At 39.9% G+C, this 288,358-nt stretch overlaps 2 protein-coding genes and 1 non-coding gene across 8 annotated transcripts; 1 reads left to right on the top strand and 2 right to left on the bottom strand.

Annotated features, from left to right (window-relative positions):
- Window positions 1–54,933: 54,933 nt before the first annotated feature.
- On the top strand, window positions 54,934–207,857 carry LOC124612323 (catenin alpha). Of its 2 annotated transcripts, XM_047140456.1 has the most exons (18): window positions 54,934–55,326; window positions 72,663–72,852; window positions 78,020–78,186; window positions 91,029–91,238; window positions 100,736–100,912; window positions 116,188–116,391; window positions 128,370–128,399; window positions 141,910–142,025; window positions 153,069–153,186; window positions 154,909–155,158; window positions 157,912–158,112; window positions 160,497–160,648; window positions 168,916–168,985; window positions 169,110–169,177; window positions 177,377–177,558; window positions 184,935–185,175; window positions 187,410–187,526; window positions 206,086–207,857. In XM_047140456.1, the coding sequence occupies exons 1-18, from the start codon at window positions 55,228–55,230 to the stop codon at window positions 206,248–206,250; spliced, it is 2,757 nt and encodes a 918-aa protein (XP_046996412.1). In that variant the 5' UTR covers window positions 54,934–55,227; the 3' UTR covers window positions 206,251–207,857. The 2 variants fall into 2 exon arrangements, with proteins under 2 accessions (XP_046996412.1, XP_046996413.1); XM_047140457.1 differs by lacking the exon at window positions 128,370–128,399.
- Trnat-ugu lies at window positions 57,701–57,774 on the bottom strand. The gene has a single exon. It is a non-coding gene; the product is annotated as a tRNA-Thr (tRNA).
- Window positions 205,762–275,491, bottom strand: LOC124612325 (biogenesis of lysosome-related organelles complex 1 subunit 4). Of its 5 annotated transcripts, none has more exons than XM_047140461.1 (5): window positions 275,348–275,491; window positions 265,485–265,556; window positions 249,098–249,316; window positions 247,320–247,321; window positions 222,516–222,993 (listed from the first exon to the last, which is right to left on the bottom strand). In XM_047140461.1, exons 1-5 carry the CDS (start codon window positions 275,405–275,407, stop codon window positions 222,894–222,896), a joined length of 453 nt encoding a protein of 150 aa, XP_046996417.1. In that variant the 5' UTR covers window positions 275,408–275,491; the 3' UTR covers window positions 222,516–222,893. The 5 variants fall into 5 exon arrangements, 4 of the variants coding, with proteins under 4 accessions (XP_046996418.1, XP_046996417.1, XP_046996414.1 ...); XM_047140458.1 differs by lacking the exon at window positions 247,320–247,321 and adding an exon at window positions 232,052–232,054; XR_006979528.1 differs by lacking the exon at window positions 247,320–247,321 and adding an exon at window positions 237,705–238,095 and having other exon boundaries at window positions 222,857–222,993.
- Window positions 275,492–288,358: the final 12,867 nt, after the last annotated feature.

The raw sequence follows: 288,358 nt of genomic DNA, 5'->3' as shown, positions 1-288,358 counted from the left end.
TATCAAGCAGCTCCCTGTCATAGGCACTACAGTGAAGCTCTGTTGGTGTGACACTCTTTGAAAATGAGGCCAGCAGTTGTCAGGAACCACTGAAATGTTGTTGCAAAGCTGCACCTAAGGCATGCTGGCTGGCGTCAACCACCAGTGCCAGCTGGGCGTCATGTGCTGGATGATGCAGATGTGCAGCATCAGCAAGGTTGTTCCTGGCAGTGGAGAAGGTGGCATTTAATCGGTCCAGCCAGGGAATGGTGTTTTAGCCCTTAGTAGGACCAGCAAGAACACCAGCAGCTCAAAAGTGGATGCTGTGTTGGAAAGATGACAGCAGCCTGAGGAACCTGCAGAGATCTCAAGAAGTCCACACTCTAAACAGATTGAACTTTTCCTGCGAGAGGAGTAATACCATCTGCACAGATCTGATAGCCCAGTAATGTCACCTGGGAGGCACCAAAGACGCATTTGGACAGATTAATAACTCAGAAATCGTTGAAGAAGAAAACACCCATATGTCGTCAAGAGAGGCGAAACAAGTGGGTAGGTCACATAGCACACTGTCAATGAATTGCTGCCATGTCTGTGCAGCGTATCTGAGACCAAATGTCATATAAAGTGATTCAAAGAGGCCAAGATGTTTAGTGATAACTGTCTTCAGAATGTCTACTGTGGCGACTGGTTTCTGCGTGAATGCCTTCATGCAGTCAAGGACACCGAACACTGAAGCGCCTCTGACGCCATTATTGAAGTCGTGAAGGTTCGGGAGTGAATATCTATCCAGGATGGTACATTTATTAAGATCACAATAGTCATCTCAGGGTCGCCAGGCTGCATCTTTCTTTGGTATGAGGTAGAAAGGAGAGGACCAGGGGCTGTCCAAACGGCGAATGATGCCATTCCAAAGCATAACCTCGAATTAGACTTTAGCAGCAGCAAGTCGCTCTGGTGTGAGGCCTCATGATCTGCTGTAAACTGTGCTGTACCTCTTGTAGTGCTCCAGGCGGGCATGTGATGGCGGGGAAACTGTCAAGAAGGTCCTGGTACTGCCCTGCATCAACAACATGGATGAGCTTCATACCACTGCAGTATCTGACAACTGAGCAACGGGACTCTTTGGCGATGAGACAAGAGCTGGCAATGTCAGAGAAGATGTGCTGTGAAATCAGCACCAATGATTGGCTCTGTGATGGTGAACTGCCAGCTGAAAGTGCAGTGCTGTCTTAGGTCCAGTTGTATTGGGTAGACACCATACGTGCCGAAGGACGAGTTGTTGCCAGCTGACAGCCAAAATGGTGTTGTCGGTCAGCTCCCAGGGAGCAGCATGCTTGAACAGACACCCAGGTCGAAACCAATGTCTATAAGGAAAAGCTGCTCAGAACTTTTGCCTGAGATGAGCAACCCCTTTGAGGCAGCATGGTATCCACGAGGATTCACCCATGGATGCTGCTGGTGTGTGGGTGATTGCTGGGTGTGTAGCACTGGGAACGTAGCATGCCAAATGTATGATGGTACCAATAAATAGTTGGTTGGTCTCTAGCACGTCAGTAGTCCTGGATGTGCTGGCAAAGGCATGGTGGCGAGCAAACAACAGCTGGCCAAGCACAAAGTGCGGATATTTGCGCCATGAAGACTTTGATCTGGACTGATACGAGCTGGCATTCCGGGCTGGCTGTGGTAGGTGGCGAAACATTGTGGTCCACTGTACTGGCTGGCAGTATAGTTGTCTGGTAACAGCAAGATGAGCTGGGCCAGAACACAGGTTTACAGTGAGAGCATCGACTACAGTGTCAGCAAGGGCTGCTAGGTGTTACTGTAAAAGAGGCTGTTTAGTTGCGAACATGGTACATGCCTGGCTAATCAGCGGTTCGTCCAAAGCACACAGAGCAGCTGATCTGGAACTATGCTGATATTAACCATGCTGTGGAGGTGGGGCAATATCTGTGACAGTGTTCTGTCGCCAATATCATGACCAGACATCAGCCAACATGTGCACTCACCTGGGAAGGCGGCAAATGAGCTCTCTTTTGAGGTACTAGTATGGCTCAGTGGTTGGTGGCACAGTGATGATGTTGGCAACCTTAGCGGTGTAGCAGTGATCGAGCTGGCTGAGAATATAAGCATACTTCATATGTTCTGTCGAGTGCAGTAGCACCCAGTAGGGTGAGTGGTGGTGTTGACAGGCTGGAAGCCAAGTGGATGCAATGCTGACCGAAAGAAATACTGAACGATGGCCAGTGGCCCGCTAGTAGGCTGTCGCCCTCTGACATCAGCAGCACATTCCTTTGCTGCGACAGTGGCTCCTAGTGATTCAGTCCCACACACATTCGCCGTGGCGACATACAGACACTGCTGTGTGCAGCATATGATCCGCTGCCTTCTGGCAGGAATTGGACGGCGGTAGGTGGGAATGGCAGATCAGCTGCGTTGCGGCCCCAAGTCACGCAAGGAGCTCAGTGCTGGAGGTGGTTAGTCCAACCTGGTCTTGAACATATGGCTGCAGCTGGCGCTTCCCAGTCATCATGTCGTCCGGCGTCGTGATGGCTGCTGGACTGCAATGAATCTGCCTCAAAATCCGCTACTATTTATATGCCTGTGATGCTCACAAAACACTAAAACCTTGCAGCCAGTCACTTAGCTAACAAGAGTATTGCCCACTCTGGCTATTACCACACTGTGGTGCGGTTTTCTGTGAGCGTGGCTAGCCTAAAACGCAATCCTTTTGCATATGTGTAATTGTAGCCCACATGTCCTCATGTTGCACGTACTAGCCTGTGGTTGCTGCTACAATACTTTGCACAGCTTTCTTATCACTTCATACTCACCAAAACTGGGAAGCGACACTACATTACTCCCTCAGGTCTTGCTTAGGCCGGTTCACCACTGTGACCACTTACTCCACTGATTTATAAAATAATTATATGCTAATAGACTGGCAATTCTCAAACGCTGTACACTTCCTGCATTACACTTTGTGCCTATTTCCCACCTTCCTTAAGTTCTACAAATTCATTTTTCTCTCATATACTACAATATGACTCATACACTTACTCTGGTTATTGTCATCTTGGACTCTCCTTATATTACATGATCTTTACAACATCTGCCCTTGTCATTATACTATGGAACATATTTCACTACTAGGCCTCTAGCTATCCTTATGCGCACCCAACTTTTAACTCTTCCTTCCACAATTACAAACTAAAAATAACAGTCTTTCTTTCTTAATAAATCATTCTTAACATATAATCTTTAACAAATCATGGTACTGACTCCGTTAAACTCTTACATTTGGCTTTCCGACTGTCCATCCAATGCCTTTTTTACCTGTTGTTTTGAAGCAACTTTCGTAACTTTGTCCCTACAGCAGCAGTTCTCCTTATGTTTCGCAAGACAACCTACTCCAAAGACTATCCTCACTAGAAAACCACATATGGCACTACCATTCGCAACACTTCAACAGGTAGTCCCACTTATCCCACTGTAGCTCCCGGTGCAGACTGAATTCTCCCGCAAGTGCTCGCTTGTTCTGATACTCCTGTTCGCCCAAAAAACTTCCTGGTGTCTGGTAGCGCTGTTCCATTCCAATTACTCCTTAATGTAGTTGGACATGGTTTAACTGGTTTGCCTAGTACAACAGACTTACCTTTAATAGTTTCCCCCTTCAAGCTAGACAAGTTTCGTTCTTTGTAGTTTTTTCGTTTGACGCTTATTTCGTGAGATATTTGGCCCGGTCACGATCAGTGGACCACCCTCTGTAAGTTTTAAAAGAATGGAAGTGTAAAAATCGCAAGAAATTGGACCTGAAAATAAACAAATTTACTAACACTTTTTTATTTGCTGATGACCACGTTCTCAGAGCAGACCATGAAAGTGCCTTACAAGAAAATTTGTTAAATATGTAGATTTTACTCCAAAAAAAGGATAAAATCAATGACTAATAATGGCTCAGTTGCAGATGAAATGCAGTTTATTATGTACTTTAGCGTAACCTGATATGAATCCAGAAGATGTAAAGCTCAGACACACTGTCCTTCTTACCAGATCTACCACTCACAGCTGCTGCTGCACAGGCCGGAGAGTCTTTATCTCCTCGAGTGCCAATATTACTAATGAAGTCCCAAAAGACCTCTTCCTGCGCCCCCCCATCCCCTCCTCCCACCACCACCACCAGGAGCACAGAGAACGGAGCATTGGGGAAGGAAGTAGTCAAGAGCCATGTGTGTTGTTAACCTCTTTGCACCTGTGTGTGCGAGCAACTGCATTGTGGCTGACTGCAATGCAGGGCACAGCTGGGCCATTTATGGTGAGCAAGAAGACAGAGCTTCATTGAATGTAGTTGGTATTGGCTAAGGTGAGGCAGAGGTCAGTGAGGGGTCGGCTGTAGCGGAAATGAAGTGCAACAGTTGGTGCCACTGGTTGTGAATCTGTTTTGTGTGTGCAGCAAGGCCAGGGAAGTGCCGATGTCAGCATCTATAGGAATGATAGAGGACCATCGTGGTGTTGTGGCGGCCGAAATGATGAGGAAACCCTCAGTCGAAAAACTGGATGTAATCTCAAGTGAATCTTCATCAACTGGGAATTTGTAGCTGTGAGTGAAATCTCTGGTGATATATCCGTTGTTGACCTCGCATTCTTCATGCTTCCCTTCAACCTAGAGGAAGTAATCTATGAGCTTGGCCTAGATATCATACAGCATGGATTGCTGTACATCGATTTTTATGGCAAATGTGTTGTCAGTATCAGAGTGGGCGATTCTCCATCAGATTCTGAAATGGCGTGCATGGTCGCATTGGTCAAGTTTGATGCAGGTTCAAGGTAGTTATGAGCCACAGTTGTGTGCTTTTCGTGTAGAAATATATCGAAAGCACTGGTACCCCCTTTGATGACTTTGTTTGGGCCAGACTACGGTGGTTGCAGTGTGGGTCAGACGGTGTTATCCCATAACATGATGTAGTCACAGCTGCCAGTGCTTTAGGAAAAAAAAAAACACTTTCAGTGGTTCAAAAATGGTTCAAATGGCTCTGAGCACTATGTGACTTAACTTCTGAGTTCATCAGTCGCCTAGAACTTAGAACTAATTAAACCTAACTAACCTAAGGACATCACACACATCCATGCCCGAGGTAGGATTTGAACCTGCGACAGTAGCGGTCACTCGGCTCCAGACTGTAGTGCCTAGAACCGCATGGCCACTCCGGCTGGCACTTTCAGTGGGATGTGCATCTGTGGTGGTGGTATTCTAAGCCATACAATGTGTTGTTTGTCTCGTTTCACGAGAGTGGAGATCTCTGTGGTCTCTTGTGGTTGTACAGGAATCAGAAAGTCTGTGGGCAGAGTGAGTGGATCACAGTATAGAACCACTGCCAGGGAGGTTCAAATGGCTCTGAGCACTATGGGACTCAACATCTGAGGTCATCAGTCCCCTAGAACTTGGAACTACTTAAAGCTAACTAACCTAAGGACAACACACACATCCATGCCCGAGGGAGGATTCGAACCTGCGACCATAGCAGCAGCGCAGTTCCAGACGGATGCGCCTAGAACCACTCCGCCAAATCGGCGGACCACTTCCAGGGAGGTGCGGAGATCTTCTTTGTAAGTGGAGCATACACGTAGCAGCACATAAGGTAATGGCTCAGTCGAGTAGCCACCGTGGCACATGAGAACAGCCTTAAGACCATGGTGCCAACACTCCACTAATCCGTTGCTTTGTGGGTGAGAAGCCATTGAACAAAAACGCCATACATCACGCTGGTTACTCAGTTCATTAAATAGTGCCAATTCGAACTGACATTCTTTGTCAGTGGTGACAGAGATCGGCCAGTCGAAGCGTGATATCCACATATCAACAAACTGTCTTGCGGTTGTTTCCGCCGCATTGTAGTTCAAGGGCGCTATCATTGAATGACAGCATGTGCAACAAGCCCTCAGAGAGGGGCACCACCCCATCGAGATGAATGTGCAGAAATTGATCTTTCAGAATCTCGTAGCAACCGAGTGGTGGCTGTGCATGTTGATTAACTTTGCGGCGCTGAAGAGGTGCACACATTTGTGTTCACACTGGACAGTCTGTTTTGATATTAGGCCGTACTAACTGGTCTGTCACAAGCTGCATCAGTGGGCACATCCACGGATGAGATGGATTCTGTAATTGGTATAACATGGTCTTTCTCATAGATGTAGGCACAAGAGGTTGGATCCAGTTTTGCGAAACATAGCGCAATACTTACATAGTAGTTCCAGGGATTGAATATTGTTCTGTACATAAGAAAGTAGTAGCATCGTGGAGGAGGTCCATAATTTGCTTATCGTCCAGTTAGGCATCAGCTAATTTGCCATAGTCGATATGCATGCATAGGTCATTTATTCTCAACTTATGGTATGTTGCGACATTGTACACTCCATGGAGGTGTCGGACAACCACTGTGAATTGTGCTATATAGATCAGATGACAGAATTGTCTGCCAAAGGCCATTGGTCTGTGTAAGTGATGTGAGGTCTGGCCACACAGTCATCTTTAAACTGAAAGTCTGCTTTACATACCGCCAACAGTACTCTATCATAGGATGACCCCTCCGTTGACATGTAACCTCCCCCTCACTTATCGACCTTAATGACAGTGAAAAATTAAACCGTGTGCACCTAATGGAAATTTGGGAAAAGCAATTGTCACCGAAGTTAATTTGTCGGTAAAGAGGGAGCAAAGGATTACATCTAAATGAAAGGAAAAATGCCAATGAAACTGGTGGAAATTAATTTTGAGAAAAAGGTAAAATTAATAAAGAAAGTAAATGTGCGGTCGTTACGTTAACAATTAATTGGTGTTAAGTAGGTATTTGAGATTTGGGGAAAATTACGGCCGCCAGTCCTATGGACAACTACAATAATAACTGAAAATGAAAGATTAATGCACATATAATTAGCACTAAAAGCGTGGCAACTGAAGGTTGACACGTGTTGTGTGAAAACTGAATGTTTGTCAGAAGTAATAAATTTCGCTACACTCTGACTTAATTTAGCAAAAGAATTAATAAAACCGGAAAATTGAAAGTTAATTTAGTGACTGAAATTAATAGTGAACTTCGTTTCTGAAGCACTATGAAATTCAATAAAATAAGGTTAGTCTTTGGCTACCTCAACAATCATTTCAATAGCTACTTGAATCTACGCAATTTAGAAATAAGAGATTTAACTTTGAACTTGAATTAAATGATTCTGAACAATTAACAATAGTCAAATTTAGTATGTACCAAGCTGAGCTGCAGTCACAGGTAAGCTAAAATATGGTAACAAAACTCGCACTCTTTAATATCTGCTTGTGTAATCTAAATATTGTAGCCAGCTATGAATACTTTAACTGAACTTTGAAATTAAAGCAGTGAAATGGAATGATATTACTTTAATGCTGGCGTATGAATTTCAATGACACTCGGGTTCATTCCAGAAAAGGAAGGGACCCTGTTTGGTGACGCACTTGGGACAATGAGCAACAAAGGTTCATGCTAAGTTGCTGTATTTTTGTGATGCAAAAGTTTGAAAAGCTGAGGTCTGCCATACAGTTCTAAAACTTTACGTGCTTACAGCCTTCCTTGTTGGTTGATTGAAGGTTTGAAGCCATCGATCGAGGAGGTGGCAACAGTCACTCATTGTCAGCCGTCGCTGTTGCAGAAGCTGGATGTTGGCGCGCCTTCTTCTTGACACGGTCACCAGGCGAAACGGGCTCTTGATGTGCGCCAGCTGATGCTGATGCTTCCCGTCCGCAACACCGTGTCAGAAACTATCATAGCAAGTTGAGCGCAATTACATGCTTCCAAACCCCGAAAGCGCGGCAACTCGTGGGAGCGTCACACAACACACCTGCTCCACCGCCCTACTCCAGCCCGACTCCCTCTGCCTGCACTCCATGCCGCAGAGTTAACACTACAAAAGATCCTAAACACTTTGGTTCTCTACATGACCTATCGATGTAATCGTTCGATGGCATAGTTTTCCCTAGGCCAGACCCAGGGTAAAAATACAAATAATATTTACAAAACAAACAAATTATACATCGACATAAATGCATATATATATATATATATATATATACACACACACACACACACACACACACATATATATATATATATATATATATAGTAAAACAATTACAATATATAAAGACACAGAAATGTCATATCTTCAGGTAACAAAACAAGGAGAAAATTTATAGTATAATAGATGGAAATAGGAGGATATGCATTTCCCACGTTATAGACAGTCTATCAGTTTGTGAGAAAAGAAACATAGTAATTGTTGTATGCTGGCCACTTCCTGCTGCAGCACCACTCCCATAGCATAGCTGCTGACGACTGATGTGACTGACTGTTGTGCATTGGGCTGTGGGTGTGTGTCCTGATGCCACAGCATGTGCAGTTTAGTCCTCGATTTTGTTGAAAGCGTGTTGCATTCGTGAAGTCCACTCGATGTAGCGTTTTCCAGTTGCGTTCATCCCTGCTAGTACTTCAGTCAGTGGTGGCAGAATTACAGCTGCATTAGGGAGACGTCAACAGTAGAAATTAATCGTACCGAGAAAAATGGACGACCTCAGGCTGAGGTAGTTGTATAAGGAATTTGGTTCGTTGGGCCATAGATGTAATGCTGGCAGTATTAACTAATAGCCGAGGGAGACTACTTCAGATTGGAACAGCTGGCACTTATCATCACTGATGAAGACAGTATTGGTGGTAAGTTACTATGGGACCAAACTGCTGGGGTCATCGGTCCCTAGGCTTACACACTACTTTATCTAACTTAAACTAATATACGCTAAGGACAGCACACACAGCCATGCCCGAGGGAGGAGTCGAACCCCCGACAGATGAAGACTGTGGAGTCCTTAAGAGTGTCAAGAACTCGTTTTAGGTATACTTTGTGCTCTTCCCGTGGAACAGAGTAAAATAGAATGCCATCTAAATATGCATACTAGAGGAGAAATTTGAACAGAATGTGGTCCATGAAACGTTGCCATGTCTGGGCCAAATTATGAGACTGAAAGCATGTACAGTAATTCATGTAGTCCAAGGGTGTGATAATGGCTGTCTTTTGAATGTTCTCCTTACTCATTGGGATCTACAGATATGTCTTTTTGCAATCTAAGATGCTGCAGCACTGAGTTGCTTGCTAAACCTTCTGTGTTTGAAGTCAAATAACTATCCAGGATTGTATGGGAGTTCAAAGCCGTACACACTTGGATGCACACTCTGCAGTATTTTTTGGCATAGGCCATACAAACTGGTCTGTTACAAATCGTGACACAGGCATATTCTGGGAAGACACAGATTATGTAATTGGTCTCTGCCTAGTCTCACCATACCGTCTTTCTTGGGCACGAGTTTGGTAGGTGAAGCACATGGGCTCTTGGAAAGTCTCGTAATTGCAGTTTGAAATAGTTTATCAACGGTTGCTTCAGCAATGCATTGTTTTTTCTGGTGCTAGTCTTTGCACCTTGTGTTAAACTGGAGGGGCTGGGATGCTAGTAGTTTTGTGGACAGTACCATTTCATGTAGTAGTCTGAGTAAATTGCATTCGGAGATGCACGATCAGATGACCAACACACTCCATCAGTCTCGAAGGAACATGAACAGCATGCAACATATTAACCTGGGTTGCACATGTTGTGGGTGTCCACATGTGTACTGCCATCACAGGTATCTTTGGATGAAGCTCTGCATGAATTACCTCGTTGAAGTAGGCCGAGTCAGAAAGCTGAGGTTATTCTGTCGTAATATTATCCAATTGGATGTGTGTAAACCGAGTTTGTCCACATTTATCGTATGATATTGTTTCCATTGCATAGGCATAACTGTTTTCATTGCATAGGCATGACATCTCTAATCTCACGTTGAGGTAACGTTGATTGAGCTGTTGTAGTTCTGATAATAAATTTATGCAATTCTTTCAGACATCACTGATGTTGCTAACATGCCGATTTTTTAGAAGAGGAACTTTAAAGGAACCAGTACTTAAGTACTCCGTACAATGAAAGAACAGTTGTAATGTGGATGGTGCAAAGATTACAGAGAAATGCCCACAGCCACTTACTAGGAACCATCATTGAGTCCTTCGATCAAGCAAAGACGATATTTGCCAAATTGAAGAGCGAAGAAAGACAAGGGGAAGCGTTTAGAGAAAATTTCGACAACATCGCGCGACAGCCAGAAGGATGGCGCGAAACGGAACAGAAAAATGGAGTTTGCACACTGCGCAGCAGAGGACGAGGTGACTATGAATACAGGGGCGTGGGGAGCAGAGGTACCGCAGACAGGAGGATGATGGGCGTAACCACGGCCGCCTGTATAAGAGGCCGGAGTCGTCAAGCTGACAACGACGTAGCCTGTGACGTCAGTAGGCCGGCTAGCGTGACCAGCTGGGCCGAGACTAAAGCTTGGATTTCGTCGAATGGAGAAGACGTGTCAGATATAAATACGCAATCACTTTTTTTTTGTAGATTTGGTCCCTATAAATAAGACAGTAACCTAGAAAAGCTAATTTCTCGCAGTATTACGCCGACTTTATGTCGGAATTACGCATTTTATTCTCGTTTCCTTGTAACGATGAACTTTTCAATAACTCACATGTTCTTCATATTATAACGTTTCTTACCCGGGATTTGGATATACAAGTTCAGCAAACAATTTTGTGAGTTGCCTACTAACATTATTTGCAGACTTGCAATTATTTCAGTCTGTTATTTGGAATGTACACTCCTGGAAATGGAAAAAAGAACACATTGACACCGGTGTGTCAGACCCACCATACTTGCTCTGGACACTGCGAGAGGGCTGTACAAGCAATGATCACACGCACGGCACAGCGGACACACCAGGAACCGCGGTGTTGGCCGTCGAATGGCGCTAGCTGCGCAGCATTTGTGCACCGCCGCCGTCAGTGTCAGCCAGTTTGCCGTGGCATACGGAGCTCCATCGCAGTCTTTAACACTGGTAGCATGCCGCGACAGCGTGGACGTGAACCGTATGTGCAGTTGACGGACTTTGAGCGAGGGCGTATAGTGGGCATGCGGGAGGCCGGGTGGACGTACCGCCGAATTGCTCAACACGTGGGGCGTGAGGTCTCCACAGTACATCGATGTTGTCGCCAGTGGTCGGCGGAAGGTGCACGTGCCCGTCGACCTGGGACCGGACCACAGCGGCGCACAGATGCACGCCAAGACCGTAGGATCCTACGCAGTGCCGTAGGGGACCGCACCGCCACTTCCCAGCAAATTAGGGACACTGTTGCTCCTGGGGTATCGGCGAGGACCATTCGCAACCGTCTCCATGAAGCTGGGCTACGGTCCCGCACACCGTTAGGCCGTCTTCCGCTCACGCGCCAACATCATGCAGCCCGCCTCCAGTGGTGTCGCGACAGGCGTGAATGGAGGGACGAATGGAGACGTGTCGTCTTCAGCGATGAGAGTCGCTTCTGCCTTGGTGCCAATGATGGTCGTATGCGTGTTTGGCGCTGTGCTGGTGAGCGCCACAATCAGGACTGCATACGACCGAGGCACACAGGGCCAACACCCGGCATCATGGTGTGGGGAGCGATCTCCTACACTGGCCGTACACCACTGGTGATCGTCGAGGGGACACTGAATAGTGCACGGTACATCCAAACCGTCATCTAACCCATCGTTCTACCATTCCTAGACCGGCAAGGGAACGTGCTGTTCCAACAGGACAATGCACGTCCGCATGTATACCGTGCCACCCAACGTGCTCTAGAAGGTGTAAGTCAACTACCCTGGCCAGCAAGATCTCCGGATCTGTCCCCCATTGAGCATGTTTGGGACTGGATGAAGCGTCGTCTCACGCGGTCTGCACGTCCAGCACGAACGCTGGTCCAACTGAGGCGCCAGGTGGAAATGGCATGGCAAGCCATTCCACAGGACTACATCCAGCATCTCTACGATCGTCTCCATGGGAGAATAGCAGCCTGCATTGCTGCGAAAGGTGGATATACACTGTACTAGTGCCGACATTGTGCATGCTCTGTTGCCTGTGTCTATGTGCCTGTGGTTCTGTCAGTGTGATCATGTGATGTATCTGACCCCAGGAATGTGTCAATAAAGTTTCCCCTTCCTGGGACAATGAATTCACGGTGTTCTTATTTCAATTTCCAGGAGTGTATTATCATATTCCTTCCTATATAAATGACAAACATGACAAACACCTTCTTGGAGGCTGCACCTTACTTAAATACGATGGTAACCCAGGGAATATTTTTGGCACAGCTTCTGGTAAAAGCTGGTCTTTGACGAGGAAACTCGTGACAGTTCCCATCAGAATCCTTGTAAATCTCCACTCTTGATACGTCACTCTCTTCAAAATGTTTAATGCAAACAACACTTATATTTGATGGAGTCGAGTCCTTTCTGGGGATATTTCTTGTCCATCGTTTTCTGTTTTCCTCTTCAGTAGGGAATCTGAACACTGAGATGTAAGTAACCCTCTTCATTGCTGGATTTGTAGTTGCTGTTGCAACCAGGAACACAACATTTTTCTGGCATCTGCAAATAGAATGATGCATTAATTGCTAACATCTTAAATCAAAATACTATTATGTAAAAATAGCAAATGAGAATTTAAGTGGACTGGTTTTTTCTACTGCTTGGACATCACGAGACACAAGTATACAATAGCATCAAATGTGTAGAAATATTCATAATATTAACACAAATCACTTAGGAGAAGATTCTGATACTAACCTTATGAATTCAAAACTTTATTTTCGAATTGTATCTAGAATATAGCAGAACTTTTGTTGCAATTGTGTAGACGAAAGTCGTTCACGTAGCACACTTGCACATATACATGTAAAAACATTACAAACTTCACAGAATTGTATACTTACATTGTGTTATATCTTCTACTGTAGTCACGACTACCTGCTATAATTTTTGCAGAGTCCTGTATAGCATAATTACACTGTAATGTCGGATAAAACAGACACCGCGAAAGTACGTAAACAACTGCTTCCGTTCGCTGCCTGATAGACACAGCCATGCGGTAGGCCTTAACGTAACGTTGCCACATTTCAGTCCTCCGGCCTCTAATACAGGCGGCCGTGGCGTAACGCACGTAGGTACTAATGTGATACTTGGGATAGAGCGTGCGGAGTAGAACATTTTGCAGGTAATCAGGCTATGTCTTCAGTTATTAGTTTTGTCAGTAAAATTTTACTTTACGTTAAGTGAGTGAAGTTAATACTCAAAATTGAAAATTAGTTAAGCGTCTGTTATACAAGAATGAACAGTTACTGAGGCAGCAAAATTTAGACTGAAGCTGGTCATTAGCAAACAAACAAAACTGACAGTAAATAGTTAATCAATTTTCATATTTTTACGACACTCAGTGACTGTATGGAAAGGAAACGGACCCTGCATGGTAATAATAATCTGAGGACAATGACAACACAGGTGCCATACAAGTTTTAACTATTGCATGTTATTATTCAAGAAAATTATTACAGTTTCTGTATGAAATGCCAATGGGTAACGCCTGTACAATATTAGTCATACTTTGTTGGTTAACGGTCTTATAATGTTGTAGCTGTGCGGACAATGATGAATGCAGCCGATGACAATGCTGAGCTGCTGCTGCTGGTTGAGAACCACGAGCCATCTCCAGAGCCATGGATAATTATGGGACAGGCAACAGTGACAATTACAGCTTCCTCCACCTGTCCACTCCACCTGTGCTCTTAATACTCATGGATTAATAATGTAGGTGCACTTACACTGGCATGATCATAGCTGCACACTGCATCTGCGGGAAACTGCAACAAGAACTTCTGCACTCTTTCAAGATTCAAGCTGCTGTGTCCCCTCTCTGCTCACATCACGACAGAGACTCTCCATATGTAAAGATAAACAATGGCACAGCTACTGCCATTTCACCATTGCTATCGATATATTTGAAAACAGTTCCCTTGGCGATTACCCAGCAATTTACAATATTTACATTATAATTACAATCAATTATTTGCATTCATAAATAAACACACAATTACATCCATTACATATGAAGTATAGTTTCTGTAATAAATCATATAGATTCAGAATTAGCGGTATATTACAATTTGTCACCAGGTATTAAACGACGAAAAATTATAAATGGTGCAGAAGATATTTTATGTACATTTAAGTTTAAGAAACGAATGGCAGGCGATAGGAAATTTTCGTGAATCTACCAAATAGTTGAAATTGAAGGATGTGAAAATACTGCTTCGGAGACTTATGAGCCCAAAACAACAAAAAATTTAGAGGAATCAGAAGAACAAGATAAACTTAATTGAGATTAAATGTGTTCGAAAATTAGTGGCAATTCGACATTGATACCCAGAGAAGTAGACGAACTGTTCATGTTGACTGGAAAATATAAAGAGGTATTCAGTCAAAAACCAAGGGCCATGAAAGGGTCACCTTATCGGATCAAAATAAAACCGCACAAACCATATTTTGTGCCTACATATAAAATACCTCAAGCAAGGAAGGAGGCTGTCGATAAGGAGCTCGAAAGGATGTTGTCATCTGGAGTAATCAAACGAACCAGGAGTCAGTTTAACGGCCCTTTGATGGTTTTAGATGTGATACAAGCGAATAACGTGTTTAACCCTGAAAGAGACCTACCCGAAAATATCGTAGAGATACTTGAAAGATTTAAAGGGAGAAGAATTATTACAAGTCTAGATTTGGCGTCAGGCTATCATCAACTATTGCTGCATCCTGAATCAAGCCTGTTCACAGACTTTTATACGAAGGCGGTTCTTACCAGTACTGAGTGCTATCTTTCAGGTTGAATATATCTGATTTGGCACTTATACAGACGCTGGACGCAGTATTGGTTGAACTATTAATTGATGAAGTAACTGTGTATGTTGAAGTTTTGCTAATAGCCAGCACTAGAAGAGACATTTAGAAATGTTAAGGGAAGTAGTTGAGAGGTGTGCATCAGCAGGAGCTCGATTAAATTTTCAGAAATCAGGTTCAGAAGACAAGAAATGCAATTTTTAGGACATGTTATTGAACCTAATGAGATCAAGCCTAATCCGGACAAAATAAAAGCAATTAAGGAATTTCCATTACCAAGGAACAGAAAACAAGAGAAGAGTTTCCTTGGACTATGTTGATATTGTAGAAGGTTTCTAGGTAACCAAATACTGAACAGTGCAGTACTGCATGAGCTGCTGAGGAAGAGTAATGCCTGGTCATGGTCTGATGTGTGTACCGAAGAATTCCAGAATATCAAACAGTGGCTATCCAGTGCTCTGATATTGGCTCATCCAGACCTTGGCAAAATGTTCTACTTATCATGTGAAACTATGTGTCACAACAAAAGATGCGGGATGGTATTAAAAAAACTGTGATACTGTGAGGAATGATGTAATTTGTACATTTGTTCGAAATTCTTGGTACACTCCACGAAGAACTATTGACCACATAAAATTTTAATAGTTTACGTTGGACGTCCATAGCCAGCGCAATTAGGAAAATTAAATGTGTGTAATAGCACTGTGATAGATTAGTTAAAGTTGTGGCCTAGTGTTTTGTGGACACGTATTATGGTGTGTCACTCCATTTAACTTCTAACAGCTTAGAAACAAGTGAATGTTGAGGTGGCGCATAGGACTTGCTCATTTCTTCACGATAAAGGATGACAGCCAAAACAGTTGCAGGATAAAAATTTATTAAAATTCTTGACCGAGGTTTCGGTATATACAGGGTGTTACAAAAAGGTACGGCCAAACTTTCAGGAAACATTCCTCGCACACAAAGAAAGAAAATATGTTATGTGGACATGTGTCCGGAAACGCTTACTTTCCATGTTAGAGCTCATTTTATTACTTCTCTTCAAATCACATTAATCATGGAATGGAAACACACAGCAACAGAACGTACCAGCGTGACTTCAAACACTTTGTTACAGGAAATGTTCAAAATGTCCTCCGTTAGCGAGGACACATGCATCCACCCTCCGTTGCATGGAATCCCTGATGCGCTAATGCAGCTCTGGAAAATGGCGTATTGTATCACAGCCGTCCACAATACGAGCACGGAGAGTCTCTACATTTGGTACCAGAGTTGCGTAGACAAGAGCTTTCAAATGCCCCCATAAATGAAAGTCAAGAGGGTTGAGGTCAGGAGAGCGTGGAGGCCATGGAATTGGTCCGCCTCTACCAATCCATCGGTCACCGAATCTGTTGTTGAGAAGCGTACGAACACTTCAACTGAGATGTGCAGGAGCTCCATCGTGCATGAACCACATGTTGTGTCGTACTTGTAAAGGCGCATGTTCTAGCAGCACAGGTAGAGTATCCCGTATGAAATCATGATAACGTGCTCCATTGAGCTTAGGTGGAAGAACATACTGACGAAACTAAAATGAGCTCTAACATGGAAATTAAGCGTTTCCGGACACATGTCCACATAACATCTTTTCTTTATTTGTGTGTGAGGAATGTTTCCTGAAAGTTTGGCCGTACCTTTTTGTAACACCCTGTATAAATATATCTTCATCAGAAGTAAAAAAATCCTGAACAGGAAGACACTTTCATTAGCAAAACCTTAGCATCGGAAATGAGAAGCACTAGAGCTAAAGTAACAGTGAAATTACCAAAGTAATACAGGCACGAAATCTTTTAGTTACTTACTAAAATTACATCATGCAATGGAGATTAATAAAACAATTGTGCCAAAGGGGTCGTCAATAATTAAGACATCATCTCCATTTGTACAACATGACTACGGGCACAGGGTCAAAGCGAACAGTTTAGCACCATTACTTCGCCTATGAACTATCAAGACAAGAGTGTGAAAGCACTAGGCCAGATGGTTTCGCCGAGAGAGGGCACTTATGGTATGTGCCAGACACTCGTGCACATTAAAATCCGTGCATACATACATAAGCACATCAAAATTATTAAAATTATAAAAACCTCGGTCAAGAATTTTAATAAATTTTTATCCTGCAACTGTTTTGGCTGTCATCCTTTATCGTGAAGAATTTCAACAGTTGCTGTTCCAGCCATGTTTAAAATCTTGACTTGCTCACTTGTGACTAGACACTCGCCGCCAGTGACAGCCAGCAGTCCACCTAGTCGCCACAGGTGGCAGCACCTCACAAAAACTCTGATGGCGGCGATGCATTACAACCAATTATGAGAGGCAGCGAAGCAAGCGATGCAGCATGACTCAGAGGTGTTCGGAGAGGTCCAAGGCTGTAGTACCACGAGTTGCCACTAGGGAGACCCACAGTCACAAACAGCAAGATGGCGTCAGCTCAGCAGCGGCGAACTCAGAACTCTTCGGCAGTGCTCGGAAGGGCTCAAGAGCAGCTAGATGCAGAGTCGTTGCCAGGGCAAACGGCATGCAACAAACTTAATGGTAGTGGGCGGAACTGGCCCCCGACTACCCAGCAGCCATTGTTTGATGGGCTTTGGTAGAGATCAGGGTCGAGGTTCGTTGGAGACTGGAGGGGAGACTATGGCCAGCGCCCAAAACCACTGAGTGGAGTGCAGATGTTAACTGCCCAGCCACTACCATTAAACATGTGCGTGAGCATGATGTCAGATCAGGTGATACCGTGTTATGCAGCTTGTGTGGGAGCCATGAGTTAATTAAACCCTAGTGCATGGTAACAGAGGAAAAATATATGGTAATGTGGGAAGCAACAAATAAATGTACACAGTTATTAGCTTGATTGTTTAATGCAATTGTCTACAGTAAAAAGTAATAATCTTCAATTTATTGAAAATAAATAAATAAAATAAGATAAAAGGTACCTGCCATACTAAATTAAATAAAATTTTCGAAAAATTTAAATTCTAGAGACATAAACTCTTTCTAATTTCTATGAATAATCTGTTTCTGGTTTTTATTGATGTATGGTTTGAAAGTCTAGTTAACTTTCAAATAATTAGCAGCAATGACAATAAAGTAAGGCAATTATTTTAAAATTCTGAAAGAAAAAAAAATATTTTGATGCATATAATTCTAACATTCCTTTCACTTGAATTTATAAATAATATTTATATACTTGAATAATTTTACCTTATTTGCTATTTTAATTACCACATATATTGTTTGGGTATTTCAGAATGTACACACATCAAAAAAAAGTTTTGCATCACCCTGGCTCTCAGAACTCCTGAAGATAGACGTTGACTGTAGATATTGTATCACAGACACAGTCCCTTTGACTGTTCAGAGTTGTCACTAAACCCGTCCAAAGATGCAAACAACGATGCATGAGTAGCGCCTAGTGGACGGAGGGGGTCCGACAGCCGATCAGTTCCAGTCATCCCACCAGAAAGGAGGTACACGGCTCGTGTTGTCTGTAGTTCAAATATGCCTAGACTGTCAATACCGCGGTTTGAGCGCGTCCACATTGTTACTTTGTGCCAGGAACGGCTCTCAGCAAGGGAAGTGTCCAGGTGTCTAGGAGTGAACCAAAGTGGTGCTTTTCGGACATGGAGAAGATACAGAGAGACAGGAACTGTCGATGACATGACTCGCTCAGACTGCCCAAGGGCTAATGCTGCAGTGGATGACTCTATCTACGGATTATGGCTCGGAGGAACCCTGACAGCAACGCCACCATGTTGAATAATGCTTTTCGTGTAGCCACAGGACATCGTGGTACAACTCAAACTATGCGCAATAGCTGCATGATGTGCAACTTCACTCCCAACGTCCATGGCGAGGTCCATCTTTGCAACCACGACACCATGCAGCGCGGTACAGATGGGCCCAACAGCGTGCTGAATGGGCCACTCAGGATTGGCATCACGTTCTCTTCACTGATGAGTGTCGCGTATGCCTTCAACCAGACACTCGTTGTGTTTGGAGGCAACCCGGTCAGGCTGCACGCCTTAGACACACTGTCCAGCGAGTGCAGCAAGGTGTAGGTTCCCTGCTGTTTTGGGGTGGCATTATGTGGAGCCGACATACGCCGCTGGTGGTCACAGAAGGCGCCATAATGGCTGTACAATACGTGAATTCCATCTTCCGATCCATAGTGCAACCATATCAGCAGCATATTGGCGAGGCATTCGTCTTAATGAACGACAATTTGCGCCCCCATCGTGCACACCTTGTGAATGACTACGTTCAGGATAACGACATCGTTCGACTAGAGTGGCCAGAATGTTCTTCAGATATGAACCCTATCGAACATGCCTGGGATAGATTGAAAAGGGCTGTTTATGGATGATGTGACCCACTGACCACTCTGAGGGATCTACGCCAAATCATCGTTGAGGATGGGGGACAATCTGGACCAACAGTGCCTTTATGAACTTGTGGATATGCCATAACGAATATAGGCATGCATCAATGCAAGAGCATGTGCTACTGGGTGTTAGAGGTAATGGTATGTACAGCAATCTCGACCACCACCTCTGGAGATGTCGCTGTATGGTGTTACAACATGCAATGTGTGGTATCTGAAGTTTTCCCGGCGTATTTCCAATTTGGACGGTTCTCGGGTATCAGACCGGGTAGCGTCGTAATTTCTCCACAATATTTCGGCAGACGTACACGCTGCCATCTTCAGGTGGTTCCTGACGAATGCTATGCTGTTCCTCTCGGCGCCCTATATATACTAGCCGTTACCCCCTCCACCGTTCCTCTCCTGGTGTCTTTGGTGCGGCACCGAGAGGAACAGCACAGCATTCATGAGGAACCACCTGAAGATGGCGGCGTTACGTCTGATACCCGAGAACTGTTCAAATGCAATGTGTGGATTTCATGAGCAATAAAAAGGGCGGCAATGATTTTTATGTTGATCTCTATTCCCATTTTCTGTACAAGTTCCGGAACTCTCGGAACCGAGGTGATGCAAGCTTTTTTTGATGTGTGTATTTTACAGTGTGTTCTTTTGGTTGATTGTGATGTGTCTTTTTTCAGGTTTTGATTTATGTGGAAGGGCTATATTTTCAAATTTCTTGGAATTGACAATCAAATATTTTTGTGTTTTCCTTCAGATATGTATCATGTATAACTGTAAAACCTTTGTCAAAAGTTACAAGATATGAGTAATGATGTTTTCTTGTTAATGTTTTAAAGGCTATTCATCCTGAGGATACCATTGCAATAAATTCTTATAATTTGGGGAGGAGGGCTTTCTTCCATTTCGCCCCCCCCCCCCCCCCCTCTCTCAGGGAGATTGTTTCTCTTTTTTTTTTTTCAAAATAAATTACGAAAAGATTTATACTGAGGGATGCAAGGTTACAGATGGAGTTACTTCTTGAGTATCGAATTGATATCTGTACTTTACTCGTAGCAGCCTAGCACAGCAGCACTGCCGCCAGGGGAATCCACAGAGATTGAGAAGCTCGGTTTGGCGCCAACTGTTATGGCTATCGTGGAAGGCAATCAGTAGTTAGGAGCTGTGGCTGAATTTCGGAAAGGGTTGGACGATACATGACTGCATGCCATGAGAAGTACTAAAAATCCATTAATTGTTGCAGTGTTCGTGGACAAGATTGAGAACTCTTCAATATTAGGGGCGAGTCGTTAGCAAAGACCGGTAGAAGCAATGTTTATCTCAGAAAACTAATAATTACCCAAAAGAAGAGTGAACGTCAGTACGTGTGCACAGAAACGTTAGGAACATGTACAGTGGCTTGTACCAGAGACAATAAACCGATCAGTTCTATGAAGTCCGTGTCTCCTTTCGAATACTTTTCATATCGGTTAGAACTGAGGGTGAAGATTTAAATGTCAAGTGTAATGATTTTGATAGGGCATGTTTCGGTAGTCGCACGGTCCCATTTTTAGGCTACAGGCACATGTTTCTTGAAATAAGATGCCAACACTACACTGTGCAGCATAAACATTAGTCCGATCGTCGCATTTATATCAACACAGCTTGTTTTAAAAAGAAACTTGGCCATGATAGATGCAAATAACGAAGTAGGTATCTTACAAGCTGGGCAGTTTCGCTGAATCACCAACTGAATATGCTATTGTAGGATCTGTTCTTAAAATGAATAGCCATAAGGTTGTTTTTAAGTTCAAAAGTGGAAGTTCACTAATCTTTAACTACATCCTTCAGATCCTACTGCTGATGACCAGGTCTCTTTCAGTCTCTAGTAATATTTACAATCAGGTATTTATTACAGGCATATTGTTGTTGTTGCGGTCTTCAGTCCTGAGACTGGTTTGATGCAGCTCTCCATGCTACTCTATCCTGTGCAAGCTTCTTCATCTCCCAGTACCTACTGCAACCTACATCCTTCTGAATCTGCTTAGTGTATTCATCTCTTGGTCTCCCTCTACGATTTTTACCCTCCACACTGCCCTCCAGTACTAAATTGGTGATCCCTTGATGCCTCAGAACATGTCCTACCAACCGATCCCTTCTACAGGCATATGTGGATCTCAATAGTTCTTATCTCTTCAGAAAGTAAAAGTACACACACTACAGATGTACTTGCGTGCTTCACATGCAATTACTAAAAAAAAGTCACACAACTGTTACTATAGTCGCAAATATTACTCAACTGAACCGGAACACACACATTTTGATGTCTACTGCTCATAACTATAAAATATGGTCTCTCAGCCTGGATGAACGGAGATGCAACGCAAACAGTTCCCAACGTAACTGACTGGCGAAGATGAAGGCGGAACTAAACGAATACTGAGCGCAGACTGAAGCGAGACAGAGAGCAAAATGCACTACGACTAAGAGCCGACAAAGTATAGAGTGACTGAAATGGATGGCAGTGTTGGCCTCATAGAAATCTACTCCATGATATTGATGAAATTTTTAAATTTTTAGTAGTTTATAAATTCCACAGATTAAGAAGTTAATTTTTTATTGGCTATTAAGTGTGTCGTTATATTTTATTTGTATGTTATTTGGTACAAGTAACTGCTCTTGAATTATGCAGCAGTGATTTATGTTTATGCATTGGGAATTCTGGGATTATGACCATGGGAGTGACTTTTGCTCGTTAACATGGGTGTCAATGAATTCAGAAAAATCAGGTCATCAAAAGTATGTCAACAGATCCCACAAATTTACAATGATTTGGTTGTAACTGGCGCTGGAAGTTTGAACCACGTGAAATATTTAACTACCAATGTCTTTTGAAAGTTTGGGCTATTGTAAATATGTTACTGCAAAGCAGAGAAATAGCTCTTTAAATAGAAAGTGTTCTTTCCTTCTAAATTTACCTATTAGCGTGTAAGATTTTGCCTAGGGCTCGATGTATAAAATTTTGTAATTGCATTAACTTTTGATTGCCATCATTCCTGGCAAAATTAATTAGCTCATTACAACCAGAACAACAAACTGAATTGTCTGAATAATGAAATTTTGTGGGGGGGGGGGGGACTTTGTTCCTACAATTTAAATACTTTGCATAATGTGTGCTTCATGCAGGAACTTTAACATCAGCCTTTTGAAAAGAATCTTGGCGAAAGTTTTATATGGACATTAATATTTGACACAGTAGTGTGTCATGGTGGTAGGGTGTTTGCAGCCAGTCAGTTTTGTCTCAGATGTATGAAATAGTGCCAGTGCCAGTGCAAACCGACGACCTGGTCAGTGGCGATAGAGATCGGGCAGCCGAGGTGTGGTATCCATATATCAACAAATGCTCCTTTGGGATGTTTTGGAACGTCGACTTCGTGCCAGGCCTCACCGACTGACATCCATACCTCTCCTCATTGCAGCACTGCATGAAGTATGGGCTGCCATTTCTCAAGAAACCTTCCAGCACCTGGCTGAATGTATGCCTGCGAGAGTGGAAGCTGTCATCAAGGCTAAGGGCGGACCAACACCATACTGAATTCCAGCATTACCGATGTAGGGCGCCACGAACTTGTAAGTCATTTGCAGCCAGGCATCCGGATACTTTTGATCACATAGTGTAGCAGCTTTATTCATCCATAGATCTCTTTTTACGAGGATATAGGACATGTCAAAGTATTTACAAGTTTAGACCAATTTAAAATAAGCTAATTCGTAAACACATACATTTACAGGCTTCCAGTTAGAGACAATCGTTAGATTTACGCCTGGTGTACAATACTTCTTTTGCAAATAACTTATTAAATAATGTAATACCACACTGTTCACTCATATCTCACTGTCTGTCACTGCATAAACTACACACACAAACACACACACACTGGTGATTTGCCGGCCGCGGTGGCCGTGCGGTTCTAGGCGCTCCAGTCCGGAGCCGCACTGCTGCTACGGTCGCAGGTTCGAATCCTGCCTCGGGCATGGGTGTGTGTGATGTCCTTAGGTTAGTTAGGTTTAAGTAGTTCTAAGTTCTAGGGGACTGATGACCACAGCAGTTGAGTCCCATAGTGCTCAGAGCCGTTTGAATCATTTGAACTGGTGATTTCTGGGCCATTTTCTGTATCGCAACATCCCATTTGCTATTCTGAAAAACTGAGTCAGCATCCCTCTATAATGAGTGAGATGTTGAGCTCAGAAAGAGGAAGAGGTGTTAGTATTGCGCTATGCATAGCTAGGGAGTAAGTTTTCTACAAAAGGAATGTTGGACGTTTTGTTATCATTTTTATTATTTATTTGTACAACGTTTTTTTTTTTACCAAACTCCAACTCTGTTTTATCTAAGTAATCCTTCAATGTATAAAATGTGTTGCATAACAGGTACTATTTAGCTGCCTTTTTAAATAAGTGTATTTTTGCAATTTCTTTAATCTCTTTTGGTAATTTGTTGTACAATTTTATTCCTTGGTAGAAAATGCTGTTTTGAGTTTTCTTGGTAAATGTAAGTTGAGTCTAGCTCCTTGTTCCATGGTCATGGATAAATCTGTGGAGTAATTACCAATGTTATTTTTGATGTGTACAAGTGACTGGTAAATGTATTCACACAGAGCAGTTAAAATCCCCAGTGTCTTGAGCAAAGGTCAGCTACTGTTTTTGACTATTATTCTTGTGTCTCTTTTCTGGAGTTTGAAAATTGTGTTCATATTTTGTGCATTTGTTCCCCAAAAAGGAATGCCATAGCTAAGAATTGAGTGTGCGTATGAATAGTATGTAACTAAAAGACACTGCATGTTACACACTGATGATACAATTCTAAGGGCAGAACATGCTGATGACATTCTGTTTGCAAGTATCTTGGTGTGTGTTCTTACCACTTCAACTGAGAATCATTATTCATTCCTAGAAATTTTGCATTTGTTGCAGTCTATAGAGGTTCCATCCACATTTAATTTAACGTTGTAATTTTCCCTCTTCAAACTGAAATTCATGGCATTAGTTTGCTTTCTCTGCAAGGAGTTCTCTTGTTTTCTCAGTGACTATAATATTGCTGTCATTAGCAAAGAGAATTTTTTCACCATGAGTAGCACTACTGCGAAAGTCTTTGATGTATATCAGGAATAGTATTGGTTCTAATATGCTGCCTTGCAGAATCCCTATGATAATGTAGTTTTGTTCTGATAAGTGTTTTTCTAAATGTTTAGATCTATTTGAAGTATGTGTTACCTCTACTCTTTGTACCCTATCTGCTAGATGTGATTGAAACCAGTCATTAGTTACCCCTCTTATTCCTAATGCTTCTAATTTATTTAATAGAATATTGTGTTCGACTGTATCAAAGGCCTTAGAAAGATCCAAAAATATGCCTGTGACACTGATCTTTGTCAACAGCATCAAGTACAACTTTTGTGAATTCTTCTATCGCTGGCTCCGTATTTTTGCCACTTCGGAAACCAATCTGTGATACGCTTAAAAGATAGTATTTATTCAGGTAATTCATTACTCTGTCTTTCATAATTGCTTCTATTATTTTTGAGACTCGTGACAGCAGGGAAATGGGCCGGTAATTTTCTATGTCTTCTGCATTACCTTTCTTAAGCAAAGGTACAAATCTTGCCTGTTTTAACTGCTCTGGAAATGTCCCTGGTGTGAGGGATTCATTTATTATATTTGTTAAGATTGTCTGTCACGGGCAGGTACTCTATACGTTTACATGACGTAAACTTGGCAATTTTGCGACTTTCTATTCTATAGGATTTCTTGAACCGGTGTATCTAGGTCAACGAAGCCTGGAAATTAGCAATGTTCATGTCAGATGCAATTCGGAGGGTCCAGTCTGGTAGATCTCCATCAGGAACGGTGCATAGCCTCTCAAGAGCAGTTCTAAATCTTTCGAACAGTATTTCATTCACATGGTTTCGGGTTTCCGTTTGACGCATATTTCTTACTTCATGAAAGCGTTGTCCAAACCACAGTTAATGTAATCGTCACAGTTATTTCCTATTTCTTCTAATCTAGCCACAATTTCAAACGAAATGTCATCATTCAAATTATTGTCAAGAAAATCAACTAACAAATGTCATATATGTACGTCCTCAGGAGAATGAAAATGGAAGGAAAAAAAGTTACTATTAGCAGGCATGCCTTACAAAAGCACAACAAATATAATTCAGCAATACTGGAAAGCCAGCCGGGGTGGCCGAGCGGTTCTAGGCGCTACAGTCTGGAACCGCGCGACCACTACGGTCGTGCGGTTCGAATCCTGCCTCGGACATGGATGTGTGTGATGTCCTTAGGTTAGTTGGGCTTAAGATGTTCTAAGTTCTAGGGGACTGATGACCTCAGAAGTTAAGTCCCATAGTGCTCAGAGCCATTTCAACCATTTTCAATACTGGAAAAAGCAACTGATAATTTGTAATAGATGTCACCCAAGTGGCTAAGAGAGAATAGTAACTGTGCAGTGTAGTGTCAGAGAAACTGTCAACGAAAGGTGACCTAAAACGTCTTTCAAAAATTACGATCGGGTTTTGTCGTGTTTACTGTGTACGGATGTATCGGTGACCACGGCTGTGCGTGTGTGTGTGTGTGTGTGTGTGTGTGTGTGTGTGTGTGTCTAGTTGCGGATGCGCAGTTTCTACAACGCCAGTAGGGGTATACATTTCTACCACTGCCTGGCGCGCTACGTATTTGGCATTTTCAGCTCTTGTTTTTCTTTTTTTCCCCTCTTAGCAGCTAAAATTTTGTCAGTGCATTTCTTTCGTTGTCTTCTTCCTGTATATAAAAATTTCAGGGTAGGTTTCGACATGTATTATTGGACCATTCCTCTGTTAGTGCTTGCAAACCACATCACTGTTTGGTCTGGATGGAATGGAGATAACTTAAAGTGTGAACTAAAGTGTATAGATATGCACTGATGTATGACGAGCTCTCACTTTCCAGATGTTGTCAGTTGTAGTTCCAATGGGAATGTCTAAGATTGTCCAACCAGGTGGACCACTTGACGCAGTAAGAATCTACATCTACGTCTACGTACATGCCCCGCAAGCTACCGTACGGTGCATGGCAGAGGGTATCCTCAACCACTACCAGTCGTATCCTTTCCTGCTCCACTCGCAAACAGGGCGAGTGAAAAACCACTGTGTATATGCCTCCGTATGAGCCTAATTTCTTGTATCTAATCTTCGTGGTCTTTACACAAAATGTATGTTGGCAGCAGTGGGATCGTTCTGCAGTTAGCTTCAAACGGCGATTCTCTAACATTTCTCAGTAGTGTTCCTCGAAAAGAACATTGCCTCCCTTCCAGGATTTCCCATTTGAGTTCCTGAAGCATCTCTGTAACACCTGTTGTTCGAACCTACCGATAACAAATTGAGCAGCCTGCCTCCTAATTCTTTAATGTCTTTCTTTAATTCAACCTATTGCGGATCTCAATCAGCCGAGCAGTACTCAAGAACAGATCACACTAGCGTCCTACATGCAGTCTCCTTTGCAGATGAACCACACTTTCCTAAAATTCTGCCAATAAACTGAAATCGACCATTCGCCTTCCCCACCACAAGCCTCATACGCTCGTTTCATTTCATATCGTTCTTACAGGTTACGCCCAGGTGTTTAAACTACGTTACTGTGTCAAACAGAACAGGACACTACTAATGATGTATCCGAACATTATCGATTTTTTTTTCCCCTACTCATCTGCGTCAAGTTACATTTTTCTGCACTTAGACCTAGCTGCCACTCATAACACCAAATAGGAATTTTGTCTAAGATGTCTTGTATCCTCCTACAGTCACTCAACTTCGAATCCTCGCCATACACCACAGTGTGACGGCACCACCGTTTAGGATAGGGAAAGTTAGTTTTGTGCAATATTCTGAGCACAAATTACAGCCAAGTGCAGGCCAGATTGCAGTGAGTTACACATATCAACAGCTGCGAAGTAGACTAGAGACCACAAGGCCATCAGATTGTTGAAAGAGTATACATAGCAGTTTTGCATGTCGCAAATCACAGGCAGAAGGGGCCCACTGGCCAACCTAGCGTGTTATGAGTAAGTGACACAAAGCGGCGTGTATGGGAAAACAGAGGCGCAAAGCCAGGTGTAAATAGGTGCGGGTTTCTAATGAGATTCATTCAAGTGTGGCAGCTCTCCTGGATGGCGGGGTGTGACACACCACCAGCTACACGCAGCAGCAGATGGGGCGCCAGCGTTCCAGTCCACGGTGGGTCACTGGTTCGATCCTCCGAGACCGACATGGGGTCCGTAACCAGCCGGTGGTGGGCCACTCCACGGCTCACGACCGTGGGCAATCGTCTTGGCTTCCAACACACGCTGAAGGCATCCCGAGGTGCGGGGCCACAGATTTGGACTCCAGATTCCAGGCGCATGTTGTCACCGCGATCTTAGCCACACCGGCGAGAAGCATACAGCTGGCCACCTGTGGCTCACATCGAGCGGTGCTGAGTTGGCAGGGACACAGACCGCAGAGTGAACTGCTGGCATCCTGATGACGCCACAACTCCACTACCGTACAAGGCCAACTCACAGCAGTACGTGCACAGGTCACTGAGGCAGCCATTCTGTGCCAAAGCCGTTTCGGCAGACAGCAAAGTGGTGTCCTCAGCATTGTGGGACCCAGTGACACAGATCGAGAGGAATGGGGCCACTATAGTTGGAAACAATAAATCACTTGGAAAGCTCGGGTGAGTCTAAATACAGTGCCTTCTACCTCGTCCCGCTATATTTGATGTTGTTGTTACATTCGGGGATAGAAGTTGCCACTACATTTGGTGTTAGAATAGCGGACGTTGTCTGTGCAGTATGAAGTTCGAGCCCGCCACCCGCATTACATTCACAAGATGTGGTGAGTTTTGACCAGTTTTCTTTTGTGTATTGGACGTTTTCTTGCCTTTTTGCATTTTTGAGTATGGTTCATGGCAGCCATTGTAGACGTTTTGCGTGGACATAGCATTTTTTTGTTCAGAATAAGTATTAGTGTATTTGGGGCAGTAAGATTTATTATTTTTTTTCGTGGCATTTAATTACTTTTGTATTGGTTTGAGTATGATGTTACTGAGTATGAAGATACTGAGGTGCAGGAAGTCGGGTTATTCTCGTACTTAAATGTTTTGTTTCGGGACTAACTGGGAACGAAAGCAACACAATGGCAGAGTCAGGGACGTGAGGTGTGTCGGAACCAGAAGCGGTATGGATTTTGTTGGAAAAAGCAGCACAATTAACAGCAGACAATACACAGATGAGAAATGAATTAACATCTAGAAGTGAGTGGGAAACCACATCTGATCACTCATTGTTGACTAGGGTGCAGGAGATTGATCCAGCTGCCTTGAGTTTGATTATTACGTTTTCTGGCAAGGGATCTGAGGATGTGCGTTCGTTTGTGGAGGACTTGGAGACTTCAGCGGTGATGAATGGTTGGTCTGATGAACAGTTGTTACGTATAGTCAAGATTAGATTAACAGGTAAAACGAAAATATGTGTAAGGTGTTCTGAGGCCTTAAGGAAGGCAGGACTGTTTAAGCAGTTAAAGAAAGGGCTTTTACAAAGATACAAAAAACAGAATAGCGCTTGGTACTTTAGAGAGAGTATAAGTACATTGTCAAATAGACAGGGGAAGATGGAGAAATTTGCGGATAGGATAAGGGAAATTAATGAGTGTAATTACGAGTTGGGTCAGAGTGATGAAGTGAATAGTGTTCTGTTGCAGGAGGCCGAGCAAAGGGCACTTGATGTATTTTTGAGAGTTACCGGCGCATATGTCATGGAAAGTGCATGAAGGGACTCCGAAAGATTTGTATTCATCCATTCAGCTGGCAATTCAGTGTGAAGAAACAGATGTGGCAACAGGGGTATGCGAGAGGCAAATAGTGTTTGCAGCAGGTGTGAAATGTTTTAAGTGTGGTCATATGGGACATGTGCTGAGGCACTGTACCCAGTCACCAAGGAATAAAGGGAGGGGTGGAAATCGGCCTCGGGGAGGATGGAGAAGTGGAGATAGGAGAGGTGGACAAGCGTTACATGGCAGAGGGGGCCCAAGACCCACCTAAGGGAGCTCCCGTTTAATTTCAGTGCTACGAATACACATGCAGAGGTGGAATGTTCAGTGGTAGAATCCATAGGAACTAAAAAGATTAAGATTTTGTTAGACACGGGCACAAGTATCAGTGGCTACTAAGAATATAATGGGACGAAGGAAGCTAGATCCACCACGTTATAGGTTGCGTGGAGTGGAGGATAAAGAGGTCACACCTTTGGGGTCGGTGACAGTTGACTTTCGAATAGAGAAATTTCGATTTAATGGATGCATGGAGGTAGTACCATGGGTAAGCGAGGGCTATGACATGATCCTAGGAGTAGATTTCTTGCATCAACATCATGCCAAAATTGACCTTGGACAACGAACTGTAGAACTTAGTGGAATGTTATTTCAGCTAGGGGAAACTGTTGTCAATGCACAGCTGTTCTGAGGGGTGTTCAACATAATGAACAAACCAATTGAACTGCGTACATTAGCATTAAGGCTTAATTCGCATGAGTGTGTGTCTAGTGGCACCGGGAAGTCACTCTGGGTAAGTGTGGAGTCAAATCTACCTGTGGGTACAGTATATGTGTTATTGAACCATTGGAGGATAACAAAGTTTTGAGTCCATTGGGTTGTTTTGTGAAATGTAGTGTTGTACGCGTACAGGAGGGGAACGACGGGCGAGTAGTCCCCGTGAACTTGGATAATTACAGACCTGTAGACGCGAATTTGAGGAAAGGAGTTTCAGGAGCAAATTTGGATGTGCCAGATGACGAAGACTGGTGTTCAAGAGGTAGACGGAGCGATCAACCACTAACTGCCGACAGAACTGCATTGCGTGACAAAATTAAGCATTTGAAAGGAGGAGAAAGAGAGCATATGGAAGAATTATTGTGGGAATTTAAGGATTTGTGTTTTCCACAAGGGTTGTTACCAGCAACTCCATTAGTTCAACATAGAATACCAACAGGGAATGAAGCACCTGTTTACCATAAACCATACAGAATACCGAGGTATTTGCAGCCGATTGTGGAGGATTTCATTGATCAGCAGCTCGCGGACGGTACTATAGAGCATAGTAATAGTTGCTGGGGAGCGGGCATTGTCGTTGTGCTTAAAAAATCTATGGATAGTACTAAGAAATACAGGTTGTGTTATAATAAGACAATAACGGACGCATACCCCATTCGAAACATATCAGAGACTTTGGATCACTTAGGACAGTGACAGTACTTTTCTACGGTGGATTTGACAAGTGGTTATCATCAGTTAGAGGTGGCTCCAGAGGATAGTCCAAAAACTGCTTTCTCTACACCTGGAGGCCATTACCAGTACATTAGAATGCCATTCGGTTTGAAAAACGCTCTGGCAACGTTTCAGATGTTGCTAGACAGTGTCTTGAGGGATTTAAAACCACAGTAGTGTCTTGTCTATTTGGATGACATTATAGTGTTTGCAGGTGATATGGAGCAACATAGACAGCAGTTAAGGGAAGTCTTTATGAGGTTAAGAGCAGTTCGTTTGACGTTGAGCCTGGAGAAGTGTCTTTTTGCATTAGAAGAAGTAAAATATTTGGGTCATATTATCAGTAAGCCCGGAATGCGAACAGATCCGAGGTTGGTACAGGCTGTAAGGGATTTTCGGGAACCGAAAACAGTTAAGGAAGTGCAGTTAATTTCTATCGAAAGTTCTTGAAGGATTTTGCAGTTTTAGCACTGCCATTGACACGATTGTTATGGAAAGGTGTGAAATTTGAGTGGACAGAAGAGTGTCAGAAAGTGTTTGACAAACTGAAAGAAGTGTTAACATCAAGTCTGGTTCTTGTGTTTCCAGATTTTGAAAAGGAATTTATACTAGTATGCGATGCATCGAATCAAGCATTAGGGTGTGTTCCTAGTCAGGAAACTGATGGGTAAGGACATCCTGTCGTTTATGCGTCAAAACCGTTGAATGCAGCAGAGAGGAATCACTCAACAACAGAGAGCGAGAAGCTTAGTGCAATCTATGGAATCACATGTTTTAAATGTTATTTATGTGGGAGAAGATTTTGAGTAGTAACAGATCATGCTGCGTTCAAGTGGTTGTTGGGGTTGAAGGATCCGTCCACTAGACTCGCTAAGTGGGCTGTGAGGCTCTGTCAATACGACTACGAGGTGGTGCACAAGCCTGGGAAAAAGCACGGTAATGCGGATGCACTAAGTAGGAAGGTGGCAAAAGTAGAAGTAATAGGTTATGGCATAGCAGTATGGCAAGAATTACAGGACGCGGACAATGATTGTAAATTGTATCAGACACGGCCACAATTTAATATGTACGGCGGTCTTCTGTGCAGGAAAATGAAGTTAGGGCCAAGGGTAGTAGTGCCAGCGAAGATGAGGGATGAGGTTTTAAAGGAAGCACATGATCACGTGTTATCTGGTCATGGATGGTGTAGAGCGAGGAATAGGAGAGTGGCGGAGAGGTAGGAAAGTAAATGTGGATCAGTATGTCAAGAATTGTATACTATGTGCACAGAGAGCAGATTTGAGCTGGAAACAGATACAACTACAAAGATTGCCGGAAGCGGCATGTCCATTCTCTATGCTGGGGATCGATGTCTTAGTACCTTTCAGGCGAACACCATCAGGGAACAGATTTGTTCTGACAATAATAGACCGTTTTTCGACGTATGTGGAGATGGTGGCTATGCCAAATCAACAGGCAGCAATGGTCACGCAAACGTTAGTAAACAACTGGATTTTGGAGTTTGGTCTACCAGAAACAATAATTACTGACCAAGGGACCAACTTCATGTCAGATTTAATGAAGGAACTGTGTAAATTGTTGAACGTAAAGAAGTTGAGGACGAGTGTGTTGCATCCACACGCCAACGGAAGGACAGAACGGGTACACAGAACAATCGGGACGATGCTGAGTTTTTATGTGGATTCGCATCACCATTAATGGAACGAGTATTTGAAGCATATTGTACGTGCATACAATGCGGAAGTCCATACAAATACCGGTTTGTCTCCATATGAGGTAGTGTACGGGCAAAAAATGCCGTCACCCTTTGATTTAGTGAAGCTACAGAAAGGAAGACCGGTGAATCTGTACGTCAGTTCGCAAGTGCAATTCTGGATGTTTGGAAACGGGTAAAAAAGACGAATACAAAGGCTTTGGAAAGGCAGGAAGACGCAGTAAAGTGGAAAGGAAGTTTACCGCAGTATAGAGTGGAGCAATGGGTAATGCTGTCCAGCCCCTATACGCAAAAAGGGAAAACGAAGAAGTTCCTCACGCGGTGTCAAGGGCCATACCAAGTTGTTCAAACCACGTCCTCCATTAATGTTAAGCTTCAACTGCCAACTAGAACAACGACAGTACACATTGGGCGGTTACGGCCATTTAAGGGTTGCCAGGATGTGATTCCAGGCGTGTCACAGGAAAGGAAGAGGAAGAAAGAGAGAGTGAGGACAGGGGCTAAGCATAGAGAAAACTAGGAAGATAGAGTACAGCATGAAGTACCGTATGCTTTGCGATCCAGAAAGTAGTAGAGCATTTGTAGTTTTTTTTGTTTTCGTGTCATGTATCATTGGGTTTGCGTGAGTAATTAGACACTGTATTTTCATATGGTTTTATGTATTTTCGAATATAACCTGCTGTGGACAGCAGTCTTTTTGAAGAGGGGGAAGGGTGGTGGTGATCCCTGTCCTGTCTCCAGGTCCCTGAAAGGGGGAGTGTTGGCAGTGATTCACCTCTTCATCATCGGAGTGGACGCCTTATGGGTGCAGCACCTGGAGGGGGGGGTGCTGTACTCAAGGCAGGAAGATGTGGGGGGGGGGGGGGGTGCTGTACTCAAGGCAGGAAGATGTGGCAGTGTTGAATCACCAGCGGGCATTAAGGTTGGTATGGAATGTATGGGAAATGCGGATTGAAGTAAGAAGGCTTCAGGAAGTATTCGAAGAGCTTAGGCAATGTGCAGAGGGCAAGGGAATGCTGAAGGAGGTTGCAGGGGAGTATAAGAAAATGGATGAGGCTTATAAGACGCTACAGAAGCAGGTAGGATGGAGGGAGGAAACGGTTCTATGGGTAAGATGGAAACAAGGATGGCTGAACGCAGGGGGGAAAATTTTAAAGGCAGTTCTTGGAAACGCAGACGAAAGCGATATAATAGAACTGAACAACACGGTGGAAGCGGTGAGGCAACTCGCAGAGGAGAGTAGGGCAACGGAAGCTTGACGTACAATTTTGATAGGGACATTGGAAGGGGAAGTCCTGAATAACACACGGTTGCTCCGCGCATTAGCAAGGCAGGTAGTGGAACACGCTAAGGCCTCGGAAGATGTAATAAATCGTAACCTTGGAACCCTACAGGAACATCTAGAAGTACTAGATAGCAGGGTGGTGTTAACCAGACTTTTGCAAGGAGTAGCTGACAGTGTGTGGGATGTGCAGGGAGTAGTAACGAATCTGCAAGAAGCGCTGCATCACATACTGCAAGGCCAGAGAAGTACCGATTTGTTACAGCCGGACCAATATTTTCGCGGGTTGCGCAAGGCGCAGAAGGAACTACCGTCAGGGTTATATTTAATAATGGAGCACAGCGAGCAAAATTTGCCGTTTTTCTACCATGTTGCAACAGTAAGGGTAACAACCGACCATGCACGAGTGTATACACTCCTGGAAATGGAAAAAAGAACACATTGACACCGGTGTGTCAGACCCACCATACTTGCTCCGGACACTGCGAGAGGGCTGTACAAGCAATGATCACACGCACGGCACAGCGGACACACCAGGAACCACGGTGTTGGCCGTCGAATGGCGCTAGCTGCGCAGCATTTGTGCACCGCCGCCGTCAGTGTCAGCCAGTTTGCCGTGGCATACGGAGCTCCATCGCAGTCTTTAACACTGGTAGCATGCCGCGACAGCGTGGACGTGAACCGTATGTGCAGTTGACGGACTTTGAGCGAGGGCGTATAGTGGGCATGCGGGAGGCCGGGTGGACGTACCGCCGAATTGCTCAACACGTGGGGCGTGAGGTCTCCACAGTACATCGATGTTGTCGCCAGTGGTCGGCGGAAGGTGCACGTGCCCGTCGACCTGGGACCGGACCGCAGCGACGCACGGATGCACGCCAAGACCGTAGGATCCTACGCAGTGCCGTAGGGGACCGCACCGCCACTTCCCAGCAAATTAGGGACACTGTTGCTCCTGGGGTATCGGCGAGGACCATTCGCAACCGTCTCCATGAGGCTGGGCTACGGTCCCGCACACCGTTAGGCCGTCTTCCGCTCACGCCCCAACATCGTGCAGCCCGCCTCCAGTGGTGTCGCGACAGGCGTGAATTGGGGGACGAATGGAGACGTGTCGTCTTCAGCGATGAGAGTCGCTTCTGCCTTGGTGCCAATGATGGTCGTAAGCGTGTTTGGCGCCGTGCAGGTGAGCGCCACAATCAGGACTGCATACGACCGAGGCACACAGGGCCAACACCCGGCATCATGGTGTGGGGAGCGATCTCCTACACTGGCCGTACACCACTGGTGATCGTCGAGGGGACACTGAATAGTGCACGGTACATCCAAACCGTCATCGAACCCATCGTTCTACCATTCCTAGACCGGCAAGGGAACTTGCTGTTCCAACAGGACAATGCACTTCCGCATGTATCCCGTGCCACCCAACGTGCTCTAGAAGGTGTAAGTCAACTACCCTGGCCAGCAAGATCTCCGGATCTGTCCCCCATTGAGCATGTTTGGGACTGGATGAAGCGTCGTCTCACGCGGTCTGCACGTCCAGCACGAACGCTGGTCCAGCTGAGGCGCCAGGTGGAAATGGCATGGCAAGCCGTTCCACAGGACTACATCCAGCATCTCTACGATCTTCTCCATGGGAGAATAGCAGCCTGCATTGCTGCGAAAGGTGGATATACACTGTACTAGTGCCGACACTGTGCATGCTCTGTTGCCTGTGTCTATGTACCTGTGGTTCTGTCAGTGTGATCATGTGATGTATCTGACCCCAGGAATGTGTGAATAAAGTTTTCCCTTCCTGGGACAATGAATTCACGGTGTTCTTATTTCAATTTCCAGGAGTGTATTTTGGTCCAATTCCCAGTTATGCGGAATAACGCGAGGTTTCAGTGTTACACAGTCCACCCATATCCAGTGAAGTGGGGAGCGCTGAGCAAGTTTGTGGAGGAGAAAACTAAAGAGATATTGCTGATCTCGGCAACTAGAAACCGGTACGCCGAGATGGCAAGGGAGGAATTACGAAGCTCCCATAGAGGGAAGGTAACGGTATGTCCAGCCAGGGTGGTAAGTACTAATCTGGACACATGCACGGTGCAGTTATTTTTAACCAGGAGGAAGGGACTAGACTGTCCAAGGGACATAGTGGAACCAAAATTGAGCTTGCAATTGGTCGGGATGCACTGGATCTTCTCCACCTACGAGAATTTGGCAGTAGTAGCAAGTTGTTTTGAGCGGGGAGTATTTGCAGAAGCGAAACGTATAGAGCTCGAGGGGAGCGGAATTTTAATCAATGGAACCAAGTGTAACATAATAGGGCCAACCTTCCACCTGCCAGGGTCAATTTCAGGAGTCACGCAATTGAATGTTACGCAGCCACATCTGTACTGGCCAGATGTCACTTTAGAGTTTTTGCCGAGGAAGAATCTGACCTTGTTCAATCAAACTCTGGAGCCAGGTCTGTTGAGATCCATAAACCAGTTCATTTTAGAGCAAAAGGGGCGCATATCAGCCAAACAGCTTATGCAACATATCAGTCAGGATAGGGAAAGGCAACGGCAAATAACAATCATTTTGAGCACCTCTGTGCCAAGTGTCATTCACAGCCTTAACTTTGTTATGCGTTGTTTTCTTTCTGATCAGGCGAAGAGCTAATTCCAAGAGGGAACCAAGGGTAGTCAAAGTCCCAGTGGATTGGATACTGAGGGTGTGAGATCGAGCAGTGGTCGTTCAGTAAGGAATTTTTACATTTTGTTTCATGTCATGATTTTCAGGGGCACTAGACCACATTTACGTTTCCTAATAGTAAGGAAATATGCCATACGTGCCGATCCAAGCAAGTTAAGAGCTAGTTAAGGGTCGACCCGGGGACTGGGTCTTTCCGAAGAGGGGAATAATGCAGCAGCACCACTGTTTAGGATAGGGAAAGTTAGTTTTGTGCAATATTCTGAATACAAGTTACAGCCAGGTGCAGGCCAGATTGCAGTGAGTTATACATATCAACAGCTGCGAAGTAGACTAGAGGCCACAGGGCCGTCAAATTGCTGAAAGAGTATACATAGCGGTTTTGCATGTCACAAATCACAGGCAGAAGGGGCCCACTGGCCAACCTAGCATGTTATGAGTACGTAACACGAAGTGGCACGTTTCGCAAAACAGAGGTACACAACCACATATAAATAGGTGCAGGTTTCTAATGGGATTCATTCAACTGCGGCAGCTCTCCTGGATGGTGGGGCATGTCACACCACCAGCTACACACAGCAGCAGATGGGGCATCAGCATTCCAGACCACAGCGGGTCGCTGGTTCGAACCTCTGAGGCCGACGTGGGGTCCGTAGCCAGCCAGCTCAGCGGGCCACTCCATGGCTCGCTACTGCAGGCAGTCGTCTTGGCTTCCAACACGCGCTGGAGGCATCTCGAGGCGAGGACCGCAGATTCGACTCCGGGTCACGGGCGCATGTTGTCACCACGATCATAGCCACATCAGTGAGAAGCACGCAGCTGGCCACCTGCGGCTCACACTGAGCGGGGTGCAGTTGACCGACACACAGCAGTGCCTGCACGGGTCGCTGAGGCAGCCATTCTGTGGCAAGCCATTTCGCAGACAGCAAAGTGGTGTCCTCAGCATTGCGGGACCCAGTGACGCAGATCGAGAGGAATGGGGTTCACTGTAGTTGGAAACAATAAATCACTTGGAAAGCTCGGACGAGTCTCAATACGGTGCCTTCTACCTCTTCCTACTACATTTGGTGTTGCTGTTACATTCGGTGGTAGAAGTTGCCACTCCAACAGTATCATCAGCAAACAACCAAAGACTGGTGCCAACCATGTTGGCCAGATCATTTATGTATATGGAAAATAACAGCGGTCCTGTCACACTTCCCTGGGGCACTCCTGATGGTACTCTTGTCTCTGATGAACACTCGTCGTCGAGGACAACATACTGCGTTCTATTATTTAAGAAGCCCTCGAGCCACTCACATGTCTGTGATGCTATTCTGTATACTCGTACCCTTATTAACAGTCTGCGGTGGAGTACTGTGTCAAATGTTTTTCGGAAATCTAGAAGTATGGAACCTGACTGTTGCGCTTTATGTATAGTTCACAGTATATCATGTGATAAAAGGACAAGCAGAGTTGCACATAAGAGGTGCTTCCTAAAACATATTAAAAAACTAGAAACCCGCTTCGATTGCGAAAAAAAGCACCTACTGTTAACTTAGGTTTCGGCGTAGATAACTACACCTTCTTCAGAACAATAAAACCCACAAGTGCCTAAGAAGACCTTTGTCAATGATTAAAAGAACACCATAGCTACACTTTTATAAACGAAAAAAAGGAAAACACAAACAGTACATATGTACAAAGTCAAAACCACTACTTAACTTAATGGTGTACGCTCCACCTCACATCGGCCTATGTTCGATGGGCCATGACCCGCCATAACCATTAGTTAACCATTAAGTTAAGTAGTGGTTTTGACTTTGTACATATGTACTGTTTGTGTTTTCCTTTTTTTCGTTTATAAAAGTATAGCTATGGTGTTCTTTCAATCATTGACAAAGGTCTTGTTAGGCACTTGTGGGTTTTATTGTTGTGAAGGAGGTGTAGTTATCTACGCCGAAACCTAGGTTAACACTGGATGCTTTTTTCGCAATCGAGGCGGGTTTCTAGTTTTTTAATATATTAACCAACGATTGCTGACGCGCTGCGATGTTGAAGGTTCTTAGCTTCCTAAAACCGCACTAATTCGTGGACGTGAGCTTTTCGGTCTTTAGAAAATTTATTCTATTCGAACTGCGATTATGTTCAAGAATTCTGCAGCAAACCGATGTTAAGAATATTGGTCTATAATTTTGCTTGTCCTTTCTTTTATCCATCTTATATTCAGGAATCACCTGTGCTTTTTTCCAGTCCCTTGGGACTTTGTGCTGGGCGAGAGATTCGTGATAAATGCGAGCTAGGTAAGGGGCCATTGCCATAGAGTACTCATTGTAAAACAGAATTGAGATTCCAGCCGGACTTGACGATTTATTTGTTTTCAACTCTTTCAGTACTTACTCTGTGGCATGGCTGCTTATTACTACGTTTTACATATGAGTCTGTGGACGATGGTCAAGCGACGGTACCTTTGTACGTTTCCCCTGCATGAATGATTTCTTAAATGCGGAATTTAAACTTCGGCTTTCGGTTTACTATCGTCAATTGCCACACGAGATTATTCAACGAGTGACTATATGTAAGCCTCAGACCTGCTTATCGATTTTAAATAGGACCAGAATTTTCTCGGGTTCTCAGCTAGATCTTTTGCTATGATGTGACAGTGGCAGTCCCTGTATGCTCCGCGCATGAAGCTTTCCACAGACACACAAATTTCTACTAACCTTTGATTGTCGTCATTTGCGCGTTCTCCTTTGAACCGACAGTGCAACAGCTTTGCTTCCCCTGCATTTTCCAAATTTCATTGCTAAACCACAGCGGGTTTTTTTTATTGCTAAATCAATTTGTTGGGGTCTTACTTTTCCACAGCACGATTAACAGTCTTTTTAAATGAACACACCGCCATTTGACTGTATTGTTGTTTATTTAATTACGACCTAGATTTCGGCCTTTTATGCCATTTTCAAGTGAATGAGTTTATGAAAATAGCATAAAAGGCGGAAACCTAGGTCGTAATTAAATAAACAACACTACAGTCAAATGGCGGTGTGTTCATTTAATAATTATCGTATGACTGTTGCTCAGCAACATCAAAAGCTGTTTAACAATTTGTTTAAACTTTGCCCTTAATTCCTCTATGCCCATCATACTTGAACTCGATGGTTGCACTTCTTTGTCTAAGTGAGATCCTAACAACTGCTCATCTGCTCTTTCTAGCAGAAACACTCTCCTAGCTTTCTTGACTGATATATTCACTTATATAACCATAGTCGTTGTGATGACATCATGAGCAGTAATTCCTGCCTCTATACTGGCGTCATCGATTATATCTGGCCTGTTTGTCTATTATACTGCCACTAGTAGTAACTGACCTTGTACCTAGCATATTTGTGGAATTTATCACTATCTTATATATACACCAAAAATATCTGTTTCCACATACACCGGACAGGAAAAATTAGACTTAAAACTGTACAAAACGAGACTCAGTTACTTCTTTTGACTGATCATCACCCAGAGACACCATGTACGCTCCTCTGCTACACGACCATAACGTCTACAATCAGAACAAGTTACCGGTACAAACTTAGTGGATGGTCCACTATGACCGATTAAATTACAAATAGCACATCTCACTGGTACCAGATACCTGTCAGTACAATTCTCTCTGAAGACTGATAACCAAGAGGATCCCTTGGTTTTACAAAAGGTACTTTTGACGTAGCACACCCATCAGCAGGCCTAAATTCTGCCATATCACAAAGAAATAAAAAAGTCTTTTGTGCTCACTGCACTGCGGTTACTGCTGCGAAGTATGGACGCTGGAGAGACAAACCTCTGCGTCCGAATTCTAGGCACTAGAGTCGAACGCCTCCGATGTCAGATCCTCTGATGACAGCATCAGAGTTCACACTTCTGAGATCAATTTACCTCTGCAAGGAGCCAGGTAGCGTCTCTGAAGCTACTAAAACATTGTCAAAGTTCAACAATTTGTTAATCATGTTTACAGTCGTCTTGTTCCACTCTGACGCTACTAAAACATTGTTAAAGTTCAATTATTTGTTAACCATGTTTACAGTCGTCTTGCTCCAGTCTGGCCTTGTAGCCGATGCCTCATTCAGCTATGTGTTTGTTTCCCGCTAACGGCTTCCAGGTCAGCTGCTCGTCTGCAGGCCCAGGTACGGTCCAGCAAGAAAGCTCTTGCACTAGCTGGCAGAGTGTGCCCAATCCCACTCTGAATTCTACGTTGATCCTCGATGACCCATCTGCGATGTGGAGTTGCCAGAAGCTGTGTGGTCGGTGACTCTTCTTCCTACTGGCCAGCTAGGTTTCAGCACCTGGAGACGAGGCCCTGCTGCTGGTTTCTGTGCTCAAGTTTGCTGCTGTCAGCACTCTGCAGTGTGGTGTTGTCAGAAGACAGTCAGCTTCTCCATCAGCAACAGTAGATGGTGAACTGTATGAAGTTCATTAGCCGAAGACCGTCATCTCAGGTACATCTTTGGCTGGTTCGTAGATTGTTCTCGAGTATCTACGAAATAAAATAATCATGGAATCGTCCACACGCAACGATCTGTCTGCGCAAATGTCTGCGCACATCACATCTGCGCAGACAGATCGTTGCGTGTGGACAGAAGATTTGCACCAACCTCGTGTGGACAGTAGATCGTCGCAAATCTGGCGCGAAACAGCTGTTTGCTCAGTCTAGTGTTTGTATTTGTGTGCACAGGGCATTAAAATGGCTGATACTCGTCAGTGTTCTCAAGAGTTTGTAAGTGAATTCATTGAAATATACAGAAACCACCCATGTTTGTGGAAGATTAAAAGTAAAGAATATAGTGACCAAGACAAAATGACTGCAGCATACAATGCTCTAATTGAAAAATTGCGGGCAGTTGGCGCCTCGGCAAACAGAGAAACGGTAATAAAACAATAATTTCGTTGCGAACTGGCGAAATTATTTGCGGATGGATGTCGAAACTTATAATTATCTCTTAAAGCATGTAACCCCTCATATTATGAGAAAAAATACTTGTATGAGAAGGGCAATTTCTCCTCATGAACGCCTGGCAGTAACATTAAGATTCCTAGCAACAGGAAGGAGCTACAATGATTTGGAATTTTCATCTGCAATATCGAAACAAGCATTGAGTGAAATAATACCCAACACATGTGAAGCTATTTACGCTTTCCTGAAGGATGAGTTCATGAAGGCAAGTCAAATAAATTAGTCTGTCAGCGAACTGTTTACCGGAAAGAGTTATCCAAAGTTCAGAAGTCTAGAAGATCTGGTGTAGGAGTAGATCAAGTATACCAGCCAACGTTGTGGTATTTCGATCTACTTGGCTTTCTTAGTGATCAAGAAACGCCAAGACCAAGCAGGAGTACAATTGAAGATGAAATTGGAGTGCCAATGTGCGAGGAAATGGAACACGAGGTTATGTAAAACAAAACAGGTTCGCCCTGCAACTCTCGCAGTAAATTTACGTGACAAAACTGCTTTCGCTTTAGCAGCCACTGTCTGCACCATTTTGACCGCTTTCTCTGTTTCCTGCGGTTGGTTTGAATGTTTTTTGCAACACAAGTTGCGAACACAGACCACAACAGAACTTCCTCCATTTCTATTTTTCAAAATAACTGAATTAAATTTTGATGTTTTCGGGGAGCGTAGTCGCTTGCCACTGATATTTCTTTTCTACACCGACAGATGGCGGGCGAGTAGTAGAGTGGGGTTTGTGTCGTGTGAACACACCACATTTGCAGCGATCTTTTGCATGTACAGACATCTGCGCCGATGTCTGCGCAGACAGATCGTTGCGTGTGGACCGGGCTTAAGAGTGCCATTGATCCGAATGATCAACTCCTTGAGAGTTGGAGTGCTCGGACATATAAAGGAAGCTAGCGTGCCTTCTTATTCTACTATATTCGCTTAATAGGTACTTAACTGCTGTGTACGTCATCTGACACTGGTTCTTGCGAAATAGGTACAGTTTCTTTCCTCATCTCTTATGAGCTAACGAATATGCATGTCACATTTCCGTTGTTTTTCTGTCCCATGCTATTTTCTACTGAACTCGTAATCTCTCTTTCTCTCTCTCTCTCGACGGCTCATTGTTGTAACGTGCTGAGGCCTGACTCACTTGTGATGTACTGCTTATTTCTGGGTTCTGTCTCTGCCTCTGCCATCACTGTACTTTGCTTGTAGCAAGGTGAATGAGTTTTGATGAAATTTTCTAATTTTCAACCGCTTAATATTCTGTACGACAACACATCGAAAGCCTGACCACTTTTCTCCAGTGATCTGCACTATGGATTGTGGAGGTGGTGGCTAAGAGGAGGTTGTGGATTGCTCAGTGGGGACACTAATACCCGCAACCTCACTGACTGTCGATCCGGTGAGACAACAGAGTGTATCTAGTGTTGACTGTTAAGTTATAGTGCATTCTATGTTTTCATGTAGATCGGAAGCGCATGTTTCATCATGTACTGGTGTATGTAAATAAAGTGTATTCCTGTATCATATCACGTCATATACCTATTATACCATACCTATAACTTGTGGCTCTAGACAAAGAATACTTTATGTGAATAAAGAGCTAGTTGTGTTTCACAAGGACAATATTACCTAAATCCATGCTGATTATTTGTCAATAAACTATTTCCTTAAAGGTAAGTCACAATGTTTAAACACGGTATATGTTCCAAAATCCTAATGCAAATCTATGCCACTGATACGCTTCTGTAATTCATCAGATTACTCCTACTTTCTTTCTTGATTATTGGTGTGACATGGCAACTTTCCAGTCTTTAGATGTGGATCTTTTGTCAAGTGAGTGGTTGTATACGATTGCTTGGAGCTTTTGTATCAGAATAGTCTGAAAGGAACTTAATTAGTATTTAGTCTTGACCAGGGTACTTATCTTTATCAAGCTATGTAAGCTGCCTCGCTACACTGAGGCCATCTACTTCTAATTTACGCATGTTGGTAGCTGTCCTTGACTCGAATTCTGGAAGTATTACTTCGTATTCTCTGGCGAAGGAATTTCGCAAAACCGTACTTAGTTGCTCTGTTTTAATGGCACTTTCATCAGTAACATTACCATTGCTATCAAGCAGCATTGGCATTGATTGTGTCTTGCCGCTTGTGTGTTAATATACAGTCAGAACCTCTTTGGATTTTCTACCACATTTCGAGATAGGGTTTCCTTGTGGAAACTATTAAAAGTGTTTCACACTGAAGTCGATGCTACATTTGAAGCTGCAATAAAACAGAGCTAATCTTGGAGATCTTTGGTTTTTTAAAATTTGGCATGCCTTTTTTCGTTGCTGGAACATCAGTGTTCTGACCTGTTTTGAGTACTATATGGGATCAGTACAATCTCTTATTAATTTATTTGGTATATATCTTTCAATCTGCAAACAGTCTAAAATCTCTCCCCATATTGTCTTTAACTCATTTATATCGATTATAAACACCAGAGGACCTATAACACTTCCTTGAGAAACGCCAGATATCACTTATGTTTTACTTGATAACTTTCCAACAATTGCTATGATGTGTTACCTTTCAGATAGAAAATCATGAATGTAGTCGCACAAGTGAGATGATACTCCACATGTATGCAATTTGACTAGGAACCACTTGTGAGAAATAGTATCAATAGCCTTTTAGAAATCTAGAAATGTGGAATCAATTTGAGATCCCTTATTGATAGCATGCATTACTTCATGAGAATAAAGAGCTAGTTGTATTTCACAAGAACAACTTTTTCTGAATCCATGTTGAGTGTGTGTCTAAAGATCGTTTTTCTCCAGGCAATTCATAATGTTTGAACACAATATATGTTCCAACAACATGATACAAATCGATGTCAGTGATATGTCCCTGTAATCGTACACCTTACTCATACTTGCTTTCTTGAGTATTGGTGTGACTTGTGCAACTTTCCAGTCTTTACATATGGTGGTAATGACCGTTAAGTATGCAGGTATTATATCAGCATACTCTGAAAGAAATCTAGTTGGTATGCATTAGGGACTGGAGGACTTGCCTTTATTAAGTGATTTAAGCTGCCTTGATACACAGAGGACATTTACTTCTAAGTTACTCATGTTGCTATTGCAGGTATTACATAAGCATACTCTGAAAGAAATCTAATTGGTTTACAATATGGGCCAGAGGACCTGTCTTTATTAAACGATTTAAGCCGCTTTGCTACACTGAGGATATTTACTTCTAAGTTACTCATCTTGGCTTGAAATGTTGATTCGAATTCTGAAATATTTTCTTTTTCTTCTTTGCTGAAGGAATTTCGGAAAACTGCATTTAGTAACTCCACTTTAATGGCTGTGTAGTCGATAACATTACCATTTCTGTCGTTAACTGCATTTAGTAACTCCACTTTAATGGCTGTGTAGTCGATAACATTACCATTTCTGTTGTTACCCGAAAGTATTGATTGCGTATTTCGTATACAATGAGAATCTCTTTAGATTTTCTGCCAGATTTCTAGACGGAGTTTTACTGTGGAAACAAATAAAACCAAGGAAGACATCAAGCAAATTTTTATCTGCTTTTTTAAATAGACATATTTTGCATTTATTTTAGGTATTTGGATATTACAGACTCCAATTTTACTACAGCGATCTTGTGGTCACTAATCTCTAAACCTGCCATGATTCTCCCCATTTTCTGGTGATTATTTTTTGCTAAGAGCTCACGTTTTAACAACCGTTTACACTCCAAGTGAGATCCTGAACGAATCACTCAAAATAATTTTTGAAGAAAGGATTCAGTTTATGTCTACCACTGGCTCTGAACATGTTGTTCGAACTTATACACAAGAGAAGGTAACTGAGAGATTGCCAAATGTGGTGATGGTAGGAGAAAGTCGGTGGGAAGGTTTAAGCATTCGCCATACCGTATTTTAGTTAAAGATGATTTCAGATCTTCGTTGTATGCAGTGCAGTCTCCATGCAATATCCACAGCATTGCTTCAGTCCACAGTGAATCATGACACATCAGCACAACTTTGAGAGCCTTCTGCACCAATGTGTATTAAAGAGCAACATAATCGAGTGTCATGTGATCATGGTTAAAGCTTAATCATGATGAAGTTGTCTCTGTGCTGTATCACCATTAAACACCGGTTATCACAATGCGTTCAGCTAACTGGAAATTTAACTTATGTGTTACCAAGGAAAGTACCCATTATACATGCAAAGATAATGTGGATCGTTGTCTGTGGTACTTAGGTGCGCTTTTATGTTTGTTCTCATAGTGTAGGTATTGTCACTGTGCTATGGGCGTAAGAAAAGGAGCCAAATTACTTAAAATTCCGGTATTCTGTAAGATCTGGTTGACTGTAATGTAAAAATTTTAGAAAAAAAATGGACTGGTGTACTGTTAGAGAGAAACTGGAAGCATGATCAAATACAGCAACATAGTCTAATTCCCCTCCAGGTAAGATTAAATTTTATTTAATTCATAAATTAATAAATTTCTGTTGTTGACATATACAAAAACACTAATTTTAATTGTACTTAGATTTATATTGCAATAATAGATCAAGATACATGGATTTGAATGTAGGTGTGATTGAAGGGTCAGCAGTTGGCGATGACAACAGTACTCCCAATCCAGGTGCAGCAATTAATTCAGAAGCATATACCCCTAATGTCATTAGAAAACTGTTCGTGGGCGAGACAGAGTTATTTCGGTAAGTAAGAAATTCCAATCTTTCGTTGATTTTACTCAGTGACCACTACACTCTTTCGTTTGAAAGACAAATCTTCTCTTCAAATTTCCCATGGTTGTAATCTTCTAAAGGATTTCCCCTTTCCTTTCCACAAGTACATCAGTTCAGTTATGGTGACGATTTATGTAGTCAAATTGAAACATTTGTTCATCTTCTATGCCATCTAAAACACAAACGTGTCACCATCTTAATACAACACATATTGTCCGAGTCACAGTTTGGATTTCTTAAGGGTTCTGATATAGAGAAAGCTATTTACAGTTACAGTGAGAATGTACTTAATTCATTAGATAATAAATTAGAGGCTACTGGCATTTTCTGTGACCTGTCAAAAGCCTTTGACTGTGTGAACCGCAGCATTCTCTTAAGTAAATTAGAATACGAAGGTAGTTCAATAAGTAATGCAACATTCTTTTTCTCGGCCAATTTTGGTTGAAAAAACCGGAAATTTCTTGTGGAATATTTTCAAACATTCCCGCTTCGTCTCGTATAGTTTCATTGACTTCCGACAGGTGGCAGCGCTGTACGGAGCTGTTAAAATGGCGTCTGTAACGGATGTGCGTAGCAAACAACGGGCAGTGATCGAGTTTCTTTTGACGGAAAACCAGGGCATCTCAGATATTCATAGGCGCTTGCAGAATGTCTACGGTGATCTGGCAGTGGACAAAAGCACGGTGAGTCGTTGGGCAAAGCGTGTGTCATCGCTGCAAGGTGAAGCAAGACTGTCTGATCTCCCGCGTGCGGGCCGGCCGTGCACAGCTGTGACTCCTGCAATGGCGGAGCGTGCGAACACACTCGTTCGAGATGATCGACGGATCACCATCAAACAACTCAGTGCTCAACTTGACATCTCTGTTGGTAGTGCTGTCACAATTGTTCACCAGTTGGGATATTCAAAGGTTTGTTCCCGCTGGGTCCCTCGTTGTCTAACCGAATACCATAAAGAGCAAAGGAGAACCATCTGTGCGGAATTGCTTGCTCGTCATGTGGCTGAGGGTGACAATTTCTTGTCAAAGATTGTTACAGGTGATGAAGCATGGGTTCATCACTTCGAACCTGAAACAAAACGGCAATCAATGGAGTGGAGCCACACCCACTCCCCTACCAAAAAAAAGTTTAAAGCCATACCCTCAGCCGGTAAAGTCATGGGTACAGTCTTCTGGGACGCTGAAGGGGTTATTCTGTTTGATGTCCTTCCCCATGGTCAAACGATCAACTCTGAAGTGTATTGTGCTACTCTTCAGAAGTTGAAGAAACGACTTCAGCGTGTTCGTAGGCACAAAAATCTGAACGAACTTCTCCTTCTTCATGACAACGCAAGACCTCACACAAGTCTTCGCACCCGAGAGGAGCTCACAAAACTTCAGTGGACTGTTCTTCCTCATGCATCCTACAGCCCCGATCTCGCACCGTCGGATTTCCATATGTTTGGCCCAATGAAGGACGCAATCCGTGGGAGGCACTACGCAGATGATGAAGAAGTTATTGATGCAGTACGACGTTGGCTCCGACATCGACCAGTGGAATGGTACCGTGCAGGCATACAGGCCCTCATTTCAAGGTGGCGTAAGGTCGTAGCATTGAATGGAGATTACGTTGAAAAATAGTGTTGTGTAGCTAAAAGATTGGCGAATAACCTGGTGTATTTCAATGCTGAATAAAACAACCCCTGTTTCAGAAAAAAAATGTGTTGCATTACTTACTGAACTGCCCTCGTATTATGGTGTCACCAGCAATACTGCAAAATGGTTTGAGTCTTGTCTATCCAACAGAAAACAAAGGGTGTCATTGCAAATTACCTGTGCAGTAAGCAGTCAGTCTTTATCTGACTGGGAATTAATTACATGTAGTATTCCTCAAGGTTCTATCTTGGGTCCATTACTTTTTCTTGTGTACATTAATGACCTCTTGTCTGTTACATTGCCAGATGCTAAGTTTGTTTTATTTACAGATGATACAAACGTTAAAATAAGTAGCAAGTCGAGTACTGATTTAGAAATAGCTGCTAATCAAATTTTCACTTACATTATTAAATGGTTTAAAGCTAATTCACTGTCATTAAACTCTGAGAAGACCCACTATGTGCAGTTTAGAACCTGTAAGAGAGCTCCTTCCAGCATATGTATAACATATGAAGACATGCAGATCGAAGAGGTCGACAGTGTTAAATTTCTCGGATTAAAACTTGATAATAAATTCAGTTGGGAAGGTCATACCACAGAATTACTTAAGCATCTTAACAAGTTTGTATTTGCAGTGAGAATGATGTCAGATGTAGGAGATATAAATGTAAAAAAACTTGCATACTTTGCTTATTTTCATTCTATTATGTCATACGGGATCATATTCTGGGGTAGCTAATCAAACTGAGCAAAAGTTTTTAGGATGCAAAAGTGTGTGATTAGAATCGTTAGTGGTGTACATACAAGAACATCATGTACTGTAGAAACCTGTTCAAGGAACTTTGTATTCTTACCACTGCTTCTCAGTATATTTATTCCTTAATGAAATTTGTTGCAAGTAATATATCTCTATTTCCAACCAATAGCTCAACACATAGTATCAATACTAGGATTAAGAACAATCTACATAAAGACTTAAAATCACTTACCTTGGTCCAAAAAGGGGTCCAATATTCAGGAACACACATTTTTAATAAATTGCCAGCAACCATTAAATATTGGGTTCAGATAAAGCACAGTTTAAACTGAGTTTGAAAACTTTTTGACAGGCAACTCCTTCCACTCTATAGATGAATATCTTAACAGAGATTGTTAAGCCAGCTTAAGTAAAAATGTCTGTTAGATTTCAGTTTTGACAGCACTTGGTCACAACATCAAGACTAGATATTTTAAATGGTAAATTTATTAATAGCTTATAACAATGTTTCATTCTGATAGTGTGTTAATTCTGTAAATATTAGCTGTTCCAGTTTACCACATTGTATTCACGTATTTCGACAATCTCCTGACAAACTATGATGGTAGTAAGTATTATATTCAATTGTTTTAGGTTTTTATGTTATACTTTCTGACATGTTCCACACCCACGAGAATCATCTCATTTTTGGGTCTATGAAATGAAAACTGAGTCTAATCTAATCTATTTACTTTATTGTAATTGCGATCTATTCAAGATGAACAAGTCTCCAATCATGGTCAACTTCAACTGCAATCATCTCCATTCTTTAACTCTAACTGAGGTTGGTGCAGTCAAACTTTATGTTGACCAGGGTTAAATCCTCTCTTAACCACAATTAGCTTTTAATTGATGTTGATGCATTCAGCCCTAAGTGTATGATGTCAGCGTTCAGCTGTGCCATTACTTTCTGGGGTGTATGCAGTAGTGTGGGAAGATTGAATATTACACTTATTACACAATGAATACTGCACATTTTACACAATTCTTCGAAAAGATGCGACTCAGATGTATGCCCCTGGTCAGCACTAATTGATGATGGGTAACCAAAGTGAGCAAAAAATGTGTCAATGAAGGCCAAAATAGTAGACCCGGCTGTCATTCTTTTAAAGTTGCAGCTTCCACCCATTGTGTTATCCTGTAAATTAAGGATAAAATATATGTAAACCCATTCAACTGAGGTAGTGGATCAGCCATGTCCAAATGAACATGTTGTAGTCTACCTTCACATATATCAAATTTTCCCTATTGCAGAAATGCATGGCAAACAAAACAGGCTCATGTCCATTGTCCGCTGTCAGCTTTAATACTTGACCACAGAAAGCACTCACTTAATAATGTTGTGGGGACCTGAGGACATAACCTGTCCTGGCAAGGTATCGCATCACAGGGGTAAGTTATTGTTGGGGATCTGTCCAGTGCAGTGCAAGTGTTGGGAACGATGGAGTACAGTGTTCCTAATTGGATTATGCATTGTGTGAACCAAAGGACGATGGTCGGTAAAAATTGTGAGATAAAATCCCTCCATATATCTCTGAAGTACTTCACTGCTTCATATAGTGCCAAAAGATTGTGGTCGTAGGCTGACCGTAGTAGCCTCAGTCAACTTATGCAAAAAGAAATCAGGACATGCTGATGTCCCTTAACAGTCTGTTGCCAAACTGCACCATTAGCTGATTCACTTGCATTTGCTCTAATGGATAAATGCGCCAATGGCAAAGGGTGAGCCACGATGATGGATTTAGTAAGCACTCTTTGATAGGCTAGAATGCATGTGGAGTACCTGTTGGCCATTGCAGAGGCTGTTTTCCCTTTGCCTGCCAAAGCGTTGGTTCAGGATGTCTGGATCCTTGCAGCTTGCAAGGTACGTTGCCTGTAAAAATTTATCATCTACAGAAAGCTTCTGAGTTCTCGGAACACAGCATCTGTTTAATAAGTTCAGCTCTCTCTACTTTAGGTCTGATCTCAGCCTGCTGTCACCGAATGCCCCAAGAATGTCACTGAACTGTGGCATAACTACCATTTGCCTTTGTTCACAACAATAACTAACTTGTGATTCTTCAGCTTCTCCCAGTGTACTTCGTGTTGAAATAGTTCATGGGTGAGCTGTTGGATGTCAGTGTCCAATGGGCACAATATTTGGGCAAACAACAATGTTGCCATCATCAGGAGTGCGCATGAACTGACTGATGGGGTAGCTGACACCGAGCTTTTGTCTCCCCCCCCTTCCCCCTCTGATTGTCTACTTCATCAGCCACCTGCATCCAGCATCCCTACCCCCGACTCCTCCCATTGACACAGTGTCCTGTCGTAGGTTTGCAATCTGGTAAGCATGATAGTGGCACCTCTGCTGCTCCTTCACCTGGCCCTGAAGTCATTTCTGTGTCTGGCAGCTCTTTTCTCTTTTTGACCATTCGTGGCGGGCCACATCAAACCAGTCAGTAGACTGATGACTAAAAAAAAAAAAAAAGACCATTCTAATAGTGGAATCCCATGCCTTACTAAGGATGCACCCGCTAACACGATTTATCAGTACTTCCCTTACTCGAATCTCAATAGGTTCCTTAGTGACACAGTCTGAGAAGCTGGACGTCTGTGTCAGAACCTTGGTGTGGTCATAATCCATGCCATGTAAATCCGTCAGGCACAGTTCTGCGGATGCCGACTTCTTAGGCTGTTGCAGTCTGGTGTGCTGTTGGTGTTCTCAGCAATGATCTTCAACACCAGACACTGTCTGACCTATGTATGTCTTCACAACATTGACAGGGCATCTGACAGACCCCAGATTTCCGAAGTCCAAGGTCGTCTTTCACACTACCAAGCAGTGCCTGTGTTTTGGCTGGTGGGCAGAAGACCGTCTTCACTTGGTGTTTCTGGAGAATTCGTCCTATCTTCCAGGATAATGCGCCACAAAAAGCTATATCCTTCTGGGACTCTCTTCTGGTTGTACAGAGGGTATAGGATGTAGGGCTCACTTAATTTGCCACTCCCTGCAGCGATTCTTCTGGAAAACCACTCTCATATGTTCACTCATATGTTCAAGTTCTTGATTGATACTTTCGTTGTCAGGAAGGGAGTGAGCCCTCTATGCCAAAGTTTTGAACACATCATTCCTATGAGACGGGAGGCGGCAGCTGTCGCTATATAAGTACAGGTCAGTGAGCATCTTCTTCTGGTACATACAGTGGTCCAAAGTGCTGACCACTCTTCTTTTAACCAGAACATCAAGAAAGGGGAGCACTCAATTCCCCTTCGACTTCCTGGTAAAATTGATATTCTGGTGTTTGGAGCTGAGTCTTGTAAGGAAGTCATTCAGCTTGGCTTTCCCATGCGGCCTTCTATGAAGGTGTGGTTTACATACCAGAAGGAAGAGGTAGGTTTTCATTGGGGTGATTCCAGAGCTTCCTCCTCGAAATACTCCATATGCACATTGGCGACAACTGGTGAAAGGGGGCTCCTGATGGCTATTCCTTCCGTCTGCTTGTAGTAGCCACTGTCGAAAAGAAAGTATGTGCCAAAAAGGTTGATCATAGTTTCATCAAATTTCTAGCCAACAAATTCTAAGGATTCTTGTAAAGGCACTCTGGTCAAAAGAGACAACGTCGAAACTCACAAGGATGTCAGTATCTTTAAGCTTAAAGTTGTTAAGGCTTCCCATGTAATTTACAGAGTTGCTCATATGATGTGAGCATTTCCCAACTGCCTGAGCATATCTTTTAGGCACTCAGTGAGTGAGAATGTCAGAGCACCAATGTTGCTGATAATGGGGCGTAATCCTTGTGAACCTTCGGCAGTCCATGAAGTCTTGGTGGAACTGATGCTGTCTGTCTTAGCTTCTTAACAATCTTGTCTGGCAAGCTGGATTATTTGAGAAGCGCTGTTGTCTTTCTCTCCACCCTCTTCGTAGGATCAGTGTCGATCTTGTGGTATGCACTGTCTTCTAGCAGATCTCACATTTTTAAAGTGTCATCCTCATGAGAGTGGACCTCAGTTGCTTTGTCCATGTCGTCTGGTAAGGCCACAATATCAGAATCCTCTCTTAGTTTCCTTATGGCTGACCTCTCCCTACAAGAGATGTTCGGTTTCATAGGTTTTATTTATGTGACAGTGCCACAAGTTTCACAACATACTTCTTCAACTTCAGCAACCTGTCCCATTGAGCTGATAAAGTCTGTGATAGATGCAGATTTAGGAGTGGGCTGCAAAATGGAGTCCTTTCTTAAGAACTGACACTGCATCCTCATCCAGTTCCTTGACCATGAGATTGATGATAGTCTTGCAAGAAGCATCATAAGGTTTCCTATGACATATGCTCGAATTTTGACGAGACATCAAACATCAAAACGAGCGATCAGACGCAGAGGGGAGGAGATAAAAGTGTGTCTCTGCCCTCCCCCCCCCCCCCCCCATAGTGGGAACATAGTCATTTGCCAAAATATTGTGCCTGTTAGACACTGCCATGTGGCAGTTCACCCCTGAACTATTTCGACAGTATCTAATTTGTCCACCGTTCTAAAGATCTGATGACGATGCCCCTCAAGCTGCTGAAGAAAATCATTACATCATCCAGATAAGGGAAACAAAAAAGAAGTTTGCCAAGAACTCAACCAATAAAGCGCTGCCAGGTCTGGCAGCATTTTTTAAATCGAAAAGCATGTACAAGACCCCAAACAAACCAAAAGGTGCAATTAGGGGTTCTTTGAAATCTCCTCCATGGCCATAGGTAACTGTAAATAAAATTTCTCGTAATCTATCAGACTAAAGAATGGAGCACCAGTCAATGAATGAGCAAAGTCTTGGATATTCCGAATGGCATATCTGTCTGATATGCTTTGTGTGTTCAATGCTGTGTAGTTCTTACACTTCCTATATGTATCATATTTTTTGAAACTAAGTTGATTGGGGAAGCCCATGCAGTATCTGAAGGATATACTATGCCCTTCTTTAATAATTCATTTACAGGTGTTTCTGCAACATGTAACCAGGGGGTAGTCACTACACTTTACAGAAGACAGTTGGACCCTCAATAGTAAGTATCCTGTAGACTGTATTTCCATCAACGCCATGATTGGTATGGGTTGGAGAAGCATTAATCACATTTGAGTCACGGTGGTCATCACTCAGTGCATTGTGTCTCACTTGTAAGTGTTTCTTCAGTCCCGACTGAATGTCATTGTAAGGACATGGTTGCATGGTTGCATGTCCTTATTACGTCTCCAAGTTCTTAGAGTTCAGGTGGGCATCTCGTTCGTGTATTTCAGGTCCTTATCATCCCTGAAACTGTCTTTGAAATTGTTTATCGTTCTCTATAAGCTCTCCACAGTTTGCAATATTCAACCGAGATTGGCATTAAGGACTCTGTCTGCAGTGGAGAAACAGAAACTGGAGATCTACTAACAATACCTAGGATTTCTTTAAAGTAATATTTACTCTTAATTTTACTTTATTTTCAACATGATTATATTAAAGCATTTTGTGATACTTAAAATTAAAAAAACAGCTGTAAATTATTCGGTATACTTAGACTTAGAAGGTAGCTTTAAACTGACAAGTCACCTATGTGCCAAACATTTGATTTTATATGACATGTTATGCGACAATAAATCTTCTATTCTATTCTGTTCACATATATGACAGGAACAGCAAGTGTTCCATCACACTTCCTTTGGGTACACCTAAAGTTACTTTTACAAATGCCAGTGACTCTCCTCTCCAGCAAAGACAGCATACTTCACCTTTCGTGCCATGAATTCCTCAATTCAATCACAAATTTCGTTCGATAATCCAGATGATAGTATTTTTGTGAAAGGTGTTTCAATAACATTCTTCTTCAGTACTCATTGATGGTTTCACACATTCCTCTTTGCTCTACCAAACATGTTCTTTATCTGCTTTACTTCGTAATCATTGTTGCAACAACTAACTGATGTTCACTGATCCCAGTTTCAATGTGGTCATTCTCGGCGATGTCAGTGCCATTAGTTGCTACTAGACCTAATGTATTTCCTTCAAGCGTGGTCTTCCCAGGTAATATTCGTAATAGGCATTTAATCTTGTTGCTCCCACCAGTTATATAATAGTATCGATTCTTGGTTGACTGCAGACTCTTCCGGTGATGTCAGTGTGATTGACGGTTATGTGCGCTGAAGAGAGTTTTCTCTGGATTTTTTCGTTTACTCGTATGGCTGAGTCTAGTGATCGATAGAAAGATCCATTAAATCGTTAACGCCTACCCTGGATACTGATACTTGCTGGAACGGTCTCGGATGCTACTTAGATCTTGGTGAATTTGAGAAACATACAACAAGTCACTGATGATATGAAAATTGCAGTGAAACGCATTTGAATAAATATGAATACATAATTGTGTTTTGATAGAGCGCGGACCGTGTTAACATAAGTATTAGTAATTCATTCGCTCTAGGATCATGTTACAATGATTATTGTGTATGGATTGACTGTTCAGAGCTTAAAAATATTGGAATACTTGCTATCGAAGCTCAATCGATACTTCTGTGTTATCTTTGGGTGAGTCACAGAGAGGCGTGTGTCATCGGATTCAAAGAGTTTGACAATAGTGTATATGAGACCCACCCAAAGCGATTTGTGATAAAAGCACTTCACCAAACAATCTTGTTTGAACTGTTATTTTGTGTTTTGCACGTTCCTGTTTATTGTTTGTCGATAGTGGCTTCGTTTCTTATCGTGTGACTGAAAGATTTGTGTGCATTCATACAGAAAAAGTGAATTTAAATTTTGTGGACTGATTTTCCGTAAGTTCATAGTTTCATCTATTTGGAACAGTTCTACGTGAAGTCCAGTCAACCCATCAAGAATGGCGGAACACTTTGGTGCTACACTCAAATGGGATCCGAAAAACCTAGAGATCCGTACTATGTCTGTCGAGAAAACTCTGGAACCATTGGTGCTTCAGGTAATTATGAACTACCGAACCAAAGGTTATCATCATTTTATGTCCAGATAGGCACTGTAGGATGAAAGAGCGTATTTGGAATACTTTTTCATGAATTTTTCTTTGACGGGTACCAGTATCTGGTAATAGGCATAGCCTGTTTAGTGTTTTACCACAAATTTAAGTGCATTTGGTAATAGGTGACTTACATATTAGTTTCCAAAACATATTTAGTGTCCTTTTGCATCTGTATTTAATATATTATCGTTATCACTTAGTAAATCTCTTTAACTAATTTCCAAACTACCATGGATACTAATTGTGTGAGCTGCAGTAGGAAAGTTAGTTCAGGGGTTTTGTGCAGCTGTTGTGACAGGTTGTTTCATTGGGGAAATTGTAGCGGCGTGGGAATTGGGGAAGCAAACGAGACTCTTCCATTCTCCTGCAGGGTTTGCTCAAGAGATAGGATTATAGCTGAACAGGAGGAAAAAATTAGAGCCCTTCAGGCTGATTTGGACAGAACGGGGGAGGAACTGAAGAGGAGGACGGCAAACAGCAGTGGGAAGTGGTAGCTGGGAACAGGGGCCACAAAAGAGGACAGTGTCTGACAGTTTCCCAATTGGCACAACCAATAGATTTGCCTTGCTACCACAGTTAAGTAAGGAAGAGGCTCCAGTAGAAGTAGATGCAGTTAAGATGCAACAGAATTTCACTAGAAAACCAACTGTTTCAAAGAAAGTAGAAAGTAAGAGGAACATGGAAGAGGTGTGGGCCAGATTTTGCAGGAAAAATTAGGTGACAGGTACCAGGTCACAAACTTTTTCAAGCCAAGTGCAAGTCTTAGCCAGGTGGTAGAGGATATAGGTTCCTTGTACAAGGGATTCACAAAGCAGGATCATGTGATGGTAGTGGGTGGAGTGGGAAACAATATTGATAGGGATCAGGGCTACAGCATTGAGTGTGACCTGGTGAAAATAGCCTCGGCAACGACCCATACCAATGTTGGGCTGGTGCCTGCTTTCGTGCGACATGATCAGCCCCAGTTGAACCGCTCTGTCAGGAGGGTAAATATGGAGTTGGATCGGTTGCGCAGGGCGGCCACTCTGTCAGACATTGGATTGGTTCCTGTCAAGACTATTGATAGAGGGGGATTTCACAAGGCATGGCCTACATCTCAATAGGAAAGGGAAAGGTAAACTGGCAGGGTTGTTAGCGAAATCCATAAAGGGGGGGACACTAGTACTCATGGATGTACCTCGTTTTTAAGCTAATATCAGTGTCCAATGAGAAGTTCAGACAGGCAGGTGCTAAAGAGGTCCAAAATTCTCACAACAGGAAAGTAAATAATATTGTTACCGTATTTAACCAAAATATTGGTGGATTAAAGAAAAAGGTAGATTCTCAGAAAAGTAAAGTAAAAAATAATGTTACCATTTTTCACCAAAATATTCTGGGATTGAAGAATAAAGAAGATGAGCTCCTGGTTTGTTTAGATGACATTGAATCTATTAATGTAATAGATATAGCCTACTATGCCTGTCTGAGCATCACATTGTGTCTGATATGGAAAAGGTAAATATCAGTGGTTATAAGCTAGCTGCACATATGAGTAGAGAGAATAAGGTGGGAGGAGGAGTTGCCATATAGGCTATATCAAAAGCTATCACTGTGTAGAAAGCTTAGATACAAAAAAGTTTTGTCTAGAGCAACATATAGAAGCATGTGCCTGTCAACTTAAACTGAAGGAGGGCTCTTTTATAATTGTAGCAGTATATAGGTCCCCTTCAGGAAACTTTCATTTATTCCTGGAAAACTTGGATGCCTTGTTGTGCTACCTGTCACATAGGGGAAAGCAAATTATTATTTGTGGGGACTTATATGTTGATTCATTGGAAGAGTGTAATAGGGAGAATGACCTGGAAGTCTTGCTCAGTTCTTTTAATTTGACATCTGTCATTAATTTTCCTACTCGGGTAGTAAAGGACAGCAGCGCATTGATAGATAACATTTTTATAGACCAAGATAGGTTTAAAAACATAAATTCTTGTCCCGTTGAGAATGGTCTTTCTGATCATGATGCTCAGCTAGTTACAGTATATGACATAGCTCCATTCAATAATTCAAACCTACCCTCCAAAGTTGTGCGTTCAATTAATGACTAACCATTAGAAATTTCAGAGAAAATCTTCAGCAGTTATACTAGGATGAGGTGTACAAGGAACCCGATGCTAATTTAAAATATAACTATATATATGAAGACAGTAACTGTTCTCGAAAGAACAGATTACTGTTGTTGACCGTGCAGCTTTTCCCTGGAATACATGATGACTAACTGAAACCCTCAGCTGCCGACAGGTGTTGTTGATACACCACGATGTGGACAGCTGAAAATGTGTGCCCCGACCGGGACTCGAACCCGGGACCTCCTGCTTACATGGCAGACGCTCTATCCATCTGAGCCACCGAGGACACAGATGAATAGCGTGACTGCAGGGACTTATCTCTTGCACGCTTCCCGTGAGTCTCACATTCCCAACTGTCCACAATTCTACATATGTGATGTACCTTATAGACATTTGCCCATTCAAGTCCCGGTCAGGGCACACATTTTCAGCTGTCCACATCGAGGTATATCAGCAACACCTGTCGGCAGCTGAGGGTTTCAGTTAGTCATCGTGTATTCCAGGGAATAGCTGCACAGTCAACAACAGTAATCTGTTCTTTCGAGAACAGTTACTGACTTCATATATATAGTTAAAAGGCTACCCAGCCATTGACATTCATCTGTGTGAATGCGCACAGGTTGCCCAAACTCTTACGGGAATCGCCAAAGCGTGCGCGAGTAATGAGTGAATGGGCAAATAAATGTCTATAAGGTACATTACATATGTAGAATTGTGGACAGTTGGGAATGTGAGTCCCACGGGAAGCGTGCAAGGGATAAGTCCCTGCAGTCACGCTATTCATCTGTGTCCTCGGTGGCTCAGATGGATAGAGCATCTGCCATGTAAGCAGGCGATCACGGGTTCAAGTCCCGGTCGGGGCACACATTTTCAGCTGTCCACATTGAGGTATATCAACACCACCTGTCGGCAGCTGAGGGTTTCAGTTAGTCATCATATAAAATATAACTTATTTCATGATACACTTGTAAGAGAATTTGAAAATTGTTTCCCCAAGAAAGTAGTTAAATCTAATTATAAGAAACTATGCAAAAAACCTTGGCTTACTAAAGGAATAAAAATATCTTGTAACCACAAAAGGGAACTGTATCTAACAACAAGAAAGAGTAATGACCCAGAAACAGCCAAATATTATAAAAACTACTGTGCTACGTTAAGAAAGGTTATTAAAAAGTCCAGAAGAATGTGCATCATGTCTGAGATTAGTACCTCTGATAACAAAATCAAAACAATTTGGAATATTATTACAAGGGAGACAGGACAACAAAGAGTGCAGGATGACGGCATCACCATCAAAGCGAATGGAAACTTGATAAACAACAAGCCGGAAGTCGAAAACATTTTGAATAATCATTTTTTAAATGTTGTAGAGAAAATAGGATCTAAATGTTCATTAGAAGAAGCAAGGCAGTTAATGGAAGAGACCTTACCCACACCATTTGATACAATTGAAATTCCACCCACCTCTCCATCTGAAATTAGGAAGATATTAAACTCTCTCAAGAATAAATGCTCACATGGGTTTGATGGCATTTCCAGCAGGGTAATAAAAGCTTGTTCCCAAGAAATAAGTGGGATTCTTAACCATGTATATAATAGCTCTCTGAAGCAGGGTATTTTCCCAGATAGACTGAAGTATGCCATTGTTATACCACTGCATTAAAAAGGGGATACGTCTGATGTCATCAACTACCGCCCAATCTCTCTTCTGACTGCCTTATCCAAAATTCTTGAAAAAGTAATGTATTGTAGAGTAGCTTCACACCTTTGTAAAAATAAAGTTTTAACAAAATGTCAGTTTGGTTTCCAGAAGGGTTTTTCAACGGAAAATGCTATATATACTTTCACTAATGAAATATTAAATGCTCTGAGTAACCAGAAGTCACCCGTTGGGATTTTTTGTGATCTATCAAAGGCTTTTGATTGTGTAAATCATGGAATACTTCTAGATAAGCTCAAGTACTGTGGTATGAATGTGACAGAGCTCCAATGATTTAAATCATACCTAACTGGAAGAGTGCAGAAAGTTGAAACAAACAGTTCACATAATATGCAAAAAACTGGTGATTTCTCAAACTGGGGAACAATCAAGAATGGGATGCCGCAAGGTTCGGTCTTGGGTCCTCTGCTGTTCTTAATATACATTAATGACTTGCCATTCTATATTCACGAAGGTGCAAAGCTGGTACTTTTTGCCCATGATACAAGTATAGCTATCACACCCGACAGACAAGAATTAACTGGTGAAATTGTAAATGATGTTTTTCAGAAATCATTAAATGGATCTCTGCAAATGGGCTCTCATTAAACTTTGACAAAACATAGAATATACAGTTCCACACAGTAAATGGAATGACCCCATTAATAAATATAGACTTCGATCAGAAATTGGTAGCTAAGGTAGAATATTCAAAATTTCTAGGTGTATGCATTGATGAGGGGTTGAACTGGAAAAAACACTGAACATCTGTTGAAACATTTGAGTTCAGCTACTTGTGCTGTTAGGGTCATTGCAAATTTTGGCGATTTACATCTCAGCTTGCCATGCCTATTTTCATTCTCTGCTTTCGTATGGAATCATATCCTGGGGTAACTCATCATTGAGTAAGGGAGTGTTCATTGCACAAAAGCATGTCATCAGAATAATAGCTGGAGCTCATCCAAGATCATCCTGCAGACATTTATTTAAAGAGCTAAAAATCTTCACAGTAGCCTCACAATATATATATTCACTTATGAAATTTGTTATTAACAATCCGAAGGAATTCAAAAGTAATAGCAGCGTACATGGCTACAACACTAGGAGAAAGGATGATCTTCACTGCTCAAGGTTAAATCTAACTTTGGCTCAGAAGGGGGTAAATTATGCTGCCACAAAAGTTTTTGGTCACTTACCTAATAGCATCAAAAGTCTGACAGATAGCCATATAGCATTTAAAAGGAAATTAAAAGAATTTCTTAATGGCAACACCTACTCATTAGATGAATTTTGGATATAGTAAGTGGGTAATTTCCCAACCTCCACAAAAAAAAGAAAAAAAAATTATTGAGTGTCACGTAATATTTTGTCTAATGTAATATCTTGTATGGACACCTTTTATTAACCTGACATGTTCCGCATCATTACGAAGTATCGTATTCATGATCTATGGAACAAGTACTAATCTAATCTAGACTGGTAGAGATAAGATGGACTGTGGCTCTGTTTCGCTCTAGCCGATAATTCCACAACCTCAGTCTTTCATTGGTGTTCATATTGATTACTTTTGCAAACTTACAGGCAAACTGTCATTTTCTAACTCACTGTAGACATCGGACTATGCTATTAATCATGCATCTGTGTCCAAGAAGCTCTTTATTGTGCCATAGAGTCTTGAAAACATTTCCTTTGTTAATATGAACTGCAGTATTTATTGTTGTAAGAAGGTAATAGGGTGTAGTTTTGAATAAACCTCAAAATGTTGCAGTTCATGATTGTCAAGCAGCAATTGCTGCAAGCAAAGAGAGAGCACTTCAGAACACGCTTTAGCATTACACTTTCAGTACTAGATTCTTTGAAGTGTAACACAGGTTCTTCTGCTTTTTCAGAAGGTTGATTAGAAAGTTTTGTAGTGAAAACCTGCCTCATATGTTACTCAGATTAATGCTGAAGAATGAGATAAAATATAAGCTCTGAGGTGAATGAGGGAGAATGTGGAATTGTTCTTATCAGGCACAGTCAGGGACCAAATGAAACTAAGATTGAAACTGACTCAAGTAGTATAGACTCTATATGGGATATGATAGTCTTAAACTACTTTAGAATTTAAAGTGATCATAGAACCATGAGATGAGATGTTCAGTAAAAATAGATATGGCCAATGTAGAGAGAAACAGATTTAACAGGAATGAAGTTATGAGATTTTTGTGTATGTGTACAGAGACATACCAAATTAAATTAAGAGAAGTTCTGTGTCATGAATATCAGATTAAACTAAGCAGGAAATTTTATACCATGAATGTGATAAATTGGGCACTAAATAAAAAAATATGGGAATGTGAATGTCATACACACATCAGTGAAAGACACAAATGTGAGGCTAACATCCAAAACTATATAAACCTTGAGACCAGAAGACTATTTTGATGAGTAATTGTGTTTGGAGCACAGCTCAGTGCGATTGTGAAACAAGGACTGTGAGGAAGTCAGGAAAAGAGATCATTAGAAACTTTTCAGAGTGGTGTTACGGTAGAATGTTGAACTCAAATGGAGTGATTAAGAAATGAAGAAGTAGTGAGAGTCAGCAAGAGAAAAAAAATCTCTTAAACATAATGAATCAAATTGACATGAAGGCAAGTCTTAATATGAGGTGGATCATTATGTGATATTCAGTAGTTGTGCTGGAATGAAGACGGTGGCCAGGAAGTGACAACCTGAGAGGAGAAATGCATTGTACCAAGATCAGGGTTGATTGAAAAACATGCACGCCAGTGCCAAAAATTATATGTCCATTAAAACACCTTTGAAATTTTGGTTGTGGTGACATAGGTCTATGTTAAGTTGAAAGGTAATAATTTGGTTGTCAATTCATGAAGCCAACTTATACGAGTATCAAATAAAGGTCATGGTAACAGATTGTCCTGTAGCCTACTGTAATGCTATATTTGAACATACTTTTCTACATTTAACCAACAAGGTAAATTAAGAAAATGTTAGATAATAACAAAGTCTCCGATGAGTATTTTGATGCATATTGTGCATGTATGTCATACATTAATTACAAAGAATGTTAGAAGTGTCTTCTAAGTAACTTTTAGTAATACCTTTTGTCAGAGAGACTGGTCTTGTTACATGAAATTTCTGGGCCATACACTTGGATATAAAAAAATTAATTTCCTGTCACTAAGTACTAAACAAATTACACTCCCATTGTTATACCCAGCAGAATTGATTTGTTAATCACATAGTAATAATAAATAAATAATAATAATAATACTAAGTTAATACTTTTGTTTCAGTATCAAATGATTCACTGCGTGTGTACAAACAGCAAACATTACAATTCTTATTACACAACATGGGCCTACATCATTGATTATCTTTTGATAAGGTTTAAAAAATTGCCAGTAACCATTAAAAACTCGGTTTCAGATAAAGCACAGTTTAAACGGAGTTTGAAAGACTTTTTGATAGGCAACTCCTCCTACTCCATAGATGAATATCTTAACTGAGACTGTTAAGTCAGTTTAAGTAAGGATACCTGTTAGATTTCAGTTTTGACAACACTTCATCACAAGAGTCAAAATTAGGTATTTTGCGTATGATAAATTTATTAATAGTGGATAACAGTGTTTCATTCTGAGATTGTGTTAATTCTGTAAGTATTAGCTGTCCCAGTTTACTGCATTGTATTAGCTTATTTTCGACTATCTCCTGACAAATGATCAAGGTAGTAAATATTATATTCTAATGTTTTATGTCATAGTTTCTGACATGTTCCACACCCATGAGAATCATCTCATTTTTTGGGTCTATGGAACGAAAACTGATTCTAATCTAATCTATTAACAAATAGCTTGCTGCTGTTTATATTTTTTTCAAAACACTACATCTTTCGCATGTAACTGTCTGTAGAAAGAGCATTGTAAAAGGAATTTCTTAAGGTGAAACTCAACTCCACTATGAGAAGAGTCGTAACTATACTATGCACTGTACGGGCAAATTTTAATCCTGCACATTGTGGACCATTTTTGTAGACTGCTATTCTGTGGCTGTTGGTGTAAATTTTTTCTTTCTTTCTTCTTTCTTTCAAGTATTGTACTGATGCAAATCAGAATGTATCTTGGGGCCGGGATGGAGGTGCAGTATTTTAACAAGTAAACAAGTGACATAGCTTTTAGAATATAAAACAATGTGGAAAGGATAGATTACTACTCATCACATAGAGGAGATGTTGAGACAGGCATAATAAAAATATTAATTTTCTGGCAGTAAATACCAAACAATTGTGCCTATCTGTGACTTACCGCCTCATCTATGTGGTGAGTAGCAATCTATCCTTTGCATAGTGTTGTTAGTCCGTCGTGGACTTCCTATTGTTTGCTTTAGAATATTACATGTTTATTATGGTCAGCACACCAGCTGTTGGAAATAGGCCATTGCATGAGTCCTTATATGTAGATCTGCATATGATTCTTTTAGCGGGTTTTTGGAGAATGAGTAGCTTAATTAAGATTTACTTTGGGTGTTGCTTCCCAAGTTTTTATTCCGTAGTTCAGGTGTGGAAAATAAAGCATGCTCTGCAGTATTTAAGACAACAATATCTTTGGCAAACTTGCTAATGATAATGACCCAAAAGTCCATTAACATTTAAGAATTCAATACGTTGTGGAATAATGTAGTTAGGGAGGCAAAAATAGTCACACATTCTTGAAATGACATAGGATTTTATTGAAACCAAAAAAGTGTACAAAATAACCATCAGATGACACCTAAAATGATACAAAAACAATAATTATTATAACTAATGATTTTTACCAAAGGTAATGTTCTTTATAACAAATGGTTAACATGTTGGCTATCATTCATAAAAAATACCTGTAGTCAAGGGTGAATTTGTGAAGAGCAAATCAGTAGGCGCGGAGAGAAATTTCTGTCAATTAGCATACCTAATGAGGTAGATTTGCGACTTCAGGTAACCCCACAACCAATAATTGCACAAATTAATGTCTGGGGATCTGGGAGGCCAAGTTTGGTGGAAACGGTGGCTCAGCATGTGATTCTCACCAAACAATGTGCGCTAGAGATTTTTCACATGTGTAGCAATATCGGGTGACACAGGTCCGGCATAAAAGCAGGTGTTTATCAGTCAGGCTAGGGATGCTGCGATTCTCAAATGTATTGCCAAACATTGCACCAACCACACTGACGGTTTGAAAAGAAGCACCCTGTGTTTCCTCAAAGAAAAAGGGTCTGATCGCAAGTGGTGTGTCATATCTACACCTGTGGTTTCTTGTCATGCAATGGGTTGTTCATTGGCAGATGTAGAATTTGTGATAGCCCAAATGCCGCAGTTGTGGGTGCTGACAGTCACTTGGAGTGTGAAATAGGCTTCGTTGACCTATGACACTTTAGGCAACCAGTTGTCATCTTCCCCCAGTTTTTGAAGTGCCCAGTTCATGACTGTGCTGGATTTTGAGCTAATAGCATTGGAGAGTAGACTTTAGTGCTCTCGAAACAGTAGTGCATGGAATGCTGGTGTGACATGTGATTTCACAAGCACTGATACACCATGTAGATAGGAACCTAGTAATGTCTCCATTTCTTCCTGAACTGTCCAAGCAGCAATTGCATTTGTATCTAGTTGCCCACTATGGAGCTCTGAAATTCGTGAAAATTTTCTTCACAGCGACACTTGTCACAAGATCTTTACGCATACGAATATCCTTCTTATGGTGATAGGATCACAAAGCTCCAGTAGCGGATTCCCCATTCTCATAGTAAAGCCTTACTAACAGTGTGTTTTATTTTTTTTTTTTTTTTGGCAAAGTCAGCATGCCACAGTTGCTGGTGCATCTTACTCCCTCTCTCACTACAGTTCATTTTATACATGAATACCTGATGTCACTGATATTTTGGTGTCAGTGCCATCTGTTGGCTGCTTTTAGCACTGGTTTTGCTACAAATCACACTTATACACACTCGCTGGTGGAACTGACAGGTGTATGTCATACTTGACGGCTTGCCTTACCAAAGTAAAGTATTCATTGAATATGTTTGGATCTTCAAGTTGATCTTTTATGTACTTATCATTGTGTTAATAATAAATTCCATATAGGATTTGTCTGTGCATGTTCTAAAACTTCTGTACCTGCTATACTGGTTTCTATAATGTTTATTTTTTTGTTTTCTTCCATTATGTGGGGAAGAATGTTATAGGACAAAATGCCATTAATGTCTGAAAGAGAGTGCAATGACGCTGTTAACTTAACAAGTTAGAATAATGAAACAATGGGAACTCCAGGCAGGAATGTCAACAATGTAGGAAAAGACAGATCTCTACTTACTGTAAAGAAGACACATTAAGTTGCAGAAAGGCATGATTAAAAGACTCTTACATATAGCTTTTGGCCACAGCCTTCATCAGTGAAAAAGAGACAAACACCATTGTACACACAAGCAAGCACACCTCATGCACATGACTGGCAACACCAGTCACCTCGGCCTGAGATGCTGGAGTTGTTGGTCATGAGCCCAAGCATACGCATGCAAACAGAAGAAAAGGTAAACAATGTTCTGAGAAGTATCATTGACTGGTTACGTGAGAGTGGTCTCTCCCTCAATTTTAAAAAGACACAACATATTCGATTCTGCACATCTAAGGGTATTATGCCAGTGATAAGTGTAACAAATGGTGAGAAAGTAATAAATAGGTTGGAAATCAGGGTGTATACGACCTGGGAGATCCAGGAAAAACGCGGGGATTTTTTAATCCGGGAAAAACCCGGGAATTTTTTAGAATTCCGGGAATTTTTCATTGTTTTAGTTTTCTCTTAAATTTTTGTAATTTTGACTGGTAAGAACCGCTACGCTAACAAAGGGTACTAGTCCCTACTGTATCCTGCTACTGCAGAATAATACTTTAACAATAAAACATAAATGAGAGAAAAAAACGAAAATAACTTAAATTACAAAGGAAATGTGCCATATACAACAATGACACACAGTGCTCATGCAAGCATCCGCCAATAGCAAAATGTGTCAAAGACTTTAGGAAGACTGTGCAATGCTTCATAACAACAATTTGCCTCTGATGAGCGTGAAGTCACAGCTGTTTACATTAGATTCATTTTAGCAGTTACGAGCCGGCGCATGCGGAGTTGTGTCGCTTTTGAGTAGTAGATTCTCCCGCTTCTGGCTACAGGAATGTGGCTGTTGGCTGTGCAAGCAGTCACAGCAAGCAGCTAGATGCTACCGGGAAAAGGGGACGCCAAATTCATATCCTTAAGGGAAAAAAACCTGTTTCACGAAGCGCCTATCATCCAGTGCACGTTGGTCTATTGATTGCTCATATGATTTTGAAACGCATCCCTCTTGGTTTTGAACATTTTTGAACACATTTTAAGTTGATTTCTGAATGAATCATAAGTTGATTTTTGAATGCGTGCATAGTGTACATGATGTCTCTGTCAAGATAATCCTCATTGAATCTGTAGATAAACTTTCCGCAGACAAATGGGACAAGGCTATATGAGCTGAGCAGAGTAAAGCAGAACGGATGAATGCCAATCACTGTCTTGATTATTTGGTTGATGGGGTTTGCGAATGATCAACGTTGTTATAATTACTAGTGAAATCCATAGATTCAGACTGCCAGAATGGAAATAAACGACTGACAGGAATAATAGGTGAGAAAGATTATGTATTATCTTCTCGGTGTATCAAAGAAAATTAAATTTTAGGCCAGATCGCTACACTAATAAGGATCATGTGTGCAGTCCCCAGCTAGCAGCCGCTTAAGTTCTATTGTGGAAGTAATGCGGAAAACGTGGAAGGAGTGGTGGCAGCCAGAGATGGGTAATTTGATGGTAAGGCCATTAGATGGGATTCTGTGAGCCATGTCCCCTCCTAACCTCCCTCACGTCCGCTCATAGCTGACAAACCCTGTCTTGCAAACCTACTACACTTACCCTACGCTCCAGAACTTCCTCCCACCACCACATAGAATCCACAACCTAAACAGACCCAGAACACAGTCCTGAACCATTCCTCCAGATGCCTTGGCCCCACAGAAATATCAGTCCTTTCCAGAGGTCTCACCTTTTGCCCCACTCCAAAATTCAGTCATGCAGTACTTGTTAAAGACTTTCTCTCCTTCTACCAGTCCCTACGGTGGAAAAACTTTTTCACAACCAACCCTAACAATCCGACTCAACCAAAGACCAATATTGAACCTTGCCTAATTCAGTTCCACCCTCCATCCAACCATGATCCACTCCCACTGCCCCCAGACCACCCCCTGTTAACTTTCCAGAATTTCTTAAACTCGAACCTTGCCTCACCATCATTCCCCAAATCCCTCAACATAAATCTAACCTTACATCCACAGAAAGAATAACAGTCCACCATCTAAAAACTGATCCCAACCTTGTAATCCAACAAGCGTACAGAGGCTCCACCACTGTTGTTTTAAACCACAAGAATTACCTGGCGGAAGGACTCCACCAGCTGTCAGATACTTCCACCTACAAACCATTCCAGTACTCCAGCAGGATCTCCAGTCGCTACTCAAAATATTGGGCCCATTCCAGAACCTCTCCCCGTAGTCCATTTCTTTACTGACCCCTGCCACTCCTCGCACTCCTACCTTCTATGTGATTCCTGAAGTCCATAAACGTAACTACCCAGGATGCCCCATTGTGGCCAGTTACTGTGCCCTCACTGAGAGAATCTCTGCTCTCGTATACCAACACCTTCAACCTATATAAACCGTATATAAAAGATACCCACCATTTCCTCCACCAACTCTCCACAATTCCTGTCCCTTTACCACACTGTGCCGTGCTCATCACTATTAATTCTACCTCCTTCTACACTCACATTCCTAATGTCCATGGCATTACCGCTATTGAAACTACCTTTCCCAACGCCCGACGTATTCCAAACCAACAATCTCCTTCCTAGTCGCCATGACCAACTATATCCTCACTCACAATTACTTATTCTTTGAAAGCATTACCTACAAACAAATCCAGGGTACAGCTATGGGCACCCACGTGGCACCATCCTATGCCAACCTATTCATGGGCAATCTAGAGGAATCCTTCGTAAAAATCCAGAATTCTAAAGCCCTCACCTGGTTGATGACATCTTTGCTATCTGGATCAAAGGTGTGGACACCCTATCCACGTTCCTCCGAAACCTCAACAACTTCTACCCCATTTGCTTCACATGGTCCTACTCAACCCAACAAGCCACCTTCCTAGATGTTGACCTCCACCTCAAAGATATCTACATCAGTACCTCAGTCCATATCAAACCTACTAACCACCAGCAATACCTCCACTTCAACAGCTGCCACCTGTTCCATCCCAAGAAGTCCCTTCCGTACAGCCTAGCCACCCATGGTTGTCACATCTTCAGTGACGAGCAGTCCCTCTCGAAATATGCCGAGGGCTGTGCCGTATCTTTTCAGTCTCCCACCACCTCCTAAAGTCCCACCGTCTGGTCATAGAGGAACATTTCCCTCGTAACTCAGTACCACCCAGGACTGGAGCAACTGAATTACATTCTCAGCCAGGGTTTCGATTTCCTCTCGTTGTGCCCTGAAATGAGAAATGTCCTGCTCACTATTCTTCGCACTCCTCCCACCGTGGTATTCCATCGTCCACTGAACCTTCACATTGCACTTGTCCATCCTTACACAACCCCTGCTCCCAATCCCTTACCACATGGCTCGTACCCCTTTAATAGACATAGGTGCGAGACCTGTCCCGTACATCCTCCCACCACCACCTACTCCTGTCTGGTCACTAACATCACGTTGCCATACATGATATCCTTCATTTCAGTGATGGCTTCACAGCCTGTGCCATATGGATCATTCCCACCAACACCATCTTTTCTGAATTGCGCAGGTGGAAACTTTCCCTGCAACACATCCTACATTCCCATAACCCTACCAGCCACAACCTTCGTTAATCACTGTCCTCACCCATCCAGCCCCTTCCCTGTTGCCATTCCAGCACTGCACAGCTGTCATTCCACCACCACACCCAGTCTTTTTATTTCTCTCCTTTTCCACTACTTCCCCCCCCCCCCCCCCCCCCCCCCCTACCCATCCCCCTCATTCCCACCTTTCCCCTGCCCCCCCCTCTAACCAGCAGCACTTCACTATACTATCCCTCCCCTCCCCAGCCTCCTCCTTACTCCCCCCCCCCCCCCATTGCCACTCCCATCATGCACTGTTGCTGCTGCTCACAGTGGGGTTTCACTTGCCTGAGACTCCAGTCGTGTGTGTGAGTTGCGTGAATGTATCTTCTGTATCATGATCAGATCACAAGGACAATCAAAACTGCCAAAATGTCTGACACTGTGAGTGTGTCCCTAGACAACGCCAAGATGGCAGACATTGTCATTTTACCCTTATACAGTATGGTGGCCATGACATCATGCACTAAAGATGATCAGACAAAAAATATACAAAGTATGTTTAGCTGGAAAAAGAAGTTAAAACTAATGGGACAAACTCAGGAATTAAAGATTTCAGCGGGAATCAAAAAAATATTACATTCCTAATATTAAAGACATACTGAAAGAAAAACTAATGCAAAAATCTAGCAAGCAAAAATCCTCAAAAATCCACTTAATGTCTATAAATGCAAAGATAAAAAGTTAACTCTGTGTTATGAACACAAAAATAAATCTGCAAAAATACTGAGATCAAAAATTTTGCTTGACGTATATAACACAAACGATGTCCAGGATACCACAGAACCATACATTGCTCCAAAAGCCGGTCATAAACATTTTACTTGGCTGATGTGGTTCAAACAAAGACTGCAATGCCACAAAAACACAATTTGCATAATAAATTGGTATGGGAAATTTCACGTGACCTATGTAGTTCAAAGGAAGAGTGCAATACCAAGAAGCAAAAACCCACTTTTGTAACTATTATTGGAAACCTAACCTGACTGACATAGTTAGAACAAACTCCATGATAGGCCTGCCTACCAGTTGCAGTCAGTCATTGTTACCTTTGACTAACAACACAGTAATTACTATAAATACAGTAACACCAATTTTTATGTACAAATAACACACAGATATGCACATAAACACACCTGTCACATACTGTGATAAAAAACAAATAAAAACGTACACTGAGGTGACAGAAGTCATGCGATTTTGATATATACATATACTAATGGCAGTCGTTTCATATACATAAGGTATAAAAGGACAGTGCATTAGCGGCGTTGTCATTTGTACTCAGGTGATTCATGTGAAAAGGTTTCTGATGTGGTTATGGCCACAAGATGGGAATTAATGGACCTTGAATGTGGAATGGCAGTTGAAGCTAGGTGCATGGGACATTCCAGTTTGGAAATCATTAGGGAATTAAACATTCTGAGATCCACAGTGTCGAGAGTGCCGAGAATACCAAATTTCAAGCATTACCTCTCACCATGGACAATGCAGTGGCGGATGGCCTTCACTTATCAACCAAGAGCATTGACGTTTGCATGGTGTTGTCAGTGCTAACAGACAAGCAACACATTGTGAAATAACCATAGAAATCTATGTGGGATATGCTATAAACATATCTGTTAGGATCAAAGTGGCGAAATTTACCATTAATCCGCTATGACAGCAGACAACTGATGCGGATGCCTTCACTAACAGCTTGACAGCGTCTGCAGTTCCTTTCCGGGGCTCGGCTGGGCACTAGAAGACTGGAAAACTGTGACCTCGTCAAGTGAGTCCTGATTTCAGTTTTTAAGATCTGATAGTAGGTATTGAGTGTGGCGCAGACCCTACAAAGCCATGGACCGAAGTTGTCAACAAGGCATTGTGTAAGCTGGTGGTGCTTCATAATGGTGTGGGATGTGTTTACATGGAATGCACTGGGTCCTGTGGTCCAACTGAACTGGTCATTGACTGCATATGTTATGTTTGGCTACTTGGAGACCATTTTCAGCCATTGTGAATGTTATGTTCGCAAACAACAATGGAATTTTTATGGATGACAGTGTGCCATGTCACCAGGCCGTAGTTGTTTGCGATTGGTTTGAAGAACGTACTGGACAGTTGAAGTGAATGACTTGGCCACGTATGTAGCCTGACATCAGTCCCGTCATGTATTTATGGGACATAATTGAGAGGTCAGTTTGTGCACGAACTCCTGCACCAGCAACACTTTTGCAATTGTGGACAGCTAAGGAGGCTGTATGGCTCAATATTTCTCCAGAAGACTTTCAACTCATTGTTGAGTCCATGCCCTGTTGAGTTGCTGCACTATATGTTGGACAAAAGAAGGTCCGACATGATGATAGGAGGTATTACACACACACACACACACACACACACACACACACACACACACACACACAAACAAAAAACAAAACCATTAATGCCAAACCAGGAACCACCATGAATGGATCTCCAAATATTGTCATTCCGACAGTGACAGATATACTTGATCTTTGTCTGAGGTGCAGCAAATTTGGTTGATTTTGTAGCTTTGCCCTAAAATTGGTACCTCACATATCAGCCATTAACCCATGCTACTATGAATATGTAATAATTGTTGACTTGCCATTGCGGCATGTGGTGATCTGCAGCTAAATGTCACAGTCATACCCTTGAGGAAAAAAAAGAGCAATTAATTTTTCAGCTGTGGACATCTCATCAAACTAATAAGTTTAAAGCGATAACAAATCTGTTGCCAATAACTGCTTAAAAAAACACTCTAAAAATCACCAAGTACAACAATTCCAACACAAATCCTAGCAAACAGCATTTCGTAAGCCCAATGACTCACTAACATCATTCAAAAATAATTTTGAAACATCAGTATTCAACACTAGAGAGCGTCACCAAAAACTCCAAAACACCTTCTCTTCAAACATTATACATTTCAGATAGACCGCACGACCTTTACATCACATAACAGAACTAAGTTACTTCACAGACTCTCAAAACCGACGACCAGTACCACATGTTTTAGTTGATGTGGACAAACTGTCCAGTACTGAGGAATAAATTTGAGATTTTTGTGTTTCTTCCATGGGCAACTTTATATTGCTTGCTCAAGAATTGGTTTACCAAGAATTATTTGCTTTTGCCCCTGAAGGTGAAGAGGGAAATTAAAAATGTTGTGTATGATCAGTTTTGTCTTAAGTTAATATTACAGTGAATTTATAAAACATTTTACTGTATAATTAATAACGTATCATTAAATTTACTTTGGTTTTACTCATTTTACTAAGGTTTGAAGCTCGAAGCTCCTCTTTTTGGTCTTCTGTGTTTTTGATTTAAAAACTGGGTTCCAAAACAACCTAGTTTTTACTTTGGTTTTGTTGTATATGTAGATTTGATTTATTACCATGTCTAATAGAATGAGGAGGGGGGGGGGGCATAAATAATTATCAATGTTTGCTGTGTAATCAGCTAGTTTTAAATATTTTTAGGTCACAACATTGGTCAATACCAAAGGCCCTTCAAAAAAGAAGAAAGGTAGATCGAAACGAGCCCACGTACTTGTTGCAGCAGTTGAAAAAGCCACAGAAAACTTTATTGAAAAAGGAGAAATGATAGCATATGAGAATCCAGATATAAAGCAAGAGATGCTTGCTGCTGTAGAAGAGGTTCGAAAAACAGGTATGTTTCAAGGAACACTGCAGTTCTAAAATAGTTTGTTATGGGATATATGTTCCATTTTTTCCTTCCTCAAAACACTGTTTTTTCTTGTTACCTAAACATGTTTCAGCACCTGTGTGTTGTGTGGTTTTTGGTCATTGTTTGTGAAACAACTTGTGAATGTTGTTTTAGTGTTTTAAACAGTAATACACACTTTTGCAACACAAATCAGAATCATCTCATTAAATTTTGTTCTGTCAGTGCTTGACTGGGTGGAAAGCTTTCTCCCATTCTTGGTAGAAATGACTGAACAGTATTTAAAAAAAAATTAGGCATAAAAGTAACAACTCACTAATTACCTAAGGTACTGAGTCACTGAAAGACACAAAAACAACAGAGAACTTTACCTACATGCAGAGGAATCCTGTTTTGAGTTAGAGTACCCCCCTCTCCCCCTCCCCCCTCCCCCTCAACCCTCCCCCCCTCCCCCCTCCCCCCCCCCCTCTCTCTCTCTCTCTCTCTCTCTCTCTCTCTCTCTCTCTCTCTCTCTGTACAGGCACATATGAGTGTGTGTGTGTGTGTGTGTATCCTTTTGAAGGTTTTATCTTTTTATCTTCTTTCTGTCACCTCCTCGTTGTTTTCATTTCTGACTTTCTAATTTAGACGATTGTAACCTCCATTGTAACTGTAACACTTGTCCTTAAGTGTAACTTCCATGTGTTCACTTACAGTCTCTATAATCTTCATTTCTTGAAAAATAGCTTTGAAGATAGATATCAGTGTATTGAGTTTCAGTTTGGCTTTTACTGTTCTTTCAAAGAATTCTCAACAGCAAAGCTATTGCTTTCCAACTAGATGTTCCCTGTGGTGTCTATGGCAAGATATCAGTATTGTGTCTCAGGCATGACCATGACTTATTTCTAGCCTGTAACACACACTTTGTTAGTTTGAAAACTAATACTTTTGCATTCAGTTATGGAGTGTCAATTTATGATGTAACTTTTTACAGTGGCGAACTTGTAATAATGGAATTACAGTTTATAGGTGAAAGGTTTGGGGCAGTTAAGCTCAAGGGGGAGCTCTATATCTGCCCTTACCTTTTCATTTATATGTGGGGTGGGGAAGTTCTGGGGATATTGTTTTGTTCCATCTGTAGAAAGAAGCATTAGAAGTTATGCATATAGATGAAATAAAATAAGTGATATCAAATTTAATTGAGCTAATTTATTAAAGAATTTATTAATTTTAATTTTAATTTATTAAAAGGGAGCATCAGTGAATAATTAGTTTGCCAATGGCCAAATTGTGGAGGATAAAACTTGTAGGGAAGTCCTTGGATTAACTACAGAAAGTAGTTTAAATTGGATATAGGCTGCAGTAGTTACACAGAGATAGAGAGACATGTACGTGATAGACTAGCTGCATCACACCAGTTTGTGAACTGAAACCACCAGCAGCAGCAGCAGCAACAACAACAACAACAATACTTTTTACATGTTAATATCTCCTTTTTTATTGATATCAATATAATGGAAGGAAACATTCCACGTGGGAAAAATTATATATAAAAACAAAGATGAGGTGACTTACCGAACAAAAGCGCTGGCAGGTCGATAGACACACAAACAAACACAAACACACACACAAAATTCAAGCTTTCGCAACAAACTGTTGCCTCATCAGGAAAGAGGGAAGGAGAGGGGAAGACGAAAGGAAGTGGGTTTTAAGGGAGAGGGTAAGGAGTCATTCCAATCCCGGGAGCGGAAAGACTTACCTTAGGGGGAAAAAAGGACAGGTATACACTCGCACACACGCACATATCCATCCACACATACAGACACAAGCAGACATATTCTGCTTGTGTCTGTATGTGTGGATGGATATGTGCGTGTGTGCGAGTGTATACCTGTCCTTTTTTCCCCCTAAGGTAAGTCTTTCCGCTCCCGGGATTGGAATGACTCCTTACCCTCTCCCTTAAAACCCACTTCCTTTCGTCTTCCCCTCTCCTTCCCTCTTTCCTGATGAGGCAACAGTTTGTTGCGAAAGCTTGAATTTTGTGTGTGTGTTTGTGTTTGTTTGTGTGTCTATCGACCTGCCAGCACTTTTGTTCGGTAAGTCACCTCATCTTTGTTTTTATGTATAATATCTCCTTTTTTATATAGATAGATAGATGCTATAAAGAGTGTCATCTCATTTGAATACATTAATATATATTCTGAATTGTTGCTGCAACCACAATGGATCTGTTTGCTTATGACCATTATTTGTAATGTCCCTGTTCCTTGTATTTCTCTGTGTGTCTGTGCATCACATTTTTTAATTCTGTGTGGTGGTTATTACACGTCAACATAATTATTTATTTTTTTTCAAATTATCTTCCAAAATATTTATTTTTATTAATGAAAAAACGTATTGACATATAAAGATAGCTTTTAAGGCTCAAAATAATGAGTTACACAAGTTTGAGATCACCAATAATAAAATCCTGATTATACATGTGCACTGGATGTTGACTAAAATATCTTGAAACTTGAAGTCATTTTTAGTTTATGTGTAGCTTTGAAGAGTAACCAAGTATTTCACAACGGTTTCCTGTGAACATAAAACTGGGAGGAGCGGGCTGGACCACAGTGGATGTATTTATTTCATATCACCAGCGAGCACTTGTCACTCCTCTGATGAACTGTCATCACTTTCAGTCTCTTAATGAGTAATGCCACGTTCTTCTCCACTTTCTGAGGTGCTAAATCCAATGTCAAACTCAGGATCACTATAGCCACTCTTTTTTGGAAGCATTGCCTAAAGAACAATACAGGAGAGAGGCCGAGAGTGCGCGTTTTGTTGTCAAATATCCAAAGCTGTACACAGTAAAGACATTATGTAGTGGTGACCACCTCAGCCAAAACACGACAGCCAGGCTACAAATGTAGGACCAGATTCTCTCTATTGGCCAAACACGTAACTATCAGTGCTGAAATGGATATAAGTAGGGTTCTTAAGGTTCGCTAGTATACTCAGGATTTTAAATTTCTGTCAAAATAATAGAAATGAGGTAACCTGGGTTTTAACATTAAGGGTTTAAAGTTTATATGGTTTTGTGGGCACCAGGAGCCTTTTAGCCTGTACACTGATAATTTATATTCGATTTGTTTATAATAACACAGCTCTTAGCACTGTATAGAGAGAGGTTATACACTGAAGCGCCAAAGAAACTGGTATAGGCATGTGTATTCAGATACAAAGATATATAAACAGGCAGAATACGGCACTTTGGTGCCTAGCGCAGTTAGGTCGATTACTGCTACTACAATGTCAGGTTATCAAGATTTAAGTGAGTTTGAACATGGTGTTACAGTTGGCGCATGTGCGATGGGATACAGCATCTCCGAGGTAGTGATGAAGTGGGGATTTTCCCTTACGACCATTTCACGAGTGTACTGTGAATATCAGGAATCTGGTAAAATGTCAAATCTCTGACATTGCTGCGGCCGGAAAAAGATCCTGCAGGGACAGCACCAACGAAGACTGAAGAGAATCATTCAGTGTGACAGAAGTGCAACCCTTCTGCAAATTGCGGCAGCTTTCAATGCTGGGCCATCAACAAGTGTCACCGTGCGAAACACCCAATGAAACATCATTGGTATGCTCTTTTGGAGCCAAATGCCCACTTGTGTACCCTTGATGACTCACAACACAAAGCTTTACATCTCTCATGGGCCCACCAACACTGGCATTGGACTGTTGATGGCTGGAAATGTGTTGCCTGATCGGACAAGTCTCATTTCAAATCATATCAAGTTGATGGACGTGTACGGGTATGGAGACAACCTCATGAATCCATGGACCCTGCATGTCAGCAGGGGAATGTTCAAGCTGGTGGAGGCTCTGTAATGGTGTAGGGCATGTGCAGTTGGAGTGATATGAGACCTTTGATGTGTCTCTGACAGGTGACACATATGTAAGCATCCTGTCTGATCACCTGCATCCATTCATGTCCATTGTGCATTCCGACGGACTTGGACAATGCCAGCAGGGCAGTGTGACACCCCCAGACATCCAGGATTGCTACAGAGTGGCTCTAGGAACACTCTTCTGAGTTTAAACACTTCCACTGGCCACCAAACTCCCCAGACACGAACATTCCTGAGCATATCTGGGATGCCATGCAATGTGCTGTTGAGAAGCGGTGTCAGTTCCCTCCAGCACTACTTCAGACAATAGTCGAGTCCATGCCACATTGTGTTGTGGCACTTCTGCGTGCGTACGGGGGCCCTACACGATATTAGGCAGGTCTTCTTTGGCTCTTCAGTGTATGACTGGTAACACTCCTGTGTTACATGTATGATTGCAATTTTGTCACAGTTCAGGTGCATTGAAAATGCCTGGACTTCAGACACAGCCAAGAAAAAGTCTTTCTCAAGGGCAGATAACATACTGACTAGCAACGGATCTGTGTGCACTCTTTGTCGGATGTTACTCTCATAGAAGTAAGACCAGCTCTTCCAAAAACCCTGTTACAAACCATAATGCACATTACATGAGACATGTTACTTAAATGTGTTTCTGATTAATGATTTGCTTGTTGAACTACACACAATGCCTCAATCTGCTACAGTATATTCCAGTTCATTATTTGCAACAGTTCTATCATTAGGGATGAAGCTAGTGCTTTCACTCCTTCGTTACTGATTGTTTTGCTTGACACTCATGTCATCTTTTTTCCCTGTTATTTTTAGGACTTCAGAGGACCAGTTACTACCTTTTTCTTCCTATATTGGAATTCTTCCACCTGTAATACTTGTATTTTGAAACTGTCACATGCATCTGTTGTTTCTTCTCTTACATTGTTTCTTTCAAGTGCTTCAAATGGCTCTAAGTACTATGGGACTGAACATCTGAGGTTATCAGTGACCTAGATTTATAACTACTTAAACCTGACTAATCTAAGGACATCACACACATCCATGCCCGAGGTAGGATTCGAACCTGTGACTGTAGCAGCAGCGCGGTTCCGGACTGAAGGGCCTCGAACCGCTTGGCCACAGCGGCCGGCCATTGTTTCTTTGTAAATTTTTCCTTACCTCCTGAACCTAACTCGTAGTTGACTTTTTTTTTTTTTTTAAGCTAAAGTGTTCATTTATGTGCACTTGTTATAAATATACCTTAAATTTGAACTTTTTTTAAATAGGTGATGCGATGAGTGTGGCAGCTCGTGAATTTGCAGATGATCCATGTTCATCACTGAAAAGGGGCAACATGGTACGAGCAGCCCGGAACCTTTTATCAGCTGTTACCAGGCTGCTCATACTCGCAGACATGGTCGATGTGCATCTTTTGTTAAAGTCTCTTCGAGTGGTTAGTATTTCGACAAATAGCATTACTATAGAAGTACCTTAAGTTTAGAGTAAATTTTCCAAGAAAGGTAGGTTGTGGCTGTACCCATACAATGTTGAATGGGCACTGCATGTGTATATTTCTATAGGAATCAACAGCGTGTGCATTAAGAACAGTGAAAGTAAACGTAACCACTCACTGAATAGTCGTGTTGAGAGTAGACAGGCAGGCACAGACTCAAGACTCGGGCCACAGTTGAGCTTTTGACCAGTGGCCTTGTGGAGAGATAATGGTGGAGGGCATTTGCTTTCTTCTAAGCTTTGAACTGGTTTGCCTAGCCAGCTGTAGAAGGAGTTACAGTTCAACATGGGCTTTGAGCCATGGTACAACTTGGCATTTTGCACACTAAGAAAATAATTTCCTTGGGCGAAAGCAGCAATAAGTGATACAAAACTTGATTGAAAGTTTGCTAATGTGAATCCTTTTTTTTGGTTGGTTGGCACAAATTGCTGATTATCTCTTATTCTAGAAATGATTTTGCCATTTTCAAACATTTCTTCTTGAGCCAATCTTGCAATATCATCTTCAGCCTTTTCAGTGTGTAACAACTTGTTTCCATGCACATCTCATCACAAAATGTGAACAAGTTGAACCATCTCAAAATTTAGTTTTTCTTGGACGCTGAAGGCTTGCATATGATGCAAGTCATTTTGCTGTTCCAACAATTCAATAGCATGGAGATTTAGCATGGCTTGTCCCAAAGAAGTTCCAATCAGCCTTGCTTACAAATCATTCATGATTACATAAGTTGAAAAAGTTCTTGAAATTTATGTGATGGGCAGAGAACTGTCATTGAAATAATGGAAATAGCAGTTTTTTGCAATTGTATTCTAAAGGTGCCTGATCACCCTTGTCAAATAAACATTCTCAACAACAATGTCGTGCTTGAGGGAATAACTGGTCATGCAGATGTTCAAATTTTGGTTAGCTTCAGTACCTCTGTAATAAGCTTTGAATGGGTGTAAAGTGACCTGGCTACTCTCCCAGTGGAAATAAAGTAATTATTTATTTGTAATTTTTGCTACCAGAAAAGTGACTGGTAGTAGAAATTACAAATTATTATCCCACACAGTCACAGTTCACAAACGTAGCCATCATGGACAAAAATAAAAAGGAAATAAATTAGATTCCAGTTCATATGGAAATTGATTCTCGTGCATCCATTTATGTCAAGTACACATTTACCGTGACAAAGTTGTTTACTTTTGAAGGTAAATGTTGTCTCTTAAAGAAAAGATACCAACAAGTGAAAAGAAGTGCCTAGGAGATAAAAGTCTCTTCTTTCTAATATAACTGGTTGGGAAAGAAATTATTGACCACTATTTTCAGATATTTGACCTTGAATGTAGGTCAAATTTGATGATTGAATTTAAGACACCACCCTAGGTCCAGATATCTCAATAACTAAAGAAGCTTGAAAGTTAATATTAATCATGTGGTCTAACATCAACTTTCTTGAAATACAAATCAAATATCATGACATAAAAATGTTTTGGGCAGGAGATATCAACGGTTGAAACTGGGATGACGTATGTATGGTAGGTCCATTTTGCCCACTGGGAGCAGCAGCTGACGAAAGTGTGCTACCTCATTTACATTGTCCTTGTTAAACCTGAACGTAGCACTAAAAGTTGAGTAAACACACCAATTTTCAGGTTTCTCACTGCACTAATCAATTTATAAAGAGTTGTCAAATATGATGATTTATTTGTGATAATATGCTCTTCGGCTGAGTGACCTTGAAGCTCATGGCCCTGGTGCCAAAAGTACAGCATATATTGAGCTAAAACTTTACAGAACTTTCTTTGAGACGTGCCTGCAGCATTGGTAAAAGTTTTAACAAAATTAGAGATGGTCAGGTGGGAACCTCTGGTTGAATTGACCCTTACGTCAGGACATTCACATTTATGTTATGTATACACAAAAGTTGTACATTCCATATTACATATAGAGGGAAGCTTCTGAAGTACACCTGTGTGTAATATTTATACTTTTAAAGGAATTTATCATTACATTTCTAAGGCAAATTCACTTCAACTCAATATTTAATGGGCACTACAGTGTAAGTAACTTTTAGGCTTCATTTTAAAATTTCTTGCAGAATGTAGTTTCATCTGATTTGACAGTGAGTTATAAATGCTGCTACCTTGATATGTAGAGTATTTGCTATTGAAGTCAACCTTCTGTTGACCAAATGAATGTCTGATTCATGTCTTGTAAGAGGTCCTCTAAACAGTGTGCTGATTATGAATTGCATAGTGTAGTTTCATTTGTCAGTTGATCTCATTGCTGTACACTATTTCGGTTTATGTAAACATTCAGATTGTTGCTTCAGTGTGAATTTATTCCATTTCTTCATTGTGTGTAGAACCATAGAGCAGTTTACTATTGTACAATGTGTGCTAATATATAAAACATTGTATCAGAGCAGAGAAAATTATGTAGCAACTGTGAGATGTCTTCCTTTGATTCTGGGTTGCAATAAAATCTTAAGATAGTTGGTATAAAGGGACTTTAAGTTGGACCATCATTGGCAATGTGGGAAGTGGTGGGAATGTGTGCAGTTCAGACGGCAACAGTAAAACTTTGGAAAGTAGAGAAAGAGAAGGGCAGATGCTGAGTGATGTAATCCAATAGAAAATAGTAGCAAAGGGAAACAGCATCGAGTTGTGGTATAGAAGAGCAACTGTTATGCAAAATCAATCAGTGAAAAGTCCAGGATGGATGACAACAGTATGGGAAGGATAGATTGCTACCCTCCACATTGATGAGTCGTTGAGTCGCAGGCAGGCACAGTGAAGAAGAATGCTAGAAATGTTCGGCTTTCGGACGATATCCTTCCTCAGAACTAGACAATTCACAAACACATTTACACAAGCAGAACTGAAACGCAAATGGCCGCTATCATCTCCAGGTGCTACAGTGAAACACTTTTTTGCCACGACTTCTCATAATTTCCTCGTCTCAAACTGTGCGTCACATCTTTCCCCAAATCCCTCACCATGGAGACCAACACAACTACGGAAACATGTACATACTCTGCGAGCCACCGTACGCTGTGTGGCAGAAGGTACCCTGTTCCACAACTAGTTGTTTCCTTTCCTACTCCAATCACAAATAGAGCGAGGGAAAAATGACTGTGTATATGCCTCCATACGAGTCCTAATTTCTCGTACCGTACCTTTGTGGTCCGTATGTGAATTGTATGTTGGCGGCAGTAGGATCATTCTGCTGTCAATTTCAAATGCTGATTATCTGAACTTTATCAGTAGTGTTCTTCGGAGAGAATGTCTTCCTCCCTCCAGGGATTCCCACGTGAGCTTCCAAAGCATATCCGTAACACTTGCATGGTGATTGAACCTACCAGTAACAAATCTAGCACCTTGCCTCTGAATTCCTTTGATATCTTCTTTCAATCTGACCTGGTGCGTATCCCAGTACTCAAGAATATGTCGCATTGGCGTCCTATATGAGACCTCCTACGTAGACGAACTACACTTTCCAAAAATTCTCGCAAAAAATCGAAGTCCACCATTTGCCTTCCCAACCATAATCCTTCTATGCTGTTTCATTTCATATTGCTGCACAGTGTTACACCCAGATATTTAAACTGCACGAGTGTGTCAAGCGGGACACTACTAATGCTGTATCTGAACATTAAGGGTTTGTTTTTCCTACTCATCTGCATTGACTTACATTTTTCTACATTAAGAGCCAGCTGCCATTCATCATACCGACTAAAGATTTTGTCTATGTCATGCTGTATCAACCTACAGTCACTTAACTTTGCCTTTTCCTGTTCACCACAGTGTCATCAGCAAACAACCAGATTGCTGCCCACCCTGCCTGCCAGATCATTTATGTATATAGAAAATAGCAATGGTCCTGTCACACTTCCTTGGGCTACTCCTGATGTTATCCCTGTCTCTGATGGACACTTGCTATCGAGGACAACATGTTGTTGTTGTTGTGGTCTTCAGTCCAGAGACGGGTTTGATGCAGCTCTCCTTGCTCCTCTATCCTGTGCAAGCTTCTTCATCTCCCAGTACCTACTGCAACCTACATCCTTCTGAATCTGCTTAGTGTATTCATCTCTTGGTCTCCCTCTACGATTTTTACCCTCCATGCTGCCCTCCAGTACTAAATTGGTGATCCCTTGATGCCTCAACACATGCCCTACCAACCGATCCCTTCTTCTAGTCAAATTGTGCCACAAACTTCTCTTCTCCCCAATCCTATTCAATACTTCCTCATTAGTTATGTGATCTACCCATCTAATCTTCAGCATTATTTTGTAGCACCACATTTCAAAAGCTTCTATTCTCTTCTTGTCCAAACTATTTATCGTCCATGTTTCACTTCCGTACATGGCTACACTCCATACAAATACTTTCAGAAATGACTTCCTGACACTTAAATCTATACTCAATGTTAACAAATTTCTCTTGTTCAGAAATGCTTTCCTTCCCATTGCCAGTCTACATTTTATATCCTTTCAGTTATTTTGCTCACCAAATAGCAAAATTCCTTTACTGCTTTAAGTGTCTCATTTCCTAATCTAATTCCCTCAGCATCACCCGATTCAATTTGGATACATTCCATTATCCTCGTTTTGCTTTTGTTGATGTTCATCTTATATCCTCCTTTCAAGACACTGTCTATTCCATTCAACTGCTCATTCAGGTCCTTTGCTGTCTCTGCCATAATTACAATGTTATCGGCGAACCTCAAAGTTTTTATTTCTTCTCCATGGATTTTAATACCTACTCAGAATTTTTCTTTTGTTTCCTTCACTGCATGCTCAATATACAGATTGAATAACATCGGGGAGAGACTATAACCCTGTCTCACTCCCTTCCCAACCACTGCTTTCCTTTCATGTCGCTTGACTCTTATAACTGCCATCTGGTTTCTGTACAAATTGTAAATAGCCTTTCGCTCCCTGTATTTTACCCCTGCCACCTTCAGAATTTGAAAGAGCGTATTCCAGTCAACATTGTCAAAAGCTTTCTCTAAGTCTACAAATGCTAGAAACGTAGGTTTGCCTTTCCTTAACCTAGCTTCTAAGATAAGTCGTAGGGTCAGCATTGCCTCACGTTTCCCAACATTTTTACGGAATCCAAACTGATCTTCCTCGAGGTCAGCTTCTACTAGTTTTTCCATTTGTCTGTGAAGAATCCGTGTTATTATTTTGCAGCCGTGATGTATTAAACTGATAGTTTGGTAATTTTCACATTTGTCAACACCTGCTTCCTGTGGAATTGGAATTATTATATTCTTCTTGAAGTCTGAGGGTATTTCGCCTCCCTCATACATCTTGCTCACCAGATTGTAGAGTTTCGTCAGGACTGGCTCTCCCAAGGCTGTCAGTAGTTCTAATGGAATGTTGTCTACTCCCGGGGCCTTGTTTTGACTGACGTCTTTCAGTGCTCTGTCAAACTCCTCACGCAGTATCATATCTCCCATTTCATCTTTATCTACATCCTCTTCCATTTCCATAATATTGTCCTGAAGTACATCACCCTTGTATAGACCCTCCATGTACTCCTTCCACCTTTCTGCTTTCCCTTCTTTGCTTAGAACTGGGTTTCCACCTGAGCTCTTGATATTCATGCAAGTGGTTCTCTTTTCTCCAAAGGTCTCTTTAATTTTCCTGTAGGCAGTATCTATCTTACCCCTAGTAAGATAAGCCTCTACATCCTTACATTTGTCCTCTAGCCATCCCTGCTTAGCCATTTTGCACTTCCTGTCGATCTCATTTTTGAAACATCTGTATTGCTTTTTGCCTGCTTCATATACTGCATTTTTATATTTTCTCCTTTCATCAATTAAATTCAATATTTCTTCTGTCATCCAAGGATTTCTACCAGCCCTTGTCTTTTTACCTACTTGATCCTCTGCTGCCTTCACTACTTCATCCCTCAGAGCTACCCATTCTTCTTCTACTGTATTTCTTTCCCCCATTCCTGTCAATTGTTCCCTTATGCTCTCCCTGAAACTCTCTACAACCTCTGGTTTAGTCAGTTTATCCAGGTCCTGTCTCTTTAAATTCCCACCTTTTTGCAGTTTCTTCAGTTTTAATCTACAGGTCATAACCAGTAGATAGTGGTCAGAATCCACATCTGCCCCTGGAAATGTTTTACAATTTAAAACCTGGTTCCTAAATCTCTGTCTTACCATTATATAATCTATCTGAAACCTGTGAGTATCTCTGGGCTTCTTCCATGTACACAACCTTCTTTCATGATTCTTGAACCAAGTGTTAGCTATGATTTAAGTTGTGCTTTGTGCAAAATTCTACCAGGCAGCTTCCTCTTTCATTTCTTACCCCCAGTCTATATTCACCTACTAAGTTTCCTTCTCTTCTTTTTCCTACTGCCGAATTCCAGTCACCCATGACTATTAAATTTTCGTCTCCCTTCACAATCTGAATAATTTCTTTTATTTCATCATACATTTCTCCAATTTCTTCATCATCTGCAGAGCTAGTTGGCATATAAACTTGTACTACTGTAGTAAGCGTGGGCCTTGTATCTATCTTGGTCACAATAATGCGTTCACTATGCTGTTTGTCGTAGCTTACCCGCATTCCTACTTTCCTATTCATAATTAAACCTACTCCTGCATTACCCCTATTTGATTTTGTGTTTATAACCCTGTAGTCACCTGACCAGAAGTCTTGTTCCTCCTGCCACCGAACTTCACTAATTCCCACTATATCTAACTTTAACCTATCCATTTCCCTTTTTAACTTTTCTAACCTACCTGCTTGATTAAGGGATCTGACATTCCACGCTCCGATCCGTAGAACGCCAGTTTTCTTTCTCCTGATAATGACATCCTCCTGAGTAGTCCCCGCCCGGAGATCCAAATGGGGGACTATTTTACCTCCAGAATATTTTACCCAAGAGGACGCCATCATCATTTAACCATACAGTAAAGCTGCATGCCCTCGGGAAAAATTAGGGCCGCAGTTCGCCTTGCTTTCAGCCGTTCGCAGTACCAGCACAGCAAGGCCGTTTTGGTTAGTGTTACAAGACCAGATCAGTCAATCATCCAGACTGTTGCCCCTGCAACTACTGAAATGGCTGTTGCCCCTCTTCGGGGACCACACGTTTGTCTGGCCTCTCAACAGATACCCCTCCGTTGTAGTTGCTCCTACGGTATGGCTATCGGTGTTGCTGAGGCACGCAAGCCTCCCCACCAACGGCAAGGGAGGGGGGTTATGGGGGAGGGGGGGGGGGACAACATACAGGTTTTATTACTTAAGAAGTATTTGTGCCAGTCACATATTCTGTATTCATGTACATTTGTTAGCAGTCTGCAGTGGGGTATTGTGTCGATTGCTTTTTGGAAACCTAGAAATATGGAATCTGCCTGTACCATTAATCCGTAGCTCACAGTATATCTTGTGAGAAAAGAGCGATTTGGGTTTCACACAAGCAATGCTTTATAAAGCTGTGCTGATTCATGGATATGAGCTTTTTGGTCTGTAGGAAATTTATTGTATTCAAACTCAGGATATGCTCTTGAATTCTGCAGAAAACGAATGTTAAGGATTAGGTCTGTAATTTTCCAGGTCCATTCTTTTATCCCTCTTATATACAGGAATCATCTGCACTTTTTCCCAGTCACTTGGCATTTTGTGCTAGTCGAGAGATTTCCGATAAATGCAAACGACGTAAGAGGCCAGTGATGTAGAGCATTCTTTGCAAATCTGAAACGACTGGAATCTACCACCTAAACCCTGATCCTACCCTTATGATGCTAGCTGCCAACAGAGGCACCACCATTGTGGTTATGAATCATATGGATTACCAGGCATAGAGTCTCTGCCAGAAGTCAGAATATCAGATAATGTCGGTGACACTATCTTACATATAAACAGGCTGGAAAAACAAGTAAACACTGTTACTGAAGATAGCAATAACATAGTTTCACGTTTATACATCAGGAGGACAAATGAATGGTTGTCAACAGAAACAGATAAAAATCAGGGCACTCTTGCACTTGGTAATGACAAGATTGAAAGCATATAAATATTTGGCATATCAAATCAATGATAACTGGGACTTCTCTGTAGAATTGAACAAGCCATTTCCAGCAAATGAGGAAATCTGTGACAACCTTGACATAAGTATTACACCTTGCACCTGACTACTTCAGTGCCACGTGTTCAGTATCCCACTCCATGGAATTGAGACTTTATAGGATTTGGTGCAGTATTGTGTAAGGCATTTGAAATGTGGGCCTTTCAAAGGGTGTTAAGGATGTTGAGGACAGATAGCCACAGATGTGGCAGCATTGTGGCGTATGAACAAAGATTTAATAATTCTCAATATACCATCAAGAGAAGAAAAAGTTAACATCATCTTCACTTCAAACAGTAGGCCATTTTTTTATTTTGCCTGTTACAGTACCGATTGCTACCTCGGTCTTCCCTGACTACTTCCCGCAATTGGCATAAATCTTATCTGGAGAAATAATCTTCCTCCATTCATTCCTTTGTGATGTTCATTCCAGTTTCTTCTATTATCTTGTATTTTGTAGAGGATGCTAAACATGTTCAGCTCTTCCCTTAATTTCCAAATTTCAAAATCTGTTGGCTTTTGTGCATCACTTTACTGCTCATAGAAACCTCATCTCCGTTGCTTGTATGTGGCGTTCTTGATGTTTACTTATAACATATGATTCATTTCGGTAAAGAAGCATTGGAACTGCCATTGTCGTATAGAATTTCAGTCTTGTTTGCTAAACAATGGAAAAATCAGGATGGAATGTAGCATTGTTGTGAAAAGGAAAGTTGCTACGCTTACTCGCTGAAAACTGTATTCATGACAGTCTTTTTATTGTGCCTATCTGTACTCAGCATCTCTGCTATATAGTGAGTAGCAACTTTCCTTTTTACAATCTTGTTTGTTACCTCATTTTATTTTTTACATAGCTGTTTATTATTCCACATTATTCCCAGACTTAGCTAATTTCCTCCCTATGTCTTCGTCATACTTACATATGATGTCACAGCCAAAGTAATTAATGTTTGACCTGTTCTATAGTTCTGTTGTTGATCAAGTTTTGTCCATACAGGATATTTCCCGGGAACAGGAATTCCGCCTTATGTAAGACACCTCTTTTCTGTTTTGTTTCACCCCGACATTTTTCAGCACATTTTGTGCTATCTTCAGTTGGTTCTTAATTATTTTTTAACTGTAAAATTGTTGTTATAAATTAACATTTAGCGAAACTTTTGGTACATAATATTTACAATTGTGAATGAATAATTGTTGCAAAATATTATACATCATTTGTTCATAGTTCACAGTTGAGATATTTATTAACAACCTGATGCACTATGTGTTGTTTATAACATTATATCAAAGTTCTGTTTATAGCTAATTGGCAAAAAGAGTGGATGTATGCATTAGTTTACATACCTTACATCATACTATTGGACATTTATTTTGGCAGCTATTCTGCTATACAAGCTACAACTTCTCATCTGCAAAACGGCAAAACGTAATTTTTATTTTTCTGTTTATTTCGCATTTTCAATCAGAAATGAATATAAATCACATTTTTTCGTGCGTAGCTTATGGTTTTGTTATTGTGGTGCTTTCTCATATGTTGCTGGTGATGTGAACAGGCAGATTTCGTGGCCTATAGTCGCTTGACACTGTACTTTCACTGATTTTTCAAAACTTGGCAGAGTTTTGCTGCCATTACATGTTTTTGTGGCTGTGTGGTGTTCATTTGTTCCGTAGCATGTTTGGCTGGGTGAGGCGTGCGAGTTTGAAGTGTATTTGGCATCTGTGGTGTGTGTGTGTGTGTGTGTGTGTGTGTGTGTGTGTGTGTCCAGGAGTGGGGTAGAGAGAGAGAGGGAGAATTTTTTTTTTCTCCTCAGTTGTTTTGGTTGTGGGTGTTATTTGTATAGTTTTTCTATTGTGGCGAAGAGAGTTTTATTGCACAGTGATGTGTATTCATTGAGTACTTTCTTTCCTTGGGCTGTTGATTTTTGGATGTGATAGTTTTCTTCTATTCACACTGAATGACCCAGAAAACCCATTTTTGCCTGTGACATGTAGGCTTGCCTGCAAAACAGGTAACTTCGGCAGGTCGATAGTTTCCACATGACATGCCTATTGTGGTAAGGCAGCCTATGTGCCAGGGGCTGGAAAAAAGACATATTTGTCCATATCTCTGCTACTATTATAGCTGGGAGGTTATAAACCTCACAGTGCTGATACTTGTGAGGTCTGCTGTTCCTGTGCCAAGTTTGGTTGAAATCAGTCCAAGGGTTTGGGATGAAATTCTCGACGTGCGCACCCTCGTGCAGGTGCCTTCACACACACACACACACACACACACACACACACACACACACACACACACACACCTACCTACCTCAGGGTGTTCCAGTAAATATATAAAAACGCGCATATAGCACTGCAGTAGGTATATAAAAACGCGCATATAGCACTGCAGTAGGTATATAAAAACGCACATGTAGCACTCTAGTAGGTATATAAAAGCATGTGTATATTCAAATGCAGCATTGTATCAAAATTTCAAAGCAATAGGTGAGGGACTTTCAATTGGTGTAGTTTATTATTTCTTAATATTTACACTGGTAGGATAGCAGATAGTTCTAACTGGCTTAAAATTTCTCCATGTGGAAAAATCTGCTTGCAGTGATTTGGAGCATGGAGCAGTGCGCATGGTAGTGTGTCCTCAGGGTGCCACTCAAGACTTTCAGTATATACTCCACACCCCAAATTCAGAAGAATTTATCTCGTATGAACATATCTAGAAGTATTCTGATGATAACATCTTAGCTACATGGGTGGACAGAAATATGGAAATACCAAAACACAAAATGTTACCGTTCCTAAATGGTGTAGGAAAACCATTGGGATTCGAAACAGCTTGCAATTGTTCCAAAAAGGATGAATACACGTCTTATACAGTTTTCAAAGGAATCTTGTACCATTGTTCCTGGAAAATAGCTGCAAGTTCAGGGAATGATGATGGAGGTGGTGAGCGATCAGGCATTTTCCTCTACAAAGTGGACAACCGAAGGCTTAATATTATTGAAATCTGGTGACTGGTGATGAGGTGGGAGATATGACAGTTCATCCTCCTGCTTACAAAACCAGTCCTGGTTGATGCAAGCTGTGTCAGTAGGGGCCCTGTGATCTTGGAACACAGCATCACCACTGGGAATGAACATTGTACCCTGGGGTGGACCTGACTAGCCAAAATGCTCACATAATGCTTGGCAGTAATGCATCCTAGAGTAACTATGGGGCCCATGAAATAAGGTGACAAGGTTGCCCTAATCATTTACTGAACCCCCACCATTTTTCAGTCTTACAATGTAAACACAGCCAGAAGTTGGAAATGGTGTACGACAAGACTCGTCCAATTGTATGAATTTCTTCCATTGCTACATAGTCCAGGTTTTATGGCTTCAGCACCACATTTTCCTTTTATGGGAATTTGCATCACTGATGAGTGGTTTTGGGATTTATGTTCACCTGCCCTGCAATTCCCAGCTTATGGATCTGCCTTCATGTTGTTTCACTGCTGACATGGTTCACAAGTGTGACATTCAGATTTGCGGTGACTTATGCAGCTGTCGTCGTCTTATTTTTTGTGACAGTTTTTTTAAAGAACATCTGCCATGATCACTCAACATGCACTTTTGACTCGGTTGAAAGTGCTGACGAAAATTTTCCATTCTCTGCATGTCAGCTTAAATTACATGAATAAAACTGCTTGGGAATCAAGTGCTGTTAAGAGTTCAAGGCATTTGTCTGTAAGCTGTTGCAATCTTTCTAACCAGGTGATGTCACAAAACATTTATCTATACTTAATAATACATACCACATTGTCTGAAATATAGCATTTAAAGGCCTAAGTCAGGCTTCTAATTAAAAAAAAAATTGCCCTCCATATTTGCCATGTGATTACTGATAGCCTCTTCTCAACGTTGGCAGCTATATGATATACTCATGAAACAACCTTGAGTAGGTATTAAAGCATTATCCAGGGCATTTTGTCACAATGTTAGTACGTTGCTGAAAATATTCGAGATAAAAGGCGAGTAACAATGAAGAATGAGTAAATAGAGTGGGGGACATGGAGATAGTTTTTTTAAAAGGGGTAATTATATTACTAGCTTTTGGAACATTTAAATGGTTCTTTGTCAGAAGGAAAATGTGCAGGAAACTGCAAAAGAGTGAAAAATTTAATTACTGGCAACAAGGAAAAATTACTTTGAGCAGCACTGTTAGGTGGAACATAATGCACGTAAATGGAAGTGGAAACAAAGTCAGTGATCTTCTTCCTGCATTTTGTATTACTGTCAAAACAACACAGTGTGATTTTTCTTTCCTACCAGCACTTATAAAACTAACCAGTTTTCCTTATTTCCAAACTTCATTTCTTTTGATGAAGCAAATACTTTAAAAACTGGAATCCTGCTGTTATTATTTTTGCTGTTAATAATAATAATAATAATAATAATAATAATAATGGAAGTCACGCTTGGTCAAGGTCCACGTAACCTTCCATTTTTAACCAGACATAACGTCTGAGACAGGAAAGAGAAATAATAGTAATGATAATAATAATTTGTGGCTGTGTAACCTGCTCCAGCTGTTGTTATTACAGCAATTGGTTAGTGAACACACCTGTCAGATATTATTATGTTAGTTTTTAACCACAATTTTGAATTAAATCATTGACAGTTCACACACATAAGTGTCATTTCCTTAATTTATTATTTTCTGTGGTGCCTTTAGGTTGAAGACGACTTGGAGAAACTGAAGAATGCATCAAGCCAATCAGAATTGTTGGACAACATCAAAGCATTTGGTCGTAATGCCTCGGAACTTATGAGCCAAGCAGCAAAGAGGCAACAAGAACTGAAGGATCCTCAGTTAAGAGATGATCTGGCAGCTGCAAGAGCAGTCCTCAAGAAGCATTCCACTATGTTACTCACAGCCTCAAAGGTAAATGAATTATTACTCTTCTTCCACAAGTTATCTAAAGACTCAGTTGTCAAACCCATTTTCTAAGCTGCTTTAGTGATTTGTGTTGTAATATTATTTGGTCATTGTAATAATGTGCATTGTAAACTTGGAAATTATATTTTGAGTATCATAATTCGTTGCTCAAAAGAAAATGGATGGCTATTACTAGAATTGTGTGACTTAATTTAGGTAATGCCTGGAAATATCTGTTTACCCATTATGTAATGCTAAATTTTAGTGTTGCCTTTTCAAACTCCCATGTAGTTTGTTAACAACTGTACTTGTAAAATATAATCTTAATACAGAATAAGTAAATATTTAAGAGCCACCCATTGTGCATCCCACAGTCTCATCGACATTGTATATCAATGGCGTCTGTATATATGAGTATTGTAACTCTCCACCACTCCATATTGTGGAATGGCAACTTAACAATACTACAAGAACGGTATGATATTGAGCCTAATAGCACGGATACTGTTTTTTTGAGAACAAATTCGTGTGTCATGCGTTTTTGCAGACTTAAATCTGTACAGCCTCACTTGGAGCTTTACTTAGGAGACGAGCTACCAGAAGTAGCTTTTTAGCATTATTATTTAATATTAAAGTAACATGGACACCACACATACACCAACTCAGGGATTATTGCTTGAGGAGTCTAAATGCTCTCTGTTTCATCTTCATCATCATCATCACCATCACCATCATCTCCTCCTGGGGAATTGATCAACTGGTTTTATCAATGTTTTTTAAAATGCTAATTTGACCTATCTTAGGCTATGAATATATTGCTTACGGTTCAGCAGCAACATCTATGCTGGATGTATTAGACCCTTTACAACATAATGGAGTAAGTGTAGCAACTGGAGCCTTTTGTATTGATCCTCCTTGTAGAAACAGGCAGCCTTCCTTTGAGAGTGCAACACGAGCTACTCCTGATCGTATACTCACTTGCTCTCAACCAGCAGCTAGAGTACCCTTGTTATCCCATTCTGCTACAAAATTACAGAACCTGGCTGCCTATGAAACACCTCTGAACATGTATACTAGCTGAGGTATGCCTTGAAGATCTATGTAGAGAACTCCAACTCTCCTCTCTTGCTTTTTATGCAAGAACACATCTTTGATTTTCCTTGGTATGTCCCTAGGCCAGTGATATGGATGGACATGCACTGTTACACCAAGGGAACTATAGATTCCACCACTGACACCAGATGATTAACTCTATATATCATGATTATCCACACAATTAAATCATATATACAAGTTTCTCTAAGTTCAATGAATGTGTTGACTATGCCAATGGCTGTGGAGGAGCAATACTCTGTACTGAGTATGTGCAGTACATTTATTGCATAAGTAACAGCCATATTTCGAGCTCTTCAACGTATCGAAATTCACCCAAACCTCATATATATGTGTCCTTGATTGGACTGTGAGTAATAGACCATTGCTATACACGAAATTTGCTGGTCTCAAACATTCACAACCTGCTATATAATCTCTACAGAACAAAAATCTCCATAACTTTTCTATGGACACGGTCACATGGGTGTCCTAGGTAATCAACTTGGTGGCAGACTTTCCAAGGATGCAACAACAGTGGAAACATTACAACTGTGAACCTCAGACAGTGATGTTTGATCCCATCTCAAGACACTTATCTGAGGTACGGAACATAGAATGGCAAAATACTGCACATTTGAAAAAACTCCAATAGATAAACAAGACCACTGAAGAGTGGCGAACTTCACTCCTGGTATGGCCTCTCACAAAGCAGCTGTGGTTCTAAACTGCTTGCACATTGGTCACGCACCTCCTCGCAAAGTACGCTTGTGGAGCACCTTTTACAGTGCTTCATATACTCAAAGAATGTGTCATCCTAACTGCTCTACAACATAAACTGAAATGGCAAGAACACCTACAGCTGCCCACTGTTTTACATTTCTTAGGAGAGAATGCATGCTACACTAAAATCTAAAGCCATTTAGGGAGTGAGAACACGGGTGTGCCTTTCGCTGGTACTTTTAACTTTAATAGGCCCTCATGTATGCTGTGCATCTGAACCGATGCATAGTACTACCTTCTACCCCTGAAATCTGTATGCTTACTTTCTTGCCCTTTCCATTTGTATGTATCGTACAGTTTTATGTTCATTCCTCTGTTGTTGTTGTTGTTGTTGTTGTTGTTGTTGTTGTTGTTGTTGTCTTCAGTCCAGAGACTGGTTTGATGCAGCTCTCCGTGCTACCTTACCCTGTGCAAGCTTCTTCATCTCCCAGTACTTACTGCAACCCACATCCTTCTCAATCTGCTTAGTGTATTCATCTCTTGGTCTCCCTCTACAAGTTTTACCCTCAACGCTGCCCTCCAATACTAAATTGGTGATCCCTTGATGCCTCAGAATATGCCCTACCAACCGATCCCTTCTTCTAGTCAAGTTGTGCCACAAACTCCCCTTCTCCTCAATTCTATTCAATACCTCCTTGTTAGTTATGTGATCTACCCATCTAATCTTCAGCATTCTTCTGTAGCACTACATTTCGAAAGCTTCTATTCTCTTCTTGTCCAAACTATTTATCGTCCATGTTTCACTTCCATACATAGCTACACTCCATACAAATACTTTCGGAAACGACTTCCTGACACTTAAATCTATACTCTATGTTAACAAATTTCTCTTCTTCAGAAACTCTTTCCTTGCCACTGCCAGTCTACATTTTATATCCTCTCTACTTCGACCATCATCAGTTATTTTGCTCCCCAAATAGCAAAACTCATTTACTACTTTAAGCGTCTCATTTCCTAATCTAATTCCCGCAGCATCAGCCGATTCAATTTGGATAGATTCCATTATCCTCGTTTTGCTTTTGTTGATGTTCATCTTATATCCTTTCAAGACATTGTCCATTCCGTTCAGCTGCTCTTCCAGGTCCTTTGCTGTCTCTGACAGAATTACAATGTCATCGGCGAACCTCAAAGTTTTTATTTCTTCTCCATGGATTTTAATTCCTATTCCGAATTTTTCTTTTGTTTCCTTTACTGCTTGCTCAGTATACATATTGAATAAAATCGGGGAGAGGCTACAACCCTGTCTCACTCCCTTCCCAACCACTGCTTCCCTTTCATGCCCCTCTACTCTTACAACTGCCATCTGGTTTCTGTACAAATTGTAAATAGCCTTTCACTCCCTGTATTTTACCCCTGCCATCTTCAGAATTTGAAAGAGAGTATTCCAGTCAACATTGTCAAAAGCTTTCTCTAAGTCTACAAATACTAGAAACGTATGTTTGCCTTTCCTTAATCTTTCCAAGATAAGTCATAGGGCCAGTATTGCCTCATGTGTTCCAACATTTCTATGGAATCCAAACTGATCTTCCCCGAGGTTGGCTTCTACCAGTTTTTCCATTTGTCTGTAAAGAATTCGTGTTAGTATTTTGCAGCCATGGCTTATTAAACTGATAGTTTGCTAATTTTCACATCTGTCAACACCTGCTTTCTTTGGGATTGGAATTATTACACTACTGGCCATTAAAATTGCTACACCATGAAGATGATGTGCTACAGACACGAAATTTAACTGACAGGAAGAAGATGCTGTGATATGCAAATGATTAGCTTTTCAGAGCATTCACACTAGGTTGGCGTCGGTGGCGACACCTACAACGTGCTGACACGAGGAAAGTTTCCAACTGATTTCTCATACACAAACAGCAGATGAGCGGCGTTGCCTGGTGAAACGTTGTTGTGATGCCTAGTGTAAGGAGGAGAAACGCGTACCATCACATTTCCGACTTTTATAAAGGTCGGATTCTAGCCTATCGCGATTGTGGTTTATCATATCACGGCATTGCTGCTCGCGTTGGTCGAGATCCAATGACTGTTAGCAGAATATGAAATCGGTGGGTTCAGGAGAGTAATACGGGATGCCGTGCTGGATCCCAACGGCCATTGTATCACTAGCAGTCGAGATGACAGGCATCTCATCCGCATGGCTGTAACGGATCGTGCAGCCATCCCTGAGTCAACAGATGAGGACGTTTGCAAGACAACAACCATCTGCACGAACAGTTAGATGACGTTTGCAGCAGCATGGACTATTAGCTCGGAGACCATAGCTGCGGTTACCCTTGATGCTGCATCACAGACAGGAGCGCCTGCAATGGTACTCAACGATAAACCTGGGTGCACAAATGGCAAAACATCATTTTTTTGGATGAATCCAGGTTCTGTTTACAGCATCATTATAGTCGCATCCGTGTTTGGCAACATCGCGGTGAACGCACATTGGAAGCGTGTATCTGTCATCGCCACCCGGCGTGATGGTATGGGGTGCCATTGGTTACACGTCTGGGTCACCTCTTGTTCGCACTGACGGCACTTTGAACAGTGGATGCTACATTTCAGATGTGTTACGACCCGTGGCTCTACCCTTCATTTGATCCCTGCGAAACCCTACATTTCAGCAGGATAATGCACGACCTCATGTTGCAGGTTCTGTACGGGCCTTTCTGGATACAGAAAATTTTCGACTGCTGCCCTGGCCAGCACATTCTCCAGATCACTCAGCAATTGAAAACAGCTGGTCAGTGGTGGCTGAGCAACTGGCTCGTCACTACTGTTGATGAACTGTGGTATCGTGTTAAAGCTGTATGGGCAGCTGTGCCTGTACATGCCATCTAAGCTCTGTTTGACTCAATGCCCAGGTGTATCAAGGCCGTTATTATGGACAGAGGTGGTTGTTCTGGGTACTGATTTCTCAGGATCTATGCACCCAAATTTTCTGCTTTCCCTTCTTTGCCTAGAATTGGGTTTCCATCTGAGCTCTTGATGTTCATGCAAGTGGTTCTCTTTTTCTCCAAAGGTCTCTTTTAATTTTCCTGTAGGCAGTATCTATCTTACCCCTAGTGATATGTGCCTCTACATCCTTACATTTGTCCTCTAGCCATCCATGCTTAGCCATTTTGCACTTCCTGTCGATCTCATTTTTGAGACGGGCTTCTTTTACTGCATTTTTATATTTTCTCCATTCATCCATTAAATTCAACATCTCTTCTGTTACCCAAGAATTTCTATTAGCCCTTGTCTTTTTACCTACTTGATCCTCTGCTGCCTTCACTATCTCGTCTCTCAAAGCTACCCATTCTTCTCCTACTGTATTTCTTTCCCCCGTTGTTGTCAATCGTTCCCTAATGCTCTCCCTGAAACTCTCTACAACCTCTGGTTCTTTCAGTTTATCCAGGTCCCATCTCCTCAAATTCCCACCTTTTGCAGTTTCTTCAGTTTTAATCTACAGTTCATAACCAATAGATTGTGGTCAGAGTCCACATCTGCCCCTGGAAATGTCTTACAATTTAAAACCTGGTTCCCAAATCTCTGTCTTACCATTATATAATCTGTCTGAGACCTTCCAGTATCTCTGGGCTTCTTTCATGTATACAACTTTCTTTTATGATTCTTGAAACAAGTGTTAGCCATGATAAAGCTATGCTCTGTGCAAAATTCTACCAGACATCTTCCTCTTTCATTCCTTACTCCCATTCAATATTCACCTACTACGTTTCCTTCTCTTCCTTTTCCTACTATCGAATTCCAGTCACCCATGACTACTAAATTTTGGTCTCCCTTCACTATCTGAATAATTTCTTTTATCTCATCATACATTTCATCAATTTCTTCGTCATCTGCGGAGCTAGTTGGCATATAAACTTGTACTACTGTGGTAGGCGTGGGCTTTGTATCTATCTTGGCTACAATAACGTGTTCACTATGCTGTTTGTAGTAGCTTACCCACACTCCTATTTTTTATTCATTATTAAACCTACTCCTGCATTACCCTTATTTGATTTTGTATTTATAACCCTGTATTCACCTGACCAGAAGTCTTGTTCCTCCTGCCACCGAACTTCACTAATTCCCACTATATCTAACTTTAACCTATCCATTCCCCTCTATATACAAGGGTAATTCAATAATTAATGAGACAAATTGGTCTGGAGAAAAAAGTGTTTATTTTTACAAAACAATACTTTTTCTACTTTTCAACATAATCCCCTTAAATATTTATGCACTTGTTCCAATGGGTTACAAGCTTTCTTATTCCGGCTGTAAAGAACTCTTTATCTTTGAACAAATTTCCTACAAACTTTTTCATGTCCTTGTTGTCCTGGAACCTCTTCCCACATAATGCATCCTTCAGTGCACGAAACGAATGGAAATCACTAGGTGCTAAGTCAGGACTGTAAGGGTGATGAGGCAGTACTTCCCAGCCCATTTTGTTGATGGTTTCATGGTTAGTTGAGCAATACGAGGATGTGCGTTGTCTTGCTGGAGAACCACACCTCTCCTCTGAGTTCCACAACATCTGTCTCTCATGGCTGCTTTCACCTTGTTTAAAAGCAATCCGAGTAGTATTGGCTGTTCGTTGTATGTTGCTTTTTGAGGTGATCATAAAAAAACTGGACCTTCAGCATCCCAAAACACGTCAACATGACTTTTCCTGCTGATGTGTGAGTTCTGAATTTTTTCATGACAGGTGAGGTGGTGTGCTTTGTCTTTTTGATTCTGGCTCATAATAATGAACCCAAGTTTCATCACAAGTTAAAAAACTTTGTTGAGGAAGTGCACACTTTCTCTTTTATAACATTCCTGTAGCTCTGTGCACACTCTCAACCTTGTTTCCTTGTGTAGGTGTGTCAACTCCTTTGGGATCCGTCTCACACATGTTTTGCAGCACTTCAGCTTGTTACAGATAATGTTATGAACTGTACCAGTACTAACTTGAACCTTATCAACTATCATTTGCATAGTCACACGGCGGTTGGCACGAATTATGTAATCGATTCGACTTTGAAGTGAGGGAGTTGAAACTGCAACTGGTCAACCAGAATAGTGTTTGGCAGTCACTGAGTTGCAACAGTTTTTGAACTGCTGTACCAACTTGTAAAAATTTGCACAATTCATACAACCTTCACCATGAACTTTAGACATTCTACAGTATATATTCTCTGGTTTCTTGCCATCAGCAAGCAAAAAACGAATAACTGAATGTTGTTCTACTAGTGTGGATATTTCAAGTGGACTTGCCATCTTGAAATGTATTTTTGAGGTTATAAACAAAACAATGTTGATACATCAGCTAATCAGGGCTCATCCCAGTGATGCCAATTTAAAGCCATAGAAGTACCAAACTTGCCCTACTACCAGTTTTTCCCCCAGACCAATATGTGTCTTTAATTATTGAATGAATATTTTATGCATGGATGTCAGTGGCATATGTGTGTGGAAGGGAAACACATCTCACCAGACATACAGTGATGTGCCAAATGATTTACTCACTGAATGGACACAGCAATTTTATTATGTTTATGAACTTAAGTTTCATGTCTAACTAATATTTCATTAAACTATTTTAAAGAAGAAGAAACACACACACACACACACACACACACACACACAATTTTACTGAAGATCATGAAGATGAACAGAGTGTTCAGTATTTGGCATGTTCTCCTTTATCAGCCATCAAATCTTTAATTCTCCTTGGAATGCTCATAATGCATTTCTTCGACATATTATGGAGTTAAAGTATTCTGTGCCATGGTCTGACAAGTTTTTCTGTCATCCTGATGTTACTCGTGGGTATATCTCCCTTTGCAATTTCCCTCTTCAGTCCTTGCCAGACATTTTCAATTGGGTTCATGTCTGTGAAGTTCTCTGGCCAGTTCAAAACATGAATTCCAGTCTCATTTAAATATTTTGTAACAGATTTTGCACTGTGGCGTGGTGCAGAATTGTGCATAAAGATGTAATTGTTGTTGGGAAACCAGTTTTTCACCTAGGGAAGAAATAGGATTTCCAGTACTGAACTTGACAAGTCCTCTCTTTCACAATATAAATGTGTCCATTTCCTTTGCTACTTACCACAAATCATACCGTCACTGAAAGAGGATGCTTGACTCATCGAGCTGTGCAATCTTTGTGGAATGTTTCATGCCTCCTGCACCTCACAAATTCTGTTTTGTCTTGCAGAATTTGAATACTTGTTTCATCAGAAAAATGGACCTGAAAAGAATTTACATGTCACAATTGGAAGTGTCTGTTATCATAAAAGGAGGAGGAGGATGATGAGATCATTTATTTATCTCATTCCAGTCATCCATGGTCCAGTTTTTGTACTTTTTGTCCCATTCTAGTCATTTTTGTTTCATCACTGGGTTAAGTTTCTGTCTCTTGGCAGCACGGTGACATTGTAGCCCCATTTCATTGAATCTTTGCCCCACAGTATGGGTAGTATAGGCACTCCAGCGTGTTCTTAATCACTTGTATCTGTTCTTTTCAGTTTTCCACTACCATTTGTCTTAATTTTCTGTCTGTTCTATGGGATGTCATGAGACTTCAACTGCACTTACCTTTCTGCTGTGTTTTGAGTCTTTCATCATTTGTTTTAGTTTGATGCTTATATTTTGAACTGTGGTCTTTGAAATCACTTCCATAAGAGTAATATCTCACTGACTATATTGACAGTGTATGGAAAGAGTTGATATTCTGCCTCTCTTTCTGTGGAGTGAAGTGAATACATTTACTCTATCTGAAAACAGCCACTATATTCAGACTTACGGAATGCATTAAGGATTAAAACATGGAACACATTGCATAAAAATATGATGAATTGCATAAAGTTCGATAATAATTGAAAATATCACCAATCTTCTGTGTGTATTACACTATACTTCACTTCACAGTGGTAGCTCTGACCACCACAACTATTCAATATCTCAGCAAAGGTTGAAATAACGATCTGAATAAATTATTGAATGGGCATACATTATTGTCATACAAAAAGTATTAAGTAATTTACTATTCTACAATGCGAATCATTGTTTAATGTAGAGTACTTCCACACTAAACTTCATAACTTCTCGAACTACGTGGTGAGTATATTAATTTGGCATCCCACTGATACTTCATGCTGGCATACAGTCCTCCCATTCCCTTTTAGATTTAACAACCTCAACCACTACCTCAAAATATGAGTAATTGAAGCATGGGGGTTTCAAACACGCAGTGGCAAACATAAGGCATTTTGAATCATAAAGTGAAGGAACTGGAAGCATTGCCTACAGTAAGTATCCTCTCATTTTTTCTGGTTTCTTGTACTTATTAGAATGTTGCATCTACCCATTGGCTGTGCTACATTTAAAGCCTCTAAGGTGTAACCACCAGAAACAAGTTTGGTTACAAGGGTGATTATGAACTTAATTTATGGAAATTGGTTCAGACAAACAATGACATCTTTCTTTTGTTTTAAACTTTGTACTAAGCATAAAAAAGAAAGTTGTTCATTAGCCTATTTAATGATGACTGTCAGAGTAAATAGCTAAGTATTGCTTATTTTTAGCATAGTTGATTAGGCTAGACTGTTAAATGTAGATGCTGTAGTGGCTTGAACTATATCCATATAACTCAAAAATCTGCAGGTATATGTACGTCACCCTGAGCTTGCAGCAGCAAAAGCAAATCGTGACTACGTGTTCAAACAAGTTTGTGAAGCAGTCAACACAATATCTGATGTGGCACAAGGCAAGGGGCCTTCTGTGCCCCAGAACCCGTATGATGGCCCAGGTGAACTAGCTGCAGCACTTGATGATTTTGATGTACGTACCTGTTTGTTTCTTTGTTTGTTTGTTTATGAATTTGCATTAGTTATCATTTACACGCTAGGGAGTGTATTCTATCTACATTTGTTACGGTTGATGAATGTTTGTTCCTATTCATTCACTATTTCATTGGTAACAGAAGTTCGATGTTACCTGTACTGTATAATATGCTAAGGACTGTTATTGGTGTTTTAATGTTTATCTCTTATTAAACATAATTTATGGTTATTAAACATAATTTATGGTTACTGGTGATATGGTGTTCTTCCTGAGATACTTTAAAATTATCCTGAGATACATTAAAATTAATGTGTTTGTGTTCTTATCATATTTCCATTAGTATTTATTTTTCATATTCTGTTTGTATGCTTTTAAATAGAAGAGACTACGTTGAATTGCTAGAAAACACTATTGAAAGGTTGATTAAGTATTTTATGGTTGTTTAATCTCGGTAAAGGCACAGAGAAAAGAGAGCAGGTAGAACATAATATTAAAGAGTCAGTAAGGAAACTATGACAATTTGCGTTGAAATAGAGACCTTCACAAACAGTAAGTTCGGGTAACTTGGCACAGTGGAAGAAGAAATAAAGAGGCAGTGTCGTTGCTCAGATTAACAGTTATTTACTAAATATGAATATGGTACATAAAAGTTGTGTGCATTAATAGAAAATCTCAGGCAACTGTAATACATATATGAATATAAGTAACAACTCACTATATAGAGGAGTTATAGATAAAATTGCTTGGATCTTATACAAATTCCTTCTTTTCAGTTAACAAACACACAAATGCAATGACACATGTACTACCACTGTTGTGCTCTGACACTTTCAAATATGGTACATAAAAGTTGTGTGCATTAATAGAAAATCTCAGGCAACTGTAATACATATATGAATATAAGTAACAACTCACTATATACAGGAGTTATGGATAAAATTGCTTGGATCTTATACAAATTCCTTCTTTTCAGTTAACAAACACACAAATGCAATGACACATGTACTACCACTGTTGTGCTCTGACATTTTCAAATTGAATGGACTTTCCTACAGTCTGGTCTGCTGCTCAGCACTGGGTCTATTTTGTGGGCACTAATCAGTTCCCATGTTGTTGTTGTTGTTGTTGTTGTGCTCTTCAGTCTGAAGGTTGGTTTGATGCAGCTTTCCACATTACTGAATCCTGTACAAGCCTCTGCTTCTCAAAATGACTGTTGCAACCTACACTGAAGTGACAAAAGTCATGGGATAGAAGTATGCATGTATAAAGATGTTGGTAGTATTGTGTACACATGGTATAAAAGGGTGGTGTGGTGGTGGAGCTGTCATCTCCGCAGGGGACTTCCGACAACTTGTTGAGTCCATGCCATGTCGAGTTGCTTCACTAAACTGTGCGAGAGGTGGTCTGATGCGATATTGGAAGGCATTCCATGACTTTTGTCATTGTAGTGTACATCCATTTGAAGCTGCATACTGTATTCATCCAGTGGTCTCACCTTACAATCTTTACCCCTCACATTTCCCTCTGTTACCAAACTAACAATTCCTTCTTCCCCAAGGGTGTGTTGTGCCAACTGATCTCTTCTTTTAGTCAAGTTGTGTCAAAAAAAAATTTCCCCCCAACTTGATTTTATACTTCCTCATTAGTTATTCAATCTGTCGATCTAATATTCAGCCTACTTCTGTAATACCACATTTCAAAAGCTTCTCTTCTCGTCTGCATTGATTATTCTCCATGTTTCAATTCCTTACAAGGCTACACTGTAGACAAATACTGCCAGAAAACACTTTCTAATATTTAAATTTATATTCAATTTGAACAAATTTATGTTTTTCAGATATTCTTTCCTTGCTCGTGTTAGTTTGAATTTTGTATCCTTTCTACTTTGGCCATCATCAATTGTTTTACTGTCCAAATAACAAAACTCGTGTATGACATTTTAGTGTCTTGTTTCCTAATCTAATTCCTGCAGCATCACCTGATTTAATTCAACTGCATTTTATTATTCTCGTTTTGCTTCTGTTGACACTCATCTTATAATGTCTTTTATAGACACTATCCATTCCATTCAACTGCTCTTCCCAGTCCTCTACTATGTCAAACAGAGCTATAAAGTCATCGACAAACATCTGTCTTTTTATTTCTTTTTCCTGATCTTTGTTTACCACTTCAAATTTCTCCTTGGTATCCATTACTGATTACGTAATGTACAGATTGAATAACATGAGAGATATGCTATACTCCTGTCTCACTCACTTCTCAACCACTGCTTCCTGGTCATGTCCTTTGACTCTTGTTAACTGTGATCTGATTTCTGTACAGGCTGAGGTTGTGGATAACCTGTGCTCCCTGTATTTTATCCCTACAACATTCAAGATTACAGAGTGTATTCCACTCAGGGTTGCCAAAAGCATGCTTTAAATTTACACATGCTATAAATGTAGGTTTGCATTTATTCTAAGATAAGTTGCAAGGCCAGTATTGCTGTGCGTATTCCCATCTTTTCTGGAACTCAAATTGATGTTCCCGGAGGTCGACTTCTACTGATTTTTCCATTCTTCTGTAAATAATTTGTCTCAGTACTTTGCTAATATGACTTTTTAAACTGGTTATTTCTTTTTTTTGTCTTCTGTCCAAATACTGCTTTTAAGCAGCTCTCTATGCAAGTGTATCCTATGCAAGTCTCTTCATCTTTGTGTCACTATTGCAGTCTGCTTCTACTTTGACCTGTTCACTGTTGTCAAGATTGGTCTTCCTGTACAATTTTTACTTCCACACATCCATATTGTACCAAATTAAGTGTTCCTCGCCATGACAGGTGTGTCTTATGAGCCTATCCTTTCCTTTAGTCAAGTTGTACCACAACAGTCTTTTTTCCCCCAATACTATTGAGTAGCTTATCATTAGTTATCTGATGTACATGTCTAATCTTTAGCACTCACCTCTAGCATCATATGCAAAAACCTCTATTGTTTGACCTCTCTGTTTCAGTGTTGAATAAGGTTGCTGCGAGGTGAATACTTCCTTAAGTGTAAATTTTTATTTGATGTGAACTACCACTTTTTTCACAGAAAGGCTTTTATTGTCGTTAGAAGACTACATTATATACCCTCTTTGCTTTGGCCATAATCTGTTACTTTACTGCCCAAGTATCAAAACTCACCTGCTATTTTAGTGTCTCATTTCCTAATTGAATTCCCTCAGCATCATGAAAGTTAATTTGATTACACTCCATTACTTTGTTGGTATTTGCTTCTGTGCAAGTTGCAGCTAATGTTCTGCATTTTGTGTTTTACCCATGGTATATTCAGAATTGCAAAGAGTGTATTTCAGTCAGCAGTGTCAAAAACTTTTTCTAAATCTACAGGTGCTTTAAATGTGAATTTGACTTGGAGCAATGTATTTTTTACGATAAGCTGTAGTCAGTATTGCTTTGTACATTCCTACATTCCTCCAGAATCCAATTCGATCTCCCCCTAGCTTACACCAACTGTTTCATCATTCAGTAGGTAATTCACATTACTATTTTGCAACTGTGTCTTATTAAAATAATGGTTTGGTAATACTCACACTCATCAGAACCTGCCTTCTTTGAAGTTGGTATTATTACAGTTTTTCAGAAATCTGAGGGTGTTTTGCTTGTCTCATACATCCTGCTTTTGTCACGGTTTGTTCTCCCAAAGATCTCCCACCTATGCAATTCAGAAAAGCTGGTGTTGGTGGGAATGATCCAAATTGCTCAGGATGGTGGCCAGATGACCATCTGGATTATTCCCACAAACGCCAACTGTTCTGAATTGTGCTGTTGGGAGCTCTCTCTGCAACATATCCTTCATTTCCATAACATCCCTGCCTTCAGCTTTCACTACTGTGTCTCCTTCACCTGCCTTTCCGCTTCCCCCTTCCCTGCTCCCCCTCCAGCCCCATACATGCCTTCTGTCCAATCAGCACACCTGCATAATCCTTTCCCGTTCTTTACTTCTATCCTCTCACCTTTGCCCGTCCTTTCCACCCACTGCTCCTGGTACAGCTTCTTGATGCTGCAGCTAGTAGCTCACTGTCCTGTCGCCACCACGTCCGTGTGCACATTTCCACAGGCAGCACTAGCGGCTTCTTCCAGCCCTTCTCTGCTAATCATCCCCATCCCCACACCATGCCTCTTTTGTACCCCCAGCAAAGGTCGCTGCTTGCCTCAGTCGTGGTTGGGCCTTAGCACTCAGAGGCAGCAGTGGCTCTGGTGTTGTTTTAGTTGTAATGTGCATTTAATAACCAGTAAAGTATGATCAGAGCATACCTGCAGTACAGCTAGCTTTTTTGTTAAGTCAAGCCAGGCACATCACCTTAGCAAGGTCCATGGTTATGCTGATGTCAAGTTATAATATGTGAGGGAAATTGGACAAACAAACTGAAGGTTTTATGGTGTGCAGCATGCTTTCGTGTTTTGATATATTAATTTTGACAGTAAAAATCATCACTTTGTTAGAATGTGAGGAAACTCCACACAACTTAATGTACTACTTCTTGATACTAATAATGTCAAATAGATCATAGTATTATTGCCTTTTTGTTTTAATTAATTTTCTTGCTTTTAGTGTCTGGTTATTGAAAAAAATTCGATGTAGAAAACTGGAGAATGTTTCAAGATTAATTATTTTCACTTGGACATCTGCATCACAGATGCCTTTTGTTCAGTGATGATAACTTTGAATTTAGGAAATATCCTTGCATATTATGTGCATTAGATATATTTAATCTGTTTTACTTCTATAGATTTGAACTATTGGTTGCAAATAATTTATTGCTAAGAAAATTCTCTAATGTTTTTCCCAAAATATCTCCTTGCATTCAGACTGGACTAATTACAATGCTTTAGACTTCCTCTTTTCCTAATTGTTAAAGTAGAGTGTAATGAGGCTACTTACAATGCAGATTACAAACACTCGTGATTGCTGACCATCGACAAAAAGTGCAGAACTGTGATGATGGAAAAGAAAACTGTGACCATAGAAAAGTATGTTGGCATGATCTTGTGAACTCCACATAAAACTGAAAAGAAGCAAAATTGTGTGAAAATATTGAAATAAAACAGATGTAAATACTTTGAAATACAAATTTATAAATGTCTATCTGGCATCACTCAGTCAAGATAGACATTAATGTTACTATCAGTATTTGTAACACTGCACGTGCCAAGATGAAGAAGGGAAAGAAAGAGATTCCAGATGGACAACATTCAAGAAACTTGATATGGACTTGGGGGAGGCATGAGAAAGAAAAAAAAATGCTCATACATCATCTGTATGTGTCTTCAAATGGAAAACAATTTTGCGAGTTTGCATTGCAGTTAACATGTTCTTTTGACATAGTAAAATAGTATATATACAGCAAAGTAACACGAAAAGAGACAAAACGAATAAAAGGAGGAACGGCAGTGTGTGTGTGTGTGTGTGTGTGTGTGTGTGTGTGTGTGTGTGTGGTAATGTAATTTGAGACATTTGAGGCAAGTAGAGTATATTACAGGAATTTATAGATATAACTGTATGTGTGTTCTGCAGGATTTAAGAAAGAGAGAGAAGCTAGATTTAGTTTCTAACCAAATCCAAATTAGGTTATAGAGAGCTTCTAAAATTTAAGTGTGTTTCCAGGGGTATAATTTTATTTCACATGTTAACTGCATGGTTAACTTTATAGTTTAGACTGCACCTGTGACTGTAGTTGACATTAGTTGAAGATATTTAAAAGTTGTGTCATCACGTTTCTTCTTTACTGTCTTGCTTTAACAAGAACAGTTTTCACAATTTGTTGTAATTCTGATCTGAATTGTTCTCCATAACATTTTATTCCAGCTATTGTTTTCTTTTGGTCAGACAATTTGCAGCAGATTTTCAAGTTTTAAAACCGTTTGAACTTAATGCAATAAATCAAAGAGTTGCCTGTATTAATAGACTGACAAAAATTTTGTTTTTGAATTTGTGTACCTGTGAGGACTTTCATTTTTAAACAACACCTTGATCGACCTATTTGTATTCTTTTCTCTCCATCCATTAGATTCAGCTGAACCCTATTGTAGATATTCAGCACAGATGAAGTCCGTTGACCAGTGTGCACTACACAGCACATCACAAAGTGCAGTTATTAGTTTCCAACCCTCTTATTACATTTAACAAATGAAGAATGCGATCAGTGATATTCTGGGTACTCCTTCAGAGACCTAATTTGTATGACTTTATCATTATGACTGCTGATGAATATGTATGAGAATAAGTCAATTATTATCTGCAATTTAGTTATATTTTTGTTTATTTTGGTAGTACTGTCATTTTACGTTGGTGCAGCATGCTTTGTTTATTTGTTGTGAAATCTTTGCCATTTTCCAGCTGCTAGGTTAGTTTCGTTATCGCTGCCGTTCTGTTAATCATGGCTGCTTCGCTGTCTATTTGCACCAAAGAAGAGCAACGTTCAGTGATCTGTTTTTTTGTGGTCGGAAGGCGTATTGGGCCGAAATTCATTGAAGATTTTCGGTACAGTGTGGAAACAGTGTTTTGCCACAACAGTGTGTTTACAAATGGATTGAAAAAATCAGAGATGGTCGCACAAGTGTTACGCACGATGAAGAAGCTGGATGACCATCTACCACCACAAATGAAGAAACCATTGAGCGTTCACATGAAATGATTCTCTTGGACAGACGATTAACTATTGACCAAATGGCACATCGTCTGCAAATTAGTCATGGTTCTGCCTACGAAATCATCCACAACAGACTTGGGTTTCATAAAGTTTGTGCAAGATCCCAAAACAACCACACATTTGCAAAAACAAACGCACTTGGACATCTGCAAAAAAACATTTGGATCACTATGGTAATGAAGGGACAACTTCTTGGACAGGATCATAACTGGTGACAAAACATGGATCCATCATTACGAGCTGGAGAGTAAATGGCAGATTATGGAATGGAAACATCCAAAAATTCGCCATGCAAGTAAAGGTTCAAGACCCAACCTGTCCGCAGGAAAACTGATGCTTACAGCTTTTTAGGATGCACAAGGTCCTGTACTGGAACATTATGGAGAAAGGGGCACAATAATAAACAGTGTATGTTACAGTGAGATGGTTATTGCCAGGCTAAAGCCTGCAATTTGAAGTAAATGTCGAGGATTGCTGTCAAAAGGTGTTGTGTTGTTGCACGACAATGCCCACCTGCATACTGCTTCCCACATTGCTGAAACGCTCCAGAAACTCAAATTTGAAGTACTGGATCATCCTCCATATAGTCTCGATCTTGCCCCTTCTGAGTATCACTTGTTTGGTCCACTCAAACATGCATTAAGCGGCCATCAATTTGCCTCAGATGAAGCAGTGAAAGAAACGGTGCATTCCAGGCTCGCAGCTCAACTGAGAACCTTATTTTATGAAGGCATCAGGAAGCTTGTACAACGATGGACCAAGTGAATTGAATGTTCTTGTAAGTTTCCTATTTGATTACAGTAAAATTTTATAACTACTTTGCGGATAATAATTGACTTAACCTCATACATAGAGATCAGTACATGCTTATATTTGTCCAGATTTTGAACAACAGTTTTTCATTCTGAGCTCTACTTTTGGATTTGTGTTCTATCATCAGATCTTTGAACTCTCCCCAAAATTTGACTGTTCACAAAAACAACCTCCTTTGTGGTCAGATAGTACTGTCTTTCAACTCTCCAAACAAATCTCAACCTTTTTGGAGTTTGTCTTTAGGGTATGTTCCAGATTACCTTTTTCTAGTCATTTCAAAATTATGGACTAACTTTGATTTTACTGCTGTGTACACATTTAAACACAATTTGCATTGAATGAAGGCTACATGGGATGTTACAGCACCGTTCACGAAATGACGACACTATCTGTCAACAATGTGAGAGTGTTACAAGTATGTTCACGTAACGCTTGAACCATGGAATCACTGATGGTTTTGAAATTTTGTTTGCCAGTAACAATAATATTTTTCCATAAAACTTCAAAATTTTTTGACTGTTATTTATTGTCATCAGAGATTACATTGTAGAATTTACAGAACTGTAGCTATATTCATTACTTTTACATTGAAGAACCAAAGAAACTGGTACACCTACCTAATATTGTGTAGGGCCCCCACGAGCACGAAGAACTGCCTCAACATGATGTGGCATGGCATGATGTGGCATGGCATGGACTAATGTCTGAAGTAGTGCAGCGGGGAACTGACACCATGAATCCTGCAGGGCTGTCCCTAAAACAGTAAGAGTAAGAGTAAGAATGGGTGGAGATCTCTTCTGAACAGCACGTTGCAAGGCATCCCAGATATGAACAGCACGTTGCAAGGTGTCCCAGATATGCTCAATAATGTTCATGTCTGGGGAGTTTGTTGACCAGTGGAAGTGTTTAAACTCACAAGGGTGTTCTTGGAGCTACTCTGTAGCAACTCTGGATGTATGGTGTGTCCGAACGATTCTCTTCAGTCGTTGTTTGTTCCGTTCTTGCAGGATCTCATTCCGGCCGCAGTGAAGTCGGTGATTTGATGTTTTACTGGATTCCTGATATTCACGGTACACTCATGAAATGGTCATATGGGAAAATCCCCACTTCATCGCTACCTCAGAGATGCTGTGTCCCATCACTCGTGTGCCGACTATAACACCAAATTCAAGCTCACTTAAATCTCGATAACCTGCCATTGCAGCAGCAGTAACCAATGTAACAATTGCGCCAGACACTTCTTGTCTTATATAGGCGTTGTTGACCTCAGTGTTGTATTCTGCCTATGTATTTGAATACGAATGCCCATACCAGTTTCTTTGGTACTTCAGTGTATTTCTGATGGTGTATGTAGTACTGCAACAGTTTGTTTGTTTTTTTTTACCCCACAGCATTGTCACGTGCGTGTACTGCAAAAAGCTCACTTGCATTTCTTGTGACTGTTAGGTGGTGTTACAATATATTATTGTGTCTTACTATATCTAAAGTGCCTGGTTGTGTGTATATTGTTACACAGATATTGAGAACTTCTTATAAGTTGTCAGAGAAGGTATTACACAATGTTTATACCATCTGCTCTGAGTTTAGAGCAAGTGCAAAGTCTGAGGGTAGTGAAATGGAAAGACAAGTAGAAACTAGTTGTGATGATTAAATTTGAGATAGTGCTGAAACAAGTGAATGTAGTTATATGGTGCTTAGAGAAGTTACATAAGTGACAGTTACGCAGAAAGACAAACTCACCAATAAAAATGAGCATATCATTCTGGATCTGGAAGGAATGACATTTTATTCAGCTGAGAAAGAGGGGGAAGGAGGGGTAGGTATCAGTTATATCCACCATTCAAAATTTGGGAAAGATGGGACGGGACGGGAGATTTTGGATGATACCTTAAAGGCAGTTGGAGGAGCACATAAGCAAAATCTTTTACAGCAGATAGCATGACCAATGTCACATGTGAAGAGAAACATCAAAATTCACCATGTTGTGACTTTTTGGTGACTATTTGTAATAGTAATATATCTAAAAGTGTTTAGAATTTTTTATTGAAATTCCTTTCTAGTTTGGGGTAGAACGTTACAATTGATGGACAGCTATCTCCCACCAAGACCACATGCAGTACATGGCTAGTAAAGCAGATACTTTTGGCATCAGATTTTGACTGTCAGTGGTTGTAGACACACTCTTCCATGGATTTTGATACTTGGCAAAAAGTGAACTTTAAACCAGAGGCAAAAAAATCTCTTTCTGTATACCTTGTCATGAAGCTTATGGCGCCATTCCTTAGAAGCACAAGAAAAGTGTGAACTGAAAATTGGTTCACATTTTTGCACATGCCCAAAGTATTGAAGAATAAAGGTACAGGGATTCATTTGATGACCAACATATGAATCTCAAAATCGCTGTTCCCAGTGTTTGTCATTCAGATGTAGATGATGAATATGATTTGAAATGAATAATAAAGTGAAATATAGTGTGGTATATTGGACCACATGGCTAAAAAATATTAAGTGAAAGCAGTGTTGCAGATAGGATGTTTTACAGTACATTGGTTTTGCCAAATAAATACTTGGATTCTTTAATAGAGCAGTTATATGAAAAGTTATCACCCGCAAACAGTATTTGCAGCATTTCAATAAAGAACTAGGACATGAACATGTGAAAAATAGGTGCCAAACAGGATTTCCTGTAATCAGCAGTGAGTCAAATACTGGAGACAAACCAGTTAGTAAGAAATGTAGAACGCAGCACAAAGTGTAAAATGGTAAAATCAAGATGACTGATGTATGTGGCACCAGTCGGTAACCTGTGTGTGGAAAATGAATGAAATTAGTCCCAAAATGATGCATTGTTTGCATTCAGCAATCAGGAGTAAAAGAAAATACAATTTTGCATACTGTTTAATGCTTATACCAACATCAGTCCTGTCACAAAAACTGATAACTACGAATTAAAACGATGTATAAACCTTTAGTTTGAATGTTCCTTTCATAAACAGCATTTCATATTGCCATTACCAATGTGTTAAAATAGGTAAAAAGGGGTAGCTGTGCCACAGTTGTCAACTTGATCACTGTTGTGATTGTAGATATATAAATAATACAGTGGTTCTGGTGTTAAGCGACATGTACACTTGTTCCATAAAAACACGGGAGAACTGCCGTAAGTCAGTAACATCTTGCCACGATATTTCGGCACAAAGTCTTTTGGCCATCTTCAGGTGAGTACAGCTGTAGAAGTTCTCCCGTGTTTTTATGGAACAATGAGTACGCCGGGAAAGCTCCAAACATCACGACATGTACACTGATTAGCCAGAACATTATGACCACCTACCTAATAGCTGGCACGTCCTCCTTTGACATGGATAACAGTGGTGATGTGTCACAGCATGGAAGCAATGAGGCGTCGGTAGGTCGCTGGAGGGAGTTGGCACCATATCTGCAGACATAACATGTTCAATCACATCCCAGATTTATTTGATCAGGTTCAGATTTTCTGAGTTGGGGGGCCAACATATCAATTCGAACTATCCACTGTATTCCTCTAACCACTCCATCACACTCCTGCGCTTGAGACATGGCACACTATCTTGTTGAAAAACGACAATGCCATTGGGGAACATGATCATCATGAAGGAGTGTATGTGGTGTGCAACCAGTATGCAATACTCCTTGCACATCATGGTGCCTTGCACGAGCTCCATTGGATCCATGGATGCCCCTGTGAATGTTCCCCAGAGCATAATGGAGCTACTGCCAGCTTGTCTCCAGCCCACAGTAGAGGTGTCAAAGAGCTCTTTCCCTGGAAGATGATGAATTCTTACCATCCCATCAACATGATGAAGAAGGTACCAGGATTCATCAGATCATGCAGTGCTCTGCCACTGCCCCAACATCCACTGCTGATGGGCACATGCCCTTTTCAGTTGTAGTTGCCAGTGTTGTGGTGTTAACATTGGCACATGCATGGGTTGTCGGCTGCGAAGGCTCATCATTAGGAGTGTCTGGTGCACTGTGTGTTCTGACACATTTGTACTCTGCCCAGCATTAAAGTTTGATGTTAGGTCTGCCATGGTTTGCCACCTGCCCTGTTTTACCAGTCTGCTCAGCCTCGACATCAATAATGAGGGTTGGTCGTCCAACCCCATGATGTCTGGATGTGCTTTTACCTTGGTTTCACCATGTGTTGGAGACATTCACCACAGCACTTCTCACACAGTCGAAAAGTTGTGCAGTTTCTGAAATGAAATGCTTGTGTCGAGCCTCTGAGCCATTACAATCTGTCTTCGGTCACACTCAGAAATATTGCATGCCTTTCCCATTCTACACACAACAGCACGCTCATTGATACTTCGTGCACCATGTGTGCAGTCATTTCTCACCAGGTAATGCTGCTATTGCCTGGACGGGTTTACATCAGTAGTAGGTCAGTGGTCGTAATGTTCTGAATGGTCAGTGTATGTATTTTGATGAGACATTGCACTTCATTTTACTTGCATTTTGCATGCATCCTCTTATGGTGGCCATCCAACTGCAGATGTTTCTGGTAGAGTTGATGATTCACATGCTGTATTTAAAATATATAGTATAAAATGTTCTATGACATATTGATTCATGTAGCTGAGAAAAAAATTAATTACAGATTTTTTATATCTGCATATACAAACATACACTAAAAGCCACTGAGTAGGCCATATTTCAGGGTACTTTCTAGCAGTATTAGCTACTGCCAGTCCTATTATATTTCTGTTTGGTAGAATGTGCTTTCACATAGGTAATTTACATTGTGACTCATAGTTTTACCTATGCTTTAACACTGAGAAGACAAAAGTCATGGGATAGCGATATGCACATATACAGATGGCATTAGTATTGTGTACACAAGGTATAAAAGGGCAGTGCGTTGGTGAAGCTGTCATTTATACTCAGGTGATTCATGTGGAAACGTTCCTGACATGATTATGGCTGCACAACAGGAGTTAACAAACTTCGCACTCAGAATGGTAGTTGGGGCTAGTCATATGAAACATTCCAATTCAGAAATCAGTGGGGAATTCAGTATTCCAAGATCCACAGTGTCAAGAGTGTGCCGACATTACCAAATTTCAGGCATTCTCTCACAACGGACAATGCAGTGGCCAAAAGCCACTTAAGACCAAGAGCCGTAACAATTCTATGCAGTTGCAGTGCTAACAGACAAGCAGCACTGCATGAAGTAACCGCAGAAATTAAGTGGAATATATGGCGAATGTATGCATTAGGACGGTGTAGTGAAATTTGGTGTTAATGGGCTATGGCAGCAGGTGTCAGACACGAGTTCCTGTGCAAACAACGGGACATCGCCTGCAGTGCCTCTCTTGGGCTCATGACATATCAGTTGGACTCTAGGCAACTGGAAACTAAGTCTTGATTTCAGTTGGTAAGAACTGATGGTAGGGTTCGAATGTGGTGCAGGCCATACGAGCCATAGGCCTGAGTAGTCGACAAGACACTGTGCGAGCTGGTGGTGGATCGATATTGGTGTGGGCTGTGTTTACTTGGAATGGCTATAGCACTCTGACGCAACTGAACCAATCTTTGATTGGAAATGGTTGTTTGCAGCCATTCGTAGAATTCATGTACTCAGTTGAGTATGGAATTTTTATGGATGATGGTTCGCACTGTCACCAGGCCACAGTTGTTGTTGATAGGTTTGAAGAACGTTCTGCACAATTTGAGTGAATGAATTGGCCATCCACATCACATAATGTGAATCCCATCGAACATTTGTGGGCCGTAATTGAGAGATCAGTTCATGCACAACTCCTGGAATGGTAACACTTTCCCAGTTATGGACAGCTATAGAGACAGCATGGCTCAGTAATTCTGCAGGGGACTTCCAACGACGTGTTGAATCTGTGCCATGTCGAATTGCTGCACTGTGCCAGGCAAAAGGACATCCAACACAATATTAGGATGTATCTCAAGACTTTTGTCACCTCAGTGTGTATCGACATTTTTTATATACAATTCATTTAGGCATGTCAAATGAGCTCATTGTTGGTGATACCTTAAAACCTAGTCTTCTTTTTTGTTTCTATTTGTCCGTATTTCTCCCAAATAAGTTTGTTTATTTATAGCTAATATTTTAAATGTTGATGTATATTAGCATATCTAAATGACCACAGTTAGTACAGTAATACTATTCTCTCTCCTGGTCAGCAAGATAATATTCTCCTCTGCATGTAGAGTTAGTGTGAAATAAAAGTTGGAAGAAAAAATATTCTGGCTTGCTCTTTGTTGAATCAGTGGACAATCAAAAGATTATTTTGAAATGACAGAAAATTGTATTATTTAATATGTTTATTTTAGGGCATAGCTGGTGTAAACTGCCTATAAATGCATACATTGCTGCACAAAACTTCTGTTTATTTTTCAAGTTTTACAGCATCTAATGAACTGCCTGTCCCATGGTTACAGTGTGGCACATAGTTTTGTGTTTGTTCGTAGGTCTGCTTAATTAAGTTGCCATTTCCACTTCAGCCGAATGTGTACAAAATATATAAAATAGCCTCAGTGATTAATTTGACTGACATTGAAATTAGAAAGTAAAATCCTTGAACATAATCACCACTTCTCCAGTGACTATGAACCAGTGTCTCAGGCCCATGTTTTCACTTTTCTGTCTTGGTGATTCATGCTTTTACATGATTTTCTTGCAGAATTTGTATTCCTATTGTTATAACATGAGAGGAGATTGCATAGCAGTCCAGTGTTATAATTTTTGGCATATAACTTCATATTCTGTAAAATTACTTTTCTCATGTGTGCCAAAATTGGAATGTTCTAGCGTCACATGCTCAGCTCAGGATCCATCATTTCTTGGTGATTCTAACTGATGTGGTTTTGGCTTTTGTGTTCAGTTTACAAATTTTTACATTTACATTATTTATAAACGTCAACCTGTTGTTCACTTAATTTTTCACTGGAACTCTTCATGTACTGTTATTAGTTTTTCAAATAGAACAGTTGTTTCAAATGAAGCATTGTAGATTAGTTGATGTAACTGCCATCTCATTTGAAGTAACAGCAAGGGCAGCATATTCTGAAAAGTATATTGCATATTCGCTTTCCCATGGTTATGTTATTAAATGCAGTTCTTTTCTTCTTGGTTGCCCAACAGTCAATATCAAGATTTTGTTGTAGACATCCAAATGTGTGATATATGGATAACATAACCTTAAATTAATCAAATTGGTGAATAATTGTGTGTTCAATTAAATACAGAATTTATGACAGCTATAAGTGACGGCTATTGATTGTTGAATCTTATTAAGCTTAAGAATGTTGGTGCAACATACTCGGTTTTGTTATCTATTCTTCATGATGTTACCATTTACTGAACAAGCTGTAATAAAAGAAAAATACTTATTTAGAAAAGTCTCATGACAAGCCTCACACCCCCTTCATTTTCCCCTCTTTTTTTATTATTTAAGGAAGGGAAAAGGTAAGTAATGATACCACACCACAGTCAGTAGCACACACTGTCATTTTGGAGTTTTCCTCCTGTATATATAAGGTACATAGCATTTAACACGGTCTTTAATTTATGAATATGATGTAAAGAAGATAACTGTTCATCCAAAGAAAGTGTTGAGTGGTTAAGATGAATGTAGAAAATGATGACACTTGAGTTTTATATAAATAGAACTTAGTCATATTACAGCCATAATTGGCAGTAATGAATTGAAGTGAATTTTTATATTGAAATTGCAGTGTGTTTTTCCCCTTAGGAACACATTGTTATTGACCCTCTGACATACAATGAGGTACGTACTCGTCCCTCTTTGGAAGAGCGTCTGGAGAGTATTATCAGTGGAGCTGCTCTAATGGCTGATTCTTCATGCACTAGAGATGAAAGGAGAGAGCGCATTGTTGCAGAGTGCAATGCCGTGCGCCAGGCACTGCAGGACTTGCTGTCTGAATACATGTCTAATGTAAGTGCCATTTTTGTTTCATAGAAGCTAGTAATTTGGTTAAATTTTGAATTTTCCTTTTAGGAAAGTATATTATTCTTCCTTGCTTTGTTACGAAATGAATCATTTCCACTTTAATCTGAATACTAAAGAGCATTTGTATTATGATTGTTACTTTGTCAAAACATAGGAACTGAATAATTAAGGAAATTACATCTGTCATCCTTACATTATCTTTTTAGACTTATATTGTTTAATTTGATAGTTTGTGATTCTCTCAATTCCTCTATGTTATTAGTTAATTCATTGATCTTTTCTGTGCCATGTATATGACATTGTACTGGTAAGATTGTGTTTGGCAATTAGTTATGAAGTAGAATATTTTTATTTCATATAAAAATTTATTGACCTAACACTTTAGTGTGTACTGATACATTTGAGAAATTATCTTGCTATTTTTCTTGTCTGCGCTTTATGAAGATAATAGTTACTTTTACTAAATAGTGCAAAATCGAGTAACAGTGTCCAATTTTGTACCATTGTGGAAGGCAGCCATCTTGAATCTTTGTATTTGAAAAGAACTGCCTCTGACTTTTTGCCAAGCTGACACATTTGCTGAGAACTAGTACAGTGAATTACACATATCAGGGTGCATTTCTGTGATTTTACCTTACTGTGATGTCCTAGTTAATCTTATTTCATCATTTGTGACAACCTCAATTATGATGATGAAGGTGAGTATTGAAAAAGCACTAGGATATTCAGAGATAACAGAATATCTTAAAAATCAGCAGTTCACCACATATTGCCAATCTTAAATGACATTTTTACAGAAATTCAGTAAAAGACATTGCTTTATCAGTAATGATACAAAAAATATTGCTGCAGCAGTTAACGAGGTACTCTTTAGCTGTGTTGAATTTACGGCTAACAGTTATTAAAACAGGTATGGCAGCTATTTTGAATTTTGGAGGGAATTAGATTAGGAAATGAGACACTTAAAGTAGTAAAGGAGTTTTACTATTTGGGGAGCAAAATAACTGATGATGGTCAAAGTAGAGAGGATATAAAATGTAGACTGGCAATGGCAAGGAAAGCGTTTCTGAAGAAGAGAAATTTGTTAACATCGAGTATACATTTAAATGTCAGGAAGTCGTTCCTGAAAGTGTTTGTATGGAGTGTAGCCATGTATGGAAGTGAAACATGGACAATAAATAGTTTGGACAAGAAGAGAATAGAAGCTTTCGAAATGTGGTGCTACAGAAGAATGTTGAAGATTAGGTGGGTAGATCACGTAACTAATGAGGAGGTATTGAATAGGATTGGGGAGAAGAGAAGTTTGTGGCACAAATTGACTAGAAGAAAGGATCGATTGGTAGGACGTGTTCTGAGGCATCAAGGGATCACCAATTTAGTATTGGAGGGCAGTGTGGAGGGTAAAAATCGTAGAGGAAGACAAAGAGATGAATACACTAAGCAGATTCAGAAGGATGTAGGTTGCAGTAAGTACTGGGAGATGAAGAAGCTTGCACAGGATAGAGTAGCATGGAGAGCTGCATCAAACCAGTCTTAGGACTGAACACCACCACAACAACAACAACAACAACATGGCAGCTATTGGTCTTCATACTGTACATAACTATGAACTTTAATAAGTCAGGCTTTGCTGGAAAAGAAGTAAATTTGTTTTGTTATTGAATTGAATTGAAACTCTCTACAATTTTTAAAAAATGTTCTCTTAAGATGATACGCCGTGTTTTTGCAAGATGAGATGAGCCATATTATCAGAGGTTTGATTGTGCAAGTGCACCCTTGCACTCCTGTCATGCAAAGCAGGAGATCAGGATATTAGAAATGGACAAGTGCTGGTGTCTCATTTCTCACTGAAAACTACATGAGTCTGTCATATAAATAAATCTGGGTAGAGCCATTCCATGCGCTTTCGCTAATATAATACTTCCATAGATAAAGTCCTTTGTTTGACCCCATAGTGCAACTATCAAAAGAGCGCCTCAGAGTTTTCGGCAACTTCGAAACATAATATCTCTGGCAATATTTTCTGGAAAGAAGCAAAACCAGGCCATCTAAGAGCAGTTGAGCAGAAGGATGTTTTAACAAGTTTCACACACTCAAGTGGCCCAGTAAATTCATTTTATTGGCTCTCAAGGAGTGACAAGTGCCGGATTCTGGAACAGCGCATCATTGCAGTTATTCTAGCATCCTCAGTGACTTGGTCTGGCTGGCGGTATAATTTTCTTGAAGACATTCTACAGCAAATTAATGAAACCTGAAAAAAAAATTCAAGTAACTTGAAGGAAACATAAGGTTAAGATCGTAAATGAGATCTTTTGTGGCTTTGTCTGCTGAGATTTAAAGAACTGTATCATCAATCTTGGGATCCTGTGTAAAGAAACCTTTATAAGGTTTGGGAACCTGTGCTAAAGCAAGCCACTGGTGACTGCTGTTGCACAGTTAGTGGGCATTGCCTCTATGATGATGGGGAGGGTGCTTTTCTCACATTAAAAGAAACCAGCAGTTGTTAAATTACCATGGATGATAGCAACACATTTGCATGATATTACCTCAATTTACATAATCTGCAAACTATGAGAACACACAATGTGCTATTCTTTAAACTGGAATCAAACTAGCATGTCAGTAGCATTGCACAATAAAAAGACATACTGAAAACTGTCAGTAGCATGATTTATTTCCAAAAAAAAAAAAAAGGTCAGGGAGACTGATATGAAGTTCCCCAAACTTACACAATGTGACAGTGGTGTAAAACTTGAAAACAGTTTATTCGATGTGTTTTGCAGTTTTTGTGCAAAAAATTTACTCTCATGATGTCCAGTGGCTTGGTAATGCACAGTTAAATTTTGAAGTGCATGACCAGTTTGATTCTGTAGTTATCATAGCAGAAAAACAGGCTGAAAGTATTAGTATTACCAAGTGTAATAAACAATTGTATAACATAACATAAGACGTCAAATTTAATTTGAGGACTATCGGACTATGGTCGTAATTTAAATGCACCTTCACCTTCTTGTTTTTTTAGGACCTCATACACTCGCATTGCAAAAACAAATCTAGTTCTTTAGGTTGTTTAGAACACAAGAGTTTCTAATTAGAACAGTTTAAAAGAGTTTGCAGTAGACTTTCTTTTCGTGAAAGTGAGCTAAAAATAGTCATTTTTGACATTTCTACAAAAATTATCAACTTTGTCCACAATTTGTGAACTACTGGAAAGTAGAAGGAGAATGAAATTTTTTATTCGAAAACCTTACATTGGTAACAATACTATGAAAAGGATAGTTGCTACTTACCATATAGTGGAGATGATTGGTAAGTTAATATGTACAAAGTTTCAGATTTATCCTGCAATTTCTTCCGGAGATATAAAAAGCCAAACATAATTTTTTTTCACTATCCATACTGAAACTGCTCAAGAGATCTGTTTTTTTTTTTTTTATTTCCCTTAATAGAACACAAAAAGTTGTGCAAGGTGGCAAAATTTTGTTTCTTTCAAGAAAATATTGCTTGAGATGACATGTCTTAAAGTTGCTGAAAAATAATGGATGTACTTCTGGTGGTTGTAGTATGGGTCAGATAAATGACTGTATCTCTGGAAGTATTGTATCAGTGAAAGTAAAACTTTATCAAGCTTCATTGGGAACATGTACAAATGTTGACGCAAAATTTCACCAAAATCGATGATGGTCATGCGGGAACCTCTTGTCCACCTGGCGTGGAATGGCCCAATTTGTAGTCTGTTATGGATTACGTGTAAGAATTCTGAGACCTAAAACATCCATTAAAGTGTTGTGCAAGGCGAAATATGTGTCTGATACACAAGCTTTTGCACATGTCTACTGCAGTGGCTACAAAATTTGTAGGTGGACTGGCATTACCTATGCTGACGTTTTCTTAGGCTCATTCTTGTGAACTGACCAGGCAAAACTCAAATGTGTACCGGAACTTATACCAACCAATTTTGTGACATGTCAAGAACTTGAAAATTCTGTTTTTCTGTGAGTAAAAATAGCTAGGAATTACATCAAGCCAGGGAAAGCTTTTTGGACAGTCAAAGTGCACCTTTTCACTCAGTGTGGAAGTGTAAATCCACACAGCAGCATCTGAGCAACAGGCACAGAAGTATAGATACTCTTTGCTCTAATCAGACAAGTTAGTATGGGTTCACAGTGTCCTTCATCATTGATCTATTTACCTCTGATGAAATGTACAGTGGTACATCTGGTACATCTCAGATATTCTATTACATATGAGCATTATGCAGCACTTTTCAGAGATGGTATATTCCTTCTCTGCAACAGAGATGTCCTGTAATATGACATTAATGCTGAATACATAGCTCTGTACAATTTGTGCTGTCCAGCAGCTGCAGTGATCAGCATTTAGTAATAACTGTCTTTGGAATTGGTATTTTCTCCATTAATGGCTTCCAGTTATTTCACAGAGTCACATTTTGTATTTTTTGATTAATGTGCTCTTATAATTCACATTTGTAACAAGGATTTTCAAAAGAACTTATTTGTCATAGATGTCAGGAGTAACTGCCAAAATAATTCCCTTTGGTGCTGTGCAGAATGTTGTGCCTTTTTTTTGTGACTGTTTACATAACTGAAAGTCATTACATTAAAATTCATAGTCATAGCTGTGTTGTGGACTATGTTTTGCAGCTAAGAATTACAGATTCAGCTGAAGTAATACCTGTTGTCATGCCATTAACTAATGAAAAAGCCACTCCAGTTGCTCAGTAGAACTTTATTTAGTCCATTGCCAGTTTCGGCATTTTTTTTTTGTTAAGCTATTAACAAGTTGATCTGAAACTGTCCTACATATGATAGATGTATACATGTATAAAAGAAAATGGCAAAACCATTAGAGGACTAAATGAAATACAGAGCAACTGGACCTGCTTTTTCATTAATTAAGCAAACTGTTGCATATCACATGGAGAAACTAAGAAATTAACTACTCAAGTAACATGTTTTTTCAATTATTAAGACAAGTATCCCGTATATTTTTCTTTGGTTATTGCATGAAATTATCAACAACTTTTGAAAGCAGTGGTTTTTCACTTTCATGTTGTGCTGTATCACTCAGAAGATAACATATCTTACACTGAAATATTTCTGTAAGTGACAAATTTTTCTTTGCTCTCAATTTACATTTTACTGATAACACTTCAGATGAATATTGGGACAATTCTTTCAGCAATGCTTGTCTCAATTTCCCCCCCAGTTTTCACGATATTGACAAGATGTTACGCTATTTAATCTTCCTATTCTAACTATCTTGTTCAAAAGTGTTTTGGCATGGTTTCAATTTATGTACCCCATATTTCATATACATATTCAGGAATGAATTGCTATCTGAATAGTTCTGTGTAATTTTGTGTTGTTTTTTGAAAGTAGCTCTTTATACCTTTACGACTTGTCAAACAGAATAGTGTCAATGGCATATCGATACCTCAGATGAGGTAGGCAGATGGAAAATAAGCAAATCAGATGGTTCAGGTGAAATTAAACAAATTGTTAGTGAAAATAAAATAAATTGAATGAATTGTTAATGAAAATAAAAATAATATAGAAACTGGACTTATAAACTCTGCTCTTAATTTCTTAAATGTACTTTTATCCATGAGCCAAATAACCTTGTTTTTCTGTACTTTCATGTCTGTGTTTTGCCATCACAAAATAAACTGATGCTGACATCAGTGCATACATATGCCTGTGTCTTGTGCTGTTATCGAGAAATGTTGGTCGTATGTGTCACTCGACCAGTGACCAATGCTGTGGTAGATCAAGGACATTGTAACCAATGTTTATTTATCCTCAGATGTGTTTCAGTGGTTTGCAACAGACACAGAGGGAAAATCTTCTGAAATGGCAATCTGCAGATAAAATTTAATAATTATAATTATAGAAGAGCCTGTAGTTCAGTGATAAATTCCCATTTTTATAGAATTGGTAAATGGCTAGAATTATGTGCATGGGGTCAATGGCCCAGTTATAATGGGAAATAATCTTAATTAATATTCCCAGTATGATTTGTTATTATGGCCATCACCCCAAAAGATTGGTTTGATTTAGATCTCCAAACTAGTCTACCCTGTGCGAACCTCTTTATCTCATTGTATTCAGTACCTTGTCAGTAGTTATCCAATCTACAAATATAATCTTCAGCATTCTTTTGGAGCACCACATTTCTGTTCTTGTCAGTACTGCTTACTGCCCACAGTTCAGCTCGACATCAGACTACACTCCATGGAATATGACTTCCTAACACATGTACAGTAGATATTAAATTATTTCTCTTTATCAGAAAGACTTCTTGCTTTAGCTGGACTGCATTTCATATCCTATATGTTTCGACTGTTGTCTGTTACCTTGCTCCAATACAGCAAAACTCACATTACTACTTCTAATGTATCATTTCTTAATCTAATTTTCTCACTGTCACCTGATTTAATTTTACCACATTCCATTATCCTCATTTTACTTTTGTTGATGTTCATCGAATAATCTCTTTTTCAAGATGCTTTCCAGTCCATTCAACTGTTTCTTTGATGTCTCTGACAGAATTAAAATGTTTACATCAAACATCATAGTTTTTCTTTGTCTGAACTTCAATTCCCTTTCCAAATTTCTCCTGGGTTTCCTTCCCCTCTTTTGTGATGTGTAGATTGAATAGCAGGTGGCATAGCTTTCAATTCATTGTCGCTGCCTTCTCAACTATCATTTCCCTTTTGTGTCCTTTTGACTTCTGTAACTGAAATCTGGATTCTGAGGAAATTGTAGTTAAGCTTTCACTCCCTGTATATTTTAACTGCTACTGTCTAAATTTTTAAAGAGTGCATTCCAGTCAGCAATGTCAAAAGCTTTTACTCAATCTATAAATGCCATAAATGTGGATTTTTCCTTCTGCACACTATCTTTCATGATAAGTTGTAGGGTCAGTATGAGTTCACATGCTCCCAAATTTCTTCAGAACCCAAACTGATCTTTCCTGAGATTGACTTCTACTGGTCTTCTGATACTCCTGTTATTAATTTTTATCAGTATTTTGCAAGCATGGCATATTAAACTGATGTACTCACCAAGCGGCGGCAGAACACACACATAAGACTGTTGTAATTGGCAAGCTTTCGGAGCCAGTGGCTTCTTCTTCAGGCAGAAGAGTTGAAGGGGAAGGAAGAAGGGTAAAGGAAAGGACTGGAGAGGTCTAAGAAAAGGGGTAGATTTCGGGAGAGTCACCCAGAACTGACTGTTCAATCAGTCTTTCCTTGTCATCCTGTATGGCAAGTATCCCCTGACCTGCGGTTCCGGGTGACATTCCTGAAATCTGCCTCTTTTCCTAGACCTCTCCAGTTTGTTTCTTTCACCCTTCTTCCTTCCCCTTCAACTCTTCTGCCTGAAGAAGGAGGCACTGGCTCTGGAAGCTTGGCAATTACAACAGTCTTTTAAATGTGTGTTCCGCTGCTGCTGCTGCTTGGTGAGTAGATTTTATAAACTATCCGATTAAATAATTTTGTCAATAACTGATTGTTTTCATTGTTATGTTAAATTGGTGGTTTGATACTGTTCATACCTGTAAGTACCTGCTTTCTTTGGAATTGGATTTACTCCATTCTCCTTGAAGTCTGAGGGTATTTTGCCTGTCTCATATATCTTGCACACCAGATGGAACAGTTCTGTCATGTCTAGCTCTCCCAAGAATTTCAATACTTCTGAGGAAATTTCTTCTACTCCAGGTGCCTTGATTTCACTTAACCTTTCAGCATTCTGTCAAATTTTCCTTTCAGTATCACATCTTTGTCTAATTCCTGTTTCCTTTCCACAGGATGTTCATTTTCTTTGTATAGCTCTTCTAGACATTCCTTCCATCTTTAATCTTTCCCTTCTTTGCTTGGTACTGACTTGTCATTTGAGCACTTGATATTAATACAGCTGCTTCTCTTTTCTTCAAAGATTTCCTTAATTTTGCTATAGGTGGCACCTATCTTTCCCACAGTCATGCATTTTTGTGCAGCTTTTCCTGGCTTCGATGTTCACTTTTTTCCTGTTTTGCATTTTCTGTCAGTCGTAGTTTTCAGCTACCTGTATTTCCCTTTGCATAATTCATTTTCTGCAATTTTGTATTTACCCCTTTCATTGATTAAATTCAATGTCACATGCTTAGCTAAGGATTTTTTGTGAGACAAGTCTTTTATAGCCTTTTCATTTGTTACAAGTACCTCCGATTACTCGTATTGCAACTTTTCTAAATTCCAACTCCTTAGCCTCCCACCTTTCTATAATTCTTTTCAGTTTCAATCTGTAGTTTATACTAAAAAAAATCCCAGACAGAGTCCATGTCTACTCCTGTGAATGTTTTGCGGTTTAAAATTTGGTTGTGATGTATCTTTCTTACCATTATATGATACCTCTGGGCCTGTTCCTTCTACACAAACTTCTGTCAGATTCTTAAACCAAATGTTTGCAGTGATTATGTTCTCTATGTTCTCCTACATTTCTGCCTTTTCCTGCTATTAGATTCCAGTCACCCATCAGAATTAAAGTTTTGTCTGCCTTAACAGACTGGATAATCTCTTTTATCTCATCAACAGTTTTTCAATCTCATCTTCATCTGCAGAGCTATATGTGGAGTCAGGAAAGATGGCAGTTGAGTTTAGGTTTCTTCTGTGCATTTATGTCAAGCATTCTCCAACAGCCAATGAACATTCAGTAGTGTCCTGAGTACTCTGCCACAAACATCATAGCCAATGTTAACATTAAACGTGAATGTAACGAATTATTTACTGAATTTTTATTCCATTTTTTACGAGGTGTCATGGCTGACTTTGGTGGTAAGTGAAAAATTCTACATACGCAAGCAAGAGACATGATTTGCAGGATACACACTTTCTTAAAGTGTAAAGCACACATATAGGCATACAGCAACTATTGCTTGGAACTAGCAACAATGCAAACCCCATCTGTGTCTCGACCTGGGTGAACTGCTATCATGGGCTTGGATTGGCTTGGCTGAGCTATGTTGATGAGTTCCCTGTGCTGTTCATGGTAGTACACATGCATCCTATTTTCTGAGTCATTATTAGATCCACTTCCAAATTACACCAGCTTGATTTTGTATTGATAACCCTGTACTCGCAACAAGAAATCCTGTCGATCCTACTATTATGCCTTACTAATTTCTATGATACTTAACATCTAGCTGTCCATTTCTCTTTTCAGGTTCTCTAACTTACCTTCTCAATTAAGGGATTGAAAATTTCTTATTCCAGCCCATAGAATATGAGATCTGTTTTTTTCTGATAACAATGTCCTCCTGAGTAGTCCCCTCCTGGAGAGCCATGTGAGAAATTATTTTGACTCCAGAATATTTTATCCAAGAGGATGTGATTATCATTAAATCTTACAGTAGAGCTGCAAGCCCTTGAGAAATAATTATAGTTCCCCATACTTCCAGCTGTTCACCGTACCAACATAGCTAAGGCAAGTTTCTAATATTACAATAACAGATCTGTCAGTCACCCAGACTTGCCCTGCACCTACTGCATAGGCTGTTACTACTCTTCGGGAACTATAAGTTAGTCTGGCTTCTCAACAGATACCTCTCTGATATGGTTGCACCCGCCATATGGCTTTATATATCATTGAGGTATGTGGGCCAGTCCACTGCAGCAAGTCCTTAGTTTGTAGGGTAGCATGACTATCTTTTAATAAGACCATTGTAAATGTTAAAGCACAAGATTTTATTAACAACTCTTAATAAGTAACTCACAGACTGCAACTCATAACTTTAAAAAAAGATAAGTTATTTCAGACAGTTAATCTTTGTATAGAATATATGGAATTAAGTCTTAAAACACAATTTAAAACACTTGTGAGATAATGAAAGGACGAGGGGTATTCAGTAAGTAATGCAACACATTTTTTTGCCTGACAGCAGGTTGGTTTTATTCAGGATTCCAATACACCATATTATTTCCCACTCTTTTGGTTACAAAACCCTATTTTTCAACAAAATATCAATTCATTGTGATGGCCTTATGCTGCCTTACTGGGAGGCCTGCGTGGTAACACTACTGGTCAACATCAGAGCCAGTGTCTTGTTATATCAATAACTTCTCCATCATCTACAAGCTGCTTCCTGCAGAATGCATCCTTCATTGGACCAAACAAGTGGAAGTCAGAAGGTGCAAGATCAGGGCTCTAGGGTGGATTAGGAAGAATAGTCCAGTGGAGTTTTGTGAGCCCCTCTCAGGTTTGCAGACTTGTGTGAAGCCTTGCATTGCCTTGGAGAAGTTCTCTTGCATTTTTGTGGTGATGTGAATGCTGGAGTTGTATCTTCAGTTTCCTAAGGGTAGCACAATACACTTCAGAATTGATCATTGCACCATGAGGGAGGACGTCAAACAGAATAGCCTCTTCAGAGTCTCACAAACTGTCACCATGACTTTACAGGTTGGGGGTGTGACTTTGAACTTCCTCTTCAGAGGAGAGGTGGTTTTGCGCCACTCCATGGAGTGCCGTTTTGTTTCTGGTTCAAAGTGATGAACCCATATTTTATCACCTGTGATAATGTTTGACACAAAAAATCTAACAATCAGCCTGATAACGTGCAAGTAATTCCCCACGGGTGCACCTTCATTGCTCTTTGTGGTTTTCTATTAGATGGTGAGAAACCCAATGGGCACACACCTTTGAGTTCCCCAACTGGTGAATGAGTGTGTCAGCACTGCCAACAGAGATGTCCAGTAGAGCAGTAAGGTTTTTGATTGTGATCCGTTGATCACCTCGAATAAGTGTGTCCACACATTCTGACGTTGCAGGAGTCATAGCTGTTTGCAGCTGGCCAGTACATGGGAGATTGGACAGGTTTATGCGACCTTTTTGCAGTGACAGAAGCCTCAACTAATGACTCACCGTGCTTTTGTTCACTGCCAGGTTTCCATAGACGTTCTCCAAGCAATTGTGAATATCTGTGATGCTCTGATTTTTTGCCAAAAGAAACTCAGTGACAGCTCTCTGCATGGTAAGCACCTTCATTACAGATGCCATTTTGAAGGCTACGTATAACTTCGCGAACTTTTAGAACTATAGGTGCTAAAAACATGAATATTCCATGATGTCCCACAGCAAATTGCACATTTTTATGACCAAAATTGCCAAAAAAAAAAAGTTCCATTACTTATTGAATGCCTTTCTTATTAATATAGTACTGTAACATTTGCAAACATCTGTAATAAAATATATTGCAAAAATACCAAGAAATTTGGTGATTGTAGTTATCAGAAGCATTCTATCAATATAGATGTTCTTCAATGCTGTGCAAGTTCATTTTCGGTGGCATTCCACAAAACATGACTGTTACTACATGGGTAAATAATAAGTTTTGTGATATTCTAGAATCTGTTCCATTTTTTGAAATTAATTATGACAAGAGAATTTACAAATCCAGGAGATGAAGTGTCATAGTTTGAATTTTTTGATTACATGTAGACCAGCTTTCATGTGCAAGAAAAGATCGTTGCATTAATTAAAAGAATATTTACCAGAATGATATACAAAGAACAAAATAGTTACATGAATTGATTTTTGTGAACAAGGAAAATAAGATCCAGTAGTGAGTTGATGAATTATTATACAAATGTCAAAGGTTGCCTACTGAATTTTGTTTCTCAGAAATTGAATTATCGTATAGAAAAAAATTTATGTCACGTGACCAAGAAACTGTTAGTTCAGTATCATGTTAACATTGTGGAGTGTGATGCCTACAGGGTAATTTTTGGGCAAATGTAAGTCTGACATGATGGCAGTTTGGCCTATGGAACTGAGTCATGATTTACAGACTCTGGTAATTAGTTTTAGAATTCCATGTAAGCATGTTATTTAAATAGAAAATATTATTTATGTAACTTAATTACTGATGTTTTGTTTACTTTTTATTTTCCTCTGGGACTAATGCAGTTGCAAGCAGCAAGGGGAGGAAAGAGAGGGGTAAATATTTATATATATGTGTGAGTGTGCGTACTTGTGTTTTCTGCATTCAGCTACAATTGTCCTGTTGTATCCAGATTATGTAGAATTTCCTCCTTTCACACATTGTGATAGATCTCACACAGAAAAAATTTTCTTGGTAGTGTAAATAATTACTTCTGTACTTTGATGCAATGTATCAGGCTGAACAAATTGACTAATCAACTAACTGTCAGTGTTGCACACTTACACTTGTTTTGTAGAACAAATGGTAATCATAGTTGTTTTCAGACACTTTTCATTATTTGAAGTAGAGTGACAGTAAATTGCAGTCATTCCTAACATATAATTTGAAAAGTTGCATTGACATATTAAAGATGAATACTTTTAAGGACTAAAATATTACCCAGAAAACTAATGAGTTTGGGAAAGACAATTTAGAATTTTTTATAGGTTGACATCTTGAATTGTTTTAATGTTGAAAATGGCTAAAAGTGATAGAAGCAATTTTATTGGAGTGTAGTAACAGAGGAAAAGAGAATAAGTTACTGTATTAGGCTCAATCCCTTACACTTTCATTGCAAAAGATTATGTCTAGCTGCTGCAGAGTGAGAAAACAGTTAAGATAGTTGGCAGTATTAAAATTATAACTTTCCAAAGGTCGTTAGCATATCTGTATTACTGATCCTCATTATAGCATATAATAAGAGCTTAAATTTATTCTGACTTCTTATATCCATGTATGAGCAGAATGAACATTTTGGTTCTTTCACATTGAGTGTTCTGTTTGCTATTATCCTACTTGGTTGTTGTTGCTCAGCGACAGTGGATAGTTGTCATCTAATATTTTCTACTATGTTTACCAGATGATGCTTTTACGAACATTGAAAGAATTACCATCGTACCACAACAGCATATTCATCATCTTAGCAATCAATAAGTTGTCATAACAGTGTGATAGTTATGTTATACACTCTCCCACACACTTACAAGAAACCATTTGATGTATTAATTATTAAGAAGTAAATTGAAAGGAAATGTTATTTGCTTTAGTCAGTAGTCATACTTTTATCGTGCACACTGCGGGATTAACATTGACCTGCTGTAGATCAGAAAGTAGGTCAGAGCACAGATGTTAAAGGAGGGTAAAGCTTTATATTTTGTGTTTTATGTGACTGCAGGCTGAAAATATTGATCAGAAGGTCAAAAACCAGAAAATGATGCATTCATTATTCAGTTGTATTAAGCTCTGAAATTTTCTTGGCATAACTGATTCATGAATAAATGCTACACAGAGTTCTTATGTGTCTGATTTGTCGATCTCGATCTTTCAATGACTTCCTCAGTTTTCATTGTCAGGAAAGTAGATTTCAGAAGGCCAATGGCTATCGTAGTTGACTGAATTGTATGATGGAGATGTTACGAAGCCCCAGAACTTCCAAATCCCGCCAGAGATATGTCTACGCCTATAACTGAAAAAACATTGGTAGAAATGCTGATTGTGTTAAATGGTGGAAGACTCAGTTTATTTCTTTGTCACCTTTCAGCATCAAGCACCTGTTTCCATGCACCACTAAGGATGTAGCCACTGTCTTGGTTAAGGTTGTTACACATTCTGATTTCAATGGCTTCTTTGATGACAGAATCCCAGTAGGTAGATGCATGGAATAAGATTTTTATTTTATCAAACATAATCGTATGTATGTTCACAAGGCTGTGTCCGGGAACAGCAGATTTGTTGAAATTGCTATATAGTGCATGGAAACGCATGATGCTGAAAGGCAACAGAGGAATTAGTTGAGTTTTCCACAGTCTAACAAAATGAGCATCACTATCAGTGTTCATAAGTCATAAGACATCAACATATCTGTGATGGCATATTGACGTTTTGTGACTTTGTGACACCTCCATGACATACTTCCACCAATTAAAGTACCGGACAGCCCTCTGAAATCTAATCTCATGATGATGAAAATGATGTGGGAGGAAGTTGTTGAAAGCTTGAGATTGACAAATCTAATGTGGCAAGAACTCCACAAAGCATTTATTCAAGAATGTCACCATGAAAAACTGCTATCTCATGTGGTTGTCTGACATTTGTTATTTGTGTTAACAACGAAGTTAATATGTTCATTTGCTACTGAACTAGTTTTTCTTCATATTCTGTAAGTGCTAGTCATCTGTGTGCTGTATTACTCAACTCAAAACAGTGAAAAAGTGTACGACCAACCATTGTAGCACATGAAGAAAAAGACTAGATCAGTTTTTGAAATATTATGCATAAAAAACTGAACTTCAGCGGTTTCAGTTACTGATTTGCCTAAACATGGACTGTGTGTGTTGTCCTTAATAAGGAGATCTATTAATAGATAGTTCCATTTACCTTCTTGTATCATCTGTACATAAAAGTAAATTGTCTTAGGATGTAGGTCCTTTATTGTAAATTCAGACACACTAATTTTGTCTGCATATAATGTCCAATTTAGGCAATGTGCTATATTGGTTCTAATGACTTCAGATGTTATTAATTGAAGTCACAATGATGTTGATGATAAGAAGTGACTGCTTTCTCCCCAATGCCGTCTCTATTATTCCACTGTCTTCGGTTACGCAGTACGTAAAAGAATTGAAATTTCTACCTGCCACTAATCATAACCTATAGCAAACTTGAGTAACCTCTGAATTGGGAATGAAGTATAGTCTATAAATCATTTAAATTCTTAATGTCTGGGTATACTAACAGCAGTTACAGAAAAAAAATTATATTTAGGGATGACTGCATTATCTGAAACCTAGCCTTATCATAATTACACATTCAACACTATTCTTCGCACTGCAGTATTCATCAGCTAGTCCCTTAGAATTTCATTCTTGGTAAAGCTGTCCTCTTTTGTATAATACATTCCTTTTCTGTAAAATTCTTCCGCATGTTGGTATCTTTTAAATCAACAGAAGAAGTTTTGTGTCTGAACGCACTGTTGTATGTATTTCGGAAGTGAATCTGCAGTCAGTCTTCATTTCCTGCACACTTAGTATCAAACATAAAATTTTGCTTGCAGTATGCTTTACAGAAAGGCTCCTGCGTGTGACCTTATATGTGCTAATGTTTTTTTATATTTTTTATATGAATAAAATGGATTATTGCAATTTATATAAATGTCCTGTATTGGTTTTGTAAGGATTTAAAATGTGGTTGATGGTTTTTTGTTTAAAAATTTGGCAGGGGGTGGAGAGGGGGGGGGGGGGGAGGCACAGGCTTTTTATTTGTTTCAGTATTGAGTTGTCAGAATTGCTCATCAGAAGTACATACTGTTCTCTGAAGGAATGTATAAAGTGAGCAATAAGAGAGAAAATGATGTGCCATGAGAAAAATGAATATAATGCTCACATACAAATGTTGCATCATATTCACCTGTATCAACACCAGAAGCTGGAAGAAACATATTAGCATTATAAAATACTTATTTGTTAAAAGTCTGAAGAAAAATGGGGAGTAAGACAAGCAAAGCAAAACTATAATACTTCCTGGAAATGCAATGACATCCTTATTGATAAAAGGTGTTAAGAAAGAAAAGGAGTTAGGCAAAGCTTAGACTAGAAATAAACAAGAAAAAAGTATAGCTGGCTACCTTCTCTCTCATAAATACAACTACAAAAGGTACACACGCCTGTGGAAAGTAGTCCTTTTAGGCATGCATAATAAATTATGGTGGTTAAATGCTTGAATTCTACTTCCTTTTGTCAGTAGTGTTCAGTGGACTATTCAAAATAGTGTGCAAGATTAATAATTGTATTATTTAGTAATTTTACAGAATTAGATAAATGATCCTGGAAGGAAAATAATTTGAATTGGCGTTCTGGTTATGTTTTTATAATCAAAGTATTGCCATATCACAGTTTTTATTTGTTTAATGAAGTTAATAGCCTTTGTAATTCCTAGCAGCAAATGTCTTGATTATAAAAGTGAAACCCTTTTTAATTGTAGAAGACTTTCACAACCTCTTTGGAATGGATAAAATAAAATTAAATGAAACCTTACCTCCAGCAAATCAAGGAACAATTTTTGTGTACAAATATGATTATACGCAGAATGAGATTTTAACTCTGCAGCGGAGTGTGCGCTGATATGAAACTTCCTGGCAGATTAAAACTGTGTGCCGGACCGAGACTCGAACTCGGGACCTTTGCCTATCGCGGGCAAGTGCTCTACCAGCTGAGCTACCCAAGCATGACTCATGCCCCGTCCTCACAGCTTTACTTCTGCCAGTACCTCGTCTCCTACCTTCCAGACTTTACGGAAGCTCTCCTGCGAACCTTGCAGAACTAGCACTCCTGAAAGAAAGTGCACACTCCGCTGCAGAATGAAAATCTCATTCTGGAAACACCCCCCAGGCTGTGGTTAAGCCATGTCTCCGCAATATCCTTCCTTTCAGGAGTGCTAGTCCTGCAAGGTTCGCAGGAGAGCTTCTGTAAAGTTAGGAAGGTAGGAGACGAGGTACTGGCAGAAGTAAAGCTGTGAGGGCGGGGCGTGAGTCGTGCTTGGGTAGCTCAGTTGGTAGAGCACTTACCCGCGGAAGGCAAAGGTCTCGAGTTCGAGTCTTGGTCCGGCACACAGTTTTAATCTGCCAGGAAGTTTCATTATTATACGCATACAGTTCAGAGTATGAAGAAGAGGATGGAACTTGGCACATGGAATATAAGATATTGTTGGAATTGGTAGTTAATCCAGGGCCTGCGGAGGACTTGGCCATTCATAGATCAGGAGGAGGTGAGGCATCCTTGCAGGCACATGGGATGTAGAGGTTGTGGTATGTGGAACTGCTTGGCGGGAAATTAATGAAACATCCCTCTTTACAGTAAGGTAAAGGTCTCGAGTTCGAGTCTCGGTCCGGCACACAGTTTTAATCTGCCAGGAAGTTTCATTATTATACGCATACAGTTCAGAGTATGAAGAAGAGGATGGAACTTGACATATGGAATATAAAGATATTGTTGGAATTGGTAGTTAATCCAGGGCTGCGGAGGACTTGGCCATTCATAGATCAGGAGGAGGTGAGGCATCCTTGCAGACACATGGGATGTAGAGGTTGTGGTATGTGGAACTGCTTTGCAGGAAATTAATGAAACATCCATCTTTACAATATTTCTTGATTCAGTCTAATGCAGAGACAACATTATAGTAGGCAGGAGGTCATTGTTATTCGATGATGTTCGTGGCAGAGAGCGCTGGGATCAGCAGCTGCCAACTCGGGAGCCAGCACAGCATGTCCTGTTGGTGGCGGACTGCGGCATCAGTGAAGGGGCCCTCAGAGTGTATCAGACACCGCTCTTAGCAGCATGTCCAAGATGCGGTTGCAGAGTACCACACCGGGGTAGACTGTGTCCAAACCCTGACATCTAATGTCCAATTTAGACATCGAACGTGTGCTCCCACACTGTGCAGTGATCAGCAGTGATGGAAGCCGTCAGGAAATGGTGTAAAGTGACAGAGAGACTGAGCCGCCTGCAGCTCAGGAATGAACACGCGTCCCATTAGAGAGGTGTCCGGAAGCAAGCGGAAGCCAGCCAGAGGGAGACCCAGCGGTGCAGAGGTGCCAAGTCATCTGCATAAATTCTCCAGGTCAGGGGTTTGCCTGCTGCTACTGATGACAAAGTCCGTAGTAGATGACCGGATACCTCATCTAGCCCTGCAGTAATCTCCACCTTGAAGCCAACAGCCGATGGAGATGGCAGTGGTTGGCATTATTTACATGCTCCAATACCATTGTGTACAGAGAATGTCGGCAAGTATCTGAGCACGTCTGAGAGTGAGGATCTAATTTGATGAGTCTGCTGTCCTGTACTTCTCCAACAGCAGTCTCCCTACCCAGCAAGAGACAGCAAGGTGTAGCAGCCAGGCGTCACAATTGGGTAGGGATGACTTCATTCGTTCAGTTTTTCTTGTTTATCAGTCCTGAAGGATCCTAGAGGGAGCTGTACTGTTGCCCATCTTCACTCTTCAGAGGAGTTGGCTAGCTTCTTCTGCTTCATCAGCTTCATGAATAAGTACTCTTACGTTCTGAATACATCTTCTTGTGAAACAGTGTCGGGGGTTCAAGCTGATGCTCACGTCCCTGTGTACGACATCATTATGCTGAGCGTCACAAGCTGTTCATCACACTCAACAGTCTTTGTGCAACAGTACTACTAAAAACAAGGAAGTTAGAAGAACTCAAAATTGTTTGACATTTTAGCATTCTGTGAAACAAGATGGCAATGGTAAGAACGTTGAGGTAGTGCTTTAAAATTAGAGTAATATTATTGGAGGAGAAGAACAAGGCAGAAATGTGGTAGCAGTCACACTGGGAAAAAATGGGTGTATATTGTTATGAATACCTAGTAAATGATAATTAAGAAGTAGAAGGACTGCAACAACTTAGTGACTATACAAGTCTATTTTTCAACTTCATTAATAATGAGAGATTTCAGCGCCATAGTGGGGAATTATCTTGAAAGGGGGCAGCAGAGATATTTGGATTAGGAATCACCAATTGTAGAGGAGAGCATCTACTTGAGTTTTTTGAGGAACTTGACTTAGTGACAACAAACACAACCTTTAAAATGCGTAAAAGAATGAGGTACACATAGAAAGCTCCATGTGGTAATAATAGCTACCAATTTTTTATTGCAGAAGGTATAGAAATTGAAGTCTATCCATAGCTATCCAGAATTAGATGAAGATTGTGACCATGTGCCATTCATAGTAAAGTGTAGTTTAAAATTTAAAAGAAACCAGATGATTTATGCAAAAAGGTGAAATATCTATAAAATCATGAAATACAGTGAACGAAATTGTAACAGAAACGTCAGATGAAATACTGGGTGAAAAACAAATGGAATAAAAACCATGAATCACAGAAAATGTGATAAACATGATTCAAGAGAGGAATAAATGTAGAGGAAGAAACACAACAGAAATGTGAAGCTACCATTAGAATAGAAGTGAGAAAAGGATGCTAAATATCTTCTTATTTGTATAACCTTTTCATTGTAAAAAGTTCAAGGATCTTCAAGGGAAAAACATGTTAAGTTAAAAAGAGTAGAATTCCCATTCACTGTACAAACTTTGCAGTTTGCCTTAGTAACTTATGGTGAAAAACATGCAGAGTGTATTTTCTAAATTTGCAACAGGAAATACTTTGATCTTAAAACTAATAGTAAAAAAAGGTATTATAGTAAGTAAACAAAATAATGAGAAAACCTGATATCACAATTCAAAGAAATAAAAAAATGCTAATTCTTTTCCTTTAGACATGTTAACTAAAGAATACTACAGATACCGTATGGAAAATAGGAAAACAACATGCAACAGTTTACTGTGCTTTCACTGAAAGAAGGAAAATAGGAATTTATTATAAAAAACAAATGTCAAGATTTTCATCTGGATTGTGCTCTCGTATGCTGTGAAAGCTGAACACTATTGAAGACAGGGAGGAAGTGCTGAGAAGTGATACATATGTGGCTTTGGAGGAAGCTAATGAGAGCCATTTGAACAGAAAAAGTTCAGTTAGGTGTTTTGAAAGAGATGAGCAAGCAGAGAAACCTCATAGCAACTATCCAAAAAAGGAAATTAAAACTTTGTGGACAGAAGTTTTTAACAGATGTTTTGGAAAGGTCAATTAAGAATAATACAGTACCAACAGACGTTATTTTTATGCTGTTTTATTAGGCAACCAATTTCGATGTTCCAGTCACATCATCATCGAGACTGTCACATGACTGACAAGGCACACAATTGATGAAGTTTTGATATCTACAAAACCATATAAGATATCTGGTTCTGTAGATATCCAGACTTAATGAGCTCTGTGCCCCTCACACATGTGGCATCAACTGTCAAACGAACAGTTGCTGTCACACGAGTGACGAGCACACATGCTAATGAAGTTCCACTGTCAAATGAACAATTACTGTCACATGCGAAGAGCACACATGCTCGTGAAGTTTGGGTATCTGTGGAACCAGATAAGTGTACTGATGGGGAACCAGATAAGAGTACTGGTGGCTCGTCTTATACAAGCGCGAGTGGTACTAGGTGTCATTCATGCGACAACCCTGATGATGGTGTGATTGGAATGTTGAAACTAGTTTCCTAATAAAACAGTATCAAAATAACAGCTGTTGGTACATCATTATTACATTTCATCAACCAGCTGCTGTTCCACACACCTGAATCCAGAATGGAGTTACGTTTATTGGTGGTGGTGGTGGTGGTGGTGGTGATGTCACTATCTTCATGTAAATAGTATTATCTGTGCACCTATTAGGAAAGCCACTCTTAGGCTGTGTTCACACTGTCGCCCGAGCCGAGCCGAGCCTGGCCTGGCCGCCGCCCGCTTTGATATCAAGCACGTGGTTTTCAATTGCGGTGTTCACACTGGCGGCCGGGCCGCGCCGACACGGCGTGAGGCTCCTGGAGCCGAGCCGGCGACATCCCGAGTGTTTAATATTGGCGGCGCGAGCCGACCGCAGGCGCGAGCCTGTGGAGCAGCACTACAGCTTCTGCAGTACACGCATCACACGTCTCCCTTCCTCTTTCATAACAAGTGTGACTGCACACGTCTTTTATTTTAAGATGTTACCTTACATTTCACAATCAGTGAGGAAAAATTACGTTTATTATAATGATACATGCGAAATTACTTTTTTATTTCATTTGTTTAATCTACCATATTTACATGCATTTACAACAATAGCTTGCCAGCGATCACGGCATTGCCACCACTGAATAGTTCGCATTTACTTGTAAACGGAGACAGATACGAGTGTCACTGAGGGACGGAAATGTGTCCCTACCAGATGACAATGCATTGTAAAGTCATGCTGTGGCACGTTACTATAAGCTGTTGTCTGTGACATCTTTTTGTGATGTTCTTACTTTAATGAATGCAGAATAACATACAAGTGACATAAACTTGTGTCTATCAATTTGTTATCAGAAATTCAGCTAGTATGACAGAAATGATGCAGTTTCCAGATTATGGAACGAAGTAACCAAGGAGTGTGTTTCAGATAGTACACACAAATATAAATTATTTTCCTTTATAATTTTGTTTTATTTACAATGAAATGAGATACACAAAAATATAGTAAATAGCTAAGTACTTTCAACTCCAAAATTTATTTTTGAAAGGTTTTTTAATTATTTGAAGTTGAATTTTGAACGAAATATTCAACAAAAGTGTTCCTGACAGTTTTCGAACGTAATGTGGAATTTCTGTTGAATGTGGCATCAGCTGTCTGCATATCAGCATTGTTACATAACTTTTCAGCTTCAACATTGCATCCTTCTCTGTCAATGACAATATTATGAAGCAGACAAATGCACTTGACTATGTGATCAGCTACGTAAATGGATGTTTCAGTTTCCTTCCTCAGTAGTCTCCATTTATTGGTCATTATAGCAAATGCACATTCAACATCTTTTCTTGCTCTGGAATGCATATCATTGTATAGAATCTTCTCGTTGTCCAAATTTCTGCGAGGAAAAGGTCTCATCAAATTCTCTAATAAGGGGTAAGCTTCATCTCCCAAAATGACGTACGGTAATTCCTGACACATTCCTTCAAGTCTTGTTGGTGGTGGTAATAACAGCTCCCCATTTGTAAGTTTCTTATATAACATACTTTCTTTAAACACGCCTGCATCAGACTGTTTACCGTAGGCACCAACATCTACAGCTATAAATTTGTAATTTGCATCAGCAACTGCTTGGAGTACAATCGAATAGTACTGTTTGTAATTGTAAAACATGCTGCCAGAAAGTTTAGGACAATGGACACATATGTGCTTCCCATCTATACATCCAACACAGTTTGGAAATCCCCATCTCGTATGCATGTCACTGGCAATTTCTGTAAATTGAGAAACAGTTGGCGTTGGTAAATGAATGGGAGCAAGTGACTCCCATATGGCCATACAAACGTCTTTCACCACCACTGATACGGTGGACACTCCTAATCGGAATGATGATGCTAGTGCATGAAAGGAGATGCCAGTGGACAGATACGTGAGAAAAAAAATCATAAAATGTGTTACTCAAGTGTGGTGTTGGTTGAAGTTTTTACAGTTTTGTTTGCACAGTAGATATTCACTTAGTCCATATCATTTCACAGTTATACAACAATAAATAATTAAAGAGACATTTTCTTGCACCCTTCTATATTCTTTCAATTAAAATAATGAAATCGAAATTAATTGGGGTAAAAGTTCTACTGCAAACCAGAAAGTTTGTACTAACGAATCTTACCTTATTGTTATACACAATTTTTCTTCTGCTGTTATACTTCTGCGAAAATTTGTGGTCTGTTTCGAAATTTTGTCTTGAATGTTCTGCAGCACATACTGAAATGTGTTGTGATTCATTCTATAATATGAATAAAAATTTTCAGGATAGTTTTTAAGTTCTTCATGTAAAGAAAAAAACTCTCCTAAATGTCTGTCGCTATTTATGGGATGAATCCATAACCTCCTAGTTCATCTGTACTTCAAAACTCGATGAGTTACTGCAGAGTCAAAACAATACCAATAAAAGAGTGAAGACATTGTTCTACAAGACAGCACAGACTAGCTAAAGGTGAGCAACTGTTGACTGCAGCTGCGTTTCCTACTAACTTGCTTGTCAGCTGTCGAAGGGTAGGGATTTTTTTATTTAGCCTCCAGCAGCTAACAGCCATTTAGCCAAAGAGTGGGGATTACCTTGACAGTGCAGCGCAGCCCGCCAAGGAAGGAAAAAAACAATGAAGAACAATGAAATGAACATCTGTGTCGATCCACAGTAGTTTCATTAACTCTCCATTATTTTTTCTGTCAAAGTAGAGAACGAGACTACAGAATTGCGCTTCAGTTTCTGCAGTAAACGTATCACAAATCTCCAGTTTGTTTTTGTGATTAGTTTTGCATCATATTTTATCAGACCTATGTCATTGACACTTCTATCTAGACAATGAGACCATTAAAATAATACGAGCGACCGACACTAGGTCTGTGCTGATCCCTAGTAATTAGTTTTTTTCTGTTCTGCATTATATGACTACACTAAACCAAGCTGTAACCGCACAAACTTGCGGACGTGGCACTGACGCCACTGAATAGCTCCGATTACTTGTGACCAGACAGATATCAGTATCATTATCATTTCAAAAACTTTTTGGTACTTTTAGCTACATTTCATTCCCAACAATGTATGATCTAAAACGGAACTAACAGTAAGCTACCCGCTACATAACTTTTTCACTACAAGATTTGTAAATCAAGTGCACAACGTTGACAAATAGCATCATTTCACAATGACTGCTAAGAAATATGGAAAGATAAATGATTCAATTCTAAGCTAAGATGTTACACTACCACGTGTACAAAAATCAGATTTTTTAGCCGCATACTTTCTTCAAAATCGCTTGGGAAACGTTACGAAACTAAGAAATCACGCGAAACGAAAAGTAGACTTTTTCTTTTTTCACAACGTAAGTAACGCTTTTAAGGAAAAAATAAGTTCATAAAATGATGTGGCGAAGTCTCATATACTGCTAAGAATTTTTAAAACATGAAAATCAGAGAAGTGGATTTTCCCCCATTTCGCCGTCCCGGCTAGGCGCGGCACGCAATGTGAATGCACTACACTTCGGCCTGAGCAGGCTAGGCACGAGCTGAGCCAGTACGCGTCATCCCGGCCCGGCCTGGCTGGCAGTGTGAACGCAGCCTTAAGCTGCGTGAGGAGAGCAGATCATGATACACCTGGTGCCACCTGACAGAAACAGGAATAATTTCCAATTTTTGCCCAGTTGCATTAGAGCTAATGTTTACCCGCATGAATGAGGGTTGTCCCACATAATGTTGCTTCCAGCTCCCTCTGTTATATAGTGACACAACTGCTGTTGATTCTTTCTGATATAATTAGCTACATTTGAGCATTGCCAAGCTAGTACCATCTTCTAATTCACCCCATTTCCTATCATGCTTATTTTTATGACCACTGTGTCACCGAGAATCGCTGTGGATGTTGTCAACTTATTCAAGTCTTTTTATGTACATTTTGTTGACTACATGAAGGTTATTTGATTGCATTGTGCTCTTAATATATCAAGAGTAGTTTTTAGCCATAAAATCCTAACTGAGCCACAGTCATGCTAGTGTAATCAATCAGCATTAGCAGTAACTTGCCTCCACTGAGAGTATCAGGTGCTGTTTTAAATATCACATTTTGCTCTTCTCTCAGTAGTGTTGTTCCATCCTCCTTTGATTGCATAATTTCTCTTTCACAGAGATAATTTGGTCACCATGTTGAGGACATACCACTTCATTGAAATCACAGAGAATGATCTGACACGATTCCTCTAAGTAGTTGTATAAACTGATGTAGTAAGAAAGCTGAGAATGTTTTGAATTATGATTATGTTATAATCCAGAAGCAGTTACTTCTTCTACATTCCACTTGGGAATGATTATTTCAGATGCACCAATGCAATCATACAAATTCTTGCATATGAGGTGCTAATAGTGACCCCCCTGGGTTGTAGCTACTCCCTACTCTATTTTGCTGAGTGCGCACTAATTACATTAATCTGCTTTGAAACAGTGAGAACTGGTTGTCAGCAGCATTGGATACTTTATGTACATAATTTTTTGTGTTATAGATAAAATAACATGCAACATGGTGTGTTTTATAAGTGGTGTGGGAGCCTGCAGCTGAGTTTTCTGCATATTTTTCTCCACGCTTGTCTTATGTTGTTCGTTTAGCAAATTGCATGACATTGTTGAATGATTCAGCTGTTGTAATAGTTATAAATGTTTTCTGATATGTGAAATGTAAAAGTTATGTAAATGCTTTTGCCCTTCTTGTCATTAGCAAAACTAACTTAAGTGCTGCTTCCTCCATACCCCTTGTACAACCTAATGCCAATTTAAAAGTGTACAGTTGCAGTGTGGTTCTGTTTTGGTGAATCTAATACAAGTGACATAGACAAGTAAATTTTGAAAATGTTTCAGATCCTTGAAAAATGGACTTTTCAATAAATAAGTATAATTTTTGTAAGTAAGTTAAATTGCTGATGTTTCAACCAACCTGCTACAGTCCTCTTCAGGATATGATTTATTTATCTATTTATTTTTTATTTATTTTACTAGGAGTATAACACAGTTTCAGAAATCAATCTGTGGCAAGTGAGGCCGATAAGAATGTCATCGTCTGTCTTCAGATTGTAGTTACATTCCTGACTTCTATCATTTCATGTAGCATTCAATACTCATTGTGGCTGTTGGCAGGGATGTACAGCTAAGGCTCTTTAGTGTCGCTTTCAACAATATTATGAACAGGATAGAGTGCTACTCACCATAAAGTTGACACTTTGAGTTGCATACTGACACAACAAACAGTCTTTTCCATTATTTAACTTTTTTAATCATTAATTTTTTATCACCTTCATCAAGATAAGAAAATTATAAAATTCTGCTCAAGACTAATTTATTTCAAGACTAATTTATTTTTTGACAGATGGGTACCAAAGAACAGAGTGAAGGCTTGGAGCGAGCCTTAGATCACATGTGCCGCAAGACAAGAGACCTCCGGCGGCAACTGAGGAAGGCGGTCGTTGATCACGTGTCGGACAGGTCGGCATTCCGCACTGTGCGGAAACTAATAAACAGGATATTAAGTTGAAATTGTGTAATTCCAGTATAATTGTTTTGTTGAAATACATACTTGCTGCATGCTTGAATGTAAACATTCTCTCTCTCTCTCTCTCTCTCTCTCTCTCTCTCTCTCTCTCTGTGTGTGTGTGTGTGTGTGTGTGTGTGTGTGTGTGTGTGTGTGTGTGTGTAGTCTATTTTCTTTCCTGTTTTATTGAAGCTTTGCAATTGCAGAATCATGTATAAGTTAAAAAAAGCCTGTGTATGAAACTTCCTGGCAGATTAAAACTGTGTGCCGGACCGAGACTCGAACTCGGGACCTTTGCCTTTTGCGGGCAAGTGCTCTACCATCTAACCAAGCACGAGTCACGCCTCAACCTCACACCTTTACTTCTGCCAGTATCTCGTCTCCTACCAACAGTTTTAATCTGCCAGGAAGTTTCATATCAGTGCATACTCCGCTGCAGAGTGAAAATCCCTCTGAAAGCCTATATATGTATTTTATTCTGCTTCTTATGTAGAATGAAAACCCTCACATTTCATATAAATTTTAAAAGAGATGAAAACAACCAATTTTTGACAAATTAAGGTAATTCGATAGGTGAAAAATCTGCTCACGAAGCGGCGGCAGACCACACATGTAAAAGATTATAATTAGGCAGGCCTTTGGGGCCAGTGGCTCCTTCTTCAGGCAGATGGGTTAAAGGGGAAAGAAGAAGGACGAAGGAAAAGGACTGGAGAGATCTAGGAAAAGGGGTGGATTTCAGGAAAGTAACCCAAAACCGTGGGTTAGGGGGGACTTACGGGACAGAACGAGAGGGAAAAATTGGTTATTGGGGCTGCACCGGACAAGATTTGAAAACTTGAGAGCTTAAAGGTGGAAGACAGGGTAATATAGAAGACAGAGATTAGTGCTTAAACATTGTGCACAAGCTACTAAGAGTAAAAAGATAAGTGCATTGTACGTAACAGAGGGGGGAGGGGGGGGGGGCAGTGAAAAATAGACAGGTAAGAAAATGAAAGATGTAGAAAACTAAAACGGAGTGAAGAAAGGAGTAGTTGTTATGAAGAAATGTTGGGGCAGAAGAAACTATGGTAAATTGAGGCCAGGTGGGTGGCGAAAACCGAGGACATGTTCTAACGCTAGTTCCCACTTGTGGAGTTCTGAGAAACTGGTGTCTGGGGGAAGACTCCAGATGGCATGTGTGGTGAAACAGGCATCGACATCATGATTGTCATGTTGTAGAGCATGCTTTGCAAAAGGATATTGTGTGTTGCCACTATACACCTTCTGCCTAAGTCCATTCATTCTAACTGATAATTTGGTGGTAGTCAAGCCAATGTAAAAAGCCAAGCAATGTTTGCATAATAGTTGGTATATGACTTGTCGTTTCACAGATGGCTCGCCCTTTGATAGTATATGTAAATTGTGATGTCCACCACACCTAGAAGAGCTTTTTGTTGCCATCCCAATCTCTGCAATATTCTTGTCAGACCCTATGCTCCTTTTGCACCCATCTCTCTATTGTACTGCTCCTACCACTGTGACCGTCCCTGCTGCAAGACTTACCCTGTGCACCCTCCTACCACCACCTATACCAGCCCTGTAACTGGCAAAACATATGACTACCGACATGATTACCACCAAATTATCAGTTAGGATGAATGGTCATAGGCTGAATGTGTATACTGGCAACACGTAATATCCTGTTGCAGAGCATGGTCTACAACATGACAGTCGTGACCTTGGTGCCTTGGTTTCCCCACATGTGCCATCTGGATTCTTCCCCCAGACACCAGTTTCTCAGAACTCCGCAAGTGGGAACTAGCGTTACAACATGTCCTTCGTTTTCGCCACCCACCTGGCCTCAATTTACCTTAATTTCTTCCAACTCAGCATTTCTTCATAACAACTACTCCTTTCTTTTAGTTTTCTACGTCTTTCATTTTCTTTCCTGTATATTTTTCACTGCCCCCCCCCCCCCTGTTGCGTACAATTCACTTATCTTTTTACTCTTATTAGCTTGTGCACAATGTTTAAGCAGTAATCTCTGTCTTCCATATCACGCTGTCTTCCATCTTTAAGCTCTCAGGTTTTCAAATCTCGTCCAAAGCAAGTTCTAGCAATCAGTTTTTCCTTCTCATCTTCATCTATATTCCGCAAGCCACCCAACAATGTGTGGCGGAGGGCACTTTACGTGCCACTGTCATTACTCCCTTTCCTGTTCCACTCGCGTATGGTTCGTGGGAAGAACGACTGCCGGAAAGCCTCCCGTGCACGCTCAAATCTCTCTAATTTTACATCTCGCCTGACCTGCAGTTCTAGGTTACTTTCCCGAAATCTACCCCTTTTCCTAGACCTCTCCAGTCCTTTTCCTTCATCCCTCTACCTTCCCCTTCAGTCCATCTGCCTGAAAGAGCCCTGGCTCTGAAAGATTGCCCAATTATAGTTTTTTTTGCGTGCACGTTGTGCCGCCACTTGGTGAATAAATTTTTGCCTATCTAATTACCTCATTTTATTAAAAGAAGAATGAGTGAGTCATTGCTTCATGAAATCACTGGTTGTCATTGTCATCCAAAACACTTTCAGAGTTTGAGTCTTATTAGACAGCACTTCTACATAGTCAAGCCCACTAATGTTGCAAAACACAGTTCTGCTTAACCCAATGGAAGCTTATTTGAATTGTGGGATGAGAGAAATTTTTCTCACCAGAATATGGATCCCAATTATCAGACTGTATGTTAATTACTGTGATTAATCCCCAAAATTTCCATGCAGTGCATCACAGAATTATGGTGAGACTTTGTTTATGTTGCTCCATGTGTTGGCTGGTGATGTTACTCCATGTTACATGACATGAAAAAGTGAGTGATTGACTGTGTCACAGTTGATTATTAGAGCTGGAATGCATACCATCTTGAGACTGCTTCTTAAGCAGTTGCCACACTAGATATAAAATTGAATTGGAGCCTAGATTTTAACCTCAATGTTGCCCCACCACCACTCGGTTGGGTGCGGTTGTATTCAAGAGAAGTAGATCAGGTCAAGATTTCACTTTCTCCCTTTTGTATCATAAACCACCACAGAAATAGAACATTTCATTGGATGTGCATCATCACTTTCTATAAGACATAACAGACACAAAAACATTGTAAAAGAATGGTATCAATGTGAACTAACTTCTCACCAACGCAGTGGCTTGGAGATGTAGAAGTAGAGACCCTTTCACTTGGGTGCCCCAGTCAGCAGTGCCATATTATTTTGGTTTCCACATAGTATTTACAACTATGTGTACAATTTGTTCATGCTGTATTTGATACAAGTGGGTTAATTTATTGAACTAACATGAAGAATTTCACTGTGTCTCAGATATCACATTTTAGCTTTGTATATTGATCAGTTAATTATACCTTCCTTGCTCAGTTATGTCAACTAATGGATAGATACAAAATAAAACTGCCGCATCATGCATGATGTTTAAATTTATTATTTCTATGCTACGAACTCTGTTCACAGTAAATTTTGTAGATAATATCCACATACACCACTAAAGGCACCTGCAAAATTATATCATGGTATAACCCACAGTTCACGAGATGTGATATCATGGTTACAGAGATGCTTGAGAACTTCTGTATCTTGCATAACTTTTAAATTTATTACTTCTTTGCTACTGTCATTATAAATATGTCAGTGAATTATACATCTGTTATTGCATATTGAAAGAGACACTAGTTAGGAATACTATACCTAAAGCAATTAAATTAACATCTAGCTAAAGCAACAACTAGCAATGGTATTGATGAAGAGTGGGACAGCATAAGCAACTATATAAAAATACAGCAAAAGGAGCAGTAGAGAAAAGGAGGAAAGAAAGAATGAATAAAAAGGCAAAAAAAGTTAAGAATATGGGATGAAGAAATGAAGCAGCCATAAAAGAGAAAGAAGAGCTGCATAACAACATACAGGAGGCAGAAATGGATATAAACAGAAACAGAATTATTCCAGACAACTTATATGACAGACCCATCAAGACTCCTTGGTCAGATTCATCTCCAATACTGAACACCATAAACATGGAAATTAACATTTTGGTCAGATTCATCTCCAATACTGAACTCCAAAAACATGGATATTAACATTGGCATATGAGGTAATGTCACACAAAACCAGTCGTGAAAAGGTACAGCAAAACTGAATATAATCAGTAGACTAGAAGTTATCCAGAGTTGTGGTGCAGGCAAGATGATAGTGGAAATGATGTGTTGTGAAGAAGAAAAAAGTTGTAATTATTGACAATGGGTTAACTACAAAACTCGTTAAAAAAGAAAGGAGATGTGCAGGAATAGACGGAGTAAATATGGAGCTAAACAAATAATAAGAACGTCCTTTCACCTCAGATTCCTACAGCTTATCAGTATATGCTGACAAAGGTGGGAAATCACAAACTCTTTGAAGGCTGTGGAATTCATCCCACTGTTCAATATGTACACTAAATCTACATTCACATCTACATGTATACCTACACTTCGCAAGCCATCTTGTGGTATGTGACAGAGAGCAGGTCGTGTACCACTGTCACTTCCCCCCTTTCCTGTTTAGTTGCAAATACACTGACAGAAAAAGCATTGCAACAACAAAAAACAGTTAATGTAGAGCAATGAAATTTCAGCAATACGTTTGCTAGGTAACATATTTAAGTGACCAACATTGCAAGATCACAGGTTAATGTAAATGCGAGATAAGCTGTTGCAAATGCAAAATGCTGGTACATAACTAACCAGTGTAACCACCAGAATGTTGAATGCAAGCATGCAAACGTGCATTCATTGTGTTGTGCAGGTGCCTAATGTCAATTTGTGGGATGGAGGCTATAGTTACCGTTCGATGATGCCCCATATGTGCTCGATTGGAAACAGATATGGTGATTGGGCAACTGAAAGATTTGAAAGTAAACAAATCACCTGGTCTGAATGGAATCCCAGTTCGATTTTACGAAAATCATTCTACAGCATTGGCTCCTTACCTAGCTTGCATTTGTCGTGAATCTCTCGCCCAGCACAAAGTCGTGAATCTCTCGCCCAGAACAAAGTCGTAAGTGACTGGAGAAAGGTGCACATGACTCCAATATATAAAAAGAGTAAAAGAACAGACCTGCAAAATTACTAACCAATATCCCTAAGTTCTGTTTGTTGCAGAATCCTTGAACACATTCTCAGTTCGAATATAATAAACTTTCTTGAGACTGAGAAGCTTAAGTCCACGAATCAGCATGGCTTTAAAAATCACTGTTCATACAAAACTCAGCTTGCTCTTTTCTCACATGGTGTACTGCGAACTATGGATGAAGGGCAACAGATAGATTGCTTATTTCTAGATTTTCGGAAATCATTTGATGTCGTGCCCCATTGCAGGCTGTTAATAAAGTCATGAACGTACGGAATAAGTCCACAGAAATGCGAGTGGCTCGAAGACTTCTTAAATAATAGAACCGAGTATGTGGTCCGCGATGGCGAGTGTTCATCAGAGACAAGGGTATTGTCAGGAGTGCCCAAGGGAAGTGTGATGGGACCTCTTGTTGTCTATACACATAAATAACCTTGGCGGGGGGGGGGGGGGGGGGCAGCAATCTGAGGTGGTTTGCTGATGATGCCATGGTGTATGGTAAGGTGTTGAAGTTGAGTGACTGTAGGAAGATACAAGATGACTTAGACAAAGTTTCCAATTTGTGTGATGAATGGCAGCTAGCCCTAAATGTGGAAAAATATAAGTTAATGCTGATGACTACGAAGATCAAACCTGTAATGTTCAGTTACAGTATTACTAGTGACCTGCTTGACACAGTCAAGTCTTTTAAATATCTGAGTGTAACGTTGCAAAGCAATACGAGATGGAACAAGTATGTGAGAACTGTAGTAGGGGAGGCGAATGGTTGACTTTGGTTTATTGGGAAAATTTTAGGAGAGAGTGGTTTACCTGTAAAGGCAACCGCATATATGACACTGATGGACTTGAGTAATGCTCAAGAACTGGCTTTAAATGATGATTCTACGAATGTACTATAACCCCTACATACCTCTCACGTAGTGATCTTGAAGACAAGATTAGAATAAGTATAGCATGCACAGACACATTCAGACAAGTAATCTTCCCATGCTCCATATTTGAATGGAACAGGAAGAAACCATAATAACTGCTGCAGTGGGATGTAGCCTCTAATCATGCCCTCCGCGGTTGTTTGCAGACAGTAGATGTAGATGTAATGACTGCCTGGCCAGGCCTGTTGCCACTGGCAGGTAAACAACTCCTGAGGCAGTGGCTCTGCCCCTGCAGTGGATCACCCAAGCAAACCCCCCCCCCCCCCCCCCACCCCCACCCCCGAATTCCCATGTCAGTGTTCTGCCCTGTTGCACTGTGATACCCATACTCATCTGCATCCATCTCGATGTCTACTGGCGAGGATACTATATCCCTCACCCCTGAAAAGGCCCTTAGGGCCGAAAATGGCTGGTTTGTGCTGTCAATTGTCGCACAAAACCAGAGAGGGCGTGAGATTTCCCAGCAGCGGATCGACTGTCGGAGGAGACAAGGCCAGTGCAGCTGTCTCTGCTAGGAGGGCTGAAGATAGCAGAGGCTGGGGATGTCCTCTGTCAAGCGAACTGCTGTTCTACTCAAATTGTGAAATAATTTTTTTTCTCTCCAATTTGTTTCTGTGCTTCTTCCTTAGTTACCCAATCTACCCACCTAATTTTCAGCATCTTTTTTAATTTTTTGTTACAAGTACAACATTGAGACGAAAATTTAATAGTCATGGGTGACTGGAATTCGAGTGTAGGAAAAGGGAGAGAAGGAAACGTAGTAGGTGAATACGGATTGGGGCTAAGAAATGAAAGAGGAAGCCGCCTGATAGAATTTTGCACAGAGCACAACTTAATCATAGCTAACACTTGGTTTAAGAATCATGATAGAAGGTTGTATACATGGAAGAACCCTGCAGATACTAAAAGGTATCAGATAGATTATATAATGGTAAGACAGAGATTTAGGAACCACATTTTAAATTGTAAGACATTTCCAGGGGCAGATGTGGACTCTGACCACAATCTATTGGTTATGACCTGTAGATTAAAACTGAAGAAACTGCAAAAAGGTGGGAATTTAAGGAGATGGGACCTGGAAAAACTGAAAGAACCAGAGGTTGTACAGAGTTTCAGGGAGAGCATAAGGGAACAATTGAAAGGAATGGGAGAAAGAAATACAGTAGAAGAAGAATGGGTAGCTCTGAGGGATGAAGTAGTGAAGGCAGCAGACAATCAAGTAGGTAAAAAGAAGAGGGTTAGTAGAAATCCTTGGGTAACAGAAGAAATATTGAATTTAATTGATGAAAGGAGAAAATATAAAAATTCAGTAAATGAAGCAGGCAAAAAGGAATACAAACGTCTCAAAAATGAGATCGACAGGAAGTGCAAAATGGCTAAGCAGGGATGGCTAGAGGACAAATGTCAGGATGTAGAGGCTTATCTCACTAGGGGTAAGATAGATACTGCCTACAGGAAAATCAAAGAGACCTTTGGAGACAAGAGAACCACTTGTATGGACATCAAGAGCTCAGATGGAAACCCAGTTCTAAGCAAAGAAGGGAAAGCAGAAAGGTGGAAGGAGTATATAGAGGGTCTATACAAGGGCGATGCACTTGAGGACAATATTATGGAAATGGAAGAGGATGTAGATGAATACGAAATGGGAGATACGATACTGCGTGAAGAGTTTGACAGAGCACTGAAGGACCTGAGTCGAAACAAGGCCCCCGGAGTAGACAACATTCCATTGGAACTACTGACGGCCTTGGGAGAGCCAGTCCTGACAAAACTCTACCATCTGGTGAGCAAGATGTATGAAACAGGCGAAATACCCTCAGACTTCAAGAAGAATATAATAATTCCAATCCCAAAGAAAGCAGGTATTGACAGATGTGAAAATTACCGAACTATCAGTTTAATAAGCCACAGCTGCAAAGTACTAACACGAATTCTTTACAGACGAATGGAAAAACTAGTAGAAGCTGACCTCGGGGAAGATCAGTTTGGATTCCGTAGAAATACTGGAACACGTGAGGCAATACTGACCTTACGACTTATCTTAGAAGAAAGATTAAGGAAAGGCAAACCTACGTTTCTAGCATTTGTAGACTTAGAGAAAGCTTTTGACAATGTTGACTGGAATACTCTCTTTCAAATTCTAAAGGTGGCAGGGGTAAAATACAGGGAGCGAAAGGCTATTTACAACTTGTACAGAAACCAGATGGCAGTTATAAGAGTTGAGGGACATGAAAGGGAAGCAGTGGTTGGGAAGGGAGTAGGACAGGGTTGTAGCCTCTCCCCGATGTTATTCAATCTCTATATTGAGCAAGCAGTAAAGGAAACAAAAGAAAAATTTGGAGTAGGTATTAAAATCCATGGAGAAGAAATAAAAACTTTGAGGTTCGCCGATGACATTGTAATTCTGTCAGAGACAGCAAAGGACTTGGAAGAGCAGTTGAACGGAATGGATGGTGTCTTGAAGGGAGGATATAAGATGAACATCAACAAAAGCAAAACGAGGATAATGGAATGTAGTCGAGTTAAGTCGGGTGATGCTGAGGGTATTAGATTAGGAAATGAGACACTTAAAGTAGTAAAGGAGTTTTGCTATTTGGGGAGCAAAATAACTGATGATGGACGAAGTAGAGAGGATATAAAATGTAGACTGGCAATGGCAAGGAAAGCGTTTCTGAAGAAGAGAAATTTGTTAACATCGAGTATAGATTTAAGTGTCAGGAAGTTATTTCTGAAAGTATTTGTATGGAGTGTAGCCATGTATGGAAGTGAAACATGGACGGTAAATAGTTTGGACAAGAAGAGAATAGAAGCTTTCGAAATGTGGTGCTACAGAAGAATGCTGAAGATTAGATGGGTAGATCACATAACTAATGAGGAAGTATTGAATAGGATTGGGGAGAAGAGAAGTTTGTGGCACAACTTGACCAGAAGAAGGGATCGGTTGGTAGGACATGTACTGAGGCATCAAGGGATCACCAATTTAGTATTGGAGGGCAGCGTGGAGGGTAAAAATCATAGGGGGAGACCAAGAGATGAATACACTAAGCAGATTCAGAAGGATGTAGGTTGCAGTAGGTACTGGGAGATGAAGAAGCTTGCACAGGATAGAGTAGCATGGAGAGCTGCATCAAACCAGTCTCAGGACTGAAGACCACAACAACAACAACAACAACAGTACAACATTTCAGAATCTTTTAGTCTGTTCTTGGTTGAACGATTTATTGTCCATGTTTCACTTCCATTTGACCTTCAGAAAAAGCTTTTCTAACATTTAAATTTATATTTGATCCTAACAAAGTTCTCTTTTTCAGAAAAGCTTTGCTCACCTTATTGCTAGTTTGCATTTTATATCCTCTCTACTTCAGCCATCGTCTGTTATTTTGCTGAGCCAAATAGTAAAACTCACCTACTGCTTTCGGTATCAGATTTACTAATCTAATTCCCACATCATCACTTGATTTGAGATGACTTCGTCTTTCTCTTGTGATATTAATATTAGAACCTCTTTCATCACACCACTGATTCTGTCAGTTTGTATTCAAAGTCCTTTGACATCTCTTGCAGAATTAAAATGTCTGTGGCATATCTTAAAAATTTTTATTAACTTTCTCTGAACTTGAATCTCCTTTACAGATCTCTCCTCGATTTTCTTTACTGCTTGCTCAATGTACAGTTTGAATAACATTGGCTAAAGCAAAATTCTTGTTTCACTCCATTCTCGACTGCCACTTGTCATCTGTGCTTTCGATTTTTATTGCTGTTGTGTGGTTTCTGTTCAAATTGTAGATAACCTTTCATTTACTGTGTTTTCTCCCTACTGTCTTAATAATGTCAAAAAGTGTATTCCAGTCAGCATTTTCAAAGTCCTTCTCTGCATCTACAAATGCTATAAATGTTTGTTTGCCTTTCTTCAGGCTATCTTTAAAGGTAATTCACAGAATCAGTATTGCCTCAAATGTTCCTACATGTTCAGAACCCAGACCGATCTTACACAAGGACAGCTTCTACCAGTCTTCTGTGAATTATTTATATCAGTATTTTGCAAATCTTTAAACTAATGGTTTGATGATGTCCATGCTTGTCAGACTTTGCCTTCTTCCCGTTTAAGGATGATAACATAATCAATTCAGTGTCTAACAAAGGACAGCTGACGTACAGTATCATGAAGAAGATAAAATTCTCTCTTTTTTCATGAAGTTACAATTGAAGGATAAGAAGGAAAGAAAGACATGATGACAGAAACAACCGCAAAGAATTTGAAGAAAAAATTGAGTTTCAAATGTTGGCAAACTGTTGTGCGTAATGGTATACGTTCATTCTTGCTGACTAGACATTGTTGAACTTATACCGGCAAGGCGACATATTAAAAGGCTGAAAATGATTTATTGATATCACCAATGTGGAGGGTCCAGTGTGACAAATGGAAGTGTATTTCATTGATTACATAGAAGAGTATATTTTCAACTGATATCACCTTGATATGTCACTGCCTTGAAAAGTGTTGAAGATAGTCATTTGTATGACTGTTAAGTATCTGTGAGCTGATGTACCAGAGCACTGCAAAATAGAAAAAATGTCATCACATTTTTAAAGAGTTATCTGTGGTTAAAATGGACAAAAAGTTTGTTTTGTTGTGTGTGCTTTTTTCCCCAGTCATATACACTGATAAATTTTTGGTGACATTAATATAATAAAGTTCAAATGTTTTTACACTGTAATAGGACTATCTTTGCAAATTTTTTGAACAAGTCAGGCTCATTGTGATACATCATTTTAATGGTGACATTGTTGTATAATTGTGCTATTACACGTTCTCCTCAATAATTAGCAGTTAAAGTGTTTTTTAAATCTGTTAAGCATTAATGTATTTATTCATTAAGTTATTTTTAAGTTAGCTACTTAAACTATATTGCAATTTTATTTTAGTTTCCTGGAGACCAACGTTCCGCTTCTTGTCCTCATTGAAGCGGCCAGGGCAGGAAATGAAAAGGAAGTTGAAGAATATGCCCTAGTCTTCACTGAACATGCAAATAAACTGGTCGAGGTAAAAATTTTAAATTTTTGAATTTATTACAGTGTTCAACTTCTTAAGCACTTCTCATTATTTAGTGTACGCCTTGGAAGTCTCAAAATATTTTTAGTTGTAAACCCTGTTTGTTACAAAAAGCATGGTATGATACTTGTAAAATTATGAGAGTTATTTTAAGTAGACATTTTTCAAACAGGCAGCAATTAGTATATTTATCATGTTTCTCAATTTTTCACTTAGGTATGTAACAATACGACAGAAGGAAAGTTGCTACTCACCATATAACGGAGATGCTGAGTCGCAGTAGACACAGTAAAAAGATTCACACAATCATAGCTTTTGGTCATTGTGTCTATCGCGACTCAGCATCTCCGCTATATGGTGAGTAGCAACTTTCCTTCTCTCGTATTGTTACATTCCATCTTGGTTTTTCCATTGTTTGATTTCACTTAGGTATATGGGTTATGATGTCTGAGAAATGCCATGTTTTTAAGCTGAGTTCAACTAGACGAACACTTCAGTCTGAGGCGTTCCAAAGCTTTGAAAAATGAAGAAATGTTCAGGAAATTGGAAAGCTCTTAGTTGTGATGGTATTTACTGATGACTGGGGATCTTTGTATTGCATATGAAGGAGAGGAAGAAGTAGAAAGAAGAAGAAAGGTGATGATGATCATGGTTCATATTTCTGTTGTTCTTTCTTCTGCACTACTGTTCCTCACAGGGTCAGTTTTCTAGTTCACAGACTCCTACCTGAAATGCACTCTACCTTCCTCTGTGAAGCAGATCTGTTTATGGACATTATATCTATCTGGAATTACAAGAAGCATTGAAAGAAATGGAAGATAAAACTTGTGCTCCACATAATCAGTTTGTTAGAGTATTTTGTCCATTATTTTGAGGTTGGTTGTACCTTATTGTAATTGTTACAATAACAATTAAGAAACTGTTATGGAGAAGAAGAAAGTACAACATGCCTTTGATCATTTACAGTTGGACAATTGTAGAGGAGGAAATTGGCCATGATCTTTGTGCACGGTCCATCACATTATTTGCCAGAAGTGGTCTAGATAAATTACAGAAAACCTGTATTAGACGATGGAAAATCCGGGATGGAATAATGACAGTATTATGAAAAGGATAGATTGCTACTCACCATATAGTGGAGATGTAGAGTCACAGACAGGCACAAAAAAAAAGACTCCTGAACAAATAAGCTGTCAGCCAGAGGACTTTCTTCTGAAAGAGCCCAAGAGCCCCCCCCCTCCCCCCCCCCCCCCACCCCTCAAACACACACACACAAAGACACACACAGACATATATATTCACACAATTAAAAGCCTCACAAACACATAACCACATCATCTGGCCACTGAGGACAGACCGGTGGTTTTGTGTGTGTGTGTGTGTGTGTGTGTGTGTGTGTGTGTGTTCCTCCAGAAGAAAGTCCTCTGGCTGACAGCTTATTTGTTCAGGAGTCTTTTTGTTGTGCCTGTCTGCGACTCTACATCTCTGCTATTAGTGGGTAGCACTCTATTGTTTTCATAACACTGTCTAAACCTATATTAAGATGGCCAGAGAGTTGAACATCATCATCCTGATTATGAACACAGTATTTAGTTTGTACATTTTTGTCTTTACTTATTATACTTTAAATGTAGATGCCATAACATGGGCCATCCTGATGAATACTTAATGGGAAATTTTGGTTTAGTCTAAATAAATCTCTCTGGTTTACAGGTTGCCAATTTAGCATGCAGCATGTCTGGAAATGAAGATGGAGTTAAAATGGTACGTTACGCTGCTGCACAGATAGAGAATCTTTGTCCTCAAGTGATAAATGCAGCACGCATTTTGGCAGCCAGGCCACGTTCAAAAGTTGCTCAAGAAAATATGGACGTCTTCCGTGATGCATGGGAAAACCAAGTGCGGATTTTGACAGAGGCTGTTGATGATATCACTACTATTGATGATTTCTTAGCAGTCTCAGGTAAATATGTGCATTAATTCATACTTCAGTAATGTAACAGGTAAGATAGCATTCAGTACAGCTTCTATAACAGTTGTAAATGTATGCAACAAAGTACAATTCTTTGCAAACCTTGCATAGTTGTGTGTTCCATTTTTTTTCATACCTTATTTGATGCTGCGTGGGGTAACCATGCGGTCTGAGGGGCCTTGCTTGGGTTTGCGCGGCTCCCACCATCGGAGGTTCAAGTCCTCCCTTGGGCATGGGTGTGTGTGTGTGTGTGTGTGTGTGTTGTCCTTAGCGTAAGTTAGTTTAAGTTAGATGAAGTAGTGTGTACGCCTTGGGACTGATGACCTCATCAGTTTGGTCTCATAGGAACTTACCAGCACCTTATTTGATCTATGTAATAACACTTTCACTGTGGTCTTGGGATAGGAGATGCAAAAACTCCGTGTTCCCCCCCCCCCCCCCCCCCCCCCTTTCCCCCCACACCCCCTCCCCTCGTTCGTAGTCATGTATACTGCTTTTCCTTCAAAGCCTTGTGCTGTCATACTTCCTTACATTCTACCAGAAGACATTAGACTAGTATCACAAACACCAGTTCGAGCTTTGGTGAGGAAGAGAGACCTCAATTTTTGTCAGGTAATACATATCCAGGGGGTTGTTGGAGATTCTGTAGAGCTATCAAATTGTAGATATGTTGATTGCTAAGTTTCAGCTACTGTTCCAAAAAGTCCCAGACATTTTCTTTGGTACTAAAATTGGCCGACTTAGCGGACTTTTTCAGTATTCTGGAATGTTTGTGTATAGTCGTATGAATCCACATGTTATCGTTACATTCATGGAAGATATAGAAGAAATTGTGTTGAAATAAACATCCTGCATCATGGTAACTTTAACCTGAGTGAGCAGATCCAAGCCTTGGTTCGAAAAACATATTCCTAAAACATCACAAAACCATCACATCCTCCTCAAACTGCAGGTTAAGTGCCTCATTGGGATGTCAGTGCGCTCGACACCTTGCATAATTTGGAAAAAGGGAAAGTTGTAACTTGTTGTACCTCACTACCACCCAGGTCAGCAACTGCCCAGTTTCTATGTTCTTTGGCTCACTGAAGCTGTGCAGCTCTATGCACAGTGGCCATTTGTGAAGTACCTTAATTATAAAAGTCCATTGCAGGCAGTTGACTTTACATTGTTTACGGGGAATCTAGTTGAGATGGGCCTGCAGTCAGCTATACCAAAATTTCTGTCAAGTTTGAGACCGATTGTCATTGGTAATTAGGATAGTTTAGCGTGAGACTCATCTATGGTCCCAGTCGGCTAAGATCATATTTAGAGTCAGCATCTTTGCGGCGTGTTACGTGGGTCTGAGAGGAACACTATACTGCGTGGACACATAGGATAGTCCGCGTGGATAAACCAACAATGCATAGCTTCATGGTTATGGTCATGTCCAAACACAATAGGGCCTTTCTGCCATTGTTTCATGTCTCCACATCAACCCACCTCCATACAACTCTCTGGCCCGTAGACACCACTTCACTGCCTGAACTAGGGTCAGCAGTGTAGTGTCACTTGATTGTCTGGTACCAATTCTATACCACCTGGAGGACTAAAAAGTTACTATTGTGATCTTTTAAGGGGATAACTAACATTTTGTCTGCTGAGCTTACCAAGATAGCAGTTGGGTCTTGGTTACTGGAGACAGTGACCATATATTTGAGAGTTGTGTGAATATGTGTGTGTTCTACTTCTGAAGAAGGACTTTGTCTAAAAGCGGAAAATATTTCTTGTGTTCTTTTTTTCATTGAGGCTGTTTGTGATTCAATGCATACTCTTCGTGGTGAGTAGCAATCTGTCCTTTCCATATTGTTGTTATTCCATCCGGGGCTTCCATTGTTTGATTTTCCAACATAGAAGTAATATATTCAGACAACAAGGTAAATCTTATATTAGGTTTGTGCTGTCCTATTTTCCACATTATCTGTAACTCCAAATCAGTGTTTTTTCGTGATTGGGTGGGTGCATGAAGTATCTTCATCAGTTGTGAATATTCTTGCATAATTCTCGTTGCCTTTCTCTCCCGTCCGTGTTTCTTGTTACTTTACTTTCTTCAAGATGCCAGCATATTCAGGGATGTTCACAAAATCCCTAAATGTATTTACTGCTCGTTAGTTATTCTTGGCAATTCCTGTGAGGCCAGCAGTCTTGTCAGTTCCGCCAAGCAGCTGCAGTAACCGGTAGTGTGGATGTTGTGTCTCTACAGGGTGTGTCCACTCCTGAGGCCAGTCTTCCCTTTTGAAGCCTGGGGATGCCAATGTAATTTTGCGTAGTACTAGGTGGATTTCCCATGCTACGACTTCAGGGCTGTTTCTTAGAACTCTGGCCACCCAGTTAGAACAGCTGTAAATTATATTTCCACTTCAGTGTGCTTTGCCCTCACAGAATTTAATGCATTGTATTGGGTTTTCTCTTTGTATATTGTGACACGCTGCTTGGTACCCTGTTACAGATTAACATATACGTCTTTGCATTGAACAGCAGATCTTGTACTTGAAGACAGTAATTATAAGATCTGATGTACAGATTAATTTTTAGTCACAATTGCCTGAAATATTTTTGTAATGAATAATCATGGTATTTTGTGACACTTTGTGTAAAAATCTTGCACATGATTTTCGGTGAGCAGAGAAGTTGTTAGGGGATAAATAAGTTATGTCTTTTAAAAGTAATACTCTGTTATTTCTCCAGTTTCTTGTGCTTGTTTTCAGAAAACCATATTCTTGAAGATGTGAACAAGTGTGTGTTGGCGCTTCAGGAAGGGGATGCCGACACCTTAGATCGCACCGCGGGAGCCATTCGTGGCCGCTCATCCCGTGTTTGCAATGTCGTGGGGGCAGAAATGGATAACTATGAACCGGGAATATATACAGAGAGAGTTTTAGAGGCAGTTAAAGTATTGAGAGATCAAGGTAAGAGAACAATGCATTATGTTTTGTCATAAACAATACATATTATTTTTCTCATAAATTAAGTGAAATACAAAAAACATTCATGGCACTCTTTTATGCCAGCCTCTTCTGGGCCATCTAGAGGAAACATTCCTTATTTCCCAAAACCCTGGTCTGGTTCATGTTGACTGATGACATCTTTACAATCTGCACCCAAGCCCAGGACACCTTATCCTCATTCTTCCACAACCTTCTCTCCCATCCACTTCACCTGGTCCTCTTTCACCCGTCGTGCCACCTTCTTAGATGTCGATCTGAGAGAGGTGGTCCCATTCACACCTTTGTTCACATCAGACCCACCAATCACTGGCAGTACCTGCACTTTGACAGCTGCCACCACTTTCACACCAAAAAATCCCTCCCGTACAGCCTCGCCACCCATGGCAGTTGAATCTGTGGTGATGGGAACTTCCTTGCCCAGTATGCTGGAGGCCTCACAAAGGCCTTCGCAGACAGGTAATACCCTCTAGACCTAATACACAAACAGATCACACATACCATATCCTCCCACACACCTGATCCTCACACCCATCCCAAGAACCAACCACAAAGAAGCACCCCCTTGTCACTCAATATCACCCAGGACTGGAACATGTGAACCATGTCCTCTGTCAGGGCTTTGATTATCTATCATGATGCTCTGAAATGACAGACATCCTACCCGAATACTTCCATCCCTTCCCAAAATGGTGTTCTGCAGCCCACCCAACCTCTACAACATCTTAGTCATCACTATGCCACTCCCATCCGCAATCTCCTGCCACAGGGATCATATGCTTGTGGAAAGACCCAGATTCAAGACTTGCCCAATCCACCCACTCGGCACTTCCTACTCCAGTCCCATCACAGGCGTATATATGCCAGCAGAGGCCTGGCCACCTGTGAAAGCAGCCATGTCATATACCAGCTCTGCTGCAACCACTGCACAGCACTTATACACTGGTATGACAACCAACCAGCTGTCAACCAGAATGAGTTGCCACCGCCAAACTGTTGCCAAAAACAATGTGGACTAGGGGCACAACATGCAGCAGAACACAACATGCAAGATTTCAAAGGCTGCTTCACGACCCGTGCCATCTGGATCCTCCCCACCACCACAGGCTTCCCTGAGCTGCGCAGATGAGAGCTATCCTCACTGCTCAGCCTTCGCTCCCGTAACCTCCCTGGCCTAAATCTAAGATAACTCACTGTCCCCACATCTCCCACCCAATAGCCATGATATGACAATATTGCAACCAGAAAAAACTGTAACAGAAAATCCCTGACGAAGCACAATATAATGTGCATTAATAGAAAATAAAGTAAAAAGTAAACAGCTTATCATATAAAACGAATGTTACTCCTGTATCAACTTTTGAATCATAATACTGGTTATATTCTGAAGTATTATTCACCAAACCCATAAGAGTTAACCTTGATTTCAAATTTTAAATTTTTATCTGCAAATTCCTGTGGTCCCCTGATTGAAAGTGAAAAGAATCTGGATGCAGATATAACTAGTGCCAACACTTATTCAGAAATATATTTTGTAACCTTATTGAAATTTATATACAGTGATTTGTTATGCATAGAATGTTGCATTTTACTCGAAGCTACAGCATATTAAAATTGAGTTAAATTATCTCTGTTTATTGTATCTTGAAAAGAAGACAACTATTTTTTTTTCTTTTATCTTTTGCTGAAGCTCTTTACCACCAATTTTGGATTTTATAAGAAAAATACTCTTTGTCAAAATCTTGTGAGATCTATAATATGCAAAAACAGTATGGTAATGCATGTGATGTGGAAATAGTGCAAGATGGTGAACCACATATAAGAAAGACAAATTACATTATAAGCCAGAAGCAGTACAATTAACTCATATTTTATAACATAGGACATCCATGTTTAACAATAACAATGCTTTTGAGGCTATAACAGGTACTCACCAGACTCAGTGTTTGAGTGAACTCAGAACTCTGAAGCTTTTGGCTGTTGAAATTGCAATGTTACTATTCATTATTTAATTGGATGGATAAAAATCTACTCACCAAGTGGCGGCAGAACTATTTAGCAATAAATAGTATTTTTGAGTATGAGTAAGCTTAAACAACTTGCCCAGTCCTGCAGCATAGCTACATCATGTACTTCCCTTGAGGTTTTACTTGCTAACAATGAATGTTATAGCATGTTGAGAAAGAATGTTTCTGCTTTATAAACCGAAGTGGTATCACATGATGAAGAATGTGGGTGCAAATTTTGAGGTACTGCTTATAAAATTAGGTAAATAATATTTAACTTTCTTACTTTATACCATGTTAATAACACTCATTTGCATTTATATGACTTGTTCTGTGGTGCAGTGATGCCAAATTTTGCTCAGCGAGTTGAGGTGGCGGTAGATGCTTTGTCTTCCAATCCACCCAAGGACGTGGATGAGAATGAGTTCATAGATGCATCTCGACTTGTATATGATGGTGTAAGAGAAATAAGAAGAGCTGTACTAATGAACAGAGTGAGTGTTTGCTTTTTCTAACAAATATTTACTCGTTATATCTGACAACTATCAGTAATATGCATTGTGGTCAGTAATTTTAGGGTAAGAATTGTCTTTGCTATGGGACAAATATTATATGTGCATAAACATTACATAAGAGTGGCAGTGGGATATTAGGTAATGTTAGAAACATCTAGTAGACATATTAGGAACAGTTCAATAAATTCATACGATATGATATGTAGCTCTCTTTCTCGAATCAACAACTCAGCTCGTGAGATATTAGACGTGTAATAATAATCTGCATAAAGATTTAAAGTCATTTGCTTTTTTGAAGAAAGACGTACATTATTCACAAAGAAAAATTTTCAATAACTTGCCAGCAGCCATAAAAAGTTAAGCTACTTATTGAGTTCAGAGGAGCTTAAAAGATTTATTGGTGACCAATTCCTACTCCATTGTCAAAATTTCTTTATCGAATTGTAGGGTCAATTGTCTCTACCAATACTGGATTTTGGCTTTGTCCTGTGGTGTATTGGTATTGTGGTGTGTGTGGTCATATGTGTGCAAAAGAGTGGAACACTGACAACTTGTTTTGGAATATAATTTGCAGTGAGAGACTGATCTGCAATGCAGCTGGAAGTCCAGGTTAGATGCTTTATAAATATATATTGTGTATTTTTGTTTTTATGACATGCTCTACATCCTTGAGGATCACCTCACAATGGAACTATGGAACAAAAAGGGAAGATAGGTGCAGGGGACCAGTTTACAAGTTTTGTGAAACTAAGTACTAGTCTTTAACAGGTAACAGAAAACTTTGGACAAATCTGTAAGTGTTTCAACAAAGAAGATCAGGTGTTAATAGTTGGGGCAGCTGGAAACAGCTGGAATAAAAACAAGAAATACTGTTTGAGGCATGACCTGGAAGAAATAGAAGCAGCTACTGAGCATCTAATCTGCTGCCTGCCTACAGCTATCCCATGCCTGTCAGTACAAAGTGCTTTGTGCTGTGCTGTACATTGTGTTTAAACAGTGAACGAAGTAAACTGTTGCTCCCTCCCCCTCCTCCTTTCCCCTTAATTTTCTTTAAAGTGAATCTGTTTACATTAACTTACTTGGCAAAAAGTATTGTGTACCTCAATGACTGATACCTCAAACAGCTTTCCGGAGAAAGACGTATCTGTCCAACAGTGTCAGTGCTTCTGAAGTGATTAGTTTACTTTTTAATTGCTTATTATGGATTGTATGGAAACTAGTTCATTGTGATCTTTCCTTTATGAGAGATCACAATCATATAAAATTTTTTGAAAGAAATTTCCACCACTTGACTGTTAATTGTTCATTTAATTTACACAGTCATGATTTTGGCTTTGTAGCCATTCTGCAGTTTATGTTGAAATGTTAAAATCTGTCTGAGCTGTCTGTGACTGTAATTGTCGAAATATGTTGAAGGAAATGTTAAAATATTTGTGACAAGTCACAGGCAATTCAGCATGCACTTGAGAATCAGAGCCGAAATCTTGATTGTATAAAATAAATGACCAATTTACCATCAAATGGTGGAAATTTAAAAAAAAAGTTCTTCTTGAGTGGAAAGTGTTGTCCCATAATATTGTGCCACAAGGTATTAACTAATTAAAACAAGCAAAATTAGAGTTATTTTCCAACTTTTATGAGGACGAGGAAAAACATTCTTGACCCGCCACAGAGGTGGCACTGATATGAATCGGTGCTGGTTTTCTTTAAGTTCAGGGGTAGCATGACCAGCTCCGGGTTAACTCGTGTTTCCTATGGTTATCGGGATCAAGTGAAACACTGATTTTAGGTCACATTTAGAATTCAGGCAGCCATTATTGAAAGAAATTAAATTGACAGAGACTCCCAGTTCATCTTGTAATAACACAATGAAAAATGAAATCTACTTGCCTTGCCTTAATACTAGGGAGTAAAAAGTAAAGTAAATGAGTTGTTAATTTATTTGCGAGATCTTAGTAGTTGGAAAGAACAGGATGCAGACCTACTTCTTCCGATTGCATGACAGTGTATCTCTAACAATGTGGCCGTGCTAAACATGTGCAACATTTAACAATACTGTTATTTATGTTAGGGTCTCCTGAAAGCTTTTATTGCTGATGTATCAGTAATTGACATTTAATTATAAGAAATTGTACCAAGGGTGACTTGTTTGTTATGAATCTTCAGTGCACCAAAAACAGATTAGAAATATAAAGCTACCCATGAATGAAACATAACACTTTTTGATTGGCCTTCCATTCTAACTTTTGATTGATCACTTGTTTAGAGCTCTGAAGGCATGGTGAGATTATTGCCTAACTTCAGGTTATTTCTGTTCTTGCCTTTACTGACTTTGATCTGAGAGGATTGTAGTATGTGCAGTAGAACAATGAATAACTGCGTCTCTCTCTTGAACGAATCGTAGTACAGCTGAAATCATTTCCACACTTGGCACTGTGGTTTCTAGTTATTGTGCAGAAAGTGCTACAAAACAGGTATTTGTTCATTTTGTTTACATGCCAGCAAACATTTGAAGAGAAATGGCACAATTTTAGTGTGATTTCTGGCACATACACCTAGATAAATGGCATAATTTATTCAAATATTTACAGTGTGCTGTAGCGTGTTACCGCTTGCTCACTGGTTGCCACTGATAAACTTTCATAAAACTTTAAACATAATTTCAAACATTTCCTACACTTTTTCTCGCTTCCTTGCTTAAAGTCAAATAATTAACACATTAACTCATTTCTAAAGTAATCAGAGGTTTCAAGCTATTTTATTCATGGGAGTTTGATTCTTTAAATAATCTGGGGTTTATTGGTTTATGTAAAGGTTTGGATATAGTAGTAGTCACACTCATAAAAAAGGAATATAAGTACAAAAATGTAGAAAAAATAAATTCTGTGCAATCAGGATATAGAAGCATGTGCTTGTGAGTTTATACTGGGAAATGTGATACTTGTTATCATGACAGTATAGTGGTCTCCAATGCGTAGTTGATAAGTTTCTTGAAGAATGTTGATGCATTATTGTGCTGCCTGTGAGGCAGAAGGAAGGGTGAGTTTAATGTAAATTTCTTGAAGGACTCTGATAGGAAAAGTGAGCTAGAGATGCTGTTAGCCACATGTTATTTATATACATGTGGTGTCCGTTCTTTCAGACTTGTCCAAAAGAACAGACACCATTGTTGATACTACAGCCATACATATACAGGGTGTTTCAAAAATGACCGGTATATTTGAAACGGCAATACAAACTAAACGAGCAGCGATAGAAATACACCGTTTGTTGCAATATGCTTGGGACAACAGTACATTTTCAGGCAGACAAATTTTCGAAATTACAGTGGTTACAATTGTCAACAACAGATGGCGCTGCGGTCTGCGAAACTCTATAGTACGATATTTTCCACATATGCACCATGCGTAGCAATAATATGGCGTAGTCTCTGAATGAAATTACCAGAAACCTTTGACAACGTGGCTTCACATGCAGATGAGATGTACTGCTTCAGCTGTTCAATTGTTTCTGGATTCTGGCGGTACACCTGGTCTTTCACGTGTCCCCACAGAAAGAAGTCACAGGGGTTCATGTCTGGCGAATAGGGAGGCCAATCCACGCCGCCTCCTGTATGTTTCGGATAGCCCAAAGCAATCACACGATCATCGAAATATTCATTCAGGAAATTAAAGACGTCGGCCGTGCGATGTGGCCGGGCACCATCTTGCATAAACCACGAGGTGTTCGCAGTGTCGTCTAAGGCAGTTTGTACCGCCACAAATTCACGAAGAATGTCCAGATAGCGAGATGCAGTAATCGTTTCGGATCTGAAAAATGGGCCAATGATTCCTTTGGAAGAAATGGCGGCCCAGACTAGTACTTTTTGAGGATGCAGGGACGATGGGACTGCAACATGGGGCTTTTTGGTTCCCCATATGCGCCATTTCTGTTTATTGTCCAGGTAAAAATAAGCTTCATCAGTAAACCAAATGCTGCCCACATGCATATCGCCGTCATCAATCCTGTGCACTATATCGTTAGCGAATGTCTCTCGAGCAGCAATGGTAGCGGCGCTGAGGGGTTGCCGCATTTGAATTTTGTATGGATAGAGGTGTAAACTCTGGCGCATGAGACGATACATGGACGTTGGCGTCATTTGGACCGCAGCTGCAACACGGCAAACGGAAACCCGAGGCCGCTGTTGGATCACCTGCTGCACTAGCTGCGCGTTGCCCTCTGTGGTTGCCGTTCGCGGTCGGAACGTGCTGGAAAGGTATTCCAGCACATTCATCCGTCACATTCCCAGTCCGTTGAAATTTTGCAAACAGATCCTTTATTGTATCGCTTTTCGGTCCTTTGGTTACATTAAACCTCCGTTGAAAACTTCGTCTTGTTGCAACAACACTGTGTTCTAGGCGGTGGAATTCCAACACCAGCAAAATCCTCTGTTCTAAGGAATAAACCATGTTGTCCACAGCACACTTGCACGTTGTGAACAGCACACGCTTACAGCAGAAAGACGACGTACAGAATGGCGCACCCACAGACTGCGTTGTCTTCTATATCTTTCACATCACTTGCAGCGCCATCTGTTGTTGAAAATTGTAACTTCTGTAATTTCGAAAGTTTGTCCGCCTGAAAATGTACTGTTGTCCCAAGCATATTGCAACAAACGGTGTATTTCTATCGCTGCTCGTTTAGTTTTTATTGCCGTTTCAAATATACCGGTTATTTTTGAAACACCCTGTACATGATGAAATGAAGATGAAATAGAAATTCTGACATTGCTGCAATCGGGCATTAAAATGAATTCAGTGGCAACATATTATTTAGTATCAATCATAAATTTCACTACCAGAGTTGCTCAACATAGTAGTACCATTATACAGGTAGACAATGTATTCATACAAGCAGAAGTTAAAGATACATGGCTATTCTGTGGTAAACTATTCGTCAGTCACATTGTGTAACTTAACTCCACGTTCAGTTTACAAACCTGCTAACAAAACTGTGAGGCTGATTAATGACAAAACTGGTGAAGATCTTTTTTTAAAAAAAAAGCTTAAAAATGTTGACTGATGTGAAGTTTACAGTGAGCCTAATACTAGCTCAAAATTCAAGATATTTCTTAATGAATTTATTTCTGTTTTGAAAGGGGTTTAAAGTTCCTACGGAGTGGATAACATTTCCAATCAGACAATGAAAAGTTTTGGCTATATAATATGGGAGGTTCTCAGTCACTTACGTAATGCCTTATTAATTGTGAGTTTTCCCATGTGGATTAAAATATGTCATTGTTGGGGAACTCTGTAGGAAAGCAGCTCTGCAGATGTCAATAACTACTACCCAGTGGCAACACTACATCATTTTCTAAAATATCTGAAAAGGTAATGTACTTTGGAGTTGTCACCCTAGCCAAGCACAGTTTGAATTTCAAAAGGGCCACTCTAGTGAATCAGCTATTAACTCACTTACTGAGCACATAATAAAATCTTAGGTGATGAAATATCAACATTTGGGATCTTCCATTACTTATCAAAGGCATTTGATTGTGTTGGTCATAATATTCTATCAGAGAAACAAGATGATGGAAGGTCCAGGGTGGAATAACAACATTATCAAAAGGATAGGTTGGCAGGCTGGCACAAAACACTGCTATATATTTCAGCTTTCAGCCAAAAGGCCTTCTTCTGAAGTAGAAAACACACATACATTCACACAAGCACAACTTAAACACATGGGACCAATATCTCTGGACACTGAGTCTGACCACAGTGGCCAGAGAAAGTGGTCGTGTGTGTTTGTGTTTGTGTTTGTGTTTGGGTTTGCGTTTGCGTTTGCGTTTTCTGCTTCAGAAAAAGAACTTTTGGTTACTTGAAAGCTAAAATGCAGAGCAGTAATTCTGTTGTGCCTGTCTGCGATTCAACACATCTGCTGTATGGTGAGTAGCAATCTATCCTTTTCATAATATTGTAAGAGAAGTTTTTATGGAATATGTAGTTCAGCACATGTTGGGTTTTGTTTGAATTTAAGAAACAGAATGCTGGAAGCTATCCTAGGCTGTTCAGGTAATACAAAGAGCAAAGCCACATCATCTGCATGGGGAGAACATACAGGGGGAGTCCTAGAGGGTTCAGTCATTGGCCCACTGCTGTTCTTGCTTTATGTTAATGATCTGCCATTTTATTTGAATCAGGAGACAGAATTAATCCTGATTACAGATGACCATTATAGCGAAATGAGCGAAGAAGTATCAATAGAGAAAACAGTAAATCATATTTTTGTTGAAGTTGCTGATTAGTTTTGCACAAATGGGCTAGCTTTAAAAAATCACAGCTCATCCAGCTTTGTACAGTCAAAAGTATCCTGCATTCTATTAACGTACTATACCAACAAGAAATAATTAAAAGAGTAGACAATTCTAAGTTCTTAGGTTTGTGCCGCTATTGATGAAAACTTAAACCTTATAGTAAACCTGATAAAATGTTGAGTTTTGTGACTTCTGCGATAATGGTAATTGCTAACTTTCTGGATGTAGAAGTCTGTAAGTTCATTCACTGGAGTCTTATGGGATAATATTTTGGGGTGACTCCTCATTAATGTCAAAATTATTCATTACACAAAAGAAAGTAATTAGAATTATATTTGGGGTGCACATACGTACTGCATAACTCTCTTTAAGCAACTGGGAATATTAATCACATCCTCACTTTCTGTACAAAGACAATTTATTTATGTTCAAGAATTCCCCTATGATATAGAAGAAGGAGTCATTAAAGAGAAACATATTTAATCTACATTTGAAAACACTTCTGTTATTTTCAGACATTTCATTTCCATTGGTATATAGTCAAAAAGTTTTATAGCTGCATATTTCAGCCCCTTCTGTGGCAAAGTTATATTCATAACAGATTAATGCAGATCTTTTTCCTTCTAGTGTTGTGATTGTGAATGTTTCTGTTTATATATATATATATAATCTCCAAAAACAAAGATGATGTGACTTACCAAATGAATGCGCTGGCAGGTCAACAGACACACAAACAACCACAAACATACACACAAAATTCAAGCTTTCGCGCCTCATCAGGAAAGAGGGAAGGAGAGGGAAAGACGAAAGGATGTGGATTTTAAGGGAGAGGGTAAGGAGTCATTCCAATCCCGGGAGCGGAAAGACTTACCTTGGGGGAAAAAAGGACGGGTATACACTCGCGCACACACACACACACATATCCATCCACACATATACAGACACAAGCAGACATATTTAAAGACAGAGAGTTTGGGGCGCCCCAAATGTTTCCCCCTATATATATATATATATATATATATATATATATATATATATATATATAGTTATAATAGAGGGAAACATTCCACGTAGGAAATATATATCTAAAAACAAAGATGATGTGACTTACCAAATGAAAGTGCTGGCAGGTCGACAGACACACAAACAAACACAAACATACACACAAAATTCTAGCTTTCGCAACCAACGGTTGCCTCGTCAGGAAAGAGGGAAGGAGAGGGAAAGATGAAAGGATTTGGGTTTTAAAGGAGAGGGTAAGGAGTCATTCCAATCCCGGGAGCGGAAAGACTTACCTTAGGGGGAAAAAAGGACGGGTATACACTCGCACACACACACATATCCATCCACACATATACAAACACAAGCAGACATCTGCTTGTGTTTGTATATGTGTGGATGGATATGTGTGTGTGTGCGAGTGTATACCCGTCCTTTTTTCCCCCTAAGGTAAGTCTTTCCGCTCCCGGGATTGGAATGACTCCTTACCCTCTCCTTTAAAACCCAAATCCTTTCATCTTTCCCTCTCCTTCCCTCTTTCCTGACGAGGCAACCGTTGGTTGCGAAAGCTAGAATTTTGTGTGTATGTTTGTGTTTGTTTGTGTGTCTGTCGACCTGCCAGCACTTTCATTTGGTAAGTCACATCATCTTTGTTTTTTTTATATATATATATATATATATATATATATATATATATATATATATATATATTTTATGTTTGTCTTGTTGAAATGTTCCATATTGTAACATATTTTATTGTGAATGTGTTCTATGGAACAGTTGTACAATTAAATTTGCCATGTTAATATATTATCAAAATAGTAAATTAACTAATTAATGGTGCCATGTTAATTGGTGGTGGTGGTGATAAATAAAAACAAGTAAATAAATAAGTAAAGAATTTTCAGCAGATATTTATCTCTTACACATGTTATTCATTTTTCCTGCCTTTCAGACTGATGAAGAACTTGACCCAGAAGATGTTGAATTTGATGAACATTACACAATTGAAACAAGGAGCAAATGTAAGCAATCCATTTATTAATGGTGTTAGATCTTTTTTGCCATTATTTCTTTATTATCAGATTCAAATATCTTTGTTGTATTTGACTTTCAAAAAGTAATACAGAAAACATTAATTAATTTCAGCGAGTGCTCATACAGGAGAACATGGTGTTGACGAGTATCCTGACATCAGTGGAATCACAACTGCAAGGGTAAGGCTTAAACTTTACTTGCTCCTTCTACAGCAAGACTTACTTTACTGTATTATTAAGACTTTCTTTGCCATTTAATAGTCATTAGTATTATAGTAGAATTATCATTTTTAGGTAATGTAATCTGCCAGACTGTAAGTCATTAAAAATGAAAAACTAAAGGATGCTTGAATGAATGAGAGAGAGAGAGAGAGAGAGAGAGAGAGAGAGAGAGAGAGAGTCTGAGTCTTCTCTATGCTAAACTAGACATTTCCTTTATTTCTTTCTTGTATGATGATAAGTAAATATGAAGTACTGAAATATGCATTATTGCAGCAATTTGATCCATCTGGAATCATTATTTTGAAGAAATTTATGACTGACTTTTTCATTTATTTATTTATTTGTTTATTTTTGTCTGAGTTATAGGTTAACGTAGAAATAAATTATGGTTTGCAATCGAACATACTTATGTTATCTGATGGTGAATTTGTATGGCCTAGACTGATATATATAATTAAAAAAATACAAGGTGGTCACTGTGTTTTCCTGAGACAGTTTGCCTGCTCTGTGTAAGACAACCATTTTCTTTCATAAGTGTTCAGTGTAGTGAGAATCAGTTTCCAGAACACCATTTGTTCAATGAATGACTGACACATTTGAAAGTGAAATAACTGATCAACATGAGGTATACCTGCCGGAGAGTAAGACTGAAAGAATTGGAAGAGAGGTGGGAAATGGCAAAACAATTTACTGAGGGCAAATTAAAAACTGAGCCCAAGGGTATTCTTGCATGAGAGAGGACAATGATAAAGATAAATGAGAACTGCAAGTTGTGTGTGTGATGAGCACACACTGTTAATGTAGGTGTTCATTGGTTACAAGGTCTGTGAACATTTGTAATAGGAAGGCCATGCAGTATTGCAGAATAAAATGAATACAAATCAGCAAGAAATGGGTGCGAGCTGGATAGAGAGAAATATGAAAAAGAAATATCAGGTGGGTGGTGCTGGCCTAGAGAGAAATATGTGAGAGGTGCAGCAAGAGGTGGGTATCTTACCTCTTCTGCCTGTCAGTCTTTTTTCCACCCTCTGTACCCAAACCTCTCTCTTTAATGGTGCTCAGTTTCATTATGTGCCATACCTAAACAGCAGATACAAATAATATGGACTCTGTTTGTAGATGAGTTTGATATTGAACAGTGGGGTATCTCAGCTCTGGGTTAATTTTATAAATAATCTGAGGGCAGCAGGCAACCACTTTTTGGCAAATGAATTGTGAGTACACATAGACACACATGTTGTTGTTGTTGTTGTTGTTGTTGTGGTCTTTAGTCCAGAAACTGGTTTGATGCAGCTATCCATTACGTAAAGAACAGGAAATGGCATTAGCTTTTACCTTACTTCTACCTATAGTATACTTCCTCTTCCCTCTCCCCTCTCTCTCTTCCCCCTCCCCTCCCCCTTCTCTCTTCCCCCTCCCCTCCCCCCTCTCTTTCACCCTAACCTCCTTGCCATGGCAACAATGGCTTTCTTGTCATATCCCACTGTAATTGTCTCCTACTCCAACTTTGGACACCCCATTTCCCTTTTCTTCTCTTATTCATGCCCACACTCTGCCCTATAGTTTTGCAGTTGTTAACAATATTAAGCTCTGTTTTGCCACTCTGCGGGTCTGGGGTTAGAATGGGCCTGAGGTATTCCTGCTTGTCGTAAGAGGTGGCTAAAAGGAGTCTCACACATTTTGGCCTTTATGTGATGGTCCCCTGTAGGGTTTGACCTCCATTTTTCACAATTTTCCCAATGAGCGAGCCAATTGGGGAGGGCGCCTTACATGGTGCATAGTGTCCATCATGCGCTGAGACCTCTCGCATCCTTCGTTGAAGTGGATCTGCACTTCTGCTCATTCTCCAACTGTTGGGTGAGGTCACCCATCTGGGTGCATTTTCCTCCATCCACTGTGCAGTATCGCTTTCTGCACTGTCGACTATAATGGACTTCTTAGCTCATTTGTGCCAATATCCATCACGGCAGCCAGTCCGTTGTGGTGGGGCCGCCATGTACCCTGTTGGTTGTAGTCCCGTGACCACACAAGGATCGCTCTGCTGATGCCTGCTTCGTTAACTCCCCACGTATGCCAAGGAGTAGATGCCCATCATCCTGGGGCATCAGGACTCTCAGCAATGGCCATCCTGCCAGGTGGCCCGTGCTGAGGCTGGGTGGCGCTCATGGGGAGGGCCCCTGATCGGAGTGGGTGGCATTAGGGCGGATGACACGCCATGAAGCATAGTACGTCGTCTCTTGCTGGTGATCAAACACCAGCAGTCTCTAAGCGGTCAAGATCTAACTTCAGTGCTAAGAAATACCCCAAATCTCGTCCCCACCCCGACCCCCCCCCGGGCCACACCATGGCAGAAATGGCCCCCCTCCCTGGGCTACACTATGGCAGTAATGCCAGGCTAAGGATGGCAGTGAAGCTTATTCACCCCGGTACTGTGTATGTACAAGAGTTGATGGGGAATCTTTCTTGTCAATGAAACCTCAGTTTTTTGTGGAGCATTTAGAGGACAAGTTTGGGGAGGTGGGGGGCTTGTCCAAAATGCGGTCAGGGTCAGTCTTGATCAAAACAGCGTCCTCTGCCCAGTGATGGGTACTACTCGCCTGTGGCAAGGTAGGGGATGTTTCTGTTTCCATCACGCCCTATAAGAGCTTAAATATGGTTCAGGGTATTGTATTTCACAGGGACCTTCTTTTGCAGTCTGACGATTAGCTGCACACCAATTTAGAGCGCCGAGGAGTCCATTTTGACCCGCGTGTCCACCGCGGTCCACGGGAGAATCAGGTTGCCACTGGTGTCTTCATCTTGGCCTTCAAGGGTGGCACATTACTCGAGAAGGTCAAGGTGATGGTCTACTGCTGTGATGTAAAGCCGTATATCCCTCCCCCGATGCAGTGCTTTAAGTGCTGGAAGTTCGACCATATGTCTTCCTGCTGTACTTCCAGTGTCACCTGTCAATATTGTGGACGTCCTTCACATCCCAATATTCCCTGTGCCTCACCTCCCATCTGTGTCAGCTGCGGAGAGCACCATTCGCCTTGCTCACCAGACTGCAGGATTCTCCAGAGAGAAAGAAAAATAATGGAATACAAGGCCATGGACCGACTGACCTACTCTGAGGCTAAGAGAAAATATGAGAGGCTACATCTTGTGCATACGACGTCAACCTACGCTTCCGCTATGACAACGGTTCTACCATCCTCAGTTCCGTCGTGTACAATTGGCTCTCAGAGCCGTCAGACTCCACCTGCCCACTTGGTGGTGGGGGCATTTCCCTCCCTGTTGCTCCTGCACAACCTACTTCAGGAGCAACACTCTCCCAATCATTGGGGATGTCAGTCCCCTTTTCTCAGCTGGAGGAGTGTAAGTCTTCTTCGGCTCCTCTCACCAGGAAGGGATCCCTTGGGCAAAGCTGACACCTGCCAGTGGCAGAAGCATCCACAGGTAGCTGGTCGTAGGGCTTCATGGTTCTCCTCAGTCCCTGAGATTGAATCAGCGAAGGCCTCCCAGCCAGACAAACCTAAGGAGCAGCGAGAGAAACCTAAAAAGAAAATGACCCCCCAGAACCAAGGCACTGCGGTGGCACCCACAATGTCACTACCTGCAGGCTCTGTGTCTTGATGATGAGGTGGAGATTCTGGCATCAGCTGAGGACCTAGATCTCGCAAGGCCCTCAGACACAATGGATGTCGACTGCACAGATACTCATCTGGTGGTAGCAGTTGACTCTGAGGTGTAGACTGCCTCACTGAGTGTTTCATGCTTTCCCAGTCTCACGATCATGTAATCCTCCAGTGGAATTGCGGTGGTTTTTTCCACTGCCTGGCTGAGCTATGGCAATTGTTAAGCTTTACACCTGCTTTCTGCATTGCCCTCCAGGAAACCTGGTTCCTGGCAATGCGGGCCCCTGTCCTCTGCGGCTCTAAGGGATATTACAGGAACTGTAGCGACTACAATAGTGGGTCAGGTGGAGTTTGCGTCTATGTCCTGAGCTCAATATGTAGTGAACCTGTGCCCTTTCAAACCCCTCTTGTGGCTGTCAGGATAAGGACAATGCAGGAAATAACTGTCTGCAATGTATATCTTTCTCCAGATGGTGCAGTACCCCTGAATGTATTCTCTGCACTGATTGATCAACTCCCTAAACCTTTCCTACTTTTGGGAGATTTTAACATGCATAGCACCTTGTGGGGTGGTGCAATGATTACTGGCCGAGGTAGGGAGGTCAAAAATTTACTGTCACAACTTGACCTCTGCCTCTTAAATACAGGTGCCTTCCCACATTTCAGTGTGGCACATGGCACATATTCGGTCATTGATCTGTCGGTTTGCAGTCCTGGCCTTCTCCCATCTATCCACTGGAGAGCACATGATGACGTGTGTGGTAGTGACCCCTTCCTCATCTTCCTGTCACTCCCCTGGTCTCATGCCTACAGACACCTGCCTTCACCTCTGCTGTCACCACTGAATCTCCCCCACATGGTGCCATCAATGTTGTCATTGAGCAGGTTACTACAACGACCGTTTCTGTGGCGGAAAATGCGATCCCTTGTTCTTTAGCATGCTCCCGGCGAAAGACAACCCCTTGGTGTTCATCTGAAGTTGCTGAGGCAATTGAAGGGCATCTGTGAGCTCTACAGCGACATAAGCAGCACCCTTCCTTAGAACTTCTAATAGCCTTTAAGGGGCTCCATGCCTGCATCGCCAGCTTGTGAAACGACGGAAACAGGAGTGTTGGGAGAGGTACGTGTTGACCATTGGGTGCCATACGTCACCTTCCCATGTCTGGACGAAGATCAGACTTCTTTTTGGGTACCAAACCCTGCAGGTGTCCCTGGCATTAACATCAATGGCGTGTTATCTACTGATGCAAGCACAATTGCCGAGCACTTTGCTGAGCACTATGCTCGAGCCTCTGCGTCGGAGAACTACTCCCCAGCCTTTTGCACCCTCTAATGGCGGATGGAAAGGAAAGTCCTCTCGTTCATTACATGCCACAGTGAACCCTGTAACGCCCTATTTACAGAGTGGGAGCGGCACCTACAGGGAACCATTCACAAGGCGCAGTCATGGGCTCTAGCCTACAGCTTCCAGCTTTCAGCCGTGAAACCATGTGTCGTGCATTTCTGTCGACTTCGCACTGTTCATCCGGAAACAGAACTTTATCTTAGTGACGATCCACTCACTGTAGTGGATATATATCGATTCTTAGGACTGGTTTTCGACGCCCAATTGACTTGGCTACCTCACCTTCGTCAGCTTAAGTGGAAGTGCTGGCAGCACCTCAATGCCCTCCACTGCCTGAGCAACACCAACTGGGGTGCAGATCACTCTACGCTGCTGCAGCTCTACAGAGCCCTTGTTCAATCCTGCCTTGACTATGGGAGTCTGGTTTATAGTTCGGCGTCATCCTCAGCATTGCGATTACTCGAACCAGTGCACCACTAAGGCATTCACCTAGCGATGGGAGTTTTTAGAATAAGTCCTGTGACCAGTTTCCTGGTGGAGGCCAGAGTCCCTCCATTGAACATTATGTTTGCACAACTGCTCGCCAGCTATGTTGCACTCGTTCATAGTTCTCCTGTGCATCCGAATTACCGTCTCTTTTTCCCAACTATGGCGGTTCATCTCCCACGTTGACAGCCCAGATCAGGGCTTATGATTGCGGTTTGTATCCGGTCCCTTCTGTCTGAACCCCTCGAAGTCCATTCACATACACCTCCGTGGTGTACATCTAGGCCGCAGATTCTTCTGGACCTTTCGCGTGGCCCTAAGGACTCCGTTAACCCTGCAGCTCTCCGCTATTACTTCCTCTCAATTCATGACATGTACCGATGATGGCTGATGGTCATGTAGGCTTTGCGTATGTTAATGGAGGACGTATTGAACAGCACTCCTTGCCAAATGGCTGCAGTGTTTTCACTGCAGAGCTGGCGGCCCTATCTCGTGCTCTTGAGCACATCCACTCATCCCAGGTGAGTCATTTCTCCTGTGTACTGACTCCTTGAGCAGCCTACAAGCTATTGACCAATGCTACCTTTGCCATCCTTTGGTAGTGTCCATTCAGGAGTCCGTCTTTGCCCTGGAATGGTTCCGTCATCCACTGGTGTTTGTGCGGACCCCAGGACATGTCGGAATCCAAGGCAATGAACTTGCTGACAGGCTGGCCAAACAGGCTACGAGGAAACTACTTCTGGAGATGGGTATCTTGGAAACTGACCTGCGTTCTGTCTTACACACCAGGGTTTTTTGTCTTTGGGAGATGGAATGGCATAACATTATGCCCAACAAACTGCATGTCATTAAGGAGACTACGAATGTGTGGAAGTCTTCCATGCGGTCCTCTCACAGGGAATCAGTTGTTCTCTGCCAGCTCTGCATTGGCCGTACGTGACTAACACATGGTTACCTCCTCCGTCGCGAGGACCCACCTCAGTGTTGCTGTGGCTCACAAATGATGGTCGTCCACCCCTGCTGGACTGCCCACTTTTAGCTGTTCTGCAGTGGACTTTTAACTTTCCCAGCATCCTATTGGGTGACAATGCCTCAACAGCAGCTTTAGTTTTACTTTTTATTCGTGAGGGTGGGTTTTATCATTTGATCTAAGTTTTAGTGCATGTCCGCCACCCTAGTGCTTTCAGGGTGGAGGTTTTAATGTGTTGCAGAGTGGCTGGCTTCTCCTTTTTTTCTCCTGGTCAGCCAGCCATGGTAATCTGCTCTCTTGTTTTGATCTCTTCTACATTTTTCTTGCATCTCTCTGTGGTTTTCTTCTCTGATTTTGTCCATTTTAGTGTTTGTTGTGCTTCTGTCATTCTTGTGGTTTCCAGCTGTGTTTTGTATCTCTCGATTATTTTACTCCCTTGTGGAATTATTTTAATCGGAACGAGGGACCGATGACCTAGGAGTTTGGTCCCTTCCTCCCTCCCCCTTTTAAACCAACCGACCAACCAGCTCTGTTTTTTCACTACTGCTAATGGCCTTCTGTCTCCCACCATCACACTTTGTGTAGATTTTTGGTCAGTGTGAATACCTAACAACACAGAAATTATTATTTGACTAACAATTCATTCAAAGTCTGGATAGTTTGAAAGCTTCATCATTCTTTGAATGACAAATGTTATTTAATTTTTTAAATGTTTGCATTTGGCCCACATTCCCTAAGCAACCACACTTTATTTTATACATAACTAGTGACCTGCTCTGGCTTTGCAAAGCTCCCTGTATACAGCCGGATGATTTGTTTATGATATGAAGTGATGTACACAAACCTTCTGTTAGTGAAATCCATTCCAAAATCTCTGCAGTAGTTCCTGCAATTAGCCTTCATATACAGATAGAAAAACATGGCAGCCAATTTTAATTTATAGATTGTGGTCAGTCTTTGCTGCCGTATGGTTTTATGGCAGCTGTTACTTTACTGCTCTTCCCACCTGATTGTAGCTGTGAGATGTTGCTCCAAATGCCAATTAAATATGGAAGAAATAACAGTATTTATATTACACACACATCTTGCTACAGACAATAAATCATATACACAAACCTTCCTTGTGAGTCAGTGTACACTGTGCAGGCTGAACATAAGATGATGTGATTACATTTTAGCAGGGGATTGGCATGAGGGGCTGTGTCAGATGGGGTGGCACAAAACAGGAGGAGAGGTTGAGGAGGGGTAGTTGGCAGCCCAGAAGGAGGTAGCCAGCTGAGAATGTGGGGGATAGAGGCAGTAGATACGTGGGGTAGGGGAGACTGTGGGATAGGGGGTGTGGGATGAGTGGGTCAGCAGAGATTGAGGCCACGAAGGTAAGGGAGTGTAGGATGTGTAACAATGATAACTCCTATCTACATAGTCCAGAAAAGCTTGAACTACACAGCTGGAAGTTATTCTTGCTCTTGTTATCCTCCTGGCCTCAATTAATAAACAGATACATACATATTCATAAGTTATATTTTGCTCTGTTCAACCACTGTACATGGTAGTTGTAAGTTCGAGTCCATACTTATGGCAAGTCAGTTATGAGCTTGGAGAAAACAAATAAATTTAATTGTATGAAAATACTTGATACAAAGAGTCCAGAATAATGATAAAATATTTCATTTCTATGTTTTAGAAATTAGGAATTCCCACAGTGTTTGCAGTGAGCTTGATTTGGAGCTATGTTACAGGAAGCCATGCGTAAGATGACTGAAGAAGATAAGCAGAAGATTGCCCAACAGGTAGAATACTTCCGTAGTGAAAAACTGAAATTTGATCGCGAAGTTGCCAAGTGGGACGACACAGGAAATGATATTATTGTTCTGGCAAAACACATGTGCATGATTATGATGGAGATGACTGACTTCACACGGTAAGTAAAATAATTGGTTCTTTTAAATACGTAAAATATGCTTGTGCATTTGTCCATGCAAATAGTTCATTCTCTAACTACATATTCTTTTAAATACATATAACAGGCTTGTGGATTTTTCCATGCAGTTAGTTGATTCTCTGACTACATACACATTTAATGGTCTGTTACTATATTGTGGTTTAAAGGCAAGAATATTTGCAACAATTCAAGTATGAAAATAATTTGTGTGTATATCAACAGTAAATATGTAAAATGTAGAAGGTAGGTGATGCTGGACAGCTTTAGGATGTTTAAGAATTGCATTGTACAGTACACACACGCTACCGTATTTTTATTGAAGATTATTGAGTTTGCTCTGGAGTCGGACCACCTATCAAAAACCAATTCAGCTATGCCTTGTCCAGTTGCATTGCCAAATACAGCTTACAGAATGTTCTATTATTGTTGAAGACAGATATGATATTGTGAGGCATACAATATGATAAAAAATTTGGCAGATTAACTGAAAACAAGAAGCATTTCTTCTTTGGCCTGAAATAAAAATACAGTAGTTTCCTCCATTCTTACTACACTTATAATCTACTTCTACTGTTTTTATTCAAAATTGTTGGAATTATTGTTGTGTCTTGTATATTGAAATAATTTCTATCAAATGACACTATACATTCACCTCTGCTGCAACTTGTTTATTTTTACTTTGAATAAAGGGCATTTTAAAGACAGTGCACATATTCAACAATCTTGACTGTAAAAGTTTGATTCATACTCGTTCAATATCAATATTCCAATGTGTATAGGCAGACACATTTATGTTGTGGGCTATTATGTATTCTCATTAAGATAATTTTCTTCATAATCCTGTCACTCCCCCTCCCCTCTCCCATAACCATTCATTTCTGCTATTGATTGTGGCTCATCTTTTCATCTTTCAAGTTCTCCCTCTCTTTCCTATCTCTGCCTTTCCTCCCAAATTTGCAAATGACAGATGAACGGGCAATTACTTACATTCAAGAGGTATAGCTCCTAGTACAGGCATATATAAATAAAATTGATTAACAGCACCTCTGACTTTTGAAACAAGAAGTTCATTCTTTGTCTTATTGGTGAAGTTGAAGGGAGGTAAAGGTCTTTGCTGCTTTCCTCCTCATACATGTTTATACCTCATAGCCTGTGCCCTGAATGAACCACACACACACACACACACACACACACACACACACACACACACACACACACAAAGAATATTTAATGAGTGTGTTGCTTAGATCACATGTACCTGTTTTCCCTTGAGCACTTTTCTACTTCTTGCTGCAATGAACAGTTATAAATTAGGTCCTGTAATTGTTTAACTAAATGCACATTGAGGAAGCATACACTTAATGAAGACCTTTGTTATGGGGTAAAGATCCACACATATTTTACCAGGAAACATGTAAATGTGGGCTGCCGTGTTCACAAATTGTTTTAATTGTTCAGTAGCCACGAAAATGTAACTAACACTTGAGCCACAGTGGTCTGTTTACAGTACCTTGCAACTCTCGCGTCCGTCGGCCATCGTAATTTAATATATTATTATTGTTGTTATTATTTTTTTTGTTGTTGCCGACTTACGTGGTGGGCCTTAATAAAAATGATATTTCATTTAATTTTGATTTTACGATTAAATGCTTACCTGAAGTTTTCCTTTTTAACAATATTAATTTCAAATTATTTGTTACGTTAATGAATGTTAGACTTGCTGAATCTTAAAACATGAGCATATAAGTTGAACTTTTCATATTAATTTCCTCGGCTAGTCAGCTCACTTTAAAGCAAAAGATCTTTAGTTATTAATTACAATTGCGGCCCACACACGCGTGAGAGTATTTTTCTTACCTCCGTTAACCATTGCCACGTAGTCAGAGTCCTGGCTCTGACTGTCAGCTATGGTACTGAAAATAAGAATCTTAAAGCTACGTATTTCTGCAACGTCGGGCGGCTGTGGAGAAAAATTAATATTATGTTAATAGCGGGCGAGTATTTCGCTTCCGCTAATTTTTCATAAGTTAATATCGCCACGTAATGGTGTCGTTGGCTGCATCGGCCACTGCGATTGTTAAACTGTAAATTACTTGAACGCAGATTAATTCAAGGAAGGCGGACAGTAAATCGGGATCACCTCCTACAAATTAAAAGTGCACAATAATATTAAATGAATATATTATATGCTTAACTCATACAAATATGCTTACATTTGCCAGCACTCGCAAGTTGTCCGTCTATACACAATCAAGACAAGAGAAGAAGTGAAGACGACTAAAAAATTAACAAAAGAGCGTATCTTGTCATCTCTTTAGATCATTTTGTTATAAATTATTCCTTTGCAATTGAAACCTACCCAGATAAATTATTATTTTACGGCTACATGATAAAAATATATTATTCAGTTTTTAAATGTCTCTTCTTTATAAATACTGTTTTTTAAGTCTTTTCGTAGTATAGCACTGGGGACGACGCTATACAACCTATTGCCATGCTGTTCATTAGCTAGCACTTCTATTATCTGAATACTGAGTTCTGCTTTTGATATATATGACAGCTCCTTGTAATTAAGATTGGCTCACACCAAGGATGCCTGTGATCTTATGGTATGCATAACTGCTTTGTGGCGCCGTTGGTTACTTGATCTCGCGACGTGATACGTGTACAAAAGTATCTCCGCAAGTGGATTGTAAGTGCACACAGTTATAGCATCTATCAACTAGAATGTTCTCTGAATTTTGTACAAGTTTAAGTTTCTTGACTCTGTAACCATCATGCCACTACTGATAGTTGCATCTATGACACAACACACGAACATGAAAAGTAAACTAGTGTATAGTAACTTAAGACAGTTTTAGTAATGAAACACTGATATAAATAAATAAATACCTGACTGATATTGTCAAAAATTTAAACCATTTTTGGAAATGCAATGCATGGCATTAGTGAACCACATGTTTTTGCAGTAATCATGCCTCCTAGTACAAAAGATCACACATAACCCCAAGAATCATCCTCCACACTTTCAAAAGCGACAACTCTCGATTCTGAGGTGGGTAGCAATACTACTTACAACCTAATCCGAATGTAGCAGTTTTGAAAATCTTTTTTTTTTTTTCCTCAAAAATTGTCATAATGTGCTGAAACCTCCTTCACTTCATTATTCGGTTTCTCACTGTAGAGTCAAATGTTGTGTGACCTACCTAATTTCATCTGATCCCCCATTGATGTCACGTAAACACAGTGAACTCCCCACTCCCAAGGTCATGAATTTCAAGATTATACACATAACAATTTTCTGCCATAAAAGGCCTAGTTTGCTGAAATGTCAGGGCAAGTTAATATTTTTTCCAAGAAGAATTGTTTACGGAGAAATCTTATTCCTTGGAATTAAGGTACACAAAGCTGAAGAAAACTGTTGTGACGATAAACTTAAATGCTCTGTTTCATTCTTTGCATCTCTGAGTCTCTTGTGAGCATTTTTCGTTTGTGCCTTTCATTTCCATTTGCTTTTCAATCTTAAATGTATCACACATTTGTAAGGCCTTTTTTTAAATGAGGAAAGAAAGAATGAAGATAAAAAAAACATTGTCTGTTGGCCCACTCCTTAACCCTTTTAACCATTTCAATGTTGTGGGCGTTATGCACGTCCCGCTACACAGTTTCCCAGGCAGTGTGGATGTGTATAAGTGTGCCACTTAGGTTTCCCTACAGAGCTGTGGATGTGTAAATGCCTCCTGAGCTGCCGACATCTCACTGCTGAGGACAAGTTATTCCACCTCGGTGGATAAAAAAGTTTTGAGTATTTCTCATACAGCATACACTGATGAGCCAAAACATTATGACCACCTGCTTAATAGGTTGTTTGTTCATATTTGGTACGAAATACATCACTGATTCTGCATATCAGGGATCCGACAGTTTGTTGGTAGGTTTATGAAGGTACGTGGCATTAGAGGTCTTCACACAGTTCATGTAAGTCGCATAAATAATGGGACTGCTGATTTACATACACAGTGATGGTGCCTGATAGCGGTCCAGATGGGTTCAATAGGATTTACATCAGGCATATTTGGTCACTGAGACATCAGCACAAGTTCACTATAATGCTCCTCAAAATACTGTAGCATGGTTGTGGCTGCAAGACACAGATAATTATACTGCTAAAAGATGACATCGTCTTCGATGAAGAAATCTAATATGAAGGGATGCAGGTGATTCGTAGCTGTCAGTGTGTTTTCGATTACTACTACAGGTCCCATGCAAGTACAGGAGAATGTCTCCCATAGCATAATACTGCTCCTACCAGCCTTCACCTGTGTTGCTCCGAATGTTTTGACCCGCCATTCATCTCAATGATTGTGTCTGTGGAGACAACCATTGACCTAGTGCACCAAAAATGTGATTCACCGGAAGAGCTGTACCGAGTGAGGTGGCACATGGTTAGCACACTGGACTCACATTCAGGATGACGATGGTTCAAACCTATGTCTGGCCATTCTGATTTAGGTTTTCTGTGATTTCCCTAAATCTCTTCAGGTAAATGCTGGGATGGTTCCTGTGAAAGGGCCCAGCCGACTTCCTCCCCCACCCTTCCCTAATCTGATGTGACCAGTGATCTCTCTGTTTGGTCCCCTACCCTGAATCAACTGACCAAGCAACCAGAAGAGCCGGCACATTTCCATTGATCGACGGTTGAATCCCGATGGCCCCATGCCCACTGCAATCGTAACTGACGAAGTCGCAGGGTCAATGTGTGAACACATTGGGGGTGGTCTACTGTGGAGCTCCATGTTCAATAATCTATGATGAACCTTGTGCTGCTCCAAAACACTTGTGTGTGCACCAGCATTGTGCCACAGGCACCTATCCTACTTTACAGAGCAGATAAGCCTCCAAATCTGATATTCTGTGAAGGGTTGTGTATGTCCAACCATTCAGTGCCTAGTGGCAATTTTGTTGCTGTTCTACCTCTTTCTTTAGATGCTGACGATAGTGGCATGTGAAGATTCGATTAGCTTCGCTGTTTTTGAGATACTTGTTCACAGACTCTGCGTAATAATAATCTACCTTTGTCAAAGTCACTTGTCTCAATGGATTTCACCATTTGCAACCCATATCTTCACCAGGGTGACCACCCATCTGTATTTAATCTGCTTACATACTTACATTACTGCATCATGTGTCCATAATGCCACCAGGCAGCATCCAACATCATGATGGGAGTGGTCTAATGTTTTGGCTTATCAGTGTACGTGCCTCATTATGTGCTACCATTTGCAAAACCCCTCATTTTGATGTCTTGACCGTTTGAGATGCGATTGTTATGACCACATAATTTGCAGTGCAAAAGGATGTGAATGGATGCAATGGGTTTGGCCGCCCTTTGGATATAAAACCGAATAAATTGAGATGGAAATGAGATATTCTTCTGCTCTAAGTTTTAAATGAAATTTTGATATCTTATCTACATTTCATTTGCTGCAATGTAACAGCTAAAATAGACCGTGTGCAAAGTTTAACCAATGCATTTTTACCTCTGCTAACTATGGCATGTAACAAAAAGAGATTCAGTCCTTTATCAAGCAAAGACATCAGACTTGGTAATATAATGTAAATGGATAACTTGTAAAAGTGAAATCCTTTTGCATATGTGTTCCCCTGCTGCTGCTGCATGTGCAAAAATCAAATTTTTTCATCTCATAGTTCTCGAAACATTGGATGATAAGTATTTCATATTGGCTGGAATGCCTTCTCTCAGCACAGACACCAGCATTTGAGAAGCAGTACAGCCATAGCAAAAGCCACCTCAGCACTGAATGCAAAGAGCATGTCTGTAGCAGAGAAAGGCTTGATAGGCTCCCAGAGAAAAATATTATTTCCAATTTTTGGCTACCAGGTGCATATCTAGTGCTGTGTATGGATTAGGAACAGAATGTGGGCAGAAAAGGTCACACAAGTGAGAAAGGCATAATGTTGATTTTATTATTAACCACCACTTACACTGTATCCCAACAGCATTGGAAGTGAAGCTGACTGCCAAATTTAAAATCAACAATTTTTTGTAATGCACTTCTGCATCTACATAGGTACTCTGCAAGCCACCATAGTGAAGGATACCACATACCACTACTATTCATTTCCTTCCTGTTCTACTTGCAAATAAAGTGAGGGGTATAATGATTGTCTGGATGCTTCTGTACGAACCCTAATTTCTCTTATCTTCATGGTCCTTTGGTGAAATATACATTGGTGGCAGTAGAATTGTTTTGCAGTTGCCCTCAAATGCCGGTTCTTTAATTTTCCTGTGTAGTACCTTGTGAAAAGAATGCTGTTTTCCTTCCTGGGATTCCCATTTGAGTTCATGGAGCACCTCCATAATACTTGCATACTGATTGAACGTACAGGTAATAAATCTAGCAGCAAGCCTTTAATCTGATTTGGTGGGGATCCTTAATGCTTGAGCAGTACTTGTCAATGTGTCACGGTAGTGTTATATATGCCATCTCCTTTATAGATGAACTACACTTTCCCCAAATTCTCCCATTAAAATGAAATTAGCCATTTGTCTTCCATACTGTCAACCTGATGTGCTTGTTCCATTTCATATTGCTTTGCAACATTATGCCCAGATATTTAATTCATGTGACTATGTCAAGCAGCAACGACTGATGCTGTGTTCAAATTTTATAGGATTGTTTTCTTATTCATCCGCATTAACTTACTTTTTTACATTAGAGCAAGCTGTTATTCATCTCCCAGCTAAAAGTTCTGTGTTAAGTCATTGTGTATCCTCCTACAGTCACTCAATGCCAACTCCTTTCTGTACACCACAGTGTCATCAGTGAACAGCCGCAAATTGCTGTTCATCCTGTCTGCCAGATCATTTACCTATATAGAGAATAAGAGCAGTTGTGTCACGCTTCCCCTGGGCTTTCCTGACTGTGCCCTTGTTTCTGATGAACACTTGCTGTCAGGTACAGTGTATGGGGTACTATTACTTAAGAAGTCTTCAAGCCACTCACATATCTGGACAGCTAGTCCATATGCACAGACATTCATCAACAGTCTGCAGTGTCAGAAGCTGTTGGTTATTTGAGTTGATAGAAAAGTTCTATGAATTAATTAAATAACGTAGATGAGGGAATAAGGTAACTTGAAATGGGAAAAGAATGATTTAAGAGAGCTGAAAAGGTACTGACAGTTGTGAGTTCTTTGATATTTATGTCTTTTCAAAATTTTTTATAAATTTCAAGCACTCATAACATGATGCACTCAGAATGATGGCTATTGGGTTTGCTATACCAGTTTTGTTGTATCTTGCTGCAACTATTTCTTTTCTTATTCTGCAGTGGTCGGGGACCATTGAAAACAACAATGGACGTTATAAATGCAGCAAAGAAAATTTCTGAAGCTGGAACAAAACTGGACAAACTTACTAGACAGATAGCTGACCAGTGCCCTGAATCATCGACAAAGAAAGATCTGTTGGCTTACTTACAGAGGATTGCTCTATATTGTCACCAGATGAACATTACATCTAAAGTGAAGGCTGATGTTCAGAATATTAGTGGAGAGCTTATAGTTTCTGGCGTAAGTATATTATATTGAGTGTGACATCATGCAGATTGTTTCTGTTTTCATTGTTTCTGTGTTTACAGTTACCACATTTTGTCTCAGAATTGACTTAATGTTTCATTGTAACTTGTACACCAGTGGTAGATGAGCTGGTACTAGAGAAATGTAGATAGCAGTTGCAATAAAACATGTAGTTAAGAACTGAGATAATGTCGTAAGGAGAGTTTAGTGCAAAAATAAAAACTGGAAATAAATAAAAATAAGTGTGCTGTAAAGTCATTCAGAGTTATATTGTTCCAGTACATGAGTGAATTTGGATGAGTACTTTGTTCTACGTAGAGCCAAACGGATGACTCCATGCAAGTCTCTTAACATTCATGTTGTGACAACTACTTCAGCAATATGAAATCAGTCAATTGGTATCATTAACCAAAAGTATTAAATGTGATATGGCTTTGAAATTTGTTGGTAGGTAAGGAAAGGGGTGGTGTAAGCCCATTAGTTTATGTTATACATTTGTACAGATTCATGAAGAGGGTACTTTCGTTTTAACTGTTGCCTGACCTCTGTTCACGTGAGACATGTACAAGTTTTTTGCTTTTCTTCTTCTTTCTAATACATAGTTAATGAAACTATGCAAGAAACAGATCAGTTATGTTAGGAATAGTACGGTTTTAACAGTATCCTTCCTATCTGATCGGAGGTTGAAAATTGATATATCGAATTTCATAAAGCCAATGAACATACGACAAAAATTCAATGAAACAATACCGCTTTGTGTATTTTTGAAAGGTATCATCCTACTTTCAAATTAAGCAATTATCTCAATTTCGTATCAAATCATGCCATTTTATAAAGTAACAAGGTATTCTTCACACTGAAAGTAACAGACTAGCTGTGACCCTGGGCTGTGTTTGCATATCAGTAGTTTTTTTTATGATGAATGATGGTGAGTAAGCAAGCTAGTAATTTATAAATAACTGTGTGTATAATGTGTTGTGTATAAATATATGTAGTGCCAGTGTATAGGTACGTTATGAGTGTTTTTATTATTTTGCTGTGTGCCGAAGCTTAGTTAGCAAACACTGAAAACTACACAAATTTTAATTTCTTACCAATTACTTACTGCATGCTCCTAACACAGTTCCATAAACAATGTTTTGGTTCTTGCAAGGACTTAAGGATTTTGTGGGTTGGACACACATAAGCACACCTATGTAGAGTTATCCATTAGAAAAACAAAGTTTTTCTAAACGCACACCAGCAACTTTGAGTGTTAGCCCTTGCACGTTATTCACGGTCATTCCAAAAGCAAATTTTATTGAGAATTGTAATCTTTTAAATTGAAAAGGTGAGTCTGTTGGTATAATAGGGATTCATGAAATTGGAATACATTCCCCTGTAACTGTACCACTAACTAACTAACTCTAACAAAATTTTGACCCATTACATAATCTGGTCACATCAAGAGTTCTCATTAGGAGGACTTGAACACCAATCTTTGACCTCAGTCAATGAAAAGGCGCTCCGAACAATTCCAAAGAGAGGATGTGAGGTGATTCGTTCAGTGTGCATATTATTATCGACAGACAGATATTCTACAATATCTCTTTCTATTTGTGACATAATTTTTCCATTTATCAATTCTACAAATTCATTACACAGTGCCAAAATTGCCCTTTCTCACAACTATTCTTTATTTCCCATATTTGCTTGCAGTTCAGGGTTAACTTTGCTTACCAGCTCTTTTATAATGTTCGGTTAAGTATAGCTCTTAGTGCCCTCCCCCCCTCCCCCCCCCCCTCCCGCAAACTACTCCAATAGTTGACAATGCTGCATGCATAGCGTCGCTGTCAAGCGGTGCGTGCGGAGGGACGTGGGCAGGAGCGCTCATCTATGCCCTGTGCTATTGATGTAGCCATGTGTTGTGTAGTGTGTACATTATACAACAAGTTTAATAATTTTTTAACATGGTTTGTGTTCACTGATGTAATAAAAGAAAATAGATCTTGTATTCTGTACTTCATCCTCTTAAGAATCAACATTTTTTTCTCCTCAGCCTTCAAGCTATCTCCATACCAGATTTCATCAAAGTCTGTTCAGAAGTTTAATTGTGAAGATGTAGCAGATGGAGTTACTTTCGCCTTTATAATATTAGTGTGGATGTCTGTGTGTGTAAGTGGGATGGATGAATTGTCATTGCTTCTGTGCAAATTTTCCATAAAAATGATGTTCCTGTTTTTCTTCAGTTGGACAGCGCTACATCACTTATCCAAGCAGCAAAGAACTTGATGAATGCTGTAGTCCTCACTGTTAAAGCTTCGTATGTCGCATCGACAAAATATCCAAGACAGGGTACTGTTGCGGTAAGTTACAATAATTTTATCATACAGTTATATGTTACCACAAATAATGGAGACAAACTAGCACTTTGGAGTTACCCTGTTGCCTTCTAAATATGTTTAGTACAAATAAATACCCAAAAGAATTATTTTATAGCATTCATTGTAGAAAGTAACTATAATGGGCTTTATATAGAATTATATGTATTTTTTATATTCTCATTGTACCAGGTTATGCTATTCTTCAAATTGTGCACTTCGTACTTCCTTTTAAATACAAGATCATGGTGAAAAACTGAATGCCAGATAAAAACAGATTATGTTTGTTATTATCCAAAAACCCACCTATTTTTTGATGCAGTCCACTTCTAAATAAATTCACTTTGTGTGATAATATGTTTCAGGTGAGTAGGTTCCATTTCTGAAAGAGAAGTCTGTATAATATGTGCACGCACTTGCCTTCCTTCATTGCATTCAATACATGTTCCAGACACAAATTTCTGTGCTTGAAATCCTCAGTTCCCCATCCCCAACTCAACTTTCCTGTAGATGAATTATTTTCTTCTTTTTCTGTTGTGGCATTCCTCTGCTCTCATATTTGTTTCATTCAGTTGTCCAGAAGTCATACATAGTTATCGCCAAGTACTCACTGATGGGTGACCAGTAAGAAGAACCCCATTTGCATCCAAGAAAACATTGTCTTCCACAATTAAAAATTGTCTTCCACACTTTCGACAGATGAAAGCAAAAGTCTTTTTTATGTTGGGCGACTATGTTCCACTCACTGATGGTTTTTTTGTTCCTGGCCTGAAATGATGGGGCACACATCTCACCCACTGCAACAAGTCAACACACAAAATCAGTTGGAGGTCTTTTCATAATAACCAAAACATGGTTGAAAAATTTGTTATTGCATTTGATTTTGGCCGGCATTCAACAAATGTCACCTCCATTTTGGATAAAGCTTTCTCTTAGTCAATACTTCTTCTAAAATATTCCATACTGAGGTTCTCTGACATGTTTTAGACTTACAGCATCATTATCGAAGACTGAATTATGGCTCTGGGAATTATATCTGTATAAAAATAATATGGTTGTTAATTTAATGACACGAGATTCTAGAATAAAATTTCATGTTCATTTGACAGCACAAAAAGTGGTGGCACATTGTCAGTCTAGTACAGCATTTATGTGAATGAAATGGAACATACCATTTTTTTCTAGATTACTTTGAGTACACACAGAAGAAGACTTATACTTGGAATATTATGCAAAAATCTTTTTGTCTGTATTTTAAATTAGTTCCAAGAAGACACAAAAGCTTTTTTGCAAATAAAATATGCTATTATTAGATATAGATACAGTCACTGTAGCTGAATGCTCAACCTTTAGGCTTTCTACGTAAAGTGGCAGAAGTTTAATTCCATGTTAAGTTGCAAAAGTTTTTCTTCCTTGCCAAAAGAGACATGTACTGTTTGGAAACTTCCCTTCATGCCACTGATGTATAGTTCGATATCTACAAATAATTGTCATAATATTTGTTTATTTATATTTTATGATCTTGATTGGATCAGTTTTGGTCAATTTTAAACAATCTGTTTTTCATTTTCCTTTTGGCCCAGTAGTTCTTCATTTTCTCGGACCTCAACTTCCATCTTTATATGAGATCACCCTCCCAATTGTTTATTTATTTATCAGCATGTATATGACCCAGTACAACCGGGAGATATGGGAAAAACCTGGGAATTTTTTCATCTGGGAGAAAATCGGGAAAACCCGGGAATTTTTTAGAATTCCGGGAATTTTTTAGAATTCCGGGAATTTTTCATTGTTTTTGTTTTCAGTTAAATTTTTGTATTTTTGACTGGTAAGAACAGATACTGTAACAAAGGATATTACTGTATCCCGCTACTGCAGAGTAATACTGCAGCAATAAAACATGAACGAGAGAAAAAAACGAAAATAAAACTTAAACTGCAAAGGAAATGCGTCATATACAACAACAAAACACAGTGGCTCATATAAGCGTCTGCCAACAGCAAAATATGTCAAAGGATTTAGGAAGACTATGCAATGCTTTGTAGCAGTAAATTGCCTCCGATGAGCGTGACATTATAACTGTTTACATTATATTCGTTTTAACAGTTACGAGTCGGATCATGGGTATTCGCAGTTGAGCAGTAGCTTCTCACGCTTCTGGCTACAGGAATGTGGCTGTTGGCTGTGTAAGCAGTCACAGTAAGCAGCTAGATGCTACCGGGAAAAATTTTACTGGAGTGCCCAAGGTGCCAGATTCATGCATGCGCAGCAGGTCCTAATCTGGGGAGGGGGGGGGGGGGGGGGGGCAATTCATTCGTATTCTTGAGGGGAAAAAACCTTGTTTCACAAAGCGCCTAGCATCTAGTGCTCGTTAGTCTATTGATTATTAATATGACTTTGAAACGCATCCCTGTCAGTTTTTGAACACATTCTAAGTTGATTTCTGAATGAATCGTAAGTTGATTTGTGAATCCGTGCATAGTGTACATGATGTCTCTGACAGGAGAATCCTCGTCACATGTAAAAACAAACTTTCCCACAGACAAAAGGGGCTATACGAGCTGAGCGTAGTAAGGCCGAATGGATGAATGCCAACCACTGTTTGATTGTGTGGTTGATTGGTTTTGCAAATGATGAGCATTGTTATAATTACTAGCGAAATCCATAGATTCAGACTACCGGAGTGGAAATAAATGAATAACAGGCAAGAAAGATTACGTATTAAAATGGCTCTGAGCACTATGGGACTTAACATCTGAGATCACCAGTCCCCTAGAACTTAGAACTACTTAAACCTAACTAACCTAAGGACATCACACACATCCATGCCCGAGGCAGGATTTGAACCTGCGACCGTAGCGGTCACGCGGTTCCAGACTGAAGCGCCTAGAACTGCTCGGCCACTGAAATGAAATTTTGATAGAACATTTTTGGTCAGATCGCTGTAATAGTAAGGGCCAGTTGTACAGTCCCCGGCTAGCAGCCGCTGTAAGTTCTATTCTGGAAGTAGCACGGAAAACGCATTGTACGAACACGTAACAACTCCTAACTGGAGAACAATCACGGGATAACTAAACTGGTGATTCTGGCAGAGTTAGTGAAATTAACCAGCGAATAAGCTTTGACATTGACAGGAATAGTTACAGAATTAGTGATAACAAGACTCTTTGTTAGAACGAGGAAGGAGAAGAAATGGAGACATCACACAAATTGTGGAACAATATGACAATTCCAAGTTTACATAAAAATTATGTACTACTACTTTTCGATCTCATGCTTGAGAAACTAGAGCGTATGAATGAAGTGTGAAACTATTTCCTAAATTAAAGCTTTTTGCTTATAGTAGGCTAATAGGCATTTGATATTGGTACTTTGTGAATTATATTCTGTCGTTAAAAAATGACCATTTGTGCCAAAACAATCTCATTTATTTCGTGTGTTACAATTGTTGCAGTATTAGAAAGGCCTATTTTGTTTTTATCTAGCAGAGAGTGACAGAATAGACGTAATCAGATCGAGAAACCACACCAGTCTTGGGTCCTATTTGTATTAACAGCTTTTTCAGTATTAGACAACATTTCGATTTTTCATGTAGCAAAACGTTTGACGAACTTTGATGAGGTAACAGATTCTTTTGCAGAAAGGAAAGCACGCCATGTAAAGCTGTAGCAAGATTAGAGAGAGAGAAATTCTAGGAGCTAAGGATTGAAGAAATGTGTATTGTCTTGCTTGTCTCATGTCTTTACTGGTTTTATGTGTCCTATATTTAATTTTATGTCACAAAAGCAGCAAGCTGTAAGCTGATAGGGAATAAAGAGTGCAAATATTCTGAAGAGATCATTTTTATTATATAAAAAAAAAGAAAAAAAAAAGAAAGAAAAAGAGGAACAGGATGTCAAACCGGCCGACTGTAAGCAGGAGAGGCACCACAGGACATTTTAATTTCCACTGTCCTGAGTATGGTTTGATGGCATCTATTACAAAATATACGTGTTTCAATTCCACAGAGCGAAATACAGTGACGACGTGTGATAGGAGAATGCTGTATGAAGAGGTGTGGCACTACACTTTGGCACACTTACGACCAAATAACATGTCTTACATTTCCTCAAACACACACATTTTATGCATTAGACATCTTCAGAAAGATGTGCACTACAAAATTAATATATTTTTGAAAATTTGATTTTATTTTTCTAGTTTTTGACGTCCTATCTCAAATGCTCAAGGCTGTGGCGGGGTATTACCCCGGTTCGGAAATGTTGTAGATACAGGGCTGATGGGCAGAGCAGTCTGAGTTATAGTGGGGAAGTGGGTAGTCTCCACATGACCCATGTTTACATTTTAGTGATTTTGCTGTTTCCTCTTTGTTTACTGCTCTCAAGTCAAATGAAAACAAAACAGATTTTTGTGGCCAGGGGCTATCAAGCGAATTAAAATACATTCGCATAATTACGGAAGGCTAAAATGTGTTGTTAGTTGCAGATTTGATTTTATTTCCACTTTTCTGACAGTCAAGCATTAATTGCCTTGCAGAACAATGACGTTATTTTTGTCGGTTTTCTAAAGAAATTTTCCTTTATTAATCTTTTACGCTGAGGTAGACAATATATTTGAAACGAAGTGTTTAATTCCACACACTGTTCGCTGCATTTAAAGTGGACGTTTTCAGCTTCCAGCACGTATGGTATTATGCCATAATAAAAAACCAAACATGAGATATCATAGTACTGATACTCCAAGAAATTTTACATCCCGAAAACTACATTGAAAAGCTTAATATCAGGTCGTGGCCTACTTCACTGGGAATCTGGACGTACGAATGTGCACTTTAAATATGCACTTTAAATGTGTACATTTTAGTAGGGGTCACGAAATTCTGATGCTCTTGGAGTATCCTCTGATGTCTTGTTTCTTTTATGACATAATGTAAGATCTTTTAATGTTTCACACATACGAACATACGGGCTCCCTACGACATCGTAGCTGCGCAAGCGCGGTGACGCCTGTCATCTGGCGCTCTCTGGCAACTGCAGAAACGAACCTATTTCTAATAGGTCGCGGGAAGATATTCCTAATCGTGGCTTGAAATCGTTGCTATCAAAGTAAATTTCCTTTTATGCAAGTTGAACTATTTGCAAGAATGTACGATGAATTTCTTAAATCACAGAGCGTTTGACTCTCATTTAAAAATCAACTCTTTGATGACATGCCATTTAGATGAATTTCTAGCCCAGAAGATCAGACATTTATGTTGTTATTAAAAATTTTACTGACACATTTGTGTGATATATCTTACATTGTAACACGCGCATAAAAGAACAACATTATATGTGAAAGCTTAGCTTCTCTTGCAGCGTATTAATCTTATAAACCAATATTATATGTGAAAGCTCTTTGCATTTCGTATAGCAACACTATGTATATTAATTTAAACCTTTAGCTTTTTCTGTTTGTGTTTTTGCGCTACTTAACAGTGATGTTGCTAGTGGCTGACTAAATCACGTGTCCTCAGCTCTGAATACCCGCTATCATCGGCTTGTGAGATCACGTGACATGAGCTATGCCTGGCTTACAAAAGTGCATAGCAGTCTCGATTTCAATGCTTCGGAAAGTAACATGCAGTGTTTGGTGGAATTCAAATTTGTACTTTCGTAATACGAAAATATGCAGCGTACATGTTGCTGCTCATCAAAGATCTTTCCAAAACGTGTTTTTTCCCCCTGTGTTTCATTTTCTAAAGCGCCGGGAAATTCTACGCCCGTGTATAAAATCATAACTATTCAAAGGACTGATAAATTATACAGTTCCAAGAGAAAATATACTGTCCGTTAACAGGGAAAAAGTATACTTTCACCCGGTAGAAAGTGTATTTTTAAGCGGGAAATCCGGGAATTTTTTTTCGTTGTCCGCGTAACACCCTGTTTCTCTTGGCCTGAAGTATGATTTCTTTGATTTCCTTTCTTTTGTCTCTTTCGTTTTGTAAATCTTCTATCATAATTTGTAATCCCTTCATATCTTCCTCATTATCCATAATCCATCTAAAACTGCTCTTAATATTCAGTAGTTTATCTATTATTCTACTGATGATGATGATGATGATTCTGTTTTCTGATGACCTGACTAGATATGCAAAGAACAAGTCATTTTTTCCAGATTGTGCTCATTGCCAGTTCCAATTCCTTCTCTGTTTCAAGTGGATACAGTACCTATTTTCTAGGGAATTTTTGTTTGTGTGTGCTCTGAATCTTCTTCTTTTTATCTTTAATATTGAATCTGTTACTGCAAAGTTCATTGTTTTGAAAATAGTTTCACTTGCATATGTTATTTTTGATTGTACAGTGTTTTTGTTTTATGGCTATTGAGATGAATTTATTGTTGCATTTTTAGTTATGATGGTTTGTTTATTCTATTACACCATATTGGTTTTTCATTGTGGTTGTTTTATGATTAATATTTAAATTTCTCTACAATTTTGATTACTTGTTTTTCTGTTGGGTTTTTATTTGCGTAGTGGGTTAGCTAACATAATTATTGTTTTTCAAAGGGTATTCTGAGGTTGGTTTTTTGCACTATTTTCTGTAGTGATTTGAGTTGTCAATGAGTTTCCTGAATATTTGTTGGATGGGAACAAAAGGTCATTTGTGAGTCCTGAACAGTTTAAATTTTTGTTGTTTGTTAGTTTTCAAGTTTCAGTCTTCTTAGAGTTCACTTTGTACCATTACCTCATTATACAGGGTGTCCCATTTATCTCAACCACCCTAAATAACTGTTTGTCCAGATGCAAATTACAAAATGTTTCAAGCAAATGTTCTTTAGCCGTTGGGGGGACATCTATCAGCATGATTGCCTTTGTTGTAGCTCTGTTTTTTACAAAGATATAAACAGCGGTGTGACTCTTTTAAATGGCACCCTGTATTTTTTATTCGGTAATTCATTTCTGCTCCTAAAGACCTATTAAAAATGTATCACAGTGTACCATTCACTGAAACACAATGTTATTAATTAAATAACACAACATTGATGCTGACGCACCCAGCACTTTTTAGTGCAAGTACTCGGAGTAATGGAATACATCCATGTGTTGACGTTGAAAGAGGACAAATGTGAACATAAGTAGAATGCACACCCGTCATTCCATCAACAATAATCAGTTGAAGAGTTGTGTGAGTAGAATTCACACCAATGAAGAGAAGGTAGAGATGCTAGTCATCTATGGGGAATGTAAGTTAGTAGAACAGTAATTGCAATACTGTTTTCTTATGTACGGGTACATTTAGTACAGCAGTTTAGTCCTTTTAAAAACTGTTGTGTAGAGTAGGCATACAGTAAAGGCTGTCCTTTCTACAAACTGCATTGACATAACTTTCTTTTATTGTTGTTGTGTTGAAGGTAGGCGAAATGCTACACAGGCAGTGGAACTGTACAGAGAGCGATATCCTGACAAGAACCCACCTTCCTGATGGATGTTTTCTCATCTTGTTGCGACGTTTCAGGAAACAGGGGTCTTGTTGCGACGTTTCAGGAAACGGGAAGTTTCAACCAACAAAAACACAATCGTAATAGCACTCGCACAGACGAAACTGCCGAAGTTATTGTTTTCGCTTCCGTTGCTATGAATCCACATGTGAGCGCACAACAGCTTGAACACAAGATCGGCATTCCTAAAACCAGTGTACATAATATTCTTTCACGTCACCGGTTCTATCCTTACCATGTACACCTACATCAAAAATTGCATGGGAATGATTTCCAGAATTGTGTACAGTTCTGTCAGTGGGCACAGCAGCAAATCCTTGCCAACCCGAACTTCTTCTCCAATGTTCTATTTACTGATGAATGTTCCTTCTCAAACAAAGGACAGGTAAATACAAGGAACATGCATTATTGGTCCAGCGCCAACCCACGATGTCTTAGACAGGTGGAATATCAGCGTCAATGGAGAGTTAAAGTCTGCTGTGGGGTGCTTGGTACTACAATTATTGGCCCTTATTTCAGCAATGGTAGTCTAGACAGCACAGCGTATGCCAACTTCCTCAGACGAATTCTTCCTCCTCTTCTGGATAAAGTGCTGCTAAGAACCAGAATGCTTATGCGGTATTAATACGATGGATGTCCAGCACATAATGCTTTGCGTGTACATCATGTTCTAAACCGAAGGTATCCTGGCAGATGGATTGGTCAAGGAGGGACAGTTACTTGGCCTGCTACATCTCCTGATTTAAATCCTATGGACTTTTTTCTTTGGGGATGCATTAAAGACGTTGTCTACTGCGATATTCCAACAACTCCAGAGGACATGCAGGAATGTATTGTGCTTGCTTGTAATACTCTTCAGCAGGCAACACTGGAAGCAGTAAATAATTCTTTCATTCAACGAGTGCACCAGTGTATCGGTGTCCAGGGTCACCACTTTCAGCACCTTTGAATGTTCTACTCCTGGGCAATGGTACAGGAAAGTCAGTCAATTTTGTGTTATGTTTTTATTTGGTTTTCATTTGTTTTCTAACAACTCCAGCATGTGGACAAGTTTGTGATCCTGGGCTCAAAGTCAGTGTTGTGTTAATTAATAACCTTGTGTTTCAGTGAATAGTACACTGTGATACATTTTTGAATAGGTCATTAGGAGGGGAAATGAATTACTGAACAAAAAATATAGGGTGCCATTTAAAAAAGTCATACCGCTGTTCATGAAAAAAAAACAAAGGCAGCCATGCTGATTGATGTCCCCCTGATTGCTAAAGAACTTTTGCTTGAAACATTTTGTAATTTGCATCTGGACAAACAGTTATTTAGGGTAGTCAAGATAAATGGGAAACCCTTTATATCTCAATGCGCAGTTAAAAAGTAGTGGCGACAAGCAATTTGCTCGTCTTAAACCTGTTATTATGGAGAATGATGCTGAAAATTCTTCTTTGAACTTGACTTTCAGTTTTGTGTTGCTTAAGGTGAGTTCTGTTAATTTGATTAATTTTGAGAGGAGTCCAAAATTTCTTAGGATTTTCAATGTCGAATATCTATGGACACAGTCATATACCTTTTTAAAACTTACAAAAGTCATTACAAGAGGCCTTTTTTGTTTCCTGTAATATGTCGTGATTAATTTTAAAGTGACGATTTGTTCTGTGCAGCTTCTCCAAGGATTCAAATTCTCCCTGGTGTTCACCTGCTTCTTGCTCTATTTGTTGTTTATTCATATGATATAAACGTTGGAAGAAAATCTTGTCTGTACAGTCAAAGAGAGATATAACAATGTAGGTAGCTGGATTGCTCAAATCAGCATGTAGTTTTTCAGCCCCTTAAAAGCTGCTTCCAATTCTTGGGCTAATTTTTTAAAGTTCTGTCGGTACTGCATAGTTCAAAAGTTTACTGAATGCTTTTCTCATGATTTCAGGGTTGTCCTTGTTCCTGTGTGTCGTATTTCCATCTTCTCTTTACAACATTAACATTGGGGGGTGGGGGATGTATTCCATACATTTTGAAATACTCTCTGGAATTGATTTTGTGGTAGTTTCACCACGCATGATGTCTCAGTAACTGTAATTTCTGATTAATTGGTATAGGCTGTAATTCCCCCCTTTTATGTTTAAATTTAATTTTCATTTTGACAGTGTAGTGGCCTGAGCTCATGTCTAGTCTTCGTTTCGTCTTATTCCTCTAACACTGTAGAGTTCTCTGTGAAGGTTATAAGTGCTTCAGCTGCCATTCTCCTTTTCTCCAGTCAGTGTATTTACAAGTTTTAAATTTGTTTCACCTTCTTTTAGAGTATGAGGATTTGAAGATGAGATTGCACTGTCTGGCCATTCCTATTGGTACGTTTCTGTGTAGCCCATTTCCTGATTATATCTTAATAGTTTTTTTCTCTGTTTCTAGTTGGGCATAGAATCTATTATTTTTATGTTGATTATAAACTCCGTTCCAAATGGGGGCATTGTTTTATGATCCTTTGTCAAAGTTTACTGTTGTAACTTCTGTACCCTTGATATTCAAATGGCTCTTCTATGGTATTTCCCAAACCTTGGAGCCCCTCTATTATTATTATTATTATTATTATGCCTGAATTGCCCACAAAGTTCTTGTATTCTCCTGTTTTTAGTAGAGAATTAATATTGTGTGTTGCGATATAGTTGATTCGATTAAGCTTGATCCTGTTATTCTGCACTGGTAAATGTTTGGGTGACAGCAAATCCTTTAAGTCTTTACTGTCATCTACATGGCTACCTAAGTAGCCTATTTATGTTTTATTCCTCAGTTTGACAGTAGAACTTTTTTCCCCCAAAGGACTTTCCCATATTTGATTTTTGAAGTTAGTTGTGATTTACAACTACGGATGTTAACCGAAGAAGTTGCCTCAAGATGTTATCTGGCTGTTGTCCATCATCCTCCTCCTTTATGTGGGATTGGTGCTGGCATCAGCAACGACTGAGCTATTCAATCCACCTAGTAGCTAATACAGATACAGTTATTACTAACAACAACAAAACAATAATAATAATAATAAATCATTGGAAACAGTAAATGAAATAGTATGTAAAATTCAACAAAACCATGTCAGAATCCTGTTAGGCGGCTTCAACTTAAAGGTAAACAAATAAAGAAAGAAAGTACAGAAAAACAACTGAAGAATTCCCAGCACGTAAATGGACCAACCAAAACAGACATAGGTTAGTTGAACTGTGCAGAATATTCGATGATAAAATCATGTCAACACACTTTAAATAGAAACCAGCAAAACACATGATGTGGAGATCACCGAACTCATTCATAAGTGAATTCCAAATTGACCCTGATGAGAATAGTACTGCATTTAAAACTTGAGAGGTTCACAAAGAGAGAGAGAGAGAGAGAGAGAGAGAGAGAGAGAGAGAGAGAGAGAGAGAGAGAGAGAGAGAGAGGGGGGAGTCAAATCCCCAAATTTGACACTAGCAGGACCCAACTATCTTTCATGGAAGAATTAGAGAAAAGCAGTCAAACAGCTGTTGAAAGAAAATTGATCAAAGTGGCACAAATATTAATTCCTCTGCAGAAAGGGAAACAGAACCCTTGATAGAATAAGGAATGTGAACATTGTATCTAATCGTGACAGGGTGCATACAACAGTTGGAACAAGGAGAAGACAGAGGATAACTACAAAACATTCCTGACAGTGAGAAAAGAGACAGCCAAATTAATTATGAAATTGAGAAAGACTTCCATGTTGTTGTTGTGGTCATCAGTCCTGAGACTGGTTTGATGCAGCTCTCCATGCTACTCTATCCTGAGCAAGCTTCTGCATCTCCCAGTACCTACTGCAACCTACATCCTTCTGAATCTGCTTAGTGTATTCATCTCTTGGTCTCCCTCTACGATTTTTACCCTCCACGCTGCCCTCCAATGCTAAATTTGTGATCCCTTGATGCCTCAAAACATGTCCTACCAACCGATCCCTTCTTCTAGTCAAGTTGTGCCACAAACTTCTCTTCTCCCCAATCCTATTCAATACCTCCTCATTAGTTACATGATCTACCCACCTTATCTTCAGCATTCTTCTGTAGCACCACATTTCGAAAGCTTCTATTCTCTTCATGTCCAAACTAGTTATCGCCCATGTTTCACTTCCATACATGGCTACACTCCATACAAATACTTTCAGAAACGACTTCCTGACACTTAAATCTATACTCGATGTTAACAAATTTCTCTTCTTCAGAAACGATTTCCTTGCCATTGCCAGTCTACATTTTATATCCTCTCTACTTCGACCATCATCAGTTATTTTACTCCCTAAATAGCAAAACTCCTTTACTACTTTAAGTGTCTCATTTCCTAATCTAATTCCCTCAGCATCACCCGATTTAATTTGACTACATTCCATTATCCTCGTTTTGCTTTTGTTGATGTTCATCTTATATTCTCCTTTCAAGACACTATCCATTCTGTTCAACTGCTCTTCCAAGACCTTTGCTGTCTCTGACAGAATTACAATGCCATTGGCCAACCTCAAAGTTTTTATTTCTTCTCCATGAATTTTGATACCTACTCCGAATTTTTCTTTTGTTTCCTTTACTGCTTGCTCAATATAGAGATTGAATAACATCGGGGAGAGGCTACAACCCTGTCTCACTCCTTTCCCAACCACTGCTTCCCTTTCATGCCCCTCGACTCTTATAACTGCCATCTGGTTTCTGTACAAATTGTAAATAGCCTTTTGCTCCCTGTATTTTACCCCTGCCACCTTCAGAATTTGAAAGAGAGTATTCCAGTTAACATTGTCAAAAGCTTTCTCTAAGTCTACAAATGCTAGAAACGTAGGTTTGACTTTTCTTAATCTTTCTTCTAAGATAAGTCGTAAGGTTAGTATTGCCTCACGTGTTCCAACATTTCTACGGAATCCAAACTGATCTTCCCCGAGGTCCGCTTCTACCAGTTTTTCCATTCGTCTGTAAAGAATTCGCGTTAGTATTTTGCAGCTGTGACTTATTAAACTGATAGTTCTGTAATTTTCACATCTGTCAATACCTGCTTTCTTTGGGATTGGAATTATTATATTCTTCTTGAAGTCTGAGGGTATTTCGCCTGTCTCATACATCTTGCTCACCAGATGGTAGAGTTTTGTCATGACTGGCTCTCCCAAGGCCATCAGTAGTTCTAATGGAATGTTGTCTACTCCCGGGGCTTTGTTTTGACTCAGGTCTTTCAGTGCTCTGTCAAACTCTTCACGCAGTATCTTATTTCCCATGTCGTCTTCATCTACATCCTCTTCCATTTCCATAATATTGTCCTCAAGTACATCGCCCTTGTATAAACCCTCTATATACTCCTTCCACCTTTCTGCCTTCCCTTCTTTGCTTAGAACTGGGTTGCCAACTGAGCTCTTGATATTCATACAAGTGGTTCTCTTCTCTCCAAAGGTCTCTTTAATTTTCCTGTAGGCAGTATCTATCTTACCCCTAGTGAGACAAGCCTCTACATCCTTACATTTGTCCTCTAGCCATCCCTGCTTAGCCATTTTGCACTTCCTGTCGATCTCATTTTTGAGACGTTTGTATTCCTTTTTGCCTGCTTCATTTACTGCATTTTTATATTTTCTCCTTTCATCAATTAAATTCAATATTTCTTCTGTTACCCAAGGATTACTATTAGCCCTCGTCTTTTTACCTACTTGATCCTCTGCTACCTTCACTACTTCATCCCTCAAAGCTACCCATTCTTCTACTGTATTTCTTTCCCCCATTCCTGTCAATTGTTCCCTTATGGTCTCCCGCAACTCTCTACAACCTCTGGTTCTTTCAGTTTATCCAGGTCCCATCTACTTAAATTCCCACCTTTTTGCAGTTTCTTCAGTTTCAATCTGCAGTTCATAACCAATAGATTGTGGTCAGAATCCACATCTGCCCCTGGAAATGTCTTACAATTGAAAACCTGGTTCCTAAATCTCTGTCTTACCATTATATAATCTATCTGATACCTTTAATATCTCCAGGATTCTTCCAGGTATACAACCTTCTTTTATGATTCTTGAACCAAGTGTTAGCTATGATTAAGTTATGCTCTGTGCAAAATTCTACAAGGCGGCTTCCTCTTTCATTTCTTCCCCCCAATCCATATTCACCTACTATGTTTCCTTCTCTCCCTTTTCCTACTGACGAATTCCAGTCACCCATGACTATTAGATTTTCGTCTCCATTCACTACCTGAATAATTTCTTTTATCTCATCATACATTTCATCTATTTCTTCATCATCTGCAGAGCTAGTTGGCATATAAACTTGTACTACTGTAGTAGGCATGGGCTTTGTGTCTATCTTGGCCACAATAATGCGTTCACTATGCTGTTTGTAGTAGCTAACCCACACTCCTATTTTTTTTATTCATTATTATACCTACTCCTGCATTACCCCTATTTGATTTTGTATTTATAACCCTGTAATCACCTGACCAAAAGTCTTGTTCCTCCTGCCACCGAACTTCACTAATTCCCACTATATCTAACTTTAACCTATCCATTTCCCTTTTTAAATTTTCTAACGTACCTTCTCGATTAAGGGATCTGACATCCCACGCTCCGATCCGTAGAACGCCAGTTTTCTTTCTCCTGATAACGACGTCCTCTTGAGTAGTCCCCGCCCGGAGATCCGAATGGGGGACTTTTTTACCTCCGGAATATTTTACCCAAGAGGACGCCATCATCATTTAATCATACAGTAAAGCTGCATGTCCTCGGGAAACATTACGGCCGTAGTTTCCCCTTGCTTTCAGCCGTTCGCAGTACCAGAACAGCAAGGCCGTTTTGGTTATTGTTACAAGGCCAGATCAGTCAATCATCCAGACTGTTGCCCCTGCAGCTACTGAAAAGGCTGCTGCCCCTCTTCAGGAACCACACGTTTGTCTGGCCTCTCAACAGATACCCCTCCGTTGTGGTTGCACCTACAGTACGGCCATCTGTATCGCTGAGGCACGCAAGCCTCCCCACCAACGGCAAGGTTCATGGTTCATGAGGGGGCTTCCATAGAAATAAGTTATGAACTCGAATCGTATATTTTTAAAACAGCATCACTCTGTAATTTGGTGATTGTGAGTTTGCTACTGCTTCAGATACTACATTTATAACTGCTAAAACTGACATTAAACGAGTATCAGTGTGTTAGTGTACATTCTATAGGATTCTGAAAAACATTATTTTTGTAAGACAGCCAGTCGATGCATGCTCTTTTAAAAATGAGGCGGCCTCAGTTGCGACTCATGCCTCTTTGTAAATAAAGCTTAAATAACATTATCAGTATTGTTCGCCAAAAAAAAAAACAAAAAAAAAAAAAACACAGTAGTGTTTACCAATTTAACCCAGAATAAGAATCAGACTCTCCCCAGATTTGTTGTACCTAACCAATCCTGGGAAATTCAGTGAGACTGAACATTAATTTCCAGTGACATCACAGAGTTTCTTACCCTGTGGTAGGGATTTTGGCATTATAAAAAGGAGACTAAGGAAAAAAGACAGATTATTTACTGTACATGACATCACAGAGGTGATTCTTCGTTAGAGATATTGCTGACTCTAAAATACTAGACTTTGAATTGACTGTACCTATACGAAGACCAAAATTTCTGAAGAAACTGTATATACATAAACGATCCAAGGGAAAGGATGAGGAGCAATCTGTGATTCTTTGCTGATGACTGTAGAAGGATATACGATTACTCGGACAGAATGTCCATTTGGTGTGATGAATAACAGCTTGCTCTAAATGTAGAGAAGTGTAAGTTAACGTAGATGTGTGTGAAACAATCCCATAGTGTTCGAATGCAGTATTGTGGTGTGCTGATTGACACAGTCACATCAATTAAGTATCTATGTTTAATGTTGCAAAACTATATGAAATAGAATGAGCATGTAAGGGTGGTAGTAGGGAAGGGGAATGGTCGACGTTGGTGTATTAGGAGAGTTTTAGGAAAGTGTAGCTCATCTACAGAGCAATTCGCATATAGGATGCTTGTGTGCGACCCATTCCTGAGTGCTGCTCAAATATTTGGGATCTCCACCATGTCAGATTAAAGGCAGACATTAAAGCAATTCCAAAGCATGCTGCTAGATTTGTTACCAGTTGTTTCAGTCAACAACCAGGTGTTACAGAAATGCTATGTGAACCCCATTGGGAATCCATTGAGGGAAGACGATGATATTTTCATAAAAACTGCAGAGAGAGTTTAGAGAACAGACATTTGCAGCTGATTACTACTGCTGGCAATGTCCATTTTGATTAATGACCTCAAAGACAAGATACGAGAAATTAAGGCACCTAAACAGTCATTCCTCTGTTGCAAGTAGAGTAGAAAAGGAAGTGACTAGTAGTGGTACATAGTACCCTCCACCATACACCATGTGGTGGATTATGGAGTGTAAATGTAGATATATTGGAAGACAAAGGAAGGTTTCATTCTCTATCAGCACTTTTTCGCATTCTGTTTTTGTTAAGACAAGAAAGGGTTGTATACAGCTTCCACAACAATCATTGGGATAATTAGTCAAACTTATTGTCTGGGGATATAATGCAATATGTTGATTGTGGTATAAAAACCAGCTTATCCATAAGGAAAGATTCCAATGAAGTCTGATACAATAAGGTATTTTATTTATTTATTTATCATATGGCAACAACAGCAAACATTGACAAGTACATAAAGTTTAATTTTACATATACTTAAGTTTTTACTTTTTGACACAAATTTTATACACATTTTTAAATTGTGAAAATCACTAACTTAATATTACTGACTACTTTGACTGATAAAATTGCAAGTTTTAAAAAAAGGCAGATACATTTAGTCATAGTTCAATATCTAATGATTGAAGTCAACTAATAGCAGAGGGAGTAGCATTAATAAAGTCACTATATGGTACAGAATACTTCCTCTGAGGACAGTCTCTAACAATGTGTTGAACAGTTTGTTCTTGGGCCCCACAATCACAGGCTGGAGATTTCCGGAGTCCCCACTTGTGCATCATAGCGTGGCCAGTTCTTATTCTGTTCAGCCTTGTCCACTCGCTTCTCTGCAGAGGAGGACTTGCATCACTGCTTTAGTGTTGTGAAATGTAGAATTGTACATGCTATATTTTTCCCAGTCAAGATAATGTTAATGTAATTTAAAAAAAGTGTGTGCAATTTCAGTATCTTTCACACATTTTTAAAGGCATCAATTTTCAGGTTTTAATGATTCATTACATTACCAAAATATAACATTAGAAATTCAGTCTCTTGTCTGACAATCACATCTGCATCTTATAATGTAACAATGGCACAAAAGAAGCATTTAGAAAGTTATTGCACAAATTAAATAGCTTTTCTCAATTTCTCGCAAATCCGTGTTCGTTTTAAAAACGCACACTTCCAAATTCTGTAAGGACTTTAAAACTCAGGACATCAACTACAAAGTATCTGCTTCAAGAAATAAAATGGGCAATTGGTTCTCAACAATCCCTTCAAGGAACTTGCAATATCTTTTAAAGAACTACTTAACTGCCCAGCTCCAACATAAAAATTTCCACAACAAAAACCTGAGAACACTTATCCAAATTTGTTACTGCCAGGTTAAGAAGAAATTTCCAGACAGATCAAAAGACTCAGAAACAGTAAAGCATGAGAGGAAGATAAAATAGAAGCAGAAATCCTCAAGTCAGCAGCCTCAGACACCATAAAAGAAATTATCAAAATCTTGCAAGACATTTGGCAAACAGAAGATTGGAAAAATGTGTTAATTCATTCATTTCACAAGAAGGAAGACAGAACGAATGTGATTAACTACAGGGGAATCTCACTAACATTGGTTGTGTACAAAATTAAACCCCAGTGTCTTCTTGATTGAGCACAGAAACAATATCAACCAAAAATGAGAGACCAGGATGTTTGCGCACAGAACAACTCTTGAACCTAAAGCTAATACTGAGATATCAGAGAATTTGTAGTAGGAATGTAGTCTGCACACCTGTTGATTTCAAAAAAGCCTATGACTCAGTTGACCACAAATAACTCTTCCAGATATTAAAAGGACAGGAGTTAGATCTGAAACACTTGCAGTTATAAAACAGACACTGACAGACACAAAGACGCAACTCCAAGGTTTAGTTAATGGGAGAACTGTTCAAAATCAAAATGGGAGAAAGAATTTTCAGCTGTGTCCATGAGAAAGTGATACAAGACTGGTACAGACAGAAATCAGTCAACAAAATTGACCAAGCAGTCACTTTAGCAGACACAAGTAACCTGCAGTTTGCCTGGCATTTGGAGATAATTTTGCAGTCTTAACTCGCAACATTTCATCAGTACAAGATCAAATTGAACTTTTGAAAGAAACTGCAGAAAAGTTGGTCTCCAGATATCCTGCAACAAACAAGCACCAAAATTCATGGAGATGAAATATGGCAAAATAAAGTGAGTTCCACAATTAAAATGTCTTGATGAAACCGCCCAGGAAAATGAAATGGAAACATAAGCAAATGGAATCAGACACCGAAACATGGAAATGGAAACTGCATACCAACTTCCCCAAAATATCTACTAAGAAATGTATCTCCAAGCACATAAAACTAAGCCATTACAGTACAATAATTAAACCAGAGTGACTTTATGGATCAGAAACACTATCTTTGAACAGAAGAACAGACTGTTGCAGCATTGTTCTCTTTCAAATGCACTAAATGAATTACTGTACTTTTATCAGTAGGCTGTGCGGTTTTTAATTGGGCTTCTCCTGCAGTGTGCTACAGTACTGTTGTGCAGGGATTTTGATGTGTACTAGGGCTGCAGTCAGTTATCTGGAAAGAAACAAAAAGATAATTTTTAACTTTATATTTTTGAGATGAACTTTGAAGTTTTAGTAGCTGGTTCACTTTTAATGTAGATCTTATTCCTGCAACTTGTATCTTTTGCAACTAAAAAACCTTAATTAAGTTCAACAATTGTAAGAAAATTTGCTTTCAATTGGAGCTATTCTACTCATTATAATCATTTAATTATGGAGTTACTCCCAGTCTCAATGTTGCACACTTACACATGTATTTTTTTTCCAGTCCCCAATAGTAGTGTGGAAGATGAAAGCACCTGAGAAGAAACCTTTAGTACGCCCAGAGAAGCCAGAAGAAGTTAGAGCAAAGGTTCGAAAAGGTTCTCAAAAGAAAGTACAGAATCCAATTAAGGCCCTTAGTGAATTCCAGAGTCCTACGGAGTCTATATAAGATTATACAAAAATATATGGAACCACTAAAACCTAAGTATTTTTTTACAGTTCTAGCTTAGACCATCTTGCTACAAATGAGGGCTCAAAGCATGCATTATTCCATATTTGTGAAGTATTTTGCCACAAGTAAATCACAGAAGCTATAATCTTCATAGTGTGGCCACTGTAATGGTTCAGATAGCAGATTCATGTTTTTGTATTTACAACAGTAAGCCAGTATTTATCTGAAATTGATTACAGCAAAAAACTGCATTTTGAATGGTTCAACAATGTTGAACTGATTTTCTGGTAGGAATGTGTTAAAACTGCTTTTTTTCCCGTTGCAGAATAGAACTCTGTATAATGCAATTTTAATGTTTTTAGCCAACTGTTTCAAATAGTGTTTGTTTTGAGCTCTTGCCATGAAGGGTATGATGGTGGGGAAAAAATCCGCATTAGAACTGTAAATCTATCATGTGGTTCCTATTTACTATTTCGAGAATTATTTGTGATAGATAGCAGAAGTATTTTCAGTGTATATAGACAGTAAATATTAAATTCAGTGTATGTAAGTATTAATTTTATGTGTATGTAGATTAATATTCTGTACATGACTTTCTGCAGCTGCATTTTTATTTATTTTAGTCAGTCATGTGAGCAACTCTTAGTGTAGTTTTTTTTAAAAAAAAAGAACCATCTTCCTTAAACATAGTCTGTCAGTTGTATTACTTTGCTCATGTTTTATCCTTCATACTTTTGCAAAAAAAAAACACATTTGATAAGTATTTTAAATCATCATTTCCCTTACAATGTAGTGTCATTATTAAAATGGTTAGTGCAATAGATAATTCTTTATTTTGGTCTTCTCAGCAAGATCTATATTTACAGAATCAGTTAGTGATCATTCCTGTTAGAAGCATAGTAGAGTATACTATGCAGAAATGGTATGTACTGTAGGAAATTGAAAGACACTGTGTGTTTTCATGTTTGGTAGAGGGAGAGTGAATGAGCTGTGTTTCATAAGATTGGACATGTTTCATAAAAGAGGAAACTGTGAAAGAATACAATGATGTTTATAGTTGTGTGATGTATTTATTTATGTAACCTATAAAATTATTCAACTTTTTCAAATGGATTTAAGAAAATTATATTTTATTATTGTGGTTCTCTCCAGATTGGAATTTATGTTTGTAGAAAGAACTGCCATTATACAATTTCTGATTCAGAGAATGCTAGCAGTTCTTTTTAGTGACATGGGGAAATATAACTTACCAAAAATGGAATAGAATTTTAAATCATTGTTAACGTTGTCATGCCATAATGGGAAGCAGATACTGCAAATTATTTTCTGTATTTATAAACTTTTCTTTTAAAGAAGTATTAAGAATAATACTAAATTGTGCTCACCATACTATGAAAAGTTGTGGCATGTCTGATTTTAATTTTGTAAAGTTCTAAATTTATTTAAATGTTGTTATAAAAATAAGCATATGACTATTTTAGATTAGTGACTTTAGAATGAATATTTTTGTTTATAAAGTATAACCTCCAGTCCAGTATTTTAACCAGTTGTAAAATGAATAAGCTGAGAAAAGGTGTTGGAAAATAAAGATGTGATAATGTAAAGAGATTAACTCCTTCCTGAAAACCCTTCCACTGTTTTGAAGGATAACTGCAGTGAAATGTTTTCCACTTGATAAATATTTTGTGAATCCACACTTACGCTTGTAAAATAAGAATCTACTGATACAACAATCGTAAAAGCTTTAAAGAGAAATTTTAGTGTAAGTGTACAAGTGATTCATCCATACGTAATTTCTGCTTTTGGTTCAAGCAACATATTACTCATATAAGGATAATAGACTGTTTTTAAGTACTGGCTGGGTGCAGTAGTGAAATGTTAAGGGGAGCTGGAACAATCCATTTCCTCCATGTTAATTTTAGCAAATGGAAGGAACATTTTTTCTAAAACCATTAAACATATTGCTCTGAAATTTGGACTACATGTTCAGTGAATATTTCTCTACAAAGTTATAATGCCGTGTTAAGAAATATTTATTGGTTTTTGTTTTACAATTTTTTTAAACACATGCTAATTTTTTCTTTAAAATTTTGCACTTTTTCTTCTATAACTCTTGAATTATACATTTTTTTTTTTTTTTACAATTTGTTATAAACACGAAGGAAAAGAAGTAAACAATATTGTGTATAAATTTCAATGATATACTGTTAGCAGTTTTTGAGAAAATGTTCCTCAAAGATGAAAATTTTAAAGTTATGGGAAACGGCTTCCCAAGTTTTTTTAATACAGTCCTGCCCCATATGATGGATTAGCAGCATCCTCTTCTTTTTCCAGTTTTTCCTTTTCACTGGTCTTTTCTTCCCTTTTGCTGCATGTTGTAGACTTTTCTCTCTTCTTCCTGCACCTCTTAGTCTTCCTTCAGCAATTAAGCACTTCAAAATGCAATGTTTTTATCTGTTCACACACACACTTTTGGGAATCCTAATCCAAATTAAATTATTTACACTTTCATTTGGATTTTGTCTTTTCTCATGTAAACACTTTTCCAATAAACTTGGCTGTGATAAATCTCTGAATATGGGCTTAATTACATCAATAATAGCATTTGGCAAACTGTTTTTATGGGCATATTCCTTTCCTGATAGGTACTTACACCTTGAGTGTGGGGCACAGTGCACGTTGTGGGTGCTCATTTGTTGGTGCAGTATGAAAAAATAATGCCCATACTGCTCTCCTCATATGCTCAATGCTTCTTGTATTTTGCCTAATTGCACACCCGTAATGCCTCTGCCATCTATCAACTGTTTCATCTGTCAATCTTCCTCTTCCTTCAAGGGTCTTACCATCACTAAGCTTCTGGGATCCTAATGTCTGCTGTAGTTTGCACAAGCGAGCCCCCATGCGCTTCTGCACATGTCCAATGCACTCCTGTTTTTTTATGTGAATTTCATTGCCTTAAAGTCTGGGTTCTCTAAAGCTTTAAATCCCTTAGAATCACCATCTCCTAGATAGTTAGTGTATCGTACATTATACCACTCCTGTGATCTGGAAAAAATTGCTGTCAGTCCCTCTACTTCCATCGCTCCACTCGTGCTGTGAAACTTTGCTTCACAACTTTCACTGTGTTCGTCCTTGGTATTGCCCTTACATCTACAATGTTTTGAGAGGATAGAAACATCAATTACTTTGCAACTGTCTCCACTGGTAGCTGTCGCAACTCCATTTAGAGATTTATGACCTCTACGTTGCTATGATCCATCTAAAGCAATGGTTAAATCTCTACAATTCCCCTTAATCTGTCACAGATTCTTAACTGCTTTCTTCATTGTTGCTTGAGCAATATCTTCAGCAGAAGATCCCACCAAATCATTATAAAATCCAAACTTGGTTGGTGGTTTTTGCAAGTTCATAATTCCACATAACATTGTCCCTGCAGCACTGCCCTTACCGATGCAACACAAGCCATTAACATTTATATCATACACCTTCTTTCCACTATTACCACTACAAGGAATACTGTTAGAATTAGAAAACGAAACTTCTGCAGCACATTTGTTACACTTCAATAACATTTTACATGCCAAACCAATGTGTGAAGCTATTTTCAATTACAGTCCTGTTTCTGTGCAAACTTGGCATAATACATTATGTTTCAAAATATTAGAGAACAAGGAAATGTTGAAACTTCCTGGCAGAGTGAAAATCTCATTAAGGAAATGTTAATTATTTCATTCACATCATTACTGTCACTTCCATAGTTTTCAAATTTTTCTTTGCTGTCACAAAGTTTCTTGCTGGAAGGATTTCTATCACATTCTTTGGAGTAGTTGGTGAAGCAGTCTGGGCAGCATCTCCCTTCAAAACGAAAAAAGATTTCTTCTTCCACTCTTTTGTGCCTTTTCTTAAATGCTCGACTGCTGAAACGGGGCATATTGATATCCACGAACCAAATATGTAAAACAGGTACGAGCAAAATTCATCAAATATGCAAAATTGAACAGCTAAACTAAACAAAGCAAACTCCACAAGTCAGCACACATGCTATAGTGTTTATGTTTACCGATATGAGCAGTCACTTATCACAGAGGTGAAGCCATACAATGTTGGAAAACAAAACACTGTCTAATTCCGTAAAAATACCCTGCTTGCAGCCAGCAATCGGCGCCGTCAGAGGTGACACACCAAGTCGTTACAACCGTTTACGCGACGCGTCAACTTTGCAGCGATGAAAAACACACTTAGAATTCACTTAAAAGGCTGAAACTTGATTTGATTTATTCAGAAAACTCCAAATAATTTTATAATGAAAAAAAAAAAAACAAAAAACATTAATTTTGTCACTTTCATCATTCCAGCTCCCCTTAATGTATACTGCCTAAAAATCCTGAAGTCCATTGAAAGAATAGTAATGTTTAATATTTATCTGAACTTGTTTCCCATTGATGAGAAGGGTGTTTCCGTTTTCTTCTATATACTTTGGTTTTTGTTCACATATTTTCACAAAATTTTATTCCCTTAAAAATGCTATGCTACACTTTTGTGACAGCTAATTGTTTTCCCTGTTTGCGAAAAGAACAGGTCATGCCCTCCCCTCTTTTCAGTTTTCTTAGAGAATAAAAGTACACTGAATTTTTTAAATAAAATAATAATGAAAAATGACAACATTTCTGAATGCTGAATAACAAAAGTGCAAACATCCCTCTACACCAGCATCAGTAGTACCCTGGATACTTTAAGGAGGCCGTCAACAAAACAGTTCCTGTAGTCGTCTCGAAAGTGTTGTCCATGTTAAACATGAACATTAAACTGACATAAAGTGTACTACATACTTCAATATGCAAATGAATAACATTTCAGTGTAACCGCACATGTGAAGGGCAGGTTGTCAAGTGATTGCCATGCCACTAGTCGCCAGGCACTACAATTGTTTACCCTGAGCATAGACTTGAAGCAACATGGAATGATGTAACCCTGTGTGTCATTTGGGCCAGAGCCATTGCTGCTGCTAGAGCTGGCTGCTCTGCGCGTTGAACTTCACACCCTGTACACCATCAATATCACCTAAACGTTTAATCATATAGTATTCTTACTACACTAAATACACACAATTTTTAAATTTTGGTTATTTGCTGTTCTTCTTGGTGTTGCAATTCACTTCAGTGCCATGTATGAGGGGAGTTCAAAAGAAAAGCTAAGAAACAATGCCGAGAGTATAATTGAAGCCTGTATTCAAAGTAATCCCCAGAGGTCTGAGCACAACTGTCCCACTGTTTCAAGAGCTGAAAGATTCCCTCTTCCCCATGGCAGGAGCCAGTCCTCCACTGTGTTCTTCAGTTCATTGTCCGAGTTAAAATGATTCCCTGCGAGATTTTTTTTTAGTGGTCCAAACACATGGAAGTTGCAGGGCAACGTGTCTGGGGTGTAGGGTTGATGCTCTCACTTGAATTTGGCCATTGCACTTTGTGTGACATGGAGTAATATCAACGAACATCATTGCAAAGCAGAATCACGCCCTCCATGACCAGCCCAGGCCATTTGCTCTTGAAGGACTTGCATATGTTATGGGATCTCTCACAGTATGCATCACTGTAAATAGTTTTTCCGTGCTCGAGGAATTTGGTGAGTATCGTACCTCGCTTGTCCAAAAAGATGAGGAGTCTCACCGTCCATGGTGAGGGCACAACTTTGAATTTTTTACGGACATGCTAGACACTACTTCACATCCCTAGATGTGTCTGTACATTACCACAAAGCAGCATACGCAAAGTTCAACCAGTTTGATGTTACAATGTTTCATATCTTTTCAGTTGAACTTTCCTTATAATCACTCACAAAGGGAATAGGAAGAACTTACTATTTACAGCTGAAATAAGTTTCATACATTCCTCTTCAGGTGGAATTGTACCTAATTGCTTTGCATACAAATTTGGTGTTTGGTACTAAGCAAGCAAACACTATAGGCTTGTTATACAACATGCAAATGCAGCTCTATTGTTGGGACTACTTAGGGGACCAGGCCCATTTGATGAATCAGACAAAGTATGCTTGCATCTTTATAGTCAGCTGTTGTAGGTAACAAATAAATCACCAGCTCAGTGAGCGGAATCACTCAGGCTATGCAAAAGGGCATGATGCACTGCATACATTTTAGATGGTAATATAAACTTCTAATATCAACCAACATCTACACACACACACACACACACACACACACACACACACACTCCACAAGCCACCGTACTGCGTGTGGTGGAGGGTACTTCTGGTACCACTATATTCCTCACTCTGGTTCCTGTTCCATTAAAAAGTGGTTGGAGAGATGATTGATAGTAAAGCTCAATATGGCATCTAATTTTCTCGTAATGATCGTTTCATGAGACTTATGTGGAATGAAACAACAGTTACATAGACTGTTTTTCAGTAATTTTGCAGCCCTGAACTCCCTCCCCCCTCATGTGACCAGTAAATGAAAGGCATACGGGGACATGAAACACAAGGACTCTGGAGTATTTCAATAATCTGTCAGTCAAAGATCCTCCATGAAAATGAAAATCCTCTCATTCTAGAAAATTGGTCAAATGTGTAGGACCCTTACCAAACAGAGTTAACAGTGGATACTGACAAGGGACTTCTCTTGGCTTGAACAAGAATTTATGTTTAAACATTTGTGCATAGACCTATCTCACATTTCTAACCACATCAGTGGCAGGGTGTGATTATGTTGCCCTTGATTTGTACACAAGAGCACTTGGTGTCTTGAAGGAGGGCGGAGAAGGGGGGGGGGGGGGGGGGGGAGGGGTTAATACACCAGTCACTCAGTTTCTGTAGAAATAGTTGTGTTTAGTAGATTTGTGTCAGTATATTCATACATATACAGCAAAAAATAATGCTTGGGATGTTTTAAATATTGTGGGATCCAAGTTAAGATGATGTTATAGTTTTGCAATGTTTTTGGTGGATCTGATTATTCATTTGAATGCTCAACTGAAATAACACTGAATAGGGTACTGGATGAAGAAAATGATTTTATAGACGATAATGTGATTAATAGTGTTCGAAAACAGTGCTCCTCAAAAAGAAGCTAACAGTTCTGGTGAGCATGAACCTTCACCAGGAAAGAAATCCAATATTGTTAGCATTTAAACAAAATTTTTGGAATAATTTCTTGAATGTACTTATGATTATTACTATACACCTCCACATAAAGCTGTGACCTGTTACTAATTACAGTATTGAAGAGACATCCATCAATTAAAAAGCACATCAAACATCAAAGTAATATTTGATTATGTGGAGAGAAAAAAAAAACATAATGACCATTCATTTAGAGGAAACAAGCCAGCCCATTTGACCCAGCAGGGAATGAAGGGAAATGTGTCTGTTTTTTGGGCAGTGCAAAATGTAAAAGAAATTGGCCAAACAAAGTTGAAATGTTCTCCATCTTTCATAGCATGCCTCAAGAAACAATACTGAAAGTACTGTAAAAAGACACTGCGTTCATGACAGTTGGAGATGCACAGGAAGATCAAGTGAACCAAAAAACTGCAAGTTTCCAGAGCAACAATTCATTTGGAACACTGATTAAAGTGGGTTCAATAATGAACTAACATATGGTGCAACACTATCTAAAAAGGAGAAAAATCAACAGTTGCCTTGGTCCAGTCTGACAATTGTAAATTATGTGTTGGACTTTCAGTGAGTGGACACCAAAGGAAAAAAAAGTGTCTTCAGGAAAAACTTTCAGCCTGAAAGTTAAAAAGGCTACTGAAGACCATACCTTTGGAGGCTAACAGAAATGGGAAAATGTCAAAAGACTACTTAAAATCCTTTTTTGTGAATGTTGTTAATGATAATGTCACAAATAACTGTAAGTGTATACTACTTTGTAACTATTCGAGTGCTCGCAAGGACCCAACAATAGTAAATGATTCATTTACAGGTGTTGTTGTTGTTGTTGTGGTGGTGGTCAGTCCAGAGACTGGTTTGATGCAGCTCTCCATACTACTCTATCCTGTGCAAGCTTCTTCATCTCCCAGTACCTACTGCAACCTACATCCTTCTGAATCCGCTTAGTGTATTCATTTCTTTGTCTCCCTCTACAACTTTTACCCTTCATGCTGCCCTCCAATGCTAAATTTGTGATCCCTTGATGCCTCAGAACATATCCTACCAACCGGTGTCTTCTTCTTGTCAAGTTGTGCCACAAACTCCTCTTCTCCGCAATCCTATTCAATACCTCCTCATTAGTTATATGATCTACCCATCTAATCTTCAGCATTCTTCTGTAGCACCACATTTCGAAAGCTTCTTTTCTCTTCTTGTCCAAACTAGTTATCGTCCATGTTTCACTTCCTGACACTTAAATCTATACTCGATGTTAACAAATTTCTCTTCTTCAGAAACGCTTTCCTTGCCATTGCCAGTCTATATTTTATATCCTCTCTACTTCGACCATCATCAGTTATTTTGCTCCCCAAATAGCAAAACTCCTTTACTACTTTAAGTGTCTCATTTCCTAATCTAATACCCTCAACATCACCCGACTTAATTAGACTACATTCCACTATCCTCGTTTCGCTTTTGTTGATGTTTATCTTATATCCTCGCTTCAAGACACTATCCATTCCATTCAACTGCTCTTCCAAGTCCTTTGCTGTCTCTGACAGAATTACAATGCCATTGGCCGACCTCAAAGTTTTTATTTCTTCTCCATGGATTTTAATACCAACTCCAAATTTTTCTTTTGTTTCCTTTACTGCTTGCTCAATATACAGATTGAATAACATCGGGGAGAGGCTACAACCCTGTCTCACTCCCTTCCCAATCACTGCTTCCCTTTCATGCCCCTCTACTCTTACAACTGCCATCTGGTTTCTGTATTTTACCCCTGCCACCTTTAGAATTTGAAAGAGAGTATTCCAGTCAACATTGTCAAAAGCTTTCTCTAAGTCTACAAATGCTAGAAATGTAAGTTTGCGTTTCCTTAATCTTTCTTCTAAAATAAGTCATAAGGTCAGTATTGCCTCACATGTTCCAACATTTCTAAGGAATCCAAACTGATCTTCCCCGAGGTCAGCTTCTAAAAGTTTTTCCATTCTTCTGTAAACAATTTGCGTTAGTATTTTGCAGCTGTGACTTATTAAACTGATAGTTCGGTAATTTTCACATCTATCAACACCTGCTTTCTTTGAGATTAGAATTATTATATTCTTCTTGAAGTCTGAGGGTATTTCGCCTGTCTCATACATCTTGCTCACCAGATGGTAGAGTTTTGTCAGGACTGGCTCTCCCAAGGCCGTCAGTAGTTCTAATGGAATGTTGTCTACTCCCTGGACCTTGTTTCAACTCAGGTCGTTCAGTGCTCTGTCAAACCCTTCACGCAGTATCCTATCTCCCATTTCATCTTCATCTACATCCTCTTCCATTTCCATAATATTGCCGTCAAGTACATCATCACCCTTGTATAGACCCTCTATATACTCCTTCCACCTTTCTGCTTTCCCTTCTTTGAGAACTGGGTCTCCATCTGAGCTCTTGATATTCATACAAGTGGCTCTCTTTTCTCCAAAGGTCTCTTTAATTTTCCTGTAGGCAGTATCTATCTTACCGCTAGTGAGATAAGCCTCTACATCCTTACATTTGTCCTCTAGCCATCCCTGCTTAGCCATTTTGCACTTCCTGTCGATCTCATTTTTGAGACGTTTGTATTCCTTTTTGCCTGCTTCATTTACTGCATTTTTATATTTTCTCCATTCATCAATTAAATTCAATAAATCTTCTGTTACCCAAGGAGTTCTATTAGCCCTCGTCTTTTTACCTACTTGATCCTCTGCTGCCTTCACTACTTCATCCCTCAGAGCTACCCATTCTTCTTCTACTGTATTTCTTTCCCCCGTTTCTGTCAATTGTTCCCTTATGCTCTCCCTGAAACTCTGTACAACCTCTGGTTCTTTCAGTTTATTCAGGTCCCATCTCCTTAAATTCCCACCTTTTTGCAGTTTCTTCAGTTTTAATCTACAATTCATAACCAATAGATTGTGGTCAGAGTCCACATCTGCCCCTGGAAATGTCTTACAATTTAAAACCTGGTTCCCGAATCTCTGTCTTACCATTATATAATCTATCTGAGACCTTCCAGTATCTCTGGGCTTCTTTCATGTATACAGCCTTCTTTTATGGTTCTTGAAACATGTGTTAGCCATGATAAAGTTATGCTCTGTGCAAAATTCTACCTGGCATCTTCCTCGTTCATTCCTTACTCCCATTCCATATTCACCTACTACGTTTCCTTCTCTTCCTTTTCCTACTATCGAATTCCAGTCACCCATGACTATTAAATTTTGGTCTCCCTTCACTATCTGAATAATTTCTTTTATCTCATCATACATTTCATCAATTTCTTCGTCATCTGTGGAGCTAGTTGGCATATAAACTTGTACTACTGTAGTAGGCGTGGACTTCGTATCTATCTTGGCCACAATAACGTGTTCACTATGCTGTTTGTAGTAGCTTACCCACACTCCTATTTTTTTATTCATTATTAAACCTACTCCTGCATTACCCCTATTTGATTTTGTATTTATAACTACACTAATTCCCGCTGTATCTAACTTTAACCTATCCATTTCCCTTTTTAAATTTTCTAACTTACCTGCCCGATTAAGGGATCTGACATTCCACACTCCGATCCGTAGAATGTCAGTTTTCTTTCTCCTGATAACGACGTCCTCTTGAGTAGTCCCCACCGGGAGTTCCGAATGGGGGACTATTGTATCTCCGGAATATTTTACCCAAGAGGACGCCATCATCATTCAACCATACAGTAAAGCTGCATGCCCTTGGGAAAAATTACGGCTGTAGTTTCCCCTTGCTTTCAGCCATTCCCAGTACCACCACAGCAAGGCCGTTTTGGTTAGTGTTACAAGGCCAGATCAGTCAATCATCCAGACTGTTGCCCCTGCAACTACTGAAAAGGCTGCTGCCCCTCTTCGGGAACCACGTGTTTGTCTGGCCTCTCAACAGATACCCCTCCGTTGTGGTTGCACCTACGGTACGGCTATCTGTATTGCTGAGGCACGCAAGCCTCCCCGTCAACAGCAAGGTCCATGGTTCATAAAAAAAACGTAATTTTGAGAAAAACGCATTTTAAGTTTTGACTACATATAAATGCCATATTATGCAATGTATGTTCAATCTGCTATTCCGGGTCCATAAACTAGACCTTCCTCTTCCTCATAGAGGGTGTTCTGCTCAATCTGGGCCGTCCTGCGCTGCTCAAGAGTCGCTCATACTGCCGGTGACAAGCAGTTTTCGGCCGCTTTAATCCGGTGGTCGTCCGAATGCTTGGCGAACTGCGTCGAATCGAGTCCCAGGGTGATGTCCGTCGTTGTCATGGTCTTCAGAATTGCTGAATACCCTTTGTTGAAGCTGCTCACTGCCAGGAAAGTCGCAATCTCCACAGTCTTCGCATCAGAATGCAAATGCTAGGGGGCTAGCTTCCAAACACACGCGTTTAAACTTTCATTTGAATTTTGTGTGTTGTCTCATAAGCACCGGTACAATAACTCTTCCACCAAAAGAAAAAAACTGCTGCGTGAAAGAAGCCAATTTCAGGCAGGTGCTTTTTTTTTTTTCAACCGCAAATAACGAGCATTTCCGTTCTGTATTCAGAAAAATCGTTTCAAGGTTGGATTCTAAACACTTTTATGGGTCCAAAAATGCAATTTTAAAAAAAGTTGATTTTTTTGAACCAAATGATAGTAAACCTCCCCTTAAAAGTATCCACACACACCTGTGTAATACGGTATTTCCCAGTAGATGTCACAACATACAGCCCTGTCAGTATAGGAGGAGGCGGTGAGTATTGTGTTCTCAGTAGGGAAGCAATAAGAGCAGACTGGGTCGGGCAGGAGAGCTCACTGACTTTAAAAGTCGATTTAGTCAAAGGTAAAGACACTGAATGCATGATCACAGCCTTTGGATGTATATTTCTTCTGGCAGTATAAAATGTATGCCAGAAGGATAACAGACTCCATAAGGACACTCTGCACTAACTTCGCCACTAAATTAGGAAATAGAATTTTTATAATGAAAATGCATAGCCTGATACATTGGGGCAGACAGCTAGTTATGAACAGCCTATGCTTCAATATTCCTGGCCTAACAACTGGGTGCAGTACTCCCACACATTTGGTGACTTTAAGAATGTGATTCAAGTGGCATTTGATTTTGCAGCTGAAGAAGGTAATTCTGAGGATTGTCCAGGTATTGCTTTCACCAAATGTGCGTATAGTGATTTTGTATATTATTACATGCATTTTGCTGAGGGGCTCATGTATATTTTACCATTCTAATCACAGTGGTACATAATGGTTGTAAATACAACTGGCACACGGAATTCCTCTTTGAGTCGAGAGATTTCTCTTGTAACTGCATACAAGGAAGGGCAGCGCGAATGGCCACATGTATGTCTGACTAAAGAGACAGCATCGCAGATGTGCTGGAAAACTTCAATGGGTAGATGCTTGAAAATAGGTGTAGACCACTTTGGGAAAGCTGCTTACAAAGTTTCAAGAACAAATATTTAAGTGACACACATAGTAATATATACTCTTATAGGGACAGCAAGGACAGTTAGATTGACTCTTCAGTTTCTCCTGGCATATTTGTTGCTCGAACTGTACACGGGTATAGCGCTGGTTCGTTGTGTGAGTAGACATTCTGGCAATCAGACATGTTGTCATCGCCTGATGTTCTGACAGACTTACCTCCTGGGGCGCACAGCAGACTTGTGTACCCTTGCTCCACATCTCCTGTGGGCTGCTCTATATGTAACCTGTGCCCGAGTGTGTGTGTGTGTGTGTGTGTGTGTGTGTGTGTGTGTGTGTGTGTGTTGGCAGCCGAAGAGGTGCCTGCTTTGGTGACTGTGGCTGTGCATGCCCAAGGTGGCATCCCGCTGTAGCAGCGTCAATGTAGGCACTGCATCCATCTACTCGTTGTTTCAGCTGAGTGTCTTCTCCTTAATTAGACACAATGCTGGTGTCCAAGTCTTGCTGAGAAAGTAGCCCCAGTCTTAGTTGATAAGACTGATCCTGGTCCATATTTCAATGGATTCTCTAATGATGCAGACCTTTGTGCTAAAACCCTGGTTCCATCACATGTGTACAGACAATGTTCTGTGACCGTTGACCTGGAGTAAATTAGTTGGGTGTAACATTGGTGTTCTTGGCAGCTATCCTCGAAGGTGTGTACTGTTTGTCCAATATATGTTTTACTGCATTGACACAGAATCTGGCATACCCCAGCCACCTGTAGACCTAGATTATCTTTAATGCTGCTCAGTAATGCTGTGATTTGTTGGATGGGTAGAAAAACATTTTAACTTGTTGCTTTCTGAAGCTGCACTCAATTTTTCTCCAGCAGCACACCCGGGTACAGTATAAAAGCTGTGGTTACCACTTTCTCTGCGACTTTGTACTTCTCCCTAGTCGTGTGGTGCAGGGTATGCTGTATCTGTCTTTCCAAGTAACCGTTTCTCTGGAATAGCAATACGTGGTTTTCCACATTCGGGAGATACACTCTGCTCTCCGAGATAGTGCGCGTCCAGAAATTTGACCACTTGTGCAGCAGTATGAGCTGAAAAATATCATATTATTTTTTTCCTATCATTGTACTGGTGAAAAGATGCAAATCAGTGAGATGACAAAAAGGGGAATAAAAGAAATCCAATCTCTCTCTCTCTCTCTCTCTCTCTCTCCATCTCTTCTTCCCTGTCTCTGTCCATCTGCTCCTCACCCCCTTCTCTTCTGTTGTTACACTCACCCCAATAGGAGGCTAGTGGTTCTTAATGCCACAGTATTTCTTTCCACATTGTATCTGTTATATGTACCAAATTTGGTTGAACTTGTTCCAGGGGTTTACAATGAGCTTTTTTACCTGTGGTTTTACCTGCATACGCACATCAAATATAGTCTGTATACATATTTCACCTGTATCTCCAGCGAATTTCGCCCTAGTTTCATTTTCATGCAGCTCTATGTGTATGTTCTTGTCTCTCCTGAACTATGTGCTCTACAACGATATAGTTTTACAGGTACAGCCAGTGTTATATGTGGCTACTGTCTGCAAAATATCTTGTGAGTAGTGTTGAGGGTCTACATTCAGACAAGAAAAAAATTCCTGGATTTCCCAGTTAAAGCAAAAATACACTATACCTCAGGTGAAAATACATTTTCTCTGTGTTAAGTGACAATATACTTTCCCCTCAGTGCTGTAAAACTTATCAGCATAGAAGTTGCCGGCACTTCAGAAAACAAAACACAGCAAAAAGAGACTCATTGTGGGAAGATCTTTGACGTGTGGCAACATGTGCATTGCATATTTTCCTATTATGAAAATAAACATATGAATTCCAAAGCACTGAAATCGAGATTGCAATGCACTATTGTTAGCTAATGATAGCTTGTGTCACATGGTGTTGCCAGCCTGTAACAGCAGATTCAGAGCATGGAGGACATGATATAGTCAGCCAATAACAGCATTAAAGTAGCGCAAATGCACAATTAGTAAAAGTTAAGTGTTTAACTTAACGTACACACGATGTAGCTACAAGGAAAGCTAAGATCTCATGTATAACACTGATCATCAATTCTCCCGCCCCCACCTGAGGATATGGTTAGGCAAGATCATAAGAGCACAATTGAAAAGTCATGTACATCCCCATCTGCAACTACGTAATTACTCTGCTATTCACAATAAAGTGCCTGGCATAGGGTTCAATGAGCCACCTTCAAGCTGTCTCTCTACCATTCCACTTTTGAACGGCGGGAAAAATGAGCACCTAAATTTTTCTGTGCGAGCAATGATTTATCTTATTTTGTTGTGATGATCATGTCTCAGCGATTGAAATTTCACGAGAAGATCCTGTGGCAACAAAAAATGCCTTTGTTTTAATGATTGCCACTCCAATTCACATATCATGTCTGTGGCACTATCCCCCCACTTTGCGATAATACAAAATGAGCTTCCCTTCTATGAATTTTTTCGACGTCACCTGTCAGTCCCACCTGATGCGGATCCCAGAGCACACAGCAGTACTCCAGAATAGGGCAGACAAGTGTGGTGTAAGTAGTCTCTTTAGTAAGCCTGTTGCACCTTTTAAGTGTTCTGCCAATGAATCGCAGTCTTTGGTTTGCTCTACCCACAACATTACCTATCTATGTGATCATTACAATTTAGGTTATTTGTAATTGTAATCCCTAAATATTTAGTTGAATTTGCAGCCTTCAGGTATGTGTGACTTGCCGCATAATCGAAATTTAGTGGATTTCTTTTATTACTTATGTGAATAACTTCACACTTTTCTTTGTTCAGGGTCAATTGCAACTTTTTGCACCATACGGATATCATATATAAATCATTGATGGTAAATGACAGCATCATCTGCAAACAATCTAAGAGGGCTAATCAGATTGTCTCCTATGTCGTGAATATAGATCAGGAACAATAGAGGGCCTGTAACACTTCCTTGGGGAACGACAGATATTACTTCTGTTTTACTCGTTGACTTTCTGTCTATTACTATGAAATGTGACCCTTCTGACAGGAAATCATGAGTCCAGTCATACAACTGAGGTAATATTCCATAGGCACGCAGTTTGGTTAGAAGACTCTTGTGAGGAATGGTGTTGAAAGCCTTTTGGAAATCTAAAAATATGCAATCAAGTTGACATCCCCTGTCGATAGCACTCATTACTACAAGAGTATAAAGAGCTAGTTGTGTTTCACAAGAACAATATTTTCTGAATCCGTGCTGACTATGTCAATAATCTTCGATGTAATTAATAATGTTCAAACACAGTATATGTTCCGAAACCCTGCTGCAAATCAACGTTAGTGATATGGGCCTGTAATTCAGTGGATTTCCCTTTTTGAGTGTTGGTGTGAGTTAAGCAATTTTTCCAGTCTCTAGGTGTGGATCTTTCTGTGAGCAAGCGGTTGTATATAATTGCTAAATATGGAGCTATTGTATCAGTATATTCTGAAAGGAACTTGACTGGTATAGAATCTGGACCAGAAGCCTTGCCTTTATTAAAATGATTTAAGCTGGTTTGCTACACCGAGGATATCTACTTCTACGTTTCTCATCTTGGCAGAAGATCTTCATTGGAATTCAGGAGTATTTAATTTGTCTTCTTTGGTGAAGGAGTTTCTATAAGGCACTACTTGTGTAGGGAATTCAGTCTTTCATCTAATTAAGAAGCTGAGTCATGAAATATTTTTTATTCTCTTTAATAATGTAATTACTTTCGTTTTTGTAAATCAAAAGGCTGCAAAGCTTTCTGCCGACTAGCTGACTGGAAGCTCTACAGCACCACATGCTTGCCTCTGGCAACAGGATGACAGAGAACAGGCTGTCACTATGTAGTGTTCACAACAGTAACTCTTGTTTAACATAAAACAAAATCCTTAATCATTTGAAAATAAACATCAGTTACATTATCAGATACCGTCTTCAAATATTCACAAAACTCAAGATTCGACTAAATATTCAAACGTTACGTTCTGTTACATAAATGTATACAAAAATATATCAGTAGCAGTGCCTCTCCACAGAAATCTTCAATCATTCGATGCTGCTCCTAACTCCTCAGTTTTTGGAAAATAGTCATCTGTTTTGAAAATTTCAGGTGGCTGGTATGGTGGAGAACTGGCTGCCCTTGACAGTGGATCAGACTTTTTCTGAAATAAATAAATATATATTGGTAATAATTTTTGCATAATTGTAATTGGATCTACATAGTAGAACAAATTCACAGTTGTGAAATTTATACATAAAAAGCAGCAAAACTCTCACTTTTCTCCAAATTATCATTACATCAAAAAGATGATTTTAGATAAAAATAAGAGCATTACCTAATTAATTTTACAGTGACCACATGTGAGAAATGACTTTCAGAAACCGTGCTACTGAGTTAAAGATGTCTGTAATACAACCTTCATTCAATGAGTGTGTTGGACTCTGGTAAAGCACTATGAAAATAATTAAACATTTGGTTAGTTTATTGCTGGCATTTCCTACTTCCTTGCATCATTTCTCAGTTGTGAAGTAGTAAATATCCAGAATTTATGACTAGAGGGAGCATAAAACATAAAAGGAATGAGGAACGCAAATTGAATTGTTGAAATAAATTTTGTATTGACAGCAAGGAGACAGATAAAGTGTGTTTATAAAATCAAAGATCAGTTGCACTGAAGCACAAGCAGAAGTGCATGCAGTAATATTAAATGCATTTGACAAAATCAAATCAACACAGAAAATTAACAGTTAGGTCAAATGAAGCAGAATGAACACCAAGCAAAAAGTTTCCCTGGCACAACCTGTCTCATGTAATCATGAAATAAGAGCCGAGCTGTTAGAAAGCATTATTTTGATATTTCATATTTGCTGAAATAATTGTGGCAATATGCACCAGCAAGAGAGAGGGAAAAATTCAAATCACAGGCAGTGAGAATAAGTCATCTGTTATTGTCTTGTGTGGAATCAGAAATCCTCCACTGTTTGCGTACTGGAATAGAATCGAGAACTGATAGAGGTACTCAAGGTACCCTCTGCCACACACCGTCAGGTGGCTTGTAGAGTATGGATGTAGATGAGGATGTAGTCCTTTGGATAAATGGCTGCAAAACATTTCCATCACTGTGATAAGTAATTAGAGGCAAAATTGCTACATTATCCTGGAAGACTGGCTGTTAAATAAGAACACGGCAATTAACGAAGAGCCTTTATTCTCATCTTCGAAACAGATTGAGCACACTGAACCAATTTTATAAAACTAGCTAACTGAATGGGACTGGGCAATGTAAGTGGAAGATGACTTCACCTTGCCCCTACATGAGTTCAGTGCCTGCTAAAAACAAGATACTGAAGAAGAAGGATCTATTTTACAGTGCCAAACTGAGTATGGGGAGAAAGCTACTGAGCAGCAGGTTCCAAGATTTAGTTCCTTTTTCTTCTGCTGAAACATTACTGGTCCAGCCTAACCCTCTCACAAATGCTTCATCATGGCAGCCATCTTTTAAATTATGTCTGACACTTGCACAAAATTAAAGTCTTGAAAACTATGGCACAAACAGTACAAAATAAGGTAAATATGTAGGAAACTGGATGGGCTCCATCCACTTACTTGCACAAATTGGGAACACACAAAATCACTCAAAGTATAATAGAGTGAGAAATTAATTAGTTACTTTCATGTTAAATGGACCATCTGCATGATAAATTGGAATGAGTCATTTCATATGATCACAATGCAAATTTTTAATTTCTAAATATGGCTACATGCTGAACAATAATAAATTTGGCTTTTTTTTTAATTAAATATACAGGGGTAAGTTAGTAATTCCTACTCACCACCTATTACACATTACAATAATAGAAATTCTCCTACGGAATAGGAGTTGTCAAAGAGAAACTTTTTCAGCTTGTTTTCATAATTTGCTTTGCTGTCTCATATATTTTATATCACTGAACATGCTGTCAAAATTTTTTGTTGCAGCACTGTGAACCCCTTTTTGTGCTGAAGACAAAGCTAATGTGGAGTAATGAATGTCAATTTTCCTTCTGGTATTGTAATTATGTACACCACTGTTTTCTTTGAACTATAGTGGATTATTTGCAACAAACTTCTTGAGGGAATAACTATATGTCTACAAGTTGACATATGTCCATTTACAATGCCAGGACATGTACTGATGGAGGCAAAAAAGTGAAAACAAGCTTATATACCAGACTAAAATATCAAGCAGCATAGTGTTTTCCAGTTCTCTGCATGATGTCTAAAAGATGATCATGGGTGAGCAACACATATTACTCTTAAAATATGTTTTTGAGCCAGGAAGACTTTCTTTATTAAAGATGAGGATGAGGTACTGTATAATATTATTCCACACAACACCAATGGATGGCTCAAATGGCTCTGAACACTATGCGACTTAACTTCTGAGGTCATCAGTCGCCTAGAACTTAGAACTAATTAAACCTAACTAACCTAAGGACATCACACACATCCATGCCCGAGGCAGGATTCGAACCTGCGACCATAGCGGTCGCTCGGTTCCAGACTGTAGCGCCTAGAACCGCATGGCCACTCCGTCCGGCGAATAATGGATGAAAGTAGGTCACTATTTACTGATTTCTCTCTCTCAAAGATAGTTACTTCACTGGAATAATAACACCTACAAAATGTTTGTCTTGATGTGGAAGTTCACACTCAGTTTAAAAAATCACAAACAATGAACCATTGGTAAACAGTGACATTAAAAAGGCAAACAATACCAATATATTTTACCAAACACAAAAGATAGATGTTTCCTTCCTTAATTACAAAGTCAAAGTGTTCAGCAAATGTACTTGCAAACAACTTTCAGTAGCTTGTACCTCTTTCTGAATGCTGCCACTGTCTACCATTACAGATTTTTTCCAATATCAGTTCAGCTACAGCATTTCTTGTCAGTGACTGAACACATGTCACAATATATCTTGTAACTTGAAATTATGCTGCTTTAGTTGGCAACGAATAACTTCTGTTACGCTCCCTATCACCAAACTCCACTCCGAATCTAGACTTAATCCCAAGACTGTATAAACAAAGTACCACTGACCAACATGCAATGAGTCACGTAGTGGAAACATGTTTGCTGCAGTAGAGTAATATGAGCAACATATGCCTTGCAGGCAATTGTTTGATAGTTATAACAAACAATCATACTTACAACTAACAACTTGCAGTTGACCTCTTTAGAGCTAGTAAACACAAATCTTATTCCAAGTATTCAATGTATACAAGGTTTTCATGCAAGACGGGCAGTTCTAATTTTTCAAATGGGATTCAAGACACAGAAACATAAGTTTTTACAAGTGAGTATTTAAAATGGGACAAACATGTTACTGGCATTAAGATTGCTCTTGAAAAAAGTACTGCAATAATGTAACCACTGCTAACATTTCCAGTACAATACTCGCTTAATGAAGTGGGAAATGTTAAGATTCAGACTGGCAGCTCAGTATACTTTCCATCCCGTTATGATGTTTTTTTTTATGATAACAGATGATGTGGACTGGTATGTATGTTGATCCATTTAAAACAACCACAGTTCCTTTAATATTTTGATAGGTAATAGAAATTTGAATGTTAACTATATAGCAAAATGACTGCCTGTTTGTTTACAACCATCTTTTTCAAAATACTTCACATTGGACATTGAACACTGAACAGTTAGTGAAATCTTAGGAGGTACACATAATTTGGGACACAGTGTTTAAGCTTATCTGTAACTTGAGAATTTCCTTTCCTAATGGACACATTATTTCAAAATCATTAAACTCTCCTTCTCTGAGAACTTTCATTTTTTAGGTCATATACATAAACTACAGGTAATTGAAGGTATTACATTAATAAACAGTTGTCTTTGAATAATTTTGGAGTGACATGCAGTCAAAAGAGTGTCAATCTTTCAATTAATTCAATTAAATTTTATTTTATCTTCTTTTCTGCTTCATTTCTGAATGGACTGTAAAAGAACCAGTTTTTTATATTTTCTGTCATATCTTCATTTTTTCTGCTTTTTTACATTATCTACTTTTCCTTAATGCTTAATGCTGCTTCTTCAGGGGATTATCACGTCACCTTAAATTCAGTTATTAAAGGATGCCCACATAGTACTAGAGACAGAACGCTTGCTGGCATTGAAAACGAATAGCAGTGAAATCTAAATTCAGGTTGGGATTTACACTGACAGTATCTTGCGAATTTATTACACATTCCAAATGTGAAATAATCTGGTTGAAGTTAAGCATCAAAGTTGGGAAAACATGATAATCAGATGCTTTTACAGACCACCTCCCATAGTGGCGGAGCACTCCCGAGAATTTCCACCCAAAATGCTGACGGTTGCAATTTCTGAATTTCATCTTGATTCCAGAAGATGCTAGGGGGAATGCAAGTCAGCTCTGGCAGAGCCTGTCATATGTGAATAAGCATGATGCAATTTAGGTGTGAGAAGCGACTCAGACATTGCTAATGACTGTTTTGTCTCAACAGTCTCTCCCCCCCCCCCCCCCCCCCCTCCATGATGAGAACCACGTAAGAGGCACTTGTAGCAACAAAGTAATCATTACCCCCCCTCCCCTAAAACAATTCCTAATAATAATAGAAATATGCCTATACATATAATTACGGGGACAGGCACATGGCCTAAATTTCCAAATGGACGTTACTATAAAACAGATGAAACCGTTGAATGGCTTAAGATGTCAAAATGCCAATTACATCAAGCAATGGAAACTCCAGGTAGGAATGGAGAAAATACCAATAAATTTATACAAAAGGTAACTAAACACACAGGTAATTTACAACACGAACAGATGTTAGAATTTCTGAAGATACGAATGTATTGAAAACACATGTCAGGAGATGGAATGGTTTGGAGGAGTATACATGAAGGCTTACAGCAATGTTTAATCTGGTGGAGGAGGATGCAGCAGATGACAAATTAGAAGGGGATGAAAATGGTTGAATTAGCTACAAAAATATATTTTTGAATAAGCTTGGTGTAGAGGAGAAAAGTTTCAGTGGAATTCAGTCACTTACTGACAAGTTGGCATTTAACAAAGCCACTGCAACCAGCAGAACTAACTATAATGAATTGCAGCACTGTTTCAAAAAGTATTAGAAATCTATACTTCTTTTATCCAATTCCACAGTTTGTTGAGAATGGCTAGTGGAAGGCTGAACAGTGGGCCAGCTGACAACTGACAACATCCAAAGCATGTTCACAATTGGTGCTGTCTGCTAAGCATGTAACTCTGGGACGCATACTGAATAGGGAATATAACTTGCACATTTCAATTGACACGGGGTTTGATAATGTCCTGCTGGAACAGGGAGCCCTGAATATTGTAAAGGTGGTGATATAACTTCAATTTACATAAATTTCCTTATGGAGACATTCCTGGAATCTGCAGTAACCACTGTTGCTAAAATAAAATGATCTAAGACACCATTTTGTCAAATGATGTACCCCAACATTCATATTTAGTAAGTGGAAGTGGCGGCATAGGGCTCCTAAGCCTCCAGATGCTGTGCCACAGTTGTGGGTGCAGCGCGAAGCCTCTAAATAGCGACAGTGTGTGGTACTTGCCAGATATAGATCTATGGGTACAGGGACACAGAATAAATGTTGAACAATAGTTTGGTGATAACTATATTCAAGTATATATCTGAATTTACATACGGGGCCAACTGCAGGTGTGATTGTGTGTATGACGGCACTGGGTACCTCTATCAGCCCCATTTGCTTTGTAAACTGATTATTGTTAACAGAAACCATTACATCAGCTAACCTGCAGATACTGCATATTCTTTCCTTGGTACACTGCTGATATTATGCTCCAACGGGACAACAGTGATGAAAAGTTGTTCAAAATTTGTAAGCTTTTTTTTTTTTTTTTTTTTTTTTTTTTTTTTTTTTTTTTTTTTTTTTTTTAAAAACAGGCTACACAGACCTTCTATGATCTGTCCTTTCCTTTAATCATGAAAGCTGCCAATTCAGCACAGTACAGACTTTGTCATGGAGCCTGGCACTATCAGTACCTTCTGACAACAACCTGTACCAAAGAACTGTGGACTTATCAGTGCTTAGAGGACACATTCCCTGTGCCTTTGATAATATGGTATAGAATACAGAACAAGATTTTGCAGTGTGCAGTACCTCCACATCTTATATTGGTAAAAATGTGTCATTTGCATTGAAGCTAATCTGTGTTAGAATAATCCCATGCTCTTCTGAACACATGTTGAAGTGAAAAACAAAATCAAATATATGAATTGCAAACTATACGCTTCACAGGATGAATTACCTTTATACGTGTTCATATATCGATGGGTCGGTAAATTTATATTTGATGTGAATAGAGAAAGTCTGAAGGTTATGAGTTGTTAACAGTAACACTAACAACAAATCCGTGACATAGTACGAAACTTGGGAAGACAAAAATATCCAAAAACAGGATGTGCTGCTTGGAATATACGCAAAAGAGATATACTATGAATTTGTGACAAACAGAAAACCAATAATACTAAGAGCTTGTAACAGACAAGATTTAGATGCTACAAACCAGTAAAAATGTGTATAAACCTAATAACAATAAAATATGATGGAACAGAACTAAAAAGTGAATATGTAACTCAAAGAGAATTTTTAAAACAATATAACTGATATGAATATAATCAAAAATAAACTAATAACAATACGGAGAGGATAAAAAATAAACAGACAGAATTAAATTGAAATATATGAGATGAATAAGAGGTGCCAATAAAATAGTAAATAGTCAGTGGAAAGTATAAAAATTATATACGTGTATTGGTGTACACCACAAGCAATATGATTCATGGAGGAGGGTACATAGCAATTTCTTTCTTCCTCCACCCCTCCATACTGAATTCCATTTGAAGACAATATGTAGGAAGTACAATTGTCAGTATGTCACTATCATTCTGTCACTATGTTTATATGCCCTCCCCCCACCCCCCACCCAGTTTTCGTAAACCGATTTCTCAATATTGCTTCCAGATGGTCATTTAAACACTCCAGCAACTACTCTGAAAATATGGTTCTAGCTGACAGATTGCCTTTTCAACAATCTGTATTCACTCCAATGTAAACATTTACCATTTATGAAATGAGACTGGGTTGTCAGATTATGGCATGCTTTAAAAAATGTACGTTAATCTGAATGGAATAACTGTTGTACAATGAAAAAAGAAGAAATATTTAACAGGTAAAGAAGTTATTAACCTCCTAAATTTAACTCAAGATAAATATCCATCATGCTAACTAAATCAGAACCAGAAAAGTTAACCTGGAGAGGCCATTCAGTTTAAACAAATTCGATGAAAAAACATATTTTGCCAAGAGAGTAAGATCTATTCAAATGTTAACACATTTTTTTAAAAAATAGATAAAAGACACGTTCAGTTTTCATCTTCCAGAAGTTCTGTTCCGTGTAAATGCAGCATGAATAAACCTGATTTTCTCCAGTTTTGCTTCCATAGTCATTATGAGAATGTGTACTGCAGGAAGAAATATGTTTCTTCACTCATAATGGAACATGGTCTCCTGCAATTGCAACAATAATGTTCTTCATGATTTTGTGTATTGTCTCCTAAAGTACTTTGTTGAGAATATCAGTGACAGTTTGACACTGACTGAAAAGAAATTAAAAAATGGGAAAACATGGAAATTTTTCACAGATCACTGCAAGGCCATTTTTCTATTATCTGCATGCCGTGTGTCATTTATATCCACCCAGATTGCTGTGCATCTTAACACAATGCTTCTGGGATTTGGGCAAGTGCGTTGGCCCCCGACTGAATCAGCCCAACGGACTGACGAGGAGGGCCAGTGTTCCGGCCAGCATGGATGTAGTTTTTAGGTGGTTTCCCACGCTCACTAGGTGAATACCTGGCTGTTTCCAAAGCCTTGCCTCAGTTACACGAGTTGCAAACATTCAGAAGATGTTCACACACTTACACATATTAACACTATACACAGACACTTGGGTACACATATTCCCCTCCGTGAGGGGTGATGACAGGAAGGGCATCTGTTCAGTCCTTAAATTAACCACACCATTTCTGATAGTAACCATGCCACCCTGTGTAGATGCAGGACAAACACAAAATAAAAAGAAGCGAGGTCTCAATTTATCAGATCTCAGTTACGGCACTTTTCTGAACTGAAGGTGCAGGCGGGTGTTAAAACCTGCCTATTATGAGGAGATTGAAAATCCAATTTTAATGTTGTTAAAAGGCTAGTAGAAAATATTTGAGGTGTCAATCCAAAGAAAACTCTAACTTAGTGTCACAAAATATATTGATATCAATGGTGACTAACTGCCCAGATAGCCAAGCAAATAATCTGCCTCACATATTATCACTGGGGGCCGCTGTGTCGGTCAGCCTGGATCATGTTTTTAGGTGGTTTTCCACATCTGCTTAGGTGAATACTGGACTGTTTCCTGAGTTCCACCTCAGTTACACATGGTGAAAACACTCTGAGAAACAATGTCAAATTTGACCATGTGATATATACTAGACACAGACAGAAGGCATACAAGGATCCTCCAGAAAGTTGGCAGTAATTTTAAACATTTCACTACTCTAGATGCATATATATGCTAACTCTTTCAATGCTCCAGGTACATATATGCTACAGTAAAACCCCATTTTTACATTCCACATTTTACATTTTGCCACTGTTTACATTCATTTTTGTTGGTCTCAACAGAAGTCTTATTCCCTCAGTAGAATGCTTCTCCATCATTAACAACTCTGTCTTACAACACTTGGGTCACAGCCACCTGCATGATTGGTCTGCAGGGTGACAAAGTATGCTAAGTCACTGCCTTAATGATAATCATGATCTGATGATAGTTACTCCAGTAGCAACTTCCTTCTGCTCATTGTGTTGTATTAAAACAACTTTAATTTAATTTCACAGTCATTTATACAAATAAACACGACTCTTGAAAAGACTGTCTCCACAACGGGCTTTTACAAATTCTTGTGACTTCCATGTGAAACACACTAATCCCTACTAGGCATGCAGTCTTAGGTTGGACAGCTTGATGTCAGACACAAACATTCCTCCTCAACATGCTCCATAACATGATGATAATTTCCGCCTCTTTCTCGCCCAAGGCATCCCAGAGCCAAGTGACTTACTTGTCAGCAACAAACTGTAGATTCATGCCTGCTGTTCTCTGTTTATGAAGACTTCAGTGTTTTAACCATTATTATGTTACAAATTTCATTTACAGTAATTTTATAATGATTGTTGATTATAAGTCTCATAGAACATGAATATCTTTTTAATGTGATTTCATGAAAGACCTTTGCTTCTGTGTTTTATTTACAGTGTTCGACATGATCGGAACGAAGAGGGAAACCCGCCCGAGGGAATCCCGCACATGTGCTCGTGTGTGTGTGTGTGTGTGTGTGTGTGTGTGTGTGTGTGTGTGTGTTATCAGTGCCCTTACACTCATTAAAACAAATGAATGTGGATAAAATCCATAAAACTCCTGCATACTCTGCTATCACTCCCACCTCACTCAAATTGACCACACAATCACTAACTCACATGCACTAAAACAATGGAGAATGAGTTAAAGTAGCTATAGATGAGACTAAAACACAAATACAATGAGAAAGGTGCTAAAAGGAAGGCACAGGGAAATGTCACTGGCTGACCACATACTAAAAACATGGGTGAGCCAGTCACCCTGTTAACACATTACAACCATCTCCCTAAAGTCTTGGGAAAATATTGGATACTTTGCAAAATTTTAAAACTTGAACCACATTCATTTGAATGTTACTTAAAATAGAGGGCAGATCCGGCAGCAAATCCGCTACAATCTGCTGGCTGGAAAATAAAACACAAGCCAATAAAATGTGCCACGCAGTGATTTGTACATCACAAGCACTACACAATGGAGGATCGTCTCACTGGAGCAAGAAGGAGGTATGCTATTGCCGCATTGTGGACTTCATTAGATGGAGCTTATTTTCAATCACTTCCAACCACTCTTCCTCCCACTGACACAAGATTCTGGATCTTAACAGTGAGGCTACAGCATGCAGGGGAATAGCACACTGAAATAACTGAGAATCACAACATGCCTCCTTAGCTGCTAGATCCACCCTTTCATTCTGTGCAATACCCATGCACCATGGTACTCAACAGAAAGGCACCTCCTTCCCCAGACATTGTAACTGGAGGAGGGCATCCTGGATATTCTGAACAACTTTATCTGCTGGATACAAGCATTGTAGAGAGTGAAGGACACTCAGAGAATCAGAACAGACAAGAAATTTAGTGCTGGAAGAACATCTCACGTGCTCCAGCGCCCACAAGATTGCATATAATTCTGCAATGAAAACAGTAAGGTTGAGACAACTGGACCTTGAGAATACAATCTGGGAAAATAACAGAGCAACTAATGGAGTCTGTAAAGACAGCTACATTGTTGAGGTGTTCACATAAAAGTCCTTCCACAAACGCACAAAAGCCCTACAAAACTGAAGCAGACATCCCCAAGACCTGTGCCTAAGGCACTTGATATTTAGTGCCTTCAGGGTTCTAGCTTTCATGTCTCTCAGGTGCGGTAACCACGACAGTTTGAAGTCAAAAATGAGGCCCAGAAACTTCGCTAAGTCTTCAAAATGTAGACTGGTGTCCCTCATATGAAAGGTAAATTAAAAATATGATGAGAACGATTGAAATGAACATGCGCACACATTTATCTACAAAAAATTGAAAACCTGTCTTTGCAGCCTATTCCTCCAACCACTGCACTGTAAGCTGCAACTGATGGGTTGCTTTGCAACACTGGAGAAGGAAAGAAAACAGCAAAATTGTCCACAAATAAGGAGCACTGTACAGGACTCCTTACCATATATGTGATGCTGTTTATGGCTATGACAAAGAGGGTAACACTTAAAACACTGCTCTCACGAACACCATTCTCCAGCTCAAAATGATCCAACAGTGTGTCACCAACTCGAGAAACACATAAAAGTTAACGAAACGTGCAAGCTTCCAGAGCCAGTGGCTCCTTCTTCTGGCAAAAGGGTTGAAGGGGAAAGAAGAGGGATGAAGGAAAAGGACTGGTGAGGTTCAGGAAATGGGGAGAATTATGGAAAAGCCACGTAGAATCCTTGGTCAGCAGAGACTTACCAGGCAGGATGAGAATAAAAGATTGATTGAAGGGGGTTGCACAAGAAAATATTTGAAAACTTGGAAACTTAAAGATTGAAGATAGGGTAATAAGTAAGACAGAGATTAGTGACAAAACATCATGCAAGAGTTAATAAGAGCAGAAAGCTAAGTGCATAACAGATGGTAAAGGCAGGGGCAGGGAAAATAGACGGAAGGGAGTGAAGAGAGGAATAGATACGAAGGAGAAATTCTGAAACTGAAGAAATTAACATAAATTAAGGCACGGTGTGTGGCGAGAACTAAGGACATGTAGTAATGCCAGTTCCCAACAGCAGTCTTCTGAGAAACTAGTGTAAGATGGAAAGATCCAAATGGAATATGTTGAACGAGGCACTGAGGTCATGACCTGCAAGAGGATATTCTGTTTTATCAGTCTACACCCTCTGCCCATTCACTGAAACTCATAACTTGGAGATAGTCATACCAATGATGCAAAAGGCTCAACAATGTTAAATAACAGCTAGTACATGACATGTGTCATTTCACAGGTGATTTTTCCTTTGAGAGTACAGTAACCCCCCCCCCCCCCCCTTTTTACACATTTTAACAAACCAACCCAAGAAAGTGTAAAATGCAAGAAAGTGTAAAATACAGGAAAGCGTAGGAAACACAGCAAGCCATGATTTCATGCCTACTGTTCACAAAGACTGCCAACTTTGGTGTTTTAACCAATGTTGTATTACAAGTTTTCTTTACTATAATTTTATAATAATTATCAATAGTAAATATGACATTAGAGCACAAATATCTGTTTAATGTAGTTTCAAAAAAGACTTTTGTTTCCGTTGCCTGAGACTGCAGTCATGTGCGTGAGTGTTTGCGTATGTGTTTTTATTGTTGACGAAGGCCTTAATGGCTGAAAGCTATAATTGTAAGTGTCTTTTTGTCATGCCTATCTGCGACTCAGCATCAATGCTATACGGTGAGTAACAACTTTCCTTCTCAACATCCTGGATTTTCCATTGTTTGACTTTTGTTTCCGTGTTTTATTTACACCATAGGACAAGGTTGGAACAAAGAAGGAAATGCATGTTTGTGTGTGATAATCACAACAGCAGTGGCTGAGTGCTGACACATACAAACAAGCGGGTTTCCCTCTTCATTCTGATCCTGTCCAATGGTGTAAATAAACGTCTTTCATGAAATCACATTAAAAAGATATTCATGTTCTAATGTGAGACTTATTATTGATAATCATTATAAAATTACTGTAAATGAAATTTGTAACACAATAATGGTTAAAACACTAATATCTTGATAAACAGTGAACAGTAGGCATACATCTACATCTTGTTGCTGACAAGTAGGTCACTTGGCTCAGGGACACCCTGGATGAGAAAAAAGGCAGAAATTGTCATCATGCTCTGGAGCATCTTGAGGAGGAATGTTTATGTCTGGCATCGGGTTGTACCTAACCAAGACTGCACACCTAGTAGATATTAGCGCATTTCATGCAGAAGTAACAATGATTTCTGAAAGCCCATTAAAAAGATGACAGTCTTCAAAGGTGGTGTTTATTTGTTTTAAATGACTGTCAAATTAAATTAAAGCTGTTGTAATACAATGCAATAAGCAGAAGGAAGGTTGCTACTGGAGTCACTATCATCAGATAATGATCGTCACTAAGACAGTGACTCAGCATACTTTCCCACTATTCCAAACCCTGAGAACCTACAATATACGCTGCCATGACCCAACAAGTGACAATGAACACCTTGTTTGCTGTGCTAACGCTACATTACATGGTCATTAATTTTGCACACAGTCTGCATTTCCTGCTGTGTTTCAATGCTGACTTTAAGCAGGAATAGGATGCACTTTTTGTAGAGATCTGTATAAAAATTAATGTTAAAGATCGTGATAACATCAAACAAAATTTAAAATGGGGGAAATGTTGTAAGACAGAATTGTTAATGATGGAAAAGCATTATATTGAGAGAATAGGACTTCTGATGGGACTGACAAAAATGAACGTAAACAGTGGGAAGACATAAATGCGGGAATGCAAAAACAGGGTTTTACTGCATATGTTTTGCCAGTTACAAGACCAGTATAAATGGTGGTAGGAGGGTGATTAAGGCAAGTCTTACAGTGATGACGATCACATAGGTAAGAGCCATAGGGTAGGGAAATGGGTGCATAAGGAGCAGGTCTAGTTGTGGTGGGGAAAATGCTGCACAGAATGAACCTAATTTCATGGAATGATTTTGGGATTTCATAACCTTTTCAAAGTAGCTGATTAATACATTCAAGACTAGTGTACTACTGAATGACAAGAGGTGTACTCCTAAGTTGTTCTTTGGAGGGATCAGCAGTAGCAGGATTGGATGTGATCACCAGAGAAATCTGCTTTTGAACTCGGCTGGTGGAGTAATTACGTCCAGTGAAGGCTGAGGTGAAAGTGCTGGAGTATTGCCATGAAAAGTCTGCAGCTGAGCAAATATGTTTGCCTCAAATGTCTGGGCTGTATGGGAGGCTGTTTCACATGGAAAGTATCACAACTGTCAACATGAAAGTACTATTGTTAGTTAGTTAAGTTTAATGTGAACAGAAGTGTGCAGGTGACCCTCAGTGAGGATTAGGTCAACATCAACGAGAGTGACATGGGAATCGGAATAGGCCCATGAAATTCAACTGGGAGAATGTATTTAGAGACCGATTGTTCTGAGCCAGTCATGTGGTAGGATTCCACTTCTATAGTTAACAAACCAACCAGCAAGGAAAGAGACTTGTTTTTGAACAGCTTTAGTACTTAATGTGCATTTTGTCAGTATCTGGAGTCTTTCCACTCTTTGGTATTGTTATGGCATGCTCTACTTCTGTTCTTGCAATATCTATACTATCACTGTCCCAGACACCATGATCAACACTTCCTTTCTCACTGAAGTGACTTTCAATATATTCCACTCACCTAGTTTCTCTTCAGTACAAGAGAAGATGCAATCTTCATTGAAGAGGAGCCCTCTTCCTCTGCTGTTGCTAATCCCTCCTGCTTGCCTTACTTTCTAGCACATGTGGAATGAGTCATGCTACATTCAGTAGTTCTATTTCACTATATGCCTTTGAAGATGATGTTCTTTTGCATTATATATTTCCTTCCAGATTACTTTCTGCAATTATCTGTAATTACCAGGCCTTTACTTTTGAAAGATATGTGATCATTCAGTTGTAACATTTCGTATGTCATCTAAGGCTTGTGTTTCTTATTCTCATTTTCCTTGGCTCACTTCATTTACTATAGATTTCACTTGGTTACAGGTGTCTGCAACATTATTTTCATATGTTTAACTACATATACAGAGTGATTTTAGTAAAAGTTATGGATAATCTTTCACTTCCTTCAGAGTTTGAAAGAACATGTTCTAGTCAACATAAAAGCTTTCTCTGTATCTACAAATGCTATAATTTTAAGTTTGGCTTTATTAAACTTGCTTTTTAAGATAAGTTATAGGGTCAATATTGTGTCACGTGTTCATACATTTGTCCAGAACCAAAACTCCTTTTCAAAGGTAGGCTTTTATGTCTTACTTTTCTTCCATAAATAATCAATGTTAGTATTTTGCAACCATGACTTATTAAACTGATGGTTCATGCCTGTCAGTACCTACCTTTCTTGGAATTGGAATGATTGCCCTCTTCTTGAAGTCTAAGGATTTTTTGCCTGCCTCATACATCTTTCTTACCATATGGAATAATTTTGTCATGAATGGTTCTCCCAAAGGCCTCAAAAATTGTGAGAGAATGTCTTGTTTGGACTAGGTCTTTCAATGCTCTTTTCCCAGTATCATATCTTCACCTAATTGTCTTCATCACCTTCTAATCCATCTTCATCTAACTCCTCTTCCATTTCTGTAACACTGTCTTCAAGTTTGTTTCATTTGTACAGCCCTTAGATTTGTTCCACCCATCTTTCAGCCTTCCCTTCTTTACTTCTGTAACCATATAAACTGAGAGGTTCTGATTTCTGCTTTTTACTTGCAATATGATGTTCATGTTCTTCTGAAACAGTTAAGTCCAATATTCAACATAATCATAGAATGCAGGCTTTCACAGCCAATATTTGTATTTTTCTTTCTTTTTTACCAGAGCCTCATGCCCATAAAACAAACATCAGCAATGATTCAATATAATGTTGATACAGGGTGTTATTTCGTACCACCTGACATCAGTTAGTCAAGAAGGATACATTGGGATAAAGCACTTTGTATTTGATGGTTTTGATTGTTAACTTGACTGTTGAATGAAGGGTGAGGATTCTATTCTGACAGCTGGTTGTTTTATAATTCTGTGTATCCCAGCATCACAATAAAATGGTGTGGGAAATGGGGTACTGGCAATGTGATAGCAGAATAGTGACACAGCAAAGAGATAGAATTCCTACACTATTTATTAGTAAGCACATATACATGTTATGTGTAAGCATTATGAGTGTATAGAGTATACTAACTCTTAATGCATTGCAGAACAGCAATTCTCATTTACAGGGTCATAGATATTACACCACCACTCTACCTCCCTTCCCCCCCCCCCCCCCCTCCTCTCCCATCTCCCGCCCTTGCCCCAGCCCTGTAGTGTGGAGCACGTGAGGAGAGGCAGGTGGGGTGCCATCCATCTGAAGTAATGTAGATGGCTGTGTGATGGTGGATGGTGGATGTGGTGGAAGACACGTCGTAGTCAGCACTCAGCAGGGTGCATTGTGGGGCGCAGGACATGTCCAAACTGTGAGGTCAGTGGCGCGACTAACGGGTTGCTGCTGGCAGCATTAGCAGATAAGGAAGTAGTCTTGGTGGCATCATTAATCATTGCTGGCTTTGCAGTATTGTTTGAAAAGGGAGACATGTTGGCAGGATTCCCTTGCATTGTTGCATCCACAGGAGGTGTGGGGCAGGCAGTTATGTACGCCAGGGTGGTTGATTGGTTTAAAAGAGGGGTCCCCACCAAACTGCTAGGTCATCAGTCCATTGTTCTGAATAAAACAATGTCACAAGAGTAAGAATAAAACAAGCGAGACTGACAACACAAAACGGAGAGAAAGGAAAACCACAAGAATGACGGAAGGGCAACAAACACTTAAGTGGACAAAAGGGGAGAAGAAAACCACAGAAACACAAGAAACAGGTAGAAGAGATTAAAACAACAAAACAGATTACCATAGCTGGCTGACCATGAGAATAAAAACGAGAAGCCAGCCACTCTGCAACACATTAAAAAGCTCTGCCCTAACAGCATTTGGGTGGAGGACACAGAAGGCCAAAGGACATGCACTGAAACTTTGATCAAATGATAAAACTTACCATCACGAGTAACACGTACAACTAAATCAGCTGATGAGGCATAGTCATATAAAATTAGTGGCAAAGAGTCCAGCAACTGAAGATTTCATTGCAGGGCAGTCAAAGTGGGACAGTGCACCAGAATATGGGCCACTGTCAACCGGGCGTTGCATAGACACTGAGGCGGATCTTCACAGTGCAGGAGGTAGCTGTGGGTCGCCCAAGCATGGCTAATGTGGAGCCGGCAGAGAACCATAGAGCCCCTGCGAGAGGCCTGCATGGAGGACTGCCACACATTCGTAGTCTCCTTAATGGCATGCAGTTTGTTGTGCATATTGAGACTATGCCATTCAGTCTCCCAAAGCCGAAAAACCTGGTGGCGTGAAAATGAACGCAAGTCAGTTATTGGAAAGCCAATCTCCACAAGCGGTTTCTGTGTAGCCTGTTTGGCCAGCCTGTCAGCAAGTTCATTTCCTGGGATTCTGAAACTTTGATCAAATGATAAAACTTACCATCACGAGTAACACGTACAACTAAATCAGCTGATGAGGCATAGTCATATAAAATTAGTGGCAAAGAGTCCAGCAACTGAAGATTTCATCGCAGGGCAGTCAAAGTGGGACAGTGCACCAGAATATGGGCCACTGTCAACCGGGCGTTGCATAGACACTGAGGCGGATCTTCACAGTGCAGGAGGTAGCTGTGGGTCGCCCAAGCATGGCTAATGTGGAGCCGGCAGAGAACCATAGAGCCCCTGCGAGAGGCCTGCATGGAGGACTGCCACACATTCATAGTCTCCTTAATGGCATGCAGTTTGTTGTGCATACTGAGACTATGCCATTCAGTCTCCCAAAGCCGAAAAACCTGGTGGCATGAAAATGAACGCAAGTCAGTTATTGGAAAGCCGATCTCCACAAGCGGTTTCTGTGTAGCCTGTTTGGCCAGCCTGTCAGCAAGTTCGTTTCCTGGGATTCTGACAAGTCCTGGGGTCCACAAAAACACCACTGACCGACCGGACCATTCCAGGGCATAGATGGACTCCCGGATGGTCACTACCAAAGGATGACGAGGGTAGCACTGGTCAATAGTTTGTAGGCTGCTCGAGGAGTCAGTACATGGAAGAAATGACTCCCTAGGGCATGAACGGATGTGCTCAAGTGCACAAGATATAGCCACCAGCTCTGAAAACACTGCAGCCATCGGGCAAGGAATGCTGTTCAATATGTCCTCCATGGACGTACGTGAAGCCGACGTGAACATCAGCCATCGAGCTATCGGTGTAAACCAATTCATGGCCTCGGTATATGTCAAGAATCGAGGGGAAGTGACAGCAAACAGCTGCGCGGCAGGTGTAGACCATGGAGGTGTACATGTATGGACCTTGAGAACTGGTGGTAAAGGCAAGGACTCCAGTTCAGACAGAAGGGATTGGATGCAAACTGCAATTGTAACACCTGATCTGGGCCGCTGGTGTGGGAGATGAACTGCCATGGGTGGGAAAAGGAGATGGTAATTCGGATGTGCAGGAGAACTACGAACGTGTGCAGTGTAACTGGCGAGCAGTTGTGCATGCCTGACACGCAATGGAGGGTCTCCAGCCTCTGCCAGGATGCTGGTCACCAGACTCATCCCAAAAGCTCCCATTGATAGTTGAACACCACAGTGGTGGACTGGGTTGAGTAAACACAACCGTGAGGGTGCCGCTGATCCATAAACCAGACCTCCGTAATCAAGGCGGATTGAACAAGAGCTCTGTAGAGCTGCAGCAGCGTAGAGTGATCTGCACCCCAGCTGGTGTTGCTCAGGCAACAGAGTGCATTGAGGTGCTGCCAGCACTTCCGCTTAAGCTGACGAAGGTGAGGAAGCCAAGTCAAGCGGGCATCGAAAACTAGTCCTAAAAATTGATGTGTCTCCACTACAGTGAGGGGATTGTCAGTAAGGTAAAGTTCTGGTTCTGCATGTATGGCATGACGCCGACAGAAGTGCATAACACACAACCATGTGGCCGAAAACTGTAAGCCATGGGCTAGGGCCCATGACTGCGCCTTGAAGATGGCTGTAGTAGGTGCCACTCAGCAACACCAGTACTGGTGGAGCAGTACGAAATGCAGAAGTTGTCTGTATACAGAGCCCTCTCTGTACGGACGGCCCTACAGCTGCTGCTAGACTGTTAATGGCCACTAAAAATAGAGATACACTCAATACAGAGCCCTGCGGGACCCCATTCTCCTCGGTTTTGGGGGAACTAAGGGAGGCACCAACTTGGACATGGAAAGTACGAAGCGCCAGGAAATTCTGGATGAAAATCAGGAGCGGGCCGCCGAGACCCCACTTATATAATGTGGCAAGGATATGATGTCACCAGGTGGCGACATACGCTTTTTGAAAAGCAAGAAAGATGGCAATAAGGTGTTGGTGTCTGGAAAAGGCTCTTTGGATGGCAGTCTCGAGGGACACAAGATTATGAGTGGTAGAGCGACCCAGGCAGAAACCATGGAGCCAGTAGGCCACGTGATTCCAGGACACACCATATGTTCCAGCAGCTTACAAAGAGCATTGGTGAGGCTGATGGGCCGATAGTTATCCACATCAAACAGGTTTTTGCTGGGTTTGAGCACTGTTATGATGGTGCTCTCCTGCCAGTGTGATGGAAAGACACCATCGCACCAGATCTGGTTGAAGATCACGAGGAGATGTCGCTTGTAGTCAGACAAGAGATGTTGAATCATCTGACTGTGGATCCGATCTGGCCCAGGAGCTGTGTCGGGGCAATGTGCAAAGGCACTGAGGAGCTCCCACTCTGTAAACGGGGTGTTGTAGGGTGTTATAGGATGGAGGAGGGGGGAGTAATTCTCCGACGCAGAGGCATGAGCACAGTGCTTGGCAATCGCATGTGTGTCTGTAGATAACATGCCATTTATGTTAACACCAGAAACACCTGTTGGGGTCTGGTACCCAAAAACGAGTTTGATCTTTGCCCAGACTTGGGAAGGTGACATATGGCACCCAACAGTTGAGACGTTATCTCTCCCAACACTCCTGTTTCCGTTGTTTGATAAGCCGCTGAATACGGGCACAAAGCCGTGTAAAGGCTGTGAGGAGCTCCAGCGAAGGGTACTGCTTATGCCACTGTAGAGCTCGCCGATGCTCCTTAATTGCCTCAGTGACTTCTAGCAATTACCAAGGGATTGTCTTTCACCAGGGGCACCCTAAAGAATGAGGGATCGTGTTTTCCACTGTAGAAACGATCAATGTAGTTACCTGCTCAACCACCACATCGATGTTACCATGTGGGGGAGATTCAATGGTGACAGCAGAGGTGAGGGCTTCCCAGTCTGCCTTGTTAATAGCCCATCTGCGCACGCGTCCATGGGCCTGACGCTAGGGCAGTGACAGGAAGATGGGGAAGTGGTCACTACCACACAGGTCATTGTGTGCTCTCCAATAGATAGATGGGAGAAGGCCAGGACTGAAAACCAACAGATCAATGGCCGAATATGTCATGTGCCACACTGAAATGTGTGGAAGCACCTGCATTTAAGAGGCAGAGGTCAAGTTGTGACAGTAAATTTTTGGAATCTCTGCCTCGGCCAGTAAGCACAGTGCCACCCCCCTAAGCGGTTACGAGCTTTAAAATCTCCCAAAAGTAGGAAAGATTTCGGGAGTTGATCAATCAGTGCAGCCAATGTGTTCAGGGGTACTGCACCATCTGGGGAAAGATATACATTGCAGACAGTTATTTCCTGCATTGTCCTTTTCCTAACAGCCACAGGTCCAAGAGGGGTGTGAGGAATGGAGGAAGACTGTGAAGCTCTTCGTCCAGCAGCTTTTGGCTCCTTGAGCCACTGGCAAATGTCTGCCACAACATTAGTGGAGACCTCGGGAGTGAGGGCCCCGAGGGACACCTTCTGCATGAGAGGAGCCGCAGGAGGCTGTTGCTTCTCCAGCTGGGGGGAGGGGATCAATGTCCCCTGTGTTTGGGGGGGCCTTGCTCCCAAAGTAGTAGCTTTGGGAAGAATGGAGGAAGATTTGGCCCCTACCACCAAGGGGGCGGATGTATTCTGGTGACCCTGAGGGCCCACTGTTCGTGGCACAGATTGAGGAACCACTGGCACTCGGAATGGCGATGGTGATATAGCTGCAGCATATGACGATGTCAATCGAATGGGGGGTAATCTTTCAAATTTATGTTTAGCCTCTGTGTAAGTCAACCGGTCCAGGGTCTTGTACTCCACGATTTTCCACCCCTTTTGGAGTACTGGGCAGTCTGGCGAGCAGGGGGAATGGTACTCGCCACAGTTGATGCAAGTGGGAGGTGGTGCACACGGAGTATCTGGGAGCAGTGGACGTCCGCAGTCTTGACATGTGGTGCTGGAAGTGCAGTGGGAAGACGTGTGCCCAAATTTTCAGCACTTAAAGCACCACATAGGGGGAGGGATGTATGATTTAATGTCACAGCAGTAAACCATCATGTTGACCTTTTCAGGCAATGAACCACACAAGATGAAGGCACCAGTAGCAACGCTATTGACTTTGGGTCCCCTGTAAACGTACTGTACGAAATGAACACCCCGCCGTTCTAAATTGGCGCGGAGCTCGTCATCAGACTGCAAAAGGAGATCAGGATGGAAAATGATCCCCTGCACCATGTTGAGGCTTTTATAGGGAGTGAAGGAAACAGGAATATCACTCAGGAGTGAAGGAAACAGGAATATCACTCAGCTTGTCACATGCAAGTAACACTCGGGATTGAGCTGAGGATACTGCCTGAATCGAGACTCCGCAGTTTTGCATCTTGGACAGCACTGTCACTTCTCCAAACTTACCCTCAAGGTGTTCAATGAAAAATTAAGGCTTTGTAGGTAGAAAGGAGTCCCCACCAGTTCTGCTACAGACTAAAAACTGAGACTCTCTGTTCTGTAGCCCTACATTCCTCCCACGGTGTAGTGAGGGAGGGAAACGATTTAGGGTCATACCTGTCGGCATTTTATTTGATCTTGCCTTCTTAGAGACTGCTGGTGCCACACAGTCACCAGTAAAAGATGACTTAGTCCACTTCATTGCAGGTCATCTGCCCTGATACCACCCACTCCGATCAGGGGCTCTCCCCTCGGGCACCATCCAGCCACAGCAAAGGTCAACTGGCTTGATGGCTGTTGCCGGGAGTCCTGATGCCCCAGGAAGACAGGCATCTGCTCCTTGACATACGTGGGGAGTTTACAGCTCAGGCATCAGCAGTGGGATCCCTGTGTTGTCAGGAGGCTAGCACCAAATGGGTACATGATGGCCCCACCACAACGGACTGGCTACTGTTACTATGCTGGATAATGGGCACAGAGAAATCCAGTATTGTCATGGGGACGAAAGAAGACAGGAGACAATGGAAGAAAGCGTCCTTGGCAAAATAGTTGAATCGCAGGTGGAGATGCAAAGCCACGACCAGAGATTTAGGAGATCGAATCTAAGGGCATTATGATAACTCATGCACCACGTAAGGCATCCTTTCCCATATGGCCCGCACTTTTGTAGAATTTTGGAAGTGGCATGTCAAACCATGGGATGGGACCTGAACTCATAGGGCCAAAAAGTGTGAGACTCCTTTTAGTCACCTCTTATGACAGGTAGGAGTACCTCGGACCTATGCTTACCCGCAGGGGGAGCGGGGTGGCGGTGGTGAGTGTACCATCTGCTGAAAAACAAGAAGTGAATCTGCAATGTTAGCTTCTGGCAAGACAGGAGTGGTGTGAATGAAACTTTGTGTGACAGTGCTTGCGGCCGACCACCTGTCTGTGTAGGTAGCTGTAATAATGAGGTCGGTATCACATAATGTGACGGATACGTCGTCAGGCAGAAAATCGTGGAGATTCACATGCACTTGGAAATTAAAACAGGTGCATGTGAGGTGGTGGGGCAGGGCATGGGATGTCCGTTAAAGACCATGCCGGTTTAAGCTGGTTCACTGACTTCAACAACACTCAGTATGGTTCTGTAAATGATGGTTGTAGAGCAGGTATCATTGCATGAGAACATGGGATTCCACCAATCTATTGCTGTAAAATAGCCCCGATCACACGGTCGCTAGCATCGGACGCGATAAATTAGATGTGCTTCAGGCAATGGGTGGGCAAGGGTCATGCTGTGTAACAGGTGCCCTTTTATTTTGTTGAAGGCCGCCGCATTTGTGGTGCCCAATCAAGGTGTTATTTACTAGATGTACTCTTGTTGTGCTTCACTTGAGTGAGTGGTAGCAAAGTATCAGTGGTGTGTGGCAATTGGCTCCTGTAGAAATTTGTGACCCCCAAAAACCTATGCAGCTCTTTGTAGTTGTTTGGACGTGGGAAGAGGTCTTTCTGGTCAGTTTTCTCAGGAGTAGGACGATATGCAACTGGTTGTTGTGGTCTTGCTGATTTTGCGAAAAGATTTTGACATCACCTAGGTAGGCATAACAAAAAGGCAAGTTGAACAGTGAGCTGTCAATGAAGCTTTGCCATGTCTGTGCCATGTTTTTTACTCTGTACAACAGATAGAGGAACTCAAAGAGACCGAATGGCACAATTATCAAAGTTTTTGATACATCTTCATCTGCCATTGGAATTTGCAGGTATGCTGTTTTGCAATCGAAGATGCCAAGACATGGGAAAAATTGTGCAAGTTTTCAATGTGCAAGCTGTTAATGATTGTAAGGGCGTTCAGATAGCAGTAGCCGCTGCACAGGCAGCAAGTGCCATTCTTTTTAGGAACTAGTATAATTGGGGAGCCCAAGCACTGTCTGACGGCCTGACTATGCCAGCTCACAAAAGTTTTTCCACCGCAGCTTTATTCGCTTTAAGTTTGTGGGGAGCTAAACGATGGGAAGTGGCAATGGACAGGGGGACCTGGTGTTGTTTAACATGGTGGACTGTACCGTCCTGCATGGCACAGATTGTATGTGGTCTAATGGGGGAGCACGGAGCAAGTCCAGTGAGCGGGACATGATGTTATTTGCCGTTGCTGTTAGCGTGACATGGCATTGTCCCGGAAGTGCACTCAAGGGGGAGTTACGATGCTTCATTGACCTGAGAAGTGTCCATAGTAGCAGCGCCACGGTAGTAATCAGTGTCGAGATGACGAAGGTTGTCGAGGTGCTGTTGAGCTGCATGTCGTGATGCAGTGGCATTCACGATTCGTCTCTGTAGTTGGTCATCAGTGAGGTACATGACCTCATTGTCATGATGTAATGATGAGCACTCAGCTAACTTTAAGCATTGCTGGTTGAAAACCGCTTCACTTTGTAACTTCAGGTCGAGTGGTGTGTGGAGCGATGGCAGTGTGACCCAGGGCATTGCAGTGCCGTTGGTCACGTATCGCTGACCACACTGCAGGATATCCCATTGTAATACGAGGGCACAATTTATATCAGGGAGTAGTTGGCAGTGCCATAGGAAGTTAGCTGCCAAGACCGGTTCAACTGTCTCTGCCAACAGCAATGTCCAAGGTATTTGCATATCTGTGCTGAGGGCGAGCGTGGTGTGTGCAGTTCCAGCAACTGCAATTACAGTGTCACTGGCTGCACGCAGTTGCAGTGGCAATGACAACAGCGTAGCAGGCACTGGAACAGGTGGTAGGGTGCTCACATTGGCCCTGGTATCGACGAGGAAATACGTGCACAGGCACCTGTCAGGGAGGGACAGTCAGGGGCCATCAGCCCTCTGAAACACTGCATTGGTGCTGTTTACTTGTGGTGTGGAGAGGCAGCTTGTTAACGAACAGCAGCCTGGTGCATCTACAGAGGGTCATCGTAGTAGTTTGGGAAGGCACAGGGTTATCTGCACTGCTGTGCATCCTCCCCAAACCTGGTGTGAAACCAGCAGCAGCATTGTTGGGTCTTGGGTATGCAACCAGGTCATGCACTTGGTTGATGCACTTTTGTTTACACACAGAGTTTGGGCAGTGGCAAGCTGGGAAGGTGACAACTTCGGCTGTCATAATAGGTGACAGTTGTCCACCGGAGCTGTGAAAGGCACTCGGGGTGATAGAGGTGGGGAGTACGGTCCGGTTCTGGTCGGTCTGGCTGTTGTCGAGCACTCTACGGCTGCACAGAATGTTGGGGCAGCTCGGCCTGGATCATGAAAAATCAGTTTTGATGCAGGTGTACTGGGTGTCATCTGCAGTATACTGATGTTGGTTGCTGATTAGAATGCAGTGTTGTGATAGTGCATGCATTCTATCACGCAGTCAAAGTTTAACCTCCAGCAGTGCCTCTTCATGAGCTAGCTTCGCTGTTTGGATGTTCTCTGGCAGTTTTAGGAGCCAAAGTGTCCATAGTGTGCGATCAGGCAGGAGCGTTGGGTCAATTAGAACTCGCAGGTGGCACCAGAGTGTAGACAGGGTGCTGTTGGCCACAGTATCTGATTGCTGACTGCTCAAGCATGCGTGTTAGTCATTGTAGCAGTAGTGTCTTTGCAGTTTCATATTTGTGAGAAGCTGGAACGTCCAAAAGCAGGAAGTCACTAATAAGGTCCACACTGTTTCCGAGGTAGTTAAGAAGAGTGGCAAACTTCTCATTGTTCTCACTAATGCCACTGGCTGGCATCAAACACACATTGAGGGCAAACCACATTGTGGGAGAATCTGCGTGGAACAATGATAGTTTCAGATAGTGGCAGAAGGTATGTTTGCTATCAGTGGTTTGATTGTAAGGCACATCACAATGTGGGTGTAGCATGGCAGGTGAAATGTGGGAAGTGTGGGACTGTCAGTGCATGAGACAGGCAGGAAATGCAGCTTGACATAAGGCAGAGCATGATGAGGCGGGTCATGTCACAGTTCAGGTGGTATTGGCCTCACATGGCAATGTGCTTAGAACTCGGGTGGCTGTTCGAAGAACACTCATGTTAAAGTGTAAGAAAATAAATAAGATACTCTTGAGTATCTCTCAGGATAGAATACTCAAAATATTTAGCTTCAACTGAAGGTTAGGTTTGGTCTCATTGTAGAGGCATTCTGTGCCAGTATGTTCCAAACTAAGAGTGAAATGAAAGGGTTGATGCATTTCCATAATGGTCTGTGGAAGAGAAGCTGCAAAGTGGTGAGATGATCATTTTTGTATACAATCATTCTCTCAAAGAAAATAAACATTATAATAAATTTCCTTTAGCTTATATCTATGGTCACAATTTTTTTGTGATCAGACTTCCAGTTTAGGTCTATAATCACCATCTTCAGACCTGTTTTACAAAAAAATGTCCAAATGTACAGCAGCCATAGTGGCATTGTCAAATGTATCAAAATCAGTACAACAGGGCATGTTTTCATAAAACAGATCTGAAGATGGTCATTACAGGCTGAAACTGGTAGTCTGATGAAAAAAATTTGTGACACCAGATGTAAAGTAAAGGAAACTTATTCTATATTCAGGTCACTGTTTTATTTACGACCATGTCACAGCTTGATGAACATTATAGTTTTATTCTTCTTGAATTGCAAGGCACACATATTAACATTGATTCCTTAAGTTAAAAAACTAACACAACCTTCTGATATCTTTAGTGTTCCTTCACAAATTTTCTCAGAATAACATGAGAATTTTTGTATATTTAAAAACTGTAGCCAGTTTTCACCCTCAGTCTAAACTGCAATGTGAACTCATTTTTGTGTATGAAGTATGGTTCAAATAACAATATGGAATTAAGAGTCTATTCAGAATTCCTCTACTAACAACACACAGAATACTAGACTTCAAGACTTACAAAAAAAAGTGGCTTGAGCATGTTCCTTATGACACCTTCACCACCAACAGTTGCTTCCGCAGTGTCAAGCTGAGACTCGACAGTGTCCAAATCACGTCGCACACGTGTCACCAGTGCCTCAAGGCAATCTATACGATCACAAAGTGTCCGCAGTTCTGACTTACAGGCCACAATATCTGGCACTGTGGCAACAGCTGACTGAGTAACATCTGTTCGCACCTGTGCATAGTAAAAAAAAACCTTGATAAATTCAAGAAAACAAACAAAATGGAAAGAATAACACACGGACACAAAAATTGGCATTTATTTTCCAAGTACTACTGTTATTCCTTACCAATTACTGTATTTTACAGAGTAAAAGATGCAATTTTTCCTTTAAAAAACTGCCTGCAATTTTCAGATGTTATTAAATAATTAATATAAAAATGTCCAGTGTTTGAATGAAAATTCCCACCAGTCTTAAAAATGGCCATATATTCAATGCTGCGGGAAATCTCTCTCTATCTGGCAACACTGGATTCAACTGGCAGCAGCAGTGCACCGATGTGATGAACATGAGTTGTGGGGGTTCACAAGCTAGCTAATGCTGTCTTCCTCCTGTCCTGCCATCAAAGACCCACAACACTGTCTTGCACATGAGGTATAATTGCAGTCTACACTGCCAGTGGACTTGAACTGAAAGTGATTTATTATCGGTAACAGTAAAATATTTTTCTTTGTAGCTAGTTTCATAATGGAAAAAAAAGGTATTCAAATGAAAGTAATAGCTTATGCATAAGGACACAGAAACAGAGCAACTGAGAGGAATTTTGGCCCTCCACCAACAGAGGAAACCATTTGGGTTTGGCGGGCTAGTAAAGAACTGAAAAAAATGACGAAGACTAGGTGTGCAAATAGAGGACTGAATGCAAAACGGCCAAAACTAGAAGACGACGTATTGTAATGAATTCAAGGACACCATCAAAATGGCACTGGAATTAATACAAAAATGATTCAAATACACACTACAAGCTAGTGCTACAGCGGAACAGATTTGAACGATGGAGTTGGTTGGTGCTACAGGTTTATGAAACATCATGGACTTAGCATGCAAACCAAAACCAAAAGATCTCAGAGAAAATATTATCTTTCCATCACTTTTTTATTCAACATTGAAAGGAAATGAGAGTGGAACTAAGCCAAATAGCTAGTATGGACAAAACTCCTCTGACATCATTTGATGTGCCAGGTAACAGAACCACTGCCATGGAAGGCGCTAAAACTGTAACTATAAAAACAAGTGGACATGAAAAAATGCACTACACTGTTGTCATTTCACGTTGTACTGACAGTACTAAACTTAATCCAAGCACAAAACCTTCTGAAATACCACCAAATGATGTTGTTCACATACATGACAAGGGTTAGAAGGATGAGACTGGTATGAAATTATGGATTAACAGAGGTTTGAAGAGAAGGAAAGGTGCTTTATTGAAGAAGACCTTTCTTCTTGTGCCAGATCAGTTTAGTAGTCATTTGAAAAATTCTGTGAAAGAGAAATTGAGACAGGGAAATACAGAGCTTGCTGTTATTCCTGGAGGACTTACTTCACGAGTGCAACCTCTTGATGTCTCGATAAATAAACCATTTAAAATGTCTTATGAGAGAGATATGGAACAAATGGATGATGGATGAAACCCAAAATGAATTCATGCCAAAGGGAGCTTTAAAATGACCTACAATCAAACAAGTGTGTCAGTGGATAAAACAATTGTTGTCTAGAGTGAGAGAAGACATTATTGTTAAATCTTTAACGAAATGTGGTATAAGTAATGCTCTCCATGGCAGTGAAGACCATCTTATACATGAGGAGGACAACGAAGAGGAGGAGGAGGAGGAGGTGGAGGAAGAAGAAGAAGACGACAGTTCAGATGATGATTTTAGGGGATTTAAAGATCAGTTTGGTTTTACAAACTAAGAACTTTTTAGTCTGACTTTGCAGTCTAATAATAAAAATGGTAACAAGTTATTAAAAAACTGATTAAAAATTAAGACGTGTCTTATAGTCTATAGTGTCTTATAGTCCATAAAATATAGTAAATCATGATTATAAGCTCTGTATGAAAGCATCTAACATGTAAACTACTTGAAATTTGCTAAAGGGCAATCATACATTTGTGCTGCAGTCATTATTTTCATAGGTATTTGCATATCAAAAGACCACAAAAACATACACAGAATGTGTTAACTTTATTTACACAGATCAGTAAGAACCCTCAATACTGCATAAATAAAGGACGACCAACAAGAGCACATTACACCAAGCAACTGATCAATAATGAGTACGCCATCTACAAACAGCACTGTACTCCATTCATCGGTCTGAGACATCATTTGTGCTGCTGCTCAGAAACTCTCAGGTACAGTTCTACTTTTTCCCAATGCGAATTCCGGGTCCTGAGTAGTTCGTGGTGGTGGTACCAGTAACTTTTTTTACATGTGGCTCTCGGGTGTGTACCAATTATCCTCTACGAGATTCAGGTCTAGCAAATATGCCATCTCCAACATCTTCAGTAGCCTAGAGATTGTACACTGAAGTGTGTGGACAACCCAAGGAGTTCAGGGGCAGCCTGATAGCACAAAATATGTCTTGTAGTGGCGTGATTTCAATAGTGGTACATCAGTTACACTGCTCTTTATACAAGTTTTATTGCATGAATAACAATGAGCTCTTTTTGGCATACTGGTGTCATCAGGTGCTCCTATGTGTAATATCAAGGCTGCCATTGTCTGAATTTTTGTTCAGACATAGGAAAAGTAACACACAAAAACTGACTAATCCAAGTTGTCAAGAAGGAAAACTGACTAATCTAAAAATGAGGTATAACAGTACATCTACAACGAACATTCACGTAATATCCACATACAAATTCCAGCAAAGACAGCATATGGCAGTATCAACATTACACGTAAGAACACCTGGCGATGGCAATACGCTGAAATGAGTTCACTGTGATTTACACAATAAAATTCATATAAAGAGTAATGTAACTAGGCAATTTGAAAAGTTTGCAAATTAAGGTTGATACCAGAGGCTTGAAAAGGCTGAGAAATTCTTCTGCTACTGAATAGTAATGAGCGGTGTATAACAGAACTAGTGTAGGACTTCTTGCATTGTGAACAGCAAGCAACTAGTATTTGTAAGCCAATAACGGGGCTCATTGGTGTCACCTATGATTTAGCCACTGTGGGGAAATATCCTGGTAAAGAAGACCATATAGTGATTACTGGGGAAGCTGGTAACAATTGAAGTTCAAGGTGACATCAGGACATAGCTGAAAATGCTCTTCACATTAAATGGGAAGACTGTGTTGTAGTTTGAGCAAATACGAAAGGCTTTAGATGAAGTGTTCCATCAAACACTAAATGTAGAGCTCCAGGGGTGAGACAGTCACAAATGGGTGTGACTGACATGTCATTCTCTCACTCACACACACACACACACACACACACACACACACACACACACACACACACCTGAATGTTTCCAGTAAGCGGTTATTTGCACAAATTGTTTCCGGAGGAATTCAACATAGTCAGAACCCTGTCTGTCCAATCTTTGTGATGTGCAGTGTTTTAATTTGGCCTTTTTTTATGGTAAATGTTTCTGAACAACTGCAGTTTTAGCAGCACAAAAACAAAAATCAAAGAGTACTTGGACTTTGTCAAAACATAAGAAGCCTATTAAATATGATAAGCTTCTCATACAACAATAGTAAGTTGGAAATTGAAAGGCACTTCTACAGGTAGGTTGTGGTTAACAGAACATTATTAGTTACGAATAGAAACTGAACAGATGTGTCTAGAGCAGCGGTTCTCAACCTTTCTGGAGACCATTAAGCGTGGTGTAATCAGTGTTACTATTTTATGCTCCAGTTCCCAGAAGTCAAGTCTTATTAAACCTCCTCTCAATAATTTGTTTTGAACAGACCCTGTTGAGAGATACGAACAGAGGACTAGTTTACTAACAGTAAGTTTTGTAAAGGAGAAACTATTATGAGATTATACTTAGAAGATTGAATGGCTCATGGATAAACCTTTGTGACTTTTATATATTGGTTTCTGAAATCTCCTGTACTTGTCTCAAGTGGCTGGGAGGGGGTGGGGGGCAGGGGGGCAGAGGAACACCTTATTATTTGCATAAAATGGCTTGACTAAGCATGCGACTGATTTCTGAAGTTTATTGGCTTCATTTGCGTATAGGAGACAGCTACAAACTTACCGCCTTACCTTGTTATTATTCTGTTAACTTCTTATAACTTGACAAAATTTAGCATTAAGGTTGATAAAATGAGTAAAAGTCCTGTACGAAAGCTGGATACAATTCAGTAATTTAAATGTTTACTGAACCATTGTTAAATACTTCAAGTGCAACAGGAGATTGATTTGTGAGCTCCATCAAGAATGCACTAAGTTTGGCTCACCACATTGCTGCTCAGAGTTATAGTTTGACAGATAGGTTGTTGGTAAGTTTTCAAGGTCAACGAATAAATGCAGAAATTTCAGAAAGCTGATGCTGTTGCATTTCAGAGTTAAAGTCCCGCGTGTCTTGACTTACTCATCTTGCGAAGCAAACTGACCCAGGCCAATAAGCTGCTGTCCTTATATAGCCCTAATCTGTCATTGCAGAAACCACAAAATTACAGAAACTGTACACATTAGTATAAAAAGTACACATCTAAAACTTTATTTGATTCAAACTTGGCTGCCAATTTCTTTGAGCTGTTAATAAGTGACAGTTCAATTGTCTTAATATCACTCGATCTAGCATAATGTCTTTTGTCTATTGCATATCAATTTTATACTGAATAAATATTACATTAAATTTATCACTACTAAAATTATTACACATGAATTAAGGTTAGAATTTCACTGGCTTTCTGTGGTGATGTTAAGCTTTTTGCTGTGGTCTTGATTTTTTGGTTATTTGCATCTTATTCAGTGAAATGGTCAAGCAGTATTTACTATTATCTATTTTAAACATAAGGAGAACCAAAACTCTACAGATAGTTATCATAGTCTATTATACAATACTGCCGCTAAACTTATTGTTTTGCAATTTATTTTGCACTAGAATGTAATTTTTAAACCTCGGAATAAACATTTGACTAAAACTCAGACTGTACAACTTCAACAGAAATTCTGAAGCTGTGTTCTGGTAATGCTATTCAATTGATATTAGTTGACACTTTGTTTGTGAAGACTGCTTAAAATGAAACTTCCTGGCAGATTAAAACTGTGTGCCAGAGCGAGACTGGAGCTCAGGGCCTCTGCCTTTCGCAGGCAAGTTCTCTACCAACAGAGCTACCCAAGCACAACTCACGCCCTGTCCTCACAGCTTTACTTCCATCAGTAACTCATCTCCTATCTTCCAAACTTCACAGAAGCTCTCGTCCAAAACTTGCAGAACCAGCACTCCTGGAAGAAAGGATATTGTGGAGACATGGCCTGGGGGATGTTTGCAGAATCAAGTTTTCACTCTGTAATGGAGTGTGAACTGATATGAAACCTCATGGCAGATTGTGTGTCTTTCTTCCAGGAGAGCTAGTTCTGCAAGTTTCGCAGGAGAGCTTCTGTGAAATTTGGAAGGTAGGACACAAGGTGCTGGCAGAAGTAAAGCTGTAAGGACGGGGCGTGAATCATGCTTGGGTAGCTCAGTTGGTACAGCACTTGCCGGCGAAAGGCAAAGGTTCCGAGTTTGAGTCTTGATGCAACACACAGTTTTAATCTGTCAGGAGGTTTCATATCAGCACACAATCTGTTGCAGAGTGAAAACTTCAATCTCGAAACTGCTTAAGATGTTTAGAACTTATTAATATTACACACATTCATACCTTCCATCATCAATATCTTTTAACTAGACTTACTGTTATATCCACAGAGTCAATATTTATACCTGCTTCCTTGTCTTGTTTCTCTCTTTCATGTGGTACCAATGCCTATTCTGTGTCTTTATTAGTACAGCTTTTGCTTATGTGGCAGCTGTGAAATGGTGATTGTGAGTTAACGGGTATTTCGCTCTCATTTAAGTACATGGCCAAAAGAGATAGCCTTCCAGGAATTGTGAAACAAATCCTGTTGTCCAGGACCATGTGCCACAAAGAGCACAGATTCGGCACGAGATGGGGAAATTCACAAGCGTCTATTGTGCTGAATGAGGCCAGGCTGATTAGGCCTAAGCAGTGTAGTGTGCGAGTGAGACAGATGAGAACCTACGTCATAGGGAAACTCCGTTGGAGCTGCTTGTGCCCAGGGAGGTGTATCAGTGTTAAATATGGTGGACCTAAGATAGGCCATAAAGGGAAACATTTATGGAAACTAGTTAATTCTGCAGTAATTCAGCAAATGAAGCCACAGTAATTTTAATCTACCATCTTTCTTAAATTTTCATGGTGATCCCAATAAAACTTGAATATTGATCATATCTATAATAGTTTAGGATTTATCGTTAAAGTGAAATTAACAAGTTTTTTTAACAAAGACCTGAATGCTAAAGTCTGAATGCTTTGGTCGATCTTAACGATTGTCATTTCATGTAAAAATGCATCATTAAAATGACAAATGTTGTAAATATCAACTCCATAACTTTATTTGTTTAAAAGATGTAGTAGATTTAAATTATCAGTATTTTCAGTTAAGCATCAGATCATCATTTCCCCCTACAAAAGACAATGAACGATGACAGCATGACACCTTACTGAATCATTACGTAATAGAATATTTGTTGTAAGGTTTAGTGCATAATAGTTACTTTTGTTCTTTATTTATTTATCAGAAAGCACACTGTTGCAAGGCTCCTGGCCATGAAATTCAAAGTTAAGAAGGGAATTGTATTGGTTTTAAGAAAAAGAATTTAACATTTATTATGTAATGAATATTATTGTTACTTTATTTAGAATGCGAAGGTGGTCAAGCTTTGATTATTTAAATATTTTAAAATGTAAAATAATGTAGAATACGGTGTAGCCAATCAGACAGATGGCTTCACAGAAGGGAAATGCATTAGTCAGTTGAGTGACGATGTTTAGCACATTGGGAGATGCGGCCGGAGATGGGCAGAGGGACAGTGCCGGGGGAGACGCAAAAGTGGACGGTCAGTCTTTAGGTAGTTAGGAAGTGAAACGACTTAGAAAATTTCATGTTGTGTGGTATCACGCGACTCAGTCTCTGAGCGGTGAACAGCCATGTGCCTGGTGTGAACTCTAACTCTTCATGTAGATAACAAAGAGGACTATTGGACTTGTATTTCACGATGAGATTGTGAATGAGTGAACTGTGTAAAATGAAAATGGGCTCAAGTGTAACAGTAACTCTAAATATGACCCCTTTTGTAATTAGTTTGCTTTCTGAATAAACTTTATTCTAACCAAACCACAACTGTGTGGCCTACATCCTTTATGGGTCATTAATTTAGCTACCGATATTATTATATGTTATATTAACTTTGTATGTTTCGTACAATTTTGCAAACTTGCCATCAACCAGACAACTTAACCAAAGGGTCACAAGTGCCTAATTTAGGGCATGTAATGCGACACGTGTGGTTCAACCCCTAGACGAGTCTGAGCCAAGACATTTCGACGAAGAGGAACTGCATGTGCGCCTGAACATCTTTGGGATGTTAGCTCACAAATGGGTGCTGGCCCGAGATAGGAATTTGAAAGGTGTTAGCTGAGGGATAAGAATCTTGCAAAGTGTTGGAATAGGATTGGATTTTGGAAAGTGTTAGTTGCAGAGTCGAGGGGCATGAAAGGGAAGCAGTGGTTGGGAAAGGAGTGAGACAGGGTTGTAGCCTCTCCCCGATGTTATTCAATCTGTATATTGAGCAAGCAGTAAAGGAAACAAAAGAAAAATTTTGAGTAGGTATTAAAATTCATGGAGAAGAAGTAAGAACTTTGAGGTTTGCCGATGACATTGTAATTCTATCAGAGACAGCAAAGGACTTGGAAGAGCAGTTGAACGGAATGGACAGTGTCTTGAAAGGAGGATATAAGATGAACATCAACAAAAGCAAAACGAGGATAATGGAATGTAGTCAAATTAAATCGGGTGATGCTGAGGGAATTAGATTAGGAAATCAGACACTTAAAGTAGTAAAGGAGTTTTGCTATTTAGGGAGTAAAATAACTGATGATGGTCGAAGTAGAGAGAATATAAAATGTAGACTGGCAATGGCAAGGAAATCGTTTCTGAAGAAGAGAAATTTGTTAACATCGAGTATAGATTTAAGTGTCAGGAAGTCGTTTCTGAAAGTATTTGTATGGAGTGTAGCCATGTATGGAAGTGAAACATGGACGATAACTAGTTTGGACAAGAAGAGAATAGAAGCTTTCGAAATGTGGTGCTACAGAAGAATGCTGAAGATAAGGTGGGTAGATCATATAACTAATGAGGAGGTACTGAATAGGATTGGGGAGAAGAGAAGTTTGTGGCACAACTTGACTAGAAGAAGGGATCGGTTGGTAGGACATGTTTTGAGGCATCAAGGGATCACAAATTTAGCATTGGAGGGCAGCGTGGAGGGTAAAAATCGTAGAGGGAGACCAAGTGATGAATACACTAAGCAGATTCAGAAGGATGTAGGTTGCAGTAGGTACTGGGAGATGAAGAAGCTTGCACATGATAGAGTAGCATGGAGAGCTGCATCAAACCAGTCTCAGGACTGAAGACCACAACAACAACAACATAGTTGCAGAATATGAACTTTGAAAAGTTTTAGAACTGGATTTGAATTCTGGAAAGTGTTTCCACAAGTACTATCTGAACATCGATAGCGAGGACCTCTCACAAAAGTTACATGTGAGATCAGTTCAAGACTGAATATTAGGCCTCTTTCATAGTTGTGAAATTACAATTGTACAATGTTAACGACATCTGTGATGTAGGTCCCAAGTCTGTGGCAGTTTACGCAATTTGTGTGGGGGCTGTGAAACAAGAATTTTGCAACAGTTGTGTGCACAGAGTTTTTGCAGTGGTTAGGAGTGATAAAAAAGTAACGCAGAGGAACAGGTGATATTGAAAGCACGTGGTTCCAGTTAGCAGTGGCATCTTCAACGGCGATTCGTCATGCAGCGGTGGTTGCAGTACCACAGCAGTGGCTACGAGATCTTCAGTGTCGGCTTCAACTGCAACATTGGGAGCAATACCATGGCAGAAGGATCCAGCACGACAAAGCTAAGTACCTGCGCTGATATCGAGATTATGTATGATTCTGTAGTTCAATAGCCAATAATAGACGTCGCTAATATTAAGGAGGCGGCCAGTTTGTGTGGGTCGAAAATACTAGTGAGCCGCTTAGCCCGAAGTCAGAGCGGGAGAGCATGACCGGCAATGAGTTTAGTAGGACAAATAGTCTGAAATCAGGCAAGGGACATGAATTTGGGAGAGACATGATGTCGCAATTAATGCAAATGATGAGAGGATAGGAATCCAAAATTGAATCTGTTAAAGCCGATATGGGTCACATAAATTTAAAAATTGATTCGGTTCAATCCAAAATAGCTTTGGTTGTGGAAGACGAAGCAGGTAAAATTGCTGGTGTAATCGAGGAACTGATAGACAGAAAATTAAAAACCATTTGGGATGAAATGGGCAAACTTTCTGATGAACTTGGGATACTTGAATAGGTAAAGGGGAGAAAGAAGTACATAAATAAAGGAACAAATAGCATCTGGCATTAAAATTGAAAATGGTGAAGTTAAAAAGCAAATCAATGAAATAAAAAGCAAACTGAATTCTTTAGCTGCACATCAAATCCCTACAGTGATCAGTGTTCTGTGGATGAACTCGGGAACTGTCAAATGTTTTGGAGACGGCGGGAAATATCACACAGTAAATTTTCTAACAGCACGCAGGGATGGTTTTATAAGGGGAATGTCTGACAAGGCGAATATAAAATTCGTGAAAATATATTTGGAAGGTGAACCACAATCGTGGGCAAATATACACAGTGATTCTTTCATTACCTATGAAATATTTGAAAGCAGTTTTGTGAACAGCTTCTGGAGTGAAGCAAAGCAAATGTGAGTCGAAAATGAGTTTCTGAACGGGCCAACATTTAAATATGGGAACGGGTTGTTGTGACAATTTTGTAAACGTGAACATGCGAGATTAATGCATGTGAAATATCCATTGGGAGTGCTTACTGAAATTACGATGTTGAAAAGGTGGTTACCAGAAAATTTGCAGTGGGATCTAGTGCACAGTCCTAGCAATCCAACCGACAAATTTTTGGACTTTGTACAAAAATTAGAACAGGCGTTGAAAATTAAACCACAACATAAGCAGACAAATGGTTTTCAGAGTGGAAACCATAACTACAGTCTGAGTAACTACTATGAAAGACATCCAGGAAGTTATCAACGGAACGCAAACAGCAGTTTTGAAAAGGGAAACGGTAACAGGAACACATCCAATGATAAATTTCAAAGCATTAATGGGAACGGATACTTTCATGACAGGGACCGACACCAAGAACATAGATTTGAAGGACTGGCACCTGGTGAAATGAACCACTGTGATAGGAGATCGGAAAACTAAGTTTTGCTGCATCTCAGGTCTGGTGATGGCAAAACAAACCAGCAATGAACAGGATGTGAATAAATGGAAATGTGATAGGTGTCAATAAAACGGCAGAAAGGCGTCAGAAATTTGAAAAGAAATTAGTAAGAGATGAGAATCAAATAGGTAAATTTTCAAATCAGATCATACATAAAAGGTAATCCTAAGATAATGAAAGATAACGATAAAGGCGATGATGACAATTTAGGGCTAAATGATCTGTTTTATGAATGTGAGATGAAAGAGTGTGAATGTTAATACAATGACAGATTCTATGCGTCAAGAGGAGGCTGAGGTGGAGCTGAATTTGGTGGAGTGAGATGGTATAGAAAATCCTAAAGAGGTACAAACCAGCGGTAACAGTTATAGTGATGAAGGTGATGATGTTTCAGATGATATTGTGACAGTGAAATTTGTTAAGGAGGTTAGTATGGGTGATGTAGCATTAGTCTCATCAGCTGTTGATGAATTTGTGTGTGTGCTGGTGGATATTGGTGAATTAGTTTTGACGGAAGGTAGTAATGATGTTTTATGTGCTGAAGTTACCAAAATTGAAGCTGCTGGAATTGATACTTCAGAGGAAGAAATCTGTGCGCATCTTTCTACTAGTGGAGGTGAACCCTAAATTTTGGATGGAACTATGGATCTTGAATGTTTGTTTGAGAGTGAATGTGGACCTGAATTTGACGTGCGACCTGAAATTAATGTGCTGCAGGAGCATGTAGGAAAGGAAAAGGTATAATGCTCAGGTTTAAATCAAAATGCAGTGGAATTTAATGGTACTGTTGATCCTGAAATTGCACGAAGCTGTAGCTACAATTTATGTGATGTAATGGCAGAGGATGGTGAAACTATGTACAGTTCTTGTATTGGTGATTTGTCTTTGGAGATAAATGAGGTTTCACATAGCAAGTTGTATGATGTATCAGCGGCTGTTGAAAGTGCTGTTTGTGAAGGTGTTTTTAATGAAGTAAAAAGTAATGCTTTATTTCATGATAATTATGTTGTAGCTACTAATGTTGATAATTTTAAGGGAGAATACACAGAGTTTGATTCTAATATAGAAAGTGATATTTGGACAGAATGATATCTTGAGGAGAAATGTGATTTTACTGTAACTGATTGGCGATGGTACGGTAGAAGATTACGATTGTTATTGTCTCATTTGTGGACTCGGGAGAAGTTTAAGATAGCAAGAGGTCTAGAAGGGAGAAAAAATGAAATTGGGGCAAAAGAAGCATTTAATGAATTATTTTGGGATGATTATGAAATTGAGGGGTGGAATACGTACATTCATTTGAGGATGTTCTAAACAGCGTGAAAAGTAACGCAACTGGATATTCGCCCTCGGAGGTGATGACAGGAGTCAAACCAAAATTTGTATTGGCAGAAACTGTGGAGTTCTCGCAGTGCCAAGCTGAGTTGGCCAATGAGAGGGAGCAGGCGGTAAAATCCCATATCAGCACAAACCAATTAAATACAAAATAGGAAACAAAGACCTAGCACATAGGAAAGAAAAGTCCAGCGAAATGGATGTAGAAATAAAAAAGTTGTTTGAGCTGTACTATGGGGCATCTGTAGTGGTAGAATGTCAGCTCCCTAATGCCTACCGACTCAAGTACTCTGTTTCAAGAAAATTTCTAGGATTAAGAAATGTGACAAAATTGAGAAGGGGAAAGTAGGTTAAGAAATAAGTGTATCTGTGATTAGATTATAAGATTATTTGGAGGGGTAATTTGCAATGTTTTATTTCAGGATTTATTGTAGCTGATTTGTTATTTCATAGCATAAGAATATTTTTTGGCACGAGGTCTGTGCAATTACAGAGAGATAGTTTAGGCGCACATCTGGGTGCAAGGAGATCGGAGAACTCCATTATTTGGTGAATGGTATCAAGTCAAAAATCAGTGCACAGTATGTGTATAAATTAGGTTTTTGGGGGTATATTAGGGATTTATTTATGTGTATATATGTGTTAGGCTTAAGTTTTCTGATGGTTTTATGTTTGTTGTAATTTCCAAATTATAAGTTATGGTCACGCGAATTTTGGTGCATGGAGGTTGGAGAAATTTGGAAAATGAAAATTAATAATGCTTACCTAGGAAGACAGATGTATGTTTATCTACTTATTTGAGAATATTTTAGGGGAATAATTTCTTGTTGTATGGAGTAACAATTTAAGTACGCAGCTTCACTGCAGGGAATTAAACAAGGGATGAGATTTGTTCATATTTGTTGTTAGTTTTGAGTCTAAGGGAGTTATTTAAATTAAAAGAAAATATTAATTTGTCGATGAAGTCGATTGTAAACCTGTCATGAGATGCATGTCTCTAGTGGAACTTGAATAACGTGTCAGAATAATTGAAGAATTTATGATCATCTTGCAAACGCTGTAAATCAATTGTTTACTGCATAGTTTAGACCTGTCTGTATCAATTCCACCGGGGGAGTGTTCAGTGTAGATTCTGGATAGTATCTACACCCAATTCAAATTTCAACAGATTTGTTCCCACAAAACGATGGTGACGGAATGCTGAGCCACACAGAATTTTGGCGGGTTACTTGGCTTCAGTGGATGGTAGACGGTCAGTCTTTAGGTAGCTAGGAAGTGAAATGACTTAGAAAAATTTCATGTTGTATGGTATCGCGGGACTCAGCCTCTGAGCGGTGAACAGCCACATGCCTGGTGTGAACTCTAACTCTTCGTGTGGATAACAAGGTGGAGAATTGGACTTGCATTTCGCGATGAGATTGTGAATAAGTGAACTGTGTAAAATGGAAATGCGCTAAAGTGTAACAGTAACTCTAAATAGGTTATTAGTTTGCTTTCTGAATAAACTTTATTCTAACCAAATCACAACTGTGTGGCCTACATCCTTTATGCGTCGTTTATTTAGCTACCGATATTATTATTAGTGTTATTATATGTTATATTAACTTTGTATGTTTCATACAATTTCGCAAACTTGCCATCAGCCAGGTGACTTAACCAAAGGGTCACAAGTGTCTAATTTAGGGCGTGTAATGTGACACGTGCGGTTCAACCCCTAGACGAGTTAGAGACAAGACATTTTGACAAAGAAGAACCGCATGTGAGCCCGAACATCTCTGGGATGTTAGCTAGCATGATATCTCCGAATATCTGCCATGGCAGCACCTTGATGCCATATTCATATCCGCAACAGCCACTAGCATGGAGACACACTCCCTGCACCCTCACAGACCACCTGCTGTCCACGTGACTGCTGGCTTTACTTCATGGTGCATATACTCCACCAATAGCGGAGGGTCAAGCATCATCTGCTGCTCAAGCAGACAGCTCCACAACCTGCCTCCTCACAGATTATGCTTGCCTCTGTTGGGACTTGTTCCACATAGTGGCACCCCTCAAACCAGTGCATGTCTAGCCATGTCCTGTCTGTCATCTCACAGCTTCAATATTTAGATGAGGGAGGTGGAGTCTTTCATCAAAGTCCTGAGCTGCCTCAGCCTATGACCTTTATTCAGAATGTTGTTAGTTGTTTGGATCAAACCATGACCTACTTTAGTTGAAGACAAAGTCGCTAAACATAAAATAGCAATAACATCGTAACAAAATACATTAAGTTAAAGTACATGTGCTAGTAGAACATTTTCATCTGCTGAATACTGAAATGATCACTTGGGGTGGTCTGTTTAGTCAACCTACTAGATACCAATATGGAAAATATATCTAACTACTAGGACATCTGGTAGAGGTGCTGCAAGCCACCTGGTATAAAAACTATGGCCAGGTGCCCTGTAAGCTGGCCGCCAGACCCAATGACACGCCAGCTGCAGCCTGTATTGTTTACATATCGGAGTACTGGGTTCTATACATATGCCTGCATCTTACACTGACGCCAGTGTGCCCTTCACAATGAACTGTACAATTCTTCAGTTTGCATCTGTTTTGCTCTTCTGACTTTGCCTGTATCCACTGCCACTGGAATCTTGCTTGGACTTGGACTGCAATGGGGCTTCTTCTCAGGACTTACCTGTCTTAGCCCATGATGAACTTACCATCTTCCAGGTTTATGATGCCACACTTATCTCATGTGCCAGTAGCTTGTTTTATATGAAAATAAATGTTGGGTGCTGTCTACAAAAGCCTGAGTTATCAACCAAGTAATGAAGTTCTCGCCCATGTTACAATGTGTTAACTAGGATAATGCTGTAGACCCTAGCAATGAATTAGAATCAGTAGCAGCACTGGGATTTGAACCCATGTCTCCTGCTTACTATCCACACCACAATGGTACTTCAGCTACCACAGCTACATGGATTACCCTAGTACATCTCCCTTCCTGATATGAATCCCAACTCACGTTTCAGCCCATTATATTCCCCTTCAAAATTCACATCAATATTGCCAAGGCTCTCCAATATTGGAATAGCAACCTAGCAATGGGCAACATGGGGTTAATGCTGCCTGTACCTTAGCCATAGATTATATATTAATCATATACAGTTGATGTTCCTGAGGCATATTGAGTCTCACATTTATCTACAATAATGACTCAGTATTTATCAGAAACAACTGTAAATGAGTAATATGTCACCTATGACTGAGGTACAGGCAGGGTGAACTGCATTTTGCTCACAGCTAAGGTGCTATTAAAATATTGGAGAGCCTTCGGCAATACTAATGCAAGTTTAAAAGGGGAATAGCAATGGGCTGAGGCATAGTTGGAATTTGTATTAAGAAGGAAGACAGCTGTGGCAGTCGAAGTGCCAGTGTGGTTTAACAGCTGCTGCATCTGCCTAGTAAGCAGGAGACCGAGGTTCAAATGCCGATGCTGGTATAAATTTTTATTCACTGCTTCAACCTACATCATTATCATAGATAAAGGTGAGGAATGTCAGCTGTATATGATTAATATGTTAGCTCATTACTTCTTCATAAGCTGAATCACCACATGAGAAGCTATACTTTACAAGAGTATTGAAACAAATTTTCAATCTTTTATGAAGCTAATTTCTCTAATGTTAGTTTCTGAAACAAGCAGCATGAAGTATCAGTGAGCTTCTGTCCATGTGTAGAATGGCTAAGGTGCATGTTCTGTCTGAGTTTGGTCGAGGGCAAATTGTCATGGCCCTGAAGCTCGGCATGAGCATTTTGGAAACCGCAAGACTTATCATGCGCTTTGGTGAGTGTCCAGACATCGTGGAATTTGGCAGCCACCCTTCATCACAGATGTCAAATGTCATAGGCACGGCAGACTGGAAAACAGGACAGGTGGTGAACTGTGGTGGAACTAACATCAGTGTTTCTTCATTTGCATTAATTGTTTATTAATTATCTTTCCCTGATCTTCCTACTTAGTTTGTTTCTTAACCATTCTTTGTTTCTAAATGTTTTATAACTAAAACAATATTCTGAAATAGTTTTTGCCCTGGACCCAGCAATTTTCCATTACTTGACAGGAGTTCATCTCTCGTCTGCACTTTCATTTTCATGTCTGTGGACTTCTTGCACAGCCATCTCTTAGTGCAGAGTTTTGAGTGACCTTCCTCCCTGTGCTACTAATTTCACACTTTTCCTGTCTACCTACAGAAAAAAAGACTATGTTTCAAGATTTCTGGTACGGTTTACACAATACTTTTTTTTTCCTTGTAAGTAGTCATTATTTTTTTACCAGTCTGTAAATTAGTTCGTACATAGAGAGCAATCTATTTTAAAAATGTCCACGTACTATAGTAACAGAAATGAAATTACTGTCATGAAATCATATGGATATTTTGCAAAAAACAATTAATTTTAACTTGCCATATCCATCAGGCTTTCAAACTCTTCCAGGCGAGTTAACATATCTTCTATTGTTTCCATTACTGGAGATATCTAAAATCAGAAAGACAAATAATCAACAGGTAATACTTGCTATGTGACATTTTATTTTGATATTAATCTACATCTATACTAATAGTAAAACAGTAAAATTGTAAAACAGCCATGTATGAGCACATTAATCTTGAAACTACTAGATGACTTTTCATGAGGTTTTCACAGGTAACTTGAGCATAGCTTGCAGCAATGAATAGGCTTTATTTGATCAAAACCAAAGCAAGGGAGAAAAAAAGACATTACGGTTTGTAGCTTTATGCAAATTCTGCTAGGCTTAGTATTTTGGACATTTAATCATCATGGCCTTGTACACCAAAGAACCAATAGATGGTGGAGTTAGTTTATTAGAACACAAAAGAACCATGGGTGCTGTTCGTTTTTTTAACTCGGTGACAGATGTATTTTTGGAAGTGTACATCACTGAAGGAATTAAGCATCACAATGTTATCTTTACAAACACAAATTAACAACGAGTTTACTTGGCTTGTATATACAGAGTTACTGATTTCATTTTGTGTATTAAAAACTTAGCAACATAGCTTTTCTTCTTTCAGTGAGTTTTAGTTACATAAGTTGCTTGGAAAAACAAATTTATTAAGTTTCCTTTGTGATCGGGGCACCTGCTCATTACATTCTGTTTAAGAATAAAAATACCTACAAAATTGTCAAATCTTTCTGAATACACTAGAAGGGTTAAAAGACTGAAGACTACGCAATCTCAAGGAACCAATGAAGATCCTGAGGCAAGACTTGTTACAGCTTGAGAACATGAGGCTTTAACTCGCTTTTTGGAAACTCCTACTGAAAATGGGGCATGACGTAAATACGATTGAGAGTGTCGCACATTATCTCGCTCCTCGGAGCCCTTCACTCACAGAGGCTTAAGCCTACTTCTCTCCAATGTAACATCACAGAAGGATGATAGGTGAGAGGTGGTGCATGTGAATGAATTTTTATACCCCAAATCCGACTTATTCCTAACAATTTACCATTTTGCTTTGAATGTGTACAATTGCAGATGACTTTATTTTGTGCCAGTACCATAAACAAAACACAAGGCCAGACACTACATGTTGTGGGTGTAGACATTGGTGAGAGTTGATTTTCATATGGCCAGCTCTACGTGGCTCTCTCTGGTGTTACTGAAGCATGCAAGCTCTTTGTCCATGTCCCTAATCATAGAACTTCAAACATTGTATACAATAAATCTTTACAAGTCTAAAATAAGTTACATATGTATGAAGTCTAGGGCACCATAAACCTGGGCATCACCAGGTATCTCATCTATCACAAATATTATAATAACCATACCTACTATACGAAAATAAATGTGCTTGGTTAAAATGCAAAAGAGATGAACATATCATTACGCAGTCATAAGCATTTAGCCTTAATGAATCATATTGTGCAGCTCCATTCAATGATAGCTTGTAGGTTTCAGGCAGTAGCACTTTGTACTGAAGGTTGGATTAAATGAAACTAGATGTTTAAAAATCTTAGTGTCCAGATAAAATGCAAACATAAAATTTAGTCAAAACATTACTATGCTGCTTAAGAATTCAGTTCAACTTACTCTTCACCCAGTATTAGCTTTCACTGCATTCATATGGTTCCCACAACTTTTAGTACTGTTTCAGTCTCACTTACATTGCACAATAATTTTCAAAAAGTAAAGCAACAAAATATAATGATAAATATGTTTAACAAAGTAAACACCATGAACAGTGCATAGCCATTACCTAAACTTAAAGCAGACAACTCTTCCTTGTCCTGATAGTTTTTTGCATTTACAAGACAAGATATATATATTTTAAATGTTTGTGTTGAACAATAAAAAAGCAGCTTTTGGGAGAATTGTTCACACAATTGTAATCATTGATATAAATAACTTTATACCCCTGTTTGAATTCCATAAGAAGTAATTTCCATGGTGTAAAAATCTAATGAGAAGTTAAATGGTGTGCAGCAGCGTAATGAGATCCTACAAATGGCCAAACAATAAGTGAAGTCAATGTTAATCAACTATCCATTCTACAAGTTATACACATTGTCTTTTCTGGTACTGCAAACGCTTAGTTACCTTTGCTGATGCTTACATAGTTGAACACGTTTTATATTATTTACTGAAATTTGTACAGAAGATAGTGTTGTGTCCATATCTAAGAATGTTTGAAGGATCTTTTCTAGTATATAAAAAGTATTTGAATATATGTAAGAAGAAATGAAACTGTATGTTTCCTTTTATTGATGAAATGATGTAGATCCTGATATAGACATCTATATCAGGATCAGAGTAACAAAGTGATGTCAATTTGTTGTTACAAGCAACCACGATACAGCATTTCGCAGGTTGCAAGAGTCTTTCCATTTTCCCAAGAAATTTCACAGTTAGCTGTAAACGTTCTGTAAAAGAAATCTACTGGACAAAGACGAATGTATATGTTTGTGGTTTGTTTTTGTGTGTGTGGGGGGGAGGGGGGGTATGGCCCCTCAGAGGTGGTGACGTTTCAGCATCCTTACAAATATCAGTAGGAAGAAACTGGTTAAAATGACGTGACACATGGAAGAACAAATCAGTCTTACACAAGAACTTGGTCTCTCTCCCCCCCCCCCCCCCCCCCCCCCTGCATCAGTCATAGGCATCTACAGAATCACACTGTTATTCTCATGCGGATATATCTTCTAACTTAATGCATCTCATTAACTCCTTCATTGGCCAACATGTGCTGAACTTTATGAATATATGTGTGTGTTAATGTAAATATTTCATCTGATAGTTTTCTTACTTTGGCAGAAATGGTTGATGGTACAGATTTCACAGGCAGTAAGAACATGATAACAGATACATTTAGGACTTCAGTCTCCTCTTTTGAAACCTTAACCACTAGTGACTGTTTGTCTATAATACTGTAAGATAAATGGTGATGATAAGCATAAATAAATGGGGAAAGATTTCACATTTAGCACAAAGGTATTGCTCTATTATGCTCTTTGTATTAAATTACAAAAAATGAACACTTGTTTTTCTTTATAACCACACACAGTTCCTTAACAGCTAAATGAGCTAGTTGGTTTTTGATTAGATATGATAGTTCATCTCAATATATCATCTTCTACATAACATCTACTCAATGCCAACTTGAAGTGCTAATGGGATGTTTAACCTTGATATAATTTCTATTTGAAACACAAATGTAATTCTTTAGTGTTCCCTGGCATACACCACAAATGAAGGGTCTAGCGGACAATACGAGCCAATGGTATATTCTTTGAAACGTGACATACGTTATACAGATGGTGACTTCAACATTTCCGTTATAGCAGTTGTTTGTGTGTGTTGTTTACAATATGTTATTTAGTTCTTGTGGGAGGTGGATTAGACACATTGTTTAGTAGATCTATATGCATCCAGTGGAAATGGTGAGTGTACTGAAGATGGTGATAATGTCGTTCCTGATTAAAGTTACGTAGTAGCCCCTCCCTCCCCACCCCCTTGCATTTTTTGTAGTTTATGTACAGTATATGTACATAATGTACATCAAAACATTTGGGGACATGTCCCGTATCTAATATATGTTTCCTGATGTTACCTTGCAGTTTTAGATTTTATGACAAAGAGTGTGTTAAGTGCAATTAGACATGGCGTGAACGTAAACATTACGCTAAGCTACATGTCAGGCTGTTAGCACGATCTTTTTTTGGCTTTTACACATGTTAGCTTCACCAACTCTCAACCAAACTACCATCTTCCAACCTAATGTAGAACTCAGGCTATGATACAGAACAGTTTGTCAGCACAACCAAGATTTCAGTGGAATGGGTGTGTCCAATAACACACACTAGCCCATTTGTGTTATGACTGATAAGTGCAATGTTGGCATTTTTCATCTATTTAAACTGAGGGTTGACATTATGTTGGGAAGGTGACAGTTCAGATGTAAGTTGTGGAGCCAGTAACTGTATCATAACAATCTTCTTAGGCCCCTCTTTTTTTCAAGCAGTCCATATTTATATTTATGTCTCTCATGAAAATCTCAATTTTCCTATTGTGAGCTTATATTTTCAACTTTTTAATATGACCGAAATGATTAATAACAAGAACATCTCTAGCCAAAAACCACCTATTCCTGTTGAGATCCCATTAATTTGTCAGTTTTTATTTTTCCGTAAGGTTTTGTCTTGTTAGTGACATTGACTGGTCTTTTCTTAAGGCTCGAATCTTTGGTGTCTATCATGTTGTTTACTAATTCTCAAATGAAATGACAAAAACTAAAATAAAGTTGTGTGTTCATAAATCATAGGAAACTACTATACTCACTAAGTGTAGTTGATTTGATTGAGTTTCAGGAGTGACTTTTCCCTCCTTGTTTGTTATTTGTGGGAAAGCGATGTGGAAAGTCTGTAACCTCTACAGGACGTGTTCTCACGAGGCAGAAAGACGTGAGTGGTAAGAGGGAAATCACATACTTCCCTTGGAACAACAAGCACAGCAGCATCTGATCCACAGTGGGCAGCTGCTAATAGCATCTGCATCCATGTTAGGAGGGGCTGACATTTTGAGGGGAAGGCAATGGAATGCCATCCAAACATGTCCTAGAGAACCACATGGATACATTCACTTGTAAATGTTGTGGAGTTTTGAATAGTTTTCCAATCAGATCTCTGGGGGTGGGGGAGAGAGAACAGTTTTGAGCAGATACATGTTAAAGCTGAAGAAAACAAATGTTGGAATGTTCAAAGCATATACGAAGCAGGAAATCTAGCAAATGTGGTCCAAGAAATGAGGCGAGTCAGTATTGATATATTAGGTATAACAGTCACATGGTGGGTTGATAGTGGAGATTGTTCTACTGTTGGCGGGGTACACTATTTTATTCTGGGAACCAGTACCAAAATCATATTAGAGAGTGGGCGTTATACTCTCCCCAGTGCATTTCCAAGAGTGTTATAAAATTCAAGGGAATGCACTAATTGTCGACAAAAATGAGCAAGAAGCAGACACTTTCTACAACCAAATCAAGGAAGTACCTACCCTCACAAAACATCATGAAATTAATATTAATAGTGGGAGACTTCAACGCCAAACTGGAAAATGGCAGATTTGAAGATCTGGTTGGACGTTTTTGTATAGGAGTATTAGTGAGAAAGATGATTGCAACTGCAATTCAGGAAGAAAACATGGTCACCAATAGTTCATTCAAATTACCAACTCAATGACTATATACATCGTAATCAGGTAGAATACATTTTAAGCAACAAGTGTTTTGGGACTTCAGTAAAGCTGATCCACTTATCCTGGACCACTTACACTATCTGATTGTATACTCACTGTTTCTCTAAAGATAAAACTCCACCTCAGCAAAGACACCCCATGAAAAACTCAAACAGTCTGAACACAGAAGTGAAGTGGCCTTGTGTATCACCAGTAAAATAGTAACTACAGGACACCTCTGGTCCAGAAAACTGCACCAAAGTATGGGAAGAGAGAAGAAACATTATGATAACCACCACTCAGTATAAACTGGGATATAAAACAAGAGATGGATGACATGATGATGAACACTGAAACAGGAGAGCCCAGACAGATCAAAACAATTACAACAATATTCAGAAACTTATAATGTCAGAAATTACTGAAGTAAAAAATGAATAGGCTAGTTACAATGCAAGTGTGAAGAAATTAAAGCCTTAAAAGCTTCACCTGGTAAGTTTGGTTTACATGAAAGCTGGAAGAAACTGCTGGGATATAAAGAAGAAAAAATGTCTCGTAAAATTTTTCTTGATGATGCAGCAAAGAAAGAGACGTTGGAATACTATATTAGGAACACTTTTTTAGAGACAGATCAAATGTTGAGATTTCTAGGAATGACAATCTAACAGAATCTCCAATTATGAAAGCCATACAAAACACAGAAACCAATAAAATAACAGAAGCCGATGACACTCCAGTGGACTCATTAGCCTTCTTGATGAAGAAGTTCAGTCTTACACAGGTTACTAACAAAATTTATGACACAGGTCACTGCCTTACCCAGGGACTGTATCATCTTCCATTCCCTTACCAAAAAAGAACAACATGGAAAACTGTGACAAACTCTTTAGTCTTATGAGGTACTCCTTTAAAATACACAACTTAACAAAAAGGTGAAGCACTCAGAAAACAAGGTCGGACGTCAATGTAACTTCATATACACACACACACACACACACACACACACACACACACACACACAGCGGGCTTGTAAATTACTGGAGCTGCAATTCGCTGTGGCTGGTAGAACAGTAACCAGAATGCATTAGTGTTGTTACCAGACCTGGTAGGGCATGTAAAGGGTATGAACAGTGGCAGATGGTGAGTGATCACTGTGAAAGACACAAAGATGCCCTGTACTTGTATGAGAAGGTGTTATCAGTACCTGACAGAGGTTGAAAGGAGTCTTATTGTGAGACTCCATTTGGACAGCTGGTGAAATCGTGCAGTGTCCAGGTTTGTAGGGCAGCTGTCACAGTGGCCCGACGTTGGACTGCATGCAGACATGAGGGTGGGCACATTCGTCATCAAGGTTCCAGTCAACTTTGTCTGACCACTGCAAGGGAGGACATCGTACTGTGCACCAAGAACATTATAACCCCTTCACATTCATGCCTGTGATCTAGGAACAAGTTGCTGACTCGAAACTTCCTGGCAGATTAAAACTGCGTGCTGGACTGAGCCTGAACTCGGGACCTTTGCCTTTCACGGGCAAGTGCTCTACCAACTGAGCTACCCAAGGACGACTCATATCGCGTCCTCACAGCTTTACTTCTGCCAGTACCTCGTCTCCTACCTTCCAAACTTTACAGAAGCTCTCCTGCAACCTTGCAGAAGACAGTTTTAATCTGCCGGGAAGTTTCATATCAGCGCACACTCCGCTGCAGAGTGAAAATCTCATTCTGGAAATATCCCCTAGGCTGTGGCTAAGCCATGTCTCCACAATATCCTTTCTTTCAGGAGTGCTAGTTCTGGAGGTTTGCAGGAGAGCTTCTGTAAAGTTTGGAAGGTAGGAGATGAGGTACTGGCAGAAGTAAAGCTGTGAAGACGGGGCGTGAGTCGTGCTCGGGTAGCTCAGTGGTAGAGCACTTTCCCGCGAAAGGAGGTCCCGAGTTCGAGTCTCGGTCCGGCACACAGTTTTAATCTGCCAGTAAGTTTCATATCAGTTGCTGACTCGAAACTTCCTGGCAGATTAAAACTTCGTGCTGGACCGAGCCTGAACTTGGGACCTTTGCCTTTCGCGGGCAAGTTCTCTACCAACTGAGCTCCGTTGCAGAGTGAAAATCTCATTCAAGTAGCTGACTCCTTTGAAAAATTCTATGTCACCTTGCACCATTGGTCAGAGACTAAAAGCAGCTGGATGGGAGAAGTACCATCCCACACACAGGCAGCTGTTAACGCTACCTTTGGAGCAGTGTGATGACTGGACGAATATACTGCTGATGAATGGCATTACACTGTGTTCAGTGGACAATTGCAGTTCTGGACTACTCAGGACGACTGTCGTCGGCAAATGTGGCAGTGACCTGGGGCGAGGTCCATCCTTCCGACATTTTGGCAAGGCACACGGGTGCTCAGTACGCCAACACATTCTGCATTCTTGTGTCACCTCTCGTGCGACAGGGTGCGCTGCCATTTTTCAACAGCACAATGCTCTTTCACACGTGACAAATGTCTGTGAGCTATCTGTGTAACTTCGAGGTCATCCCATGACCAGCAAAGCCCTCAGGTCTGTCCCTGGTAGAACACACATGGGGGCAGCTCGCACAGCAAACCCACTCCAGTGCCAGTACACAGTATATCAAGGGCCAGTTACAGCAGTTGAGGAGCATCTGCCTCTGGAAAGGATGCAACAGCTTTCTGAAACCCTACCCGACCGAATCAGTGCACACATCCATGCCAGGGGGGGGTGCAATGTCATACTTCTTTGTAAATCTCACTCAATTTTGTAGTCACTGGAATAACATCTCATAAACTTTCAAACTGTCAAGTTTAATTTTGTTTCTTCCTTCCTTTCTGTGTGCCACACTTTTTTGTCAGGCAGTGTTTTTCCAAGTGAGAGTCATCGGTGGGAAACAGCCTGGGATCAGGAAAGGTATAGGTGCAAGAGGAGCAACAGCTGCATTATATTTTTTGTGTGCAGACTGCTACGATAAGGATTAAAATGCAGGCCTTTGGTTTAGTGATCATGAAAAAGCCTTTTACAGTGTACATCATCATAAATTTACTGAAAATCTCAAAAGGGTTGATATAGATGAGAAAGACTTCAACTGCATACAGAATTTATATTTAAATCAGACAGCTAAGGTTACATGTGATGTTGAGGTCAGCGACTTTATTAATATCTGCAGAGAAGTCAATTATTCTTGGTGATATAGAAAAAAATGGATAAGGATTTATCGAGACTTCTTCAATAAAATTAACTATGCTGATGATACAGTATTAATTGGTTGTAATTCATGTATCTCCAAGAATTCCTCAACAGAGTAGGAGATTACAGCAGTAGTTTAGGTCTGAATACAAACACCAAAAAGACACATTTTATAAATGTCACATGACAGCCTTTACAAATGGAAATCTTTGACTCTGTGGCTCTTTAATAGAAAGTTTAAGAACCTTGGAACATGGCTCAAAGATGATTGGAAATCAGGAGATAAAATTTTACATGGAAAACTCTTGTAATGCTTTCACAAAATTCAAGAAAATTCTCACAAATACAGACCTAGATATTAACCTTACAGTTTGATTTGTGAGATGCTACATTTGGTACATACTTCTATACGCTTCAGCAGAATGGACACTTATAAGCCAACAACAAAGAAAATTAAGGACTTTGAAATGTAGATTTGCTGTAGAATGCTTAAAATACTGTGGACAGCAAGAATAACTAACACCAAAGTATTGTGACGAATCACACACTGCGAGAAATGTGAACACTATTTAAAAGAAGACATCCTGTATACCTAGGACACAGCTTATAGAACACCAAATATATTCTTCTACAGTTGGAAAATTGGTGTGCAAGAAGAAAAGGGCGAAGAAGAATGTTGTTTGATAACTAAGCGGTGAACAAGTTTACCAAGTGAAGATAAACTAGTAAATACAGCAGTTCAGAGACAGGATGCATTGTGTGGTTGACGTCATTGATTGATACGCACGAGAAGGAGATGATGTGATGTTGACAAAAAGCACTGGATGGAACAACAATGACAAGACTCCAAATGATGATGGACATATAGTTAATGATGAAAAAATTATATTCTAGTGCTGTGTACTGTTTCTTCTCTGATTAGACAGGCGTAATGACTGTATTTTTATGATAAATTATAAGGCGAACTATCCAAACTTCGTAGATAAATATATGGTTTACAGAGTAGTGACAATGCACTGCTGCGAATGACGTATTAACTCTCGCATACAAATGCGGAGAAACACAGTTGCGTGCGCAACTCCGTTTTTGCCACATTTTCTCGATAACTTACAGGTATTTATATCATATGCTGGCATCACAATACATCGAAATCCAAACTTTGCTATTCAAATTCTAAACTGTGATGCTGGGAAATATTAGGATCTCTTTTATTTAAATGTTTATTTAATATAAACAAATAATTAAAACACACGCAAAAATCGTTTAACTTTACTTCCAGTATGCCAACAGTATCAGGTCTTCTACTAATAGTTCCAATATATAGGTACGAGTGTGAGAGAGAGACAAAAAGACCTCGTTTATTGGCACTTTTTTCGCTTTACTTGCCTCTTTATTTACGTCAAGTTTAAAGTATGATGCGTAATCATCTGCTAAGTCGGTTATCATCTTTGCTCTAACAGAACAAAACTTTATGCTACCGACAGACACCTGTTCAAGAACAACAACATAAACACGTCGCGTGACGCAATCGGCGACCATAGAGTGTAGTAGTACGGTCAAGATCAGTCGTCACAGATGTACGCTTCGTACACAGCACGTACACAGCCAGTCTGTCGAGAAGCGTCTGTCGACCGAAGAAGTAACAATATTAACTCTGGAAATGACCCTAGAATATGCATTTGACTTGGTTCCGTGCTGGAGGTAGAGCTCTGGTGTCTGCTGATTCATATCCTGTCTCATACTGTAGTTAGCCAAAAGTTGCCGTCTGCCTGAGAGAAAACTGTTTATTGAAACTCAATGAAATTGGAATGCCTTCCTTAAAGCCCGGTCCACACGCAACGATGTCTGCGCAGACATCGGCGCAGATGTCTGTACATGCAAAAGATCGCTGCAAATGTGGTGTGTTCACACGACACAAACCCCAATCTACTACTCGCCCGCCATCTGTCGGTGTAGAAATGAAATATCAGTGGCAAGCGACTACGCTCCCCGTGAACGTCAAAATTTAATTCAGTTATTTTCAAATATAGAAATGGAGGAAGTTCTGTTGTGGTCTGTGGTCGCAACTTGTGTTGCGAAAAGCATTCAGACCAACCGCAGGAAACAGAGAAAGCGGTCAAAATGGTGTAGACAGTGGCTGCTAAAGCGAAAGTAGTTTTTTCACGTAAATTTACTGCGAGAGTTGCAGGGCGAACCAGTTTTGTTTTACATTACCTCGTGTTCCATTTCCTCGCACATTGGCACTCCAATTTCATCTTCAATTGTACTCCTGCTTGGTCTTGGCGTTTCTTGATGACTAAGAAAGACAAGCAGATCAAAATACCATAACGTTGGCTGGTATACTTGATCTACTCCTACACCAGATCTTCTAGATTTCTGAACTTTGGATAACTCTTTTCGGTAAACAATTCGCTGACAGACTTAATATACTTGACATGCCTTCATGAACTCATCCTTCAGGAAAGCGTAAATAGCTTCACATATGTTGGGTATTATTTCACTCAATGCTTGTTTCGATATTGCAGATGAAAATTCCAAATCCTTGCAGCTCCTTCCTGTTGCTAGGAATCTTAATGTTACCGCCAGCCGTTCATGAGGAGAAATTGCCCTTCTCATACAAGTATTTTTTCTCATAATATGAGGGGTTACAAGCTTTAAGAGATAATTATAAGTTTCGACATCCATCCGCAAATATTTTCGCCAGTTCGCAACGAATTTTTTTATTTTTTATTACCGTTTCTCTGTTTGCCGAGACGTCAACTGCCCGCAGTTTTTCAATTAGAGCATTGTATGCGGCTGTCTTTTTGTCTCGGTCACTATATTCTTTACTTTAATCTTCCACAAACATGGGTGGTTTCTATATATTTCAATGAATTCACTTACAAACTCTCGAGAACACTGACGAGTATCAGCCATTTTAATGCTCTGTGCGCACAAATACAAACACTAGACTGAGCAAACAGCTGTTTCGCGCCAGATTTGCGGCGATCTCCTGTCCACACGCTCAAACTTGTCTGCGCAGATGTGGTTTGAACCCACAGATTTGAGAGGTTTCGCTCAAACCTCCAACTCCAACTTCCAGGTTTGCACACACCTCAGGTTGGTGCAAATCTTCTGTCCACACGCAACGATCTGTCTGCGCACATCACATGTGCGCAGACATTTGCGCAGACAGATCGTTGCGTGTGGACCAGCCTTAAGAAAATTAGCGAATACAGGAAAATCCAATAGAAAGTCTATATCTCAGTTATTCACCGAAAGTTTGGACACAAAAAGATTTAGTTTATCCTTCGCAAGTACTCCAGCAACTTGACAAGCTTCCTTAGATTCTGTCCAGGAACTGGCAAAAGCAAGGTCTATGAGATGAATTATGAGTTTCAGAGTCCATTTTCTTGTTTTTATAAATGTTCTGCAGGCCTCCATCATCTGAACACAAATGTTAATTCCTCCCATGCTCATATTACAATTTGTAACACGTTATGTACAAGGAATACTGACAAACACTTTTTCCTTTTTGGTCCACTGTTCTAGATTTGTAACTGAATTGCATACAAAATAGTTTGACGCTAATGCCATTGCTTTTTGTCTTGCGATTGAATGACGACAGCATTGTTGTCATCCCGGCAGAATTCTTCCATGTCACCTCTTTTCAATTTTTTCATCTCAGTCAGGTGCAATCTCTAATTTTATTACACACGGTTGTTCCTGTTCCATACAATTCGTTTTTTTCTCGCAGAACTTCCAGCAGCGGAATGGTTATAAAATATCTGTCAAAGAACAGATAAGAATCTCTCTCTAATGTCTGAATCAGTGGAAGCACAATATTAAGCCCTAGGCCATAGCTGCTTTCACGCAGAGGCGTTGATTTTCCCTGGCAAATATCAAAATCTAGGACTAACCTCTTGCTCTTTCCTAACCTCTTGGGCGTGGTTTGTTCGGTATATATTGCTTCAAGGAACAACGACCAGTAAAAGGTATCATCTGTCCATCGATAGAGTAATGGCCTCCACTGGGGTGAGGCAATTTGACACAGGCATTCCTCATGAACCCAATTGCAGGTTGAACTTTCCCTTCCGGAAAACGATTCGTATCAACAACATGCAACGACTTTCATACAGAAAAGAAATGACCCTTGTGATATTGTCTGCCATTAACAGAAGGTGAAATCCACAATGCCAATACATGCTCATAGGTGGGGTATTTGGTATAGCCCATTAGAATGAGCGCTCCAAAAAATTTTCTTACTTTCAGCATGGTAACTCCCAAAATGTGGCCTGTTTGAGATAAATGATACATGTTTGTGTATGTGGATGCAAGCTCAAAAAATTCGCCGGGAAGGTGTGTGTGAAAGCACTTCATAGGAGCCATTGGTGATTCATGGAAAATGTCAGATATCGGAGGGCCTTGCGAAGAAGAAGAACGTTTCCTCCATAAATGTTTTCTCGCTGTCACTAGATTCAGTTGTTGTGCACACTGTGGTACCTGTTCATTTTGGATTTGCTCTTGTGTTTCATTTAAATTTGCTACCTGCTGGTTCTAAACTAGGGGCTGCTCCTTGGAGTCATCAGATGAAGTTCTACTTTCAGCAATTTTCTTCTTAAGTGATGGCATGCAAGATTCATCAACAATGTCATCACCACTACTAAAGTCCTCCACATCTGACTGACTGGAAGGTATTCAGTCTCTGCACCTGTCAGTGTATCTAGAAAGATGGACACCCATTAACCTCAACAACTGAAATCGGTAAAAAAAGGAGTAAAAGCCTAACCCACACAGGTGTGTTACTTTAATTATCGAAGCATCTAATGTAGAAATAGTGTTGAACAAACAATTTTTATGAACTACATTTGATTCATTCATCATTCAACTATATTTCTAAATTTTTATGCACTCTGAAAACAAGTAGAATATAACGAAATTAACAATGTCTCTGTGACATCAGCTCAAGGCAGCCATTGTCAGAGTACTGGCACTATTGTTTGGTCCAGGTTGTAACAGTCGCACTTTAAACATGTCGTGGTAATCTGGCAAAGAATGTACCCACACAATTGTGCATATATGGTCTGAAAGGGTTACGGATTATTTACTTATTTATTTATGATATATGGCTGATCCACATGCAACAATCTGTCTGCATTCGGCACATTTACTTATGTAGATTATAGCGCATGGATCGAAAATTTGCCCAGACATCAGACATGCACAAACCTGGAAGTTGGAGTTTCAGATCTGAGCAAAACTAAGCGATATTGAAATATAGAGGAGCCACAAATGTTTGTGGAAAGTTAACAGCAAGGGATACAGTGATCAGAATAAAGAGAAAGGTAATTGTATTTCTGAACACCTACGTCTGCACTCCACAAGTCAGCTGACACTGTTTGATGGAGGATACTTATGGTACCACTGATTGCCCCTTCCCTGTTCAATTCGCGAGTGGGGCGTGGGAAGAATGATCAGTAAGTCTCTGTGTTAGCTCTGATTTCTCGAATTTTCTCATTGTTGTCGTTAAACGTGAGGAAGTAATATGTTGTCTGAATCTTACCTGGATGCACTCGGCTGGGACTACAGTAGTAAGCCTCTTCTTGATGCACTATGCTTCTCTTGTAACATCTGCCACTAGATTTTGTTCAGCATCTCCATAACGCTCTCGTGCCAACTAAAAGGTCTCAACATAACACACCGCTCATCGTTGGATCTTGTCTATCTCTTCTCTCAGCCCTACCGGATAAGAGTCCCAGACTGATGAACAATACTCAAGAATCGGTCGAACAAGTACCTTGTAAACCATTTTCTTCGTGGATGAGTTCCATTTCCTTAAGATTCTTTCTATGATTCTCAGACTAGCATCTGCTTTTCCTGCCTTTTGCTTTATGTGGTCATTACACTTAAGGTCACTTTGAATAGTTATCTCTAGCTATTGTACAGTACCAGATGATCAAAAAGTCAGTATAAATTTGAAAACTGAATAAATCACGGAATAATGTAGATAGAGAGGTACAAATTGACACACATGCATGGAATAACATGGGGTTTTATTAGAACCAACAAAGTTCAAAAAATGTCCCACACATGGTGCTTCATCTGATCAGAATAGCAACAATTATCATAACAAAGTAAGACAAAGCAAAGATGATGTTCTTTACAGGAAATGCTCAATATGTCCACCATCATTCCTCAACAATAGCTGTAGTCGAGGAATAATGTTGGGAACAGCACTGTAAAGCATGTCCAGAGTTATGGTGAGGCATTGGCGTCGGATGCTGTCTTTCAGCATCCCTAGAGATGTCGGTCGATCACGATACATTTGCGACTTCAGGTAACCCCAAAGCCAATAATCGCACGGACTGAGGTCTGGGGACCTGGGAGGCCAAGCATGACGAAAGTGGCCTCTGAGCACACGATCATCACCAAACGACGCGCGCAAGAGATCTTTCACGCGTCTAGCAGTATCGGGTCGAGCGCCATGCTGCATAAACATCGTACGTTCTAGCAGGTGTTTATCAGCCGGGCTGGGGATGATGTGATTCTGTAACATGTCGGCGTACCTATCAGCTGTCACGGTAGCAGTTACAAAACCATAATCACGCATTTCCTCGAAGAAAAAAGGCCCGATAACGGTAGATATGGTAAATCCAACCCATACCATGACTTTCTCGTCGTGCAGTGGAGTTTCCACGACAGTTCTAGGATTTTGGGTAGCCCAAATTCTGCAGTTGTAGGCGTTCACAGACCCTCGGAGCGTGAAATGAGCCTCGTCAGTCCACAACACGTTAATCAATCATCATCTTCCGCCAACTTTTGAAACGCCCACACCGCAAATGCCCTCCACTTCACTAAATCGCCAGGTAACAGTTCATGATGCCAATGAATTTTGTACGGATAGCATCGGAGGGGACGCCTAGGTGCCAACCAAACATTAGTGTATGGAATGCCAGTGCGACATGCGACTGCACGACCGCTGACTTCCTCGTGCATAGACGAACCCGCTACAGTCTCCATTTCTTCCTGAACTGTCTCAGCAGCATTACGCCTCGTGCTCGGTCGGCCACTACGGGGTCTATCGTCTAAACAACTCGTGGCTTCGAACTTGGAAATCATTCTCGCCATAGCTGCATTTGTCAACGGACCTTTACCCGTTCGAATCCCCTTCCTATGGCCATAGGATCGTAACGCTGAACTAGCACATTCCCCATTCTGATAATACAGCTTCACTAAAAGCGCCTTTTCGGGTAACGCCAACATACTGCGACTGCTGGCGCATCTGATTCTCTCTCTCATTACAGCTCCTTTTATACATGATTGTCATGCAGAGTCACTGACGTTTTTCTGTCCAGCGCCACCTGTCGGACATTTTGTGAACTTTGTTTTTTTTTTTTTTTTGGTTCTAATAAAACCCCATGTCATTCCAAGCATGTGTGTCAATTTTTACCTCTCTATCTACATTATTCCGTGTTTATTAAGTTTTCAAATTTATACTGACTTTTTGATCACCCGGTACACACTGTTTCAGCAATTTTTCATTAATAGTGCAGTTGTACAGTAGTGGATTTCTTTTCCTATTTATGCGCAATATGTTAAATTCATGTTCAGGATAAGTTGCCAGAGCCTGCATGATCCATCTATCCTGTGTATGTCATTCTACAAATATATACTGTTTTTTGACGTTGCTACTTTGTTATAGATAACTACATTATCTGTCAACAGTCTTAAAGAGCTGCCAACGCTTCCTACTGGACCTTTTAGCTACGCTGTTTAGAGTAATAGCCCTGTCACACTTCCTTGTGGTACTCTGGGAATTACATTCACATCACTCTCGTTTTGTTCCGTTAAGAGCGATGTGTTGCGTTCTATCTGCACGGAAATCTTGTATCCAATCATAAATCTAGTCCATTACTGAGAAAGTTCGTATTTTTAGGATTCCATACATCAGTCAGTAAACGTGGAACCCTTATGCGATTGGTTTGCTGTCTATCTGTCTGTCTGTCTGTCCATACACCTGCTCAGAACCCTTTTTGTCAGAAGCAGGCATGCATTTCAAGTTCACATTTGTATAACATATTAAAGTCTATGACCCCTTAACGGTGCAAAACATTTAAATTTCTGAGTCAACGCAGTCAAACGACATGGTCAATTAGGTAACATATTTTGATACTCGAAAATTCACTCATTAACGCCTGTAGGTTACGTCCCATTGAGCTGGAATCATGAAATTTGTTAATAAGCAAGGTCTCACACTACAAGTAATAGAAAAAATTCGAAAATTGTTAATTTGTAACTATATCATACGAAAAACTATTTTTGATCAAATGTTATCAGTTTGTCTGTCTGTTCATTCATCAAGACCTCTTTTTCCAGGAATGGGTGAACGCATCAGTTTGAAATTTATGTCACATAATAAGATCTACAGTCCCTTGAGGTGTAAACAACTCAAGGCTCTAGGGTCAATGCAATTAAAATGTATTCCCATTTATGCCACAAACTCACTCATCAAAACATGTAGGGTACTTCTTGTTGACCTAAAATCATGAGATTTTGCAAGAAGCCAAGCTTCACAGAACAAGCAAAGGAAAAAATACGTAAACTGTTAAATCGTATTTATTTGACATAAAAATATCTTTTTGCCATTAGAACTTACATTTCTCATCTGCCAAAAACATAATACAAAAATATTACTGCATGCAAACATAAAATGTTAATTGTGGTCATGTTTTAGTGAGTATACAGAAATGTTTTATCAAATCTTCTCTCTCTACATATATGAACTGAATTCCTCTGCTCGCTTCTTTTTGTGTGTGCATGCTAGTTGCAGGAACTACTGCAGAGATTTTGACACGGTCCAAGAATTCCCAGAACCGATACCTTGCCAGTATAGATATCGATAACAGGCAAAAATCGGCTAAATTCTCGATTACCAGCATAAATGAACTATATATATATATATATATATAATTAAGTTTCTGCAAAAGCCTCAGTGCAGGAGTTGTACTCTCACTTGGACAGTCTTTTTTCACTAAACGACATGCCTTCCTTGAATTCAAGGATCATGGAAGTTGATATATATGGCACTCTGGCTTTCATGGACAAAAACATGAGCTTTATTTCACAATATCTCTGTTTGCAGAATTAATGTTGATTTTTACAGAGAAGATTTTCATTTCCCAAAAACGTCGTAAGATTTGAGCATTAAACACATTACATAATTCTACAACAGACTGAACTCAGGTTATAGGCTTATAATTATGCACATCTGTTCCATGACACTTTTTGAAAATGGCATTTTGTGTGCACTCTATGTCCTTCATTGCTCCAGCAATGCATGATAAACTGCTGCTAGAATGTGTAACAAGATCAGCTGGTACGATATAATGATTGGTGCCACAATTGGTGACGCCTCTCTCTTCTCCACTTAAAGGATGTAATTATGTACTTTCCTTTGCTGGCAACTTGGGATGTGGACAATCTAAAGCTTCGACTGATAACAGTTAATGGTGCATCACACACTGTAAGATTTATTATTGAAGTTATTGCTCATTTCAAAACCAGTTTATTTATACTCAGGTTAGCAATACCCTGTATGCCACAAACGATATTAGTCACTTCACATTGAAACTTAAGCCCACCTGAACATGGCACAGGAAATTACCTCGAACACATTAGAAAGTGCAGTGATCAAATGACTATGATGGATTTGAGCCATCTCCCCCTATGGATTGCAAAAACAAATTGGCAATCACTATGTCAGAAAGCACAGTCAGTGGGCAAAGATTACTCTAAAATTCTGGAAATTGTTAACCGCTGTAGCTGCATTAATATAAGTCAATTCTACAGTGTGCAATAAGTTTAGCAAAAAGTTACAAAGTATAGGAAATATTGTGATTTGGGAGGTATAAGATCTTCACACATCCCCAGGCCTCAAAAAATAAATTTTGCCTGCAATTTTGTGATAACATAAAGCTTCAGCATGAAATTAATCAGAAAAGAAGGAGGCCATTAGACAGAGAGGAATCCATAGCTAAATATTACATGACACAAAATTAACAGACACTTGGATCATGTATGCCTAACAAATGTCACTAGATGAAAGCATAACTTCAAAAAATAAGTACACATCGAATAAGCAAAAATCTTCTAAATGTTGTGTTCAAAGACAGGTAAGTGGAAAAACGGAAAAAGTACAACAGTTTACCGAATTTGTCCATCATCTAGAGATAATGGATAGGAAGGGAACTATTAGTTAATAAGCAGATTTCAGTTCAAAAAGTAACAAAAATGAGTACAAAATGCAGATGAAGTTAATTCATTGGCTACCAACTGCAAAACAGCATCTTTTATCCAATTTACTTTTAAATGTCTTTCACAGAAGAAATTAATAAAGTTTAAATCAACTGTTTTTAGTCTATATATAAACAGGATTTATGATGTCCACAAATATGTATTTTAAGAGAAAATGATCCTCTGGTTAGCATTATCAGTGTAGATAAACATTAACTAATAACAAAGTCACATATGAAAAATAAAAACACCATGTATAAAATGTGCACGTAAGATGTATTAGGTTTCAAAGATAATCACAGATCACAGATAGGTTAACAGTTACTCAGTTCAGAAAAGAAGAAAGAAAATTAGAAAGAGACAGATATAGATTTGTGGCACGCAGTTTACATAAACAAATATTTTTTGTATATAAATATGTCAAAAGTTTGGTATATTCAAAAATAAACACATTTAACATTGCACTATTTCATTTGAATCACTCACTGCACTTGTAGATATACTGCTTTGTAAAGAACCTGGCCAGCACATAATTTATCAAATGTAATTAAACACTCACATTGTCACTCTACCTCACGTGCATCTGTTGATAAACAAACCACTTCTGTGTTACTCACAGTGGGCCAGCTAGTGCACAGCCTGGTCTCTGCAGCATAGATTGGAAGCACTGTTTAACAGAAGATATGCCAACTCCTAGGATCACAAGAAGTGACATAAGACTCCTCCCATGAGACATGCCCATTCATAGGTAATGAAGTGGCGTTGTGTACCAGCATCGCTTGAACAGAAAGAAAAGAGGATACAATTACTCGAAAAACAAAACTCGCACTATTCACATCATCAAATGTGTAATTAATCTCCCACAATTAACGTGAGACAGTACCAGTATGTGACTTTGTATACAACATGATTCAGTGTATTACACTTTGTCTTCATAAGAAAATTTATTTGTGCACAAAATCTGTTTCTATAATAACTCATTGGTAAAGATGTGCTGTTCACTAACCTAATCACAGGAAGTATGCTCAACCAGTTTCTTATGCTAAAGCTATGGGAAAGATACTCAGCTAGTCTCTCATATCCAAATACAGGTACAATATGAAAACTTAATTCCTATTTCACTATTCACCTTTATTCTCCTCTATACACCAATGATACATCTTAATGTTCTTCACATGATGGAATTCAGTTCGACAGAATTTAGATACACTATCTTTCAGATTCTAAATGGTCCCATGTGGTATTGCAGAGATGTATTGGTTTCATCCTTTGTCGTTGAAACTTGTATCAGCATACAATTCTGACTTTACATACAATGGGTTTCACTAACTGGCATGTCTTAGTTTTCTAGCTAGTGCTCTCTTCTCCATTTGCTGTCTTTCTTTGGCAATCAACGCAGCTAGTGACAGAAAACCAGTGACCTCATGGAATATATCACCAGGTAAAAGTGTACAGTGTTTCAGACCAGCACTATCCTGAGATAAACTGTTCATCACATCTTCAAAATAAATGTACTAATCCAGTTCTTGAGCAAGTAGTAAAGGAAACAAAAGAAAAATTCAGAGTAGGTATTAAAATCCATGGAGAAGAAATAAAAACTTTGAGGTTCGCCGATGACATTGTAATTCTGTCAGAGACAGCAAAGGACTTGGAAGAGCAGTTGAACGGAATGGACAGTGTCTTGAAAGGAGGATATGAGATGAACATCAACAAAAGCAAAACGAGGATAATGGAATGTAGTCGAATTAAGTCAGGTGATGCTGATGGAATTAGATTAGGAAATGAGACACTTGAAGTAGTAAAAGAGTTTTGCTATTTGGGGAGTAAAATAACTGATGATGGCTAAAGTAGAGAGGGTATAAAATGTAGACTGGCAATGGCAAGGAAAGCGTTTCTGAAGAAGAGAAATTTGTTAACATCGAGTATAAATTTAAGTGTCAGGAAGTCGTTTCTAAAAGTATTTGTATGGAGTGTAGCCGTGTATGGGAGTGAAACGTGGACGATAAATAGTTTAGACAAGAAGAGAATAGAAGCTTTCGAAATGTGGTGCTACAGAAGAATGCTGAAGATTAGATGGGTAGATCACATAACTAATGAGGACGTATTGAATAGAACTGGGGAGAAGAGGAGTTTGTGGCACAACTTGACTAGAAGAAGGGATCGGTTGGTAGGACATGTTCTGAGGCATCAAGGGATCATTAATTTAGTATTGTAGGACAGCGTGGAGGGTAAAAATCGTAGAGGGAAACCAAGAGATGAATACACTAAGCAGATTCAGAAGGATGTAGGTTGCAGTAGGTACTGGGAGATGAAGAAGCTTGCACAGGATAGATTGGCATGGAGAGCTGCATCAAACCAGTCGCAGGACTGAAGACCACAACAACAACAATCCAGTTGTTTTATTTCTTTCCACAGCATGCTCGAAATAGTCTAGATGGTGTATGTGGAAGTAGTATTGTGATTAATCTTCTGCTCTTCAATGAAAGAGTTCCACGTTTTAGAACTAAATTGCAGTCCATTATCTGACAAGATAGTCCAAAGCTGACTGGTATTCAGAAAATAAACTTGCTTTAGTTGTTTAACTTGACTTTACTCCGTGGAAAGAAGTGAGCAAATTTTGAAAACTGTTCCACTACAGTTAAGATCTGTAATAAATTTCTATGAGATTTAGGGAGTGCTCCAAAGAGGTCCTAAGTGACGATTTCATCTGTTGCTTGTTGTAAAATGTTATGTGTTAATCTTTTATGTTGCATTATAGACACCTTAGTATGCTGATATGAATGAAATTCTTTTATAATTCTTCATACTCACTGAGACATGGTATCACAGATCACCGATTCTTGAAGTTGTTGTAAGCATTTCTTTGGACCAAAGGTGTGAAACTGGCATGCATACATTTATTTGGATCATCAAATTTATGTTTTGGTACGTCAGTTCTCCATTATCCTGATCTTAAGTCCACTCTTTAGTATAAGATGACATAATGATTTAGACAATATCACCAAATTTTAATATCTGCTTCATGCTGATAAAATGTTTTGATCATTTTTAAAATTTCATCTACTTCCTGCTTTGTTTTGATGTTATGGACGAACTTAAGAATTTTAGCCTCTCTGTTCACACCTCTATCAAAATTAATCTTGATTTCTCTGACACGTGGAGTCTTGGTGCAAATACCTTTTAAAATTTGAAGGAGATATCATAAACCGTTGGGTACGACGTTTGTTTCGCCAGGAATGTACTGGATTTCCAAACAATTTCTCTAATACAAGTGCCAATATATCAAGTCGCTTATGCATCAACTTACATGGAAATAGGAAGGCTAATGCTTGACAGTCTGTCAATACAGTGGTGTGCTGTCTGAGCAGAAAATAACAGAAAAATTTAAAACCCCAAATAATCGTGAGTGCTTCGCTCTGTCACACTGTATTTCTTTTCCAATGCTGAGAAAACTCGACTTACGAGCACTATCATGCAATTTTGTTTCTGAGCATTTGCAGTGACTATTTGATACAAATGGACTCCAAGCCGAAATTCACTAGCATCTATCCCGAGATAAAATGATTTATCAAGACCTGGTGATTGGAGTAGTAGAATTTTTAAGAGCTGCTTCTTGATCTCATCAAAAGCTTCCTGTTGGTCAGTACACAGCGTCCTTAATTAATTAATTGAAGCAAGTGTTGAAAGCAATGTCCTTTAACAAAACATGGTAGCATCCACAAAGACTGAGATATGATTGAAGCTGCTTTTTTACGGGTTGGTACTGGAAAATTTCGAAATACTCCTAATTTTTTCGTATGTGGTACAGTTCCTACTGAAAAGACGACATGACCTAAAAATTGCATCTTCTTCCTCACAGATTCCGATTTTTGCAGACAGAACTTTATCCATTGTTTCCATGTGCGCCTCCCATGAAGTAGACACAACAAAATATTGTCATGTAAATTTACATTCTGCAAACGTTTCTCTGGAAGAGTCTCATCCAAAGGTCGAACAGCTGATGCTGATGAAATATTTAAACTGGGCGGCATCCACTTGAAATGATAGCAACATCCATTATATAAGAACGATGTAGACTTTTGGCTTCTCTTCTCCAGCTCCAGCTGCCGATAACTACTTGTCATA

This window comes from Schistocerca americana, chromosome 4 (genome assembly GCF_021461395.2).
Source record: "Schistocerca americana isolate TAMUIC-IGC-003095 chromosome 4, iqSchAmer2.1, whole genome shotgun sequence".
Taxonomy (NCBI): Eukaryota; Metazoa; Arthropoda; class Insecta; order Orthoptera; family Acrididae; genus Schistocerca; species Schistocerca americana.
This window is presented reverse-complemented; position numbering and strand designations above follow the sequence as displayed.

What these genes read in the sequence shown, in the direction of transcription:
- LOC124612323 (XM_047140456.1), top strand. Translation starts at nt 55,228, where the DNA reads ATGGCGGAACACTTTGGTGCTACACTCAAATGGGATCCGAAAAACCTA. An exon ending in GTTGATCACGTGTCGGACAG is followed by an intron (nt 142,026 to 153,068) that starts GTCGGCATTCCG and finishes ATTTTATTTTAG; the next exon opens with TTTCCTGGAGACCAACGTTC. An exon ending in CAAGACAGGGTACTGTTGCG is followed by an intron (nt 187,527 to 206,085) that starts GTAAGTTACAAT and finishes TTTTTTTTCCAG; the next exon opens with TCCCCAATAGTAGTGTGGAA.
- LOC124612325 (XM_047140458.1), bottom strand. Translation starts at nt 275,407, where the DNA reads ATGATAACCGACTTAGCAGATGATTACGCATCATACTTTAAACTTGAC. An exon ending in AACTTGACGTAAATAAAGAG is followed by an intron (nt 265,557 to 275,347) that starts GCAAGTAAAGCG and finishes TTCTGATTTTAG; the next exon opens with ATATCTCCAGTAATGGAAAC. An exon ending in TTGAAAGCCTGATGGATATG is followed by an intron (nt 249,317 to 265,484) that starts GCAAGTTAAAAT and finishes TACTATGCACAG; the next exon opens with GTGCGAACAGATGTTACTCA.